The sequence below is a fragment of the Hyperoodon ampullatus genome (genome assembly GCF_949752795.1).
Source record: "Hyperoodon ampullatus genome assembly, chromosome: 6".
Lineage (NCBI taxonomy): Eukaryota > Metazoa > Chordata > Mammalia > Artiodactyla > Ziphiidae > Hyperoodon > Hyperoodon ampullatus.
This window is the reverse complement of record NC_136919.1, coordinates 33,660,151-33,948,508: the sequence shown is the minus strand read 5'-3', so window position 1 is coordinate 33,948,508 and position 288,358 is coordinate 33,660,151.

Genomic DNA, 288,358 nt, shown 5'->3' with positions numbered 1-288,358 from the left:
AAATAGGAGTGAGGGTTGGCAGTTCTATCTTATCCCAAGTGTTTCCCAGTTAAGTAGATTACTGGCTGGTGCTTTCAGCTAGTTATGCTTTTTTCATGTTAAAGAAGTAAATTTCAGTTCCCAGTTTTTTAAAAAATCTTGGATGACTATTGAATTTTATCAAATGTCTTTTTGGCAGTTTTACAATGATCATATGGTTTTTCTCCTTTGACCTATTGATGTGATGAATTATGTTAATAGATTTCCTCATATTAAACTATCCTACATTCCTGGAATAAGCTCTACTTAGTCATTCTGTATTATTCTTCAAGTATACGGCTGGATTTGATTTGATAATATTTTATTTAGGAGTTTTGCTTCTATGTTTTTGAGATCGGCCTATAGAGTTTTTTTTGAGAGGATTATCTGTGCCAGGTTTTGATTTCAGGGTTTTTCTAGCTTTCAAAACTGTAATGGGATGGTCTTCATCTTGAATCAGTTAAGTAGCATTCCTAATAGGGACATGTAGGCTCTAAGGATGGTGCGATGGAAAGAACACAGGACTGAGAATTAGAAGACAAAGTTTCGATTCCTGCCTCTGCCCCATTAGCTCTATAAATTTGGGCAAATTATTTCACCTTCCTAAACTTCAGTGTCTTTGTCTTTCAAATGGTAGTTAAACCCAGTTTCTGCCCCAAGTACCTTTTGTTGTGACAGTTGAATGAGCAAATGAAATGGAAATACTTTGCAGAGGAGAGAAGCAACATTCATCAAGTACCTATTACATGCAAGGTGCTGTGTGTAGCATTTTACATAAATGATGTCATTACTGAGAATCCTAACTATAATCCTCACATGCTCTAGTCACAGTGAGGACTCCTTAGAGCCTTGCAGCAGTGGTCCATGGCCAGCATTGTCAGCATTCCCCGGGGACATGTTAGAAGTACTGAAATTCCAGCCTTGCCACTGAAACAGAGTCCGCATTTTCACAAGAATTGCAGGATGATTTACATTTACATTAAAGTTTGAGAAGCACTGATGGCTTCTACATCATATTGTACAGATTCCTCAGCATCAGAATAGAAATGCAAATGTAGCATTTACAAATAATTCCAATAATGATTCTTTTGTTCATGGTTCTGATATTCTGGATGAGATGACTTCACCATTGAGACTGTAAACGTTAGTTATTTAGAGCAAATATGAATATGCACACTAATATCCAATCCAAAGTTGACTGTCCTTGGAACCTGAGTAAAACTGACCGATCCATTGTGAGTTATTTTCTAAAAAGTTCAAAATTAAAAAATAGTTTTAGTGCCTGCAGATGTACTTTTCCCTGAGGAGACTCAATCATACTGCATTCCCATCAATGCGAAGGAATTTTTCAGCTGATCCTAAGCAACCACAGACCTTTCACTGGGGTGAGGATTACTATGTCATTTTCATCATGAAGATTACACTAGTCACTCCTCTAGCAAGTTTTGGCTTCCACCAAGAGCAAAGGGCAGCATGCTCTAAGCTTCAGTACACACATTAATATATGTACATGCATGCACACACAAGCTTAGAGAACATCTAAGATTATGGCGGGAACTGAAACCATGGCGACCAAGAGATCAACAGGGATTCTCTCCATGGGAGTTCTGCAGGGATGTGTAATGCAATCTGGGTAACTGTTTGCAGGCTGCAGCTGGCAGTTGCCATGGAGACCGGCAGTTGGGTGAGGGAAACCCTCCTCAGTGACGTGGCCAACAGCTGTTTTATTCCACTGGGTCTTGCATGCAAGCAATTCTTTCACACCCTATGTGAGAGGGAAGCACAGGTGTGTTTTTTGCTATAAGCTAGGAAAGCAGAGGAGAAAGTCCAATGTGAAGATACTCCTGGGCTTCCCTGGTGGCGCAGTGGTTGAGAATCTGCCTGCTAATGGGGGGACACGGGTTCGAGCCCTGGTCTGGGAGCATCCCACATGCCACGGAGCAACTAGGCCCGTGAGCCACAACTACTGAGTCTGCGCGTCTGGAGCCTGTGCTCTGCAACAAGAGAGGCTGCCATAGTGAGAGGCCTGCGCACCATGATGAAGAGTGGCCCCCGCTTGCCACAACTGGAGAAAGCCCTCGCACAGAAACGAAGACGCAACGCAGCAAAAATAAATAAATTAATTAATAAACTCCTACCCCCAACATCTTCTTAAAAAAAAAAAAAAAGATATTCCTAATCATGGCATTCTTCCATGATGGATAAAGTATTTCTTTTGGTCAGAGTTTAAATGGACACTAAAAAAAACTATCCATCATGTCAAGGATGCTATCATTTTAACCCAAAGTGTAGAACTTTCTGTGATTATGAAATAATTTCACTGTGTTAGAACTTCCTTCCCAGTTCAGATATTGTGCCTCTAAGGCTTTCTCCAGCTCCCTAGGGCAGAAATAATTGCTTCTGTGGATGTGTACACTCAGAAATTTGTTTATAAGTCTCTTATAACATTTTATAAATTATATTGTAGGTTAGGTATAACCATCACCTCCACTTAACTAGTTCACCTCCCTCTGTTAGCACTTAGGTCTGGGTCCATGGCCTAACCAAGTAAATATGGCCACTGTGCCTAGAACAGTGCCCAACACAAAGCATATTCATGACTGTATTAATTAGGTATTGCTGTGTAACAAATTGCTACAGACTTAGCAGTTTAAAAAACACACATTTATTATCTCACAATTTATGTGGGTTACCTGTTTCACCCTGGCTTAGCTGGTTCCTTTGCCCAGAGTCTCATTAAACTGCAATTGAGGTGTTGGATGGGCTTCATTTTCATCTGGAGGTTCTACTGGGGAAGAATTTACTTCTAAAATTATCAAGTCATTGGCAGAATTCATTTCTTTGTAGCCTGTAGGAGCTGAAGGCCTCAGTTCTACAGGTTGTTCACAGTTCCATGTACATGGTCCTCTCCGTAGGAAGTTCACAACATAGCAGTTTACTTCTTCAAGGCTAGCAGGAGGACAAGAGTGACTCTAGAGGGACAAAGTTTTATGTAGCACAGTGTAATCCTGAGAGTCACATCCCATCACCTCTGCCACGTTCTGTTGGTGAGAAGCAAGTCACAGATTCTCCTCACACTCAGGGAGGGGATAATATAAGGGTGTGAGTGCCAGGAGTTGGGGGTCACTTTAGGGTCTGTGTGATAATGACCCTTTGCAGTTTTTCCAATGAACTGGCCATTCAGCTGCCCCAGAAACATGAATACTCCATTTGAGCTTATTAGGATGGGAAAGGAGATATCTACTCATCACAGAACTCTGTTATCATCTATATTCTATTTTTGTGAGAACCGAGTTTCATCACATACAGGATGAGTCCATGTCTCTTATAAAAGGCTTTATTTTATTATAGTTGCCATTTTTGTATTTAGAAAAAAGTTGCAAAATGTCCAACTGGCATTGTAAATAAAACAAGTGTTTCGGAAGAGTTCTAAGTGTTTTTACCTGATTCTGTGCAAAATTACCATGGCAGCCATGAGAATGCATCTCTCTGATTATAGAGAGTATAATTGACTAAGGCCCCCAGCTGCTCTGAAGTTCAGCACTGCAGATCAAACTCTTTCTTCCCACGGGTTGCTCTCGGCCAGTGAAGAGCCTGGTAGAGATACTAAAAGAGGCCTGTTACTGCATGATAGGGTCTCCTTGATGGGCCTCTTGGCCTTAGGAGTCCCTTCAGTGACCTGGCCAAACTTGTCTTAGGCCTGAATGGCAACCTGAGATACTTCTATCCAGCCTTTCTTCTTCTTTCCCTCTCTCCTTCACTTAGGGCCAGACCTACATCATGGCCAGATGAGTCTCCCAGCCTCCTGACTCCCTTGCCACTTTTTTCTAGCACTTGTTTCTCGTGATACATTTCTGATATAATCCCATCTTTATATCTACTTCTCAGATGACCCAGGCTAACATAGTTATTATTCAGTGCTATGTCTTTGAATAAAGTCCCTCCCTCTCAACTGACTCGAGGAATGGCATGGGGAGAGGCTGGAAAGAACATGGACATCAGATCTGGAAGACTTGAAGTAGAATATTGGGATTACCTGGATGACCTTGAGTGAGTCACAGTCTCTCTGAGGCTCATTTATTTCATCTGTAGAATGGGAATAACATTAGTAATAATTCATTTATGGTAGGGTTAAAATGAAATTGTGCCGAAAAACATAGCTCCTGGAACAGAGTAGGTGCTTAAAAAGTACTGTGTTGATACTTTGCAAGATACAGTAAAGCAGTAGTACTTTTTATAAGTTGAGAGGGTGTATTGCCATGAGATGCATCTTTCTGTAAACCTCATTAGCATTTACAAGGTAAACTCTCTGGTACAAGGAATATAGGGAGCACAGGATCCTTTTCAGGGCATCTTTGTGGGCAAGAAAATTATAAAAGAACAACTAAATCAACATCTTCTTGTGACACAAGCCCATGGAAGGCTGGGCAGGGATGGGAGAGTACAATGGGGTTTACAGTCAGGGCAGTGGGAAGGAGGGCAGAGCCTGGGGAAGTCTGGAGGGATGGGGCCTGCAGGTCACCATCCCCCATTTTGGTTTAGCAGTAGAAGTCACAATAGGTGTGATGACTGTGCTGCTCACAGGGGCTGGAGAGAAGCCATTCCTGGGGTCTTCTTCTCATTCCCTTTTCCAGTTTAACCTCTACTGTACCTTCCAGGTAGGATTTATGGCTAGATCTAGTGAGATTTCTGTGGTTTCCTTGAACTCCCTCACCCTTTTCCCCTCCCCAGTTCTCAACTCACCTAAACTACCTTTACCAGGAAGCAGAGTCCTTCCTTCCACCCTTAGGTACAACCAGAAAAAGTGGAGAAGCCTTTGGGGGAAGCATGTGACCCAGATTACAGAACTAGTGTACATACATGTATTGTAGCTGAAAGCCTGGGTTTTGAACTCAAATGATCTGGCTTTCACACCTTTGCTCCTCTTCCTGTGTGATCCTGGGCAAGCCACTCAGCCTCTCTGAGTCCGATTTCCCTCATCTGTAGAATGAGGTAATGGTCTTTTTCTCTTATGCTATGAGAATTGATGACCTCTTTCCGGGGCTGGCACATGGGATGGGCTCAGTAAATTGGCTCTTTTCTTTCCTTATATACAACATTGTTTAAAATGGCTTTTTCAGTCATCCTACTAAGCAATTTTCGTTCCTAATAGCAATGTATAAAAAATGCTTGAAAGTTTACATGTGTTTGCTCATGTTGTGGCTTAGAGCTTTGGAAAGTGAGAAATGCAGATGAATTGTGTGTCTGACAGTGAAGAGTGAATGGCCTTGTGCCTAGCTTCAGAAGTTGGCCTAAAGAGAAACACACTATTAAAAAAACAAGTAGGAAGCAAAAAGCTTTCATATGTATGTTAGGGCCATTCTGCAAGTGTAGGCCAAAAAGCTCTTTTAAGTGGTCACAGGAAAAACATAAGGGAGAAGCGTAGCTAGAAGAAACCTTCTAGCTAGTACCATCCCACCTCCTTCGGTCTTTTACTTTTCCCAGGAAGGGAAGCAAAGAGCTAGTTGTGCAGGGTCCCCCACCTCAGATGAGGGGGACCATTGGAAGCAGGGCCAGGGCAAGTATCTTTACAGTATCACCCTCTGTGTGATGCCAGAGGCAGAGTGGAGAAGTGGAAAGTTACCAGATCTGGAATCTGAAAGCTTGAACTCCCATGTGCAATCTACCACTTACTGTGTGACTTGGAGCAAGTCACTTCATCTCTCTGATTTTTGGTTTCATTATCTGTAAAATGGACATAACAAAATAAATCATAACACAGGCAGTTATGAGGCTTAAACAGGATAATGAATACATGTGAAAGCTTCCTGTAAATTACTATGTAGAGGTTAGCTATTGGAATACTATGTCCTTTTACAACCCCCCTGAGTTGGAGCCTCCCTCTGGTTATCATTGAAAGATGGTCTTTAAATCACAGAGTTATGAGAATTTAGAATAACTGGGTGCATCATACAATGGACGAGGAGGAGGAGGAGGAGGATGACGTTTGCATAACTCTAAGTGGCGACTGCTACATAGGAGGAATTGAGGAAAGCAATCTGGCTGCATGTGGATGCTAAGAGATTTGTCTGGAAGCTGGCTTGCATGGCACACACACACTGATTTTACTTATATCATGCATTTGTTCATTTGGGGCAGCTGGAGGAAGTGCCAGTGAAGATAATGGGGGGAGACAGGACCAAGGGAGAGTGGAGTCTAAATATTTATATAGCTTTTTTTTTTTTTTTTTTGTGGTACGCGGGCCTCTCACCGTCGCGGCCTCTCCCGTTGCGGAGCACAGGCTCCGGACGCGCAGGCTCAGCGGCCATGGCTCACGGGCCCAGCCGCTCCGCGGCATATGGGATCCTCCCAGACCGGGGCACGAACCCGTATCCCCTGCATCGGCAGGCGGACCCTCAACCACTGCGCCACCAGGGAGGCCCTATATAGCTTTTTAAAGAGGAATTTTGGATCTGTTGTTTCGAGTCTCACAACTGTCTTGTTTTTTCCCCCATTTTACAAGGAAACTGAAGTTCAGAGAGGTTAGTTAACTTGCACAAGACCACACAGCTCAAATGTTGGAGTTGGGATTCCATGTCAGGCCTAACCTGATACCCCTGAGAAAATGCACATGGCAGGGCTTTGTAAGCAGTACAGTCCCATGGAGATGGACATCATCCCTCCTGTTGCATTTAAACAAAGAAGGCAACTGAAGCCCAGAGAAGTGCAGTGGTTTGCTTAAGCCCACCCAGCTTAGAAGCAATAGAAGGGCCTAGAGCTGGACTTCCCTATTCCTAGAACAGAGTCTGTTCTACCCTGGTTGCTGCTTTAAGAGTGCTTTCTAGTCCTGACCCCTACCCTCTGCCCTTCCCCCTTTTCTTTTCTAATTTTTAAAAAAATTAATAAAAGCAAGTCAAGCAATGGCTAATGGGCTCATGAGAGGCTAGGAAACATACTTGTGAGGCAGTCATAAGATCGCTTTCAGCGAAACACATGATCTTGGTAACAAAAGGAATATAGAAATACATTTCTTTGAATGCTCTTCAACCTAATCAGCCCTGATGCTGCTAAACTGTTCCTGACATTCTCTGGTCCCCCTTCCTTTAAAGCCCCAAATAAAGCATAATGAAATAAGCTAAAAGCATTTGGGGGTTATTCAACTCTCTGAAGTGCTTGAGGATGCAATTTGTAGGCAAGATGTTAAGGAATTAAAAAAATAAAGCAAAAGCTGGCTGGTGCCAGGCCGGGTTGTACCAATTTCTCCATGGCCCTGTTGCATGTTAGGTATGCGTATGGTCCACACATTTTTCAGAAACATACCCCCAGGTGTCAGGACCTATTCTTTAGAGCGTATCAACTAAATGTGGAGAGACGGGTGTGCTGAGGAAATGAAAAATAAAACCCCAGCTGCTCCTTAGAACATTGCTGTAATTTGGAGGCTCATCATAGGCTGCAATGCTCTTGTCTAGAGCCCAACAGATGCAATACCCTAAAAGGTGAGATCCTCTGGGGCTGGACTGAGGGCACTGGCTTGTTGTCCCCTGGCCCAGCATGGGGCCCAGCAGAGAGCAGGGACTCTGGGAGCTCGAGGTGAATAAATGAATAGGCGAGTGAGGCTAGCAATTAAATTGGTATTAGGAGAGAAAAGGCCCTTTAGAAGAAGCTGATTAAAATAACCCGTGATCCCAACCTACTTTTCCCTTAGCCAATTCCTGCCTAAAAACCCACTGCCATTTTAAAGAGTTGGCTGTATGTGTGGTGAAAAAAAGGGTGAGGAGTGATCTGGGGAGACTTGGGTGTATGACCATCAGGATTGCGTTTGAGCCCTTTCTTTTCTAATGTAACAATTGTAGAGCACTTAGGGCCATGTTTGGCACACAGTAGGCATACATTTCATTCATTCAACTTACAAATGTGCCAGACCTAATGTCAAAAGCTAGTGGTGAAAAAGTCACTACCCTCAAGGAGCTCAAAGTTGAGTGGATTTGGAGAACTTTACTATCATTATTATTATTATTATTATTATTCTTTGCGGTATGCGGGCCTCTCATTGCTGTGGCCCCTCCCGCTGTGGAGCACAGGCTCCAGACGCGCAGGCTCAGCGGCCATGGCTCATGGGCCCAGCCGCTCCGCGGCACATGGGATCCTCCTGGACCGGGACACAAGCCCGCGTCCCCTGCATCGGCAGGTGGACTCTCAACCACTGCGCCACCAGGGAAGCCCTACTATCATTATTGAATTCTCTTGATAACTGCTTTAAGGCAGAGATTATTTCTCTTCCTTGAGTGATAAGGAAGTCAAGCTTTGGAGAAGCTCCATGGTCAGTCCCCAGCCCTGTAACCCGAAGTGCTGGTACCTCAAATGGAACACTGCATTAGAGGTTACCAATGGGCAGCTCACAGCTCAGTTCTGTCATAGCACATGTTTTGTTTGGGCTGTCAATTATTTGTGGAGAAAGAAAATATGGAATGGGAATGCCTTTAGATGGCATGTGCTTCCCAGTTCATGTGGTCCCTCCACACCCAAGTTCTAACCTGTGGGCAGCTGAGTGTGTAATCCCAGCTCAGATTTACTGTTTCTATACCCAGTGCTCTTTCCAGTGGGCTTAGGGATATCTTATCTGCCTTTGACAGGGCCTACACCTGCACTACTCATCTCTCTGGGTCTTTTCTGATGTAGTGCTGATGGCTACTGCTATCTTTCTTACAGTTTCTTCAACACCATGGACTGATTATTAGCTTTGGATTGAACAGACCAGACCACCTGTGGCAAGCACAGATTCTGGTATAGTTCCTGGACTTTTCTGGGGGCAGGAATGATGGTGGTGGTGGTGATGGAAGGGGGGACATTGTATAGCACAGACTTGGCACATACTAGATGGTTGGTCAGTGTTTCCCAAATAAACAAAAAATATTCTGAAGCTAGCCTGCCTCTTCCAATAGCTCCAATTTGAAAAAGTTTTTCTTTTCTTCTTTTTAAAGTAAGGAGCATTGGTAGGCTATATTCAGCTCACTTTCCTCATTTCTTTTATTCAAAGGGTGGGCAGCTGGTATTACATCCTCTAAAGTGTTTCCATGCTGAGGTCATCTATTCCATTTAATGTAGTGTGTGGAGCTTTGGGGTCTCCATCAATCACTGGGAAATGAGCTGAATAAAATGCAAATCTTTATCCAGAAAATCACATTGGTCTTGGGTGCCCACGCTAGGCCTGACTTGAGCTGTCTTGGATGTGGGCAGGTATTGAATCTGGTCCAGAACTGTCTTCGGAGGAGGCAGGGCCTCCCTGAAATCATAAAGAAGGAAGGCCCATTGCCTGTGCTGTAATTGATAGCACAACTTGTCTGCCCTTTTTTCACTTAGGTGACTTAATAAGGAGATGAATGAGTTCCAGCCCTTGTCCAGAGCTCATTGAATGTATAAGATGCCCAGTGTACCATAGTTGGTCAAGTTGAGGTGGAATAGCCTGATGCATGAGAGTGAGGATTTGAAGACAGGCTGCCTGGGTTAGAATCCTGGTTCTACCAGTTATAAGCTCTAAGATTCGGGTACATTAATGGCTCTGTGCCTCAGTTTCCTTACCTGTAAAATGGGGACAATAATAGCACCTACCACATAGGGTGTTTTTTTGTTTGTTTTAATTTTTATTATTTTATTGGCATATAATTGATTTACAATGTTGCGTTAGTTTCAGATGTACAACAAAGTGAATCAGTTATACATATACATATATCCACTCATATTTTAGATTCTTTTCCCATATAGGCCATTACAGTTTTTGAGGATTTAATTAACTATTACACAGAAGTGGCTTAGAACAGTGCCTGGCATGTAATAAGCACTCAATGTCTGTAGCTATCAATCTTTCAAGATCCCCCAAGCCCACCCCTGAATTAGGCTGATCTACAGAAAGCAACCAACTTTCAGTGACCCAGCTTTGATCCTGTCCTTTTAGTTGACAGGGGTTGATGCAAGAATAGTGTTTCTATTCTTTGTAAATGGCAGTTGGAGATGGCTTCATTATCCATACAGTGTTCTTGCAGAAAGACACCTATCTCTGACTATGGATATGTTTGCTTTCTGTTGACAAAAAATAAGTGATGTTACTGTGTTTTCTTTCTGCCTTTTTGTCAGGAAACCTAGAACATTAACCACTGCTTATCTTGAGTGCCCCAGAGCGTCTATTTCTTCCATTTCCTTCAAATGGATGTTTATCTTAGACTAGAGCTTCTTAATTTTTCAATGGCACCACTAAAAATAGCCACGAATAGTGACTGAGGGGAATTTGGACATTATAGTCTTAGGAGTTCAGAAGTCTGAATTCTCTTTCAAATTTTGTATTTTAACTTGAAAATGTATACATATTTTGAACTTGAGCCCATTCCATATCTGTGTTTGTTTTAGTGTTCAGTCAGTGTTTTGAATTATCAGTCTTTAAGTAGAACTGATGTTCCAGGAAGGCACACCTCTGAATTTATGACTCCTTGTGAAGCCAGTAGTGCTGTTCATCAAGGAATACTTGATGAACCCCTTCCAGGCTCATAGTAGGACCGCATGTCCCGGTCAGCCTGAAGTCAGATGTGACCCTGTGACTAGCTTGGCCAAACGAAGCACATTAGCTCCGGGCAGTGCGCAGTTTTTCACACTGCTTTGCTGTGGAGAGGTAGAAGCTCAGGCTGAGAGGAAGCCTCTATCAGCTGGGTCCCCAAGTGACTGATGAGCCAAGTTCTTCTACTGGATTGGGCTGGACAGGCTGGGTGGACAAGAAGTAAATGCTGTTGTTAATAGCCACTGAGAGTTCAGGGCTATTTGTCATCACTGTACGATGCAGCCCATCCTGACACACACCTTCCTCATCCCCTTTAGTGCCCATCAAGTTTCTGAAGGGAAGCCTGTCCTCCATTTTGAAAGTGTGGTCTCCAATATCTTGCCTAAAACAGTACATTTTGGAAGATGAGGAATACAGATAAGAAATGAAAAGGTTTAAATGCTGGATTCCCACTCGCCCATTTTCTGGAAAGATTATTTTTCTTACTCTTTAGAATATAGCAAATAGTGTGAGATTTGTGAGTCCTTCTCAGTCAGATTTAGAGTCTCAATATGTAGACTAAAATCAACTTATTATTTGTTAATTTTGGGGACGTATCACTCTTTAACAGTTATTTATTTACTAAATGCCCAGGACTATGTACTGTATCTGAAAGTACGAATGATAAGTTTATGTTGAGCCATAAACCTTTGATTGGTGGATTTTGGTTGAAGTATCATGCCTAAATATAGTGGGCACTTGGTAAATGGTATGGTGAATGAGTATACTTTCATTAACCTAACAGTGAAAACTCACAGACCCTTCTTCACCTGTTTATATCTCACTTGGGCATTGACTTCATTTTGTCATTTTGTTTTATAGCTTTGCTGTTGATATGTTAGTCCCTCCGACTAAAATACTAACTCTTTTATGCAGGAACTAGATCATTTCATCTCTGAGTCTTCCAATGGGGATAAGCCTAACTTCTGCACACAGCAGGTGTTCAATAAATGCTTGCTAAATTGAATTGAGTTAGGTGATAAGTTAGTGTTGTTTAGAAACCAAGGATACTGCAATGTGTCCTGACATTATAAATGGATTCCCTTTGCACTAACTCTAATTCTCAGCTAGAGCTCACTCCTGTTTCTCTGGCAGAAACTTCTCACTGTGGTCAGTACAGTCCCTGAGGCCTATTACATGGGCAAACTACAGCAGCAGTCTGACTTTTACTGTCTCCCTTTCTCCAGCAATCAAATGAAAATGGCCCCAGCTCCTCATTTATGAAGTGCTACAGGATTCCTCTGCCCCAGCTGGTAGGATCAAAGCAACTATCAGGAATTTGTATATGTCTAAAACATCTGAGGAACCAGTTGACCAATTTGCATAAAAACTTGCCTTCCTGGAGCTTCGGGAGAAAGTTAGGAGAAAGATAAATGAGAGATGTGGGAAAGGTAAGAGACCCAGAAACACCAGAATCCAGGTGCTTTGGTTGTCTATTGCCACATAACAAACCAAAACTTAAAACTTAGTGACTAAAAAAACTTAGTGACTTAAAAAAACAAAATGTTATTGTCTTTCACAGCCTGTGGGTTGCCTTGGCTCAGCTGGGTACTTTTCATTTGGGTCTCTTATGTGGCTTTGTGTGATAGCAGCTAGGGTCGGAGTCAGCTGAGTGCTTGAGTGGGTTGGCCTCTGAGATGACTTCTCCACACACGTCTGGTACCTCAGCTGTATGGCTAGAGTGGTTAGAGGCTGGCCAGGTCTCTCTCCCCCATATGACTAGTTTGGACTTCTTCCTTGCATGGCAGTCTGAGAGAAGTAGGACTTCTTACATAGCATCTGGCTTCCCTTAGAGCAGGGCTTCTTGACCTTGGCGCTGTTGACATTTTGGGCTACTTTGTTGCGGGGAGTTGTCCCGTGCGCTGTAGGATGCTTAGCAGCATTCCTGGCCTCCATTCATTAGATACCAGTAGTGTATCCCCCACCATGCCCACCCCCATGCTGTGACATTAAAAAACATCTCTAGACATTGCCAAACGTCACCTGGGAAGCAAAATGATCTCGGGCTGAGAACCACTGCCTTAGAGTGAGTGTTGCAAGAAACCCAGGTGGAAGTTGCAGGACTTCTTATGACCTAGCCTTGGAGGTTAGGCAGAGGCATTTGTGTTCTGCTGGTCCAAAGTGAGCCCCGGGACCAGCTCAGATTCAAGGAGAGAGGACCGTACAAGAGCATAAATACAGGGATACAGAGTTCGTTGCCAGGGAGTCACCAGTCACCTTTGGAGACTAGGAGTTTGTTAACAGCTTACTCATGGAAACAATGTTCCAGGATTCTTCTTATGCTTCTTGTCAGCTCCTTTTAACAATTCTCTGCTGTATGCTCACTTTGTTCCCCTTTCTGTGAGAGGCACCAGATAAAACGACACATAGGTCATGGTTCCTGTTCCTGAGAATACTGGAGGCCATTTGGGGAGACAGATTCAAAACCAGAGATTTTCAACACGACATGGTAAATGATGGCACACAGAGAAGGAAAGGTGTGAAAGGAGCATGGGAGAGGGGTGCTTATTCTAACGTGGGAGTTCATACATGGCTTCCTGGAGGAGGTAACACCTGAGCCGAGACTTGAAAGATGAGTGAATCAATCCAGCGGAGGAGATGTGGGAAAGGCGTTCCCAGCTGCAAGCACAGTGCAGTGGAGCAGGCGTGCACACGGGTCTGTGCAGTGCCTACAAGCCCTAGGTGTGTAAGCCTGTTGTGGGGATGGGGCAGGAGCTGATGCTGCTCGGAAGGGGAGGCATAGAAAGTAGGCACCCTGTGCACCAGGCTAAAGAGCAGAGACTTGATGTTATATCTGTTTCCTGGTTACTGATTTACCAATGCCCAGTCACCAGGAAATGAGTAAACAGCAGTGAGGTTTTCCTTTTAGGGCACCAGCAACCTGAGAGTACTGTGGAGGCAAAAACTGAACACTGTAAACCGGGAGTGACGTGATTCTCTACTTTGATGGGTGGAGAGGCCAGGAGGGCCATCTGGTGTGTCAGGTGCCTCTTAAGCGCCAAACCCTTTGACAGGGGCTTTGGAGACCTCCTGTCCATCAGTCCCCATGACAGCTGTGTGAATTCATTCTAATCATTTGTAGAAGATGTCACTGAGAGTCTCAGACTTTAAGTGACTTGATCAATGTCTCATAGTTTAAGAGCTAGGACTGTACCCAGATTTTCTAATGGAGATGTGTGTGTGTGTGTGTGTGTGTGTGTGTGTGTGTGTGTATTTATCTGTTGAGTGTTGTCTGAAAAGAAAAAAAATTAAAAAGAGAAAAATAAAACTGAGCAACCTCGTGTGTTTTTGTTTTATGATTGAAGTGTTAGAAAATGCTGGCTTGTACACTATGGAGAACAGTATGGAAGTTACTTAAAAAACTAAAAATAGAATTACCATATGACCCAGCAATCCTACTACTGGGCATATACCCAGAGAAAACCATAATTCAAAAAGACACATGCACCCCAGTGTTCATTGCAGCACCATTTACAATAGCCAGGTCATGGAAGCAATCTAAACGTCCACCGACAGACGAATGGATAAAGAAGATGTGGTACATATATACAGTGGAATATTACTTAGCCATAAAAAGGAATGAAAGTGGGTCATTTGTATGTAGAGACGTGGATGGACCTAGAGACTGTCATACAGAGTGAAGTAAGTCAAAGAGAAAAACAAATATTGTATATTAACGCATATTTGTGGAATCTAGAAAAATGGTACAGATGAACCGGTTTGCAGGACAGAAATAGAGATACAGATGTAGAGAACAAACATATGGACGGACACCAAGGGGGGAAAGGGGGAGTGGGATGAATTGGGAGATTGGGACTAACATATTTATGCTAATATGTATGAAATAGATAACTAATGAGAACCTGCTGTATAGCACAGGGAACTCCACTTCCCTGTACAGTAGAAACTACACAACATTGTAAAACAACTATACCCCAATTAAAAAAAAAAAGAAAATGCTGGCTTGTAATTATTGCCTCAGTGTGCTGGGGCTCTGTTAAGGTGTCTGGGAGTGTCCACATGTCCCTGTGGTTCTGGTGCCTTCCCTTCTTTTTTTATGATTTTCTTTTTTAAAAAAATTTTATTGAAGTATTGTTGATTTACAGTGTTTAATTTCTGCTGTACAGCAAAGTGATTCAGTTATTCATATATATATTTTTTCACATTCTTTTCCATTATGGTTTATCACAGGATATTTAATATAGTTCTCTGTGTTATACAGTAGGGCCTTGTTGTCTATCCATCCTATATATAATAGTTTGCATCTGCTAATCCCAATCCCCCAATCCTTCCCTCCCCCACCCCACCTTGGCAACCGCATATCTATTCTCTATGTCTGTAAGTCTGTTTCTGTTTCATAGATATGTTCATGTGTATCATATTTTAGATTCCACATATAAGTGAGAGCCTATGGTATTTGTCTTTTTCTTTCTGACTTACTTCACTTAGTATAATAATCTCTAGGTCCATCCATGTTGCTGCAAATGGCATTATTTTTTTCTTTTTAATGGCTGAGTAATATTTCACTGTATACACACACACACACACACACACACACACACACACACACACACATCTTCTTTATCCATTCATCTGTCAGTGGACATTTAGGTTGTTTCCATGACTGGGCTGTTGTAAATAGTGCTGCTGTGAACATAGGGGTGCACGTATCTTTTCGAATTATAGTTTTGTCTGTGTATATGCCCAGGAGTGGGATTGCTGGATCATATGTAGTGCCTTCCCTTCTTGCTTATTAGCTGCTGCCCACTTTAAGATTCTGAGGAGCAGCAGCCAGCCAGCAGGGGTGTTTCTAATACACTCAAAGGATAAGGTGGAGGATTTGGGCTCTCAGTTAAAGAAAGACTCTGAGCGGACACCTGGCTAGACTTTGATTGAAATCCTTGTGCATTCATTCCCTGGGCGAAGCCACAAGCTACCAAGATGACTATGTTTGCTATTTGAAAAAAAGTACCCAATTTAATGAAGTCCAAGAGACAGCGTTTTTAATTGTGAAAATATGTCTGCATGGATCTACCCATGGCAAACCCACACTAATAAATCTGCCCTTTGTTCCCAGGTTAAAGTTCCAACTTCTTTGCATGGCAAACTGAGCATTTCCCAGTTTGAGCCCACCTTCCTTCTCCAGCCTCATCTTCTGCTCTTACTGATACTGAAATAACTGTTTTTCCCTCAAAAGCCCGTGCGTTGAGCCTTTTTGAAAAAAGCCATGGCGCCCTCTTCCTGTAATTCTGCTCCTTTCTCTTTTTTGTCTAGTGACTCCTACTCAGTCTTTGAGATCTTGATTATTTATTTGGCACACATGTATGAGCACCTCCAAAGAGCAAAGCCCTGTGTTATTTGGGGCAGGGGGACGAGTGATGTGTAGGCCATAGTCCGCGACCTCAAAGAGACCACAAGCATTACTTTCTCTGTGAAAATACCTTTAATCCCTTTGGTAATTCCCAAAGCATGCTCTTAGGGTCTTTAATATACCACTGATTACAGTACATAGCAGTTATTTGTGTATGTATCTAACTTCCTCATCAATCTGTGAGGGCAGAGACCACATCTGACTTGTTCATTGTTGCTCTTGTTCACAATATCTAGCTCATGTCTGGATCACAGTCAATACATATTTTAAAATAAATGAATAAATGAATGAGTGAGTGAACGGATAAGTAAATGCAGCTTCTTGGTGCTTAAGCTTATGAATCTTTACCAGCATATACCTCACAACAGTGGGTAGGGAGAACGATTTCCCTATTCTACATGGAAGTTCTCTGTGAAGATTTCTATATATGTATTTCACCTCTGAAATCTCTTAGTGGAAGAACAGGTTTTTGACACACAGCCAGCAAACCTGACAGAGTCAACTTGCTTTCTTTAAGAAGATTAATGAACAAGGACTTAAGAGAAGGGATGGGTGAACTGGTTACTAACAAGTAAGAACCAGCCATGAGCTCAGCCCTGTTTCAGGAACAAACCAAACCAGGATCTTTAAGGTTGAGCTTGGCTGGGTTCAATTAATCCTTCTTCTCTTTGTGCCTTAGCTGCTCCCACACCCACCACAGCCTCTCATTCATCTCTGTTGAATCATGAATCACGCGCCAGCAGCACCTCCACGTTCTGTCCTCTGTTGGATCTGGCTTTTTCTTCACTTTGCTGTCCTATGAGGACAGAGGGCTGGGGGTGGAGGGAGAGTCTTAGATAAATAAGCCATTTTGAGTCTTCCAGAGCGAAGGCAGGTCTGGGTGGGCTTTGTGATTCATGGTGAAAGGAAGATGTGGAGGAGGGAGGAGGCATGGGTTGGATGGGAATCAGCGGAGAAGACAGGGAGGTTGGGACATCTTATGGGGGTGGGTGGGAAAAAGTGAGCCACCAGAGTCAGATAAGGAGTGGAAGGTCTTTGGCACATGAGTGAGGGATTGTAGGCAGAGTGGGGACACAGGTAGGTACATTTTTCTTCTTCATGGGCAAATTTCTAGTTAACTTTCAGGATCCAAATTGAATGCCCCTTCCTTATGAAACCTTCTCTGGCTTTTCTGCTGTGCTCTGAAGTGCTAACACCCTTTGATTCCCTCCTCCACCACATCGTTTTGCACACTGGTTCATTCTTTCTCCGTTGCCCCTTTTTCTAGACTGTGAGCACACCAAGGGCTGAGGTCTGGCACACACTTACACTGACCATCTTTTCCTAACCCCAGATCGAGTCATGTGGCCTGACTCGGTATACACCGCATGGTCTGAGTGAGGCATAGAGCATCTGAAATGAAGACCATCTTGGAAACTCTGGGACACATGGTGAAAACGTGCTTAAGACGCCTTGTGTACCAAGAGTTAGTGGAATTTAATAGTATTCCTTTTATTGCTTTTCCCCCCAAATTCCTGGGTTTCTGCCTTTCCTACTATGAAGATGCATTTTGCTAAAATGATTCATTTTACAAAAGTCCTGCAGGCCAAACAAGAAGAGGCATGCAGTTAGGTTTCAAATGGAAATGCATGAGCTGGAAATCTCGGGTTTCGGTTCCAGTTTAGTTTATAGGTTCAGCTAGTTGTTTCAAACCTCCTCTTCTAACCAAGGTCTCAGACAGAAAAGTGAGGAGTGCCAACAGACCCGGCATGCAATTATCAAGATCCTACTGGATGCCAGACACTTTGGCTTACATTATTCCATTTAGAACCATCCTAGGGGACAGGTAGGTATCAGCCACATATATTAAGCAGATGAAGAAATTGCTTGGCTTCTTGAGGGGCAGATGGGAGCTATGCAAGAATCATTCTGAGGCTAACCACCCACATCACAATCCAGACAGTCAGTAAAAACTAAAAAGAGCTCTCGTTTGTTGCGAATGTAGGGACGGCAGCTGCTCTTGCTGCCTTTGTAGTTAGGCTAGAGTCCCTTTTCTGGGACACTGGGGGGCAGTGTGGTACAGTGGTTTGAACTTGGGATTTGGAGTAGGGGAATTTGGGCGTGGGTTTGAAAGCTGTGTGGCCTTGAACAAATTAAGCAACCTCTCTGGGTCTCAATTTTCTTGTCTCAAAATGGGGATAATCGGGGCTTCCCTGGTGGCGCAGTGGTTGAGAGTTCGCCTGCCGATGCAGGGGACACGGGTTCGTGCCCCGGTCCGGGAAGATCCCACATGCCGCAGAGCAGCTAGGCCCGTGTGCCATGGCCGCTGAGCCTGCGTGTCCGGAGCCTGTGCTCCGCAATGGGAGAGGCCACAACAGTGAGAGGCCCGCGTACCGCAAAAAAAAAAAAAAAAAAAGGGATAATAACTGTAATACCCACCTCACTGGGCTGTTATGAGGATCACGTGAAAATGGATGTGGGAAGTGTTTATTGTAAAGTATAAAGAGCTAAGTATTCTAATGTTCTTGTAAGTGTGTGATTGCGGGTAGGGGCTCCTAAGCTCCTTTCTGACTAAAAATCATTACCCTCAAAACTTCCTTAACGATTAACATCCTTGACTCTGGAGATTCCTCTTGCTGTTCAAATACACTCTACAGGAGACCATTGCTCAAGTAAACATATATTCCCTGAGATGGAGGTGGGGAAGGGTACCCCAGTTATAAATAGGGGGGTCCATTTATCAGTTTAATCTTATAACAGGAAAGCAGGTCAGGATCCAGGACAGGTGTATTTGGAGAGCAGGAAAGGAAAGGTACCAGGACTGGATGTTCTGGGACGCCAGGTGAACACAAGGGCTCTGGGGACTCCAGCTTTGGGGTCTGCACTTTGCTGAAAGGAGAAAGGCAAAATTGGAAAGTGATCTCTGGTTGACGGTGAGTATTGAAGATCAGAGAATATAGGAATCTTGAGGCAGGGAGGAGCTTTCTTGTTCTCCAAGTCATCTCCATTGTTTCCTTGTCTTCAGTTATTTAAGCGTTTTGCCATGTCTGCCTGTGCTCTCTACTGTCTTCTTCTTGATGGTTTTCTTTACATCAGTTGACTGAGAAGTAAATTCAGCCTCATCTAAATCAAAGGTATCTGTGAGATCGCCTTATAACTATTAAAATAAAGAATATCTGTTCATGTATCATCTATAATCACCCAATGACCACCAGTTGTCCATGTGCTAACTTTGTTGAAAACTTGTGTTCCAAATGAACCACCCTTCCGAAGATGGAGTCTGCTCTGCAGCATCTTCAACAAGTGTCACCCTGCATATGTTTGCACACCTCTAGTGACAGGGAGCTCACCTTTTCTCTTGAGACAGCAATGCCAGAAAGTTATTCTGTAGATCATGCCCAAATTTTCTTACCTGTAATTCTACCCATTGGCTTTAACTCTTGGGTCACATAAACTATGTCTGTTGTCACTGCCCAGGGTCACCCTTCAGAAATCTGAAGCCAGCTCTCAGGTATCCCATACTTCAGTCAGGCTGGACACCCCCAGTTTCATCTAGTGTTCCTCTGATGACACCGTTGCAAGTGCCCATAACATAGTTTGTCAGTGTTCTTTCAGAAGACTCCAGTTTTGGAGTTACCTCTTAAAATGTAACTTCCACCGTGGAACATAATTTTCTAGGTGTGGTCTGGACAAGTAGGGTTGAATGTGACTGTCTCCTCTCTCATTCTAGATATGCTACCACTATAAATGCAGATTAAATAACACCCTCTTAATAATGCACCTACCAAAGGTCAGTAGGTCCTCTGCAGAATGACTGTTTTTACAGCAGTATGCAGAGTATCCACACTCTTACCTGCCTGCCCCAAAGCCAGTAAAAGGCATTTGTGGGCTAATTGACTGCCGTCCTGGGCAGCATTCTTTAAACCTTTTTGATCATGCAAGCATCTCTGTAAAAATATATTGAGCATGCATCTCTAATATATGCATGTTTATTTACTTATAAATAGTATAATGGACTCATACACATAGTACATGAAAAAATTGGAAATTTAAAAGTATGAGATAAACCAATCAGAAATAAAAATTCTAATATATTCACCCTCACCTTATTGGATTCTCTTGAATACCCCAGCTTGGGTTGTTTACCCCCAGAACTCAGAACCCTCGTTGTCTTCCTGCTAAACAAAGCAGATCTCTGGATGAAAGGATTGAACCCCCAGTTGTGGTCACCATGCTCTAATTCACTGTTTTTCAAACTTCTTAGATAATGTTGGTGACATGTCTGGGTAAGCACTCAGAAGAATCAGAGTGAAGGAAAAGGGGTAATCTCTATCCCAACATCCTCAATTACTACCCTTGTCTTGCTTTCTCAACACACACACCCCATCTTTCACTCTACATCCTTTATGCATTTTATCCTAAAAGACTAGAGATGTCTTTGGAATGCACAGAGGTGTGGTGACATGCTAAAGAGACAATAGTGATTTTGGGTGCCAGAGAAAAGAGGAGAAATCTTTGAAATAAGATTCCTTCCAATGTAAAAACCTCAAGTGATAAATTGGAAGTGATCTGGCCTTGGCACGAGTTCAGAGGAACATGAACAAAGTGAGGGTGGATGTAAAGTCACTCCAGGGGGAGAGGCTGGAGCCGCTGGATAGCTTTAACTGGAAGAAGAGAGGGCAGGGCAAGAGTGCATTTTCAGATGCTCCAAGAGAGTCAGGCGGAAGTGGCTTTCACCCTCTTTCCTGGGGCACTCGGGTATATTAGGGAGGCCTAGTGGAAGCTATCTAAAGATCAGCTGGGCTGTAAGAGTTGGGTTCTCCAGTTCCTGGAGGAGTTTAAGCATGAGCTGGGCAAGCAGCTGATGGAAGGCTGTAGAGGCCCACTAGTCTAGAGAGCTGCTGAGTTCCTGTGAATCCCAGGATTCTGAGCATCTAAGATAGAGTGAAATATGATTGGGAGGACTCCAGTTCCACCTGATCCCCAGTGACTCCCTCATGGGCCTGGAGTTCTGACATCCCTGTTTCTGCTGGCATGGGGCTACCTCCTTTGGCGAGGTCAGAGCCTAATAAGGTAGGTTGATCTGGAGCACTTCTGATATGGCAGAGAGCCCTGGGTGGACCAGCACCTGCCATAGTTGAGGCAGAACTTGCTGGGTGTGCACAAGATTTGAAGGGAAGTGACACCCACATCGCCTTTTTGCCCTTGGTGAGCAAAAAATATGTCCTCTTCTGGACATTTTCCTCATCAGTTTCTCTCTAGAGTCATTAAGAAGGGTGTGAGATCTGAAAACCTGGGGGTACCTGTTCTCTTTCCTGAAGGTAGGAAGAAAACATCGACACCATCCTTCTTAGGCCAGTGTCACCTCCTATTGGGCGGCCTTACATCTTACGGAGTGTAGGTCAACACAGTCTGCTAATTTTGCCTCAGAAATGGCTTGGGGATCCATTCGTCCCCTCCGTAACTTCTCTGTCTCAGGCCCTTGTCATCCCTCATGTGACGGTGACAAGAGCCTCTTGTTCTTTGTTCTCTTGGCCTCTATGCTCCCTCAGAGTGGTCAACCTGAAAAATGATCCAATCACATCATTGCCCCTCTGAAAGATTCTGTGTTCTCTGCATGCAGGATAACAACCCAAACTCAGCCCGTCGCAGTTTGATGCCACACAATCTCTCCTACCTCCTCTCCTTCCAGGAGCCCCTTCTCACTGCACCCTCAGTATACCCCTGCCATGGGGAATCCAGACTTCTACTTATAGGGTTTTGGTTTCTCAGAATGCCCTTATCCATGTTTTCTGCTTGGAAAACTCCTAATCTTGAGACCTTCTCAAATGTCACATTTTCTTTGAAATCTTCTGACTCACCCAGGCAGAGTGAGAGTCTCCTACTTGGCTGCTTGGAGTCCTTTGAGCCAGACTCTACTGTGTTGCCCTTTTTTGAGTCCACCTCTGTGGCTCACATGTATGCTCACCAACCACAGGGACAGAGCTGTGCTTCATCTGTGCCCAGGAAATATTAGTCAAATGAATGAATAATCAAATTCCCTAGCCTATAATTCATTGACCTGCTGACCATCCCATAAAGAAGCATGATAGTAGGCTTGCCCATTAAAAGTCAGCTGAATAGCCTCTCATTTTCTTCAGAACTATTGGGTCTGTAGCAGAGAGAGTACTGTGTAAGTTTGCTAAGGGCTACTGTAACAAAATATGATAAACTGGGTGACTTAAACAACAGAAATTTATTGTGTCACAGTTCTGGAGACTAGAAGTATCTGTAATCAAGGTATCGGCAAGGTGGGTTCCTTCTAAGGGTTGTGAGAGAGAATCTGTTCCATGCCTCTCTCCTAGCTTCTGGTGGTTTGTTGGCAACTTTTGGCCTATAGAAGCATCACCTCAGTCTCTGCCTTCATCTTCACATGGTGTTCTCCCAGTGTGTGTGTCTGTGTCCAAATTTTCTTCTTTTATATGGACACTAATTATATTGAGTTAAGGCCCATATTAACTTGATTACCTCTGTAAAGACCCAAATAAGGTCACACTGAGGTACTGAGGTGCATATGGGGACATAATTTAACTCTTAACAAGTACCAAGTCCTTGGGAATATGATTTTTTTCTCTCTCAGCATCCCTTTCCACACATGCAGAATGGGAGACTGAACTAGATAGATAAACCCTGAGGCCTCATTTATAATAAATTCATTATAAATTCATTCATTCATTTAACAAATAGTAATTGAGTGCATACTATGTGCCAGACACTGGAATTTGTGCTCAGTAAGCAGAGTTCTCTCAATGGTTTGTGCCATTCCTGCTGAGCGAGACATAGTGAAGTGTCCATGACATATCTATGGTCGGCATCTTCAATGCAACCTGTGTCATTCGATTGGGAATCTGCCTCATCAGGTATTTGAGTATTGGTTTCACAATCTGAAGAATAGACCTGTGGTTGCCAAGTTTAAATCTTAGGCATAATCTGGCTATGAAATCAATTTGGAAACATTTTGAGTGAGCTGCATTGCTCAGTCATTCTCCAATCCCATGTTTCTGGCTTCAGGAGGTGCTGGCACCATCTATTTGTAAAGGAAGTAGTAGCACATACCTCCTAAGAGCTATGTTGTTGATAACTGAGCCTCATTCTAAAGGCACATAACATAGCCAGGTATCCACAGACAGAGACCTAGGATTGGGCACCTCCTGGGGTGGTGGGTGAGCCAGGCTCCCTGGGATTATTCCCTGGGCCTTGCCTCTTCCCTCACTGAGACCACCAGAACTGTGTTCATTGTTTAAAAAGTTCCCATAGAGCCAGTGCTCACCATGTTCTCTGGGGTCTGTGCTATGCACCTTTATCTCATTTAATCTTTGCTACAGTCTTGTGAGGTTGGAACTATTACTGTGACCATTATAAGAAACTCAGTTGCTACGTCTTGAACCAACTTGCCTGAGCTCTTGTAGTTAGTAAGGGGCAGAGCAGACTGTCAAATCCAGGTCTGTCTGACCCTAACGTGGGGTTTTTTACCTTCTGCTGTCTTGCCATCTCTTAACACATGGATCTGATCACGTCACTCTCTTGCTAAAAACCGTTTATAGCTCCCTGTTACCTATAGTGATGGCATCTTACCGGAGATAGGAGAACACTGTGATACTGAATGTAAAATTTTGTGTGTGTGTGTGTGTGTGTGTGTGTATGTGAGTGTATTTTCCGGGGAGAGGATTCAGATCTTGGCCCGATTTTCAAAGGGTCCCTGACTTCAGAGGCTAAAGTACACATGCCTTAGAGAGGCAGTCAAGAGTCATCACTATCAGAGCTTCTGATTTCTCACTGGGGTTATTTCCTTCCACTTCTTGTTCAGATCTGTTGTTCTGAACTTCTAACAACTTTCTGGAAGTTTCCTTGCACTCTCACACCTTCAGGTCTGTGTTCATGTGGTTTCCTCTCTTGGTACTGCCTGCTATCCTCTTCCTCACCAGAGAAATTCCAGCTCATCCTTCAAAGTCTAGCTTGGATGCCACTTACATGAAACTATCCTCAATCCGCCCCCTGCTTTGGGCTTGTGTGAGTTTTATTCCCACCATGTATATAGAACTCATGGCATTGACTGGGGGCTAACATGGTTTTTGAGCCATTGGAGAGCCCAGCGTCCTCTTCATTCTGTACTGCCTGGTAGAGGGCCTGGCCCAGGGTGAACATGCAGGAATCATCTGTTGGAGTTTAGAAAACAATAAGAGTTGTTTAACTTTATCTGGGTCCCATGATCTAAGGGACACATTTTTAGACTCTAGCCTTGGAGGGCAGGACTAACTCCCATCTTTTAGGCTATGTGTGTTCTCCCAGATCTCACTTTCCTGGAATGTTTGATTTGGGGAAACAAATTTGTGAAATAATAAGCCCTGTTATGCTTCTACTGGACAGAATAGAAAGAAAGCTGGACAAACTGGGAGCAGCCTCTGTGTAGTGACTGGTAGTTTTCAGAGTCACAGTGGTCAGATTTAACAGTGAGGACTTGCTCCATTCATCTCTCTGTTGCCTGCCATCTATCTATTCATCCACTCCATGAAATGTCTTCCTTATTAAGATTTTCTTTCTCTTTCCCCTTTGTCTCCTCTTCTCTTCCCTTGTCCTGCCTTGCTTCGCCTTACCTTCTGTTCTCTTTCCTTTACATATTCTGTAACCAAACTGTTTAGACTTGAATCTTGGGTTCAGACGTTTACTAAATCTAAACCTCAGTTTCTTCATCTGTAAAATGGGGGATAATAATAATATCTCATTAGAGGATTATAAGGAGTTAATTAAATGAGTTAATATATGTGAAACTCTCAAAATTGTGTTCAGTCAACCTTAATGACTCTTGGTTTTCTCAATGACATCTTTGTTTTTCTTAAAAACTTGCTTTTCTCTTGCCGTGTATCTCCTCTTTCACTCTCGCATGCTCTCTCTCTCTCTCTCTCTCTCTGAGTCTCATTTACTCAGTCCCTTTTTCTCAATCTCAGTCTTTCTCTCTCTTCCCCTCCTTCTGGGACCCAATTCTAGGAGTTCACAGGCCTCTGTCTTCCCCTGCCTGACTCACTACATGGGAGGCTGGTGCTGGGCAGGCAGGAGGGTCTCAAGCACCTGCTCTGGGCCTGTGCGGCCTACAGTCTTGCCTAGGAGACCCAAGTACCTAGAGCCTTTAGGAGCTGCCTGGGCCTTTGTGTTATCTCCACCTTGGCCTAATGATTCTTTTCCCCAGAACCCCTGAGCAGCCCTGCTGTGGGCTCAGCCCAGGGGCTCCTGGGCAGCAGCAGTGGGTGGGTGGTTGGCTGGGGGACCCTTCCTCCCCTTCCTTCCTCTCCCGCACAAGGTGAGGGAGACCATAAACCTTTCATTCGTGCTTCATCTTAGAAGCTTCTGTACACTGAGGTTAAGAGTAAGCTTTCTTGGGTCCTCTCATTACACCAGAACCACGAGTAAGGCTTATACCAATTTTTGGGTTACTCTGTTAAGCCAGAGGAGGTTCCTGCTGGCACACAAGATGGAGAGCAGAAAGCCCCCTTCCTTCAACTGCTGCTCACTGGTGGCCTCACCGTGGAGGCTCTGTCAGCTCTTCCCACCTCTTCTTCTTTTATCAGGGCCCTCCTGTAGCCACTGAGCGTCTTTACTTTCATTATATATGAAAGCTCCCACTTTAATAGATCATGTTCTTCATATAAGAAAATGTATGAGCAAAACCCAAACAATACATCCACGTATTCAGAGGGGATTTTATTCCTTGAGAGCTGAAAAATGATATGAAATCTCTGTTTTTACCTTGCTTTTGGAAAATGTAATTTCAGCATGAAGAATATGTTTTTAATGTTTTATTCTTCTTCCTAAGTAAATATACAGTCTGGCTTAAGTCCATCAAGTGTCCAAATGAAACAAAAATCTGCCACTAAGTTTTTCCAGTTGAGCAAAATCTCTGCGATCTGAGCTGCTAATTGTTAGTGTCAGCTGGTTGACGTTCCTGTTTTCCAGGAAGGCTGGGTAGGGGGCAGCACTTGACTGTGTCCTCCCCCATTCCCACCCCACTAGTCTCATTTCTAATTTTGCCCTTGGGGCAGCTCCTAGGAGGCCTGTCTCCTGCATTTCTTTCTCAGCCTTTTCTGTACAGAGTCCTCTACCACAGAGGGAGGTGCTTCCAGAGAGATTTGACTTCCCTGAAGGAAGCTCTACTCCACAGCCCACTAGGTGGGGAACTGGCTTTTAGAGTTAGGGTCCTGCTTGCAGAATTTTTGAGGACATGCAGGTTATTGAGTGGGGGGACCCTTTCCTAGTCTGGGGGGCAGGTTGCAGGCTGGTTCAGGGGTTCCTAGGACACAGAGGGCTCTGGGCAACCTCTCAGGCTAATTGGGATTTATTCCTTTCCTTATTCATTCAGCAGATATTAAGTGAGTTCCAGGTACCATGCTGAGCCCTGGGGAAATCAGAGTGAATGGGACGTTGACTCATTCTCAAGGGGCACAGATTCAGGTAGGAGAAATAAAAATGTGTTTCTGTCATTTTTTTCATCCAGCATAACTCCAGTGCCTGCTAAATATTTGTTCTGGGTTAGCCTGCTCATGTTAATGACATGATATGACTCGACTTGCATATCTGTCAGGAATAAGCATTTGTTTCTCATTCCCTCATGGGTTTCTCATCAAATGTGGCCACAAATTCCCATTGCTCCCCAGAGAAGAATTTAAATTCTGCAAGAGCAAAAACCGAGTCAGTTTTATTTACAACTATACACCCAGTATCTAGTAGCAAGGTTATTAAAGGGTAGATACTCAGTAACTATTTGTTGAATAAATGAATGAAAGGGAAGGTGAATGGAAGATGGTCTACAGCAGCGTTTCTCAAACTTTAACATAAGAATCATGTGAAGAGCTTGTTAAAATATAGATTCCCACCCCAAAGACTCTGATCCAGTAGGTCTGGGGTGGAGCCTGAGTATTTACTTTCTAAGCTCCCCGGTGATGCTGATACTGCTGGTGTAAGGGCCACACTTTGTGCAGTGAGGGCATATGGAGTCTTCTTCCCTCTCATAGATCAATGACAAGACGTGACACTGGATCCTGGGTTTGGCCCTCCCCACCTTCTTAGCAGGGGCCCTAGGCTGTCATACAGGATCATTCCAAGCATTTGGGATTCTGTACAGGTGTATGATAACATAGCCATTATGCAGGTGTTTGAGCCAACCAGTGGAATTATGAACGTGAGCCTTCAGTCGTCAGCTCATTAAGTGAAATACAGGGCTCTGAAAACATCTCTGCTTGTGAAATCCTTTTGTCTCTCATGTGGATCATGGCCCCTTCTTTTTTTTTTTTTTTTTTTTTGAGGTACCGGGGCCTCTCACTGTTGTGGCCTGTCCCGTTGCAGAGCACAGGCTCCAGACGCACAGGCTCAGCGGCCATGGCTCGTGGGCCCAGCCGCTCCGCGGCATGTGGGATCTTCCCGGACTGGGGCACGAACCCGCGTCTCCTGCATGAGCAGGTGGACTCTCAACCACTGCACCACCAGGGAAGCTCCCCATGGTCCCTTCTTATGTGATCAGCTTCTTCAAGGAGAAGGACCTGCTCTTGCGGCAGTTTGGGTTTTTCCTTATTCCTCATCACTGTGTATTCGTGCTGAGTAAGTTCTAATTGTCTTTGACGCCCCCCACCAACCCCAGGGCTGTCAAATGGGGTTTGCTAACCTCTCTGTCCAAACCATTGAAGGATGCACTGACTAGGCGAGGGGCAGCTCTCAGCCCACCCTCCCTGAAGTTCTGAATGAGAGATCTGACTCAATCTCAGTGAGACTCTGTGATCTCGTCCCTTTCCACAAATCTTTGGAGGCTGGTGTCCCTGACCAGACTTACTGCAGACTTCACCCCTCAGACGTACATCCACAGTCACTGTCGAAAGCTATCTGTCATCTGTTAGATGAAATAAGCACTGTGGTGATGGGGAAAGCGTTTTGGAGTCTTTCAGGATCCCTTTGGGTGTTTCCTCTCCCATGACCTGGGCTGGCTCAAGTGCCTCACCGCTGAGCACATGCAGCCCCAGCACTTCTCTGCCCTTCTGCCATAGCACACGTTATGAAACCGCCAGGCCACGTGCCTGCCTCCTTCATTGGATTTGGAGATCCTTGAGCACAAGGATTGTCTCGTTTCCTCCTTAGCAGAGGAGCCCAGACCAGGGCTTGCTGCGTGGTGGCCGCTCACTGATGGTTATTGAGCCCATGACGAATCATGTTCACATACTAGCCGGGATGCTTGCTGATTGTGTGATCTCTTAGTCACTTCTTGGAGCCTCACTTTCTTTTTCTGAAAAATGAGAATGAGAATACGTTTGGGAAGGTTGGCTTTCTTTGTGCCAGGCCTGATTCTACATGCTTCATGTGTGATGTCTCACTTAATCCTCATAACTACCCTGTGTGTGGGTATTACCATTAACTATTTTCAGTTAAGGACATTGAGGAACAGAGAAGTTATGGAATTTTCTAAGGTTATCTGATAAATGGGATAAAGGGTGGGTCAGGATTTGGAGTCTGGCTGTCTGATTCCAGAGCCTGCAAAATAGCCACTATAGTAATCGTCCTCAACTTGGGGTGAATCTGTCTCCCAGGGGTTGGCAATGCTGGAGACAATTTGGGTTGTCACAGGTGGCAAAAGGAAGTGCTGCTGGCCTCTAGTGAGTTGAGGCCAGGAATGCTGCTAAACATACTACGATGCATAGGACTGTCCCCACAATAAAAAATTGTCCTGTCCAAAATGTCAATAGTGCCTCAGTTGAGGAACCTTGCATTACACTGTACTGCCTCAGTGAAATCAAGTGTGCTAAGAGCCAGGCCCAGAGCAGGCCCACAATAAATGGCACTTCGTTCTCAAAGATCACAGGTTGCAACTCAGAGAAGAAAAATCACTCAGTCTTCAGTTTCCTTCAGCCGCTCAAGTTTTAGTCTTAATGGTTCCCGGCTGCTTGGCATCTCTATCTCAGGAGTTCCTGTCTTTGTGAGATGTGCTGACAGTTGTCAAGAGTCGGGGCAAAACTTTCCTTGTGAGAAGTCCAGCTTCCCTGAGACCTGGCAAGTTCAGACATTGCACACAGAATGTGCCTTCCCAAAAAGCCTCCTGGCCTCTGACCTCATGGCACGGTCGACTCTGGGGATGGCTGGGTTTTGTGCATGAAGCTTCTCCTTTCAAGGGAGCTGACATTTCTCACCGTTTGCATGGAAGGCCTTGTGGGGTACTTGCCACTATCACTGAGGTCTTGACATGGACACTAGCATGGTTCTGGCCCTTGAAAATGTATGAGTCAAGGAGGACATGACAGATGACCTGTTAGCTAGTGCAGCAAAAACAACCCACTTGCTGGGCATTTCAGAAGGGAAGCTTTGAGACCATGGCTTTACCACTGACCCACCATGTGACCTTGGGCAAGTGCCTGGAACTGACTTCTTTCATTGTCAGCATGAGGGTCTCCGTCCTGCCTTACGCAGCTCCATGGAATGACCTTTGGGCAAGTTGGATTCAAGGGGTCTTCTTATGTATAAGAGAGAACCAGAACAGGAAGGTAATGACAAATTGGAAGGGTGCTGCTGTACATACAGAGGGCGCAGTTGTTTAGCATTTAGGGTTTTGTTTCCTTGTAAACTCATATTCCTTCATGCTTCAGCAATGTAGAGTTAAGTCAAAACAGTGTTTTCAGCAGTAAAGGACCGTTGAATTTTTGTTGAAAGCTTGCTCACAGCCTTGCCTGGGTCCTGATGCCCAGTGTGACATTTTCTAGCCATGAGCTCAAGGAAGTATTACTTAAAATGTTGGCCAACAGTAGGCAGCATAAATTGACTCTGGAGAACCAGTGGCAGACAATGAGCTAGTATATCCACCCTGGCAGAGGAGCAGAAACAGCTGGCTTCTCTGAGGCCTAAAGAAAAACTTGATTTCAGTTAGAATGTTACCTGGGATTTATGATCTGAGGGGAATTTGTTCCTTCTTAAAGCTGACACCGTGTATATATACATATCTCCAAACTCATTAAGTTGTATATATTAAATATGAGCAACTTTCTCTATGTCAATCATACCATGAGAAAATGGTTAAAAAAAGTTGACAGACATAGGGCTCCAGATGGAAGAGTCTGTTGCCTCTGTGGGGGTGGGGGGGGTGGGTGAGGGAGTCCATAAGGGGACTTTTCACTCCGTGTGCTCCACATGATAAGAGGATATTTGAAGAACTCTGAAGAATTGGCAATTTACACTTCTCATCAGCACTGACATGGTTCAGGGCTTTGAATTTCATGAATAGAATTGACAACTTGGCCAGGGTGTGCTGCTAGTATTACAGGTGTGACTGCTGCCTTCTATGCGGCAAATCTGGAAATTTCTTGGATAAAATGTAAGAGGCCAGTAGAGCCAATGACAAAGTCCTTCCCTGGGTCTCCTTTTCTGAACCAAGTTTGTCACCTAAACTGGTCCCAGAAGCCATAGGTGAGATGGCACCAGTCATACCATACTAACGAAAGGAGCAGCCTCTAACTCAACCACTGACTTGCAGGCAGAGAGCCCCCTCCCATCTGCAGGAGTTCAGTGGGTGCAGACCCACTGCCGTTGCTCTGGTGTGGAGGCTTCCCTTCACATTCTAGTTGCAGAGTTGACATGCAAAATGCCAAACTGAAAGGCTTATAGATGTTCAAAAGTGGGATGAAGTCCAGGTCAGCTAATAGAATTCATATCACATTCTATCAGATAAACTTGGCTGTACATGGCATTTTGGAGTCCTCTAAGCATATTTAGAGAGTTCCAAGTTGGATGCCTCATGGTGCTGTGATATTTGCAGCAGGCCTTATCAGTGACCTGAAATAAGATAACAATAAAAATAGTAGCAGTTATTGTGTACCAGCACCATACAGGATCCTTTATTTATAATTCTTTTAAAACCTGAAAAATTAATATTATTTGCCCTTTGTTGCATGTGAGAAGAATACCTAGAGCAGTTAACTGACTGCAGATGATTAGTTAGTGGTAAAGCTAGAATTAGAACTTAGGTTTCCATGTCTTCAAAAAAAACATATGCTTTCTGTCATTACCTTCAGATGAAACCTGTGTAGTTAGGGAAAGGCTAAGCTGTAACACAGTAACCCCAGTACACAGTGGATTAAATAATATGGTATCTTATTTCTCTTTTACATAACAGTCCTGTTGTAGGTGGATGGCCTGGGAAGGCTGGGCAGCTCTGAGAGGTCATTCAGGGACCTAGGTTCTTCCTTTATTGTTGCTCCACCATCTCTTAGAATGTTTCTCTTAGAATGTTTTCCTCATCTGCATAGTCAGTTTTTTGCCAACAACATGTCCATGTTCTAACCCTTGGGAAGGGAGAAAGAAACTGATTGGAAGGCAAGCAATTTACTGTGAAGAAAGTGACCAGAAGTTGTACACATCATTTCCTACCCACACACCATTAGATAACCATAGTTACATGGGCACACCTAGCTGCAAGAGAGTCTGGGGAATGTGTTTCTGGTGGAGTGGATGTGTGTTCTGCTAAAACTCAGGGTGGAGGTGTGTGTACGAGTGCGTGTATTTGTCCTAATACTAAATAGAGGGAAAGAATGGATTTTTGGAGACATTGAACAGTTGTTGATATATGCCCTTCCATAAAGTTGAAAACATATCCTTTTCTCTTTAGAAAAAAGTGAAGGCACTTGAAAATTTAATCTGACAAGGCATGACCCAGTCATGCCTACCCACTGAGTTGGTGCTAATGCTAATGTGAGATGAGACTTTGGGGCAATGGCCTGGACTGAGTGAATCAGGCGTTGAGCATTGCTCCTTGCTGATCTTGCCTGGGGGAAGGTCTCAGGAAATTCTGACCTTGACCAGGCTTGTCAGGAGCTGCTCCCTGATCACTCTCCACAAATACTTGGATCATCACTTAGTATTCGGGATCACTCCAGGTTGAGAACTCTCTTTGGAATTCCTACTGCCCCTGGAAAATTCTTTGCTCTTTAAATTCTAGTGTTAGGATGGTAGGATTAATTTAGGAAAATGGTGCTGAAAGTTGTCTGGATGTTCTGCTCACTTCATTTCCTCTACTTCTTCAGTGAAGACAAAGGAATTAAACAATTCCAGTGTCACTCTCTAGCTATGGGCGCTCTTTAATGATGGAATGACCTGGAATCCTTTCTGGGGACAAACATGTGCCTGAGGTTGGGTCACCACATTTCCCACTCACACCCCTTCCTTTTGTACTCTTTTCTTCAGCTGTACTGCATGAACATAAAACGTTTGGTTCCAAGAAACCTGAGTTTGTTTCGTGCCACTTTTTCTTTTCATAAATTGTTTCCTCTCCTAAACCCCACTGCCTCTACCCTCAGTTCCCACACACCTCCCTGCAATATCTAATCAACTTCTTATCCATTAAATCTCATTGCAACCTCACTTCCTCTGGGGTGCCTTCCCTCACTCCCTGGTCTGATTCAAGGGCTTCTTGCCTGTGATCCCAACAACCTTTGTACTTCTCTCTCTTTGTAGTGGGGAGCAGTTGTTGAAAACTGAGTTTGAGTCAGGGCTTTGCCTCTTTACTGGCTGTACAACTTGGCAAGTTTCTTCCTCTTGTCAAATCTCAGTTTATCGGTAAAGTTTGATAGTAAAGTACCTGTATTATAGGACTGCTCTGAGGATCCAGTGAGATGTTGCCTATAAGTTGCTTGGCACAGTCTCTGGCACATGGAAGGCACTCAGTAAACATTTTGCTGCCTGGCATCTGAAATCCATCCTCATATTTGGAAGATTCCCTCAGGATGAGTCCTGGAAGGACTGCATCCACCTGTGTCCTCTTTCAAAGCTGAAAGGCCAGCTGCTGCTTTCCTCTCCCCATTGGGACCCAGGGCTTGAGCACAGCTTATCAGATGCCCCAGCCTGATAGTCAGTGTCGAATCTCCCTGCACTACCTGAGGGGTTTATCCTGTTCAACTTGGCAGCAGCAAGAACAGCCTGTTCTCCAGAGTAGCCACAGAAACAGGACTAGCCACGGTGTCCTCACCAGATCTTCCCTGTGGTGGGATTTTGGCTGTGGTCCTATTGTGTGACCTCTCTTAGTTCCTGCCCATTTTTGGCATCTTGTCCTCCAAGCTTTCCAGAAATTCTATGAGGAGTATTTTCCCTCCAATAAATTTCTTTTCTGCTTAAGTAAACCAGAGGTGTCTGATGCTTACAACCAGGAGCTTGATCAGCACAGTTAACTTTTATTATTATTGTTGTGTTGTTATTGCCCTCATCATAATGTACTGCAGTCACTGAGTTACCTTCCTCCCTCCTGGACTGTGAACCCAGCTGTTGAACAGTCCACAGCACAGCACTGAGCTCCGAATATACTTACTGAATGAGTGTATGACATCTAATGATGGATGAGAAATGAATGATTGAATGAGTAGATGAATGAAATATTTGTCAGTGCTTACGATGATTCTCATTGCACCTAATTTGGAGTTGAGGTAACCTGCAAGATGGTGACATGAGCAGAGCTCAGATAACGCACTGTCACTTCTACTATATATTTTAATATTAGAAGGCCTAAACCTGCCTTTTCAGGATGAAAAAAATGTATTGAACACAGATAGTTGTGGGGGCTCCCAGGTTGACACACATCTTACACTCTGGGTGCAAGACATCCTTACAGCATCCTGATTGTATCAGGGGCTCCCCAGAAATGACCCTAACCAGGTGTCTGATGTTTTGCCCCTTGTGATGTGTGTAAATGCACATTCCTTTACTTAATTCTCACAAAAGTGCTGACTGATAGGTACTGCTATCCCCATTTTACAGATAAGGAAACAGTTTCAAAGAGGATAAGTAGCTTATAGAAGGTGACTCTCCCAGGAAATAGCAGAGATATGTCTCAAATTAGGCCCTAATCTCCAAACACTATGCTCTGGCTGTTTTACCTCTCCACCCAGGGAGTAGTAAACTGTCAATGAGGTTTATTTACTGAGGGTGCTTTTTTGAATGAGGAAGTTAAATTATTCTCATTAGAGGCACTAATCACATTATCTTGGGCACTCTGTTGGCAACGTACCAGGAGGATTTACATATGTCACAGCCTTGGAGCTATGCTTGATGTTTTGGAACTTATTCTGATCATTGGAAAACCACAGAAGATTGTGGTACATATTATGATTTGCAATGTTAATCAACCAAACCAAACTAATTTTCAGTGGTAATAAACCAAGAAGCCTTGGCCAAGAATCCATATGGATTTTGTAGGACACTTCCCCAAGATGTGTCTGAATATTTGTCTCCCTCTCGTATTGGCTCAAAGTGCCCCTATTTTATTTCTGGTATTAGCCATACTCACGTCTCTGTGTCCCTTGTGGGGAACATGAAGATTCTGGATCCCATCATGCCTGATAATAATGGGCTTATATCACAGTGGAGCTGTTTGCAGACAGGAAGTTCTTCAGAACTGTCTCCATTTTCTTTCATAGCCTTGGGCTGGTGGGCAACCTGAGAGGAGGTATAAATAGCCAAGGATGTTTTAAAGAGAATTGTTGGATGAAATCGTACACCTCCAAAGTGTATAATTCCTTGACATTGATAATGCTATTCTGATAACAGGAAGCATTTATTTTGGCTCTTGCCTCATTTGTTTTTGGCAGAAGAACAAGACGGATGGCATTATACAGATTCCATTTTACATTTTGTTGAGGAAAGTATAAACTTTTTTTTTTTTAGTTTATTTTTGGCTGTGTTGGGTCTTTGTTGCTGTGCATGGGCTTTCTCTAGTTGTGGCGAGTGGGGCCTACTCTTCATTGCGGTGCGGGGGCTTCCCATTGTGGTGGCTTCTCTTGTTGTGGAGCACGGGCTCTAGGGCGCATGGGCTTCAGTAGTTGTGGTGCACGGGCTCAGTAGTTGTGGCTTGCGGGCTCTAGAGTGCAGGCTCAGTAATTGTGGCGCACGGGCTTAGTTGCTCCGCAGCATGTGGGATCTTCCTGGACCAGGGCTCGAACCTGTGTCCCCTGCATTGTGAGGCAGATTCTTAACCACTGTGCCACCAGGGAAGTCCCAAAAGTATAAACTTTTTAATAGGGTAAATGACAGTTTTGTTCGTTCACTTTGTCATCATTTGAATGTATTTAAATATTCTTCATAACACCTTCCACTATGTGGTAGTATCACGTGGATGTATTTGTTTATCTATTTATCAGCTGTCTCTTACATCTAGAAGTGAACTCCGAAAGAGCAGAGCCCTTCTCTTTTCTGTTTAACACAGGTTCGCAGCACCTAGGGCAATCCCTGGCACCTGGTAGGGACTTGATAAATACTGGTTGAATGAATGAACAAATGAAGTAAAGTAAATTATTGAATGGGGCTGGGATCTTAATACTCAATCTCAGTATTCTGGTAGAAATATGTTGAAAGAAACACTAAAAAAAGACTGAGAAAATGATGGAAAGTTGATTAAATGAGCAAAATTTATTCTAATTCTGTCATCATCTTCATCAGAGCCATGTTTCTTTATCTGTAAATTGGGAATAATTGTATTTACCTGGAAGGTTTTGGGGAGGATTAAAGTTAATTCATATACATGTGGGTGGCATGTAGCTAGGTGCTCAATGAATATTCATAGAGAGTTAACAGTAGCGGCACAAGAAAGTAAGAGGGGTATCAATCCTCCAAAGACTGAATATGACATTTTTAAGGGAATTCTGCTTCCAAGCCTCAAATTTTATTTTAATTTATATTTGCATGTTTCTTCATAGTTTTCAGAGCTCTTTTTCCATACTTTATTTCACCTAATTCTCACTCCATAATCTCACCTAGTGGTTACAATTAGTCCTGTTTCACAGATGGGAGTCAGAGGTTGGGCCTGCATTTAAGTTTGGAGATACCCAAACTTTCCTTTCAGGAGCTTCCCGAGCAAGCTTTTCCTCTGTTCATGGATACCTCCTCTTGCCTGCCTGGCCAGGCTTGCCTTTCTAGTCAACTGTTGTGTCATTTTTGTAGAATTCAGACCAGCAGCCCCTTGAGGGCAGGGACTGTCTTTATTGTTTTATTTACAAAATCCCAGATGCAGTTTGATTGCTTATGTGTTTATTAGCAACAGGGGCTATACAAAGATATTGTGTACCTGGTTTGTTTATGTTCTGTTTAAGCAAATACGGTCACTTTTATTTTCTTCTTTCCCGCCCCCCCCCCACTCCCTGCCCCCTTCTTCTTGCAATCTGAACACCCTCTGTGTCAACCAGTGGACTCTGTGGGCAAGGAAATCAGGTAGGATGGGAATGTCTGCTCCCTGTTCCCCTGTCTCTTGTCTCTCCCCTGGCTTTTGCCTGTCTTCCCTGCATCTCAGTTACAAAACACCAGATTTAAGCCTAGCCTACTGCATGTACAATCATCAAAAAGACAGTGCTATTGATTATAGATTGAAAATGCAAGTAGCCAGGACTAGAGAACCTTCAGGCTGAAAGAGAGCAAAGGGGACCAAAGAGATGGAACTCCCTCCCTTCTCAATTTAACCAGTGATAGATGAAGTACATGTCCTGCTGTTCCCTCTCTAGCTTGCTGGACTGATGGTCATTCTTATCATTCCTTTACACTTGTGGTGAGTTGCATCTTATTCAGGAAGAGAGTTCAGGACGGTAGTTAAGGGTGTGTTTTTTAGAGTTTTTTTTAGAATTTGTTTGAGAGAATAGTATGTACAGAAAATACAGAGTGTGGAAAATACACAGGCTATGTGATATCAGATGAATGGTCAGATGAAGCTAAAGCTACAAAGACAGGGAGTCTCTTCCTTCAAACTATATAATCTAAGATTGTAAATTGCACTGAGCTAAACAAATTACACGTCTTATAGATTAGTTCCCCAAATGATTCAAGAGTAAATTCTAGGTATTATACATAGATGCTTAGATAAAACTCATTTGATGACAGGAGAGCATTTAGAAACAAAACCCAAAATAAGTTCCTGGTAGAATCAGGAAGATAGTATATAGGTATGTTTCAAAAAGTGAAGCACTTTGTCAAGAGACTTAGTAGTGACTGAGGAAAATTATAGAATTATCACGCAATAATCAAAGGAGGGAATTTACATAATAGGAAGGATCATTTGTAAGAGTTATGTGTTTTTTTTTGTTTTTTTTTTTGCAGTATGTGGGCCTCTCACTGTTGTGGCCTCTCCCGTTGCGGAGCACAGGCTCCGGACACACAGGCCCAGCGGCCATGGCTCACGGGCCCAGCCGCTCCGCGGCATGTGGGATCTTCCCAGACCGGGGCACGAACCCATTTCCCCTGCATCGGCAGGCGGACTCTCAACCACTGCGCCACCAGGGAAGCCCAAGAGTTATGTTTTTTATTGGAGTATAATTGCTTTACAGTGTTGTGTTAGTTTCTGCTGTACAACGAAGTGAATCAGCTATATGTATATATATATATCCCCTCCCTCTTGGGCCTCCCTCCCATCCCCGTCCCCCGCCATTCCGCCCGTCTAGGTCATCATAGAACACCAAGCTGAGTTCCCTGTACTATACCACATGTTCCCACTAGCTATCTATTTTACACGTGGTAGTGTTAGATCATTTGTAAGAGTTATTGATATGGAGGTAACACCTGGAGGTACCACTGCTATAAGGTAGCTTCAGTCAAAAATTCCTGCTATCAGCATCTTTTATAAGCAAAGAAGTGCTAAAACAGCTCACCCGTTATCCATAAGGGAAATTTCTATTAACAGAATGTTAGTGCTGGGAAAGGATCATCGTGATCTGAAACTATCAGAAACCTTCTGAATATTTCAATTGGGAAAACCTTAAGAGAATATTTAGTTCAATACCTTGTTTTATACTTGAGCAAACTGAGATTCAGAGAGTATGGGTTTTAAAGCCAGAGAGACTTGGGTTCAAATCCTCAATCTCTAAGTTGATGATACTTTTTCTCAGTATTTCCAGCTAAACCTCTTTTTCCTCTACCACTGGGATAAAACACCTTCCTCTTAAGTTCTACTGAGGGTTAAATTGAACTCTATTCTTAAATCCTTCAGAGCAGAGTCTATGCATACTAGACTCCCAGTGATGAATAGATATTCTTATCTCATAGGGCTAAGCAGTCCATTTAAAAAAATAGTTTTCATTGTCAGAATATATTTTGAGGCATAAAAATACTTATCCCTTTTGATCTACTAATCTGTAAAATAGGGATAATGGTACTTTGTCTAAAGAATGAAAAAGCTGTAAGCGTTAAGAAGTTTGTGGCACTACTGTTTATAATAAGAACATTTTGGAAATTCATTAAAAAGCCTTATAACAGAGAATGAAATTAAGTAAATTATTATCTGTCTACTCTGAGGAATATTATATATCCATAATAACAATAACTGTAAAAATCGTGAAGCATGTTGAATAAAACTTACAATATAATGTTACGTTTAACATGATGAATCAAAAATTACATTTACATTATGATTATGAAAATGAAAATATAAATATGTTTATTTTTATGGGCAAGAATTGGTAGGCAAAACAGAAAAATGAAAAGGACATTTTGGTGACTGATGAAATTCTGAGTTTTTTTTTTTTTTTTTGCGGTACACGGGCCTCTCACTGTTGTGGCTTCTCCCATTGCGGAGCACAGGCTCCAGATGCGCAGGCTCAGTGGCCATGGCTCACGGGCCTAGCCGCTCCGCGGCATGTGGGATCTTCCTGGACTGGGGCATGAACCCGTATCCCCTGCATCGGCAGGCAGACTCTCAACCACTGCGCCACCAGGGGAGCCCTGTTTTTTCATTTTAATTTTCATTACTGTCACTCTAGGGTTATTTATGTAAAAAATAGTCACATAAAATTTTTTGTGAAGAAAGAAAATCTTTCTCTTCTCTTTAATAAGGTGGTGACCTCTGACTGAAACTTCATCCTTCACTGCTTGAAGAGCCACTTTATATTTTATGCTCTGCAGGACATTGTCTAAATCAGTGAAACCTTAACCACAAGATTACTTTGGTTGCTGGAAAATGAATTGAAAGTTGGCATTGTTGGGAAGATCTAGAGCAGAAATTCTCTGATGTCTTGTGTTTTCTTTGCTTCTGAGTAAGAAACAAGCAAAGAAAAACAAGGATGAGTTAGCAAAGTCCAGTTTTATAGGAGATATGCCTTTGATCACAAAGTCTTCCCTCCTGCATGGACAAGTTATTACAGGGCGGGTGACTGGGGTGGTGAGAGGACTTGATACTACGTCACACGAGGACTGGTTGAAAGAACTGGGTCAATCAACTGCAGTGCTTGCTGCCTTAATATTTTTGAAGGCAGGTCAGGCAGAAGAGAGACTAGACTTGTTCTGCTCAGCCTCAGAATGAAGAGTAGAATGTATCAAGTGACAGAGTTCAGCTCAACATAAGGAAGAATTTATTAGTCAGAGATGTCCCAAAGTAGGATGGTTCAACTCAGGTGGTGAGCTCACTGTTCTTGGAGGTATTGCTAGTGGAGGCTAAAGACTCTAGTGGGTTCATAGCATTTGCTGAGGAAGGTAGGAGATGGCTTTTGAGGTACCTTCCACCCTAAGATTCTGTGACTCTTCCTGGAGCTCTGTTCCTAGCAAGTCTCAGGGATCCAGCCTCATCTCCTTTCTTGGCACTCACCCTGAGGCACTCAAGGGAATTACTCCCTGTCACCATGTCTTGATATCACCATTTCCAAAATAGGGAAGTTTATGAGTATTAACTATCCCATTTTGCTGTAGGGATTAATGACTGTTAGTAAAGTAGAATTGTCAAGAGATTAAATTCCCTTAGGGACAAATATTATAATCTGGCTGCAATTTACATGAATTACTGTAGGAGAAAGAGCTACAGATGACAAAATATTCTGACTCAGTATAACTAATATTTATTTTACACACTCATTCATTCACGATATATTTATTGAGATCATATAGACACTAGTAATTTTCTCTAACATATATGGCATACATATATGATACTGTATAATGCACAAAAAATAATATAAGCACAATTGTTTTTTCTCACAAAACTTCCTGACTATCAGAATTATTCTAAATCTCTTCTTATTCCTATTTTCTCCCCTCTCACCTCTAATTTATAGTCTGTTTTCAGTAGTTTATTTTAGGCTACATTTTCAGAGGGATTCTTGGATATGTTCAGCCATTGGAAAAGAATATTAAAGATGATGAGTTTGCTTTTCACTAAGTGGACAGTGACTATAGTGATTTTTCCGCTTTTCCAGATTATGCTAATTTATGTACATAATTTACAATAAAAGAACATGAAACTAACAAAGACAGGAAGAAGATTGTAGCTCTTGTGGTTACAGTGAGGCAGGCCTTTCTAAGTTGTGCATAGGAAGCAACCTTAAAGAGAGTTTTACTGAGTAACGGGTGGATCTTCAAGGTAACTCAGGCCAGGAACTCTTCTTTCCTTCTAAACAGCGGGGAGTTATTAATAGGGCTCCATGTTGGAGAAGAACTGGTCTTTCTACCATGTGGATATTTGCATGAATTTAAAGGACGAATAGGAAAGAGCATAACTGAGCTCAGTTAATAGATAGTAAGTACAGATGTGACTGGGAGATTGAGAGCTGTCTGTGTCAGCAACTTACCAAGGGGAGTGGTAGTGGAAAGGGTCAGCCTCAGGTGCCCGTGATATGAAGTGTGTTGTCTATAGAGAATTTAAAGACAATAATATAAAGAATTAAAAGTTGTTTTGCATTTTATTATCACATGCATTTGCAGTTTTCAATGTCAGTGATACAACACACCTTGAGAAAATCTTTTGTTCTAAGTTTTAAACAGTGAATAGGGTAACTTAATAATATACATGTAAGCTTCACAGTAGCACATTTTTGTATCTTATCCTTTGTCTTCTACATTAATTAAAAAGACTCTGAGTTATGTAATTTGTGCTTAGTACACATGGACTCAGCTACATGTGTTGGCTTTGAGAGTAAGTTCATAATGGTTTGGAATTTTTTCTGCTCATCTCATATGTGCTTTGTGTCTCCAGTACCTGTAGTGCACCTAGTCCTGTGTTTAAATGGAAGATCTGAAATAAATAGCACAGTGATTGTGAAGACAAAGAAACAGAATTTATGTCATATCATTCTTTTAGTTTGTATGACCACTTAGAGGTTTTATTTGTGCTTAAAATTTAAAACAGTCAGACCACATATGAACCATGAGATGTAATCTTTTTGGTTAGTGGATGCAAGTTTTAGTGTATATGTGAAATATCCTACTGACCTTGAATAATATGTTTTAAATTGAAATTTATTCTTGTTTTGAATCAATTATTTAAAAATAATACTTACTAGAAATAATTTTGTTGTATAAAAGTAGAAATTTTAAAAAAGGTTCTGTTTCAGATGTTAAATTTTTAGGTCCACCACTGGTGTTTAGAGTTGAAGACAATCTCAGAGACCTCTGGAACAATACTAAACACACCAACATTTGAATTATAGGGGTCCCAGAAGAAGAAGAGAAAAAGAAATGGTCTGAGAAAATATTTGAAGAGATTACAGTTGAAAACTTCCCTAATATGGGAAAGGAAATAGTCACCCAAGTCCAGGAAGCACAGAGAGTCCCATACAGGATAAACCCTAGGAAAAACATACCAAGACACATACTAATCCTACTAACAAAAATTAAATTCAAAGAAAAAATATTAAAAGCAGCAAGGGAAAAACAAAAAATAACATACAAAGGAATCCCCATAAGGTTAACAGCTGATCTTTCAGCAGAAACTCTGCAGGCCAGAAGGGAGTGGCAGGATATACTTAAAGTGATGAAAGAGAAAAACCTACAACCAAGATTACTCAACCTAGCAAGGATCTCATTCAGATTTGGTGGAGAAGTCAAAAGCTTTTCAGACAAGCAAAAGCTAAGAGAATTCAGCACCACCAAACCAGCTTTACAATAAATGCTAAAGAAACTTCTCTAAGTGGGAAACACAAGAGAAGAAAAAGACCCACAAAAACAAACCCAAAATAATTAAGAAAATGGTAGGAACATACATATTGATAATAACCTTGAATGTAAATGGATTAAATGCCCCAACCAAAAGGCACAGACTGGCTGAATGGATACAAAAACAAGACCCATATATATGCTGTCTACAAGGGACCACTTCAGACCTAGGGACACATACAGACTGAAAGGGAAGGGATGGAAAAAGATGTTCTATGCAAACGGAAATCAAAAGAAAGCTGGAGTAGTAATACTCATATCAGATAAAATAGACTTTAAAATAAAGGCTGTTACAAGAGATAAGGAGGGACACTACATAATGATCAAAGGATCAAACCAAGAAGAAGGTATAACAATTATAAATGTTTATGCACCCAACATAGGAGCACCTCAATACATAAGGCAGATGCTAACAACCATGAAAGGAGAAATCGACAGTAACACATTAATAGTAGGGGACTTTAACACCCCACTTACACCAATGGCCAGATCATCCAAACAGAAAATAAATAAGGAAACACAAGCTTTAAATGACACAATAGACCAGATAGATCTAATTGTTATTTATAGTACATTCCACCTCAAAGTGGCAGAATACACTTTCTTCTCAAGTGCACACGGAACATTCTCCAGGATAGATCACATCTTGGGTCACAAATCAAGCCTTGGAAAATTTAAGAAAATTGAAATCATATCAATCATCTTTTCTGACCACAATGCTATGAGATTGGAAATCAATTACAGGAAAAAACTGTAAAAAACACAAGTACATGGAGGCAAAACAATACATTACTAAATAACCAAGAGATCACTGAAGAAATCAAAGAAGAAATTAAAAAATACATAGAAACAAATGACAACGAAAACACCATGACACAAAACCTATGGGACGCAGCAAAAGCAATTCTAAGAGGGAAGTTTATAGCAATTCAATCTCAAGGAGCAAGAAAAATCTCAAATAAACAATCTAACCCTAAACTAAAAACAACTAGAGAAAGAAGAACAAAGAAAACCCAAAGTGAGGGCCTCCCTGGTGGCGCAGTGGTTGAGAGTCCGCCTGCCGATGCAGGGGATACGGGTTCGTGCCCCGGTCTGGGAGGATCCCATATGCCGCGGAGCGGCTGGGCCCGTGAGCCATGGCCGCTGAGCCTGCACATCCGGAGCCTGTGCTCCGCAACGGGAGAGGCCACAACAGTGAGAGGCCCGCATACCGCAAAAAAAAAAAAAAAAAAAAAGAAAACCCAAAGTGAGCAGAAGGAAAGAAATCATAAAGATCAGAGCAGAAATAAATGAAATAGAAACAAAGAAAACAGTAGCAAAGATCAATAAAACTAAAAGCTGGTTCTTTGAGAAGATAAAGAAAATTGATAAACCCTTAGCCAGACTCATCAAGAAAAAAAGGGAGAGGACACAAATCAATAAAATTAGAAAAGAAAAAGGAGAAATCACAACTGACACTGTAGAAATACAAAGGATTATAAGAGACGACTACAAACAACTGTATGCCAGTAAAATGCACACCCACGAAGAAATGGACAAATTCTTGGAAAGGTACAATTTTCCAAGACTGAACCAGGAAGAATTACAAAATATAAACAGACCTATCACAAGCAATGAAATTGAAACCATAATGAAAAGTCTTCCAACAAAAAGAAGTCCAGGATCAGATGGCTTCACAGACAAATTCTATCAAATGTTTGGAGAAGAGCTAACACCGATACTTCTCAAACTCTTCCAAAAAATTGCAGAGGGAGAAACACTCCCAAATTCATTCTACAAAGCCACCATCACCCTGACACCAAAACCAGAAAAAGATATCACAAAAAAAGAAAATTATAGACCAATATCACTGATGAACATAGATGCAAAAATCCTGAACAAAATACTAGCAAACAGAATCCAACAGCACATAAAAAGGATCACACACCATGATCAAGTGGGATTTATCCCAGGGATGCAAGGATTCTTCAGTATACACAAATCAATCAATGTGATGCACTACATTAACAAATTAAGGAATAAAAACCATATGATCATCTTAATAGATGCAGAAAAAGCTTTTGACAAAATTCAACACCCATTTATGATAAAAACTCTCCAGAAAATGAGCATAGAGGGAACCTACCTCAACATAATAAAGGCCATATATGACAAACCCACAGCAAGCATCATACTCAATGGTGAAAAACTTAAAGCATTTCCGCTAAGATCAGGAACAAGACAAGGATGTCCACTCTCAGCACTCTTATTCAACATAGTTTTGGAAGTCCTAGACACAGCGATCAGAGAAAACAAGAAATAAAAGTAATATAAATTGGAAAAGAAGAAATAAAACTGTCACCGTTTGCTGATGACATGATACTATACATAGAAAATCCTAAAGATGCCACTAGAAAACTAGTAGAACTAATCAATTAATTTGGTAAGGTTGCAGGATACAAAATTAATGCACAGAAATCTCTGGCATTCTTATACACCAACAATGAAAAATCAGAAGAGAAATTAAGGAAACACTCCCATTTACCATTGCAACAAAAAGAATAAAATGTCTAGGAATAAACCTGCCTAAGGAGGCAATCCACTACCTAACTTGTACTCAGAAAACTATAAAACAGATGAAAGAAATCAAAGATGACATAAACAGATGGAGAAATATACCATGTTCTTGGATTGGAAGAATCAATATTGTGAAAGTGACTATACTACCCAAAGCAATCTACAGATTCAGTGCAATCCCTATGATACTACCAATTGCATTCTTCACAGAATTAGAACAAAAATTTTACAATTCGCATGGAAACACAAACCCTGAATAGCCAAAGCAATCTTTAGAAAGAAAAACGATTTGGAGGAATCAGGGTCCCCGACTGCAAACTATACCACAAAGCTTCAGCAATCAAGACAGTATGGTATTGGCACAAAAACAGAAATACAAATCAATGGTACAGCATAGAATGCCCCAAGGTAAACCCACACACATGTGGTCACCTAACTTACGACATAGGAGGCAAGAACATACAATGGAGAAAAGACAGCCTCTTCAGTAAGTGGTGCTGGGAAAACTGGGCAGCTACATGTAAAAGAATGAAATTAGAACACTACCTAACACCATACACAAAAATAAACTCCAAATGGATTAAAGACTTAAATGTAAGACCAGACACTGTAAAACTCTTAGAGGAAAACATAGGAAAACCACTCTTTGACATAAACCACAGAATGATCTTTTTTGACACACCTCCTAGAGTAACAGAAATAAAAACAAAAATAAACAAGTGGGACTTAGTTAAACTTAAAAGCTTTTGCACAGCAAAGGAAACCATAAACAAGACAAAAAGATAACCCTCAGAATGGGAGAAAATATTTGCAAATGAATCAACGAACAAAGGATTAATCTCCAAAATATATGAACAGCTCATGGAGATCAATATCAAAAAAACAAACAATCCATTTAAAAAATGGGCGTAAGACCTAAATAGACATTTCACCAAGGAAGGCATACAGATGGCCAAGAGGCACATGAAAAAATGCTCAACATCACTAATTATTAAAGAAATGAAAATCAAGACTACGGTGAGGTATCACCCCACACTGGTCAGAATGGGCATCATCAAAAAATCTACAAACAACAAATGCTGGAGAGGGTGTAGAGAAAAGGGAACCCTCTTTCACTGTTGGTGGGAATGTAAATCGATACAGCCACGTTGGAGAACAGTATGGAGATTCTTTAAGAAACTAAAAATAGAACTACCATACGACCCAGCAATCCCACTACTGGGCATATACCCTGAGAAAACCATAACTCAAAAAGAGTCATGTACCACAATGTTCATTGCAGCTCTATTTACAATAGCCACGACATGGAAGCAACCTAAGTGTCCATCGACAGATGAATGGATAAAGAAGATGTGGCACATATATACAATGGAATATTACTCAGCCATAAAAAGAAATGAAATTGAGTTATTTGTAGTGAGGTGGATGGACCTAGAGTCTGTCATACAGAGTGAAGTACGTCAGAAAGAGAAAAACAAATACGTATGCTAACGCATATATATGGAATCTAAAAAAAAAAAAAAAAGGTTCTGATGAACCCAGTTGCAGGGCAGGAATAAAGAGGTAGACATAAAGAATGGACTTGAGGCATGGGGTGGGAGGATGAAGCTGGGGCAAAGTGAGAGTAGCATCGACATACATATTACTACCAAATGTTAAATAATTGGCTGGTGGGAAGCAGCAGCATAGCACAGCGAGATCGTCTCAGTGCTTTGTGACGACCTAGAGAGGTGGGATAGGGAGGATGGGAGAGAAGCTCAAGAGGGAGGGGATATGGGGACATGTGTATGCATATGGCTGATTCGCTTTGTTGTGCAACAGAAAACAACACAGTATTGTGAAGCAATTATACTCCAATAAAGATCTATTAAAAAAACCGAATAATACTAGAAGTAGTTGTTGAATCTTATGAAATATGTTGCAGACAGAATTTGTATTTTAAAGAGATTCAAGCTGAGATCCAAGCGGTTAGACACGTTGAGAATTCTCTAGAAATTGTATACTATCCTTGTTACAAGGAAGTGACTAGTCTCAATCATTCATTCGCTTAAAAACCTTTTTCTGGGGGAGGAGAGGGTGCAGGCACTATTTTAGGTGATGTATGTAACAGCAAGTAAGACAGACAAGGAGACTACTAGAAGAATTCTAGTGGAATGAAAAGGCCCTTTAGGGACCACTCCCTGAACTTTGTAGACCCAAGCCCCATTCATGGTCAACAATGTTGTGCCCAAAGTGGGGGGGTAAGTAGAATTCCATATCAGCAGTGTGGTTTATTTGAAAGAGCATGAACTGTGCAATCAAACTGGGTTGAATTCCAGCTTCTCTGTGCACAAGCTGTGTGACCTTGGGTAGGTCATTTCACATCTCTGTGATTCAGGTTCCTCATCTCTAAAATGGTGATGATAATGCTTGCCTCACAGTGTTGTTGTGAGAGATAAATGCAAAAACAAATATAAAGGATATAGTATTACCCCTGGCACATAGGGATGGTCAACCAATGTTAGTTCTCTTTTCCTTCTCCCCTTACCAGATTGTGCTGATTAGAACCTAGCTCTGGTAGATGCATCATTATTTATACATACAAGTGTACATACATGTGATCACATCATGTCTGGGAAGACCACAGCTGGAAGGACATTGACTGATGTTTAAGGCAAATTACTCAGGGTTTACATTGGCTATTTGTTCTAGTAATGAGGGCATACTTGAAAGCATGCCTACTGATAGCATGTAGGCCCCTCTGTATTTAACAGAGCAACCACCTATATTCCTCCCGAATTGTAGACCTGTATACCTACCCACCTGATGTCTAGACTAAGTACCTGTTTGTTTCTTTCAAAGTACACATGTGGACTTCTTAGGCCAAATCTGTTACATGAGGAGTAGGTCAGCTTTAAACATTGTTGGAGTAGGTCAGCTTTAAACACTTTAAACCATTGTTATATTCTTTACCACCTTGTGGAGAAAATTAGGAAGAACAAACTAAGAGTTTTAGCTTTTATTGACTTTTTCTTAAACTTTCACTCCACGGGAAGGAATTGCTTATGGGAGAAAATCTATGTCCTTATAGACTAAAGCTCATATAGACTCTAAACCTTAATACTACCATTTAAGTCAGCAGAGACAATAGCAGTCTCCTGAGGGAGGAGATGATTTTCAGTGGGGTAAGTAATAAATCCTGCTGCCCAGTTTTTATAAACTTGTATGGTAATAATGTGACATCCCCTTTGGATGAGATAGGCATATGCTTTCTACCTCCCTAGACAGAGAGAATACCAATATGGTGACCTCATCATGATTTTTATTGTTTCAAACTAAGAATACCTCCACAGACAAACTGATGCTGTCATCTAATGGCTGCCAGAAGGAAGTCTTCTAAGATCAACTATTCCAAAACCAATTTACTGAGTTTTAGTAAAAGTCCTCTGACATTTAACTAGCTTAGAGTTAAGAATCCTATGTGGTTGTCATCTTATTTGTTTACCTTGCCCTACATTTTTCAATTAGTTTATCTTGGAGGGTTCACAAGGATATGACAGTTCTTAATATCTGATATTACACGGAGGCTCTATTGATTCTTTTACAGTTTTAGTTGGCATTTAGAAACAACAACTTAAAATTTTTTTCCAGCTAAAATGAGTGTAGCCATGCATATGATGTAGAACTTTGGGGTCTTGATCCTTAATTGTCTGTGCACTGGACAGAACACATGAATGTAGCAAACTTGAACCTGTAACAGGTGTCTGCCTTTATTTCCCTCTGGCTAGTAGTAGGTTGTTCTTTAATCCGAGGATAATTCTGTTTGAGCAGATGCCAATTCCCAGTGGCACAGTCTTATGGTTTCCCTTATCCACTCTCCTAGTCTTCCTGGAAGTAATATAATCTCCTTGAGTTTTAGGCAGATATGAGGCTGTCCAGATATAGATTCCATTCCCCAGTCTTCCTTGCAAGTTGGTGTGTCCATGTCACTAAATGATCAAATAACTAATATATACAACTTTTAGATTACATTTATACAAGGAAGCTGTTTGCCTTTTACTCTCTTTCTTTCCTTTGATTCTAAGATGGCAGCAACCAGAGCAGCTGCCTTAGACTGAAAGGAAGCTGCTTATTAAGGATGGTAGAGGTACACTGCCAGCCTGAGTCCCTAGATGACCTTGTGGAGCAGAGCTTCCCACCTGTCTTGAACAACCCTCCTATACCTGGACTGTTACATGAGTGAGAAATAAACTTTAGTTTTATCCAGGTTACTGTATTTTGGGGTCTCCTTCTTACAGCAGCTTAACTTATACCTTCTCCAGGTCATTTGACTGATAAATCATATGGAACTTTCAATAGTTCCACAGCATTGACTGTGTTCTGGATGCTGGTCACTTTCAATTCACTATTACTTAATACTTATTAGAAGTTTTCATGTGAGAAGTAAAATTCACAGAGCCCAACATATGAAGGGTGTGCTGTTAAATGATTCCTTCAGAATCTCCAGATGTCTTTTTGGATTAAGAGAGACCATCAGAGAATTGCACACCTGGGCTGTCTTGATTTGGCTCCTTGGAGAATTGCTCCATGGATCTGAACCTTGGCCTTGTGCCATCAGCCCACACTGAGGAATGCTAGCAAACAAACCCAGTGAGCCCCACTGCTGCATGTCCTGGAGGATGTGATTGAGGATGTGGTTTTCTACTCTTTGTGAGGACCCAAGGGAAAAGTTTCTTTCAGACCTTGTACCAGGAATAGTCATGCTTCTCCTGAGCAACTGGCTTGTTTTGTTTTTGTGGACACTAAATTGTGTAACTGTCTGTGTCTTTCAAAGCTACTTCATATCCTTTGGGAACAAGATGGTATAAAATGAAGCTATTCAGAGTTAAGACCAAAGCTCCCTATTTAACTCATTATATTGCTTTTGGAAAAGTCACTTCACTTGGTTTTCCTTTTTTGCTTGTAAGTTAGAGATAATGAGTTTTTCCTGTGAATAGAATATAATTAATATTTAGAAAGCACTTAGAGTTCCCTCAACTATTTATGGAAACTAACTAATATTTAACTTCTATAAATCTCTGCTATTTTGTAATTCCCTCTCTTTTAATGTTCTTCTTGAACTTTGCTTGCTCATTCATTTATTCAGCAAATTTGAGGACATACTGTTGCACCAAACACCTTGGAAGAATACAACTTAATAAGCCTGGATCCTGGCTCTCAAGTAGCATGAGGAGTTGAGGATGTGTTTTCCATTAAATTCAAGAATTAAATAACAAATAAATAAATGAATAAATATTCTATTTATAAAGTTTTGTGGTTGCAATGAGGAGAAGGAATAGGGAACAATGGGAGAGAATAATGATAGTTCTAGAGGTGGAGATGGAAGGCACCTGTAAGAAGGCAACATTCAGGTGGAGATCTGGAGAATAAAAAGGCACAACTCTACAAAGAGAAGAGGAAAGAAGTCTTAAGGCAAAATAGGGTTGGCATGGTAATGGATCTGAATGCAGAGTGGTATGACAGTTAGTAAGCAAGGGGAAAAGGGGGAGTTTGGAGAGAAGGTCAGGGACCACATCATTTAGGGCCTTGAAAGCCAGAGCATGGAACCTGGATCTTCTCTTCCCTGCCATAGGATCCCCCTTGAAGCACTTTATGGGCCTGAGTGGAGAGGTATGGATGATGTTTTAAGGAGAAATAATTGTTTGTTTTTCTAGTGGGTGATAATCTCAACATAATAAAGGAAATGTTGAGGTGAGGTAAGCACTGGGGTTAAGATAAAGGAACACAGAGGAGGGGTTCTTTGGGTTTCCTCAGCCTAGGTGTTGAACAAGACTTCCTGAAGTATATGGTGGCTGAGCTGAGTTGCTGAGGAATGAGTAAGAGTTAGCCAGAGGAAGGGAAGGAAGGATGAATTAGACAGTGAACTGCATGACCGAATGTACAGAGGCATGTGACAGCACAGTGTGGATGCTGTTGTATTTAAGCATCAGGTAGAACACAGCAGGAGAGGAGATGAAGCTGGAGAGGAGGCTAAGAATTGGATCATGGAGAACCTTGAGTGCTTTCTTCCCCATTGCATGGCTGATAGGTGGTAGGAAGCTGGTTTCCATCTAATCATTTTAGGAAGATTACTTGGGAAAATATATTATGGTAATCTCTTTAACAAAAACTTACCTTTTCCCCCCATACTTTCTTTGAAGTAAGGGCCCTTGGAGTACTGATGGCCACGAGTGACTCTTCTGCCACCTGAGCTAAAGCATTTGGAAGAGGTTAGTCATTCTCATCCTGCCTGTACCTTGTCAGCTCCTGTCACCCCTGTTTCTTTCCCTAGCTCTTGTCTTCTCTAGACTTCTGCAGGGAGAGTTACTGGTGGGTGCCAGTTCCACTTCTTAATACATGTAGAAGTGCTTAGTAAAATGTTCTACAGATTTGAGATATTGTTGTTAATGCTAATAGCATTAGATTTAGAGTCATGGGCTGGTCCTGAGTCCTCTACTTTGTAGTTGTGTGATCTTGAGAAGCTTACTTAACTTTTTGAAGCTGTTTCCTCACATGTATAAAGGGGGAAGTACCTACCTTCTTGAGTTTTTGTGAGGATTAAATGAAAAATTGAATATATGTAAAGCGCTTATTCACTGCCTGCTTAATAAATTGTAGGTGCTGTTGTTGTTCATGCTAGGAAAATAATCAAAAGGGAAAGTAAATTTAAAGTTTTTTTCTTCCATTGAGCATGGAAGGCTAGGAGATAGAGAAGCTACTGAAAAAAATGAGGTAATTGATCTTGGCCAAGTTACTTATTTCTTCATTTAAACAGTGGAGACTCCAATTTCCCATTTGTATAATTCATTGAATATTTAAAAGGAAAAGATGTGATTATAGATGCAAAATTTCCTTGAAAACTGAGAGTTTTCTTTTTTGTTTACAATGTTGGTCTGGATCTTCCAAGAAAAAGATGCCAGATTTTATTAAGGGAAATACTTGTGAGAGAAAACAGGATGGGACTGGAGAAGATGGCAGAGCTAGTAGAACATGATGGAGGTCTGACCTGAGGGAATGAGAGAGGTAGTGATGTTGAGTGGAAGCATCTTAGATGGCTATGACATCCAAGGAAACTTTGGCAGGGTAGACATCCTTGAACCAAAGTCAACCAATAGAGGAGTCCTTGAATGTCCTATCTTGCAGGAATGGGGCACCCAAACTATTCCTCTTGAGCTCAGTAATCGGCTGGGAAGAGTTCGTGGGACGTGTGGCCTCATCACAAAGAAGTGATAGATTTCAGAGCAGCAGCTGGGCCCATTGGTCACTTCTGCTCCCTGTAGTTGTACATTCTCATGGCCACCACATGTACCATGATGAAAAATCTATTTTTTTAACAGGAGAATATACTGCTTGTAACTAAAATTATTTATTCTGATTCCCTTTGATATGTAAAAGAACTCTTCCCAGAAATTCCAATGCAGCCATTCTTCCAGTGAAGGTCAACAAATAGTGTGCAGTGCTCTAATAATGAGCTAAAGGAATTTGTGAGCATGGGCTCTGCTTCATCTAAGTGGATCCGTGAAAGAGCTAATGGGGATGGGTTCTCCCTTAGAGCTAGTACCTTTTCTTTCTTGATATAAAATAGAATTTATTAATAATGACCTCTGTATCCATTGACTTTTTAAAGAGAAATGAAAAGTACTCTCTCTTTCAGCAGTTACTTGTGCTTGTAAAGCATTTCACATTTTACACTTTCATATATGTTTTCTTACATGATTGTCACCAAAATCTTGAGGAATGAGAACTCCCATTTTAGAGGGATCGAAGTGAGGGTCAGAAAGGTAAACAGTGTGTCCAAGGCACAGGGATCATAAGTGGCTAAGTGGGGACTTGAGCTCATGTCGTAATATTTCTAGCTTTCATCACTGCTGCACAGAGTTTGCACGCACCTTTAATTTAATAAAAACGAAACATTCTGAATCTTTATCATTGCTCCCAGTTTGAATGTCCTCACTTTATAAATAATGGAAAAAGCTGGAGAGGATCCATAGGAGAGCATTAGACATTTTAAAATGGACCCTCAGAGGAGCCTTGAAAGGAGGTGGAGTCACTCACTTTGGAAAAAAGAAAGCTGAGGATTGACTTCATTACTCGCTTTAAAGAGGTAAGGGTTATTATGAGGTAGAGATGGACAAATTGCTCATCTCTAGAAATATCATGATGTCAGGAAAAATGGCTTAATGTGGAGGCAGAAGAAATTTCTGAGTTGTCAGGGTAATTAAACAAATAAACCACCAAGACCATGGGGAAAGGCTTGGACAGATATACAGAAAAGAGCAAATACAGTTGTCTAGGTGGTTTCCTACCTGCTTACATGGAGGAGGGAAGCAACTGGGGACTTCCTGCCCTGTGTACCATGCGGGAGCTGTAATTCTTTGACCTTAGAACACAGACTTCTGAATCTGTTCGTTAGCATCATAATGTGATGACTTGAATCATGTGAGAAGCATGACACAGCTCATTTGGCCCTTATGTTGGTAGTACAAAACTCTCGCTGTCATTTTGTCTATTCATTCATGCAACAAATATTTAGTGAGTGCTTACTATTTTCCAGGCACTATTCTAGGTGCTAAGGATCTATATAGTGGTGGGTAGACAAGGTCTCTACCTCTACAGATCTTATGTCTTAGTGAGTGGAGGCAGACAATTTACAATAAATAAATAAATAACAAATCCAGATAGTGATAGGTGCTGTGGAAATAATCAAACTGTGTCATATGATAGAAAGAGACTCAGGCTACTTTGGACTCAGTGGTGCAAGAAAGTCTCTCTAAAGAGGTGCCATTTAATCTGAGACCTTGGAAAGGAGAAGGACTCAACCCTGCAAAGATTTAGAGGAAGAGCATTCCAGGCAGATATAACATCAGTGTAAGGTAATGTTCAGGCTGAGCCTTAAAGCTAGAGATACAGTGGAGAGAGCACAGCAGGGAGAGGGATAACCAATTGCAAAGATATTTTGACTAAAGATTGTGAAGCACTTTCTAGGAATGGTGACTGGTGCTATTTGGCTGGAGGTAGAGCTGGTGTAGATTCATGGTGCTCAAACTTGAATGTGCTTCAGAATCACCAGGAGGGCTTGTTAGCCCAGATTGCTGGGCCCCACCCCCAGAGCTTCTGATTCAGTTGTTCTGCTTTGAAGCTTGAACATTTCTTATAAGTCCCCAGGCAGTGCTGATACTGCTGGTCCAGGGACCATGCTTGAGAACCACTGGTAAGATTACCATTTTGCATAAAATTAATTTACTAATGTTAATAAGAGAAACTAACATTTGCCAAAACTTCACTGTTGTCATGTACTGCATAGACTCTTATGGAATCCATATAACAGCCCAATGAAATAGCAGTTATGACTACCCCATTTTACAGTTGTGAAAATAAGCACAGAGAGATCAAATAATATATTGACACTCATAAGGCTTCTTCACAACGGAAGAAAGTGGCAGAATTGGGAGTGAACCATGACCTTGGAATTCCAGAGCTCTTCACCACCATACTGTAATTCACCTACAAAACCCAGTGAGGTGGAAAGGCAGCAGCTGTCTGGGTAGTTTAATCAATATGGAATGAAGGAATCGTAAAAGAAAAATGCAGCAAGGGTGTATTGGATCCAGTTGGTTCCCTACTCAGCATGCCTTCCCTTTTGCTCTTTCCTAAGAGAATCCTGATTTTATTCAGATACCACCTTCCCAGCTCTGGGGTTAAAACTTAATTATTCTGAGTCTGGGTCTGTCAGCACACGGCATTTTCCTGGCAACTGTTATTGGTTCTAGGTAGAACGTGTGTCCTAAATTGGTCACATCAGACTAAATGGGAGCCTTATATAGTCATCCCTCAGTATCTTTGGGGGATGGGTTCCAGGACTGCCATAGACACCAAAATCCAGAGATGCTCAAATCCTTTATATAAAATGGTGTAGTATTTTTGTATAATCTACCCATATCCTCCTATATACTTTAAATCATCTCTAGTTACTTATAATACTTAACACAATGTACATGCTCTGTAAATAGTTTTAAATACAATTATAAATGCTATGTAAATAGTTGCTGGCAAATTCAAGTTTTGCTTTTCGGAACTCTGGAATTTTTTTCCCCAAATACTTTCAATCCACGGTTGGTCGAATCCAAGAATGTGGAACCTGGGGATATGGAGTGTTGACTGTATTCCATGGTTGGAAAAGCAACTCTCTCCTTCTCTTTCTGGTTGTTGCTGGTAGTCCTTTTCAACCATGCGAACAGGCAGTCTCTGTACAAAGCTGATTCCCTGAGGCTGCAGAGTGGAGAGATAGAAGAAAGCTCTTCATGACACAAACCTGTCATTGAACCAGGAAACCCAGAAGCTTTCTTGACTTCTGGACTTCGTTAATGTGAAATAACCAATTTCCTTGTCACTTGAGTGAGTTTGAATGAGGGTAACAGGCAGCTGAGAGCTTTGTAACTGATAGGATGGGCACTACAACATGAAGGAGAATGTTTGTAATATATAAACTTTAACATAAAAATGAGAAGTAAGTAGTCTAAGTTTGTAGGATGTTGGGGGACATAATGGCAGCTGTTTAATCTGAGATGCCGTCTGGAAGGGGGGAGGTATGAGGAGAGAGGGGGAAGAGTGAAATTGTGGAGATTTCTCTGTAATGGCCATGGTCCTTCACACCCTCAAGAATGCTGTCAGTAAATTCGGATGTCTTTAAAGTAACAGTGGTCTCAACACATCTCATTACTTTCTCTCTTCAAGCTCTTTTATCTTCTTCTCTATGTTCCTCCTCAAAATGAGTGTGTAACTCATACTTTAGGAGTCTAGGTGATACGACCAAAAACATTTTGGCCAGAGCAGTTTGGTGAAGAAGAATTGGCCAGCACAATGATGTGGCTGAAATGATGATTTGATAAAAAATTACATTTTACAATCATTGCTTTTTTTCAAATAAGTCTAATATTAATACATCTTGAAGGCGATTTTGTACTTTCTGTGCCTCCCTGTTTGTCACAAGGAGAAGCTGAAATAATCTCCATAAGTCTGATAATAAGTGATTCACTGGAAAAATTAAGTAACCAGTAATAGAGGATTAGCTGGAAGAACTTAAATGGCAAAAATAGGAGATTAATTGAAATAAATTAAATATCCCTTACACTGTCACAAAAGTAAAATCATAGCCAAGTAAGAGGGTAAGCATAATTGAATTAGATGATAAAAATTTTAAGAGGGAAAAATGAATTTCCAAACTCATAAAATTCCAAATTCCAGATCCTCTTCTTTTGTACTGTTATTAATTTTTTAAAATGATTAAATTCATACTGATATTTATTTTTTTCAAGCCAGTCATTTTTTTTTTTTTTTTTGGCTGTGCCACACGGCTTGTGGGATCTTAGTTCCCAGACCAGGGATTGAACCCGGGCCCTTGGAAGTGAAAGCATGGAGTACTAACCACTGGACCTCCAGGGAATTCTCCTGCTATTTATTTTTAATCATATTACAGAAAGATCAGAAAAACAACTAAAAAATAGCATAATCTCACATCCCACTTGCTTGGAAATAAACACTGCTAACATTTAATTTATTGCCTTCTAGATTTTGAATGCAGAGATCATTTATTCATTTCTACATGGATATTGTCTGAAAAAAATGCACAACCTAAAAGTTGAGAAATATATTTTATTTGGAGAACTTATGAGGACTTAAGCCTGGGAGACAGCCTCTCAGATAGCTCTGAGGGACTGTTCTGAGGAAGTAAGGGAGGAGCAAGGATATATAGGAGTCCTTGCAAAAAAGCCCGGGTAGTCTGAATATCAAAAGATTACTGCCAATTAAAGAAAACCAGACATCTCAAGTTAGTGAATTTAGTGCTTTTCATTGTATGAGAAGATGCAAGAGTCTGGGCTTATTGAAATTATTCCTTTGATATGTGCCTTAACTATTTAGGGACAGTATCCTCTTTTTCTCCATCCTGAATCCCCTCAGGGTGTACTGTCGGGGTGCTGCTGCAGTGGCTGATGGTTTGATGGCTGCAACATCCTTTGTTTACTGATATGGCAGGAGACATTCTTTGTCCACATTATAATGTGCATGTTAATATGTTAGTATTTTTCTAAGTAACATACATGTACATGTTGGTATTTTTCTACAAAAAGGATTCACACTATTTTTGGAATAAAACAAAATGTAACTCTGACAATAATTTTTTAAATATTCCATCACATTGGCCATTAAAGTGATTCCAAAATATGTCTCTTAAAATCATGGAAGGAAAGGAGTAATAGTTGAAAATGAAATAGAAATAAATAGAGCAGGAAGGCATTTTTGAAACTGTGAAATGTTTAGAAAAACAGATAAATATGTTCAAAGACATGTAAAATGTTTGCCAAACTGCCCAGAAATCAACTAGAGGTAGATAAGGACGATTTGCTGGAAAGGAAAACAGTGTAAGACCTCCAAAGGAGGTGAGACATGGGAAAAGGAGAGCTAAGATGATAAGATCAGTAGAGTGGGTGATGTCTCCACTAGCTGCTGTAAATGAGAGATTTCATAATACAGTTAAGAACACATACTACTGTTCAAAAAGAGCCAGAACACAAGCAAAAGGAGAAGAGTTAAGAAAATTTTCCAAATAAAAATTGGAAAGGACAAACAAAACAAAAACGAAGAAGCACGAAACTCATCCTTATAGTTCAAGGTGGTTATTCTCTGCCAAGGAAGAGGAATAACAAGAAGAAGCATGAAAAGCAACTGGAAGAATGAGAGTAGGCTATACAATTACATGCAGCGGATTCTATTGTATTTTGGACTTTGTAAGGGTGTTCATGATTTTCTTAGGTTGGAAGAGATGGTCAAGTATTGGCCATCAGCTGGAGGAGAACAGACTTATGGATGATTTATTTTGTGAAACAATTGGTGCTTCGTTGTATTTAAGGAGGAAATTGATGAAAAAAGTGACCTAGTAATGATTTTATCAAATTAATAATACCAAAATGTGTTCTAAAAATATCTTGACAAGTTTATCTGGTCTCAGTTATTTCTTCCTATCTATCTATCAATCTATCTACATCTATCTATCTCTCTATCACATAGTTTGTTTTATTTGTTTTGTCTTGTTTGGGACTTGGTTTTCAAATGGACACAGGACTTCTGCTTCTAGCTAAGGTGGAATAAAAGGAACTGGATTTATCCTCCTGCCTAAAATAACCCTCTAAAACTAAACAAACGCTATGAAACAATGGTTTGAATATACCGGACATCAGGCCATGAAGTATCTTTGATCCTTAAGTGATGAGTCAAATGAGGTGAGCGTTATGAATGTCCCAGTTTACTGTCTGGAGAAATTTCCTAGCCATGGTTCAGGAGGGGTTGATATAGAGGAGCCCAGAAAATGCCATGGCAGAATTACTGAATTATTAGGAAGGAAAAAGAGTCTAAACCTCAAATAATTGTAGACAGGAGACAGAGATTTTTCTTCAAGACCCCTGTCAGCTCTCCTGTAAAGAGGCAAACTCTCTGGAAGTATACTAGCATGGAGCAAAGAGGAGGGTCAACAGATAAAAAGACACAGGACTCAACAGAAGGGGAGGAGCAATGCCACAGTAGCTAGGGCTTTATCAATTTTCTGGTAAGGAGGATTTGTTGTTAATATCAGAACCATAGTGTGGCTTGGCTGGTAAGTTATTTGCAACTTGTTTTGTGGTATTTATGCTTAAGGACATGATGAAATGTACACAGTTCATTTTATAGAATGGGGCTCCTTTCTCTTGAGTTCCTCTTTTGTTTTTAAAAGTCTTTCATCAACCTGTGAGAAAGGGGCCTGAACTGAGTGTGACCCAGCATTTGTAGTCCCTTATCCTGGTTCCGTGAATATATGTTGCCACTTCCAGGAAAGGAGCCTGAGGAGGACGGACTCATTCTTGTTTAAGTTGATTATGGCTTGACCTTCACATTTTTAATGATAAGAATAAAGGAAGCAAAAGTGAGGTGAAAGGGAAAATGTTAAAAAAAAAAAAAAGGCAAAATGAAATCCATGGACAGATTTCTGTTTGTGTGTGTGTGTGTATTCTTTCCTAAAATGAGGCGGGATTTTTCTGGAAGATTTTATATCAGAGATTTCCTAGTACCTTACATTGATTTTATACTCATATATAATCTCAATATATATACATATAATCCTATAATCAGGTTAATCTTTTAATCGTTATATTATTTTTTAAGGAACTTGAATTATTCAAATTAATTAATTATTTAATGTTTTTTGAACTTCTGTCCACACATTGTAGAGAAGGAAAAAGGTGAGCTACTCCTCTGAGGGCTCTTATGGTCTGGGAGTGTGGAGTTGGGGTGGCAGAATGGCAGGTGGAGACAGAGTTGAGGGAGACCAACAGACAGGCACACACAAACCAGATGGAATGTGATAACCAGAGCTAGAATTGTTCTTCAGAGGTTCCATGAATAAGACAGCGTTTTCTGACTTGTAGGAAGCAAAGAAGACCTTATATGGATTTATACTCAAGTGAAAAATCATACCGACAAATCACGTGGGGATCCTCAGGGCATGTGAGCTTCCCTGCACGTAAAATGTTTTCTGTGGCTTCAATTTAAAAACAAAGTTAAGCATCAAGGTTTAGGACAGGCATTTTCTGGAATGTCACTATTATACCTCACCATAAATAGCTGGGAACATCATAAAATTATTATGGTGTCTTATGTGTGATGTTAGTGATTAGACTTGAGTAAAAAGTCACGTTCCTGGAGTTGGTATGTCAGGCCAACACCCCAAATTCCCATCAAGTTTGGTCCTGTGGCGGTAGAAGTTTGCTTTCGAGTTTGGGTTGAGTCACTGTCATGATGACTCTCCATCCAAGAATTGTGGCATTTTTTTGGGCCCCAAAATCAGAAGCAAGTGTGAACTGGTATTTGTGAGATTTTCCAGGTAGAAACAGTGACTGAGCTGGGTCAATAGAGAGGGGAGGGGATTTGGACTAGAGATGGCACACGGTGGAATGGCAGTCATCACACTGAGCTGCGTTCTGAAAATGGAACAGCAGCCCTCGAATAGGGGTCAGGGGAGGGTTAATGGTAGGTTTTGTTAGAGAAAATTATTTAAAAAGTCATAAAAGTCAAAAGGCAGCCTTACAGAAAGCATCAGCTTTATGATTAAGGTATCAAGCTACTTATTATTCAGGGGAAGATTGTCGTTTGTCCAGACTTATGTTAGAGGCAGCACTGTGAGTCATGGAGGATTTGGTTGTTCCAACCAGAAAAACCAGAATAGGTTTTAAGGGCAGAATCCCTTAGGATTAGCAGAGACCCTACTAAAATAAACATGCAAGGGTTTATTTTCTTACATGAATGGAGTCAGGGAATAGGTTGTCCAGCACTGGTATTGGCAGTCCTACAAAGTCCTCAGGGGCTTGGACTCCTTCTGGCTTACAGCATTTCCATTCCTAGGGTGTGACCATCATATTGATAGTCCAAGATGGTGGCTGCCTTCATATAGCTATATTATTGTGCCCATTATCAACATTAAAGGAACTTAGGCCCCCTACCTCTGAGTTTTTTTGTTTTTGTTTTTTGTTGGTCATCATTGTGCTAGTCAAAATGTTCTCTAACCCCACCAAGTAGTTTGTAAGAATTAATAACTATTAACAAGGAAACTGTAAGAAACAACTTCCTTAAAATAAATAATGAAACTCTGATGGAAATGTTGGTTTGTATGATTTAATCTTTAATCTTTAAAGACCACTCTACCAGAGGTAGAACCATCTAGTATTTCTCACTAATTTTATAGGGAAGGAAACCAAGGTATAGAGCAGGGCCATATAGCTGTCTGGTCCTTTGAGGGTAGTTTGCTTAGGTGCCCCAAGTTGGAACATGCCACTGTAGACACAGTATAGGTTTAGAGACAATTCAGTGGTCAGTGAAGTACAGTACATAAGAGTGCCCACCATCCATGTGACCTTGAGGGAATTACTTTTTTTTTTTTTTGCGGTATGTGGGCCTCTCACTGTTGTGGCCTCTCCCGTTGTGGAGCACAGGCTCCGGACGCACAGGCCCAGCGGCCATGGCTCACGGGCCCAGCCGCTCCGCGGCATGTGGGATCTTCCCAGACCGGGGCACGAACCCGTTTCCCCTGCATCAGCAGGCGGACTCTCAACCACTGTGCCACCAGGGAAGCCCGGGAATTACTTTTTAAAGCCCCTATTTCCTCATCTTAAAATGGGAGTGATAATAGTACTTACCCTTAAAGGGTTGTTACGAAGACCAAAGGGATTATATTATGAATCGCTAGGACAGTGAGTAGCACATATTAAGTGGCATGTAAATGATTGTTTAAAAAGGAAAATAAACTTTTATTAGAGGAGAAAATGACCCCTGCGTCTGTAAGATTGGAATTTTCTTATTCTACCCCTTTTTTTGTCAATAATATAATAATAATGCAATATAATAACGTTTTATGGGGCCTGAGTACTTTATAGCTTATCAAATAATTTTATGTGCATTATATAATTTAGCCTGCACAGAATCCTGTGAGCTGGATCCTATTAGGTCCTTTTTAAGCTAGAGATGCTAAGGGAGAAGCAAAGTGATTTGTTTAGTCTCAAACATCTAGTAAGTGACAAAGCCTAATGCACTTTCCTACTAGTACTATTATTGTTATAATTTTATAGCACTTACCATGTGCCAAGCAGTGTACTGCAGTTTAAAAAAAATGTTAGCTCTAACCCTCTTAGCAAGCCTATAAGGTATTATCCCCATTTTATAGGTGGCAAAAGTGAGGCTCAGAAGGGTTAAATAACTTGCTTCAAGTCCCATAACTAATTAATGGAATTATCAGAAGTCAAAACAAGGTCTGCTTGAGACCAAAACCCTTGTCCTTTTTTGCTCTAACACACTAACTCTTATTACTTGTTCCAGAAGAAAGGATGGATTGTTGGTTCCTTGGCTGTGAGGGCTTTGATAAGGATTGTGTCTTTCCATTTTTATATGCCTTGATCACAGTGCCTGGCACCAAGCCCAGTGTCTGGCATGATGAATATGAACTGATCTAAATGGAACTGGTCCCTTGTTGGCCATCTCTCTTCCCTCTGGTGAGGTAAGAAGATAAATAGCTAGAAACCTGGCTGCTGGCTCAACTGCAGCTTGGTACCAGGTCTCTATTGAACGTCATTTCTAAAGTTGTTTAGTTTCTTCTCCATCACTGGATGTCATCAGATATCACTGCCTTTGCATTTTTTGGCTCTTCATTGGGAAACTGCTCAATGTTATGATTTTGCTCATCCATAGTAGAACAAGGGCTCAGTAATGCAATGATAATTGAATTGTTAGGGAAAACAGGCTTTGATGAAATGGAAACCTCAGTTCTTTGCCAGTTGGGAACATTCAGAACCGGGGCTGTGGGGAGCATGATGGATGGATTCAGCTGTGCTATCAATGATTAAAAAGAATTGTAGGAAGAGGGGGATGGACAATGTTCAGAGAATAATGAGACTCTAAATTTTAAACAATCCTTGGGCACTTGATAGACAAATGGGGGCTGGAAGGTAATGACTTTTGCCCAAAGGGAGGGTCGAGCGCACTCATTCTCAATCATACAGATGAGACGCTGACTTGGATATGGCAATGGCTAATATAAAGTTGTAAAACAAGTTGGCAGCAAGTCTCAGCCTGGCAACCAGACTCTTCATTCTCCATCTAGGGCTCTTTTCATGCAAGATTTGTGATTGATTGGCTGTAGGGGGTGATGAGAATGCCCTGAGGATGACCCCTATGCTTCCGGCTCTAATGCTGGGGGAAGGAGGAAAAGAAGTAAGCAAGGGTTTTGTGTTTGGCAAGTTTACTCATGCAACTAGTAAGGTATGGGTTTTTATTGTAAGCTATTGGTGACCCCAGTGGTGATGTGTCAATGGAGAAAGGTTAGCCATATTGTTCTGGGTTGAGGGCGAAAGGGAATTGAGGTAGTAGAGACAACTAGTGCAGATTACACTTCCAGTACATTTGGTAAAGGGAAAAACTGAGAGGAAAGGTGGGACCTGAAAGGGGAAAATAAGAGTTTGTTTTTTATTTTTAAGGATTTCTAAGACTTAAGTTTGTTTTTAGGCTGAGGGGAAGAAGCCAGAGTAGAGATAATTGAAGACGGGTATTAAAGGGAATGGCTGACAGAGCACAAGCCTGGAAGAAGATGTAGGGGAAGGAATCTTGTCCACAGGTCAGTGGGCTAGTTCTGGAGGTGAGAAAGGACATGTGAGGGAAGGAAATAAGGCAAGAATGCTGTTACATTTAAATTAAGAGCAGGAGGGGCTTTTGGTACAGTGTTGAAAGCTTTTCATATTCTCTGTGAAGTAGGAAACATTCATTCATAAATTGGGTTGGACTTTAATAAGTTTTGAATTGCTCACAGGGGAGTCAAGATCAGACAACACTGTCACATAAGAACATAAAGATAAAGGAATAATGTATGAGTTAGACAGATTACCATTTGTCTTTTGGAAATGAAGCATGAACAGAAGGGATAACGCCTGGCTTTGCTAATTGTTTTGTCTCATTTGGAAACAGAAGTGGGCAGTTGATATTTAGCCAGGATACTTATGGATGTGTACACATAACTGATGTTTTTGCCTGTTTGTTAAACCTACCAGAAAACTGCCTTTAATCATTGCCAGATCATTGCCATTCCCTGATCGATCTTGGGCTCCTAATCAGTCGAGACCACTGTGGGGAATTCCGGCTCTCTTCCCATCCTCTGCTGAAATGCAGCCACCTCTGAGATGGAGTGTGAAACTGATTATGACAGAGCCAGGAAATTGTCTCCTCCTGGAAAGGACAACCTGATGAAACTGGCGTTTCCAGGCTGAAATCTGTCTCCCCTGGGACTGAGAAGAGTGTGGACTTTCAGTTGTCCTTTTCTGAGCCCTCCATCCCACTGTCCCATGATTTCAGCCACATGTCGTGAGGTATCCAGTCAGATTTAAAGTCCCATCTGTGAAGCTTGTAAGGCCTGGGTGTTACAGTAGAAAGAGTTTCAGTTTGGAAATGGATGTGCCTGGGTTTAAGTCCTGGCTCCATCACAGAATACCTGAGCCTCTAGTGGAAACTCATTTGACTTCTCTGTGTGTCAACATACTTCTAAGTAAAAGGAGATGATAATGTCTCCCTTGGTTATTCAAAGGTTCATTGAGAGAATTACATAGACCAATGAATATAAAAAGTGATATATACATTAAGGTGCTTTTATTAAGAACTGGGGGAGGGAACTGTCATTTCTTGAATACCATTTGTGTGCTAGGTGTCGCACTAGGTACTTTACTTTCGTGGTCATATTTCATCTTTGGAAAACCTCTGAGGTTAGTGTTATTATTCTCACAGATGATGAAAGTTATCCAAGGGTGGGGTGACCCCTTAACCTTTTTTGCTTGGGAGAGTCCTGAGTCATACTTACTGTCCCAGAGTAATCATTAATAAACTTCTTTTTCACTCTCAAAAAGTGGGGATACAAATTATATGGTCACCCTGTGTGAGGGTGAGGGCCTGAGGCTGGGTAAAGTTCTATCTTCTTCTGAAGGTGAGGGTGGGAGGAATTTGTTCGGAATGATTTTCTGTGTTCTATTTCTGCCCTGCAACAAGGCTACACTCTTATGCCTCAAAAGCACGAGAGAGACTCCCTGCTAATCTGCTGAGCCCTATCTGGGCTCTCTTAGCAAGGCCAGTTCATCAAAGAATAAAGGTCAAGAAATGAAGCTATAGTAGGAGAGAACCATTTTGTTATATGTATGTTGCATTCATTCATTCATTCACTCATATATTTCATTCATTTACTCATTTACTGATTGCTTACTACTTGCAAGGCCCAGTGGCATGTAAGAGAGTGGGAGGAAGTTGAACATCCAAATCCTGTCATCAAAAAGCTTACAGTCTGAAGGGCAGATTCAATGAACTAAGATGCAAGGCTGTAAGTGCAGAGTTAAAGGAGTGGTCAGGGAATGCATAATTGAGATTTGGGGAGAGAGACCACTTCCTGTTTAGAATAGTTTGGAAAAGTTTCTTTATAGGAGGTGAAATGAGGGCTAACCTGAATATTTGTTAAGATGTGAACCCACACAAAGCGTGGATAAAGGGCAGTCAGGCAGACGAATCACCAAAAGCAAGGCAGGACTTCTTAAAATCAGGTACCAGGAGCAGTTCAGTTTTATTAAATGGAGACTATGTGAAAGGAAGTGGGGGAAAAATAAAGTGAGAATATTTGGTTGGGGTTACACCATGGGTGATATGCATACTGGACTAAAATTTTTAAAATTTTAATCTGTTTGTAGTAGATATACATATAAGAAATTATTTAAGTTTATTTATTTATTTTTATTTGTAGCAGGATGGTGAAATGATCAAATCTGGTAGTTCAGTGGAGGTGGACGCAGGTGGAGAGAGATCAAAGGCATGGAGACCGTTGTTGAGTGTGTTGTCTCAGTAAGAAAATAGAAAGAGAATAGTAAAATTAACCTTAATTCTAATATTTTGCAGGGTATTGTGATTTTTGTTTATGTACACATGGACCATGAAATATTGGGCATGGTGTGATTAAGCCTAATGGCTGCTGAGGAGATATTTAGTGATGTGACCCAGGAAATACCATGTATCTGTAAATGGGGATCTTTTACAATTCAGACTCTGAAGGAAGGGACTTTTTGAGTCAAAAGGGGATTAAGCTCCCACACATGATCATAGTAGAGAACATTGATCAGGGCAGACCTGGCAGCTGCCAAAAGGAATATGAATATAGAATTCTCTGGTCAAAGTGACAGAGCTGTAGCTTCACCCAACATTCTGATTAACAGGCTGAGCAGTTGTTCTCAAAAACTCTGTGTTTCATCAGTAAAAACTTCATAATAGTAAAAATGGTAGCAATGCAGCTGGTTTCTCAAGAAATAAACAAACAGCAGAAATAAAACCTAACAGTAATTCTACAGATCTGTTAGTTAAAACTGGAGCTGAGGCAACTAAAAACCGTAGTCAACCTAAGACCCCAATGATAAAGCTCTGGGAACAATGCATTCTTTCTAAAAATTGCTAGAATTCCAGCCATTGGAGATTGTATGCACGCAGTTAGAACTTTGTGTTTTGTAGAAATAGCCAGACTTTTCTGGTAACCACTGAATTAAAGAGTTCAGTACATTTTAGCAATGTACTAATTTTAATCCCAATTTTAGTAATCTTTCATAGCTAAGTAGGCAACCAGTAGGTAGTCCTTAGATACACGAGGATATGAAAAATCTATGGAATAGTTTAATATTTGCCAAGTAGAAATAGTTCATTTCTCATTAGGGGCCACTTTGGAATGAAACATATTAGCAGCATTTTTAATAGTAATTTAGAGGGAAGTGCTGCCTCCATAGAAATAATTGTAAACAGTCAGTTATTTGATCGGGAGTATAAGCAAAGAGTAAGGCTTAGAAATGAAAGTCCTAGAAAAAAAAAAAAAAAACACTCATACAACCCAGGTCAAATGGTGTGAGAGACACAGTCAGTGTCAGACACACTAAAAAGCATCTGGACCTTCAGGGCATAGCAACGTTCCTGCAGCCAGTCTGGGCGGGCATCTTCTCCAGCCTCTGTGCAGTTTGGGGACTGACATCAGAACCTGTTACCTGTCCCATAATAGAGTAAGCAAATGTAGCTCATTATAGAGCATGGGCTTGGCTATGCTCAACAGATATCTTGCCATCTTCATAAAACTACAATCTAAAACAAGACAAAAACAAACAAAAAACTGCTCTTGTGGGGCTTCCCTGGTGGTGCAGTGGTTGAGAGTCCGCCTGCCGATGCAGGGGACACGGGTTTGTGCCCCGGTCCGGGAAGATCCCACATGCTGCGGAGCGGCTGGGCCCGTGAGCCATGGCTGCTGAGCCTGCGTGTCTGGAGCCTGTGCTCCGCAACGGGAGAGGCCACAGCAGTGAGAGGCCTGCGTACCACAAAAAAAAAAACAAAAACCAAAAAACCCCTGCTCTTGTGATATAATAGGAGTCCTCTTATCAGATATGATTGGGACCAGTAGTTGGTTGGTTTTTTTGAAAAGTTGGTTCAAGTGGGGATAAAATGATACAGGTGAACCATAAACATTTAATTTTAATGTAGAGAACATACGTGTGTATGCCTTTGCCAATATTTTGATGATAGGTCAAAGCCTTACTTTGGGGATGGTTCACTGACAGTAGTCATTCTTCATAAACCACAGCCATGATGCACAATCTACAGTTCCAGTTCTTCTTTCTTTAATGTGGAATAAGAACCTAAAAACATTTGTGAAGTGACTTGGGCATAGAATACTTCTAGATTTTTATGATTTTCCTTCCAATTATTGACAGTCGTCTTGCTCACACCTATTTCCAAAGCATTTACTTAGTGATTCATCAAAGTATTCAAATTATTTTTCATAGAAGCAACTTCTGTTGCATTCATATTTTATTGGATTCCAAAAATATTTAAGTTATGTCATTTTACTAGTAAGTACAGTTGGCATAAACACATTTGGGTGCAAACCCAGGTGACTCTTGGTAAACCAGTATCAGATTGGTGGCATGTTCTGGGGGGTAGCCTGATGTCTGTTCTGTGTGCTTTCATTGTCTGTCCATCTGTTTTACAGCAAGATTGGTGAATGTGATTAACTTAGCAAGGAGGTTAGATGGAGGGTACTCAAGATAGGTATATAGGTCCCTGTACTTTGTATGCTCCTCTACCTGAAACCTTAAAGATCCTAGTGCCTTGAGTAGGCAACCCAGCTGAGCACCCACCACCACCTTACAGAATTCTTTGGGAATGAGTATTATTCCTGTCTGTGTGAATGGCATGTTATAAATATTGTGATTTTTAACTGCCAAGTGGAAAGTTTCTTGAGTTCCTAATATTCCTGTTTATACCCTTAGCTCCTAGCTGAGGGCTCTGTAAAAATGGTAGGTGCTTGGTATGTGTTGGTTTGATGATTGAGGGGCTTCTGAATACCTCCTGCTTAAAAGAACATTTTCAAAACTTGTAAAATACCTTTCAGAATTGCGGTGAAGGTCTAGTTATCCCTATGTTGTAGGTGAAATAAAAGAGGCTGAAGTATCAGGGGATTTACCCAGGATCACCAGAGTAAGCAGAGGGAGTGGGAATGCCTTCTATTTTAATTGCCACACCAGTATCTTTTAGTAGTGTCTCTCTTAGTAGCATAAATCTCATGTAGCTTACCCTGGGTTTGAACCTGGCACTTTCAGTTACTAGCTGTGTGATTCTGGGCAAGTAACATGCTATGTATACAGTGTTTCTGAGCTTGACTTTATCTACATGTGAACTAGGGATATGAATACTTGCCTTGCAGAGTGTTATGAGGTCTAAAAGGGCAAATGCAGGTAAAGTGCTCAGAATACTGTCTTGGCATAGAATAGATGCTCAATAAATGATTTTTTTGGCAATTAATAAATAACAATGTTTCAATGCTGACCTAAAAGGAAAGGACTTTACACCAACAGTGACTATCAGGTCTCCAAGAGACTTCTCTTCTTCAGTGGATCACAGACCACTGTCCCACTCCATGACTTTCCCAGGTCATCTTGGAGTTGTGCTATTTCTGATTGAACCATGCATAAATTTTCTTTAGTTTCACACACTGCAAAGAACTGGAACACTTCTTTAGTTTTGAGAAGGTGTAACCTTCTTGGTGGGCCCTGGCAGGTCTGCAAGCATGATTACTGCCTACCTACCAGAAAAACGAGGTTCACCTGTAGCCTGGAAGGGTTAGGTTGAGGTAGTTATCCAGGCTGAGTAAAGACTGCAGCTGAATTAAACTTAACTTTGCTATTTGTCTTTCTCTGGGGCATTGTGAAAATAGAAACCAAGAATGTTGTGCAATGACAAAATGCAAGCATGAAGCTAAAGCAGGAAGTTAGTTAAAGACAATGAAAACACCAGCTCTTGTTCCCGTTTCTGGGAAAACAAATAAGCAACAAACACATCAACTACCACTGGAAAGCTTTAGAGTGTACCCAAGAGAAATGTTTGCCTATGGACAAAAGTCCAATCCCCTCTGAACTATACTTCAGGCCCTTTAGGATTTGGCCGTACCCCATTCATATCTCATTATTAGCTCTCCCTCCTCACTCTGCCTCCTTCCCAAGTATATGGTGCTTCAACCAAACCAAATCATTATCCTAAAAACCCACCTTGTGCTTTCAAGCTTCCATGAGGTTATGACTTCTATCCCAAAGGCTCTTTTCCCCCATTTTCCATCTGGTGAACACCTCTCACCCTTCACATGAAATCTTCAGTCTACCTCTTTTCCTAAACATCTCACCCTGACCCTCAAACATTTCAGTGAAAAGTTAGTCATCACATGATCAATAATTGATAACTCATAATATAAAGTTACAACTGTACTCACCATACTTTAGTTTTTCTCCTCTTCTTCTGTCTCCTCCTCCTCCTTCTCTGCTTTTCTTTCTCCTCTCCTTCTTCCAATATCTGCTTTTACTCTAGAGTTGTGCTCTGTGGCAGCCATGAGCCATATGTGGCTATTTAACTTAAATTAATTAAAATTAAATAAAATTAAAGATTCCTTTCGCCAGTCACATTTCAGATATTCAGTAGCCACATGTGGCTAGAGGCTACTGTGTTGGATAGTGCAGATATAGAATATTTCTATTATTGTACAAAGTTCCATTGAATGAAGCTATACTGGAGTATAAGCCCCTTGAGAGTAGGGACCATGTCAAATTTACTTCTCCATATGCAGAAACTAGCAAGATGCCTGGAGGTTAATGAAGCCTTGAGAGAATGAATGAAACTTAGCTAAGACTGAGGGCTCTGACTAGTATGTTTGAGTTCCTAGTACCCAGGTTTTTCAAGAAAAATGCTAACTTCCAATTCCCTTCCAACATCCCCAAATGTATCAAATCCACAAATTCTAGGATAGAAGCAGAAAAAATGATTTGGATAGGTTCTTGCATTCCTACTTTAATAATGCTTCTTAAATGCATTTTCCAAAGCTGATAGAGTCTTGAACAAAATATGAGTGAAAGGAAGGGAGAATGAAGGCAGGTTCTTTACCTTAGATGGATGTCATTTGTAATCCCACATCTGTTATAAGAGGCTCATTTATGGGGAGAAGTTTTTGAAATTCCAAAACCTTGTTTTGACAGTTGGTCACTGAGGTAGCTGAGCTTATCTTTGCCAAAGGTTTCATCATTTTTGAAGGAAGTGAAATATGCCACCATTCCCTGAAGGAAGCCAAACATTAAATGGATTCATTGTAAGCTTTTGAGACAAGAGTTTTAGATTCCTTTGCAGGTGTAGTGAGATTAGGATCAATGTAGAATATACTATCATTAAGAATCAGCTTCTATGTGAACTCATGTTAGGCCATTTAAAAGTACTGTTCCTCTTTCCAAGATGATGCCAAAGTCAGGAAAGATCACAAAACTCGCCGGTGTCCTAGAGCTAATTAGCCATCAATTCCAGTTGGGACTCAAATCTTCTAACTCCAAGTTCAGGGCTCTTTATATGCAAGAATTTTCTAAACTCATCTGAATTACTTGAGATCTCCTGTTAAAAATAACCAGACTTACTGAATCAGAATCTCTAGACTGGGAGTCTGAGAATTTGTATTTTTACCAGGTGCCCAAGGTAGTTCAATATATATTGAAATAGAATGCGTCAGTTGCCTTTGGGATTAAGATCTCATTTTAATATATGTGGATCTTGCATAAAAGATCTTACTATCTAGTCATCTGCTTGGAATTTAGAGTTGGGTCTGGTTATTTCACATAGATACAAATTCACAGACTCTCAGTTGAAAGGGGTGTTAAGGTCATTTATTCTCATTCTCCCGGGACACAGGAATTATTACTACAGCACCCCTGGCAAAGGGTCAAGTAACAGTTAATTGATTAGTTCCGTTACTCTGTGGGGGAACTGCTTCCATTGCTGGGCTATCTCTCTTATTAGAAAGCACTTCCTTCTCCTGAGGTAATCTACCTCCTTCTTGCTCTGGTTAGGACTTCCAGAGCAACAAGGAATGATTTAGTGTCCTAAGGAGTTGGCTGTTCTGGCCAGAGGGAACTTAGAGCTCACATGGTTGAATTCCTTCATTGTTCAGGTGAGTAAACTGACAAACACTTTCAACATTCATTAACAAATATTTATTGTGCTCTTACTCTTTGACATGCCCTATACCATGTGCTGGAGACACAGGCACAAAAGTTTAACTGGACTCTGCTGTCTTGGAGGTTACAGTCTGTAAGGAAGTCAGACAGATACTGGTTAAATTGTCACAGCAATATGTCATTTATCAACACATTGATAAGTACTATAGGGGAAAAAGAGTAGATGGCGAGGATATCTAATGCAGGCCTAGCTGATCTGGGTGTCAGGGAAGGCACCCTGAATGAAGCAATCCCTGAGATGGTCAAAAAGTTGGCAGTTGATGAAGGGAGAGAGGAGCCTTTCAGGCTGCAGAACAATATCTGCAAAGGCTATGAGGAAGGAGAGAGTTTTGAGAAACTGAAAGGCTGGAGCTCAAGGAAAAGTAGGGAGAGAGATAGGATGAAACTGGAGTGTGGGGCAGAGGCCTTGTGTGCCATGTTAAGGATTTGGTCTTTATCCTAAGAAGAAATGGGGAGCCATGATACGCTTTGTGTTTTTAAGTCTCAATCAGGCTGTCCTGCAAATATTGGATATTGGATTGCAGGCCCCCTCTGAATGGGTGTGAAGACACTAGTGATGAATTAAGAACTTACTGCACAAGTTCAGGTGAGAGATAAAGTTGGCTTGGGCTAGGGTTTTGGTAATGGAGATGGAGAGGAGTGGTCATATTTGAGACATACTCAGGTGGTAGAAGGAGTAAGATTTGTGATGGATTGGATATATAGGTTAAGAAAGGGTTTTAAGAAAGGACTGGTCAAGAGATCCAGATAGAGGGGAAATGACTTGTCTAAGACCACATAGCTAGCTAATTATGAAGCAGAGGCCAAGACCAACAATCCTAAAGTCAGGATGTGGGCTAGGATGCTATAGTATGAAGGGATTGTACTTTGGTGGTAGGCAGACCAGCTTTGAACACTGGCTTTGGCACTGATAAGCTCTATGATCTTGACTAGTTTCCTTTACCTCTTTGAGACAGGGATGAGGATGGTAAACACACCTCTTTCATAGGTGACTTGTGGGGAATTAAATGAGATGTTTGTAAGGTCTGTAAAGCTATTACTATGCCTAACACATACCAAAATAGTAACCTAGCTGAGGTTATTGTTCTTGTTACTAAGAGTTACTGTGTCTTCCTTGAGTCTTCTTCAGGCTTACTTCCTTTACCTCTTTTTCATATGTCATAATTTCCAGAATTATTCCACTTTCCCAAATACTAATGGAACATAGGCTTTTTAAAAAAATTAATTTTTATTGGAGTATAGTTACTTTACAATGTTGTGTTAGTTTCTACTGTGCAGCAAAGTAAATCAGCTATATGTATACATATATCCCCTCTTTTTTGGATTTCCTTCCCATTTAGGTCACCACAGAGCATTGAGTAGAGTTCTCTGTGCTATACAATAGGTTCTCATTAGTTATATATTTTATACATAGTATCAATAGTGTATATATGTCAATCCCCATCTCCCAATTCACCCCACCCTTGCTTTCCCCCTTGATATCTATACATTTGATCTCTACATCTGTGTCTCTATTTCTGCTTTTCAAATAAGATCATCTATACCATTTTTCTAGATTCCACATATATGCATTAATATACGATATTTATTTTTCTCTTTCTGACTTACTTCACTCTGTGTGGCAGTCTCTAAGTCCATCTACGTCTCTACAAATGACCAATTTCGTTCCTTTTTATGGCTGAGTAATATTCCATTGTATATATGTACCACATTTTCTTCATCCATTTGTCTGTTGATGTCCATGACCTGGCTATTGTAAATAGTTCTGCAATGAACATTGGGGTGCATGTGTCTCTTTTTTTTTTTTATATATCTTTGCTGGAGTATAATTGCTTTACAATGGTGTGTTAGTTTCTGCTTTATAACAGAGTGAATCAGCTATACATATACATACATCCTCATATCTCCTCCCTCTTGCATCTCCCTCCCACCCTCCCTATCCCACCCCTCTAGGTGGTCACAAAGCACTGAGCTGATCTCCCTGTGCTATGCGGCTGTTTCCTACTAGTTATCTGTTTTACATTTGGTAGTATATATAAGTCCATGCCACTCTCTCACTTCGTCCCAGCTTACCCTTCCCCCTCCCTGTGTCCTTAAGTCCATTCTCTACATCTGTGTCTTTATTCCTGTCTTGCCCCTAGGTTCTTCAGAACCATTTTTTTTTTAGATTCCATATATATGTGTTAGCATACAGTATTTGTTTTTCTCTTTCTGACGTACTTCACTCTGTATGACATTCTCTAGGTCCATCCATCTCACTACAAATAACTCAATTTCATTTCTTTTTATGGCTGAGTAATATTCCATTGTATATATGTCACATCTTCTTTATCCATTCATCTGTCGATGGACACTTAGGTTGCTTCCATGTCCTAGCTACTGTCAATAATGCTGCAGTGAACATTGTGGTATGTGACTCTTTTTGAATTATGGTTTTCTCAGGGTATATGCCCACTAGTGGGATTGCTGGGTTGTATGGTAGTTCTGTTTTTAGTTTTTTAAGGAACCTCCGTACTGTTCTCCATTGTGGCTGTGTCAGTTTACATTCCCACCAATAGTGCAAGAGGGTTCTCTTTTCTCCACACCCTCTTCAGCATTTATTGTTTGTAGATTTTTTTTTTTTTTTTTTTGCATTACGCGGGCCCCTCACTGTTGTGGCCTCTCCCGTTGCGGAGCACGGGCTCCGGACGCGCAGGCTCAGCGGCCATGGCTCACGGGCCCAGCCGCTCCGTGGCATGTGGGATCTTCCCGGACCGGGGCACGAACCTGTGTCCCCTGCATCGGCAGGCAGACTCCCAACCACTGCGCCACCAGGGAAGCCCTGTTTGTAGATTTTTTGATGATGGCCACTCTGACCAGTGTGAGGTGATATACCTCATTAGAGTTTTGATCTGCATTTCTCTAATAATTAGTGTTGTTGAGCATTGTTTCATGTATTTGTTGGCAATCTGTATGTCTTCTTTGGAGAAATGTCTATTTAGGTCTTCTGCCCATTTTTGGATCGGGTTGTTCATTTTTTTGATATTGAGCTGCATGAGCTGTTTGTATATTTTAGAGATTAATTCTTTGTCAGTTGCTTCATGTGCATATATTTTCTCTCATTCTGGGGGTTGTCTTTTCATCTTGTTTATGGTTTCCTTTGTTGTGTGAAAGCTTTTAAGTATAAATAGGTCCCATTTGTTTATTTTTGTTTTTATTTTCATTGCTCTAGGAGGTGGGTCAAAAAAGATCTTGCTGTGATTTATGTCAAAGAGTGTTCTGCCTATGTTTTCCTCTAGGAGTTTTATCGTGTCTGGTCTTACATTTAGTTCTTCAATCCATTTTGAGTTTATTTTTGTGTATGGTGTTGAGAGTGTTCTAATTTCATTCTTTTACATGTAGCTGTCCAGTTTTCCCAGCATCAATTATTGAAGAGGCTGTCTTTTCTCCATTGTATATTCTTGCCTCCTTTGTCATAGATTAGGTGACCATAGGTGCGTGGGTTTATCTCTGGCTTTCTATCTTATTCCCTTGATCTGTATTTCTGTTTTTGTGCCAGCACTATACTGTCTTGATTACTGTAGCTTTGTAGTATAGTCCAAAGTCAGGGAGCCTGATTCAGAGTCAGCTCCATTTTTCTTTCTCAAGATTTCTTTGGCTCTTTGGGGTCTTTTGTGTTTCCATACAAATTGTAAAATTTTTTATGGAACATAGGCTTTTTAACAGATGTTCTGCTGGTCTCCAGTTACATAAGATTAAAAACCCTGTGGTAAACACAACACTGTAAAACAACTGTACTCCAATTTTAAAAGTAAAACCTTAAAAAAAGAACCTTGTACTTACCACAAGTGGAATAGTTGTAATAGTTGGATGTAATGTAGCCACTGACTCTGCCTCTGATGACCAGGAAAGACTTCCTATACTGATATTTATCTCTGCCTTGAAGGATGAGTAGATATTTTTCCAGATGGAGAAGAGGCAAGAGATGGTAGTAGTGATGGTAAAGGTGGTATGGGACATTTTATTAAGAAGGAACACCAAGTAGAAAAACACAGAGGCATGAGAGATCCTCTCCTTCTCTGAGGATCTGCAAGAAGTTCAACATGGCTGAACTGATGCTTTCTTATGGCTGAGTGGCAGAATATGCCATTGGAAAGATAGGCAGGTGCTAGACTGTAAAAAGGATTTGTAGGTCAAGCTAAAGGTTTTAAACCTTACTCTGTGACAGTTGAGAGATGCTGAAGCTTTGTAAGTTGAGTGACATAATCAGAATTTTCTGTAAAGGGGTTTTTTTTTCAAGAGCTTAAGTCTGTATTTTTTTTTTCTCTAGTGAGTCATTGTGGGTAGTCCCTCTAGAAAGTTTGATGTTGGAATTACTAGGGAAATATTGCTTAGAAAGAGGTAGTCTTCCTCACAACGGTGTCTAGGAAAAGGGAATATAATATGGTCATCTGTTTTTTTGAGTGCTTCAATGAGAAGACTTCCCAATCCCTTGGGGTTGATCTCTAGGAAAGAAAAAGAATGATGGGTGTGTGTCCCTGGCGGTAGATGCTGAGACTACTACTAATCAGTGCGTATGGAGCTCAAGCAATTAACTGGAGACCTAAACATGTAACCACACAGGGTACAATATGGTCAAGATCAAGATCATCTGGTTACATTTCCCAGCAATCTAGAAAGAACAGAGGAGAGAATGTGACCTTCAAATTGCTCATAGCATCTGAAAGAAGGGATGTTTACCCTACTTGATTTCCTCTCTTGAAGCAGAATATATTTGACTAATTTAAAAATAAGAATCTTGTTAAGAGAGTGCTCGATAATGAGTATTCTTTATCTGGTTTTGTTCTTTTATGAATACCAGAATCTTGACGGTCATAGCCAGATGTGTCCTGTTCATGTATTTGTATATAATATTTGGAGGAATGCTTTATGAAGAAGACAAAAAGATTTGTTGACAGTGAATTAACTTTCATACTGAAATAAGGACAGTTCATAAATACACAGTACAACCAACACATTTCAAAGAACCCAGAGATTCCAATATGCATTTGATTCTTCTGCACTAAAGTTGCTTAGGAGATCATTCTGGTTTCATCTGGATTTTCCTCCAACATGTTCCAAATTGGTCAGTTTCACTCATTCCAGTCTTGATTCTGGATTCTTAGTTGTTTTATCTTGTTAGCCTTGACTGTCCTCATGATGTTTGCTTGTGCCTCAGTTTTTTTCTTTGATGGCTGGATTCTCTCTGTGTTCTGATCACATGAAGGTTTTAAAATTCCTTTGTTTGGAAATTGTTCTCTCTCTCTCTCGAGTTGGAACTGAATATGCATTCCCCCATTTTGCCATACCTTGACAGTTCTTCCATAATATTGTACTTTAAGCATCCCCTAGACAATATGAGCTTGCAGTCATTATCCATCCAAATCTAGGGTGGGGTATACTTTTGTTCATGTTTAGTATTGATTCAGAGGTCCCTTTGTGCTCAGTAAATTATTTTCATGAAATGGGCATAGTCATCCATGCCACCCAACTTCCAAATGCTGGAACTAGTTCTACTTCACTGCCTCATTGTTTAGGAACTTTGTGTCCTATCATCTTCATCCTGGTCATAAAATGTGACGCTTAAGCATGTGAAGGACGCCAAGGAGCAAGTCATTTTGTTAATAACTGCTTTTAATATGTGAGACTTGAAGCCTCCAAATAATGAGCTATTTAAGACAATAAGAGAAAACAAAGGAGCTAGACCATAAGTTGCCTTCTGGTATATAAATATATGCATTTGACACACAAAGCAGAAATGCTTCTTTTATGGACAGTTTAACATTTCTATTTAAACAACAACGCTGGAATTAACATTTTCTAGGTAAAGTATATACAGTGGTGAAGAGCTTTGCTTAAAATTTGTGAGGAAAGGGACATTTCTTAGTACATTCAGCAAGCATGAGTTTTGTTGTTGTTATTGTTGTTGCTTTTTTTGGTACATGCTAACTTTTGAGAAGCATCCTGGTAAGGATGGTCAAGCACCTATCAGTGTTGGGAGCAGTATTCTGGAATCCTCTTTGCTTATTTCCAGTTGGCTTTCTCTATGATCCAGTGCTCTTTAGCCTTAAACTCTTGTGATTTCATTATGATCTTACTCTTATATTTTTAAATTTGATGCTTATATATGGCCCACGATTATCAGGTTTGCTACATAGATTTGGGCATATATTGTCCAGGGTCCTTCCCTCTCTGCATCTCTTGTACAGTTTACCTTCCTCAGCCAGGCTCCCTGGAGCCTAATTTCTGGGCACCTAATCCCAGTTTTTGGAGTAGAAAGGACTAAAATAGGATTTAAGAAAGGGGGATGTTTTCTCAGTGGAGGATGGGAGCTGAAACAAACAGGAAGAATATTTCAAGTGAGATGAAATGAAACACAAAAATCTAAAAATGTTGGTCGACAATAACCCTCAATAACTGAAAGATCAATTAACCAGACTCTCTACCCCTCAGACATTTCCATTAACTTTGAAAAAATTCTAAACAAAGTCATTAGAAAAAAAAACAGATGGATGAGGTCTGGGACTTCAAAAGAGGCAAAGTTTAATACAAGATTTTAATGGGACCCACCTGACAAAACAAAGACAGCACTTGAGCTTGTGCTGTTGGAAATAAAGAGACAAAGAAATAGAGGCACACAAGACAATGCCTATTGGGCTGCAAGAGCTTAAATTGATCTTTAATGCAATTTATAAAGCACCAAAGCATGCACAGGACCTAGAGGACCTTGTTGGAATTAACTTCTGATGTTGCTGACTTCAAAGGCAATCAGGACACAGGCCCCAATGAGGCAAATCTTCCCACAGTAATATAGACGGCATATTTCATGGCCAGGGACCCAGCAAAAGAGTTCATAGCTACAGATCAGACAAGAAAAATGAAGTATTTCTCTGCGAGAAGACGATTTTCCAAGCAGAACATTCAAACCCCATATGCTGGATCTGAGGGTCAGAGGCCATAGAAAGGAGGTAATGTCATCATCAAAAGACAACAGCCAAATTACCTGGATTTTTACTGTCTTTCTCATGGTTAATAAACCTTAGTTAGGGCTTAACCAATTATTGCACAATCAACTATAAGACATAATGCAACCTCAGTGGGTAGAAGATTCAGGCTGAATTGAGCTATGGCTAGAATCATAATCAGACTGTAGGACTGACTGAAAACACAGTACCTAAAAATGCTTCACAACTGACAAAGGATTAATCTCCAAAATATACAAGCAGCTCATGCAGCTCAATATCAAAAAAAACAAACAACCCAATCCAAAAATGGGCAGAAGACCTAAGTAGACATTTCTCCAAAGAAGATATACAGATGGCCAACAAACACATGAGACAATGCTCAACGTCACTAATCATAAGAGAAATGCAAATCAAAACTACAGTGAGGTATCACCTCACACCGGTCAGAATGGCCACCATCAAAAAATCTACAAACAATAAATGCTGGAGAGGGTGTGGAGAAAAGGGAACCTTCTTGCACTGTTGGTGGGAATGTAAATTGCTACAGCCACTATGGAGAACATAGAACCTCCACTATGGAGGTTCCTTAGAAAACTAAAAATAGAACTACCATACGACCCAGAAATCCCACTAGTGGGCATATACCCTGAGAAAACCATAATTCAAAAAGAGTCATGTACCACAATGTTCATTGCAGCACTATTTACAGTAGCCAGGACATGGAAGCAACCTCAGTGTCCATCGACAGATGAATGGATAAAGAAGATGTGGCACTTATATACAATGGAATATTACTCAGCCATAAAAAGAAATGAAATTGAGTTATTTGTAGTGAGGTGGATAGACCTAGAGACTGTCATACAGAGTGAAGTAAGTCAGAAAGAGAAAAACAAATACTGTATGCTAACACATATATATGGAATCTAAAAAAAAAATGGTTCTGAAGAACCTAGGGGCAGGACAGGAATAAAGATGCAGACGTAGAGTATGGATTTGAGGACATGGGGAAGGGTGAGGGTAAGCTGGGACGAAGTGAGAGAGTGACATGGACATATATACACTACCAAATGTAAAATGGATGGCTAGTGGGAAGCAGCCGCATAGCACAGGGAGATCAGCTCAGTGCTTTGTGACCACCTAGAGGGGTGGGATAGGGAGGGTGGGAGGGAGATGCAAGAGAGAGGGGATATGGGGATATTTGTATACGTATAGCTGGTTCACTTTGTTATACAGCAGAAACTAACACAACATTGTAAAGCAATCATACTCCAATAAAGATGTTAAAAAAAATTCTTCAAATTTGCTTCCATGTGGGCTGGACAGCCAGAAGTATTCAACCTGGTAGCAGAGTCTGACCACAAGTATTTCTAGCAAGTAGTGGTTTTACTCAGTTCATGGGCACAGCTATGGTCATAGGTTATAGGTGGTCTACTGTTACTGGGGCAGGGCATCAGCCAACTGCTTGGAAAGGAGGCAGGGACCAGCCTCCAGTAAGATGATGCTGGCCAAAATTAGGGTGTCAAGACCACAGACCACTAGCTAGTGTTAAGAGTACGGCCCTATCCTATAACATTGAATATGAACTAAAAATTGGGACCCAGGGGAGAAAGTCGTACAGATTAGAAATAGTGTAATAATTGTGACAGGGATCACCCTGTAGGTGCATTATATAATTGGCCTAGGCAGCAAGGCTAATTCAAGAATTTCCTGAGTGTGCTAATATACTGGCTGCTCCAGTATGCACTGGCTCGGAAGGCTCCTCAGTGGCTGCAACAGAATAAGGCTTGGAGGAGGGCTGACCCAGTTCTAGACTTGGCACAAACAGACTAGACTTAGACAAGCTGGACTGCTTTGTACCTATCTTGAACTCAGATAGTGCAACTTCAGGGAACTCATCACACGGTATGTGTTTTAAATCTTCACATTGTTTGTGGCTCTGACTTAGGGCATAAGCAAAGGTGTTGAGCTGGATATTCTCTGTCCCCCTAGGTGTGTCCAACACCTTCTCCATCCTGCTCTCTGCCCAGGGAGGCTGAACTCAATGAACTGCATCAACCCAGCTCCCTTGTCCTCTCTCTGCTCACTGAGTTCTCCATTGGGAAGCTAAGGCAGTCAGAGAACAGGTGGAAAGAGAGGGTAGAGTATTATTTTCTCTTGCTCCCTCCCTGCTGGGCCATGGTTTGGGAGTGGCTGCCTTCCTCACCCAAGACCACATCCCCTGTCATGTGGCCCCTCCTTCTGCTATAGCCCTCACTGGGTTCTAGTGGCCACTCCCTCCCTTTGCTCTTTCAGGCCTGGCTAGTGGTGGATTCTCCACTTCTTCTGGGTCTACACCTTTTTGCCTCATTATTGTTGTTGGTTGCTCTTAAACCCACCAATACCTTTGTAAATACTCTTTTCATGAAACTCCATTTGCATCTGCATCCTGTCTGGGTCTGACCAATACAGAAGTGTAACCATGTTTAAGTATGAGTATTTCAAAAATTTTGTTACTTACACTATCAAAAAACTGGAAACAAACCAAATTTCTATTGATGGAGGATTAGTTAAATTAGTTATGATCTATTTATATCAAAAGGTGTAATATTTAGCCAATAAGAATCATGTAATTAAAATAGTTAATGTCATGGGATAATACTCAATATATAATGCTACGGAGAAAAAAATGGTATGTACAGAATGGTGTCATATACCCCCAAATACATGTTTATAATGTGTAGAAATCAATAGGGAGAAAATACACCCAGTTATTAAAAAGGTTATCTCTGCTACAGTTGAAGGTAATTTTTGTTTTCTTGTTGGTCTTTTTGTATTTTTTTAAACATACTGCAATGGAAATATATTACTTTATAATCAGAAGAAACATTATAAAAAACAAAATAAGAGAATACCTGTGATCTGGAAGGATATTCATCACTTGTGGGAATACTATCATATTTTAAGGGTTGTCATAGTATACTTGTTATACATTCAGGTGAGTCATGGTAATCAGCCCTTCATATAAAGTGGCTATATAAAATGGCTTTATATAAGGAGAAGGGATGGATGTCCCTTCTCCCATCAAAACCCATGGAGAGGGCTTCCCTGGTGGCACAGTGGTTGAGAGTCCGCCTGCCGATGCAGGGGACACGGGTTCGTGCTCCGGTCTGGGAGGATCCCACATGCCGTGGAGCGGCTGGGCCTGTGAGCCATGGCCGCTGAGCCTGCGCGTCCGGAGCCTGTGCTCCGCAACGGGAGAGGCCACAGCAGTGAGAGGCCTGCGTACCGCAAACAAAACAAAACAAAACAATAAAACCCCATGGAGACATGTTTCTGTCCTTGTTCAGCCCTTTAAGGATAAAGTCAGTCTGAATGTGTCACATGCCTAAAATTTTCCAGGGAGAATTCTTTACCCAACTCAAAAGTCTTTGTGTTGTAGTATGGAGGAATAAACTTACCATATCTGATGACAGATGGCATAAATAACAACAAGGATGCAGAAATCAAGTAACACATTCACATATGAAAGCAGAGAAAAGTAAATATCATCTCTAATTTTTGAGTGTGTTCTTTCTGTTTCTGTTCTTTGAAATGTTGGTAATCAATTGCTTATGAGATATCCCCCAACCTGGAAATGTCCAGTAGTTGCCTCAGGTTCAGCAGGTCTTATATCAAACTCATTAATTTTTGTTTCCCTCTATTCATGCTACTCTTTTTCTATTTTGGTGAATGTTACTGTTATCAACCAATTCATAGTGCTTTCAGGATGGTATGTAGAGTTAAAAATTCAAATTTGATTCCAGTTCCAGAGTCTGCTCACATATGATCTATTGAGGTGCTGGACTAGACCTTCTAAGACTTGACATTCATATCCATGCTCTTCTTGGCTCTCTCTGTAGCCTCAGGATATCATGAAAACATCCATGATGGAAAGATGATGCCCCAAAACTTGTGGGTTAGGGATATCAGTGTAGTTCTCTGTCATGCCATTAAATCCCATGTGAATCACACCTTCATTAAATTACACTGTTATCAATCCCATCAGTTCTTTTTTTTTTTTTTTTGTGGTATGCGGGCCTCTCACTGTTGTGGCCTCTCCCGTTGCAGAGCACAGGCTCCAGACACGCAGGCTCAGCGGCCACTGCTCACGGGCCCAGCCGCTCCACGGCATGTGGGATCTTCCTGGACCGGGGCACGAACCCGTATCCCCTGCATCAGCAGGCGGACTCTCAACCACTGCACCACCAGGGAAGCCCCATCAGTTCTTTTTTTTTTTAACAGGTACTGACTTTGGTCCAAGAAGGAAAAGTCCCAAGTGGTTAAACCATAAGCGAGATTGAAAAAAAAGGAATTTCCCTCAGTGTAATAGATAAATAATCTTATGTTTATTTATGAACTTGTATTTTCATTAAATGGAAAGTAGTTAAATGGAAGGCATCTGTGCATGTGTAACAGTGGTCTTCTTACGGATAATCCCTCCTCTTCTTTGTGTCTTTCTTCTTATTGTGGCCACTGTTTTGCTTTTTAGAAGATTGTTGGACTGCCTTAAAGCTTTCTGCTAGAACTTCTCAGGCCCCTTTTTGCCTCATCTAGTTCCTGCACTGGAATTCACACTTTGCTGTTTTCCAAGTGAGGCTCATCTATAACATTTTAATGAGAGGGAGAATTACTCATGTGCATGAGAAAATCTCTTATAATGCTTGCTTGAGTCCTGTCCAAGTTTGAGGTAAGAGATAATTGTGCCTCTGGTTGGGAACTCCATACTCTGTTTATGGTATTTAGGCTTTGTTTGTCTTTCAGTAACTTCATGATTTCCCTCCCTCTCCACTGATTTTTATGGAAATCATCTTCCTGCTGCCTGAAGTGTGTCATTCTGCATCTTGCCAAGAAAAAAACCTCTCCATAGAGAAAATGACCCATCTCTTCCCCTCTGCAACCATCTGACTTAATTATGCACTATGCCTGGGCCCTGGAGAGCCCAGTGAGGAACATGAGGAAGTCCTGGATTGATCGCCAAGCCCTAGGGTCTTTGTCAATTACCATCTGGCACCCACGAGTCTGGCCAAATTTACAGGCATGTCTGTCTCTCAAAACATGTCAGGCTTGAAGAGTGAATCACTTTTTTTTTTTTGGAGCCACTATAAGTAGAACAGTCTTTTCCATTAAAACCCACTTTATTCTCCTCTAAACACCCCAGAGCCTCTTGAACACACCTCCACGTGTGATGCCTGGGAGACTGCAGTTGAATAACATTACTCGTTTCCCAGGACTCATGGCATGCATGGAGGCCTTGCAGGACCTGGGCTTTGCAGGCAGTTGGAGGTGAGTTTGAGAGGCCCATTCTTCTCTCAGCTATCTGTAGCCCTTGAGAGAGCCACTTACCTCTCTGAGCCTCCATTTTCTCAACAGTACAATGGAGATAATATTATTTACCCCATAGGGCTATATTAAGGCAAAATTAATATAATGCATGCAAAAGTAATTTGAAAACTAAAGCACAATAAATATTAATGAATTTAATGAATAAGAAAAGCAGCACTTATTAACCATATTCGTTATCCCTGCCTACTCTGCTGTTTAAGGGGAGAAAAAAGCTTTGTTCTCATCTCTTTTTGATAGGATTTCATGTCATAGAATCCAAGGATCCTGTCAAAGTCATGCTTTTCTAACTAGTTTTGAGACCCCGATTTTCAGTGTTATATACGAATGTTATACCTTCTGAGATACCTCTTTTGACCCTGACCTCCAGTACTTCAAGTGAATGAATGATTTTCCTGCACTACTTTGAATGTTTCCATCTTTATGAGGGGGCGGTAGCACAACTCCATTTGTTCCAGTACCTGTCATACTCCCTTGGTATTGTTTGCCAGGCTCTCTCACTAAGCTTTAAGATAAGACAGGGTCTGGGTTCCATTCACCTCAGTCTCCCCAGGTCCCAGCATAGGGGTTGGTGCAAAGGAGGGGGTCAGGATATGACTGCCGGAGGGGAAAGAAGGAAGGAAAAGAAGGTAAGAGAAGAGGGAAAGGAAGGAAGAAATCCAGACTTGATATTCTTAGAAGTATAATCAAGGGACACTTGTAACACTCTGTGAAAGCAACCATACTGGGAAAACATATTATTACACCCTGGCTTCAAGTGTTGTTTTCATATTTGGGAGGAAATACATTATTTGTGTTTTGGACTAGTCCCATCAATCTGGTCTCTTCATCCCTGTCCCAGACTTCCTTTGGAGTTGTGTGGGCAGAATAAGGAGGTCCCTGGTTTGAATTGGTAACTAAAGGCTAGTGAATATTTTCCTGCTCAGAGCCAGCAACTCGTAGTTGCTGATGAAGAGATGGGGAGGAAAGCCCTCCAAGTCAGAATTCTTGGGCTTCTGCCTTACCCTCAGTGCAGCATGTAGCTGCATGTGTTATGAGAAGACTGGGAGTTTGAAGATGATAGCCAAACACTGCTCTAAGTGGATACATATATATGTGTGTATGTGTGTATATATATATATCTATTTGTTTGTTTTGTTGTTGTTTGTTGTTAAACATTATGTCAATCAGGAATTATATCGGTTTGATATAAAAAATCTGTTTTGGTGGATTTCCGCATCTGAGTGAACGAGTTGAGCTGTTTGCCTTGATTTTCATACATGTCACAGAGACAACTTCTTCCTGTTTTAAATAATCTTAGCTAAAATTTGCAACTGATCCAGACATATGACAGTGACAGGAAAAGAGCACTGGTCCTAGTGTGAGAGGAGCTGTGTTTTAATTCCAGCTCTGTCACTTACTGGCAGTGTGACTCTAAGCAACCTATGAAACTTCTGAGGCTCAGTTCTTTTCTCTTTAAAGTGGGGACAATAATACCAACTTTTCTAGCTTGTTGTTAGATTAAAATGATTTGGTGTGCATAAAGCACAGTGCCTGGCCCACAGCAAATCCTCGTTATGTACCTTGCAGGGAGGTATCGGGGGATGATGACATCTTTGCTTTCTTTTAAGGCCTACAGGTGGTCTTGAGAACTGGCACGGGCTGCAGGTCTCTATACTTTAGGAGAGCCTGACAGTAATGCCAGCTATACCAGAACCATGTGGAGCTCCGCCAGGTGGCTAGTGGTCACAAGAAGCTTTAGGTGGACTCCAGGTTAGTTAGCTAACAGATATAGTCATATAATATTTTGTAAACACATGCACACTAGTGATGATGGTTTTTCTTCTCCCCAGTGATGGAAACAAACAAACAAAGCTTAAAATTCCTCCATCCTGATCAATAACCTGAATACATGTTTTCAGGTTCCCTCCCAACCCTGATCCACGTTCAGATATTTATTTTATATATTGGTAGAACCAGAATGCAGAAACTTTTCAGTGTTCTTCTTTTTAAAGCTAATTCAACTGCTGAACTGATTGATAGCCTAAAGTCTGGGCAGGGCAGGTGTGCACAGCACCTGCCTACTCCTAAAGCTGGATCCTCCATGCATTGTTCATGGGGTAAGAGCAGAGACAGTCAACGTCTCTCTGGAAAAGAAGTTCTCCACTGGGCTAACTTTTTCCCCCAGGGAACATTAAATGATGTCTGGAGACATTTCTGGTTTTCACAACTGGGTGAGGGTGGGCCGTTAGCATCTAGAGTGTAGAGGCCAGGGATGCTGCTAAACATCCTAGAATGCAAAGGACAGATCCCAACAACAAAGAATTACTTGATCCAGAGTGCCAGTATTGCTGAGGTTGAGAAACACTGCTCCAGAGAAAGAACTGGAGGCAACGAAGCCTAAGACCCCCCCGGAAAGTGTATAAAAAATGTGTGTGTATGGGGCTTTCAGAGAGTCTGAAGCTCTTATGAGATTCTCAAAGAGCAAGAATTGTTTAGGAGCCTTCCGTAGTGTGAGTGATTAGCTTCCAGGACTGTTGAACTTGGCTGTAACTAAATGGATGGCATTTCATGCATGTGTCCATCAGAAGAGGTGGTGGTCAGTGAGGGACATAGAAAAACTGAGTCAGGGAGGTAAAATTGGGCTCTCTCCAGGAGAGTCTGTGCTCTGAAAAGCAAACAACTGTTTACAGTCTTCCTGCCAGATCTGTCTCTGGTAGACACCAACATCTGTATCTGTCAGAGCCTGATGTTATTAAATGTTCAAATCATGTTAACGAGACTGGCATGGGTCTGTGCTCAACAAGGATTTTAATTTCTTTTGATCTAGATCTGTGTATGGTGTTACTGTAAATTTATCACTAGGCCCCTACAGGATGGAAGCTAGGTATTATTCATTTGTATCCACATTGCTTGGAAGTAACTGCCTTGGTGTTAACAGTCAATGTTATGTGCTGTAGTGAGCAGGAGAATTGAATTGATTTTGTCAACACAAACATGTCACTCCACATTACAGGGATATTTCTTCTCATAAATTAGCATATTGGTTTTCAGGCTTATGCTTCAGGTTTCTATAAGCTTGGTTAGTGTGAGTTGTCTTCCCCAAATCTGCCTTTGGGACAATGACAAGATTGTATTTCAGAGTCTGCAAGGCTGGAAGGAAGATACAGGTGTGTTGTGTATACACTGGGATAGTGTTGCCTTGTGGGACATCTTGGGACAGGTTGGTTGGCATTCAGCTATTGAAGAACAATTGTAGGCACTAAAGAATTTATGATCTAGTAGGAGAGATAGACCCCAAATGTATGTTCTTACTACATTGTAGAGAGTGTTGGATGTCATGCTAGGGAGATGGTCTGGGGAGAGGGTGCAGTGAGGATTTTTGCTCTGAAGGTAATATTCTCTGTGCTTTATAAAGACAGCAATGAGGAGACTCTGAAAAGGCAAGAGAAGTAAGCAGGAAGACTGGTTATAAAGTGATGGCAAAAACCCAGATAAGAATTTGGCCAGGAGCTGGGACATTAAGAAAGGAGGGAAGGGACAGATCCAACTCAGTAAATGTGGAATAGAATAGAAGTCAAGAATGCCTGAGCTTTTTACCTTGGGTAGAGAGGATGGCGGTGCCACCAACCAAGGCAGCAAGCATCAGCAGATGAGCAGGTTTTAATGGGAACGTTGAGAGTTTGGATTTGGACAGCTGTGTTTGAGGCCAGCGTAGGACAAGCAGGTGTGGGATTCCACCAGAGGCCTGACTTTGCTGTTTAGATTCATGAGAGAGAGAGTTGGGCTAGAGTCGAAGAAGATTCTGGATTCTTGGGGGCATAGGAGGCATCTGGAACCAGGGTAGATAGCCGTGGCATCTTCTAGGAAGAGGATTATGGAAAGAGAGGGGACCCTGGGAAAAAAGCTCCTGAAAGCCCACGACCAGAAATGGACAGAAGAAGAAGGGTCGGCCAGTGTGACCCTGGGGTGGCCAGGAGAGTGGGAGGAGTGTCAGGAAGTCAAGAGAGGGGTGGCTTTCCAGAATTGGTGAGTGGTCAAAGTGGACAGTACTGAACTGGGGCCAAGTAGGGTGAAACCCTGTTGTATTTGGAAAGATCACTAGTGACTTGCCCAGAACATTTCAGTCTCATAGGGAAGGCAGAAAGGGATTTCCAAAGGCTGAAGGATGACTACCAGGTGAGAAGCAGCAGTGGGTGTGGGATACTTTGAGCAACATACAGTGGTAGAGGGAAGGAGACAGTTGGTGTCTGAATGGGATCATGACAAGTTTCCAGAATGCAGATGAGAGGATGAGAGACAGGAGATAGGAGGAGAGATAATATTGGGTTGGTTTTAAGCAAGATAAAAGACACATTTGTCATTTTCACCAAGAACTTTATTGAACAACAGATTCATTAATCGAATGAACTTTTTGGCCACCCCAATAGTTAGCAATGAGCATGTTTTCATCCATGAGTCCTCTCAGTTTCCAAGTAAGTGGTCTAGAGCAGGAACCTCAACACAGTCTGAACTGAGAATATCAGAATATCTGCAACCATGAGCCATGATTCTAGAACCCAAACTGTTCCCAGATGGTAAATTAGCTGTGCTAATTGTGGAAGCTATGTTCAGAGCTTTGTGCCACGAGAGTGGTACTGTTGCTATCCAGAAGAAGTAATTGAGCCTCTAAATGAGATAGGAAACGAAAGGGTGATGTGTATGTGCTTAAAATGTATATTGATGCCTCCATTCTGCACCATAACTGCCCTCCTAGAGAGAGAGAGAAATTGTCAAATAATCTCTAGGCCTTGTAGATTCTGATTGGAAGCTGGGCACTCGGCCAGCGCAGCTTGTCAAACCAGGTTACATGGGAATGTGCCCAAGGCTGCTGAGAATAGGCAGCTCTGATGGGTGTGTATGGGCTTGTTAGACTCAGGCTGGTTTTTGCTTTCCATCAAAGAGACACCTGAGCCTCTCGTGTAGGTAATAACTCTGAGTTTGTCCCCATTGCTCTGTTTGCTTTGGTTACTGGTGCTCAGCAGAGGAAGCCTCTTGTCTTGGTAAATGGATCTTTTCTGAGAGCATTCTTGGCAAAAGGCTTTTCCACTGTAATAATGGTGGATACCACTTTCAGAGGACCCACTCTGTGCCCGAAGCTCTGCCAGGGACCTTGTGTGCATCTCTCACTCACAGGAAGCTGACCAGGTTGGCATCAGGATTGCCATCTTACACACGGGGAAACTGCAGCTCCATGAGTTTGGCTCAGTTGCCCAGTGTCACACAACTGAAAATTGCTGGGCTGAGTTTTTGTTGGATCTTTCTCCCTCTAAGACCACCATTCTGTGCTGCCTGCTTCTCACTTGGCACTATGTCCTGATGCTCTGATGTGTATCCACTATGTGCTAAACAGCCCCCATAGTAGCCTACGTAAAAGGTTATTAGGGCATGTGACTTACTCTGTATTGTTCCTTTCAGAACAGATGGTCCACACAAAAATAGCAATAAAACTCCTCCTAACCTGCCTCCTTGCCTTTGGTCTTTCTCCTGACAGTCTGCCTTCATAGTGCCCGAGAGGGAGCACTCTTAAAGACCACGTCACTCCTGCGTCTGAAAGCTCTCAGTGGTTCCCTGTGACTATTGGATGACAGCCAAGCTCCTTGCCTTGGCACACAGGGCGGCCCTTTATGACTTGGCTCTTGCACACATCTCTAGCCACATTCTCTGCTTCCAGACGACTCACTGTTTTCTCAAGCATGACACTGAACAGGTTCCCATGCTCCTTTACCCCTCTGAGCCTTTGCTCGAGATATTCCTTCTGCCTGACATGTCCTTACCGTACATGTTCTCTGCTTGGTAACCCAAATGGCACCTCCTCTGTAACACTGTTCTCTGACTGGTCCAGATGGAATTGTTCTAGAACATTCCATATGGAATTTTCCTTGATTGTATGTCTGAGTTCCCTAAAGTTGATGAGCAAAGGAGCAAGGTTCTGCATCCCATGCTCTATCTGAGGTCAGCTCTGGGCCTGACATGCAGTGGGAAATCAGTAAATGTAGTTCCATTGAGGCTCAATGTATTGATATTTGCAGATGCCATTGAGTTTGATGATCTTGGAGACTGGTGAGTTCCTGCAGGGGTCCCAGCTTCATCATGATGCTTAAAACTGAAACTGGTTGGAGATAGCTGGAGTGGAGAGGGAGCATCTGTCTAACCTTTAAGCTGGACTAGGCTAAACCTACTCATGAGGAACTACAATATCTTTTCTATTTTTCTTCTCCCTCCAAAGATGCCTTAGGGATCATGTTAAGAAAGTTTTACATAGGGAGCATTTTATGGTCCCCTGAAGAAAAACGCCATATACTTAATTATACGACCTTAATTAATCCTCTGTAATTTCAGAGTTGATCACTGTTCTCATGGAGGTGGAGCCCCAATATCATTTTCTCCTTTCCCCCTTGAATCTTATTGTGGTGTCACACATGCATCGCATCAAACAGCTTACTCTGTGTTTCAGGTGCTTCTTAAGTGTTCATTGAATTGAAGAACTCTGTTCCTACAAGGCAGGGAGTATTCTTATTTCCAACTTAGGGATGAGAGAACTGAGGTTCAATACAGTTTTCAAAAATCTTATCCTTTGCAAATACAGCATCCTTCATTTTTCCACTTGTAACACTTTTGTCATAGCCAGAGGTCCATAAAATGACATTTCTAGGGCCAATCTGATGTCACTCTCACTACAATGTCACTTCTAACATCCCCAAGGAAGGATAGATGGCCTCTTTCTCATTCTTTATTGTCTCTGACCTTTCCTTTAGGGACTGTGTACCTATCTGTGGGAGCTGGGGGTTGTGTCGATCCCTCATGTTTCCCAGTTGTGAGTGTTAGTGTCTGGCACATACTAGGTGCTCAATGCTATGTCTCTCTCTCTCTTTCTTTTTAAAATTTTTATTTATTTATATTTTTTTGGCTGTGCCACACGGCTTGTGGGATCTTAGTTCCCTGACCAGGGATTGAACCTAGGCTCTCAGCAGTGAAAGCGTGAAGTCCTAACCACTGGACCACCAGGGAATTTCCCTATGTCTCTTACAGAGCTGCTTTACCTGCCCTCTTCGTTGGGTTTCTAATTTTAAAAAATCTTTTTTTTTCCAAAAGTTAGCCTCCAGGATTTTTAATATGCTCACAACTGGGCTTAGAAAAATCCTTCAATTAGGCAGCCTGATCACTATTTCAAACAGGGAGGAAAAATCACGTTCCATAAGAAATGAAACATTTCAAAGTGGCAATGCTTTGAGTGACTCCAGTGCTGCCTGATCACTTTTCTTGCTGTTATGCAAATCAGGTAGGTATACTGTTATTTCTAGGTCTATCCACTGTCATTGATGATCTCCACATGGATGGTCTTTTGGCATCATCTGGCTTGTCAGTGAAGCCCAGTTCTCAAGAGTCCTGCTGTGGACATTGTGTTGTTTTGTCTATTCACAGAGTATCAGACCTGGGAGGGTCCCAAGATCCCATCTGGCCCAATGCTTCCTCATTTTCCAGAGGCCCAGGTGGGGAGGAGACTCATGAAATGTACATGGGAGTTAAAGCACAGCCAAGAGTGGACACTTCCTACTCTCTGCAACCCTCAACCTCGTGCTGTTAGTATTCTTTTACTTTTCCTGAATTTAGGTTTATTACTATTCCCTTGTTAATGTCAACCCTTGATGACTTCCACAGAGAGCAAGCATCCCTGTAAGGGTTTTATCAGTTCACTTTCTGGAACACACAAGTGCTGGAATTCTTGTGCATGTCCAGCTCCCTCATTAACATCTCTGCCTTGTCTTTGCTTCTGCCAAAAATACAGTATGATTTCCTTCAGGCATGGTGGGGAGAAGGGATAGTAGGGTGATGCGAGAGGCTTGTCTGCCTCTTGGCTCCCTTTGGAAAGGAGCTAAACTACAGATGTACAGTTTGATTGAGGGACGTTACAAAATCTTGATGCTAATTACAACGACATTCAGATGGCTGTGTCTCTGACGTGATTGTGTTGGTACCAGTGTTGAAGCACATGACATTGACAACAGACAAAAATCTTTGTTTTCTCTCAGCTCTAGCAAGACCTGTGTGCATATGTTTTTCCAAAGACATAACCGAGAGTTAGTCACACGAGTCATTGGTCTTGATAAGACATTACCTGCAAAAGGAGCTCTTGGGTTTAAAAAATGTGGCCAGTGTGGGGTAGGTGGAACCCTATCAAATTAAAGCATGGCAAAACATTTGCAGAATGAAAATTTGATCCCAGGCTTTGACTGAAAGTCAAACAGATTTGCTTTTTAAATTTTTTATCCCATTAAAGGAAAAAGAAAAAGTGAAAGATTTGATTGACTTTTGTTTTTCATTATTTTTTCATTTCACTTATATCTATACTTCTGGCTTCCAACTGTGACTAGGGAAAGTGCCAAAATATTAGGCAAGGAAGTCTCACTGGAATTTAAGTCTGACCAAAGGCTGAAAATATGAAAACTCCACCAAATGAAAGAATCCAAATTCCAGGCCCGTTGTGCACACCATGAGTTTAGGGGCATTTTCCTCAGACTTTTTAAGGTTATTACATTATTATGTTTCACCAAACTAAGTGAACATTTTCTAGTTCATTAACAGGTCTTAAAGTAAGAAAATTGGCCATCAGAAGAAGAGGTATGGGGAAGCATAAGGAATGACTACTTTTTTAGCCCTGAATATACTACATACATATATCATTTCATAGAATCCCCATAAAAGTTCTGTGAGAATTCATTTTATAAGTGGGGAAATTGAGTGTGAATTTCCTCACTGAGTGTGAGTTTCCTATGGTTGTACAACTAATAGGAGGCAAAACTGGGCTTCAAAATTCAATTTGATTCCAAAACCCTTGCCCTTTCCACTTCTTATTTCCTGATCACCTATTGGGAAAGAACACAAAATGACAGTCCCCTTTCTCTCTTCCTTAGTCTTCCTGATTCCTGAGCGTTGGCTAATTGAGTTTTGTTTCTTAAAGTAATAGTAATTTACTCTAGTAAGCCAAAAACACTGGCCAATAGAGATGTGGATGGATCTAGAGACTGTCATACAGAGTGAAGTAAGTCGGAAAGAGAAAAACAAATATCATATATTAATGCGTATATGTGGAATCTAGAAAAATGGTACAGATGAACCGGTTTGCAAGGCAGAAATAGAGACACAGATGTAGAGAACAAATGTATGGACACCAATGGGGGGAAAGGGGGGTGGGATGAATTGGAAGATTGGGATTAACATATATACACTAATATGTAAAAAATAGGTAACTAATGAGAACCTACTGTATAAAGAAACAAAAACAAAAACAAAAACAATACAAAACAAAACAAAACATTGGCCAGGACCTGAGATTCGTAAGTATTGTATGTTTAGATGCTGAACTGGGGTCAGGAATATAATATTTATGTCTCTATCATTTAATGATGATTTATGGCACCATGACTTCCTTTTAAGATTATGATATCGGGCTTCCCTGGTGGCGCAGTGGTTGGGAGTCTGCCTGCCGATGCGGGGGACGCGGGTTCGTGCCCCTGTCCAGGAGGGTCCCGCATGCCGCGGAGCGGCTGGGCCCGTGGGCCATGGCCGCTGGGCCTGTGCGTCCGGAGGCTGTGCTCCGTAGCGGGAGAGGCCACAGCAAGTGAGAGGCCCGCGTACCGCAAAAAAAAAAAAAAAAAAAAAAAGATTATGATATCAAACATTCTTAATTTAGGCAGGCTGGTGTGGGTGGATAAGCACTGAGTTTATGGTCAGGAAACCGGAGTTTAAATTCCAGCTTTGCTACTAACTTCTTGGGTGACCTTGGGGGAATTTCTTCTCTCTGGATCTGAATTTCTGTGTCTTAACAATTAGAGGGTTGGGCTGTAGGAGATAAGGTAACTTCTGACTCTAACATGCTGGGATTTTGTCACACTTGATTTAATTGGATGTTTCATGAAGGTAGGGACTTTGTTTATTCACTGTTATATCCCCAGGACCCAGAACATGTGCTAGCATGTAGTTGGCATTTAATATACACTAAGTACATGAATGAATCTGCTTCCTTTATGAACTCAGTATAGATTAGTCAGGTATTATTTATTGAGTACCTATTGTGTGTTAGGCACTTTGTCCTCTTCATTTTTCTTTTTCTTCTTCCCTGTTTAAGTCCTCCCTGGTTTGCCTCCTACCCAAATCACTTCTTTGGATTTGCTCTTAAGTTGCTCAGTAGCACACTGGATTGGAGTGGGGCTAGGGTAGGTCCCTGGGGAAATCATACAGCCCAGACCTAGCCTATTCATGCATACTGAGGGATCAGTAAGGAGAGGCAGTGGCAAGGAGTGGGAGGTGCAAGAGCTGGATCTTTACCCAGAAATTCAGTTTCTTCTCTAAACTTGTTGGGTTGGACTAGATCAGCTTTTATCAGATTGGTCTTATACTGAATACTCTCTGTCCGAGATTAATAGATATGCTGCACAAAGGGAGTTCTGTAGTTAAAAAAAAAACTTGGGAAACATTGGTCTAATTAAAAATAAACATATGGTTAATAAAAAGTTGTAAAAGGTGTCTGTACTGTGAAGCTTCTGAGAGCCTCTAATATGCTAATACATACCATGATTCTCTGAGAGGGAGCTACAGGATGAGGCTTGGACATCTTGAGAGATATGAGTGTTCAGAGCAGTTAGGTGTCCCTCAATTTGTACAGCCCTTAAAGTTTTCAAAGAGTGAGCTGAGCAATAGACTTGGTCCTTCCAGAGGACCAAGGGTGGCAGGCTAGGTCTTGGGGACAGTAGAGAGGTCACTAAGTCTTTGGTTCCCTTCTTTGCATCATTTATCTCTTACAATTTGTAAACAATTCATGATCTAGAGCCATCTATTTCTAGAGGGCACGTCACCTAACTACTCAATCTCTCCATCTGCAAAGTGGATAAGAGGAGTACACAATAATTTTCCAGCTCAAATGTTTGGTGATTTTGCGATTTGCTCTCTAGTTACTCATCAAGAGCAGGCCCAACCTTGAATGCATATGAGAATTAATCATGTCATGGGGAAATGAAACAATATTTGTTTTGATTATGCCACTGTTAATCAGGTAAGGTTCACCATGACCCTGACTGAATGGTGCGGGCAGGGGCTTGTAACATGAGAAATGGATCCAAATGCACTACTTGAGCAGAGAGTAGGAAGCATTTAAGTTCAGATCTTTTGAGTTGGGATATGGCTAGGACAGTTTCTAGAAGGGTGAAACCAACCCTGGTGAATTGTACATTGTTGAGTTGGTACTTGTATATTCTTATTTATACCATGTTTTTTGCCATCCACTTTTATTTAATGCAATGCAAATAATAAAACTAACAAAATTGCTATCATTTAGAGAGTGACTACTAAGTGCCACATATTTTCCTAAGGACTTTACACATAGAACATCATTTAATTTTTATAACTACCCATTAGGGATCTATTATTTTTGTAATAGATATGAGAGAAATAAGCCTTAGAGAAGTTAATTAACTTGCTTGAGATCCCACTTGATTGCATGAGAATTCAAACTCATGCCTGTCTGACTTCACAACAGTGACGTGCTGGCAAATATTTAACAGCCAGCTTTCTTTGGGGAAAAACAAAGCCTTGATTTGTTGTGTTTGCTGATTTCTGTGGTGTAAACATTCCCATCATGGCCGAATTCCAGTTATCAAGGTAATTACAGGGTTGAAAAGAGATGTTCACCACTGGCTCTATGGAGCTAACATGACCCAATGCCAACTTGTCACTGCAACAACTATGCTTTTTCCCCCTCTACCCTGACCCATTTGCTTATAGTCAGGGTCACGGAGGAGTTCTCTTCAGTGTCTGGGTTTATAACTGAACAAGTAGGGGCAAACTTTCAGCTTCAGGCTTATAAGATGCAAGAGTCTGGAATTTTCTCCTATGGACAAGAAAATAGTGTCTCTAGACACTAACATGATGATGAAAATGATGATCATTATGATCGTGATGATGATATATAGTATTAGCAGTAGTTAAAATAGCTATTGTTTTTAGAATGTAGTATGTGCCAGATATTGGTCTAAGCTTTCAGAGAGGCTACAGAATGGAGTGATTAAGAGCTTGGGCTCTAGAGTTAGACTGCCTGGGTTTAAATCCCATTCCATTTGTGCTAGTTAGCTCTGTGATTTTGGGCAAGGGATAGTATTAGTAACTACCTAATAAGGTTGGTGTTGCTTAGAACAGAGGATTTTATGAGATCCAGAATGTAGCATAATGGTAACTAAATTCTAACTACCATTATGTTACATTCCTGGTCTCATATAGTTTTCACACCAGCCTTCTCAAAAGGTATTATCATTCCTTTTTCACGAAAGAGAAAACTGAGGGACTGAGAGGTTTAGGAAGAGGTTAGACAAGGACTGGAACTCTGGTCAGTGTACTTATAAAACCTGTGCTTCTATTTTTTGACCATTTTGGATATATCTTGCAGATAAAGAAGGTAAGGCTCAGAAGGGTTAATTGTTTGTCAGAGGTCAAACATTCAGTGTAGCAGAGTCAGGATTCGAACAGAGGTTTGTGGGATCCTAGAACCCTGCTACTTTCTTGAAAGTATTAAAACATCATGATTTGTGGAGGTCTCATTGGTGACAGACCCTGAGGCTGAACTTTCTTAGTTTCTCTCTCTACCATAAACTGCCCCTCCAACACCTGCTAAGAATCCATATTTGTCTCTATGAATATGCAATACATATGCACTTGAATTTGGTCTGTGTATTACATGCACATAGCAGCTCACATTTATACAAAAGTGACATTTTCACCTTAGATCAACTGAGGCAATAAACAGAAATTTATAATAGCCCCAATAGTAAAGGCTCAAGAGAAAGAGAGAAATTTGGGGCAGGATTTTCAAAGTAGAAGAAATACCCCTTCTTTGTATAATTGCCTCTTTGTCTCTCTGCACCACCTACATTTTCTCCCTTTCTCCTATCCTTTCCTCTCCATACTAGTGTAATGCACTGGAAAGTGCTTGGACAGTAGAATCTCATTCATTCATTCATTTATTCAACCAATGTATAAATACCTGTGCTCCAGGCAATAAAGAGCTACAAATGGGGCTTCCCTGGTGGCGCAGTGGTTGAGAGTCCGCCTGCCGATGCAGGGGAGACGGGTTCGTGCCCCGGTCTGGGAGGATCCCACATGCCGCGGAGCGGCTGGGCCCGTGAGCCATGGCCGCTGGGCCTGTGCGTCCGGAGCCTGTGCTCCGCAACGGGAGAGGCCACAACAGTGAGAGGCCCACATACCGCAAAAAAAAAAAAAAAAAAAAAAAAGAGCTACAAATGAAAGCTGTCAATATCATTGCTATTGCAAATTTGTCCTTTTCTTAGTAGAAAGCAGGTAATAAGTCTAAAATATGTTAGGTGTTCTGAAATGCTTGGAAGAAAAATAAAGCTTGATAAGAGACAGAGTGATGAGGTGGTATTTTAGATAAATTCATCATAGAAGCCCTCTCTGTTGTTTGAGCAGAACCTCGAATGAATCCATGTGGGTATCTGAAGGAAGAGCATGCCATGTACAGGGAAAGCAGGTATAAAGACTGGAGGTAGTAAGTAATATGTCTGGTATGTTAGAGGGATAGTAAGTAAGTCTTTGTGGCTGGAGTGGAGTGAACAAGAGAGAGAATGGTAGGAAGTGATATTCCAGTTAACTATCTAACTATAGTTAGCATAGAAAACTCTAACTTAGTGGATTAAAACAATTATTATCATCTGTGATCCTGGGCTTGGCTGGGTGGTTTTTCCTTAGGACCTCTCACATGGTTACACTCAAGTAGCATTTAGGCATAGAGACATCAGAAGGCTTGATTGGGCTGGGAATACAAGATGGCTTACTTACATGGCTGCCATTGGTGCCTAGGATCTCAATTGTGGTTGTTGACTGGAATGCCTGCCCATGGCCATGTTGCCACCATGTTATCTGGGTTTCTAACAGCATGGTGGCCTGAGGGCATTGGACTTCTTATGTGGTGGCTCAGGACTCTCAGATACCATGCTGCTAGTCAAAACTACTAGTCCTTTTGAAGACTTGGGCCTGGAACTGGCAAAGGGTCACTTCCATCATACTCTTGGTTGCACTGTATTCAGATTCAAGGGGAGGAAAAGTAGATTCCACCTCTCAATGGGAAGTGGCTAGTTTTCATCCATCACAGAGGAGATTAGAAAAGTAGTGAGGGGTCATATCAATGAAGCGTGGCAGGCCCTGGAGAAGACTTTGGAGGATGTTTTCTGAGTGTGATAGGAAGCCACTGTAGGGTTTTGAGTGAAAAATGGCATGATCTGTTTTATGTTTTACAAAGATCACTTGGGCTGCAATGCAGTCAGACTAGAGAGTGATAAAGGTGGAAACAGGGAGACCAGTTACGAGGCTTTTGTAAAAGTCTAGTGAGAGATGATGGTGGCCTGGATTATTGTGTAGTGGAATCATGAGATGTGTTTCAATTCAACATATAATCTGAAGGTAAAAACTTCAGGATCTTCTGATGGATTAGATATGAACTGTGAGAGAAATAGAGAAGTCAAAAATGCTTCCTCTCTGGTTGTTTTGGCCTATGTGGGAGGAAGTATAGCATTGCCATTTTCTAAGATCAGGAAGACAGATGAAGAATCAATGCTTTTGGGTAGTGGGTGTGGAGATCCAGGGTTCAATTTCTGATGTATTAGGTTCAAGTTGCTTATTGAATTTCCATATGAAGAAGGCAAGTAGTTGGTTAGATAGACTAGTCTGGAGTTCAGAGGAGAGGTTAGGCCTCTGGAGATATAAATTTGGGAATCATCAGTAAGTAGCTGGTATTTAAAAAATAGAGCACTGGATACAATAATCTAGGAAGTGAGTGTATAAATAGAGAGTAGGTCTGAGGCTGAAGCTCTGGACCCACTGCATGTTGACAGGCTGTGAAGATGAGGAGATTCCAGTAAGTGTGTGGCCAGTGAGATAGGAGGTAGCCAAGAAAGACCACAGGAAGAAACTGTTTCAAGGAGGAGGGATTGGTCTGCAGTGTCCAGCACTACTGAGAATTCACCACTGGTTTTTGGCAACATGGCCCCAGAGTTTGTCTGCATCCCAGCTCTGCATGACCTCAAGCAAGTTAGTTTACCTCCTCTGCTCCTTAGCTTTCTCTTCTGAAAATAAAGATAATAATACTGATCTTACAGAGTTGTGATACTATTAAATTAAATAATATTTTATAAATATATATATATGTACACACATATATATATATATTTTTTACTTAATTGAGTTCCTGACATATAATAGTGGTCAAAAAGTGTCATTCAGTGTCCATCATCTTCTCCTTTATCACATGCCTAAATGCCACAGGAAATTTCCAATTTTGAACCATTTTTAGCCTATGAAATGGCAATTTCATATGGTTCGACTTAGTAACCGAATTAGAATTATGTGTTCCAAAAGGGGCAGGCTTTTGCTGGCCTATTCTCTATAATAAGATTTCTGATTTCACATTTCCCACTTAATAAGTTCTCCAGGAGAAAGCTCTCCTGGTAATAGCTTCTAAACTGCTCTCTGATTCTATTCGTTTTCATGTTGGCACCACATCAAAGCCCACCACAAGGACCCAGTTTCATTCATACATACCTCTTGGCATTTACAACACAGAGGTATAAACTCAGCTCTTCTTGTCTACTTCCTGTGGGCCTGCTGTGATGCTCATCCTTTTTGGAAGGTCTGGTAATTTCCTGTCAGGTGTCATGCCTGCAGTTTGGTGAAGCTGCTGCCAAGTGGACTCTGGTGTTAACTCTAGGGGTGACCGTATCCACCAGGTTTTATTCTGCCAGAAGTCTTTGCTCCTTTGACATTCATGGGCTTCCCTAGGCACTAATGCTTGTGGATCTGATTAAGTAATTGCCCAGTTTCTTCTCATCTCTTAGCTCAGGAGAAACATAGCAAAACAAAACAAAAATGAAATTATTTTCTATGCTCCAAAATTTGGCAGAAACTAGAAGAAAAAGTGATTAAGGTCTATCAACAGCATGATTTCCCAATGATGTGCTTTTTCCAGAGACATTTTTTAAACAGCCTGGCTACCTCTCTTTATCTTAGCTCCTTGCCCTGGGAACTTGAGTTTACTAATTAGCTTACATAGTAAAAGCTAACTCATTAAGGCCTGAATTAGCCACTGACCTTTCTTCTCACTGCAAAGGACCTCCCCCCTTTAAATGAGCTATACTACTCCCTTTCTACAAAAGAGCATGTAAATCCATTTTGAAAACAAGCCCAAAGGGTTTCAATGAAAAAAAAAGGTTTTCTTATTTTTCTGTCCACCATTCCAGCAATAGGAAAAAGATTCTTAAAACTTCAGCAAGAAAGAGTGACAGCTTTTAAATAAAATTGTCCTATTTGGTGTATAGTGTCACTCAGAGTTCTGAGAATGAACACATATTAAGAAAGAAAACCCTGCAAACATGTTCTGAGCTTCCTATCCTTAAACAGGTACAACCATATTCAAAGGAAGTGGAAAGATGAAAGACATAATGGGAGAGGAGGAAAAAGCAGCTAATAATTACTGTACGTTTTCTATGTGCTAGCCTATGACCCTAATTATGTTTCAGACAATCCAGAGAGCAGGTAGTATCTATATTTTACAGGTAAAGAAGGTTAGGCTCACAAGGGTTAATTGGCTTGTTAAAAGTCAAATAGCTGGTAAGTAGCAAAGTCAGGATTTGAACAAAGGTCTGTGGGTCCCAGAACCCTGCTACTTTCTTAAATATATGAAAATAGTGGAAGAGTCTGAAGGTGGATTCTAGGGGCTCCAGGACTTCCTTTTTCCGATAAGGTGTGCATTGTGATGAAAGAAGGGTTTTGATTTTCAAGAACCTGCCTGCAAATGGCACGAGTCTCCAAGAGAGCCAGACAGTAGCAAAATTTGCCATTGACACCTAAGACAGAGTGGCACAATGTTTAAGAGCATATACTCTGAAATGGAGCTGCATTCCTATCCTGAGTGAGCTTGGGTAAATCATTTAACGTCTTTGATCCTCAGTTTCCTCATCTGTGAAATCGGGGTTGGTAATTGGTTCCTACTTCATAGAGTTTGTTGTAAGCATTAAATGAATGTAAAACATTCGGTCCCAGTACCAGGCAAGAGTCAGCCTCTTAGTTTTTAGTGAGGTCTGTCAAGATACTGCCATCACCTAGCTCTTATGCATAGGGAGCATAGGGAAAGCATTATCTTTTTTTTTTTTTTTTTTCCGGTACGCGGGCCTCTCACTGCCGTGGCCTCTCCCGTTGCGGAGCACAGGCTCCGGATGCGCAGGCTCAGCAGCCATGGCTCACGGGCCCAGCCGCTCCGCGGCATGTGGGATCTTCCCAGACCGGGGCACGAACCCGCGTCCCCTGCATCGGCAGGCGGACTCTCAACCACTGCGCCACCAGGGAAGCCCGGGAAAGCATTATCTTTTGCACAATTGTTGGATAAGCTTTGGTGTTGACATGTGTCTCCTGGTCTTCTTTTGCTTCAGGAACTCAGGGTAACTAAGTGCTTTAGGGAGAAAAACTTTTAAGTAACTTTTAGCCTACTCAGCTTAATACACCTACCAGGAGGAAAATCCCCATGTATACAGAGACTCTCCAGTCCATCTCCAGTGCTACAAAAATATGTCAAGACATCTGTGTTTACCATCCACTTATCCTATTTTTTGTCTTCCTCACCACTGTGTATTAATGGGAAAAGCCTAGACTGGTATAGTGGACATTTGTTGATTTGCCTCTCTAGCATCCATTATCCCTTCTTCCTTCTCAAGGGCTCTTGATTTCCTGTGGGGTTTCATGTAGTTCCACAGAAGCTGCCTGTACCCCAGGCTCCAGGAGAAGGAGTGCATATCTTCCCATGGCCTCTATGATTGCTTTGGGGGAGGGGGACATGTAACCTAAGTTATTCCAGTCAGAGTGAGTCTCAGGATTTTTCCAGGAATATTGGGGCAAAAACTTTCCTGCTGGATGTGGATGAAGAATCATCAGGCTCTTGCAGTTATAGACAGCCATCTTGCAACCATGATGGAGGCTGGTTTTAGGGTGAAGTTGGCCCCGTAGAAGGCAGAGGAAAAAAGATGGGAAAAGTCAGGTTCTTGGTCATATCATTGACCTGATCAAGCTTCCTTGAATCCAGAACCATTTCTTGACTTTTCTGTTACAGAAGTCAAAAACTTATTTTTAATGTTAAAGCTTTGCAATTGAAAAATTCCCAGCTGACATAATTGGAGGCAGGCAGCTTGTGTTGTTGGGCTAGTTCTGCAAGATTTGTAACATCTCAACTTCCACATCTGTAAATTGGGAGTTAAATGAGTTTATGGAAGTGAAAGCATTTTTTAAACTCTAAAGTAACTCTAAATGTGAGTCATTATTATGATAATTAGTATTATATGTTGATGTCATAATGGATGATTCTGTGTTTCTTTCATATCAAAGCCTTGTTTTGGCAGCCTGGGTTTACCCCCAAGCTATAGGCAGGCTTCCATGACTGGCATTTTTGCATTTCATCCTTGTAGGTTTTGGTAGGTGATGGGGTCCTGAGGATTTCATAGAGAACCTGATGGTTTGTCAAATCACCATGAACAGGTTTATCTTGATAATAATACATATGATAATCACCAGTAAGTAGTTTCTTATTCTTTAATTTTCCTTCACCTGGATTTTGAGGGTTTAAGTCAAAGTTCTCTTTACCAGGGGGTTACAGCAATGTAATGACAGCAATGACGAGGACACAAAGCATCCAAATAGCTCAGCAAAAGGAAGGCAGGTATCTTTAACCCAAAAAATAAGAACAGGGATAAGTGATCATTTTGTAGCGTTACCTATCAAAAGGATTTTCTTGGTATGGGAAAAGAAAGGAATCACCCTACACCCATTACCAAATCAGGTGCTTTCCTGTGGCATCTAAATTAATCTGGTAGTAAATCTTTTACCCCACAGTAAGAAACTCTCTCTAAGCCCCAGACAATATAACTGTCAGACTTGTAATATCTTTCATGGTCCAACGTGGGACAAAGTGGAAAGATGACCAGACTTGGACTCAGAAACTCTAGGTTCCATTCACTTAACTTTCTGGAGCCTCAAATTTTCACTTGGTAAATGGGCATATTTAGAGTACTGTGGCCCACTTCAAGGGCTTTTGTGAGGATTAAATTAGACTGCATATATTAAACACTGTGATATGCTACATATTATTATCATCTTTATTAATGTCAGATAGTAAACCCAGTGACCACTTAAGCTAATTTTGGTTTAAATTACTATGTCTCAGTTTCTGATTTGGAACTTCTGTGTTTAAAATAATTTCTTTGTTTTCTTGTTTGCCAAATGTGCAGAGCAATAAAAATATAAAACTCATTCCAGCAAAACACAAAAAATATCATATATAGGATTATTTCCTTTAAAAGCTTCAGCCATTCCTTCTAAGGATGATTCCCAGTTTGAACATACATGGTGTTATCCAGTTGCAGTAAGTTTTGTGGAATATTATGACATATTGTAACACATGTGAGATGAAAAAAAATATAAGTCCGTAACGGCTAAAAGAGATATGGATTTATTTCACTTATTTATAGAACTATGTTCATGCAAAGCCTCTGGGAAGTTTGAAAAATAAAACAAAACATAAAACAATGATAGAATGCAGAAAGGTAAAGCTCAGATTCCATCACTGGTCAAGAACTTCTAATCCCATCTGATACTAAACTAATTAAATGGATACTCCTTGACTTACATGCTCTTATATTAGGAGAGTCATTTCCAAAGAGTTGAAACTTTTCATTCTAGTGTTCTAGATCAATGATGTGCAAAAGAAATATGATGCAAGCCACAAATCAAAGCACATATATAATTTTAAATTTTCTAGTGGCAACATTAAAAAAAGTAAAAAGAAACGGGTGAAGCTAATTCTAAAAATACATTTTATTTAACCCAATATATAAAAATATTATTATTTTAGCATGTAATCAACATAAATTAAAAAAAAGTTTTTCAGCTTTTTTATTTCTCATATTAACATTTAAGGATATAACTTTGACTTAAACCAAATTAGCACCATTTCATACATTATGATATATTGCAATTTCAGTATCATTCAGTTCTAAAATTTTGGTTTTTTTACTTTTTTTTTTTAGATGTTGTGGACTATCACTATTGTAATCTCCTTCCCAGTTACCCTATTTTTTTTAAATTACTTTTTATTGGAGTATAGTTGCTTTATAATGTTGCATTAGTTTCTACTGTACAGCAAAATGAATCAGCTATACATATACATATATTCCCTCATTTTTGGATTTCCTTCCCATTTAGGTCACCACATTGCATTAAGTAGCATGTATTCAACATAAAAATTTTAATGAGATGTTTTGTGTTCTTCTTTTGAATTAGGTCTTCAAAATCTGTTGTATATTTTACCCTTATATCACATCTCAATTCAGACAGCCACATTTCACATGTGCAATAGCCAGATGTGGCAAATGGCTGTTGTACTGGACAGTACAGCTGTAGATTTCAATGAGGGTGATTTTTGGATTCAGAAAGACCTGGGTTTGAATGCCTATTTCATCATTTATTTCCTATGTGACCTTGAACAAGTTACTGTTCTGCAGAGCTGTCATGAGACTTAAGTGAGGTGAGTCACATGAAAGTGTACCTCTCCCAGCATCTAGCCCCTAGTAGGTGGTAATAAGGGTTAGTTCTCTTCCCAGCTTTTCAAACTGGAAGTGGAGGCTGGGTTGGGAGAAAGGCAGAAGCATTAGCAGTAGGAAACCTGGATGAATCTTCCCACTCCAGGAAACGCTAAGCACGGACGAAAGGGCAGAGGGTGGAGGTGCTGAACTGAGTGGACAGATGGAGACCTGACAGGCATTTCTAGATTAGTGCTACATGGTTACTACCTAGTTACTCAAAAAGCTGACGCACTTATCTTCTCTATGCTGGCCTAGAATGTTAAGGCATATAACCTTTTTGAAGGAGAGCTATCAAGGAATGATGAAATGACTCAAAATCATGCCCTAGAAGGAATGATTGAAGGAGGTGATTGATATGTTTCCATGGTGGAGGGAGGAGAGAGAAGACGAGAGGGAGCTGAGACTGGGGGAGAACATGGTTTTTATCTTTAAATAAACCAGCTTTGTCTGGCCCTAAGAGGCAGAACTAATGGGAAAACTACAAGGAGGAAGATTCTAGCTCAACAAGAAAGGACTTTTTAACAGAGATGCTTTGAAAATGGAGTGAGTTGTCTTGTGAGGTAGTGAGTATTTTATAGAAGATAAGCTACCACTTAACTACTTGGAGGGATACTATGAGGAGAATCAAATGAGGCAGCACATATAAAACACCATGTATTTCTCTAATGATTAATGATGTTGAGCATTATTTCATGTGTTTGTTGGCAATCTGTATATCTTCTTTGGAGAAATGTCTGTTTAGGTCTTCTGCCCATTTTTGGATTGGGTATCATCAAAAAATCTAGAAACAATAAAAGCTGGAGAGGGTGTGGAGAAAAGGGAACCCTCCTGCACTGCTGGTGGAAATGTAAATTCATACAGCCACTATGGAGAACAGTATGGAGGTTCCTCAAAAAACTAAAAACAGAACTACCATACGACCCAGCAATCCCACTAGTGGGCATATACCCTGAGAAAACCATAATTCAAAAAGAGTCATATACCACAATGTTCATTGCAGCTCTATTTACAATAGCCAGGACATGGAAACAGCCTAAGTGTCCATCGATAGATGAATGGATAAAGAGGATGTGGCACATATATACAATGGAATATTACTCAGCCATAAAAAGCAATGAAATTGAGTTATTTGTAGTGAGGTGGAGGGACCTAGAGTCTGTCATACAGAGTGAAGTAAGTCAGAAAGAGAAAAACAAATGCCGTATGCTAACACATATATATGGAATCTAAAAAAAAAAAACGTCATGAAGAGCCTAGGGGTAAGATGGGAATAAAGATACAGACTTACTAGAGAATGGACTTGAGGATATGGGGAGGGGGAAGGGTAAGCTGTGACAAAGCGAGAGAGTGGCATGGACACATGTACACTACCAAATGTAAAATAGATAGCTAGTGGGAAGCAGCCGCATAGCACAGGGAGATCAGCTCGGTGCTTTGTGTCCACCTAGAGGGGTGGGATAGGGAGGGTGGGAGGGAGACTCAAGAGGGACAGGATATGGGTATATATGTGTACGTATAGCTGATTCACTTTGTTATACAGGAGAAACTAATACAACATTGTAAAACAATTATACTCCAATAAAGATGTTAAAAAACAAACACTGTGTATACTGTATACCATTATCATTATTACTAATGTTAGGTAAATGCAGTGACCACTTAACACAGGTATAATTGGACTAGGTGAACTATGAGGCCCTTTCAATCACTGGAATTTCTAAATCACTACTCCTTTCTGGGGACTATTGCCTAATTATCCAGCATTGGACTTGACACTTCTTCAAGGACATGACACACTAGAAATTGAATATCTGTTCTTTGGTTCTGACTGTGGGAAGAGTGTCTTCCCAAGAATCAAGGTGAATTTATCTTTCAGTCCCCTCCATGTTGGCATCACTGTCTCTTTGTGTGACAGGTCCTGGAGGAGTTGGAATGCTACTGTCCTACTTTGGGGCTTCACACAGAACATTCAATCTTGAGATCCTCTCGTACCTTGGTTTCTGGGTGCCACTTTCTTCCAGTTTTCTTCCTATTTCTGACTCCGTGTTTTTAGCTTTCTACTCTTCAACTACAGGAGATTTGAGGGGTCTGATCCATGTCACCTTCTCTTCTCTCTCTCCCCACTCTTCCACAGTAATCTCATCTTTGCTCTTGGCCCTGCTCTTGACTCCCGCATCTTTTCCCTCCAGCTCAGATTTTCCCCCTGAGCTGCCTACCTGATGTCCTCACCAGATGTGTCACATGCTCCTCTAACCCAACATGCCATACCTGAACTAATTGTTCCTCAAACCTGCCCACCCTCCTTGGCTGCCCATCATCCACCCAGTTGTCCCAGTCAGACCTGCAGTTGTTCCTGGATTTCTTCTTCTCCTTGTCGCCTCCAACTAATCCATTACCAGGAACTGTGGGTTTGATCCTGTCTCCATTTATGCTCTTATTCATCTCTCACCTGGGCCATTCTTGTCTTCTTAACACACACCATTGTCCAATATTAAGAGCCTTAAGATTTCATAGAAGGGCCTCAGGTACTATTGTGGGGCTGAAAGGAGGCCATATAGGTATGACTCCTGATCCTGGACTCCTGCTTCTACCAAAGCAGCTCTGCTTTTATTTGTTTGATTTCATCAAGATCCCACTTAAGATTTGACTTGAAAGAAGGATTCTGCTATATAAAGAAATAAGCAGGAAAAGCATTCTTCTGTGGGCTTTCCAGCTTCTAGGCTTTTCTTCTTCTATGTTATATTCAAAGCACATAAAAGACATTTTTCTAAAGTGGAAATATAATCATGCCATAGCCAAGTTTAAAATGTTTCCTTAAATCCCCACTGCTTACAGGGTAAATGTCAGCTTTCATACTTAGGCTTTTATGATGATTCTTGCCTGTCCCTTTACCTTTCTCTAATACTGTCCCCTTTCCTCCCATAGTCAGATAATTTTCAATTCCCCCAGAACACTAAAACATTTGCTCTCACAGTTTCCTCTCTTGGGCATTCCTCCCTGCTGCCATCTGCCTGGTGAAGGCCAGCTTCTCTTTTAAGACTTGGTTCAAGACTCACTTCTTCTTTGAAGCTTTCCTGATTGGATAAGTAGAAATGACTGTTCCTGTCTTTTGTTCCCACTTTCCCTAGCTTGTATACAAGTTCCTCTAACATGTAGTGTTCTGAATGTTTTACCTGTCTCTCTCCACGATTTTACCATGAACAGGAAACATGGCTGTCTTGGTTGTGTTTGTATGTCCATTGACCAGCAAAGGGCTTGGCCTGCAAGGTGTGTTTAGTAACTGTTGACTGAAAGAAGACTTAATTAAATCATAAGGAGTGAAGCTGTGTGGATGGGCTGGTGCTAAGCCCCTCATGAGAGGCCAAGGGTGGCATTTTTCTATTATTTTTTGCATGTTGGAAGTAGAATAGATAGTAAACAGCAGACATTCTGATGACTACACATTAGTTTATAAATGCATTTACTTCTATGGACATAATGCAATCAAATCAGCTTCTGTCCAGTCTCTCCAGATTTGATTTTTGGATAACTTCTATTAGTACCAAAAATAATGGTGATAAAAATATTATTTGTACTGAACTTTGTAGCTACAGACTGTTTTACTTTCATTATCTTGTTCGATATTTACAACAATCCTATGGGTCAGGCAGGGCAGATATTACTCCCATTTTATAGACGTATGGAACTAGATGCTCAGATGTCACCTGACTTGCCCAAAGTCACACAGCTGTTAGTTAATAGAGCCAGATATTTAAGTCTTCATTTCAAAGCCAGTCGATTATTCATATCTACTTGAGGGTCCCACTGCCACTAAAGGAACATCCTCCTATTGCCTTGAACGTGAGAAATAGGTCATTAGGGTGAGATAAAAATTCTTGTTGACACATCTGTCTGACAGCCGGTCATCTGGAGAATGGGGTATTTCATTATCTTATTTACTTGCTCCCCCATTTCTTCCCTCGAGGCCTCTCCATGTCAAGTTGCCAAGACTTGCAATGGTCACTGCTGTTTGTTGACAAATAACAAAGATAATCCTTGTCAAGCTGTGAACTTTACATCCTCTGGGTTTGCCTGCTGAGCCCAACATGCATGGAAGGGCTTTGCTGTGGTCTGTGACTCACTACTCTCACTCTTCTGCTGCTTCCTGGGTGCAGGAGATTACAATCTACCCATTGCACAACTTCAGAATATCTCTGGGTGAATTGGCAGATGATGAAAAAAAAAAAAATCCAGCAGACTGAAGATTCAGCCACTGCTACGTGAATCAAAAGGCATACTACCATAGAAGAGTTACTCTAATCTCATCTGCAAATTGCTTCTGTCATCATCCAGAGATTTAGTGGAAGCATTCACTACTGGAGGGAAATGCCTTCTTTTAGGTGGTTCTAAAGTCTTGGAATGTCCTTTGGAAGAAGGGATGTGAGTAGGAGAAAGGGCCCTTCTCACTTGATCGGAAGTGTAGCTCAGTTCAAGTCCTGTTGATGAGAGGTGTTGTTCTCTTGGTTTGCTCAGAGATTACTCCATATGCTCACAGTTTGTGTCCTCCTCCTCAACAGGACCTCAGAGTGTCATTTTTTTTTGCAAGGGGGGAATCACTTTATGAGGATAGGAAAAAGATTATTTGAGAATTGAATCCAGTATGAAATGAAGCAATTCAGTTTCTCAACAGGTAGTGTATTTGTAATCAATCAAAAATTATATATGGATAGAACTAAAGTTTATTACAGTTGCCAACGTTAATTGCTCTTTGTCTTCAAAAGATCTCTGGTAAAATTCGTAGGCTGGAGAGGTAAAGGGAGTTAGTGTCTGGGTCTGTTGAATATCCTCTCCATCATCATCTGTTTCATGAATTCATTCATTGGTCAATGGATAAGGTCCTGCTCTATGCCACGCTCTGTGTTAGATTCCTGGGGGTCCACAGTGATGAATAAGGTACAGTCCATGTTCTCAGGAAGCCTCTAGTTGTAGTGAGATGACAGACCTAGGTACAGATAATTGTAATACACTGGCTAGGTGCAGAATTTGATATACCTACAAGGTGCTTTGAGAGTACAGAGGGACAGGTCCTAGCTTGGGGAATCTGTGAAAGCTTCTTGGATGAGGTGATGATACTTGAAATGAGTCTTAAACAGAACTGCCCTTGGATTTGTACAAGAAAAGCCTCTGCCCTGGGTTCCAAGCTTAGAGGGCCCCACTCTGACTTTCTTCTAGCTCTCCATGTATGCTCTGAACTCTGAATTTTCTGCCCAAACAACTCAGATCCTGCTTCTAGATCCTGTGTGGGCCTCTTTCTCAGGTCCATTCTCCCTTGGGTTTACTTCATCACTAGGTGAACTCCTAGGCCTGAAGGGTGCCCAGAGAGTGATTGTTTTGGGAGGGTGGGGATGGTGTTTGGACACGTGGGCTGGGGCAACCACTTATGTGTACAAGAGACTCCTCACCCTGCAGGTAAGAGCTGTTTCGGGGAAGGGAAGGGGGCAAGCCAGAGGCTGGAGCAAGGTTCTGTTTTCCCTGGGTCTTCCAGTTCTCGTGTAGATTCCCTGAAGAGTCTTTGAAGTCTACACTTGAACCTGGCCTTCCACATTGTTGAGGGTATATTTTTCAAGATAGGAAGATAGTGCTTTTTTTTTTTTTTTTGCGGTACGTGGGCCTCTCACTGTTGTGGCCTCTTCCGTTGCGGAGCACAGGCTCCGGACGCGCAGGCTCAGCAGCCATGGCTCACGGGCCCAGCTGCTCTGTGGCATGTGGGATCTTCCCGGATCGGGGCACGAACCCGTGTCCCCTGCATCGGCAGGCGGACTCGCAACCAGTGCACCACCAGGGAAGCCCGATAGTGCATTTTTTACTTAATAGGAGGCTGGCTTGGCTTATAACTTTTCAATAGTTGAGACATCTGCAAATTGGGCCACTGTTTGTATTCTTAACCTGGGCTCTACAAATGTTAAGGGCCAGCCTGATCTTATGATCTTATGAGTGTGGTATCAGCAGGCAGTGCATTTATTTAGGTTCTTAGGGAACCTAAGCCTTAGAGACCCTGAGCTTCAAGGGGCTTCGTTTAGTGGGGACACAGGCAAATGTCCAATCACAGTAACAGTATGCTGAAAGAGAGGTCTGTACATGAGGCATAGAGAAAAGAGAGATCCGTTTTACTGGAGTGATAGGAAGTAGGAACCTTTTGACATGAGCCTTAAAATATAGGTATGTGAGTCTGGTGTAAGAGTGAGGGAAGAAATTTCAGACAGAAAAGGCAGAGACCTAACAAAGCATGACACTTTAAGGAAAAATAAATAGCCCGGCATCATGGGAACATGGAGTGTGAACAGGAAGAGGAGGGCAGGGGCTGGATCATGAGAGGTCTTACAGGTTAGGCTGAGGAGGCTCTTCTCCCATAGACCATGGGGATCTCTCAAGGGTTCTAAAGAAACGGTGGAGTAGGGTGATGAGATATCTCTTTTAGAAAGACCCCTCTGGCAACTGAGTGGAAGCAGATTGGAGGGGCCAATTTTGGGCCTCAGCCTCATTGCTCATAGACTGTTCTTTTATGTGTACACGTTTCACCCATTAGACTTCTATTGCACTAGCTCAGTGACTTGCATCCCAGCTATTCATTAGAATTTCTTGGGGAGTCTTTTAAAAAGCACCAATGCCCACCCCTGGTCCCAGACCAATTAGATTAAAATCTTTGGGGCTTAGTTATCTGTAATTTTTAGATGAATCCCAGATAATTCTGATGCACACTGAGGACCACAGTGAACTATTTCTGTTTGCCACCACACAGATGGGTGTGAACTAATTATATTTAGGAGGTGAGCACTAGCCTTGTCCTCTTCCTCCCATATGCAAATTATTCTTTCCGTTTCTTGCAGTTTGATGATCAGAGGGGTATTTATGAATATCCCTGACTTTATTGGAGGAAAACCAGCTTCTGGTTTGAGAGCTACATGGATACCCTCCATCATGACCCACAAGTTCTTTTCTTTTCTTTTCTTTTTTTTTTTTTTTTTTATGGTACGCGGGCCTCTCACTGTTGTGGCCTCTCCCATTGCGGAGCACAGGCCCTGGACGCGCAGGCTCAGCGGCCGTGGCTCACGGGCCCAGCCGCTCTGCGGCATGTGGGATCTTCCCGGACTGGGGCACGAACCCATGTCCCCTGCATCGGCAGGCGGACTCTCAACCACTGCGCCACCAGGGAAGCCCCACAAGTTCTTTTCTTAATGGTTGCTTCCTATTTCCCGCTTGCAAATGTCTCCCTGGGCAGCAGAAGCTGTGAGTGAAAATCGCCTACTTGATATTCTTTGGAGATTTTGCAATTTAACTGTTTCATTCCTACCCACAGATAGGTTCCCTTCAAAATTGGTTGCCTTGTTTTTCAAAGGAGTGCTTTGCTCTTTGGGCTTAATGGAATGTCCTTGTGTGCCCAAACCCATGGAAACAGTGCTGTGGCAAACTGCCTTCCACCTACCTGTGCAGGAGTGAGTAATGTGTGAGGTTGGTCACAGGAGAGTGTCCCAATGCTATCTGAACTGAGCTGCAACTCAAGGGAAGTGGAGTGTTCGCCCCCATAGGCAGGGCATCGTGGGTATGACTGCTCTGTCAGATGCTTCCATGAGCCCTGTGCTTCTCTGTAGAATACACTTAGGTAATCATTGCCTTTGGGCCTTAAGTCATGGGAGAAGGGTCTCCTAGGGAAACTTCCTACTTTGTCTCATGTCCCAGCAGAGACAGGTACTGTAGAGGGGAAGCGGAGGAGCCAGAGTTTGGGAGAAGGTGAAGTAGGGGCTGATCCACTATATCTAACACTTCGCATTTATTAGGAAGGTGAATAATTGGAAGACATATTCAGGGAACTGGGCTATCCCAGGGAGCGGGCTGGTCCCATTAGTGCACAATGCTGGTACCTACTTTTCCTTCCTGTCCGCAAGGATGTTGACTAGTGAAGGACCAGGTCATCATTCCTCACGTAGCTGGAGCAACAGAGGCCTCTGCAAGATCAGAGTTTAACTAGAGGATGTAGTTAAGTAACCTAGAAAATCTCTTACGGTTTCAAGATTCTAGTGCTCTCTGAGTATACATCAAGGGAACTCCTTAAGTCTCTGTACTTCACCTCCCAACTAATGCCAGCTTTGCCCATGGAGGCTGTGATATTTGCTTTTATCTGTTAATGCCAAGAGTCCTCTCCTTCTGTCATTCCTCCATCCTGTTGAATCAAATTATTCCAACATGTGGATGGTTAAGTTCCTTTTTTTTCCATTTTATTTCAAAACATGTATTTTTCTGATTATAAAATAGTGAATATTGAATATGGAAAACTGGTAAACAGGGAGAGTATAAAGAAAAAAATAAAGATTGCCCATTAAACCCACTGATAGATAATTCTGTTTTATACATTTCCTTCCAATCATTTTCTATGCATATGTAAATATACACTAAAACAAAATCAAGGTTGATATAACATTTTGTATTCTGCCTTTTAAATATACTATATAATATTTTCCCCATGTCATCAGTTATTTTTGAAATGATTAAAATATATTAACTATATATTAACTATATAATTAATGTGTTAACTATAGAAAAATAGGGAAATAAATGTAAACCAAAGGATAAAAATACAATCTCAATAGCCAGTGATAATCACTATTAGCATTTTGGGGTTTATCCTTATATATATATATATTTTCTTTTCTATGAGCTGTTGAGCCTGTATATACACATAATAATTAGTGCATATAGGAAAACTTCAAGCACTATGGAAAGGTATAAATTGATGAGTCTCCCTTTCCATTCCCCTGAGCTAGGCTTCCATCTGTGTAATTAACCACTGTTTATAGTGTTTTCAAAGATATATATGTATATGAAATCATATCTGTAGCCATATGTCTTTTTTATTTCCACAAATGAGATCATATTTTTCATGCTGTATTTTACCTTGGTTTTTCTGCTAAATGTTTCAGATATCTTTCCATATCAGCACTTATAGATATACCCCTTTCTTTTTAATACCTGTGGTATTGCTATACCATAATTAGGTCACTTAACCAGCGTGCTTTGTTTGGAATCTAGGTTGTTTCAAGTTTGTTTTGTTTTTGCTCTCATCACAATGCAGTAATAAAAATCCTGTACACATATTTTTATATATTTCACACACACACACACACATACACACACACACAGATTGCTTTGAAAATGATGTTTTTAGATCTTTTTCTCCTCACTCAGTAATACATGACCATTTTTGGTTAATAAATCTGCTTCTATAATATCTGTAAAATGATTGCATTATATACCATTAGACAGATAGACCATAATTTATTCAACCAATTTCCTATTGTTGGATATTTAAATGTACCCCCTCCTCTTCCTACCTCCTTCCATTTCTTCTTCCGTCCCTCCCTTCATTTATTTATTTATTCCTCCCTCCCTCCCTCCCTCCCTCCCTTCCTTCCTTCCTTCCTTCCTTCCTTCCTTTTCCAACCTTTATTTCCACAAGCTAAATTTCTAGAACTACATTTGCTAAATGAAACTATGTATATATGTGTGTGTGTGTATATGTATGTATATATATGTATATATGTGTGTGTGTGTGTATGTATATATATATATATAATTCTTTTTTAAGTACAAATAGCCAAACTGTGGTTGAAAACATCATACCAGTTTAAACTTCTGCCACCAGTATATAATCATGCCCATTTCTCTAAATCCTCACATCTCCAAGTTCAATGCTGTTTAATATTTTCTAATTTATTGTTGATAATCATAGTGTTTAACATTGCATATATTTAATTAATAGTGATAAACTTTTTTGTGTATTTTTTGATATTTGTATTTCACATTTTGGACTTCTTTGCTCTTCTTCTCTGTCCATTTGAAATGCAGAAGGTTTGTTTTCCTGTTGATTTGTAAGATTTTTATTTTATGAATAGTTACGATATCATTAATTGTCTTTTAACTTTGTCTTTTAACTTTATGATGGTTGGGATATACAGAAATTTAAAAGTTTTAAATCAGTTTCATCCTTCAGGTTGTGCTTTGAGTGCTGTGTTTAGGAATATCCTCCCCTTTCTTAGATAATACACATATTGATATATGCTTTGTTCACATTTAAATCATTAATCCATCCAATACTTGTTTGTTTACATTTTCCCAATTTATTATCCAGTTAATGCCATTTATCAAATTTTTTCCTCTTCTGATTTGAGAGGTTACATGCTGATCATGGTCTAAAATAAACTTGAATTTGGTTTTGAACTACCTGTTGCTTTCTATTGATCTGCCTTCTTACTTCTGCACCGTCACCACCTATTTATTTATCTTCCCCCTGGAGAACATTTTAACATCTCATTGGTCAAGTTCTCTTCTCAGTTCTTTTCTGTATGTGGATCCGAAACCAGTGAGAGGAAGCTACAAGAAGGCTCCTTATAATAACTCAGTAACTGAGTTGTTGAGAGAGAGAGTGCAAGTTGTAAAGGGGAAAATAGTTAGATGGAGGGGTTATAAAAAATTTAAAGTGCCATGAAAGACACATAGCACCAAAGTGTGACTCTCTTTTTGAATAATTAAAAGCATCGAAAAGATTTGAAAAGGGAACAGTATTCTCACTTTGTAGGAAAATGGTGTACAGTTTAGGTGTTCTGCCTAGAACTATCTCTCACACTGCCAGTGGTACCTGTTCCTCACCTTGGGAGACTACGTGCTTCATGGAATTTTTGTGTGGATTAGTGAAGATTAACTACTTTTGTGACCTTCTGGCACATACTGGTACTCAGTATATGGTAATTATTAAAGATGAATAGGCAAATTAAGAAGGAAGCCATCTCCCCTTCCCTTCCCTGGTGATGTGACAGGATCATAGTAGGGGAGTCCTTGTCAGACTATTTGTGCCCAGAAATCACCTGGGGTTCTTGTTAAAGCAGTTTTTTATACAGTAGGTCTGAGGCAGCGTCTGGGTTTCTGCATTTCTAACAAGCTCTCAGGTGATGCTGCTGCTGCTGGTCTGTGGACCTTATTTTTACTTACGTGATTGTAGGGGTGATTTAGTAGTTATAGTGGAGGCTGGACTGGATGATGTAAGACCCCTGTCAGTCTCCAGATTTTTTGAATCTGTGCCTGCACAGACCATTCACAATTCCACAGATTCAATCAGTTCCAGGGAAGGGTGGTGGTGGTACATATTTTAAAAATTACATTGGTATTATTATTTTTTAATAGGTGGTGCTTATGCTACAAAACTTAAAAGACACATAAGGGTACTCAGTGAAAAATAAATTACCCTCCCACCCTTGTTTCCTAGCCACCCTGGTCCTTTTTACAGAAGCACTCACTATTACTAGTTTTTTGTTTATTTTTCCAGAGGTAGCTTATGCATGTACAAGTGCATATTTTCTTTCTTTTCTCTATTTTTTTTTTTTTTTTTTGTGTGTGTGCTGTACGCGGACCTCTCACTGTTGTGGCCTCTCCCGTTGCGAAGCACAGGCTCCGGACGCGCAGGCTCAGCGGCCATGGCTCACGGGCCCAGCCGCTCCGCGGCATGTGGGATCTTCCCAGACCGGGGCACGAACCCGTGTCCCCTGCATCGGCAGGCGGACTCTCAACCACTGCGCCACCAGGGAAGCCCTCTTTTCTCTATTTTTTATGCCTTGCTTTTTTGACTTGAACATGTATCATAGAAATAATTTTATTTTAGTACAGATGAGGCTGCTGCAACTATAAAAAAAACTGCGTAGGGCTTCCCTGGTGGCGCGGTGGTTGAGAGTCCGCCTGCCGATGCAGGGGACACGGGTTTGTGCCCCGGTCCGGAAAGATCCCACATGCCGTGGAGTGGCTGGGCCTGTGAGCCATGGCCGCTGAGCCTGCGCGTCCGGAGCCTGTGCTCCGCAACGGGAGAGGCCACAACAGTGAGAGGCCTGCCTACCACAAAAAAAAAAAAAAACAAAAAAAAACTGCGTATGCATATATTATAATCCAATCAAACAGTTCTCCATTGATATGTATCGTTTCTAAAACTTGGCTAGTACAAATTACGTTTCAGTGAACGTATCTCATTTCAAACAAGTAGAATAAATTCCTAGAAGAGAAATGATTGGATCAAAAGACCTATGTATTTAAAATTTCGATGGATAGTGCCATACTGTTCTCCATGGGTGTTTTGGCAATCCATAGTCCAGTCCCACCAGCCACGTATGGGGTGCTTCTTTTTCCACACGCTGGCCCACACAATGTTACCAAACATTTTGATCTTTGCCAGAGTGATAGGTGATAAATGATATCTCACTGTGGTTTTAATTTGCATTCTATATTATGAATGATATTGAGACATCTTAATAATTGTTTAGGAGGTATTCACATTTCCTTTCCAAGAACTATCTGTTTATCTTTCTTATTGATTTGTAGGAGCTCTTTATAACTTAAAGGAAATTAATCATTTATTTGTGGTATGAGTTGCAAGCATCTTCCCCACATTGTTTTTCCTTTGACTTAAGAAGTCAAACATAATCATTTTTATGTAGTCTCATTTATCAGGGTGTGTTTTCTGTCAGACTTAGAATCATCCTCTCCCCCATTTTGAAATATAAAGAGCTATTCTCCTCTGTTTACTTCTTTTATTTTTATGTTTTTATTCTTTCACATTTAAATCTTTGAAACATCTAGAATTAGCTTCACATAAGATGTGAGGTATGGATCCAACTTTATTTTTCTTTCCAGATGGCTACCCAGTTGACTTAACATCATTTATTGAATAATGGCCTACATATATTTGCATCTATTTCTGAACTTTCTACTCTGTTCCATTGATCTATCTGCTCTTGAGCCCATCTCAAACTATTTTTAATAGCTTTTAAAACATTAAATATCTGGTAGGACTGGTCCCCCAGTGGTTGCTTTTCTCTCTTTTTTCTTCCCCTCAAACTTTTTTTTTGGGGGGGGGGGGTTGCTCTTACTTGTTTGTTTCATATGTAAACTTTAGAATATGCTTGTTTATACTTGCCTGGTTGAAGAAAAGTCCCATTGGTATTTTTATTGGAAGTGTGTTAAATTTATAGATTGATTTAAGAGAACTGATGTTTTTTATGATATTGAGTGTTCTTATCAAGGAACACAGCATGCCTTCTACCATTTGTTTGCTTTCTCTTTGCCTCTGAGTAACATTTAAAGTTTTCTGTATATAGATCTTATAGATGTTTTCTTTATCTAGATCTTTTTTATTCCTAGGTCTTTAATCTTTTTTGATTATATTGTAAATCTTCTTTCTTTTATTATATCTTTTAATTGACTATTAGTATATGAAAGTTATTAGTTTCAGTACATTAATTTTGTATCCATCCACCCTTAATGAATTCTCTCCTTTTTTCTAAACATTTGTTAATTGCTTTTCTAAGCAATTAATATTATCTAAGCAAATAATATTTTCTAAGCAAATAATATTATCTGTAAGTACTCATAATTTTATTGCCTCTTTTCCAATTTTTATATTTATTACTTCTTTATTTTATCTGTTGTGTTGGTTAGTAGCTTCAAAATAAGTGTAAATATTAGTGGTGGCAAAGAACTTCTTGTTGTTCTTCTGACCTTAATGGAAATGCTTCTTCTACTGTTTTCCTGATAATCAAGTGGGTTTTTGGTTAAGATACATATTTTCTCATGTTAAAACAGCATCTGTTCTTATTTTAAATATTAAAAAAAAATAAAGAGTGGGTTTTGAATTTTTCAAGCACCTCTCTAGTGTTTATAGGAATCACATATGATTTTTCTCTTTGACCTATTTTTATGACAAATTATATTAAACTGTGTATATTTGAAATCATCTTCCTGATATTTAGTATTTGAAGGATTTCCTCTATAAACCTCAGTGTCATTTTCATTACACTACCAGCCAACTTTCTTTGAGGCCCAGGAGGCAGACTATCCAGGGTTACAATCTGCAGTTACATTGTTTTTTGCTCTTTCTACTCTGAGGTTTCCTAATGCCCCTAAATGGGGCCCTGAGTTCAAGCCACAGTGAGTAGTTTTTCCATTCAAGTCTCATTTCCCACTTTGTTCTTCAATACTCAGCTAGAAAGAGGTGGAGGGTAAAGAACTGGTAAAAGAGGGTAAATTCTTGAATTTTTATTTCTGACAACCCAGTGTGCTGGGCTCCCTCCTGTTGACTGTGTACCTGTCAAAAAATCAATAACAGGCCAGAAAACTGTGCTCTAGAAGAATAAAACTGACTTCCCTGACAGGAGGCACTCAATATCAGTCTTTACACATGTGCTTGATCAGTTGCCTCACCACCGGGCAGTCATCCACAGCCAACCTCCCAACACTGCCTGGGGTGTGACTGGTACCCACTGATTCATCTAGCCATGGCCTGGAGATGTGGACTCAGTCAGGCTGGTCTGACATGTACATCCTCAGCAGTTTCTCCAAGTGCCGAGTCAGCCCAAATGCCAGTCTTTTATGAGGCCTGTGATCTTCTAGTATGGAGTCATGTCTCCTCAAGTCTGTTTATCTCCCTGTCTCATGCATAGACCCCGGGGCCATGATGGTTTTCCCGAGGTGGCAAAGATTTCACCCTGGGAAATGTCCTTTTTGCAATGGGAGAAAGTGTCAATTCAGCATAATTCAGTAGTCATTAGCTTCCATATATTAGCTCAGTGTTGGCTGCAGAAGGGGAGAATGACAAGATGAATATGACTGCCATGGCTTTCAAGGAGTTCTCAATTAAAAAACAGACCTGATTATATAATTGGAGCAAACAAGTGTTCAATGAATGTTGTGAACTAACCTTCCTGCCTCCAGTCTCTTCCTTTAACCCTTCTTTCACCCAACTTCCAGTGAGATCTCTCTAACATAAACCTAATAATGTCAGTCCTGTGCTTAAATATCTCCTCTTTGCTTTCAGGATAAACTTAAGATTTAACCTGACATATGAGGCCCTTCAGAGTCTGGTTTCAATCACATTGACCTGCCTCATCTGCCTCTATCCCCCCTTTATAGATAACAAAACTGCATGAACACAGCATGCTCTCTCTTACCTCTGTGTCTTTGGACAAGCTGTCTCCCCTGTATAGAATGCCCTCCCCGTCCCCCCCCAATTTTTTGCCTGATGATCTTCTGCTCATTTCCAAAACTCAGATCAAATGTCCTTCTTCTGGTATGCCCTTCCTGCATTTGGTCCCTTTTGTCTTTTTAAGCCATGTTCACTTTTCTCCTTAGTATTTTCCACAACATCCTATAAATCTTTTAGTCCAGTGGTTCTCAAAGTTGGATACGGGAAAAATAGAATTCCTAACTCTATGTTTTGAATGCTTTGTAATGTACCTAATATGTTGATACAATGGTACACATGTATACTTCATGATTAATAAATATACCTATATTGTGGTTGTGTGTTCAAAAGTTGTTTTACTGATAGGGGTTAATAATCTGAAAAGTTTGAAGGTCTTTGCTCTAGTAGTTAGATCCTGGAGAACATGAATGCTTTATTATTTGCAGGAGTGCAATAAAAATTAGTTGAATAAGTGAATGGCCTCTATATGAGCAGAATGATGATTCATGCTTTAAATGAGATATAAACAAGATTCTAAGAGTAGAAAGAGTGGAAACATAATTGTGCATTAGTTCAGAAGTCAGAGAGTCTGGCTTCAAATTATTTAAGAAGGATTCAAAGTGTCTGCAGTACTGTCTTAGGTGTTACTCATTTTTCTAGACCAGGGCTGGCAAACTTTTTCTGTAAGGAGCCAGATAGTAAATATTCAGCTTTGCAGGCCATAGTAATATTTGCAACGACTCAATTACTTAACTCTGCCACAGCTAAAGATAATATGTAAACAAATGGGTGTAGCTCTGTTTCAGTAAAACTTTATTTACAAAACCAGGTGACTGTCTGGTTGGTCCGGGGGTCATATTGTGCTGACCCCTGTTCTAGATGATGATTCCTAGTTTGTGAGATCATTGTATTATATGAAATACCTTTGCAACATGTGTAGCCAATGATTACTTGTTAAATAAATGATTAGTTCTGATTTGGAGTCTTGCAAGAAAAGAGTTGAGTGTTTAGATCTGAGTCCCAGACAGAGGAGGGATTGGTGGCAGGGACTAGAGAGGGAATAGTCAAGTCTAGGAAACAGCATGTGTAAAGGCCCTGATGTCCTGCTAAAGTGACCCTGGGAACCACTGCAGCATCCCTGGGTAATGATATGGCAGAGGTAACAAGGGGTAAACTCTACCTTAATGGTGAAATAGAGACAATAGCAACCTCCTTTCCAATAGTGAGAAGCAGAGAAATTGCATGTCAAACACCCAGTGCTTGGTTGTGTCCTGTGACCTGCTGGGGGACACCTTTTCCTGACCTCTACCAGCTGTCTGATGCCAAAACTGTTGGCTTAACCTACCTCAGTACTTCTTGCCCCACTCTACTGGATCAAAATCAGCGGTCCTCTAACATCTGAAGCATGGAAGAAAAGGGGCATCTTGACTGGGATTTCTTAAGGTGCTGTCTGTGGAGCACCTGGACAGAATCACCTGCAAGTGTCCATTAAAAATGGAAATTCATGGGCCCCATCCAGAGCTCTTGAGTCAGGATTTCTGCCCTGGGGCCCATTTAGAACTAGGTTTCAGGTGGTTCTTAGAAATGCCAGAGTTGGAGACCTGTTGCTGTTCCAATAAGAGCATTAAAAAAATTTTTTTTCCCAAGGCCTCCCTTTAAGTTGCCTTATCCACACTCTTAGCTCTTTGAATCCAGTGTAATCAGTGAGAGATGGAAAATTAAGCCAACCACTAGTTTGCCTGTTTTTTTCCCCACAAAATTTGCTTTAAAAATAACAAATTGTGCAATAGATAAGTTTACATCTAAGTGGGTCTTAAAGTTGCCAGACTCTTCTAAGCTGTCCCTTATCAAACAGCCCTGTCCCCAGGTAGAACCTGCACACAGAACTTCCCTGGTTAGAAAGCTCTTGCAGGACTTCTTTCTTTGCAACTTCCTGATTTGCTTTCCTAGGTGGTCTCCCTGGGAGGGAGATGTTACCTTGGGTTTTCCTGGTTAGTAATGTCATGCACAGATTTCCTAATTAGAATCCTCCCACAGGTCTTTCTTTCCTCCCTTAGGTCTTCCCCAATAACCTCTCTAAATGGAAAATGCCGTTATAGAGCCTCTGATGACCTCATCTGAGGGGTTCTTTGCTTTGGTGATCTTTCAGTCAAGTTAGTGTATCTACACTAAAATTCAGTGGGATGTGAATTTTATCTGTTATATATAAAAAGTTGTAGCCACCTATTTGAAAGGTAATTTTGTCATCTTTAAGATCATAGGATTAGCTCCCAGTTATTTAATCAATGAATTGTTATTGATTGTTCATGTACTGTATGTGTCTAAACTTGCATAACAATGAATGAATCAATCTATCATGTTATGTTGGTATGTGTGTGTGTGTGTGTGTTTGTATTTGTTTATTTATTTTCATGATTATGGATGTTTGTAACAAATTTGCACATTAGTGATCTCATTTGTTGTAAAAACTTCCTGGCCCTGTAGAGGGCAGAATTATTCTTTCTGTCTTTCAAATGAAGCACCAGGAAATGAAATGATGTTTCCAAGGTCACGTGGCTGGCACATTGCTGAGCCAGGGCTTATATGCAGATTCTTGAACCTGCAAAGCTGTCATCCTGCTTCTCAATTTAGGCCTGGGTCCAATTCCACCCTTGATTCTTTATCCAAATAAAATTAAGGACTTGTAGACACCCTGGAAGAAGAAATCATGGAATATTTTGCAAGAAAAAACATCCAAATAATAAGATGGCTTGGGGTTCTGACACCCCAGGATCTCTCAGCTACAACTGAGGCACAATTGTGTTTTTTATGAGACATACCTCCAGAAAAGCCAAAGGCACCACTAGATGGCAGTATATGAACATTAAACGGGAAAAAGGAGCCTGCTCTTCATTTTGAACACCTTCAGAGTACCATGGTGAAAGCCTTGGCAAGGACATCCAGTTGGAATTAACCTTCCCAAAACCATGATCAGAGATCATTGTGACTTTGGGCTCCAGACCAAGACAGGATGGCCGTGCTTTGGTTTTATGAGAAGCTAGATCCATGGTTTTCAGCCCCACTTGCATGTTAGAATCATCTAGCATTCTGATTTCACTTGTTTTGGGGTGGGGCCCAGGCATGGATAGTTTTTGTTAGAACTCCTCAGGAGCTTCACTGTGTTCCCAGTGTCAGTAATCTGTGCTAGATGGAGGCCACCTGCCCCTGGGTTGCAAGAACCCAATCAAAGCAGCAGAATTTGAGCTCATAATGAAGTTCCAGGAATGAGGTAGGCCACTGAGGCTGCAGGAAAAAAATGAGACATTAAGACATGGTCTCTGTACTCAGGAAGCCCCACTTCTAAAGGGGCTGAGATTTAAAATTCCAAATAGGATTCAGGCATGCGGTGAAGTATTCCTGCAGTGCACTCCCTGATCTGCCATGCATGCTTTTGAGTATGTCACTTGACCACTCCATAACTCACTTTATTTAATGAGTTTTGATGGCACTCCTCATTGGGAAAATGAGGATGATGAGCTAGGTGCCTTCAAGGATCTATATAGCTGTGTTCCTAAGGACAGTATCTTTTCCCAGTCAAGTTCTGTGGGTATCTAGGAACAACCGGGCTGTTTTGAAGAGAGGTAGACTCCCTTGGCTTGGCATTAGCTCAGCATTTCAGGCAGGACGGAGGGATCCTGCCGCTGCTTTAAGGTTTGCATTTTAGTTCATTGTGGGGAAAATTAGTTGTTGATGATAAAGCCTTTAAAACATACCCAAATTCCACGTGCTTGTTTTCTAGAAATGTGTTCCAAACCAGCAGGACTGGGGACGAGAGAGGGTGTCTCCAAACCACAGAGGCTCTCCCCCAGTTCTTACTTCCATCTCCCCATCTCTGTATACCCAGCTTCAACATACTGCTGGAATTTCCTCTAAGCTAGGAGTGTTACTGACCAGGGTTCTTGGCCTCCTTAATCAATAGAAACTGATAAGAGGCCAGACAAGAAATTCAGGCAAGCTTTATTGGGACTCCTGCTGCAGCAGGAGGGAGTGAGAACAAGTAACAGTTTCCCTTGCTCTCTGAGGCGTAAAGGGTGAGGGTGGGGGTGGGTCCAGGGGTCGGGCCTGAGGGTGGCTTAGGTGGTCTGTCCTGCCCCTCTGGTGGTGGTGTGTGCAGGGGGCCTGCGCAGTACCCTGCTCCCAGCTCTTCAGAAGTGGTAGTTGGGTTTGGGGTCTTTTTGTATCTTGTCCATAATTTGCCCCAACTGCACATGCACGCAGTTATTTTTAGTCCCTTATAGTTTCTTTGTATTTTGTTACTTGAGGACACTTTTGTCCAGGTGCAAGCACTGCAGCAAAGGGTCCCAGGTCCCAGGTTCCTGTCTCAGGACGACCACTAGAAGGTTACTTCATAATCTCCCCTTTCGTGGGGATTGATGGGGCATAGAGGAATCGATAGCAACAGCCTGCAAATCCTGATCTGCAGGATTCAAATCCTGATTATGCTTAAGAAAAACTTGAAGAGCACAGACTAGATCTTACTCATTTCACTCATTTTAATAACTGGCACAGGACCTGGTACAGAGTAGGTGTGAGTGAATGTTTGTTGAATTAAGGTTTCTGTAGTTTGAGGTATTTAACAACGTCAAGCTGATACTAAATATTCAGATCTCAGAATCAGAAATAGCTTTGATGCTATTTGTGTCTTACAAACACAGAATTTTATGAAATAGATTGCGTTTCCTTCTTCACATTGGCTTCTAAGGAGCTCAGAGATTAGTTAGTGGTGCACCTCTAGCAAATAACGAAGAAAGACATGCTACAAATTTATTTATATGATCAGTTAGTTGATTATATGAGATTAAATGATGCCTGCTTTCACTTTATTTTCCTCAAACTTGGTATTTATTGTACTGAATTATTATTGCAAGCTGCCTCAAATTCTCTTTGGAACAAGGAATGAGGAAATATTAAATCTCAGGCAGTGTCTGGGACAATTCCTGGTACATGCTAGGAACTCAAAATATTTATTGAGTGAGTGAAAGGTATTTTCATCTGAATCTTTAGATTGAATTCAATGTTTAACCAAATCTATCAATCAACCTGAAAGTCACAGTCTCTCAAAATAAACTGGAATAAATGGGAAGATCTTCTGGGAAATAGGCCCAGGGAGGCAGAGTGACCTGCCCGAGATGACACAAAAATCCAGTGGCTCTAAGTTAAGCCCAGTTATTTTTGATTCTTGATCTACAGCATGTTCTATTACTCCAAAACTACTTCTTTTGATCTTCCAAGAGAGATAACTATCTTCAAATATCTTCAAAAATGAATTATGAAGAAAGGTATGTTCATCCAGTTGCCCCTCAGGTAAAACTGGTGACAAAATGAGAGAGTGGTGCCACCTGTGTTTGATGGAATCACTTGTTCTGTTTATTGTTTTTCCTTTGACCAAGTCAATGACAGCTCTTTTGGTGACCTGTGATGTGACTTCCTTTCTAAGCTTCATAAGGAGAAAAAGTTAGGGAATGCTGGTAGCCCCAGTCAGCACTCTCCCGGGAGGTTGGGAAGGGATTTTTACTGACAGTGTTTATCCTGGACAGAAGCCAGCAGGCCTGTCGGCTTGAAGCATGAACTGCTTTATCTTGTCAAACATCTTTGTCCAAAACGTGGTCAAAGGAGAAGTGAGGCAGCTGAATTTTGGTGGAAATTTATCTCTCATGTATTTATTCAGTGTTCCTGTAGAGAGCAAAAGAAGTCATGTTCCTATTTAACAGCCTGACCTGTCTACTTTTCCAACATTTTCTGAACCACTCCCCTTAAACTCCACTATTTTTATTACTCTATATCCAAGTGGAAGTTTCTGCCTAGCAAACACTTAAAAAAAATACTCCCTAACCCAGAGAAGTCTTTTTCCTTTCTTAATAACTACCCTTGAGTATTTTTACAGGCATGTATATAATTTGCTCTAAAGCCAAAGGTACATCTTCTTCAGACCAATCAGCTTTCACTAGTATTCTATCAATGGAATGACCAACCTGGGAGCTCTGGCTCAGATGACATAATGTCCATGAGAACCTCCATGAATGATTTACTGCTCTCTATCTGTGCTCCTGCAGTGGACCCATCTCCATGATGGCATCACCATGTTATGTTACTATTATAAGGTTATCTATCTGCTTTTCTCCATGGACTGTTAGCTTCTTAAGGTCAGGAGCCATCTCTCCTTCATCTGTGAATTTCCTGAGCCCACCCAGGGCCAAGGGTGTAGTAGGTGCTCACATTCATATTTACTCATCCTATTGTTGATTCATTGCGGTTGCTCCTATTGTCTTACTCAGATTTCTTGCCTTCCCTGTGAGGAGTGGACTCTGCAGAAATCCTGTCCAGAAAGCAATCTGATGTGCTAGTTAGTGCAGCTCACCTGTTGGCTCACTAGTATGAATGTGATGTGACGATCACGCAGCCCAAAGGCCTGGGCTTTGTTCACAGGCACAGAAATGTCTTCTGAGTCATGCTCAGCCAGCTATTGCCTGAGTCTTAGTCCAGGGATGGAGAAGACCCAGCTCTCCTGCAGTCTCTTTTGAGATTTCAACTGTTGTTTTTAACTCCTGACCTTAGCTTTCTCTGGGGAGTCTTTGAATTTGGCTCAGTCCATTTGAGATGAGATTGCGGAGGCAGATACCCTTGGGAGAGGAGAGTTTGTCCTTTGGGAGTCTGTATTTAATCCAAGGTGAGATTATGAAGCCTCAGCTGTAGCCCAGCCTACCAGGCAAACCTCACATCTTTCTCAGGCCAGAGGTGTAATGGACTGTGGAAATGTAACTTGTCACCATGGAGGAGACAAACTGTCTGGAACAAAGTCCTAGGACAAGGGAATTGGAGAGGCAATAAGTTGCTTATTTTTCTTTCGAGAGAATAGACAGGACCATCTTAGATTTAGCAAAAGAGAATGCCTTTCAATGACTCTATTTGGAAAAATGCCCTTCATATTTGAAAGTTGGTGTTGGGCATCTATGAGCCTTAAAGCTTTGCGATCTTTAAAACTCAGACACTTGTTTTTTTCCCCCCTCTTCATCCTAATCTTTGTATCCATTAGGAAGGTCCTAAAACCAATGCTCATCCCGACTCCCACATGCTTGAATTGCCCCAGTGAACAGGTTCTCCAAACTAAGTTTGGACACTTTCTTTGACAGGCAACCCCCAACCCTTCCTCTTCCTCCCTCAAGTCTAGGAAGTCCATTCTTTCTCACACAGCACTGTTAGTTAAAAAAGAAATTTCTCCTATTATTGAGCAGATTTCTATCCCTGCTGTAGTTTCTACAGATTGTTTCAATTCTCCCTCTCAGGGCCACATATAGCAAATAAGTTCCTTCAGCCCCTACCCCTAAGTCTTGTGCTTTTTTAGCTAAAAATCCCCTTCCTTTAAGCTTTCCTGCCTGCAACACTACTTTCAGTCTTTTACCTGTTGAGCCAATCTACTTTGAACACCCTCCAGTTTGCTCTGTTGAAGTATGTATAATCAGATAAAGCAGGAGGGCTTATGTCACACTAAAGCCCTTGTCAGCAACCAAAAGTGATTGAGAAGAATTGAGATCTTTAATGAACTTATTTGAAAACCCCAAAGGGTTCATTTCCTGAGTCAGAGAAAAACATGAAATTCACATTTTCTATCTTCTTTATTTCTTTCTGCTTCCACTTTAGTCTTTCATCTTCCTCTGTCAAAATTCTGAGACAGCTCCCCAAATCAGCACTGTCAGGCTCTTTTTTTTTTTTTTGTAATTAGGACATCCACCTCTTGAGAAGTCTGGTCATAGCAGTTTATTGATCTGATAGATTTTTTTTTTAATTAAAAAATTATTTATTTATTTATTTGGCTGTGTCAGGTCTTAGTTGCAACCTGCGGGATCTTTTGTTGAGGCACGTGGGCTCTCTAGTTGTGGTGTGCGGGCTCTAGAGCGCATGGGCTTAGTTGCCCTGCGGCATGTGGGATCTTAGTTCCCCAACCAAGGATTCAACCTGTGTCCCCTGCATTGGAAGGTGGATTCTTAACTGCTGGACCATCAGGGAAGTTCCAGGCTCTTTTAATTTCTCTTCTTCTCTCCTGTCTTAGGCTGAGTTGTTATTGGGGCAGGCTGGGAGGGGTGGGAGGGGTGGGAGGGATTGTAGACACATAATTAAAAAAAAAAAAAAAAGACTTTGTTATATATGGATTTAGAATTTGTCAGAGTGAATGACCAGAAGTGAAGCCTAATCTTTGCAAAGCAGAGCAAACCCACCTACCTCCCTTCTTCTGAACACTCTACTTCCGGTAACAGAACGTCAAATATCATTGGCTTTTGGGCCATTCCAATTCTGCTGGTGTCCCATATTAAAATTCCCATGAACTCAAAAGGCTTAAAGCAGAACTTATCCAGGATCTGAGGTTGAGGTGAGCACATTTTCTATAGGTTCTATAGATTCACAGATTCTGTAGATTCCTGGTTGAAGTTCTCTGGAAAAAGTATAAGGGGAAAAGGGAGAATAGGATCTTCTACTTTTATTTTGTTAAATTTGAGGTCCAATTACTTGGAAGTGAAAAGATCACTTCTTTGCTTAGCATTTTTGTCCTTTTTGTGTGTGGCTGGAGGGCAAGAATAACTCTGGTGAACCCCAATAGACCACCCCATCTTGATTGCTTGAACTATTGCAGGTCCCAGAAGTCATTTGTGTGTTTGAGGTTAGCACTTCCCTCCATTCTGCATCTCAACCTAATGGGGCTCCCTTCCCCTGTTTCCCAGAGTATGGGACTGTTGCCTGCTGACTTGAGGGTGCTGTTACAGGCCCTGGTATCTTCTCCTTTACTTGTCTTGGGTAGTGGAGTGGTCAGTGATTTCCTCAAATGGCCCTATGTGCCCTACATCTGGCAGAAATTTCTCATTTATTTTGATCAATTAATGATACCATTCCTGAGATATTTTCTTATTTTAAAAATGGCCTTTGGTAGTGTATATACGTCCATGCCACTCTCTCACTTCGTCCCAGCTTACTTTTCCCCCTCCCTGTGTCCTCAAGTCCATACTCTACGTCTGCGTCTTTATTCCTGTCCTGGCCCTAAGTCCTTCAGAACCATTTTTTTTTAGATTCCATAAGTGTGTATTAGCATACGGTATTTGTTTTTCTCTTTCTGACTTACTTCACTCTGTATAACAGACTCTAGGTCCATCCACCTCACTACAAATAACTCAATTTCGTTTCTTTTTATGACTGAGTAGTGGGAAGCAGCCGCATAGCACAGGGAGATCAGCTTGGTGCTTTGTGTCCACCTAGAGGGGAGGGATAGGGAGGGTAGGAGGGAGACACAAGAGGGAGGAGATATGGGGATATATGTATACATATAGCTGATTCACTTTGTTATAAAGCAAAAACTAACACACCATTGTAAAGCAATTATACTCCAATAAAGACGTTAAAAAAATATATATATATATCATTAAAAAGTGGCCTTTGTCATTTTAACAGGAATTTGGGGATGAGGAGTATTAAATCCATTAGAAGTCAACAAAGTTTAATTTCAACCACACTGGGTGAGGCAGGATGGGAAGGAATCGTATACTGTGATGAGGTGGTTGTTGGTTGTTTTGATGATCATAATGTTGCCTTCTACAATTTTCAAAGCATTTCCTCACACATTATTTCATTTGATTTTTACAACAGATTTGAATAGGAAAAGTAGCAATTATTACTTGTACTCTGCTAATTCATAAACACATGCTCAAAGACGTTTACTAACTTGAGAGGACTTGTGATCCCCTCAGATCCTTTGCCTTCTAAGACTTTGTTCACTCAAGCTAGGTATTTGGATCCCATCATCTCTATTTTTGCAATACTAACAAGACCTGTAATGATATTTCCTTATTGTTTTTCTTTAAACTGACTTATTTTCTAACTTAAATAAATATATTTAACAAGAAAACTTCATATCTCCATGGTAAATAAAAAGCTAGTATCACTTTCTAAAACTGAAAAGTAACCATGAAAATAAAAACAATGAGAATGAAGCAGTGTCCTTATATTTTAGCTAAGTATTGATTCTCACTGAAGTCTCTGATCCTAAGTCCTGTTCTCTTTTTGTTAAAAAGGGAAATTTTAGCATGTTTTTAGAGAGATGCTGAAGTCATATGGCATCAAACTGAATCTTTCTCCTTTATATCATCAGAAAGATTAAAAAAGAATTGGAAAAGGAATAATTTTTCCAACATGAAAATCAGTGTTATTTAATATTGTGTCCATGTGGGATTCTGTCACACATAATTTAAAAATTCTTAAGTTGTTCCCACCCATGAGAAACACTGCAGAATACCATAGTTATATAATTAAGGAGTAAACATGGACTATAAGTTGGGCAGTTCTGGTAGGCTACATGGGTATCAATAGCAATTGTGTTAATTGAATTCCATAAATCAGTATTTACTATTCATCCATTCAGTAACATCTGATGAACATCTACTATGTGCTGACCATGCAAAAAAGAAGACACAATCTCATCCCTGAAGGAAGTTTGTGGTCTTACTAACATTAGCAATGGTATGAATTTCTAAATTGTCCATTATGAGGAAAAATCATCAACCTTGCTTGAGGGTGAATCAAGGAAGGCTTCAAAATGTGGTAATATCTGAGGTGGGTATTGAAGGATAAGGGTTTGTCAGCTGTAGATCTCCCAGAAGGAGTACAGCTTCTGAAAAGAAACAATGGTAGGAAAGGACATGGTTGTCTTGAGGGGTAAGTAGTTTCTTGGTTTGGCTAAAGTATAGAGCCAAAAGGGTGAGAGGTGAATGAGGTAGGGAGGTATCAGTAAAGGAGGCAGGGGCTTCCCTGGTGGCACAGTGGTTTAGAGTCCGCCTGCCGATGCAGGGGACACGGGTTCGTGCCCTGGTCCGGGAAGATCCCACATGCAACGGAGCGGCTGGGCCTGTGAGCCATGGCTGCTGAGCCTGTGCGTCCGGAGCCTGTGCTCCGCAACGGGAGAGGCCACGACAGTGAGAGGCCCGTGTACTGCAAAAAAAAAAAAAAAAAAGAAAGAAAAGAAAAGGAGGCAGAAATGGTAGACCAAACCAGTCTGAGAAGAGCTCTGTGTGCCTTGCCAGGGTGTTTGGACTAGTCCTGTAGACAGTAGGGAGCCATCCAGATTATGTAAGCAGGGGAATGACATGCTCAGATGTGCCTTTTATTTTATTTTATTTTATTTATTTATTTGCAGTATGCGGGCCTCTCACTGCTGTGGCCTCTCCTGCTGCGGAGCACAGGCTCCGGACACGCAGGCCCAGCGGCCATGGCTCACGGGCCCAGCCGCTCCGCAGCATGTGGGATACTCCCAGACTGGGGCACAAACCCATGTCCCCTGCATCGGCAGGCGGGCTCTCAACCACTGCGCCACCAGGGAAGGCCAGATGTGCATTTTAGAGAGGTCACTTTGGTGACAGTGAGGAGAGATGAGAAAGGAGAGAGTAAGATGTCGGCACAGATGTCTTCTTGGAATGCCAATATTAGCTTAAGTTATTCCATGCAAATTCTATTCATTAGCTCTCCTTGCTCATGTAAAGAGTTTTGGCAGCCACACTCTGGCCAGAATGGATGATGCTCTGAATGGAAAGTCTGTTGCTTTGACCTTGGCAGAATTTCCCTGGGATTTTTACTCTTATAGAATTGCTTTGTAAAAGTGGTCCAGCCCATGTGGACTGTTTCAAGGGCAACTTAGAAAAAACCAACAAAGTCCATTTCACAACCAAGCAATTACTGAGGAGTTTAGCCTCCTTTTGACTTTGAATAACTTGAGTGATTAGGGACTGATTGTGTGTATTATTATTATCATTATGATCACTTTTTGCAATTCCTTCAGCTCACTGATGTACACATAAGATGGGGATCCACACAGTATGACAGGACAAGGAGATCTTCAAGATTATCTAGCCCTCTTTCATGGGAACTTGAGACATGGCACAGGTCCTTGATCACAGTAGATGCTTAGTAAAGGAGCCGTAGGTATTCCGCATTAGCTGTACTGTTTTCTCTATACCATTTACGATGTGAATTAATTAACAATTTAGTTTTCCGTTAATAGTTTGTATTATTCCTTTCTGTCTACTTTATAAAGAAATGTAATTTTAACCAAATAGATGAAAAATAGGCTCTCCTGATAATGATAACGTGACACATTGTGAAGTGAACTGGGCACTTAACTGGAAGTCAGAATTTAAGTCTTCACTAGGCCAATTCCTATATATGTCTACTGGGACAATTCACTTTACCTGAGACTCACTTTCCCTTTCAGTAAAATGAATGCTTAGGCTATCTGGGATGGCAGATAGCTTTACCTTTATGTGCCACCTTCAGGGGCTTGGTAGTGATTGCCCAGAGTGGTGGTTCTCAACCTCATAAGAAATCTTTTCAGACTTTTTTATTCGTCACCCCACACCCCATGTAATTTTAATGTCATAGATATACTGTGTATCTCTTTATGTACTGTGACCCTTTGAAAGGACACATACCATTGTAATATCTAAATATTTTTCATCTTCCTAGAACCAAGTTTTGGTCCCTTGGGTGTGTACTGTCTGGTTGAGAATGCGTGGCTCAGAGGGGGTCTGCTGATAGGGATTGTGAGGCCATTGTCATGTTCAGCAGAAAAGAGGGCTGGTTAATGTCTGCCACAGGCATGGGAAAGGGGAGCAGCAGGATGTGAGCTTTGTATGGGGCTAGATACTCTGTATAAACTTTACCACTTGAACATTCTGTGATTCCATGTTCAGTATGTATATAAGCTATATCTACCTAGCTAAAAGTAATTATTTATTGTTTTTAATGATTAATGTATTGATACAACTGTCAAATCTGAAAAAAATCTCAAAGTAATCAATTTAGTAGTCATAAGCAGATAGGCCATATTTGTGGGATATTTATTTGTAATCTTTAATATTTCCTGGGTAATTAAGATGTTCTCCTACATTGCAATGCATTAGAAATTATTCACTTTTGTTCTTACAGATTTCCCAAGACATATTTTGGAGGCAGGAGTATCTGTTTCTCAATGGAATAGCTGTCAGATGATTTGTCTAAAGAACTTCCAGTGCCTGGATTAAAGCAAGCCCCTGAGCTTGATTGAGTGGGGGCTCTTCATAATGAGAATGCGTGGGAATAACCCCTGTGCTTTGCTATTGGATAATTTGTTGTATTCAAATCCTGCTTTGAGTCAGGAATTATAATGATAGGGGTGGAAAGATTATCCACTCTTAAGAAGCCTGCTGTTTTATGGGGGCTGTCAGCAGAAGTAACTCATAAAACCTATAAAACTATAAAATGAGGTCACATCCCTTTAACAACTGTTGCTATTGGCTTGGGCTTTGTCAGCTCTGATGGCCAACATGTATCTTCCTTGAAGCATTCTCAATTGATTCTCACAGTTCCTTTGGATACTGGCTTATGTGTGTAAATAAATAGGTCCCTAGTGTAGACCTATTATGACCTCTTTGCCATGCGGTGGAGCTTCTATTGTTGCCAATCACTGCTCCATTGGACATTGGCATCCTCAGTTGGTTGTCGTGGCTAAGGGGAGGGCCTTATTTTCCTCTTTATCATTTCATTCAAATATAGAGCAAGTTCTTCTCTTAATTTATCACCACACACTCGAGCCTAGATTATAAATTTAGAACACAACTCTGTTGAATGTTGGGGATTATAGGAGGTAAGTACAAGCAGAAAATATTCAAAAAATGCTATTTCCTGTGCCTGCTTTCAAGGACTATAGGTCCAGACTTACTCTCCCAAGGCCTCTGAATTGTCATTTCCCATCCTACCTATTTCAAAGAAACCATTTCACTTTCTCTGCGGGAGTCTCCCTGACCTACAGTGTATCTCCTTCACCAGAGTTTAGACCTCAATTTATGAAGGTCCAGAGTAAGAAAAGAGTTGTATTCTCCTTCCCCCTCTCACTGACCAGTCTTGCCTGTTTAGTCCTCATATATTGTCCTTCTCTTGAGGATAATGTACAGCAAGGACATCCATTCTTTTTAGAGGAAATTGTGCCCCTCGGCCTATGCCAAAGACCATCACATCAGAATGCAATATTTCATCATTTCAGCAAGCCTAGGTTGTTGTTCATCATGGGTAACATCATAGTGTGGTTCAAAATGACTTAAACATAGCCAGTCTAATCTCAGCCTCAGCTTAAAGTAAAAGCAGAGTCTTCCCCATTTTTCCTGAAGGTTTTAGATCTGTACTTCCAATCTAATGTGAAAAAATTCTAGAAAACAAACACACACACACACACACAATTATTCCCCAAGAACAAGCAATAATACACAATCATAGGAAAGATGAAAACTAAAGAAATGTTTTCTCTAAAGAAGCTACAAAGTCTGCAGAGATATAGCTATGCTAAAACAAACATGTAACGTATATATCAAAGAGAATTCTTTACTTTTTGGTATAAATATTTACATTCAGATTAATGGTGACTTCATTTTCTCTCAAATGTACATTGCTTTACATCTGGGTAATTAAAGGCCCCACTGGATTCATTAAAAAAAATTTTTTTTAACATCTTTATTGGAGTATAATTGCTTTACAATGGTGTGTTAGTTTCTGCTTTATAACAAAGTGAATCAGTTATACATATACATATGTTCCCATATCTCTTCCTTCTTGCATCTCCCTCCCTGCCACCCTCCCTATCCCACCCCTCTAGGTGGTCACAAAGCACCGAGCTGATCTCCCTGTGCTATGCGGCTGCTTCCCACTAGCTATCTATTTTACATTTGGTTGTGTATATATGTCCATGCCACTCTCTCACTTTGTCACAGCTTACCCTTGCCGCTCCCCATATCCTCAAGTCCATTCTCTAGTAGGTCTGTGACTTTATTCCCGTCTTACCCCTATGTTCTTCATGACCTTTTTTTTCTTTCCCTTAGATTCCATATATATGTGTTAGCATACGGTATTTGTTTTTCTCTTTCTGACTTACTTCACTCTGTATGACAGACTTTAGGTCCATCCACCTCACTACAAATAACTCAGTTTAGTTTCTTTATATGGCTGAGTAATATTCCATTGTATATATGTGCCACATCTTCTTTATCTTCATCTGTTGATGGACACTTAGGTTGCTTCCATGTCCTGGCTATTGTAAATAGAGCTGCAGTGAACATTTTGGTACATGACTCTTTTTGAATTATGGCTTTTTCAGGGTATATGCCCAGTAGTGGGATTGCTGGGTCGTATGGTAGTTCTATTTGTAGTTTTTTAAGGAACCTCCATACTGTTCTCCATAGAGGCTGTATCAATTTACGTTCCCACCAACAGTGCAAGAGTGTTCCCTTTTCTCCACACGCTTTCCAGCATTTATTGTTTCTAGATTTTTTGATGATGGCCATTCTGACTGGAATGAGATGATATCTCATTGTAGTTTTGGCTTGCATTTCTCTAATGATTAATGATGCTGAGCATTCTTTTATGTGTTTGTTGGCAATCTGTATATCTTCTTTGGAGAAATATCTATTTAGGTCTTCTGCCCATTTCTGGATTGGGTTGTTTTTTTGTTATTGAGCTGCATGAACTGCTTATAAATTTTGGAGATTAATCCTTTGTCAGTTACTTCATTTGCAAATATTTTCTCCCATTCTGAGGGTAGTCTTTTGGTCTTGTTTATGGTTTCCTTTGCTTTGCAAAAGCTTTTAAGTTTCATTAGGTCCCATTTGTTTATTTCTGTTTTTATTTCCATTTCTCTAGGAGGTGGGTCAAAAAGGATCTTGCTGTGATTTATGTCATAGAGTGTACTGCCTATGTTTTCCTCTAAGAGTTTGATAGTGTCTGGCCTTACATTTAGGTCTTTAATCCATTTTGAGTTTATTTTTGTGTATGGTGTAGGGAGTGTTCTAATTTCATACTTCTACATGTAGCTGTCCAGTTTTCCCAGCACCACTTATTGAAGAGGCTGTCTTTTCTCCACTGTATATTCTTGCCTCCTTTATCAAAGATAAGGTGACCATATGTGCGTGGGTTTATTTCTGGGCTTTCTATCCTATTCCATTGATCTATATTTCTGTTTTTGTGCCGGTACCGTACTGTCTTGATTACTGTAGCTTCGTAGTATAGTCTGAAGTCAGGGAGCCTGATTCCTCCTGCTCCATTTTTCGTTCTCAAGATTGCTTTGGCTCTTCGGGGTCTTTTGTGGTTCCATACAAATTGTGAAATTTTTTGTTCTAGTTCTGTGAAAAATGCCAGTGGTAGTTTGATAGGAATTGCATTGAATCTGTAGATTGCTTTGGATAGTAGAGTCATTTTCACAATGTTGATTCTTCCAATTCAAGAGCATGGTATATCTCTCCATCTATTTGTATCATCTTTAATTTCTTTCATCAGTATCTTATAATTTTCTGCATACAGATCTTTTGCCTCCTTAGGTAGGTTTATTTCTAGATATTTTATTCTTTTTGTTGCAGTGGTAAATGGGAGTGTTTCCTTAATTTCACTTTCAGATTTTTCATCATTAGTATATAGAAATGCAAGAGATTTCTGTACATTAATTTTGTATCCTGCTCCTTTACCAAATTCATTGATTAGCTCTAGTAGTTTTCTGGTAGCATCTTTAGGATTCTCTGTGTATAGTATCATGTCATCTGAGAACAGTGACAGCTTTACTTCTTTTCTGATTTGTATTCCTTTTATTTCTTTTTCTTCTCTGATTGCTGTGGCGAAAACTTCCAAAACTATGTTGAATAAGAGTGGTGAGAGTGGGCAACCTTGTCTTGTTCCTGATCTTAGTGGAAATGGTTTCAGTTTTTTACCATTGAGGACGATGTTGGCTGTGGGTTTGTCATATATGGCCTTTATTATGTTGAGGAAAGTTCCCTCTATGCCTACTTTCTGCAGGGTTTTTATCATAAATGGGTGTTGAATTTTGTCGAAATCTTTCTCTGCATCTATTGAGATGATCATATGGTTTTTCTCCTTCAATTTGTTAATATGGTGTATCACGTTGATTGATTTGCATATATTGAAGAATCCTTGCATTCCTGGCATAAACCCCACTTGATCATGGTGTATGATCCTTTTAATGTGCTGTTGGAGTCTGTTTGCTAGTATTTTGTTGAGGATTTTTGCATCTATGTTCATCAGTGATATTGGCCTGTAGTTTTCTTTCTTTGACATCTTTGTCTGGTTTTGGTATCAGGGTGATGGTGGCCTCGTAGAATGAGTTTGGGAGTGTTCCTCCCTCTGCTATATTTTGGAAGAGTTTGAGAAGGATAGGTGTTAGCTCTTTTCTAAATGTTTGATAGAATTCACCTGTGAAGCCATCTGGTCCTGGGCTTTTGTTTGTTGGAAGATTTTTAATCACAGTTTCAATTTCAGTGCTTGTGATTGGTCTGTTCATATTTTCTATTTCTTCCTGGTTCAGTCTCGGCAGGTTGTGCATTTCTAAGAATTTGTCCATTCCAGGTTGTCCATTTTATTGGCATATAGTTGCTTGTAGTAATCTCTCATGATCCTTTGTATTTTTGCAGTGTCAGTTGTTACTTCTCCTTTTTCATTTCTAATTCTATTGATTTGAGTCTTCTCCCTTTTTTTCTTGATGAGTCTGGCTAATGGTTTATCAATTTTGTTTATCTTCTCAAAAAACCAGCTTTTAGTTTTATTGATCTTTGCTATCATTTCCTTCATTTCTTTTTCATTTATTTCTGATCTGATCTTTATGTTTTCTTTCCTTCTGCTAACTTCAGCGGTTTTTTGTTCTTCTTTCTCTAATTGCTTTAGGTGCAATGTTAGGTTGTTTATTTGAGATTTTTCCTGTTTCTTAACATAGGATTGTATTGCTATAAACTTCCTTCTTAGAACTGCTTTTGCTGCATCCCATAGGTTTTGAGTTGTCGTGTCTCCATTGTCATTTGTTTCTAGGTATTTTTTGATTTCCTCTTTGATTTCTTCAGTGATCACTTCGTTATTAAGTAGTGTATTGTTTAGCCTCCATGTGTTTGTATTTCTTACAGATCTTTTCCTGTAATTGGTATCTAGTCTCACAGCGTTGTGGTCCTAAAAGATACTTGATATGATTTCAATTTTCTTAAATTTACCAAGGCTTGATTTGTGACCCAAGATATGATGTATCGTGGAGAATGTTCCATGAGTACTTGAGAAGAATGTGTATTCTGTTGTTTTTGGATGGAATGTCCTGTAAATATCAATTAAGTCCATCTTGTTTAATGTATCATTTAAAGCTTGTGTTTCCTTATTTATTTTCATTTTTGATGATCTGTCCATTGTTGAAAGTGGGGTGTTAAAGTCCCCTACTATGATTGTGTTACTGTCGATTTCCCCTTTTATGGCTGTTAGTATTTGCCTTATGTATTGAGGTGCTCCTATGTTGGGTGCATAAATATTTACAATTGTTATATCTTCTTGTATCGATTCCTTGATCATTATGTAGTGTCCTTCTTTGTGTCTTGTAATAGTCTTTATTTTAAAGTCTATTTTGTCTGATATGAGAATTGCTACTCCAGCTTTCTTTTGATTGGCATTTGCATGGACTATCTTTTTCCATCCCCTCATTTTCAGTCTGTATGTGTCCCTAGGTCTGAAGTTGGTCTCTTGTAGACAGCATATATATGAGTCTTGTTTTTGTATTCATTCAGCCAGTCTGTGTCTTTTGGTGGGAGCATTTAATCCACTTACTTTTAAGGTAATTATCGATATGTGTGTTCCTATTCCCATTTTCTTAATTGTTTTGGGTTTGTTATTGTAGGTCTTTTCCTTTTCTTGTGTTTCCTGCCTAGAGAAGTTCCTTTAGCATTTATTGTAAAGCTGGTTTGGTGGTGCTGAACTCTCTCAGTTTTTGCTTATCTGTAAAGGTTTTAATTTCTCCATCAAATTTGAATGAGATCCTTGCTGGGTAGAGTAATCTTGGTTGTAGGTTTTTCTCCTTCATCACTTTAACTATGTCTTGCCACTCCCTTCTGGCTTGCAGACTTTCTGCTGAAAGATCAGCTGTTAAGCTTATGGGGATTCCCTTGTGTATTGTTTGTTGTTTTTCCCTTGCTGCTTTTAATATGTTTTCTTTGTATTTAATTTTTGATAGTTTGGTTAATATGTGTCTTGGCATGTTTCTCCTTGGATTTATCATGTATGGGACTCTCTGTGCTTCCTAGACTTGATTAACTATTTCCTTTCCCATATTAGGGAACTTTTCAACTATAATCTCTTCAAATATTTTCTCAGTCCCTTTCTTTTTCTCTTCTTCTTCTGGGACCTCTATAATTCAAATGTTGGTGCGTTTAATGTTGTCCCAGAAATCTGTGAGACTGTCCTCAGTCCTTTTCATTCTTTTTTCTTTATTCTGCTCTGCAGTAGTTATTTCCACTATTTTATGTTCCAGGTCACTTATCCATTCTTCTGCCTCAGTTATTCTGCTATTGATCCCTTCTAAAGTATTTTTAGTTTCATTTATTGTGTTGTTCATCATTGCTTGTTTCCTCTTTAGTTCTTTTAGGTCCTTGTTAAATGTTTCTTGCAGTTTCTCTATGCTATTTTCAAGATTTTGGATCATCTTTACTATCATTATTCTGAATTCTTTTTCAGGTAGACTGCCCGTTTCCTCTTCATTTGTTAGGTCTGGTGGGTTTTTACCTTGCTTCTTCATCTGCTGTGTGTTTTTCTGTCTTCTCATTTTGCTTATCTTACTGTGTTTGGGGTCTCCTTTTCGCAGGTTGCAGGTTCGTAGTTCCCGTTGTTTTTGGTGTCTGTCCCCAGTGGCTAAGGTTGGTTCAGTGGGTTGTGTAGACTTCCTGGTGGAGGGGACTAGTGCCTGTGTTCTGGTGGATGAAGCTGGATCTTGTCTTTCTGGTGGGCAGGTCCACATTTGGTGGTGTGTTTTGGGGTGTCTGTGGCCTTATTATGATTTTAGGCAGCCTCTCTGCTAATGGCTGGGGCTGTGTTCCTGTCTTGCTAGTTGTTTGGCATAGGGTGTCCAGCACTGTAGCTAGCTGGTCATTGAGTGAAGCTGGATCTTGGTGTTGAGATGGAGATCTCTGGGAGATTTTTGCCATTTGATATTACATGGAGCTGGGAGGTCTCTTGTGGACCAGTGTCCTGAATTTGGTTCTCCCACCTCAGAGGCACAGCACTGACTCCTGGCTGGAGAACCAAGAGCCTTTCATCCACACGGCTGCACATGATCCGCCATTTTGCTCCATTCATTGGATTCATTTTGTACGAACGAAGGACAAAGGGTAGTATGACCCAAAGGTAAACTGAATTCTTTAGCTCCTAGAAGATAAAAACTACTGAGAACTTTGAGCTGATTTTGTTTTTTCAGCATTAAGACTTATTTAAAAAAATCTTAGCATCCAGTTCACTGAGAGCATCCTGTAACCTTACAGCAGGTGCTGGCAAACATTTTTTGTAAAGGGACAGATAGTAAATATTTTAGATTTTGCAGGTCATATGGTCTCTGTCACAACTACTGCTACAGTGAAATAGCGGCCATAGACAAACGTAAATACATGAGCATGGCTATGTTCTACTAAAGCTTTAGTTAGGGACACTGAAATTTGAATTTTATATAGTTTTCGTATATCATAAGATAGTATTATTCTTTTAATTTTTTTCAACTATTTAAAAATGTAAAATCAGTCTTAACTTTCAGGTCATATAGGTGGCCAGTCAGATTTGGCCCACAGGTTTGAGTTTGCTGATCCTTGCACTAGGGCCCTGTATTATATTATAAAATTATATATCCACATTAAGTTTTATGGAAAGTATTAAAATAGAGAGAAACACAGAGCACTATGGGACCATGCAGAACCAATAAACCCAAGTTGGAAGAATCTTTACCTTTTCAGACTTTGTATGTAAATCAAACACATTTAATTCCTTCCAAGAGCAGCCTGGAATCTTGTGTTTTCAGTGTGTTTCCCTTTGGAAAAAGACAACTTCCTACATGTCAAAGGAAAAAAAAACTTGGAAACTGAAATGTGGAAGACAATTTTGATGAACTAGGCAGAAATAAGGCAGAAGCATATGGTTTAAATTGTACTTTACAGAGACATGTGTTTCGATCTTGCCATTATGAGAAATGTGACCAGTTTTCCTCATGGTTAGTGAGTGCTCCTGGGGTTGGGCCCACAGAAGCCTAGTTGAGTGGGTATAGGTGTGTGCAAAGGGACATTCTGAATATGGATAACTTGTGTGCATGTGGACACGGGTGCATGTCATGGTGAAACAACACTCACTAATCATTTGCCTTTGGTAAAATATTCTTCTTTCACTTCCACCTGTCAAAGACCATTCTTTTATATGTTTAAATCAAATGTCATGTCCTCTGAGAAACCAGTCCCAGTTTCCAGCTACCCTTCCTCCTTTTCCATTCTCCTGTCAGAATTGGTATTTTCTTTGTTCACTCTTATAAGTCCAATTTGGATGATAGCTAAATCTCACAAGATTGGGGCTCTTAAGGTAAGAATAATTTATTTTCTCCTCTTTATAGTATCTTTGCCTCATCTCATACTTGCTACAGTGTAGGCAATAAAAACAATTTGCTGAATGTGGCAAAATGACCTGAATGTATTAGTGACCATGGCTAAATGATAATACTTTAATTTTAAACACCTCACCTGTATTCAGAAAGGTTTTTAAGACACTTGCATGTTTCCCTGATTGGGGAAGGGTCCCGCTTGGGCTTGCAAAGGTTCATTCTCCCATATGACAGATTAAAGAGAACCCTGGTTCTTGGTTGTACTAACTGTTCTTCCCTTTGGTAGATAGTCACCAACCTTGCGTTTTTAACAGTAAGTCATGTGCACGCCTACATTCCTGCCTAGCCTGAAACATGACTCACTGGGGCTCCAGCCAAGGTGCTGTCAAGCTAAGGGCCCATTTCTGTGAATGTGGATTCAAGTTTGGGATGGGAGATGGGGAGGCAGACAGGCTTCAATGCAGGTTTTGGATGCTGACTGGCTAGGTGAACTTGGGACAAGACCCTGAATCAGATACCATCAGAGGTCATCTAGTCCAACAGCTTCATTGTTTAAGTGGGAAGGCCAAGGCCCAGGGGGAATTGCCTGGCTCAAATTCACATGGTTTATTACCATAAGAGCTGGCTTCCAACTAGCCCCTCTGTTCCCGGTCTAAGATTCTTTAAAATGACCCAGTTAATTAGTCAATCAACCAAACATCAGTGAGGCCTACCATGCATGAGGGCTTCTGCTGGGCACTGCGGGTCCCAGATGAATCAGGCATGCTCTTCACCTTCTCAGATCCTGCATTTCAGTGGAGGTAGAGTATAGCAGTAGTGGTGCTAGCTTGGGCTTCATACAGATTTGGGTGTGAGCTGCACGTCTGCCCTTTTCTGATTGTGGGAACCAGAAAAATGAAATGCATATGTCCACCTCATAAAGCTATTGTGCAGATTTAATAAGGTAATTCATGTAAAACCCTTAACATAATGATTATTACCTAGTCCGTGCCCAATAATTTGTAGCTATTGATTATTATAATGAAGACACTCAACCCTTGGACCAATTAACTGTCTCAGTAACCTTATTGAAAAGTACAGGATGGCAGGCAAAATATTTGGAGAAAATTGACCTCAGAAATATAGTGCAAGATTAGCTCCCTTGCCTCTGATAAGGTTGATTCTAATCTGTCTATTGAAAAGTAAAAGGTCATTTTCTACCTTTTGCTAGAACTGAGGGTAAGGAGAAGAGAGGGATTGTGGAGATCAAATGAAAAAGAATTTCATCTGTGTGGAAACAGCTGTATTCACTGTGTCCCTGGCAAGCTTAGGCTGAATGTAAATCCTGCCACATTTGCTTCTTACTTTTCACAGTGAGACATCATTTCTTTTACAAATAGAGACCAGATTCACATTACCCAGTTGACTGCTGTCCCGGCCCTGCCCTGATTTGGCCACCTCTGGGGCTCCCCCAGAGCTGGGCAAGGGCTCCAGGCTGCTCACTGCTGACTGGTTGGCAGAAGCGGGTCACAGCCTTAGAGGCACTTTTCTGATCTCGTTTATGGCCAGAGTCCCATGGGTGCAATTCCCCCTGGTTTCATGTGGTGTTGCAATCGAAACTATTGAATCTCAAAATGGAATATAATTAAGGCCGGGTTAATAAAGTGTTTTCCACTCATAGCCAGTAAAGGGTGTCATGTTTCTCCTTGCAGCTTTAGGCAAGGAAACTTAATCTCCAGCTTTGTCAGGGAAGACTGAATCACAGGTGTGTCATTGAGCGGAAAGCCTCTTGTTTTACTTGTTACAGTTACTACATGGCCAGTCTCATCTTGGTGGATTTGTACTGAGCACACAGAATCCAGCCCATGGCCAGGCCCGAAGTAGAGGTCTTTGTGTAGGAGGACTTAGGGGACTTCCACTGTCTGCTGGATCCTGAAAGCAATCCAGGATAAGGTACCTTTGAAGTATGGAAGTCCTTGGGAGCACGGAGATGGAAGACTATGAACAAAAATGGAGGCTCCAGAGTAGCTTCCAGTGAAATCTTCTTAGTCTTGATCTTGTCTTTCTTGCTGATTTGAGTCCTTTTCCTTTCCTTTTTTCTTCCATTACTAATTTTTCAAGACAAAACATCACAGGCTTCCCTGACATCCCTAAGTAGAGATTGTTAATGCTTATTAGTGCTCCCTTAGTACTGGAGACTACTGTATCATCAATATTTAACAATTATGGCCACTTCCTTTGTTTATTGTGGCCTAGGCTCTGTGCTTCACACTTGTGTATGTTATCTAACCCAATCCTCTTGACAACCCCTATATTATACATGAGGAAACTAAGGCTCAAAGAGGGTAAATTTCCCAGGGTCACATACTGAATTTATTTATTCAACAGATGTTTATACAACACCAGTTACATGCCAGGCCCTGGAAGATACATTCCTGAGCAAACAGCCAAATGATCCCTGTCCTCATGGAATTTATATTCTAGTGGTTTGTGTATGTGTGTGTTTGTGCATAAAAGAATAAACAGGTAAATTATATAGTACGTTAGAAGAAGATCAGTGCCATGGGAAAATGCAAATGTGAGACTGAGCAGGGATTTGAATCCAGAGCTCCTTTATACCTGACACGTTCTTAACCACTCAGCTATGTTGCCTGTGGTCCTTGGATCTTCTTGTAATTATTTGTTTACTTCCAGACTCCCCCTCCTAGACTGTACATTTCTCTGGGGCAGGACCTTTCCTTAATTAGTTCCCTATCCTGGCAGATAGCTCAATGCCTGGCATGGAGTCAGCATTCAATGAATGTTTGCCCACTGTGTGAGTAAGAGAGTGACCATATGATGACACAAGAATATACCAGAAAGCAGTAATTTCCCAGGAGACTGGCCAGTCCTTGAGGCTGAGCTCTGCCACAAATGTATCCTGTTATCCTAGGCAGTTGTTGGAGCCCATAAAATCTGAAAAATGGGAAAAACATAATAACTTTTTTTGACTTCCTTATAGATATGTCATGAGGATTAATGAGACAGTGCATGCTCAAAGACTTCAGTTTCTTTGAAGAAAAGGACTCGTGTTTTTCTGGCAGTGTGCTCATTGTTCAAAATTCCAGCAAGAACCTGGCATGGTATTTTCAGGAGCAATTGGTCCCAGAGAAATAAAATTTCTCTGACAAGGTTTCTAAGCAGGTTTTATGAGCTGCCTCTTTCAGGCTGTGGGCCTGTGTGAGGGTTTGCTACCATTTGGAGCAACTGTGAAAATGTATTTTTTTCCCCTTTGCCAAAGTGAGCTCTAAATCAGTTCAAACCCAAATTTTCATGGATGTTTCTCTCCCATTGTGGAAGTAAAATGCTGTTTTTTATTTGAGTGAAATCCCATTTGTTGGCTCTAAAAGGGCAGCTATTGGAATGCTTGTCAGCCAAGTGCCAAGTGTAAGTCACCAAGAAAAGTGGCCTTGGATCCATGTTTCCTAGGAAAGAAGGGCTCTGCCATTGGATGGTAGGATAGAAAATGGGAAATCCCAGGAATGTCAAATAGCATGAAAACTAAGCAGGAAAGTTTGCCTTAATTTTCTTTTGTTGCTGATGAGTCAGCACTCCAAACCTGTCCAGTCACTCCCACACGTAGAATGCAAAAGGAGGCCCTCTTGGTATTTTCCTGTTCACCTGACGCTGTGTCCTTAAGCATAATGCACTCGGTTAACTAAAAGCATTGCCGAGATTATATTTGACATTGCTAAATAGGTCAGCATTGTAGCATTTGCTTGATATGGACAATATGCATTCTCAGGAGTGGAGAGCTGTTTCCTGGTGGGGAAAATCCCCTAGTATTACTCAGCAAAGACAGGTGACAGGTAATAAGAGTTTGGATTTCTCTGGTGTCTCTTCTCTAAGAGTTCAAAGGTCTTTCTTCTATTGGGTTGGCCAAAAAGTTCGTTTGGGTTTTCCATACGGAAACCCGATACTTTACCTTGGTCACCTCACCTCTATAGCTCTGTTGTGAAGGCAGAAGCAGGTGTTTCGGAGAAAGGAAAGCTGAGGCACATTTTATTGAGTTGACCTACTTCATGTTGACATTGCTTGACTCAATCAAGTTCAAGTCTCCTGCCTGATACAACAGCCATTAATGAACTGAGACTAGGCATTGAAGACCTATTATATACCAAGTAGGCTCATGCTAGACTCTATATATATGGTAGCTTATTTGATAAACATTATTATTGCTGTTTGCTAGTTTAAATAGATTATCCAAATTGACAAGTAATTTGTCATGCCATTACTTACATACTATTATATCCAAGTTCAGTGTCTTTGTCTACATCAAGATGCCTCCTTTTACCAATAGAAGAATAGAGTTGGCTCTGATTCTGATAGAGCTATATTGTTGCCTAGGCCTGGGTTGAGATGTGGGTGCCTCAGGCAGCTAATTTGGCATTTGCTCGTATCAATATTTAAAATATATATTCTCACCATTTATTTTAGTGAGAGAGGAGAGAAATTGATTTTCTATTAAACTAAATTCCTTTCCCTTTATGGTTAAATTTAAAATGAATAATTCACTACGTGCATGGGTGCTAACGTAACATTTTAATATATTTGGCATAGCTGTCCAACTCACAGTTTTTCCATCAGTTATAATTGGATAGTATAAGTCACTCACACTCAGAAGGATAAAGGTAACTTCCAAGAATATAGTTGCACAGTCTCATTCAAAAGGAGTTTAAAAATTGCTTTTTCCCACTTTTCTGTTTCTCACTCTCATTCTTTCTTCAGCTTTTTTGTATGATTTACTGAACCAAATGGCTTCTTTGGAAGCCTATTAAAGGGATTAAAATTTAAATATTGCACAAAATCACTTGTTGCCAATAAATGGCATGACCCCAGGTATGATTTGGTTTCAGATTTTCCTCTGGTTTCCAGGAACAAACAATTGGCTGGTCTCAGGCTTGGTGGCCTGGTACTTCTTGCCCTGAGCAACCTCCATCATAAAACTAATCAACAGCGATAGGATGACCCCAGTGAGCAGTGGATGTAAACTTCCTAATTGAGGGTGCTCTCTATTTCAGTGAGAGTAGAACTAAGTTCAATTGTACCAGCTATGTACGTGGAAACCTGAGGTAACTGCCAGTGGTTTTTGATTTATTCCCATGACATTTAAAATTTTGTGGTGGAGACTTTTGTTTGTGTCCTTAGTCTCATCTTCTGTCCTTCATGAGCACCTAGGAAGACTTCACATTCCAGTCTTCTTGAAGTAAGATAGATTATTGTCTAATTCTGGCCAATGAACATCGAGTGGAAATGATAACATGTCATTTCTGGCTAACGAGTTTAAAAGCGAGGGTGAGTCCCCTGCTCTCTTCCTTCCCTGACAGTGCTGAACCCTGAAGCCATGTTTTAAGATGGTAGTGTCACAATCTGATCGCTCACTCCACTGCCAGGCTGGGTCCCTGAATGACTAGATGGAGCTGAACCTTCTACTGACCTGCATTAGACATGTGTCAGTACCAGGAAAGAAACCTTTGTAGTGCTGTATCCCTGAGATTTGGGGAATCTATTTGGCATCCTGACTAATACAGTGGTGTCCTGGGCAGCTACCTGGCTGGCCCACTCCTTTCTCTGATTGGATTTTGTATATCTTTTATGAGTTAATCCCATGTTCCTCTGTTCTTTAGTTATAAAGCGAAGGTGCTTCATGGACAGTCCAGGTTTGGCTTGACTTTTAGTGAACTCTCCAGAGGGATACTTCATGAATTCTGGGCTGATGAGTGCTGCCAACAAGCCATACAATACTCACTCAGTTTCAGGCTTTCAGGATAGGAAGCAGAGGGGGAAGTGAAGGCTGAAAAAAGGAACAACAAGAAGAGGAGGGAATAGGACACTGGGAATAATGAATGTTCTGAAATGATTAGAATTGGGAAAAAAAGATACAAAGAGGACTAAGGTCTTCTTCCATTGTGGTCATTCATGGAATCAATCAATGATGCCCTCATTGATTCACTCTTATCTCCCTGCTAAAGTCATTTGTCCAGTACATACATGGTAAGATTTGTTCCAGGCCAGATCCTGAGCTACAGAGAGAGGAAGGACACATGCCTTGGCCTTCAGTAGCTGATATTTTGGTAGGGGAAGCATTCACAGAAAAGGGCATTTGCAGTTCATGGTAGCAGGAAAGCAATATAGAACTTGCAGCTGCCACTGCAAGTGGGAGTGAGGGACTTCAGGATGGAGAGAAAGTTGCTGCCAGGGCAGTAATGTCTTTAGGGACTGACCCAAGGCTTTGAGGTCCAAGAACATTATCTAGTCAATGTCCCTAGACCTTCACAAACTCACTTTCATGCTGAATGAATTCTTCCTTCTCACAGTAGTGATGTAGAAACTAAATGTCAGTGCCTGAATTTGTAAGATAGAAAGATACCTTGCAGACACTGTATTAAAGAAGTAACAATAAAAAATTATCACTAATAATAACTGCCACTGTATCGAGGGCTAAGTGCAAAACATTGTATACTACCTGTGCATTATGTCATGTATTCTCAAAACCATCTCATAATGTTGGTGTTTATCTCTTTGTTATAATTTCAGAAAAAGGAAACTGGGCCTCCAAGAGATTATGTTAGTTGTCTAAGGTCTCTAAGAAAATGGTTGAGTTGGGTTTTGAATACTGTGGAGTTTGGTACCATAGGCCACACTTCTTCACATTATGTTGTACTGCCAGCCTAGCAAGGAGAGTAAATTAATGCTTTAAGTACCTTGGTGAACATGGAAGCAAAGTAAATGGAATTGGATGGCTTGGAGCCACAGGGATCCCTGCTCCATGATAGAACCTCCTCTTCAGTAACCAGAGGGCTGTTATCACTTAGGGTCAGTGTTGGCTACCCAGGCAGGGCTACACAAGCTCTGAGAAGTTATTCTTTTAGGATTATTTTTCTAGACTAGCACATGTCCTCCAGATATGAGCACTTGTTCAGAGAATAGAGTGTCAGAGTGTTAACTTCTAACTCTGACAAATGGAACTGTAATAATTATACTTTATTGACAGAACCAAGGCTATATAATACTGCTTGAAGTCCTTTTGAATTATGAAAGCATACAGACCCTCTCCCTTCTCTTCATTAGCTTCTCTTCCACAAGGATTTCTTACCATGGATTGGTTGACATTTTTCTCCATCATTGCATGGTTGTACTCTGCTCCCCCTGCCTTGAGTTGGAAAGTAAGTCAAATTGGCTTGGAAGATGCTGGTCTCTTCATGCTGTGGGGACTTCCTTGGTTCACTTTTTTAGGGACAACAGGCTCTAAATGAGAACTCCTCTACATAGACCACAGTGCACAGAGCCGAGGTAGAGTCCATGGTAACATGAGAAGGAACTCAGAGGGGTTCCACAGCGGGAGCTGCACCTGGGATGGGCGATGTGGCTGGACTTGGAAAGTTGAGCAAAATTTTTCCAGGAAGAGAAGATGGGAAAGACATTCCTCAGGAGGAGGGGATGGCATGCACAAATCTTGGAAGCCTGGAGAATGACCTGAGTGTTCAGGGCAATAGTTAGCACGTTCATGTGGCTGGAAGTCAGGATGCCTGTGGAGACTAGAAGCTTCTGGAGGCCAGAGGCTGTTCTCTCTGCATATCTAGCAAAGGCTAAACCAGAGTGGATACTCAATCATAATTTGTTGCATGAACACTTCGGTGGTTGAACAAATGAAGGAAAAAAAGAAGTCATGGGAAGACCTATGCCCGTCCCCAAACCCCTTACTTTAATCAGTACCCTGTTAGATCTTAATGGGAGTGGGACCACCAATGTCACTCTTTGCTCTTCACCTGTGGACTTTAGACCTATTCTTAACTGAAAAGGACCTTTTTGTTCACTTTCTCTCCTTTTTGTAGTTATTTCTGTTTATAATTTTAACATAATCCATCTGCCTTTATTTCTCTTAGTTTCTTTGTTTCTCTATGCAGTGTCTAGTTTTAGTGGAGAAAGATTTGTAGTTGGAAGCCTTGGGTTCTAGTCCAAAGTTTACTCTTCCTGGCTGGGTAAACTTTTGCAACCCACTCGATCATTTGATGCCTCAATTTCATCATTTATAAAGTGTGAATAATAATGCTTACCCCATAAGAATGTTACAAGGCTCAAATGTACCATGCTAGTGTTTCTCGTCGTATGGTCTGCAGATTTTTGATGGAAAATGAAGGAAACATCCATCTTGTGGCTCTGTGAGTGTGGAATGTTTAGGTTGGACAAAATATATGCAATTCTCAAACCTTTAATATGTTAAAATATCTTATGATCACCAAAAGGGGAGGATGGTGGGTAGAGTGTATAAAATGCAATATTTTGGTGGCAGGCGCTTTTTATTGCCTACTTGATACCCTTTCCCATTTTCTTCTTTGCTGTAAGAACCCCTACTTCTTCTGGTGTCAGATATGCCCAGCTCCTTTGCAGCTGGTCTTTGGCAGTTCAGGGCTCGGTACTATAACTCTTACTGTTATCTCTGCTCGTGCAGACTGCAGATAGGAGGTGATGTTTGAGTGGGGCCTTGTGGGGTGAGTAGGAGCTTCCACAAAGCACGGAAGTGGAGGTAGGGAACTCTGTGCAGAAGGCACAAGGCCCAAAACAGCTTGTGTGTGAGAAGGGCCCCAGCTTACTCAGACTCTGAGTAATGGAGCATTGTAAAAGCAAGGGGTTAGAGGGAAACGACATAATTCATTAGCTTCCTCTTCTCCAATGACATCATTATTTGCTTACAAGATCATGCTCTGTGACCTCCCTCTGTTATAACTGTGTGCTGTGTTTGGGAAACAGGACTTTCCCCAGGCCAGCTTCAGACATGTTCTATTTCTCCTTGCTGAAATGCACAGGGAGCAACTAGGAGGAACAGCTCTCCAACAATAGTGAAGGCGTTCTTTGGTCTTGATTCTTCCACTCAGATACTCTTAGGTGCTGTCCCTGGGATGTGGGGGTGAGTATCTCCCAGTGGAATAGGGCACTGTGAGCTCAAGCCTGATGTTAGCAGCAGCAGCCACCATGTCCATGGCCTTTGGTCCCTGTGCCTAAAGGTGGACAGCTTTATAGAAAAATATTAACACAGCAAGCAGGTGGGGATGACAAGGGCTTCCAAGAGACAAGTGCAAAAGCAAGATTATGCCAAACAGACCCCAGAGGCTACTGACACCTGGGTTGAAAAGGAAAGGTGAACTTGGGTACTCTAGAGCAAACTAAAGGAGATTCACTCTGCTCCTGCAGGTGTACCCTTGGACTTCAATCATCAAGTCTATTTCAGAGGGAATTTGTTCCACTCCACCCAATCTGAGTCAGGTGTCCTCCTCTGGGCTAACCCATACCTCAGCCCATGCTGTAATAGACACCTGCCCTGTTCTGCTGCTCCCTTCACAAGGCTGTGAGCTAGGGCCCTCTTCACACTGAGGACTTGTGCCTCAGTTTTCCCAGTACCTCATAAAAGAAGTGCCCAATGAATGAAGGAATGCATTTATTTTAAACATTTCAGTGGCGTTCAGACCCAATTTCCTAGGTTTAGTATCATTATCACCACTCTCCACACTCTTTTATTAATTAAAATTACAACAATTTTAATTTTTAATGTATGACTAGCTATCATATTGAGAAGACCAGTTCCATCCCAGTGTTCATTACAGCACTATTTACAATAGCCAAGACATGGAAGGCAACCTAAATGTCCATTGACAGAGGAATGGATAAAGAAGATGTGGTACATATATACACAATGGAATATTACTCAACCATAAAAAATGAAATACTGCCATTTGCAGCAACATGATCGACCTAGAGATTATCATACTAAATGAGGTAAGTCACACAGAGAAAGACAAATATCATATATCGCTTATATGTGGAATCTAAAAAACATGAACTTATTTACAAAACAGAACTTATTTTGTTTAATGAACTTATTTACAAATGAACTTATTTACAAAACAGAAGCAGACTCACAGACTTTGAAAACAAATGTATGATTACCAAAGGGAAAAGGTGGGGGGGGAGGATAAATTGGGAGTCTGGGATTAACATATACACACTACTGTATATAAAATAGCTTATCATTAAGGATCTACTGTATATCACAGGGAACTCTATGCAATATTCTGTAATAATATATATAGGAAGAGAATCTGAAAAAGAGGGCTTTCCTGGTGGCACAGTGGTTGAGAGTCCACCTGCCGATGCAGGGGACACGGGTTTGTGCCCCAGTCTGGGAAGATCCCACGTGCCGCAGAGCGGCTGGACCCGTGAGCCATGGCCGCTGATCCTGCGCATCCGGAGCCTGTGCTCCACAATGGGAGAGGCCACAACAGTGAGAGGCCCGCATACCTCAAAAAAAAAAAAAAAGAATCTGAAAAAGAATGGATAAGTGTATATATATAACTGAATCACTTTGCTGTACACCTGAAACTAACAAAAAATTGTAAATCAACTGTACTCCAATATTAAATAAAAATTTAAAAAAAGACTAGTTCCTTCACTACTTATAATAAGCCAGAGGTCACCCCATTGTTCATGTCTGTCATGCCCTGCTTTGGAGAAGGTGTACAGTTGACAAAGGCATTTCACACACAGGGTTCCAGAGTGGTTCTCACAATATCCTTAGTCCAAGAAGAAGCTGTCATTCTGTTTGTAGGCAAGGCACCTGAGGCTTAGGGAGACTAGTGGCCTCTCCTGCTCAACACTGTGGGTGTGGGGACATCTGAAACTTGATTCCCCCTTCTCCTAAGGCCCAGCTCAGTAGGCCTTCTGCTCCATTTGCTGACTCACCCAAGTCAAGGGTGGTTATTACACATTTATTCCTTTAATAATAAAGGTGACTAATTACCAATTTTCTCTGTCTTGATGGTTTGAATCCTTTAATAGGCAAATAAGCTGCTTTACAGAAATGCACCAGAAGGAAAATTATTGCTCTTCTTTAAACTAAAAAGGAAGTGATTATTTTAATAATGGTGATGATGTGGTCAGGCTCTCTTCCATTCCCTCAGCAATGTTTGATGCCTCACTGTTTATACGTCTTCAGATGTTCTTCCTAAGTCTTCCTGTGTGAGGTAATGCTGCTTACAACCTTGGAATCTCAGTGAGAGAATATGGTTTGAAAATAAAATTTTAAAGTATTTTCTTCTCAAAATTTAGAAGATTGGGAGGAGGGAAAGATCAAATACTTGAGTAAACATGGCAGAGCAAAACAGTTAAAACACATTACAATTCTGGGATTTTTTTCTTTTTGACATTTGTCAGATTCCTCATTTTATGCTCATGCTTGTTACTGAAGATTATTCCCTCTGAATGTCCTGATCACATGCTGAAACCAACCTGACCATCCAGCATGAAATTTTTACCTAGGATTCAAGAGATTAGGTGAACCCTGTTTCAGAGCTCCGTGCCAATTTCTGCACTGGCTTTGGGGTAACAGATCTAGAAGCAGAAGTTAGCAAACTGCTTTCCATTTTTACTCCCCTAAAGGATTAGCCCCTGCCTTCATCCCGAGGGGCCCTAATGTGAAGCTTTAGAGATTGCTTCTGATGCTATTTTCTATGTGCTATTTTCTGGGTGAAACCAGGGGTAAGCACTTTCGAAGACCCATAAAAGCTGTGTAGAGTCTTCCCATTCCTCAGGACTCTGAACTGTCAGCTGCTAAGGAATATGCGATTTGAAGTCATTTCTATTCCCAAGCCTGACTTCCCTTCAAGGAGAGGAGAAAGAAGTCCTCTTGGGCCCACGTTGGCGACCAAACTTGGGAGCGGTAAGGCCCCTCTTCCCTCAGGTGGCTTCCTGTGGATGGAGAACCTGAGCTCCACCGCAAAGCTGAAGCCGGCAGTCACTCTCCAGACCTCCCTGGCAGTTAAAGGGATCCATCAGCTGCCGAGCATGGTGTGCCATGGGAACCCTCCCAGCAGCTTTGATCCCAAACCATGTGTGTTTTTGGATTGGCTTGCAGTGGAAGGAGCGTAATAATATCAATGAGGCCCAAAGCACCCAGGGAAATGGGAATCGTTTGTCTCTTCGAGGGCAAGGAACCTCAGGGCTCAGAGAAGCCTTGATGGCTGTCCATTCCATCCTCCCATGGCCCACCATGTGGCGTCTGGCTTGCTCACCTCTATAGGTAGGCAGTGCTCTGCTTGACCCCTCTCTTCTCACTCATCCCATCCCATCCCATCCAGAAGCAGTTTGACTCTCTGAAAGGTCTCCATTCAATTCAACAAAATCCAACAAACCTGTAGTGAGTGTGTACTCCGGGCCAGGCACTGTGTTAAGCACTGGGGATGTGGCAGTGAACTCCCAAGATATCTACCCCTAAGTGTCCCAAACGCAACCCTCCTACTTCTTCCTCCCTTCTACAGCTGTGCTCATATTTGAAAACAGGGATCATGTCCACAGGTTCTAGTCTTCTTTGCTGCAGACTTAACATCCTGTGTCCTGTGCTTCTCTCATGTTCCTCTTTGTCTATATCCTCCTGAAATTTGCATCTAGAAGGGAACACATATGGCTGGCCTAGGATGGAAAGGGTGTTACTGGGCTTTATAATATGGCCCTACAGCAAGATGGTGCCTTAGCCAGTCATATCTCAGAATGTGGATCACAATACTGATTATAGATGGCACTGAATTTGGGATACATATGAGAAATATCAGGAAGAAATCTCTACCCTCTCCCACCAGTCTGACACCCCATTATTCCCAACTCCTTTGATATCTTTTATAATTGACTTAATAGAAAAGTCAGTGATCAGTCTCCAGGGGCTTTTTGAGCATGCTCTGGGTTCCTACTGGGAACCTCTCCCCAGGCAAAAATCACAGAGTTATAAATTCCTATACTTTAGGCCCCAAAGGCCCTCCATTCACAATGTTCCCCAGTCTGCTTTGCCCTAGAATCTACTGTCTTCCTGATAAGTACCTCCTATGTACATGCAGGGCTGGGGCTGGGGGGAGGGGTTAAAGGAGTAGTTTCGCTCCATCCCTCTCTCCATATAGAGCAATTCTGAGCACCTGGACACTCCTGCCCTTCCTGGCTGCAACCACATCGTGGATTCACCGGACTACTGGCTCTGCTCTGTGACCTCCTGCTTCTGAGAGGGAGATGGTTCTTTCTGACCCTTTTTTCTGCCTCAGGTGGCCTGGCAGGGAGCAGGAGAGTGTGTGTGGGGTGGTGGGAGAGGGGGTAGCAAGGCTCCATGTCTGATTCTTCCCAAGCTCTCAGTATAGTGCTCAGCACACAGTAGGTGCTCAGTAAATTTTTACTGAATGAATGAACGAGTGAATGAATGAGTATTAAGTAACTGATGTTACCCTGAGGAAGCTGTATTCTCTCTCAGGTTTCTCTGGGTACTCTTTTATCTTCTGATGGGAACCAAGTGTTAGAGGAGAGCCCTTCTTCCTCAGCAGGGAAGGGGAGATGGGTGTTTTTGAATACCCGGTATGTGCCAGGAACTTTATATATATTACCTCAGGAAGCAGGTATGACTGTCTTCATTTTACAGATGAGGAGACTGAGGTTCTGATTGGTAAATCACTTGCCCAAGGACATAAAGCCGATAAGTAGCATGATAGGATTTAGAATACCTCAGTCTGTCTGGCTTCAAAGACTTGGTTGTCTTTACACTGCACCAAATTGGCCTCTTGATAGGGTTGTGGTGAGAACTGGTCAGGCCTCTGCACCAGGCCCACAGTTTTCCCCAGGACACACACCTGAGTAGGCCCTTGGAGTCTGGCCCTTAGCACCCACTTGGTATCAGGTCATCTTGGGCCATCTAAAACATGTGGAGGCCTGAGAGCTGCTGCTTACCATGGTCTGGGCAGAAAATCATATCCTAGTCTACAGGGTGTTCAGCTTGATTTCCCAGACTGGCTGGTGACCATGTGAACGTAAATAGGAATAGTCCTCTGGAGAGGCCTATCCTTCTGTAACTGTAGAAGGCAGGCAGAGCGTCTTCTGAATGTCCCCAGGAACATTCGTCTTTTCCAACTGAATCATCTGGAGATGCTCTTTGCCTTTCTTATTTCTTCACTCCAGAGTGATTTGAAGATCAAAAAGTTCTAGAAACATATTGGCCCAGTTTATCTGTGTGGGCTCAGGACTCTTCGTGCTGAGATTCCTGGGGCCTCTGTGAGAGTTTCACAGCATTGAATCCAAAGAGTATGGCCTGCAGGACCCAGGCAGACTTGAGTTCAAGTGCTCCAGAGTGATGCTAGGACCAGTGCTTACTAGCTTCCTCAATTTCCTTTTCTGAAAAATAGGGGTAAAGATGCCTATTGGAGTATTGGAGTACATTAGATGCTAAATAGGTATCATTATTAGTGTTGATGTTGAATTGGAGCTAGAAGGTCCTTTAGATGTCAGCCTGTGATTCGACTAAAGTGTTTTCGAACTCACCTTTAATATAGTATTTTTTTTACAATTTAAGGTGGGTATTTTTGGTATTACTATTATTTATATACATTATGGGAACACAAAATCTTAAAAGAGGTTCAGTGAGTTACTCACCGTCTTTCTTTTAGTGCAGAAGAGTGGAGTGGTAAAGAGTGGTAAGGCTCTGTAGTCAATTCTACTGCCCTTGAGCAAGTTATCATCTCTGTGCCTCAGTATCCTCACTTATAAAAATGGGATAATTCCCCTCATGGACTTAGTTATAAGGATTAATTGAGTTAACACTGTAAAGCATTTGGAATAGGCAAAGAGTGAGCACTCAGTTGAGCCTTGCTTGGAAGGACACATGACCAACGAGCAGAGGACTGGGACTCAAAGCCTGTTCGGATTCCACACACCACCCACTTTCTGCTGTCCTGGACCATCCCTCACCCAAACACTACTTCCAAAATGAAAGACTTTGGTATGTTCCAGCCACAGCATGCCTATTATTCACCTCCCCAACTCCTGGCTCTCCACCTCTGCCCCCTCCCCCAACCTCCTACTTTATTTGTTTTTAATAGATGAGGAAATCCAGAAAGGTTAAGTAACTAAGTCTTAACATAGTTTGTGGCAACCCAGGATTACCATTGGGCTCCTGACTTCTAGACTGTTACTCTTTTAGTGAACCCAATACCTAAAAATTAAGAAAGGAATGAGATACACCCACACACGGAGTGAAATAGCGTACCTGGAATTTCATTCCTGCCTCCAACTAACACTCATAACTCTTGTGATCAGTAATTCATTCCAACAGTTCTGATTTCTCCACGTGTGATTCAGCATATATTAATAGTGGCAAGTAAACAGGGTTTGGAGTCTCCATGGGAAAAGCACTTCCTTAGAAGTTCTGCATGACTGAGCTGCCACACATGCTTCTCCTGGACAGTGCCTGGAATTCTGGATTACATTTGTTCAGTTCCACATCCCCTTTTCCACCTCCCCAAGGGTAGGACAAGTGTAGGCTGGAGTGGTGAGAGCCACGTGTCAGATAGAGGGAAGACGGTCCCGGTGGCTCTCTGGAGGGTATGCTGAGGAGGGCTGGCTCATGTGCTGGAATTCCCAAATAAAAACACAAAAAAACCTATCATCACATTGGTGTAGAGTTCTTACTTTTCAAGTTGGAGTTCCTGGAGCCTGTTTCTTCCTGCTACAGCACACAGTGTTTCTGTGAGTGGGAACTCCTAGTGCCAAGAGAAGATATATGGATAAGCTTGGGAAATAACTTTGGCATTCAAGGTGACCCTGTAGCATTTAACCTTAGCCTACCTTTGCAATTTACCTTGCATGACATTCCTTCATGCACCCTGTCTTCCAGCCAAGGTGAACGGCTCATCCTGTCCATGCCCTGGTGGCCTCCCTGCCTTTGCCCAGACAGACCTCTTTCTCTGGAATATCTTCCTGGAATGCCTGAGCTCTTCATCTCTACTAGCCTGATCCTACCTAGTCTTCAAGATGTAGCTCACATGTTGCCTCCTGACATCCTGTCTGATCTCTGGAAGTGATGCTTCTTCTTCCAGCCACTCAAAGGCTTGTGTCATTATTCATTCAGAAAATATTTATTGAGGGCTTCCCTGGTGGTGCAGTGGTTGAGAGCCCGCCTGCCGATTCAGGTGACACAGGTTCGTGCCCCGGTCCGGGAAGATCCCACATGCCGCGGAGTGGCTGGGCCCATGAGCCATGGCCACTGGGCCTGTGCATCCGGAGCCCGTGCTCCGCAATGGGAGAGGCCACAACAGTGAGAGGCCCGCTTACCGCAAAAAAAAAAAGAAAAGAAAAGAAAATATTTATTGAGTTCCTCCCTTGAACCAGGTACTGTTCTAGGTATTTGAAGTACTTCAGTGAACAAAGATCCCTGACTTTGGTGAGTTTACCTTCTGGTATTTCCCTGAATTTATTGCTAATGCTGGTTATATGTAGTCCTCCTGACAGACATTATGCCACTCAAGGTCAAATTGATGTCATGTCTGATACCTCTATGGATCCTTTCAATGGCTTCTTATCGCTCTTGGTATAAGCACATAAGTGCTGAGCATTTCCTACTTGACCTTCTTTGGATCCAGCCTCACTTCGTATTATTTTCCTTCTAGCTTTCTCTATTCCTGCTTTCTTTTGGTCTCCTCTGCTTACTCTGCTGCAGTGCCTTTACACATGCTTTCTTTCTGAATGGAATTCTCTTCCCTCTCCTCTCTACTTAGTTACCTTCAAATCTCAGCTGAAGCATTATTTCCTGAGGAGAGCTTCCTTGGCCTCCCTGACTAAATTAAGTACCTTGACACTTTAGGATATCATACCAATCACTTATCACATTTGGCAGTTTACTTGTATCCGTGACTGTTTCACTCATTTCTGTCTCCCATTTCAGATGGTAAGTAACTTGCAGGCAGAAGTGGTGTCTATTTTTGTTTATCATTAGCAGCCCCAGCACCTATTAGGAAGTCAATAAGTATTTGTTGAATGAATCAATGAATGACTATCCCCTAGATATCATATATGCCGAATTATCCACGATGTGCTCACCCAATAGATAGTGCATTAGACTTCTATCTACAATGGGCTCAGTTGTAAGCACTCTCTTCTTGCCTATACATTTTTGGTTGTTTGAACATCTGTCCTAGTTTGAGTTTCAGAAAACATAGCCACCCTGACTGTAGCAATGTTCTGTGCATAGAGAAGGTGCTCAATATATTTTCATGATTGCTAATTGAGTAAATAAATGAATTCAAAGTTTGGTAGAATGAGGAGGTTAATGGGAGTGAGAATCACATATTAGAGGAAATTTTGTTGTAGCTAAAGCTGACAGTGGTATGTCTACTAAGATATGGATGTACACATTTCAGAAAGGCTCATCAAAGGAGGTCTAGGCTTGCTAGAGGTCTGTTTTTATTGTGTCAACGAGGGATAAGGTGGATCTTCCTAGAACTGCCACTTGAGGCATACGGAGTTTTACCTAAAGACCTTGCAGTCTGTTTAGAAGACTAGTCAAAATGGAAGATAAACTTTTCTTTTATGTGAGAGAAAAAAGTAACATTGGGTAGTAATTCTTTCCTCTCTTGCTATTTGCTCTGTTAAAAGAAATCAATAATAATATCTTAAGTTCACCGAATAGAGGAAAACAGTTGTCAGTTTACAAAGCAAGTTGACATCTATTAACTTATTTTTATTATTATAATATTCCAGTGAGAGTGATATCATTGTTACCTTTTTTTTTTTTTTTTAAACAGATGAGGAAATTGAGACTCAGAAATCCATGCCCAAGGACATGTGACTGTTGTGTCAGCCAGGATTGCCTAGGTTATGCTGTGGTAACAAGAATTCCAAAACCTCCGAGTGTGACAAAGGTTTGTTTTCTTGCTCATGCTATTTGTTCATTGTGTGTTGGCTAGGGGGCTCTGCACCATGCCTCATTCAAACATACAATGTTTTCTCCTACCTCTGTGCCTTTCCACATGCTATTCCCTTTACCTGTTATCCTCTTCTTCCTTCTCTATCTGGGAAACTTTTACTTGTTCTTCAAGAATTAGATGAAGCTTCACATTTTCTTCTTTTTCTTTTCTTTTTTTAATAGCTGACAAATAGAAGGTTTATGTTTATTAGAACATTATGTTACCCCATTGTCTATACATCAGGAAGTAGATGCACCTCCTTTCTGTCTTCTTTACAGAGTCAAGCAATATATGTTAGCAAGATACCAAGACACCAGTGGCAAAATCTTGGGGAATCTTGGTTCCTAATGCAGGAGTGTATGTAAACAAAAAGATGATCAGAAATCTATCAGCTGCCATTGGTTAAATAGCTGAAAAGATTGCACTGCAGCACAATAGACATCCCTTAATCCCTTAGCCCGATTAGTATTAGCTAACCAGGGTACCTTAGATTTTCTACTGGCTAAATAAGTATTTGTGCTATTCTCACACTTATGGGTTATTTTTTTAATTTAATTTTTATTTTACATTGGAAATATAGTTGATTTACAATGTTGTATTAGTTTCAGGTGTACAGCAAAGTGACTTAGTTATACATATACATATATCCATTCTTTTTCAGATTCTTTTCCCATATAGGTTATTACAGAGTACTGAGTAGAGTTCCCTGGGCTCTACAGTAGGTCCTGTTGATTATCTATTTTGTATGTAGTCGTGTGTAAATGTTAACCCCAAACTCCTAATTTATCCCCTCCCCCCATTTCCCCTTTGGTAACTGTAAGTGTGTTTTCGGAGTCTGAGTCTGTTTCTGTTTTGTAAATAATTTCATTTGTATACTTTTTTCTTGAAAACCTTCACTGAATTGGGCTGAAATGGTTCTGAGCCTGACATTCACAAAGTTCTCTGGACTTAATGCCATCAGATTATCCTGCCATTGATGGTTTACTTGACCATCATCTTTGTGCTGTAAAGTAGATTTTGTGCCTCTTGGAGGAAAGTACTGTGCCTTGGTTATTTCTCCATTCTTAGTGACATTCATGAAGCCTGACTCCAGACACGTGCTAATTGAATGGAGAATGACTTAAGCATGGTTGAGAGTTTAACTTGGGAGAAAGTTGAGAATGATGGGCTGTCCACTATACTCATTTATATTGCAGTTCTAGTATGGTGTTTAATTTTGAGAAACTGGACCCTGTGAGGCATGTCAGTTTGATTTACCTGTAAATTGTACTCCAGAGTAGTTGAGCCATATTAAGCTATTGATCAAGATGTTTAAGATTGACATTTAAACCCTGATGAAAACCTACCAAGTACAACTGTTTTTTAGATTAATTCATACAAAGCTTCTTGCTCCTGGCAATAATAGATCATCAAAACTAACCACATCTCAAGACCATTCCGTCTAAATAAATTCAAGTAAAATTTAACCTGTCAGTTTTCTCAAGAGTTAGTTGTATCTTTTTTGTTGCTTTTGGATAGCTCGATACATTGTTGTTTTTCTTTTCTGTCATAGCTCTGGACTTTGACAGGTCATTGTTTATAATTTGGCAGGTCTCTTTAGTAATACACCTGTTGACTGATTAATTACAAAGGTTTAAAATATGAACTTTCAGTAAATGGGGAGCAATGATTTTTTTTAATGAGTTTTCTCATTACATACCATTAGCATCATATTGAGAATGGAGTACTTGTTAGAAAAACAATGGACACATGTTCCAGGCTCTCTCCAAAACTGGTGTGAGCATTTCAACTTTAGGGGACTGTGTGTGATTTTAGTAGGGCACTGCAGATATGGTGAAGCTAGATATTCCTATGTGGGCACACCCAGAAAATGAATGTGGTCAGAAAAACAGGCCTTCATTTTTTGAGCCCCAGGCTGAACCAGAGCCTAGGGTGCTAAGAGCATCTGTGATGCTTAGAGGTCCTCTGGTTCATTCTCAGGTTGCAGAAGTAGGAGAATGACTCTGGTTTTGGAGTCAAAACACTGGAGTCTATATCCCCCCTTTTCCTGCTTGTTTTGTCAAAGATTGATCACACAAGAGGCATCTTTGATTTCTTGCTGGCCAGCAGCCTTTGGCTCAGGGTTTAATAGGCTGAGGATGCCTGTAGGGGGGAATGGTTTTCCACTGAAGTGAATTTTGCAATGCAAATGTTCCTGGTGCATGGTCCTCTGTGATCCTGTGCAAGTTGCTTAAATTCTCTTAGACCTGGTCTCCTTGTTTGTTAAAAGGAGGAGGATAACATTTACCTTACAAGGAGTGGCATCTGTAATGTGCCTGGCCATGCTGGTGTTCACTAAAAGTTCCTTTTGCAGTCTTTCTCTAGTGTTTGGGGTGGAAGAGACTGACTTAATTACACTTTCTCTCTTCTCTGCAACTCTCAGTGCACACGAAGCCATTCATGAAAGGGACAGGAGAGGCCATCTCGGTCAACCCCAGCACCTAGTATGTGAACCTGGGTGGGGTGCTATGTTTTGTATCTCCAAAGGCTGACATGTTATGGTTAAGAATACTTACACTGAATGCTGGATAACTGAAATGTTGACTGACATTTGGGAAACTAAAAAAAATTTAATTTTATTTCCTTTTGTTATTGGCATTGTGATTCCTGATTCCACTAAAAACCAAAATTAGAGATTTCATGGTACTACTATAAAGAGTCTTTTGAAGTTATTTTTGGTTAGCCAAACCACAGAGTACAAGGAATACCCTAAGGACTTTTTTTCCCTTATGAGATTGGAAGGTAGATTTTTATAAGGGATTTTCATCCAAGTGCCTATCTGGCTCTTTCCAAATGTTCCAGCTTATCATGACTTTGGTCATCTTCTGGCATTTTCTTCCATCAATATGAATTGAAAGCTTAAAGTACAAGGGAAAGAAAAAAAAATAACCCAAGTTCTAGGACCATCTAAAATGTCTGAATATTTCTTGCTTCAAACAGCAGGGAAAAAATAAGGTTATTTCTTTCTCTGTTCAGCTTCCATCTAAAGAGATCATTTTCAGGTCAGAAGGATTTTTGATATTTCCCAGACTTTCCTATAGTTCTTGAATACATTTTAGAGCATAAAGTACTGGAAATTTCTGTATGAAATACTTGTAAAAACTTTTTTTTCCTTCTAGTTGATTTCTAGTCTCATAGTGTTGTGGTCGGAAAAGATGCTTGATATGATTTCAGTTTTCTTAGACTTACCAAGCTTGTTTTGTGGCCTAGCATGTGATCTGTCCTGGAGAATCTTCCATGTATGCTGGAAAAGAATTTGTATTTCTACTGCTTTCAGATGGAATGCTCTCTATATATTAATTAAGTCCATTTGTGCTAATGTGTCATTTAAAGCCTATGTTTTCTTATTGATTTTCTGTCTGGATGATCTGTTCATTGATGTTAGTGGGGTGTTAAAGTCCCCTACTATTATTGTGTTACTGTCAGGTTCTCCTTTTATGTCTGGTAATATTTGCAAAATACACAAACACGTGTAGGCTAAACAATATGCTTCTAAACAACCAATGGATCACTGAAGAAATCAAAAAGGAAATTAAGAAAATCTAGAGACAAATGCAAATGAAAACACAATGATCCAAAAACTATGGGATGCAACAAAAACAGTTCTAAGAGGGAAATTTATAGTGATACAAGCTTACCTCAGGAAACAAGAAAAATCTCAGATAAACAACCTAACCTTACACCTAAAGCAACTAGAAAAAGAAAAACAAAGCCCAAAGGTAGTAGGAGGAAAGAAATCATAAAGATCAGAGCAGAAATAAATGAGAGACTAAATAAACAATAGAAAAGATCAATGAAGCTAAAAGCAGGTTCTTTGAAAAGGTAAACAAAATTGATAAACCTTTAGCCAGACTTATCAAGAAAAAAAGGGAGAGGGACCAAATCAATAAAATTAGAAATGAAAAAGGAGAAGTTACAAATGATACCACAGAAATACAAAGAATCATAAGAGGCTACTATGAACAACTGTACACCAATAAAGTGGACAACCTAGAAGAAATGGACAAATTCTTAGAAAGGTACGATCTCCCAAGACTGAACCAGGAAGAAATAGAAAATATGAACAGACCAATTACCAGTTCTGAAATTGAATTGGTAATTAAAAAACTTCTAACAAACAAAAGTCCAGGACCAGATGGCTTCATAGGTGAATATTACCAAACATTTAGAGAAGAGTTAACACCTATCCTTCTGAAACTATTCCAAAAAATTGCAGAGGAAGGAACACTTCTGAACTCATTCTCTGAGGCCACCATCACCCTGATACCAAAACCAGACAAAGATACCACACACACAAAAAGAAAATTATAGGCCAGTATCACTGATGAACATAAATGCAAAAATTCTAGTAAATACTAGTAAACTGAATCCAACAATACATTAAAAGGATCATACACCATGATAAATGGGATTTATCCCAGGGATGCAAGGATTTTTCAGTATTTACAAATCAATTATTGTGATACACCACATTAACAAACTGAAGAATAAAAATCACATGATCATCTCAATAGATGCAGAAAAAGCTTTTGATAAAATTCAACATCCATTTATGATAAAAACTCTCCAGAAAGTGTGCATAGAGGGAACATACCTCGACATAATAGAGACCATATATGACAAACCTGCAGATAACATCATACTCAACTGTGAAAAGCTGAAAGCGTTCCCTCTAAGATCAGGAACAAGACAAGGATGTTCACTCTTGCCACGTTTTTTAAAATTAATTTTTATTGGAGTATAGTTGCTTTACAATGCTGTGTTAGTTTCTGCTGTACAGCAAAGTGAATGAGTTATACATATACATATATCCACTCTTTTTTAGATTCCCTTTCCATTTAGGTCACCACAGAGCATTGAGTAGAGTTCCTGGTGCTATACAGTATGTTCTCATCAGTTATCCATTTTATTTATGTTAGTGTGTATATGTCAATGCCAGTCTCCCAATTCATCCCAACCCCTCTCCCCCACCTTGTGGAAGAAATGTGGTATATATACAACATGGAATATTACTCAGCCATAAAAAAGAGTGAAGTAATGCCATTTGCAGCAACATGCATGGACCTAGAGATTATCATACTATGTGAAATAAGTCAGATAGAGAAAAACAAATGTCATATGATATCACTTATGTGTGGAATCTGAAAAAATGATACAAATGAACTTATTTACAAAACAGAAATAAACTCACAGACATAGAAAACAAACTTATGGTTACCAAAGGGGAAAGTGGAGGGGGTAGGGATAAATTAGGAATTTGGGATTAACAGATGCACAGTACTATAAATAAAATAGATAACCAACAAGGACCTAACATACAGCACAGGGAACTATATTCAATATCTTGTAATAACCTATAATGGAAAAGAATCTGAAAAAGAATATATATATATGAATGACTTTGCTGTATACCTGAAACATTGTAAATCAACTCTACTGTAATAAAAAATATAAAGGACAAAGTATATACAATTAGTGAAAAAAAAAGTGGCTGCTGATCAGAATGAAAAAAATACTAAAAATAGAACTACCATATGACCTAGTAATTCCATTTCTGGGTATATATCCAAAAAAACCAAAAACACTGATTTGAAAAGATACATGTACCCCAATGTTCATAGCAGCATTATTTACAATTGCCAAGATATGGAAGCAACCATCATCATTAAAGAGATGAATGGATAAAAAAACTGTGGTATATATATATGTGTGTGTGTGTGTGTGTGTGTGTGTGTGTGTATACACACATATATATATATATTATGGAATGCTTCTCATTCATAAAAAAGAACAAAATTTTGACATTTGCAGCAATATGGATGGAATTGGAGGGCATTATCCTAAGTGAAAAAAGTCAGATAGACAAAGACAAATACTGTATATCACTCATATGTGGAATCTAAAAAAATAGAACAAACTTGTGAATATAACAAAAAAGAAGCAGACTTACAGGTATAGAGAACAAACTAGTGGTTACCGGTGGGGAGGTGCAACAGGGGTGATATAGGTGTGGAGGAGCGAGAGGTACAAACTATTGGGTATAAGATAGTCTACTAGGTTGTATTGTACAACATGGGGAATATAGCCGGTATTTTGTAATAATTATAAATGGAGTGTAACGTTTAAAAATTGTATTAAAAAGTTGTCATACCCTACCCCTAAAGGAATAAAAAATCCAAATAGCAATGTATATATCAAAACCAACATAAAGTAAAGTAGTATCTTAACAATGAACATATAGCATATCTGATTTAACCACAGAATATTTGCCATCAGTATACATCAAAACTGTTACATGAACAAGCCATAAGTAACTTTAGCATTCCTCTAGTCTTTCAAGCATAATGCTATATTTATTGAGATATTTTTAGTATGCAATTCAGATTGAAGAAAATAGCATTGAAGAAAATTGAAGAAAATTGAATTGAAGAAAATAGCATCTTCTCCCTGGGATCTTTCCTCTGAAGCCTGAGCCTCAGCTCCCAGCCCCCACCCATCCCGGCGGGTGAGCAGACAAGCCTCTCCGGCTGGTGAGTGCTGGTTGGCACCAATCCTCCTGCGGGAATCTCTCCACTTTGCCCTCCGCACCCCCGTTGCTGCGCTCTCTTCCGTGGCTCCGAAGCTCCCCCACCACCACCCGCAGTCTCCGCCCGCCAAGGGGCTTCCTAGTGTGTGGAAACCTTTCCTCCTTCACAGCTCCCTTCCAGAGGTGCAGGTCCTGTCCCTATTCTTTTGTCTCTGTGTTTTCTTTTTTCTTCTGCCCTACCCAGGTACGTGGGGAGTTTCTTGCCTTTGGGGAAGTCTGAGGTCTTCTGCCAGCTTTCAGTAGGTGTTTTGTAGGAGTTGTTCCACATGTAGATGTATTTCTGATGTATTTGTGGGGAGGAAGGTGATCTCCACGTCTTACTCCTCAGCCATCTTGAAGGTCTCCTGTATTTTTCAAATTTTCTATGATAAACATTTATTAAGTTTATGATCATAGCAGTGCCATATATTTTACCTTTTCAAGTTTTCCCTATTTTTTTTTTTTTTTTTTTTTTGCAGTACGCGGGCCTCTCACTGTTGTGGCCTCTCCCGTTGCGGAGCACAGGCTCCAGACGCGCAGGCTCAGCGGCCATGGCTCACGGGCCCAGCTGCTCTGCGGCATGTGGGATCTTCCCGGACAGGGGCACAAACCCGTGTCCCCTGCATCGACAGGCGGACTCTCAACCACTGCGCCACCAGGGAAGCCCCTAGTTTTTCCTATTTTTTACGAAGAAATTTGTTAACTAAGTCTTGAGGGTTAACAAGATGTTAATGATTGATGTTTGACTAAGAGACTAATTCTGTTAAGAAATTTATTATCTTTCACACACCGTCAGGCAATTTGCTGAATGCAAATGAGAAAGATTTTTATTATTTAATAAGTCTGACCTCTGCCTGGCAATGCGTTAGCAGTTCCAATTACTTTATTCATTTTAAAGTCAAAGACTTTTTTTTTCAGATGTAAATTCAAATTATACTCCTTCCCTTCAATCTCCTTTTCTTAATCTGTCTAAGTCAATAATGCTTTCATTTCTTTTACCTGCATGTAACAGCAGATGTGCAAGAGGCAATTAATTCTTTGGCTGGAGGGAATTGCCACACCCAGAGAGCATCTGTCCAGCCCTCCAATTCCTTTGAGGCATACTTTGTCACACATGTGGAGAGTTTGTGCTGATAGTCCCTGCAGACTAGGGTTGGAGTTTTCCCAGGGCATCTTGATGGATAGGGCAAGAGAGTAGAAGGGGCAAGGGAGTGATTATGAAGTACATCACAGAAACCCACCTGGGGAAGAAAAAAGTGAGGATATGATAGGGATGATGGAAAGTAACAAATTGTGGGCCAAAGAATTGTTGATGTGGGCATGGTAGAGTACGTGAGCTGATAAGATAGGAGGTGGACATCCAAGAATGGGGTGTTAAGGAAAGAAATTCCAGACTGGTGTAGTATTGGTTGATAAGGTCCAAGATGTAACTAAGGGTAGCAGTGAGAGGCCAGGCAGTGGATGAGTAATCTACATGGATGATGAAGTCACCAAGACTCTTATCAAGATGATGAGAGAAGTGGTGGGAGAAAAAGAGTCACCAAGTTCTGAACTGTTCAATGAATGAGGATAACAGTAGTGAGGCGTCTAATGATACATCCTTCAATGAAGCTGAGTTGTTTGTTTTCGTTTTGGAGTAGGAGTTAGGGAGTGGGGAGGAGAAATGATGTGGAGGCAGCAAAGGGGATCAAGGAGGACATTACCCCATGAGATAAAACATAACTTATAACTCACATAACTCTGGAGACTCACTTTGGAGACTTAAAGCTGGCAGCTTTTCTCCTTAGCTCTCATTCTTACTTTTTACCTTTCCAATCTACCTAGTTTATAGCTTGGCTTCTCCCTCTTGATTCTAGATTCTCCTGTTGGCAAGCCCCCTCAGTGTTTGTGCAGTAAAAATGCTTAATGAATGTCAGTTAAAGAACTCATTTGATTAAAATGTGCTTAGGGAGCTTTCAGGATTTTGGTTTTCCACAAATTGGGAAACGAACTCTCTTTGGAAATCTATTCCCTCAGAACCTCAGATGGCCTCATCAAATTCCTCTGGGCTTTGAGTCTTTTAGTAGTTTTGGCTTGGAATTCCTTATGTAGGCACTTACCTTTCCATCAGCATTTCTTTTCCTAAAATGACTTGTCTCATGTACCCTCCACCATTACTTGGTCTCTGGTATCCCTCAGGGGAAGGTCAGATCCCCTCCACATGTGCAGGCTCACTTTTCTTCTGAAATGCACATGCATGGTAATGTGTAACAGGCCTCTCTTGAATGGGATCTGATTTTGTGTCCTGGCTCACCTAACTGTGAGATCTGTAGAAACTTATTAACACATGAAGAAATTAAGGATCAAAAAGATTGAAAAACTGGCCCAAGGTCTTAGAATCCAGTGAGTATTAAAAGCCAGGTGATGAGATTATAAAATTTGGGCTTTCTGTATTACCCCCAAATACTTCTCACATGTTTTCTATCAGTTGGTTTTGGGGGGACACTTTTAATTCTAACAAAGTATCTAAGTGTGGGCCTCAAATCATTATTTCTATTATTTTTCAACTCAAATGGAACCTATATAAGAATGACAGTAACAAATCCGCCCCTATGCATCAGTAACCTGCACATCTTCCTGTTAATAGAATGTGTCTTTAAATTGCATGACCACTGTTTTATCTTGGGTCAGCCCCTAATGTTATTTCTGTCATAAACAATGGTCCAGATGCTCAGTGTTTGGGAGGAAACACCTTTCCTGCATAGCTTGGTCATGTGATGATGGGCGATTAGGATAACTGTGACTTCATTGCAATCATGAGTTAGGCAACCAGGAGATCACATGTGGGGCAAATAGTGATCTGCCTAACACAAGCCATTTTCCATAAGCTACTCCTCTGTAGAAATCAGGGGTTTTCAAGTCATAAAGCTATATACAGTATGTCATGGTTCTGCCCAATGGGCAAGGAAAAGGGGCAACTCATTTAAAGTAGAGAGGGCATGAGACTTGGAATCAAATGTGGATTAGAATCCTGGCCCTGAAAGTTTCTGCCTGTGGATCACCTCATCTTTCTTAGTGTCAGAGTTCTCAACAATAAAACATGATTCTGATATCCCTTTCTTAGGTCAATAGTGAAAAACATATGGAGTGCCCATATATAGGCTCTAAAAATATTACTTTGTATAAAAGGTTTTCTAGAGGATTAAAATCTTAGCATTTGTTTCAGAAGTGACTTGGTGCAAATAACATTTTAAATTATAACTTCCTTTCAGTGCAATATTTTTAATATATTAAAGCAAGGACTGTGACATGGCTATGTGAATGAAGTTGTTTTTCCTTATGTTTTACATGTTTTGTGGGGTTCTAGATGTTGGGTTCAGTTTTTTTTCAACATAGAAAAGCAATGATATTCCTAATATGGTTTTGTGTATCTTAACACAGTAGGCAAGAACAGATCTTTGGTGAAAGTTAGTGTTCTTAAGAAATCAGAGTATAATTAAACGTTGCTTTCTTACTATTACTCACACAACAATAAGAACTCCTCACAAAATGTACAAAGGACTTTCAGGTCAATTATCTTCTTAGAACTAAATCCTCAACACTCCTGAGAACTAGGAGGATTAGCATTTGCTCTTGACCTTAATCTTGATCTGATATTTGAGATATCAGCCTCTGATTAAAATGTGTATTTATCTTTACACAAATTCATCTAAAAATATAATTCTTGGCCTATTTTATAGACAAAATGGATCACATGTATTATCTTCATTGTAATTCTCAAATTCTTCTTGCTAATTTACAACTTTTCAACTTTTCAACCTCTACATACACATCTGTAAATCTTGTCCATCAACTCAGAATAATAGTGTTTATGCTGCTTAGAGTGGGCCGTGCGTTTAGAGGGAAAGCTAACTAGTGCCCTTTCATCCTCTGCAATGCCACCTAACAACTGTCAAAATAATAGTATCCTAGGCCTGTGAGATCCAAAGGCAAGTCTTGGTTTTGTGAAAGGGGAAATACAACGAAAAGAAAACAAGCTGTGGAGTTCACCTGAGCCAAGCAGCGCTCCATCCTGTTTATTATTTGCAGAGAGCTGGTGTTATTTCAGCCATGTTGTCATTTTGAATATGCTACTGCAGTACTGCTGTAGCCACTGAAATTCCTGCCATTACTGTGAGACTTATCATTGTAACCCCATGTTCCAGGGATGGGCTTTCTGGCCATTGCTACTGACATACATGCAGGGGATGAAAAAGAGCCTCCAAATTAGCTCTGTGTGTGTGCGTGTGTGTGCGTGCTTACGTGTGCATGTGTGGTTGGTTAGAGGGGAGGAGGGGCCACAATATTAGTTACTTAGTTTCAGGTAATTAGTTTCATAGTCTCAGTGTTGGAGGAATGTTTAAATGCCATCAAGACTAGTCAACCCTTATTTATCCATTTTAGCCTCAAAATATTATACAAACTATAAATTCACTTTTTAACATTAGAAAATACATATAAGCAAAATGGAAACAACAACAACGACTATAATTTCACCACTCATGGATAAGTATAGTTAGGAATTAGGTGCATAACTGTCCAGAGTCTTTTCTGTGGATTAGATTGTACTATACCTGACTATTTACTTAACAATATATTGCTAAGTGTATAAAATATATAGCTACATCTAATTTTTATAGTGTTCCATTGTCTAGGTTTACCATACTTTTTGTAACTAATCCTCTATTGTTGGATTTTAGTTTCTCTTTTTTTGCTATTATAAATTATGTGAAGTGAGCATCCTTGTACATACATCCTTTCACACCCAACTGATCCTTGAAAACTTCCAGTATTGGGAAACTGCCTATTACCATTGACCTACCCACAGCAGATCTCACTAGGGTATGGGTTCTAGAAATGGGACCCTTAACTGAATCTGCATGATATAGGGTCTCTAGAGCATGGTCCCTGTCACAGTGTGTTCCCATGGTTCTTCTGTTCTCTTCATATTCTCTAATGCCACCAATTACATACTTCCAGTAATGGCTTCCTCCTTTAGACTGTGGTTGCTCAGTCTTCCCAGGCTGTAGGATTATTTATGATGTCAACAATGTCACACATTGTCAAAGGTCTTCTGCCTATCTCTAATTCACAAGTTGTCATCTTTTCCCCAACAATTTATTGCTTTATCAATGATTATGTCCATGTTAGTGAAAATGAAAAGCAATTAAGAAAAACCCGAGTTACAAGTACAGACTTAACTGTGTAACAAAGGGCACTAAGCCACTGATAGGTAAAAACTCCCAGGAGGTAGCAGGCTGAACAAAGAGCCTCTGAGAGCTTCTCTGAGCATTTACAAGATGCCCTGCTTAGGAAGTCAGAGGGCAGGTTCTTGAGTGAGATCTAGGAAACGTAAGGAGTCTCTGTAGCTGGGCCATCTGTCAGGGCTGTAGTGGAGGTAAGATTCTGAATATCTGGCAGGACAGTAGACTGCTCTGTATTTTCTGTCTAAGCTCACCCTGACCCATTTCTAGCATACAGGAGTAGGTCCAAGCAAATCACTTCTCTGGGGCAAAACAAGTGACCTTGGCTGATCTGGGCGGTAAGACATGTAGAGGAGAGCAGGAACTTCATCAATAAGCATGTAGTCCAGGCAAGCCAGCTAAAGCCCCCCTGATTATCTGCTAATCTTCACCCTTGCTTTCTTCTCCCATTTTCTTGAAGGAGTCTTAAGATGTGGAAAATTTTGCAATTTAATTGTAATTTAACAACCAACAGGAAAAATTAACCTGGAAAATCCAGATCTATTCTTAGATAGTTTTTGTGTTCCACTGTGGATCAAAATTGTCTGAGTGTGTGCATGTGGGCACACACACACATACAGAGGCATAAAAAGTGGCCATGGTAGATAAATCACTCATGTTGCAGAGCACACTGAGTTCAAGGTTGGGGGTACAGTTCCCCTTGATACATACAACCTACTTGATAGCTCTTGTTGGCTGAAAGCATAAAACAGCACCTAGAGCATGTACACACAGGGCACTGTTAGATAATTACATATATATTCATTTATTTTAGAAAATATTTTAGAGACAGAAAGTTTTATTGGATTGGTACTGTTTAGGAATAATGTAAAATGGACTGGAGTATATTATGTTAAAACTGTCCTCCTGCACTAATTGGCCTTAGTTCTCTCCTCTTGGCATTACTTAGAATATGTCTCTATGATTGATTGTCAGAGATTAGAAATGGTTCCTGGGTCTTCTCTTATAGTGAGGTAATAGCTGTGTTTTAGTTTCAGTCAATACTGTATTTCAAGTGTCATATGTAAATGTGTAGTTCTATACCTCCTGGTTTTGAGAAGGGCAGTAGATGATCAACACAGAGGGCACTGACAGTCTGAAGTGGTGAGCGTGGAGGTGAGAAGTGGTGTAGAAAGGGAAATAAAGAAGGAAGGCAGTTGACAAAAGGGAAATATCCTGGACTGGGGCCCTGTCCTGTCTTTTCAGTTCAGCTACTCCTGGAATGGTCCAAAGAAGAAAGAAGCCAAGGCATCCACCATTTGGTGTCATACCTAGACAGCCCAGCCTCTCTCATTACATGAAGTTTTCATACACAGGTGTGTTACAAAGCCAACAAGTCAAACGCAGTAGCTAAAATGAGAGACTCAGCATTAAAAATAATAGTATCTCTGGATTGAAACTTCATTTTGTAGATGAGAAATCTGAAACACAGGGGATGGGATGCGCCCAAGGCCACTCAGTGAAGTGAGTGCAGAACTCAGCTCTCCTGTTTTCCAGGTTGATGTCCTTCCCCAAGTGACATTTTGGGAACAATGTGAAGTGAAGCGGTTTAGGTTAGCAGCTACATTTGGTGACCGGTGTTCTCTAAAAACTGTCCTAAACAAGAAACTGCTTAGATAATTGCACAGAAGATATTTGGCACATTGGAATTCCTTTATTCTAAAAAACTACACATTTTTCTTTTTTGGTTTTGCCATTTAGATTTATGGTTTGGCTATTGGTCTAGCAGGCAACAAGATGTATGGTTGTTTTGCTAGGTTGCTAAATACCTTTCTTCACTCTCTTCTGAAAAGAACTTTCTGCTATTCCTCTGTGGAATGTTTTTGTCATTCGTTACAAAAAGCAGGCACGCAAAATCATAGAATCACAAGCAAACCTCCCTGGTCGCATCAACATTTGAGTAGTAGTGCCCTTATACTTCCATAAACAATGGTTTACCAGGGGATTTTGATGCTGCTCCTGTTATGCTCTGGGAAATGGTTCTTATGATCCCTATTTCGGGGCTGTGGAAACTGAGGCTCAGGAAGGGAATTTATGTGTTCTGAGTATTTGTGGAGATTCTCTGTAACTCAAGTTTCAGAGAGGCAGCAAGAGGAACGAGGGTCTCCATTTATCCCACCTACTACATTCCCATTTGGAGCCCCCCACTTTGGGCCCATCCAGAATTACATCCAGTCCTTCCTTTATCTCCTTTCAGTTTAGCAAACCTAATCATTTCAGCTTCCCATATGCTCAACATTAGTTGTCCAGATGAGCTGAGAGCATAGGTCATTGGAAGGCTTGATCAAACCTCATTTCACATTTTCTCAAAATGTAGGCAGTTAACTAGGGCCTTGGCATTCTTTGGTTGTATCAGCTATTTGAAGAGTTTATTTTCTTGGTTGGTTGTACTTTCCCCCTTAGTATTTGAATTGAATTTATCTCCCATTTTATTTCTATTTTATTATACTTTCATTGCTCTGCCATTTAAAAAAATAAAACCATGCTTGAATCAGTTTTTAACACATGGTGTCCGAGGTTGGAAGACATGATTTTGTTTCCCAGTTCTTCCTCTCTCCAGATTTGTGACATTGGCTAAGTCTAGTCCCCACTTTGGGCTTTAATTTCTTCACCTGTAATATTAGGGTTTTGGACTAGATGACCTTTAGGGGCTCTTTCTGGTCTGAAATGCTCTACTTGCATATTTCTTTCTTTTTTTAAAATCAATATTGACTTTCTAAACTAAAGTTGATGGTCAGGACTTTTGGTCTAGGACTTTTTTTTTAGCAGAATTTTATTATTTTGTTTTAGATTGAAGGATATGGGAACCAGGCAGGTCTGGCCAGGATGGCCTCAGTTTGGGATAATCTCTATATGGTATCTGGGTTTCTCAGAAATTGTCCAGGCAAAGCCCTCTCAGCTCCAGATCCCTGAAGACATTGTGTCAGATGCTGCAGTCTCCTGCACTGCTCAGTGTCATGATTTGACAGGCTGGGGATATGGATGCTTTCAAAATATGACAAAACTTGGGAAGGGGAAGCTGGGGATGAAGTGAGAGGGTAGCACTGACATATATACACTAAAATGGATGGCTAGTGGGAAGCTGCTGCATAGCACAGGGAGATCAGCTCGATGCTTTGTGACGACCTAGAGGGGTGGGATAGGGAGGTGGGAGGGAAGCTCAAGGGGGAGGGGATATGGGTCTATATGTATACATATAGCTGATTCACTTTGTTTTAAGTGAGTAAGTGAGAAAGCTGTGATGGCCTAACTCCATCTCTCTTTCTCCATTTGAAACCTGCCATTTTAGGTTAAGTTTGTGAAGTTAATCTAACATTGTGCCAAGACTCTTTGAGTCACATAGGTGCCTTCCCCTGTATTAGAGTCAGAGACAGGATTCAAGTTAAAACCCTATTAACCTGAGAAGTGGCACTACTCTTCTCAAATAATCTTGTTTCACACCAGGCTCCATTTGGGGGAACCCAGTTGGCCTCAGGTGCCATGAGGCCATTTGGCCATTGCCCCAGAGAATAATATCCAAACTCCATAGCCTGGCATTCAAGGCTGTTCAAACTTGAGTTACAACCTATTTACCTTAACCATGTTTAAGCCTGGCTGGCTCATGGTTCTAAGCCTTTCTAGCCTATTCTTGATCTGCTATGATTTACTCTAGTATACAGCTAACACTTGACTCCATCTCCAGTAACTATCCCTATCCCACCCTAACATTTTAGACTCAGTGTGAATACTTGGTATCCCCAGTTTATCTCAAGGACTTGGCCTGGAGCTTCCTTCATGTTCTTTAGCTTCTTTCCCAGAGAAAGATGCCTTTATCTACCTTTTGGAACTCACCCTCTGGTTCCAAGTTGCTTGGCTGGCCTTCTAGAGTACCTACTGGGGTGGCCCAGAAGTAGGGAATTCAGGACAACCAGTGTAGATTCCCTGAGTGCCTCCTCTGTGCCAAGCTTGGGCTAAGCTGGGGATATAGAGATGGATTAGACACTCTCCTGCACTAAAGGAACCTAGGACCTGGTGGAGAATAAAACTGTCTAAATAAATAAGGGTAGTAATATGTTGTGGGTGCTAAGAGAGAAATCCATATGGAGTGAGTGAGGAGTATAGAGAAGGGGCAAGTCAGTTGTGCCAGGGTTGTGGAGATGGTTGAGGAAAGCTTTAGAGATAAGGTTCTGGGTCCCCAGGGACATCCCATGTGAGGAAGGACTGCTTCATACAGAACCAAATTTCCTTCCTGGGACCAGGGAATAGATTCTCTAGAAAAGTGAAGTCACTGGTTTGTTAATTAGGCCTTTGCAGACAGAGTAATGTGAGAAAAAGATCAGAGTCTCTTGGATGGAAATCTTTGACATGTGGGCTGCAGAGTGCTCCATAGCCAGCCAGCCTGGCTGTGGGTCTAATTAGGTCTTCTTCAGAGAGGGGAAATTCCCAGCAGTGGCTGCAGTGGAAATGCTAAATGTGGAAGGCTGACAGAACAAGCTTGTTTTATCTGACTGAAATGAGGGGGAAGTGGCTCTTGATGTGACCTTTCTTCCATGTAGGGTTGTCTTTTAAACTTGGAAAAACTGGCTCAGAAACAAAATGCCAAGTGAAATGGTAAGTCCAGAACATCAGTGGATAGTAGTTTCCCCAAGACTATTCTTCTTCATGTGTGTTATCTGAGAAAGGCACGTTCAGGTGTCTGCCCAGTACCCCTCCCCACTTCACACGCAGAGGGTGTTGAGTTGCCTGGCTCTCTGAGAGGGGTGTTTCACCGGACACACTTTTCCATGGTGACGTTGGTGGCAGGGCCCAGTGTCTCTGCAGGAAGTGGAGTGTTGAGAGGAATGGAAAAGAACAGTGTTTTCCAGCAGGACCATTACCTTATGGAAACTGTGACACTGATTTGCAAATATCTCTTTTCTCTGACTACCTGGGGCTTTTATTAACATCAGACACCATGATGTTTATGATTCAGAGTTGATGAAATAAAGCTATCGTCAATTAAAATGTACACAAGTTAATCTCAAGATCATACTGTTGAGTGAAAAATAAAAGTCATGGAAGAATACAGACAGTATGATTTTATATAAAGGTAAAAAAATAAACTAAATATGTGTGTGTGTTTGTGTATGTATGGTATAAAGATGCAAACGTGTACAACTATAAAATTAAGCAAGAAAATGAAAAACACAAAATTAGAGAAGGTGATTACTAATTTTGAGAGGGAGGGAATGTTTGGGATGGGGTGGGGCACCCACAGAGGATTTCAAATTAATAATAATATTTTTTAAAAAATGAACGGTGAGAACAGAGGTGTTCATTGTTTGGTAACTCTTTATATGTTACATATATTTTATGAATATTATGAATATTTATCATATTTAGTTAAACAATTAAACTGAACTCTTCTAACTAATAGGAGTGGGTAGAATGTGTATGGGGAGAGAGGTAAGTGTGTGACTTATACCCATACATTTGAAGGAAGGACACTTTATTGGTTGCCAGCTTACTGTGAGTCAGCATGACCATGGCTTTCCTTATATCAGCAATTGCTGTATACTTTGAATAAAACCCTATGTGTAGGGACTTCCCTGGTGGCGCAGTGGTTAAGAATTCACCTGCCACTGCAGGGGACAAGGCTTCGATCCCTGGTCCGGGAAGATCCCGCATGCCTCAGAGCACCTAAGCCTGTGCGCCACAACTACTGAACCTGTGCTCTAGAGTCCGTGAGCCACAATTACTGAGCCCGTGAGCCACAACTACTGAGCCCATGTGTCACAACTACTGAAGCCTGTGCGCCTAGAGCCCATGCTCTGCAACAAGAGAAGCCACTGCAATGAGAAGCCTGCGCAAAGCAAGGAAGAGTAGCCCCCGCTCACCACAACTAGAGAAAGCCCACATGCAGCAACGAAGACCCAACACGGCCAAAAAAAAAAAAAAAACAACCAAACCCATGTGTAAAAACTGAACCCAGGTACCCCTCTTGAATGAAAAGGTTTTTCTCTCCCTGACGTGGGAAGTAGGAATGAAATAATATAAGGTGAAAAAAAGGGCAAGGTACAAAACTATGCACAGAGCTTCATTCTGATATTATTTATGTGCACATGTTAAAAAGGCTTGGAAAGCGTCTATTAAAGTATTTAAAAGGAGCTATTTCTTGAATGATACCTTTTCAAGAGAGAAGATGGATTTTACAAGCAGCTGTCCTGTTGATCTATTTCATTTCCCCCATTTCTGGTGTGGTGGGTCCATCCTCTCCACCATTTTGTGCTGCCCAATGGGAGCACTGCTTTCTTTTCTTTATGTTTTAATTGTCTATGGAAAATTCTCCTTTCTTGCTTTCCAAAAATGATGAAAATTTAATTTGGTCTCTGGAGCATGTTAGTGAATTCAGGAGCCAGGAGACCAGCCTAGGAGTAAGGAAATATGCAGGCTGGACAGAGGATTGTCATGGGAAATCCAGTATGTATGGTCCTGGCAAGGACAGCATAGGCCAGTAGTAGCTCGCCTCCCTATTCCCTCTTTCTTTTTCAGTCTACTCCACTGTCCCAGGTTAGGTTTCCTGTGTAGCAGACTGAGACTTAGATTAGTGTACTGGAGATGTATTAGAGAGTGTTCTTGGGACCAACATCTGGGGAAGGGAAGGGAAGAGGGGGATATGAGAGATGGGAGGGAAGGGAGGGAAGGAAGCAGGATCGGGTGGAGGGAGAACTCAGGCTGGAATGTAGTCTCAGTGGAAACTTCAGCAGACCCTGCAGGGAATCATGAAGATGAGATAATAACCCTTCAGAGCTGTTCAAAGTTAGGGTGATAGGGCTGGACCTTTATACCTGATGTCAATCAGACACTGGATGCTGGCCACCTCAGGAAATGGGCATGACCTTGGATGAGGGGTCTCTCCAGCTGAGGCAATCCCCAAGGGGGTGCCGACGGCAGTCCCAGCAACTTCATCCCAAGTCCTTCATTCTTGAAGTGGGATCTGGGTGGCATGTTACACCATACCTGCAATCAGATTATTTTTTTGTTAAAACATGAATTTAATAATGTAACCTGCTGCTGAAAATTCTTCTGTGGCTCTCCATTGCCCACAGGAAAAGGACCAGACCCTTACCTTGGCGTCTCATGGCTTTTTGCACTCTGATCCCAATTCTTTCTTTACGACAGTATTCCCCACCCTTGTCCATAACCTAAGAAAAACACACCATATTCCAGTTACATCAACATTTTCACATGCTGAATGTACACCTTTATATACCCTGTTTCCTCTGTCTGAATGTCTTTAATCTCTCAAATTCTTACTCAGTCTTCAATGCTAAGCTCAGATGTCCCTTTGTCTGGAAGGTCTCCAGGCAGTCTTTCCTTTCTGTGGGTTTTCACATCCCATTTTCCTTCTCTACTCATATTATTTTCCCTTTCTTTTCTTCTCTCCTCTCCTTACTTCTGCTTCTTCTCCTTGTTCCTGCACAACTCTTCCCCCATTTTCTCTGACTTCTCTCAAGTTCATTATGCAGGCCTTTACTGTGTCACTTATTCTGATATGCTCTAATTATTTGACTAAGAATAGCTGGCATATCAACGTCAGTGGCACAGGGCCTCTTGCTTTATTAGGCGAGTTATGCAGCTTTTCTTAGAAATAGTATCAGAGTTGTTCCCAGTACCTTCCACCTCAAGTAAGAGGCAGCTTATTCGTAGTTATTTGTTTTCGTATCTGACTCCTCCAGTAGAGTGAGAGCGATTTAAGGCCAGGGAGTCTGCCTGTCATCAGGTGTACCCTATGCCTAGCAAAGCCCTGTTGTAAGGGGTGGCTTCATTCAGTGTCTGCTGAATGAATGAATATTGTTACATATGCCTTGCTTTTCATTAGAGAAAAGGGTTGATGCTGAAATGAAAGTGAGTTCCTTTGTTAAAGAATCAGAAAAAGGATGATAATAAATAACCACATTCCTTTCTAATATGCTCAGCTTTTTATTGCTGGGTTGATGTCACTCATGAGTTAATTTGTGTGATAAATTATCTGTTGCAAATGTAGACGTTCACTTATTCCTATTTGTCCCTTATACACATTGGTAGTGGACACTGATTGAGATCCTACCATGTGCCAGGCTCTGCATTCATAATTTCTAATCCTGAGAATAATCCTACTAGATAGATATTGGTACACCCATTTTGCAGGTGAAGCAAGTGAGGCTCAGAAAGGTTCAGCTAAGTTGTCTGAGATGATACGCTTTCCAATGACCAGAATTTGAACCAGGGCAACCTGATTCCAGAGCTCTCCCACTTCTTATTACTTCCTACTGCTGAAATTCAGTGTACTGATACCATTAGTGCATATAGGCGATAAGAAGTACTTACCTGTTAGAGGTGGAAGTCTTTTTCGAGAGCAATTCTGCTATCTTTTCAAAGAAAGGCCACATAGTTCATATGTTAAAATGAAGTGCTGCTACTTTGATGTTGGCATTCTGTCTAGAAGTGGGCAAATTAAATTTTGTCTGCGTGTAATTTCTTCAACTATGAATTAGAGAGTGGGTAAGAGTCGTTATGAAAAAGAGTAATCTTAAAATACTCTGAAATATGAAAATATAATGAAACAATTCTACATTATCATTATATATTATTATTACCAGGAAAATGCTGCTGCTAATAGCTTATCATCATAGTGATTTCTCCATGCCAGGCACTACGCCAGGTGCTTTCTATGCATCATCCCATTTAATCCCCACAGCAACCCATGAGGTAAACGTGATTATCATAGGTACCCTGTGACCTAGCACTCTTCTTCTTAGGTATTTACGTGAGAGAAATGAAAATAATAGTCCACAAACATACTTGCGTAAGAATGTTAATAGTACTTTCATTCATCAGATGTCTGTTAATAGGAGACTAGATAAACTGTGGCATGTTGGCATATTACTCAGCAATAAAAAGGAAGTACCATTGATATATGCAGCAGCATAGGTGAATCTCAAAACCATTATGCTGAATGAAGAGTATATAGTTTCACAAAAGTACATACTATGTTGTTCCATTTAAATGAAGTTTTAGAACAGGCTTCTGTTGGTGGAAAAACATCAGGACAATGGTTACCTTTGGGATGTAAGCTTGAAGAAGGCATAAGGGAATTTTCTGGGGTGATGGAAATGTTCTATGTCATGAATAGGGGCTTAGGTTATGCAGGGACATGCATTTGTCAGAACTCATCAAAGGGTATTTAAGGTTGTGCAATTCATTGTGTGTAAATTTTACCTAAAACATTGCAAACAGATATTGAACTCTGGTTAATCATATGCCCAAATGTTTAGAGGTAAAGTGTACTGATGTCTGTAACTTTTCTTGAAACGCATCAGAAATAAAATGGCTTGATGGATAGAGAGAGATGGTTAGATGGCTAGATATGTGATAAAGCAAGTATAGTGAATGCCAGTATAGAACCTAGTTGGTGGATATCATGGGTATTCATGATGAATTTCTTTCAACTTTTATATATGTTTGAAATGTTTCATTAAAAATGTTGGAAAATGAAATAATAGATATCCAAAGAGGGAGGGTAATTAGAATAAACTAGAAAAAAGTACCCTGTTTAGTCCTTTCTCTGATACAAAATAAGCACTTTCACCCAACAAAGCTCAGAGGACTCTCTCTTGCCTCCACACTGGAGTCAGAACTCCATCACCTTCCAGCGTTTTACTTCTTGGTCCTGCCTGATGTTCAGTTCATCTCCTGCCAATCCCTGACAAATCTCACTCATTAGCCCCTTGAGATGACTTCTTCCTCCCTTCATTCTCCATGTACTTTTAGGCCTCTATGCCTTCACCTTATACAGTTTCCTGTGCTTGGAAGGTCTCCATCCCTGTAAAATCTATACTTATCCTTATGGGTCCAGCTCACGTGTCCCTTATTGCCAATTTCTATTATAGTGCTGATCATATTAAGGTTGTTTCCTTCTATTTCCCCCTCAGGACTTAGAGGCCTTCGAGGATGGACAGAGTCAATGTCTTAGCTATGTCTTCTATGCTTAGGGCCTGGCTTGGAGCTCGGTGCAGAAAGCAAATTCAAGAAATATTGGCACAGGCAGCAAGAGCAAGAAATGTTGGGTAGGTGAAATAGAATAGACCTGACATTGAAAAATCCCTGCACCATTCATTTGCCACTTTGGTCTCAGATCCTTTTCTTGCCCTTTCTTTGCTCCATTCTGTGTTATAGGGAGCTGACCCCTGCAAACAACATTTCCCAGGAACTGTTACCAGCTGGCTTCTGGTTAGATTCAGTCACTGTGAGGCACTGGTGAGAGATTAGAGGGAAGAGAAGGGAGGAAGCCAGGATATTTCTCTCCTCCACTCTCTACTTAGGAAAGTGTCCCTTTCCTAAGGACAGTGACCAAGTCTCCTGTACAGTTCTGTCTGCCATCGAATAAACTTTCCCTCTGTGGTCCCTCCTTCTGCCAGGCAGCTCTGCCATGGTTCCAGCTGCCTTTTGGTGACCTCAGCTCCTGGGCTCTGGTGACACCACACACTCCCTTTATTCCTCCAGCCCTTGGGATGGTGGTAGCTTTTAGCTCTTCATAATCTCTGATTTGACTTTCCATTCTGTACTTGGCTTTTAGGCTCCTCTGAAACCTTTGTGGCTAATTTCTTATGTAGCTAGCTAGAGCTTTATTTTCCTGACTAGAGCCTCACTTATATAGTCCCATACTTTGTACCTCAGTTTCTGCATTTTTAAAATGAGATGATTGAGCTATAAGATCACCAATTTCCTCCTTGCTAAAATTTCAATCGAAGGAAGATATGCTTTAGCAAGCCATCAACACTGGCCCATTTTGAATTTCAAACAGAGAGAAAGAAAAAGTACTCCGAACATTTCCGCTTAGTACCTTTTGTCCTTCCTGATACAGTATCCATTTTGTTCAGCCAGGGCTCATCAACAGGGGAGAGAGGTGAGATTCCACCTGGAGTCCTGCCTGGCTTGGTGATTGAATGTTGCCTATTATGTGCCAATGTCAAAGCTACCAGCACTGATTATATAGTGGCCAGAGGTCAGTGAGAAGCAGCAGGAGCTGGTGTGGCAATGAGGAGGGAGGGACCTGGGATCAGTGCTGACCCCAGCCACTGCCAGCTCTGGCACATCTCTGAAGACAGCAAAGACCTCGGAGTTAGTGTGAGGATGGAAAGAAACTTGGAGAGGACGAGCTACTTCTCTGCTGGGACCTGCTAGTTCATGGTCATCAATTATCAGCTAACATTTTACCTACCCATCTTCTAACTTCCAAGTCTAGCATTTTCCACCTTATCAGGCTCTATATTGTATAAAGCATTATTTTTTGTTTGAAAAGAAAGACAAAAATGAATAATATCTAATCCTTTCCCTCCAGGAACTCTCAATCAAGTAGGGGATATAGATACACATATATGACTCTCATTCATGAATATAATGCTAACATAGCACAAATAACATGTTTGGGGAATACCATGAAGAAGAAGTTATCCTGAGAGGAGTGTTTTGGAGGGAATTGATGGAGGGGTGAGATTTTGAACTAGGCCTTGAAAAATGACGGTCAGACTTAAGCATGAAGGAAAAGACATTGTGGCAGAGTTAACAGCCTGAGCAAAACACAAGGTGAGAAAGTGAAGGTCCTATGGGGAATAATAATTGAAATGATAGTAGTGGGTAGGAACAGATGGGAAGAAGGCAGGAATCAAGTTTTGAGTCAATATGGGATGAGGCATTTACAGTCTATTCTTATGCAACTAGGAGTCAGTGAAGGTTTTTGAGCAGGGATGAGGCAAAATCAGATCTCTGTTGTGGAAAGATTGGCCTTGTGTCATGGGGGCATATGGATTGAGCAAGGAGAAGGAATGAAAAGAGCCCCATTAGGAAAGAGGCTATTGCAGTAGCCAATCTACCACCACTCTGTTATCCCCTCAGAGGCCATGGACTCCTTAGGGTAATCAAGACAAAACAGAAATTAGTTGAGCTTGCATCATCTTAGGAATATTTACAGATATCAAGAAGATTTGGAAGAATGACCAATATCTGGGTTTATACTTGGCAGGGCTCATGCAGTGGGCTGTAAGGGGCCAAGGAATTGGGGCTCTTGTGAGAGTCCAGCTGAAATCATTGACCATGAAGCCCAGTAAAACAAGGAAGGGGGTTAGCTAGAGGGTCAAATGCACGAACTCCCACTGCAGGCAGCACTCAGCAGCTGTAATATCAGTGAGTGGAGAAGGACAGACTGTGAGATTAGTGAGGCCCAAGAGGGTTTCATAGATGCCCAATGGTCACTTCTTATACTCTTATCTCATGCATCATGAGAGAATGGGAGTTGGTCTTTACCACTGTGTTCTTTCAAGCACATGTGGAGGCAGAGGGTAGTAGGGACAATATAGGTTCTAGAGTAAGGGATTATAGGTTAATTCACAACTCTACACTTACTAACCCTGTAACCTCTGAAGCAGCTCTTCACCATGCTCTGCCTCCTTCTGCTGCTCCTAGAAAAGCAACCTGGTCAGTGGTTAACAGGGAGGGCCTTGTGGAATTGACTTAACTTCTCAGTCTCAGTTTCTTCCTTAGTAAAGCAGTGATACTAGTATTGCCTACCATTTGGAGTTGTGAGAATTAAATGGGATAATGCAAGCTAAGCTTCTAGCACAATACATGGAACACAGTAACTAATTAATAATATAGTGTAATATAGTGTAATTACCATATTTTGTTACTAATCATAATTATTAACAACTGTAAAATGGACATACAATCTGTAGCTCTGAGAGTTTCTGTGAGGATCAAATAATGAATATGAAAATGCTTTTAAAACTATAAAACACTGTACAGATGTAAGATATTAATTATGATGATACAATGACCTGTTTGAAATGAGATTCTCCCTAGGCACACATACAGACCCAGTGTTGTGTGATTGCTGAGGGAGTGGCTCATTTCTCCTGGATGGTTAGCCTGCTTTGTCTGCCCTGGCTTCTCTCACTGCCTAGAATTAGCTGATAATTGCTCATCCACCCATGCTGCCCTGAGTGGGGCGTTTGGTCTATTCTCGCTGTGGCTGATAACAAGGATGCTGCTGTGATAAGCAGATAGTGGATGAAACCAGCGTTCACTCCGAAGGCAGCCTTGGGTGGTCACCAAAAGCCAACACTACCCAGCCGTCTGATGATGGAGAATGCAGAGCCCAGTTGCATTTAGAGCTTCATCACCTACAGATCCGTTAAGAAATTTGCCCAAAGGTCATGCAGTGGGGAAGTAGAGAAGTTGGTTTTGGAGGCCTGTTTTGATTCTAAACCTTGTGTTCTTTTTGCTTTGTGTTCTTTGTGCCTCTGATTGCCTCCTTTGAGGGTGACAGAAAGGGGTTAATTAGTGTGTTGGGATGGAGGAAGTTGGCAGAAATATCCTGATGAGCTTGAAAACCCTCTTGGCTGTTTGTATTAGAGGCGGTCACTGAAGGAGTGGGCAAAAGACCTGAGGGGAGTGCTAATTATTATCTGTTTGAAAAAAATGACGGTTGCCATTCCCAGAAATCGTGGCAAGAGCTGATGTTCAGCCCTGGTAATCTTTCCAAGTAAGAATGAGCACTAGGCCCAGCAAAATTATCTTTTCCCTCCCAATCATTTTTGCTCCCAATTTCAATGAGACGTAAAAAATTGCTTCAGTTCCAAACCTCAGAGTCGTCTAACTCCTTCTACCTCTTCCTCCGGCTCCAATCAGTCCTTAACTCTGTTGATTTTCCCTTCATAAAGGCTCTGTCTCACAGTCCCTCTATCCCTACCTTGGTCAGGGCCCTGCTCCATCTCTCTGTGTCCCACTCACCCTGTGCATAGGCACCAGCGTGAGCTTTCAGAAGCAAAGCTCTTTGCACATCATACTCTTTCTCAAAGTACTTCATGACATGTCCACAGTGTATAGAATAAAGTTCATGGGCATGGTGTTCAAGACCCTTCAAGATCAGGCACCGTTGTCATCACTCATGCTGCCCAGCAACACCCTCCTTACTTTCTCATACTCATTCTTCAAGGCTGAGATTAAAAATAATCTTTGTTGTGAAGGTTTTCTTGATTCTCTTGATGAGGAATAGTCAGTTACTCCTCTGCATTTCTGCAGTCCTGGTTTGGGTGTGTTTATTTCATGCTATTTTATGTATTCTGACTTATCTGAGTGTTCATTTTCCTGCCCAGATAGCAGGCTCCATATGGGCAGAGGCTGGGCCATATCCATCTCAGCATCCCAGAGAGCACCCATTGATCCCAAGCAGCAGGCCACAAAAGGGACTCAATTAACACTTATTCATTTGCCCCCATTCTACTGCAACTACCTAGCTGAGCCACATTAAAAAACAAAGCAAAGCAAAACAAAACAAACCCCCCCAAAACCCCTACTTTTGTCTGAATAACTCACGTATAGAGAGTTTCTGAGCTCATGAGTAGATCTCATGATCTAGTTGTGCCTTAAAACTACAGGAAAAAGAGATGTTCAGGCATAAAATCAATGAGCAACACACCAAAGGTAGAAAAGCAGATCCAGGATACTCTCCTCCCTCTGTTTGCAGCTAATAGTGCTGTCCATACATTTGGAGGTGGTGGGTGTTTAATTTATTTGCTTATTTTATATATTTTTGCATTCTTATTTTTCCTCTTAACATTAGATGCATTGTCAGGTGTCCCTAAATTGGAATTAAATTACGCGAGCTGTATATTTTTAAAATGGTAGCTTGAGCATATATTATAGTCACTTCTGTGTCACCAAGTCCAGGAAATAATAGAGAAGACAGATATTAAAATAAATCTGTATCTACCTGATACGGGGAAAGAAGGGACATGGTGAATCAGAACTATGAGAAATCTCTGAAAGACAGAAAGCAGATGGATTTGGACTAAAGATAAAAGAACAGCCTGGGTCAAGTGTGATAGGATTGTACCATGAAGGTGATAGCAGCACCAAGAATGTGTGGGTTCTGGGGCTGGAGGAAGCTCAGGAGACACCGAGAGGGCAGGTGATAGGGGTTCCATAGAGAGAGGAGCTAGGCGTGTTGACTTCACTTGTTGGCTAGGGGAGGGGGCATTTGCTCCCAGGCAGAAGTAGCATGTGGGGTCTTTGAGCCAGAGAGATGGGCCCAAGGTTCAGGTGGCTGGCACTGCTGGGAGAAACATTTTAAAAACAGTGTCCTTAACATTTAGTAAGAGAGAGAAACCAGAGCACATGAAACAACAGTGAATGTTGTACAGACATTTGAGTTGGGAATGAAATAGGGTCACTGACTTAGTAATTCAACAGATGGGTAGTTCAGCCTTGAGTCCTCACCATTTAGGGTCACAACCATCTCAGTTTGCCCAGGACTGAAGGGATTTCAGAATCACTTTCAGTGCTAAAACCAAGAAGGTCTCAGGCAAATAGAGACACGTTGGTCACCCCGCCACCATCCTTCTTTTTCTCATCTCATCTATCAAAGCAGTGTCTCATTTGACCTCTTGTTTCAAAAGCTGCTCTGGCTACTCTGTGGCTCAGTTTTTGGCAATTCCCAATGTTGGCCGTGTGGGTCTCAGATCACTTATGTAACACATGCTGTTGCCCCCCCCCCATGATTTATTGTTGTCACTGAAAACATTTACAATTTTATTAATTTGGCATATGTTGAATGAGATATGTAATCATTATGATTCATGGGATCAGGAGACCCATTGTATTTGTCATATGATTTTTTTCATGGCCAAACCAAGTTTTAGTTTTCATTCTAAGTTCTCCAGGTTCTATAACTGTTGCTGGTGTCCATGCCCTTCTTAATTACACTGATCTAGTCAACTCCAGCATGGAATTATATACACTTAACTGCAGGTAAGAAAGCAAGGTTCTGGGTCTGATTCTCTAGCAGTTGGAGATCTCTTGCCCCAAGCTTGAGAAGGTATCTGTGGACATTCCTGGGTAGCCAGACTTCTCCCTATCAGATGGTTTCAGCAGCTGTGTGCTATTACCCATCCACAAGTCAGGATCTTTAAGCATTTGTAACTTTAATTAATTCATTCACTTATTTGGTCAATCGGCAAACATTTATTGAGAAACTATTATGTTGCAAAAAGTTCTGGTGTTGAAGATTTAATAGTGAATGAATAGACAAAATCTCTGATTTCAGAACATATATTCTAGTGGGAATGGGACATTGATAAAAGAATGAATGAACAGACAACCACCACGAAACTAATAACAAGTAAACAAGAAAGCTGTCAGACAGTGCTGGATGCTTAGCAGATGAAATAAGTGCTTTGATGAAAATTTCCTAGGTAGTAACTTCTTCTTGGTGGTCAGGAAGGCCTTTCAAGGAGGTGACATTTAGGTTGAATTTGAATGACAGGGTGTTGGCCATGTAGAGATAGGGAAATGGGACCAAAAAAGGCATGCTTGTTGGAAGAAAAGCTAGGAACAAACTCCAAGGAGGAAATAAGTCTGAAGTATCTGAGGATCAGCAAAAACCCCAGGGGGGCGGGAGCTGTAGGTTAGCCTGAGGTCTCAGGAGGCTGTGGAGAGGAGTCTGGGTTTTATGCTAAGTTAGTGATTAGTCTGTGGAGAATTTTAAGTAGGGGAGAGATAAGATACAAATTTAAAAAAAAATCACTCAGATTGTGGTGGAGAGAAGGGATAGAAAGATCTGAGTGTGGAGGCAGGGAGTCCAGTTAGGCTGCTGCAGGAGTGGTCCAAGGAATGATGATGGTGGTGTTGGCCTGAATGGTGCTGATGAAGGTGGCAAGAAGGAAATGATAATGGAATATATGGTGGAAGTAAAGTCGATGGGACTTGAGACTGATTTGATGTGGGAAGGAGGCTGTAGTGGGTTGAATTGTGGCCCCCAAAGATATGTCCACCTAGAACCTCAGAATGTGACCTTATTTGGAATAAGGGTTTTTGCAGATATAATTAAGATAAGGATCTTGAGATAAAATCATCCTGGATTACACTAGGTCTGAAATCCAAGGTGAATGTCTTTATAAGAGACAGAAAACAGACAGACACAGAGACGCAGAGGGGTAGGTCATGTGAAGACAGAGGCAGAGATTAAAGTCATGCATTTACAAGTCAAGGAATGCCAAGGATTGCTCACAGCCAACAGAAGGTAGAAGAGGCATGAAATGGATTCTCCTTCAAAGCCACCAGAAGGAATCAACCCTGCCAACGTTTAGTTTTGGACTTCTGGCCTCTAGAACTGTGAAAGAATATATTTCTGTGGTTTTAAGCCAAGTTTGTGGTAAATTTGTTATGGCAACCACAGGAAACTAATAAAGAGGGGAAGAGGGAAGTCAAGAATATCTCCTGAGTTTTTTAGTTTTAGCTACCTAGTGGGTGATAATGCCATTTACTGAGATGGGGAAGACTGGGAGAAGAGCAAGATTTTCTATAACTAGTCTCATCTTCTGGAGGTGGCAAGGTGGAAGGAATTTCACATGGAGTAGAATTCAGTTCCAGCTTGCAGATCCAGGGAAGAGGAGAGGGGTAAGCAGAGGTGGTTCCAGGTCTAGGGTTAAAGTACAGAGGGGAGGGCCAAGAGCATTGTTCAAATAAAAGACTGACAGGGGGATCTAGTGTGCCTCACTCTAATCTTCCTTCCCTTATTTGTGAATGAACTTGGGGCATTTCCTTAATTTCTTTGAATCTCATTTGTTTCATTTTAAAATAGAAGTTTAAAAAAATGTAGCACTTTTATTTTGGAGTGAAGGTGTTATCCTTTATTTTTATCATTTTCCTAAGATGTTTATTAAAGGTCAACATTTTCCTCTTTTTATTCCACCTGAAATATCAAGAGAATTAGTTGAAATGCACTAATGTGGTTAAGGGGAAGAATTCTCATCAGTAGAAGTAAGCTCTGCTACCTTGCAGTATTTGGGAACAGAAATGTGTTCAAACCAGCTACAATTTCCAAGTGCCTTAAATGTTATTTGAAAAAATTTTCAGGAATTTCCCAACTTTTCATTCAAGAAATTCCTCCCCCCACCCCCTGCCAATGCCTGGTCCAAAAGGGATCACTTTACTGTAATATGGTATTTATAAACACATCAAGGTATTTTATTGAAAAGAATTTTCAAATTGGGGAATCGAAGAAAAATCGTTTGAATCATTAAGGCAATTGCCTCTTGCTTTTCATGTAAGATCATGGATGCCATGATAAAGTCATTGGAATTGCTCAACCCTCCTGTGTCAGTTGCCTATAAATTTTGAGGATTCAGTCAGTAATCCTTGAATGTGCTGACAGATTCTTTAGGGTTTGGTTACTGCGGTTAGAAAACATCTAGGAAGCTGTAAATAATGGCCTCCCTGTCTTTGCTCAAGCTGTTTTCTCTGCCTGAAAATCCTCCCCCTTCCCCATTGTCACATCCATCCTGGTCTCCCCTAATCCTTCAGAACACTGCTTAAAGGCCCCATTTCCAGGAAAATCACTCCTTTTATTGCATTAACGATGAGGTGGAGATCTTGGGAGAACTCTAGGCATTCCCCGCCCCGACTCCACACCAGCCAGCTGGGACCCCATCCTCCTTGGACCTCCTTCCCATGGCACTTTCTGTACCTCTCTCAGCTTGCTGGACACTGTCTCCCTTGAGTGCTTGTAGTTTTCCTTTTCTTGTTTCTTTCTTCTCAGCATCTTGATCTATACTCTCTTCACCTCTGCTTTCACTCATCACAGCCTTACACAATGAGGAATGGAAAGGGTCCATGAGCATGGATGGATGGATACATGCTTATAAGCATGTAGGCATGCTGAACACACATGCTGTCTATGAATTTTGAAGTGGCTCTTTCTTTGCCCACATGCTTGCTTTGGCAGCATGCAGCAGGTGCAACATAGATGGACTGTTCTGGCACTTGGGTCCTTTTCAATTTAGCTTCTTGAACCACCAGTTTAGCTCCTTCTTCCTTACTTCTCAATTCTCCCTTCATTTATTTTACTGCTCAGTCTCCCATAAAACTTCCCCACAGTACTCACAGCTGGTTTTCCCTGGATAATAATTCAGTTTATCTCTTGACCATGGGCTTCTCTTAACTATGGCTTCTCTGGTGTGATGATAGACTCTCGAATTACCTTGGATAAAACGCTTCTGAGCTCAATCCATTCTTTGGGACTTCCTTTCTTTCTTCTACTATTGGACCTGTCTTCATTTTACTAATGGGGTGTTTTTCACCTTATTGATAGTAACTCAGGGAAGAAGTAAACTCCAGAGACATTATACTCTCTTTAGAGAGACAAAGATTTAGAGAAAGATATATGGCAGCCCCAGGTTATTTATACATCAGGTTTCATGGAAACCTTGCTTTAGAGTATAGAAAAACTACCTGAGCTCTGTAGATTCATTTTCTGAACAACTGTAGTTTTGGGAGACCCAGATCCATGTAATTACTTGGTAAGTCATAATGGGGCCCCACAGTACGATGGCATGACTAAGGAGAAGGGTGGCTGTAAAGACATGACTGTTTTTCCAAAGTTAGGCAAGAAAATCAGATTCATTGCTTCCAAAATCCATCCTATCTATTCATACCCACCTCACATTGATAATTTTATTGATGATATAGTTTAAAAGATATCACTAGATTTCTGACTGTCAGTGTTCAAAGGCCCTTAGAGACCGTCTAATGTGGTGTTTTCCAAAGTGAGAGATTCTACCCTCTTGGGACTGGGGTCATTTTGATGAAGTATCTAGATACAATGCTAAATACTGTTGACTCATATAGTAAGAGGCATTCCCTTTTTAAATTCTCCAGCCCTTCCGATTAACCAAGGAAAAGGCTGCAATTTGGAGCCCAAATGTCCTTATCACCTCTCCATTACTTACTAATCATCTTTATTTATTCATTTGTTTATAAATAAAGCAAAAGCAAACACAAGGCTCAAACTTTCTATAGGCAACCATCTCTATGAAGTGAATTTTTAATGCCTCTGTTGTCACTTTATTTTTCATGTTTCATGATTACATGTGGCAAGAGATATTCATTTACTATTTAACATGGTAATATAAGCTTTCCATTTGCAAATATTTATATAAGTAAAATTGTGAGTTAACCAAAAGGGAAATAATGACACTTATTGAGACCCACAGAGTCTCAGGCTTTGGGAAGTCTGTGGTGAAAAATAAAGATGCAGTCCCCACTCTCTTTAGAATTAAGTCAATTTGTTGAACCTTGCAGTCTTTGTGACTTACATTTGTCCTAATTTGGAGCTTCTAGGAATTATTTCCACCAAGTATGTGACTTATTTCTACCTTTTGGCAATGAACTCCTCAAGAATACATGATGTACTGGGAAGCCAGGCAAGGCTGGGATGTGTCAAGGCGTTCCAGATTGGGGCCACTCCTGCAGGCAACAGGCTTCATACAAGCCTCTCTCCATTTTATGAGGTGATTTAACTCATGGCTGATTCAGGAAAGAGCTAGTCCTCTAAATGCTTCCATGACTTCTGTCAGGAGATGGCTGGGTACTGCTCTTGAAAGCTCTCAGGATGTCATGTAATCCCTTTCCCCCAGCAGAAGGTGGATTGATGCCACATCTAAGAAGTGATTGGTGTTGTTGTCTTCAGGAACCACTTCCCCTCAGTTGTCATGCTAGCTTTCACTTTTCTAAATCAAGTGGGGGAAAAAAAGATATTGGGGTCTGGTGAACATCTGGGTAACACATTAGTCAAAGGAATCTGTTTCTCTTTTCCTCTTACAGCGAGGAAGCTATCCTCCATTCCTAGCAAAATGATTAATGATAGCACACGGAAGCCAAAAGCATATGAGCTTTTACTTTACTTTCTATTTTTTCCCTTCTACCTGTGGATGATAGGCTTTTCCTACCTGTGTTCTGGCTTGGAACAGTCAACATTCCAGGAATCTATCAGGTCTGTTTCTTGAGAGGCCTGTGGATTTGCTGATTGACTTCCTTTTCGGTGCACTTGAGCAATTATTTGTTGTAGATGATGTGGAAATTTCTGAGGCATAAAAATCTGCCTTTGCCCTCTACTTCAATTTCTCTCTGTCTTTATCAGGTGAAGGCAAACCACAGCCCAGACAGACAGGAAGGCACATTCACAAGTGTGTGGTGACCTGAAAGTGTTGGCTGACTCATGAGTGAGGTCAGGGTCACCTCCTGTGGCTACCTGATTTCAGACACCACAGAGACAACAGAGACCTAGCCCCAAGCCCCCAGCTCAGCCCTTCCTGCAGTGGCTTAAGGCCTCACAGCTCCCACTTCAGTTTACAAGAGCTGGGAAGAGCTATGCATGTATGTAGAAGTGGGGACTTTTGTGTCTTCCTGTAGCCTCATAAGGCCAATGTGGCATCCTCTCTCGGCTGTAAGACCCTCCCCGCCACAATTCTTACTTCCATTTCCATTTTTTTTTTCAGCTTGACCATTCTCCTCTGAGTACTCCCAACCATTCCCACCCCTGAGCACACAGGGCAGCCTCTCTGTTGTGATCTGGGTCTATAGGACTGCTTCTCTTGCCTTATTCCCCCAGATTTGCACCCCTACACTGACTGTTAACTCCTTACTTCACTTTTCCTCATCCTCCCCTCACACACAGAGGCCATGGAAGACCTCAACTTAGGGCGAAATCTGAGCCATGCTTTTACCACAGAGAAGTGCCTCCCTCTCATCCAGCCAACTTCCTGGCTAGCCCTGGATCTTTGGGAGATTGGTCTTATTTGTGGCTCATTTGTCATCCTCACAGGCCCGAACGGTGAGTTTGATAAGGGTAGGAGAACCGAAAACATTGTGTCTTCTGAAACCCATCCATCTCCGTGCCTCCTTCCTCATTCTTGGGCTCCATTTACAGCTTTTCCCAGGCCTGTTCTTTCACTCATTTTGCCCCCAATTCTCACAGCCCCTGCTCCTTTAACTAATGTCCCGTCTTCTGGCTCAGTTAGTTCTCACCTCAGAGCATGGGGTCTGTGCTCACCTCCTTCATCCTCTCTCTTACTTAAGTATCTGTGAGTCCCATGGAGGCAGAGAGCATGCCTGATTCATCTCTGTTTTCTCCCTCATTCACAGTACAGGGCCCAGCAATTAGAAATCACTTCATTCGCTGACTGAAAATTGAAAGCGATGGTTGGGATATGCTTCCGTGGCATGATACCGGGATGTGATAGAGCCCTTTATGATCGTAAACACACCCAAGAACACCTGAAATGGAAGCAAATGCCAGTGAGGGAAGACACAGAACACAGCCCTTCATTCCAGAGTCTCTAGAGTCAGGCTATACTGACTGAGTACCTTTTCTATGCCAGGTGCTGTGCTGAGGAGGGGAGAAAGATAAGATCTTTTGGAGCTTTGGAGCTTCCTGTCTAGAGGGATGTATACATGTATGCCTTATACAAAATAATTTAACTTATAAAAAGCTAGTTCCATTTATGAATATTAATGAATTAGAAGTGGGGATAGAAAAATTATATAACGTGTAGAAATGACAGAAATGATAAAACTTAGGAAACATTTAAAAGAGTTACATAACATATTTAAAAAAAATTCAGTTTTATTTTTATTTAAAAAACAAATGGTGCCCAGTTCCTCGAAGACCTTATAACCCAGGAGAGATCTGATTGCATCTGCTGAAGTGTGTCATTACTGAATTGTTGCAATGTGCCTCTCCATGTGTAATACCTGGTCATTACACTACATATCTCTAGATTGTTTATGTAGTTACATGAGCCTGTGTTACCTACACAAATAAGCAAAGCTTTAATAATAAAAAAGAAGCATTTAGTCAATAGCATAAAATATCTGTAAGAGAGAGTGGTTAACAAGCTTATTAATAAGGTTAATAAGCACATTAATAAAGTTAATATGTTTATGCTCATCAAGTTAACCAATTGATGATATTGACAGTGTTTATTGTAGAGCAGAGGGCATCTAGTGATTAGATCTAAGTATATGCTGAATCATTAGTTTCTTTTCATTTCAGAGACATAGATTTTTTTTTTCCAGTACAGTTTTATGTCTTGTGAGAACAAAGAACATCAAGCAGTTCAGGGATACATTCCTTCAAGGTTTAAAAAAAACAGATGAGCATGTGCACAGCTAGTCAGTATGGCCTTGGCACCTGGGAAGGGAGTCTTCATATAGAAGGAGTACCACCACTGGCGTCCAAGGAAGGGAGGCGTTTAATCTTTTTTTTTGCATGGCCTTTCTTTACTTCTGGTCAATGCACACTTTTCTGTAGTAATTAAAGCAGATGTACAATGTATGCTTGATAGGCCACAAACAGGCTATTTTGTGGCCTGTCATGTATAAGCCAGAATGACTTCCCCATACCTCAATATGTGAGCATTTCTTTTTATCACAGGTTACCAGAAACTTAGTATCTTAAAACAACACAAGTATTTTATCTTATAGCTGTAGAGGTCAGGCATCTGAAGTGGGTCTCACTGGGCTAAAATCAGGGTGTCCACAGGGCTGTATTTCTTCAGGAGACTGGCAGGAAGAGATCATTTCCTTGTCTTTCCAGCTTGTAACGATTGCCTCCATTCCTCGGTCATGGCCCCACATCACTATGAGCTCTGCTTCCATCCTCACATCTCCTTCTCTGACTCCTGCCTCCCTCTTTCACTTACAAGGATCCCTGTGATTACACTGGGTCCACCTGGGTAACCCAGGGTAACCTCCCCATCTCAAGAGCCTTAATCTTAGTTATACCTGCAAAGTCCCTTTTGGCATATAAAGTAACATTCATAGGTTCTGTGGATTAGGACGTGGGTAACTTTGGCAAGGGACACTATTCTGCCTACCACAAAAAGTACCTAAAGAGAATTCTTAGCTAGATACATGAAAGACTGGGGGCTAGAGGTGTGGAGCAGTGGCTCTACCATGGTGCCCTTGAGACTTTGCCTCTATCCACATAGACTGTGCAGGCAAAGACTTGACCTGTGGTGGATCTGGGTGTTGGCCCTGTGATCCTCCCAGAACATGAGAAGATAGGAGGCCTGTCATGAGAGTTTCTCATTGCCTCCTGGGTTCTGATGCTGTAATAGGCTTAGAAATAGATTTTAAACTAGAAAGAACCTGACTGTCTCTTAGGTAAGAGTAACTGAACAAATACTGTACGTGTCATTTCAATGTCTCTGTATAATATGTGTTCCTTTTTAGACGAGATCGGGCGCGTTCAGGGTGGTGTGGCCGTAGACTGTGTTCCTTTTTAGTTTATAAAGAGGTTATAAAAATAAAATGACAAAACATTTTATATTACTGACGTAACAGTGTTTATATAAGGTACACTTCTAAAATTAAAAAAATTAAAAGTTATATATATTTAAGGTGTACAACATGATGATCATATACATACACGTAGTGAAATTATTACTGCGGTGAAGCTAATTAAATGTCTTCTCATATAATTACCATTTTTCTGTGTGTATAGTAAGAGCGCCTGATATGTATTCTCTTAGCAAATTTCCAGTATTCATTATATTATTATTAATAAAGTTTATTTTCCACTATACTTGCAACTGTATATAATTAGAGCATTATTAAATATAATTTATGAGAGTATGCAAATTTCTAGAGACTAAATGATGTATAGTTAAAAATCAGAATAAGCAACGTTCTGCTTTAGATCTTAAAGTCAACATATCCCAAAGGTAGTATCTTTTCCCATTAGCCAGTTAGTGAGCTGTTTTTCATCTACTCATTATCCATATGATAATCTGACTATAGAATGCAAAATGGTGTGAAGTTGTAAACAATAACAACAAAACAGCTTAACAGTGGCTGTGTGAGGAACTTGCAATCACTGAAACATATATTCTTAGTTATCAATCTTTTTTTGAAGAAGGTATTTAAACCCTCAAAATATATTGATGACAAGTCCAAATTTTTTTCAGAAATGTTTATTGAATTCTAAACTATTGATATTTTACATAATGGTCTATGGAGTAAATATTTGAACATAGGCCATCCATTCTCCTGAATGTTGGAGAAGACTGAAAGCCATTTTTCATGGAGAATTCTGGCTCAGTCCCTAGGCATGTGGCTCTCAGGTCAGTGGGCTGGGTGGATATGTCTGTAGAGCATGGCATATTTCCTGGTTAGGAACCCAGAGCCCACTAAGGCAGTGTTTTTAGACTGGGGGTTGCAACCCATTAGCAGATCATAAAATTAGTTTAGTGTACTGCTGTCCAGTAGAAATATAATGCAAGTCACATAATAATTTAAAATTTTCTATCAGCCACATGAAAAAAGCAGTTGAAGTTAATTTTAATAATAAATGTTATTTAATCCATTATATTAAAATATTATTTTGACATGTAATATACAATTATTAATGGATATTGTACATTCATTTTTTGTACTAAGTTTTCAAAATCTGGTGTTTATTTTACCCTGGCACACCTCAGTTCAGACTAGCTACATTTCAAGTTCTCAATAGCTATATGTGGCTATTGGCTACCAAACTAAACAGCCAAGCTCAGTGCCTGAAAGTTTATACCTTGAAATAGAATAGAATAGAATGGAAAGTTTCAGCAGGCATTGCTCATAGTAAGGTAATAATTTTTCAGGGGATGCAAAGTGTTTTTCTGAATGAGGGTTGTGGTTTAAAAGTACGTTTGACAGACTCATAGACATAGAGAACAGACTTGTGGTTGCCAAGGGGGCAGCAGGGAGGGAGAGGGATGGACAGGGAGTTTGGGGTTGGTAGATGCAAACTATTACATTTAGAGTGGCTAAACAACAAGGTCCTACTGTATAGCACAGGGAACTATATTCAGTATCCTGTGATAAGCCATAATAGAAAAGAATATAAGAAAAGAATGTCTATATGTGTATAACTGAGTCATTTTGCTGTACAGCAGAAATTAACATTGTAAATCAACTATACGTCAATTAAAAAAATTAAAAAAAAATGTTTGAAAGCTGATGTATTATAGCACATCGATCCTTCTCCCAGCTTAAGTTTCTATGGAGATGTACTAAAGACAGTTGCTTTCTTGACAGTATGAAGAGCTCCATGGGGCACTTGCCAGGCTCACCACTTCTTGATGTCTACTCAAGCCTTAGATACTTAGATATGTATCAAGTAAGACTTAAAGGAGTACTTGAAGGATTATGCAGCTCACCAGTCTGCATGTATGCTCAAACTTTTCTGGACCAATCCAGATCAGCAGAGAGATGGGGCCCTTGACTCTAATCAGATTTTTTTTTCTATAATTTGATTTTGATGTGATGTCATCATAATAATGTTCAAAGCTGCTATAAGGACAGTGCTGTCACCATGTATATGGGCACTTTAACACATTGCTAAGGGAATGTGCATTGGTACAACATTTCTGATGGGCAATTCAGTGATGCATATCAAAAAAATTAAAAATGTGTGTGCCCTTGGACCCAGCACTTCTAGGAGTTTATTCTTCCACTTCCAGGAATAAATGAAGGTGATAAATGTGTGTGTAAAAGTTCAGCTCTACTAAATGCATTGAGGTATGTTGGACTGGATCCTGGAACAGAAAAAGGACGTTGGTGGAAAAACTACTAAAGTCTGAAATTTAGTTAATAATAATATCAAAGTTTGTTTCTTAGTTGTGACAAATATACCATGGTAATATAAGATGTTAATGTCAGGAAAAACTGGGTGTGGATGTATGGAAACTCTGTACTGTGTTTGCGACTTTTCTGTAAACCTAAAATTACTCTAAAACAAACTATTAAAATATTTAAAACTTTAAAAATTTAATTTTTTATAAAAATAAGGATTTTCATTGTAGTACTACTTGTAAAAGCAAGAATTTGGAAACAGGTTAAATATCCAATCTTGAAGATTGCTTAAATAATTTTGATGCCTCATAGGATGAAATACCAGGCAGTCATTTAAATGATGTTGTAGAATTGTATTTTTCAACAAGTAAAGATGCTCATGGGCTCCCCTGGTGGCGCAGTGGTTAAGAGTCCGCCTGCCGATGCAGGGGCGCGGGTTCGTGCCCCGGTCCGGGAGGGTCCCACGTGCCGCGGAGCGGCTGGGCCCGTGAGCCATGGCCGCTGAGCCTGCGCGTCCGGAGACTGTGCTCCGCAACGGGAGAGGCCACAGCAGTGAGAGGCCCGCATGCCGAAAAAAAAAAGATGCTCATAATATATTAAGTGAAAAAACAACTTCCAAAATATTGTTTTATTAAAATATGTGCATAAAGAAAATTGGCAGAATGTTCACCAAAATATCAATAGTGGTTATCTCTAAATCAATGAGATTAGAGGAGATTTTAAAATATATCTATTTTGTGTGTATATGTGTTTTCTAGTTTTTCTTTACTGTGCTTGTATTGGTTTTCTAATAAGAATTTTTTAAGATTTTTTTTTTATTTGCAAAAGCAGAATGGATGAGTCAGAGTGCCCTGACATGGCGTGACAGTGATGAGTGTGCTCTTACCACAAACTTGGAAACAAGGGACTCAGATTGCCCTCTGAGAACCGGGCTCAGAAATCAACATCAAAAAGTATTAGCATTGAGTTGGGTGAAATCTCTTTAAAGAATCAGAATGACTCACAGGCCAGAATTAATGCTGGCTACAACCAAACTTGGCATTCAGAAATGCAATTCAGAATGTGTCTGTTGGAAAAGAATTGGTAAAGGATGCATGTGTCTAAAGGAAAATCCACAGAGATGGCTGGTGCCCAACTCAGCAGGCCCAGGAATGAATTGCCCTGTTAGACTGGCCTCAGTTTCTCTTTCTTCGTGATAAGTCTGCCCTATGGTGAATTGGAAGCATCATCATGTTATCCTGGCCTAATAACAATAAGCATTTCGATCATGTTAATTCTCTGACTCTAATTAGGATTAGGCCCACTAAAGAGCCTGCCGGTCACTTGGCTCTCCATGTAGCCTGTCCACAGCTGGTCAGGCTGACATGAGCATCCATTCACTTGACAATGAGTTTCCTCATTGTGAATTAGCAGATTTGGCAGCGAATTTGATGAATGTGTCTGTGAGCATTGTTAGAATGAGTCAGTGCTCTGGGTCCAGTCATATCCATGGCTTTGACAAGAGGAATTTATGAGCCCAGGAGGGGAGGGGCCAGATTGTGGACCCTGTGAATTGCCCAAGATAACAGTCTCCTTTGGACCTTGTTAGGCATCCTCTCAGCTTCATCTCCTCAATGCTACAAGTTGTATTTCTCTTGGTATGTGGCAGCTCACTCATTTTTTTTTCAGTGCCTTGCCATTCCATCTGATATTGAGAAAACCACTCTGAGTAGGGCAGCAGAATCCAGTGGGGTGAGTGCTACAGGAACCAAGTCAAGGAACTCAGAGAGACATGGGAACCTGACTGACTTCCACTGGGGGTTGAGTAGTTTCAGGTTGGTCGAGATAGCTCGTATCACTGTCCATCATAGCTCTGTTGTGGTGAGTGAAACATTAAACTTGGAGTCCGCAGGTTTCAGTGCCATGATTTTGGCCTCATTATCTGGGTGACCTTGCACAAGCCAACTTTTAGGTCCTTGACCATAAAGTTTAGGATATATGTAATGCATAATAATAATAATATGTATCGCACAGAATTGTTATAAGTTTAATTGCTGTGATTGATGAGAAAGTATACCATAAGCTGAAAGAACTTTACAAAGTAATGTTATTTCTTTATTCATGAGCCATAAGTAAAATTTCTGTGTGTGAGTGATTCTTGAAATGCAGGCAAATTGAAATTTTTGTGTCCTAGAAAGTGGAAAGCCGATTTAGTTTGTTATGTAACGTATAGAAATCTATCAATTACTGAAAAGACAGCCAGCAATGCCCTAGCTTGCTCAAAACTTCATAATTGAATATTTAAATTATATTAAGACTCTAATAACTTGGTTTTGTTCTGAATGATTGCTTTGCATCCAAATTATATTTCTATTTACTTTTTTTAACGTCCAATTTTATAAAGGTGATTCTTTTACTGCCAAAAATTACAAAGTGCTACAGAAGCCTCACCAACCTAGAAGCCCCTAGAATTCTTATGGGTAATTTTTTGTGAGCTTTTGGCCATATTACCTGATTCCCTTGTCTGGCCTGTGCCCTACTTGGAAGATTAAGTTCACTTGTGACCTTTGCATGGCCACACATAGTACAGCAAGAGAAAGACCTCTGGAACTGTAGTTAGAAGATCCTCATTGTGTCGCTTCTGGCATATCATTTCATCTCTCCAGGTCTCAGATTCCTTTAATAAAATGGGAAAAAAGACTTTCTTTTTCCATTGGGCATCTTTATCCACCATTGGCTTCTTATTTGGTTCACACTTTTCCCTCTGCTTGGAATGCCCTTAATCCTTTTCTCCTGTTGAAATTCTACTTGTCTTTCATGGTCAGCAGATGATACTTCTTATTTGAAGCCTTCTGTTCTTTCTTCAGTTAGATGATCTCCAAACTCCTATAGCAGTTAAACTGTGCTTCTCTCTCACTGCATTTACTCCAATTTAATTATTATAATAATTACCGGTGTATAGGCAAAATGATCATATGCATGTAACAGAGCTTTGTTTTTGATGAATACAAAGCTACATGAAAGTTTATATAGATATCTTCTCTGAATACTGGATTATTTTTTAATGAGATAACCATAAGAAAATAGATAACTGAAAAGAAAGTCCATTTCAAGGACAGAGTGAGCTGTTAATACTATCTTAGCAATGATAAAGTAGGATCCATCCTAGAAAGTCTGCCTCAGGAAAGAAGTTTGAGGCGAAATCTGGCCCCACTTCTAAAATTTCTGGCCCTAAGTATCTCATTTGTTAAGATGTGTGAAAGGGAGTTTGCCCTGTTTGCGATGCTCAGCAACTTTGAATACCGTTCTCATATCTGGGGAATATCTTAATTATAAATTTTGCTTCCTCAAGGAAGAAGCCAGCATTTTCAGGGCATAGGCATGTGACCACATGCTCCATTAGCCAGAGCTATTCATGTGAGAATTCATTTTTTTGGAGCGATCTGGGAATCAGCTGTTTAAGAACTCCATCTTTTTTAGTGAGAGTGGTGGTGTGGCATCTGTTTTGGGGGGTCAGCAGTTGCTGCCTCTTTGTGTCCAGGCCCCAAGATTGGTGGTGCAATCCACAGTGTCTATGCACAGCTGCAGGGACTGAAATACCTTTACTGGAGTGCTTGAGTAGTATGATTTGGGTGTTGCTCCTGGTGGGTAGACTCCAAACTGGATCTAGGGCTTTCTCCAGAGGTTCTGTGTACTATTTCAGTAAATCTCTTTTCTGCTTAAATTTGATGGAGGGATTCACTCAGTTGCAACCAAGAACTCTGACTAATAAGGTGGCCATAATTCTATATGACAGGATGTTGAATGTGATTCTTCCGGTTTCCTTGGAATTTTAGCAAAAATCCCAAAGGAGAAGAAAAACATAATAGGTGCACTTCCTAAAGCAAGGTACTGGGTACCTCTGCCAGACCACCTGAACAACCGTAGATCTGGTTCTGTCGATATTAGCCAAATCCCTTTCTAAGCTGTATGAGAGGTGGAAGCTGAACCTCCAGGAGAGTGATGAATTCCTTTGGAGAGAGTTGTCTTTATCCCATGGGTCTCAATCCAAGTGAGAGAGCCTTGGAAGGAATCATCAAATGAAGCTTGAGATCATGTGTCTCCTGTAGGGTGAGGGAATAGAGGAGCAGATACTTAACTCATTCCTTGTCTGTGACTCCAAAGGCCATGATTCAGTGATGCTCATATTTTCTCCATTGGGGGCTACTACCAGATAAAAATGTATATGCATATATTCGTAACCAAGTCACCTAGTTTGTAATCTGTATATAGTGCTCATGCTGTCAGCTTTGTATAATCTTTTCATTGTCTCTTTGAAGCCCTCCATTAAAAAATTCCCTGTAGGTGTTATTGTAGCCAGTGATCTGGAGTGAATGGATCCCAAGTCTTGCTGTAAAGATTTTGGTACCTGAATAGGAGGAATAGTTGAGCAACTCTGCCACCCTCTACCCCGTTATCCCCCCTCCCCAACGCACAACCGTCATCTTTGGAAATTTTGATCAAATCAGGCAAGTATTTATCGTGTTTGCCCTGAGTTCTAGACACCTCTAGCTCAGTACCTGGCAACATGGTGGATGATTCTTTCCTAGAAAACATCCATTGTGTTTGATATCAGTTTTTGTATCAGTAGCCGACAGCATTTTTAGCAGCCTAAAATGATGATTAATGCTTGTGACTTTCTGGCGTCCAGTAATGTTATCCCCCATTTTCACTGAGGCTGGCAAGGACAGAGATATTGCATTTGTCTTACAAATTCGCTGGGGCAGAGCCAGAGTAAACATCAACTGGAGGTTCCATTTAAGGCCAACTCATTAGAATTTTAACCAATTTGCAAGAATAATCTCAATTAGCGCAACTCATTAGACTCTAATTGGACTTTAAGCCCTTCTTGTAACCTGGTAGCCTCAGTGGGGCTCCCGAGGATGTGTTGCCGGGGGTGGATGTCTACAGGGTTGTGTACCTGTGGACGTGCCAAAGAGTTAATTTTCCCACAGCAGGGTGGAGTAATCCAAAGAAAACAAACGAGGAATCAGACTGGCTTGACAAAAGCACTATATGATCGCAAAAGGCAACAGGACCCAGGCTTTGCATTAGAAAAAAAAAAGAAAAAGACTTCTTTTTCTTTCTCTCTTATCACAGCCAAAAGATGCTGCTGATGCTAATCTATGCTCAAGATTGGTCAAAGAAAATATCTTTGGAGAACAGCCACTGCTCTCTCATTCCAGGCCAGCTTTAGGTAACCTTAGGATGACTTAGTATTATGCCAAAACTCTGTCCTGGCCCTCGTCCTAGCCTAGTACCTATCATGCGCCTGCAGCAGTGTCTCAGGCGCCTCTTCACTCTGGAAGGTATCTGTAAAGTATCTAACCCGTGTTCTTCCAGTTAACTCTTTATAGATGCCGGTGCTTCCCCTCCCCCTTACCATCCTGGAAGTTATGAAATATTTGAAATACGTTGATTTCAGTTGTAAAATATATCACGTCAAGACTCAAGACACCCACTATCTTTTCATGTGTTTGATTCCCAGGAGTTCATAGACTTGGAAGAGAACCCAGGGGTCCCACCCAGCAGAATTTCCAACTTGCAATAGCATGCACAGGTGCTGATTGCCATCACTTCCAGTAACAGGGGTTCATCCTGTCTTCCTGTCTTCCACCCACCCAAGTCTTTTGATTTCTGGAGCCACACTGACTATGCTGAATCCAGGTCCCATACAACAGACAGCCTTTCAAACACGTCCACAACTTCCTTGACCCGCTCTTCTTCAGGTGAAGAACTCCTTCCTCCCTCAACCAATCCTTAGGTGGTGCTGTTTTGAGATCTTTCTCCATCCTGACCTACAACCCTCCTCTACTTTTTTACCCTTTCTTATTTACAGTGATGGGCTTAAAACAGAGAACATCCTTTCCCCCGCACTCCACCCCCAGCACTGGCATAGGATATATTTTTACCTTTCTCGCCCTGGCCTTTATACTTCTGTCGATATGGTCAGCATGTGGTACCTTTAGCTTTATATTTGTCAGACTTTTGGCTCATACCAAGCATCACGTCAACCAGCCTCTCATACCCTGGCCTTTTCCATGCAGCAATACAACTGAGTTCTGTGATGCCCCTAAGAGCAGGACTTTGTACTGACCTCATTTAACTTTGTCTTGTTGGATCTGGATGGTCTTTCTCAGTAACCCACTCAAGCATCAAGAAATAAGGACTGTCCAGAGCTGTGCCTTGAGGTGAAGTGTAGTCTCTGTTTTTCACCTATTGTAGCATACTGGCTTTTACTCAGAAAGCCCAATTAGTGATTTTTCTCACCCGCAAATCTCCAACCAACTGAATTCCAGATTCTGGCCTCGTTTTCTGCTCATAGGGTAGTGTCTTAGAAGTGAAGAGAGCTTTGGAGAAGGTAAAAAATAGAGGAGGTATTCTTCAGCTCTTTTTCTTTCTTTGCTTTCTTTTCAGGGATTGAATAGTTACCCCTCAAGAATCAAGTCATAGTCTTTCAAACTTAAAATGTCATTTATTGGGACTTCCCTGGTGGTCCAGTGGCTAACACTCTGTGCTCCCAATGCAGGGAGCCCGGGTTTGATCCCTGGTCAGGGAACTAGATCCCACCTGCATGAGAATTCGCATGCCACAACTAAAGAGCCTGCATGTAGCAACGAAGATCCTGCGTGCTGCAACTAAGACCCTGAGCAGCCTAAATAAATAAATAAATAAAATTTTAAAATGTCATTTATTTCTCTATTACTTACAATCTAATAGAGGCTGGGAATGGGGAGAAGGGCACAGTCAGCATGTAACAGAGGAAAGAGCACTGCATCAGGAGCAAGACTGCTTCATGGGCATGTGACTTGTGAAGTTACACTGGGCCCTGTGCTCGGAAGAGCCCTGTGTTTGGCTTAATGCTCTGTTGTTGCCATCTTGAAGTTCTTCCTTATTGAACAAGGGGCCCTACATTTTCATTTTGCACTGGGCCCAACAAATTTTGCAGCTGATCCACCTTGATTAGGAGTGTTTCTCTCTCTCCCTCCTCACTCCCAATCTTGGCATATTGTCTTACCTCATATCTGCCATAGGGAAAATAATAGGATGTCCACCTCTGGCAATCTATGAGTCTAAAACAGAAAAGGTAGAAAAAGGGAGCAGTGGGCTCTGTCAAGAATTGCAGGTAGAACTGAAGCTTCACATAGGTCTTTTTTCTTTTTAAATTTATTTATTTTATATTTACATTTATTCTTGGCTGTGTTGGGTCTTCGTTTCTGTGTGAGGGCTTTCTCTAGTTGCGGCAAGCGGAGGCCACTCTTCATCGTGGTGCACGGGCCTCTCACTATTGCGGCCTCTCTTGTTGCGAAGCACAGGCTCCAGACGCGCAGGCTCAGTAGTTCTGGCACACGGGCCTAGTTGCTGTGCGGCATGTGGGATCTTCCTACACCAGGGCTCGAACCTGTGTCCCCTGCATTGGCAGGCAGATTCTCAACCACTGCGCCACCAGGGAAAACCCCCACGAAGGTATTTTGAACTTAGTTGGTCCAGGTCCCTCATTTTATATTGGAGAAAACTCAGTTCTTAAAAGAGAATGTGGTCTCCTCAAGTCCCATAACACATTGGAGTAGAGATTTCTGTGGATGACTTCCCTCCCTAGAGGAGCCTACCAGGAAGGGAGCCAATGTAGCCATCATAGCCATTGTAGGCAAGGATGTGGCCAATGATGGAGCAGGGAGAGTGAGATCAGACTTTTCTTACTCCAGTGCCTGCCTTTCTCCTGCTCTCTGAAGCACACACACACATACTCTAAATAGATTTAAGCAACTTTGGTGCAGTTCCAGTGATAAACCCAAACCACATGGAGTCCTAGGTAGGATACTGATCCCAGTGGTGTAGAGAAGTATGGAGTTGCCTGTGCAGGCCAACCATACATCCTCTGGGGACCTCCAGGATTGGCTTGCCATTTGAGTGCCCTGTAGGTACTTTGTCCTTCCTAATGCTGTTCTGTCCCTCCTTCCTATAATCCCTCTGACTTCTAACATCTCCTTTCCCAAATGCCAATATCCCCTCCATCTCTTTCTTTTCCCATAGTTACTCTTCCCTTGTAAATTTGAAGCCCCCAGTCCCCTCCTGTGTCACGTAAATACTCATGACTTGTAGCATCTGCCCTGAGTGCAAGCTTCTCTCTAACCAACCTTCTCTGCTGCTGGGGTGACATGCTGAGGCTAAGGTCAGAGGGAAGAAGGATGTGAGGGTTTGGGGAGCAGCTCCTCCACTTTTTCCTCCTTACTTTTTCCTCCAACTATCTTTAAAATACAGTTTCAAATGGCAAAGATTTGTGTCCTGTTGGAAACCCTCTTTGGATCTGTGTACTAGTTCCATGTTTCTCCTGCTAGAGTAATCTTGACTATATAATTCTAAAACACTCTTAACTCTCAGCCATGCTCCTCCGTTATATTACCTGGCCCTCAATGGCATGTAAGCTCACCTCTTCACTTTGCCTTGGACCGGGCTCCCCAACTCTTGCTAGAAGTGCTCCAGCTTCACGGCTCTTTCAGTTTCTATAAAGTGCTCTGTATCCTTCACCTCAGAGCTCATGCTTGAACAACTCCCACCCCACTTTCCCCCACCACATTTCCCCAGTGAAGGCTTCTTTGGCCATTAGACCAGTTTATGTATCTCCGGTGTTTACTCTCACTAGCATACCACTTATGGCTCAGTTACAATCATGTTTGTTTCCAATGTAGTTATGACTATTTTGATTCAGGTTTGTGTCCCTCACAAAATTAAAACACAAAAGGCTAAAATTTACCAAGAGTTTACTATATCCCAGGGGCTTTACATATGTCATGTAATGTTTAAAATATTCCTAAGAGGTAGATGCTGTTACTATCATTCCCATTTTACAGATGAGGAAACCGAGGCACAGAGAGATTTAATCCATTTATATTCAAAGTCACATGACTTACAGGTGACAGAGTTGGTCATCAGACCAGAAAGGTGGTTTGGCTCTAGAGCCCATGTTCTTCACTGCTGTGCCATCTGCTATGACACTAGGGGCTGTGGCTGTGTTTGCTTACTGTGGCCTAACTCCTGGCATACAACAGGTCCTCAATAAATACACGTTGATTCCATGATTGGTCATGGAAGTTGACCAATTACTTTTTCTTAATTTTATTGTTTCTTTGCTCCTCGTTGCATGGAGAAGGGAATAGGACAGATAATATACACAATAATGCTGGTGGTTAGAACTCTGCCTTCGAAGCATCTGGTACTTTTTCTTTTTCTTTTTTTTTTTTTTGCGGTACGCAGGCTGCTCACTGTTGTGGCCTCTCCCGTTGCGGAGCACGGGCTCCGGACGCGCAGGCTCCACGGCCATGGCTCATGGGCCCAGCCACTCCGCGGCATGTGGGATCTTCCCGGACCAGGGCTCGAACCCGTGTCCCCTGCATTGGCAGGTGGATTCTTAACCACTGCGCCACCAGGGAAGCCCCGCATCTGGTACTTTTATATGCAGACCACGGAAGCACTGGGAAAGCAGAGCTGACAATAGGATTATGACTTCAGGACCTGGTGCTGCAACCTCACTGCTTACCTTTTAGTTCCTGTGGCCTGTCCTGACCATGCTCTATCTTGGTGTCAGTGTAAAATAGCCCTGCGACACTTCTGATGAAACCCGACCCAAGGAAAGAGATGATGGGTGGAGACCCAGCTGACATTCTCTCTTTCAGATGTGGTTAAGGGTAGAATACCCTCTCAGTGTGTCCTAAACTTGGCCATATTGTGACTAAGGAGGATGACTCATCAGTTATCTTCCTATTTTCACTATTAAAACAGTTCTAACCCAACCCAGTTTCCATTATAATGGAGGGCAAACCTCAGCCATGTTGAGTTTGTTAATATTTAAAGCAGAGATTGAAGGGGTTGGAGAGCATAAAGGCAGTCCCTCAGGGAACACACATCCTGAATTATGGTCTACTGCAGAGCTTAAGGACAAGGAGTTTTGATTACATCCCATGTTATTTCATTCAAGTATATAAAAATTATCCTGGGCCAGGCTCTGTAGTAGTTGTTGTGGGTACAGAGAGGAATAAGACAAAATTACTTCCCTGGGTATGTGTCTATGGGAGCATACATCTGTATGGGCGGGGGGAGGGAGGTATTCACTGTAATACCAGGCTGAGTGTGCTGGGTTAGTTCAGTTAACTTTGTTAAAATGCAAGAAGACCCTTAAAAGAAATGCCATTTGGGCTCTAAGAGAATCTGGAAGATTGATCAGAAGAGATGGTGGAAAGTGTATTACAGGTAAGTAGGATAGAATCAACAGAGGTCTGAAAGATGAAGGTATTTTGAGACATAGGAAGCCATTGGTCTGGAATGGATGGTATATTAGGTATTGAAGGAAGGCCTGTACTACATGAAGAGGAGAAAGCATATTGGAGCCACACCATGGAGGATATTTACAGTTTAGCTAATGGGGGAGAGGTGGTCCTGGGGGAAGGGATCTTCCACTTCACCTCTCTCCTATCTCCAACGTCCTAAGTTAAAATTCAGGTCCAAGATAAGAAGGCTGAAGGCAGAGAAGATGAGACCCATAGCCCACATGAGTTGTCCTTCAAGAGGCCCGACCAGCTCTCCTGCTTCCTAGGGATTTAATCCACAAATGCTTATTTCATATCATCCTTTCAGCACCATTCCACCTATGTGTCAACCAGTCTATATATCGATACTAAATTAAACCATAACTGAATTCCTACTATTTCAAGGTGCTCTGTTAGATGTTGAGAAGAGATATCAAATTGAATAAGACAAGTAGCCTTTGTGTGCCAAGTTTTTACTATATTTTTACAATAGTTCTATGAGTTTGGTATAGATGATAAACTGAGGCTTTAAAACATTAAGTAGCTTGCCCAGGATCATGTAAAGAGTGAGTAGTTGAGCCTGAATTCAAACTCTGGAAGCTCCTGGACCACGGTTTCCTAGTCTGTTGTGTGAAGAGACTATAAATACATCATGGAATAGCTGAAGATTAAATGAAATAGCATAAGTAAAGCCCTGGCACAGTGCCTCACACCTAGTTAACTACTGTTATTTTTATTGCTTTCTACAGAGTTAGTGCATGGCAGATCTGCGACTGGGGTTCAGGGATGTCTAAGCTACCCCCAGGGTCATGTTCTTTTTTGTAGCTCCATAGTGTCTCCCTGCAATATGATACAGCATATTTTGGTTTAGCTTCTCAATATCAAAACTGAAGGTATAAATAGACTAGAGAACCAAGTGGCTTAAAGTGATGCTGGAAAAGTGATGAACAAAGTAGATGACTAGTCTGAAGTATATGCCAATCTGCCATTCTTCAGGATTCACTAAGCTCTCTCCTAGGATCAAATCCAATTCCAGTGAAAACCTGCATCCAGCAACTGTCGGACTTGAGCTCCCGATGGCTTGCCTTCAGATAAGAGCAGCATGACTTTATGCTCATTGCTTCTACAGCAGTCACCACATCCAAAAAGTCTTTGGAACTTGGCAGCTTTAGGCTTACATCCTAATTCCAACTTGTGTGCTCTCTGATCATGGGTTAGTTACTTAATTTCTTTCAGTTTCAATTTCCTCCACTGTCAAATGGGAATAATAATACCCACTCACAGGGTTGTTGCAAGGTTAGATGAAAATTAAAATTATACACAGCATTTGGTACTGTATCTGACTAACAGAAACTCTCTATGAGTGGTAGCTTTTATTTTAAGAAAGTTTACATCTTTCATAAGAAGGTTGTTGATAAGTCTTGGGTAACAGTCCATATGATATGTATACTTTATAAGTACTTCTTTGAAAGAGAGTGTCATTTCTCCCAGTCAAGCTCTTTCCATGACATTACACAGAGAAACATACAAGAAGCCAGCAGGAAGCCCAGAAGAGATTTGCTGCCACCCCAAATTTCGTTCTAAGCAAACCCACTGCATGGAAGCCTGCACTTACACAAAGATAAATCAGAATGCAGTTACTCCCTTCTTAAAGGACTTGGAAAGAGAATTTGAAATCTGTCCAAAAGTAGTTTGGGAAGGCTTAAATGTAAAATAAAGAATAAATTTTATATTAGGATCTAGGGTGATTATTTAAAATTTATTTTCCACTTTATCTTGTTTTGCAAGAAAAGATACAAAAACAATTAAGTAAAAAATGTAAAGGGATTAAATATTTTAAAAATTGTCCTTTTTTTCAGCTTTCTAGGAGCACATAATTAAGTTCAACATGTATACTCCACTTCCTGTATTATTTCCTTTTTGCTGTCCATTTTTAATATCCATCATTATATTTTCATCTTAACTCCATAATTTCTTATTCTATTTCTGTTCTCTCCTTTTGTATTTTTAGCTTATGCTTTTTGAGGGCAAAACACCTAGTTCATTTGGTCAGTTAGTCAAATGATTGTTTATTCAATTATAGGAAAAAATTAAAAACCACAATATAAAACCAATAATAATATAAAAAAAAGAACCCAACAAAATACCCAAACTACCATCACCACCACCAACAGCCATCAAACCCTACATCTCAGCTTTCTCTTAGGGACTCAGTAGATGAGCTTCAAAGAGCTGACTATGCTGTTCAGTTTTTGTTGGCAGTGGTGGTAAAGCCACTCTCTTTTTGTTTATAAAGTCAGCTAAATCAATCCCTCATTCATTTATTCCTCTTTAATCCTTAGAGTTGAGTGTCCTTTCATGGTATTTCTTATTCCTAGAGTGGTTGAATTTTTCAACCGATGAAGAACTGATTTTTAATCCTAACCTCATCACTTAGGATCTAGTCACATAGTCTATGACTCTGTTTCCTTATCTGTAAAATGGGGAACTACCATGAGGATCAATTAGATAGATATGAGAGCCCTTTTTAAGGGAAAAATGATGTATACATGAAGGTGATGATTATTCCTTGTTGAAATCCTATTGCAAAACTATTTTCCCAAAGAGGCGATAGTTACCTTTAATAGTCCGTGGAATCATTTGGGACTAGAAATATAAATACTAACTACTATTTATTTAGAGATACCCTAATCCTTTCTTGGATAATAAATTATATATGAGAAACATTGAAGAAAATTCTCACTTTACTGCATTTAAAAGCATGGATTCTGTTGATTTCCTAAATAATTCTTAACCTCCAAAATTCTTGTTCTTGAATCAGTTTAGGACCACTTCCTCTACTCTTGTAGGTTACAAATCTGATCTCCCAGAGTTTAAAGGCATGGGACATCAGATTACCATATGTATTGTTTTTATGAATCTCTATAAAAGAACATAAACCCAATCTGATTTAATCCATCCCAGTTCAACAAACATTGATGAGCATTCCAGTGGATGCTAGGTACCAGGGGAGGGACAGGAGAGTAGAAAGTTGAGCATAGACTGTAGAGACTGATGAGCACCTATGCAAGTTAGCTTGCTTGAAATTTGTCCTACTAGCTTCATGAGAAAACAGTAATTTAATATTTGTGTTATAAAACTTCATGTTTTATAAGGTACCATACTTAACTCTTATTTTATGTTCATAATAATCATATGAGATAGATATTCACTGTTTCTCTATTATAGGTGAGAACCTTGAGGTTTAGCAAGGTTAAAATTTGCTTAAGTATGAATCCCCAGCTAGTTAATGACAGAGCCAAGATTTACACACAATAGCCTGCATCTAAATTCTATTGTTTTTTTTCTTTCTTACACCACATTGCATTCATCTTAAGAAAGATAATACATTCAGCGAATAAATTATGGTCTCATTTTAGCGTTTTAATTTGGCATAAATAACATCTCTTTCTCCTTGCCAAGTTCACTAGTACTCATCTGTCTGTTCTCATGATATACTAGACATACTAGAGCTTTGAACTTCTTGGAAGAAAGGAACTGTCTAAATTCAAGGTATTATTTTTGCTATTACTATTAGCCAAGACAAATGAAGAGTGATGAATAGAGCACCTCTTGTCTTACCAGGACCCTTTAATTAAGGAAATTGGTTATTTTCATTCCCTGTAGCTATGTAATGATTAATGCAACACAACACAATACGTTCAGAATGTAAGACATATCTCACTAAGACCAATCAACAAGTGTACTTATTTAAAGAGGAAAGAATAAAGGCCAGATTGGACCCAGTGCTGACCTCTGATTTCTATAGTGAAACAACATGATAGATTTTGCAAATTCTAGAGAAGCTATTTATTTCCAGTCTTGGGACCATAAAATTATCTAGTGGAACCAGTTTTGAATAAATTTCTTTTATATAGGTAGAAGTGAAAAAAAGAGAAAATCAGTTTGGCCTCCCAGAGCAAACAGAAGATATTGCAGGGCAGTTAAATAGCTAATTAATGCTTCATCATACAACACCCCTTATAGCTATACAAAAAAGACAGTTCTCAGTATAATATAGACAAAGTAGAATTACAATAAAAGCAGTTAAATAACTTACTTTGTCTCAGCTACCAACATTATGGCAGCTGGTGGGCTGCGGGTGTATATATTCAATTAACTGTCTTCATCCCTTAGAGAAACTGGGCTGCTGCTTAGTAGCTGTATGATCTTGTACAATTTGCCTAAATTCTCAGAGGTTCAGTCTCCTCTTCTGTATAATGGAGGAAATAATATCCATATTGTGAATTTCTATGTATGAAGCATGTGTTTGAATACAGCTCCAGCTTAAGTAAGTGAATAATAAATTTTAGTAAAGATGCTGATATTGATGATGGTACTTTGGCACCATGTTTCCACCACCTTTTGAACAGGCCAAGCAAGCATTTCTCAACCACTAGTCTTTGGGTTTCACTGGCAGGGGTTGGGTCTTAGCCACAGCTCTGGCTCACTTCTTAGGAATTTGGCTGTGTCCCATAGTATCACATCCAATCCTTTCATTCAGTCTCAAGCCTCCGGCACAGCCTATGCTGAGCAAGAAACAATGAGGGCCCTGAAGAAAGAGTGCTATTGCCCTGCCTGTGTCCTTTGGATATTTGAAGACCAGTCACCTGGTCCTTGGGCTCACAGTATCTCAGGCCTGTTCTTCTTCTGGGATCCTGCTGGAGTGTCAAAACTGTCAACAATCTTGGGATCATGGCTGGTAGGATGAGAGTCAGAGTCATGATTAGACCTCACCTCTGTGCCACTGACTTCTGATTGTCACCCCTAGGCTCAGAACTTCTTATGAGCTCCAGACAGCATGAAAGGAAGAATAATTGATGATTGTGGGTCCCTATGGAGCTTAGTAATCTTGCATCAGAGTTAATGAGAGTCTACTGTGTCTCCCCCACTGGAGACCATGGATCTCTCCAGGCAGTATGTGCATCTCACTCTTTGCTTTGTCCCATGTCTCATCTACTGCCTGTTGCATTGTAGCTTCTTGAATTTTTAGTGAATTGAACTTTCTGAATTTGGTCTTTAGCACTGTACTCAATACTGATGACGATGAAGATGATAATGACAATGAGAGTGATGGAGGAAGAGAAAATGACAGAATTAGAAGGGGACAAATGTAGTCAACAATCATGGGATACAAGCTATGACTCAGTTCTGGATGTTCAGGAGGGACAGAGGATGTTACACCAACTGTCAACTAGAGAAAAAAATGGCTCACATTCCCTATAGAGACTTAAATTAGAAAAAGGGTTTACTCCCATGATCCACACAATAGTGTAAAATCGATAATAGCCAACTTTTATTAAGTACTTACTGTGTGCCAGTCACTGTTCTTAGCAGCTTACATCTATTATCTCATTTAAGCCTCCCAACAACCCTATGAAGAAGTCAGTATTATTATTATCTCCACTTTATGGACGAGAAAACAGAAGCATAGAGATGTTAAGCAATAGATACAAGATCACACAGCTTGTAATTGGCAGAGCCAGGAGTTGAACCCAGGCAGTGTGACTCCAGAGCTATCCTCTTAACTAATACTGTTGCCCTTGGGACACAAGGCTGTAAAGGTACAGCGCCCTAGGTGCAAAGTGAGATGTAATCACCTTGGAGAACTGGGTGTTACAAACTTGACTGTGGTTATATTCTTTATTCTTTCACTGATCAGTTAGGACAAATTAAAAATTTAATTTTAAGCAAAAGCCATAAATCAGTTGATCAAAAAACTCAGAGGGGAAGGTAGAATAAGATCATGGTTAAAGCGGACTGAAAAAGCACAAGTGAGGATGTTTCCTAGACTCAAGGATCCAGATATAGACACACATTACCTGAGTGATTGGGAAGACGGAGACTCTAAGGCTGGGACCAGCAGATGATAGTCGATTCCCAGATACAATTATTGCCTATCAAAAAATTGGACAAAGTGGAGGCATCAATAATTCTCAGTGGACTAATAAACAGAAACAAGAGCTTGATTTTGAGTCCGTTATATTGTCATCTCGTCTTTCCTTTTTGTATAGACCTAGCTATGATGTTCTCTCTTGAATATCTTCATTTTTATATAAAACAGTTTTTGTTTCATTTTTTTCTGTATGAGAAGGTAATACCTCCTCAGTAAGACACACTAACTACAGAAATTTATTATTAATCATTAATTGTGCACAATTGTTTTTACATAATGGTTCTCTACATCCTGGAAGGTTAGGGGTAGATAGATGTTAACATTTGTCAACTAATTACAAAATAGTGAAATTCACATGAAAGTCTTTGATCTGGAATGTTGTGTAGTACAGTCTTGAACTCCGTATTAAACACACTTGGAGACCAAAGAGTAGTAGAAAATGTTCCCTTAGCTCTCTCTTTGGGCTGCCATTCCACTGAACAGATCCTGCTTCAGATGGGTATCTAGAAGTGCTTTAATTCTGATGCTCCTCCATCTTTCCTTTTCATCACCTCTGTCTTCCCCCACCAGGGTCCTGGTTCAATCTTACCACTGCCCTTTGTAGCTAATCCTGGAGAGAACCTGATGCTTTCCTGGCTCCATTCTGGAGCACAGCTGTGGATTCTCACATTCTTTAGTATAGAGCCTTTACAGACAAACAAACCTTCTTGGTAGTATTAATACCTTCTTAGAGCAAAACTGAGTCATTATTATGCTGTAAGATGTCCTTACCTCCAGAGATAATGAGACGGGAGATCACAGAACATGACAAAGATCCTGAAAGGAACAGAAACTGTATCATGCCATAGTCTGTTGAAATACAGTCATAATCTTAGTACTTTGGCCATTTGAATACCTTACCAGTTGGTGGCATGGCCTACTGGACAATTCTTGAACAAGAAATGGGGAGATACTGATTTGAGTCCAGGTACTGTCACCTACCCACTATGTGATCTTCGGCAAGTCGGGTTTCTCTCTGGGTTTTGGTATCTTCATCCATAACACAAAAGAGTTATACTAATTCAACGATTTCACTCTTTTTTAAAAAAATACTTATATATCCCTTTCTTTAAATAAATGTTCTTGGGATTATAAACAGATCAAATATGAAAGCAGGGTGGCTCTGGGGTTCAGGGTCTCACCCATGCCTACCATCTTCCTCTACCTTATGGTAGACCCTGGGGTCCTGTGTTTAACAGTTCTAAAATCATTGTAATAGTTTATATCAAAGATCTTTTCCAGTTCCAAAATTCTGTTTGACAACCTCAAGCAAAGGCAATAGCTTAAAGAAAGTCAGCATATACATAAAATCCATGTTAAGCTTTTTTTTTTTTTTTTTGCGGTAGGCTGGCCTCTCACTGTTGTGGCCTCTCCCCTTGCGGAGCACAGGCTCAGTGGCCATGGCTCACGGGCCTAGCCGCTCCGCGGCATGTGGGATCTTCCCAGACCGGGGCACGAACCCGTGTCCCCTGCATCGGCAGGCGGACTCTCAACCACTGCGCCACCAGGGAAGCCCCATGTTAAGCTTTTTTTAAAGTTTTACTGGAAAAACAAAAACAAAAGCCGAATAGTTCCTTAATATATTTCAGCCTAAAGTAGGATTATTCTTTACCGCCAGGTGAAAAACTTGCAGTAATGTTAGAGACCGTAGACTTCAAAGGAAGTCAGGAGTTGAGTTTGGGAACAGAAATCAGATTTCATTCCTATCTTCTATACTTCTTGTAAGCATAAATGCTTCTGAATCAATCCGTAGAGCATCATTCGATTTGAGATTCTGGAAAGTAGTCACACCATATCCATATTTCACAGTGCAGTTATTTCCACACAGGTCAGTTCCCCTCAGCAGATTTGTATCAGACCACTGAGCGTTTTGGCGTATGAGGTTCTGCACATGTAGTAGCCTTGAGGGTGTTGGGCTATTCTGCCAAAACTGTGAGTGGCTTTGGTTTGTCACCTGTTTGGCTGATTGATATTCTGCATTGCCTGATTCATAGTTGGCCCTCAAAAATATATGTTGACGGGGCTTCCCTGGTGGCGCAGTGGTTGAGAGTCCGCCTGCCGATGCAGGGGAAACGGGTTCGTGCCCCGGTCTGGGAAGATCCCACATGCCGCGGAGCGGCTGGGCCCGTGAGCCATGGCCGCTGGGCCTGTGCGTCCGGAGCCTGTGCTCCGCAACGGGAGAGGCCACAACAGTGAGAGGCCCACATACCGCAAAAAAAAAAAAAAAAAAAAAAAAAAAATATATATATATATATATATATATATATATATATATATATATATATATATATATATATATATATATATATATATATATTGAGTGAATGGATGAATTCAGTAAGATGACTCAGGTCACTGAAAGGTCCCAGTGGCCACTCAAGCCAAGCCTTAATGAGAACTAGCCTAACAGTTGACACAGGCATTTAGAGACCTAGCCAATTATTGTTCTTACACACATTGACCATGGGAACATGAGCCTATAGAAATGTTTTATGGGCTTAGATCATAACTCCACAAAATGAGAGGAGAGTACTCAGAACCTTTGTTTTATATTTACAGGAGCAAATAATAGCTAGAAATCAGGCCTTCAAGGATGAACTTTAAAAATTAATTGATAATCTGATCCATTTAAGAAAAAGTAGAAATGTATATTTGTAAGATGTCATGCTGCCTGTGCCTCCTTGCTGGTGACCAGAAACTCAGTAGTCTAGGATTGACTAACCTATTATCCACTCTGAATTAGGAATTTTGGTTTAACATAGGCAAAGGCAGGAAAGAATATCCTATTGGCAGAATCCTAGTTCTTTTCTCTCTAGAGTATATGCTTACTGGGTTGAACCAATTCCTCATTTTGTTTTTGTGATTACAAACTATGTAGAATATTTTTGTAATCTGAATCTAGTTTTTGAGTTCGGGATGGTTACTAAACTCTTATATGGAGTTGTAAAGTTTATAGAGTACCAGGGCAGCATTTCTCTTATATGTTCAAAAAAAGATTTGACTTCTGAGATGCTCTCTGACAAAAGGGTTCTGAGATCAAGCAAATTTTACTGAAATGATGCAACAGAATCAGTGTTGGGTTAAAATTACTTTTAGCTATTTATAAATTAGTGTGAAATATATCTAAGAGCTTGTGTTACTTAAAATTTTGTTCCAGTTGAATATAATTTTTAAATGCTACTGATTAATACTGAAGTTACATGACTTAATGAAGTAATGAACTGCTTAAATGAAATTTTACCAAAAATCTTTAAATATAAAATAAAAGTAAATTTTAATATAATCATTTGATGGAAAATGATAAAAAATTAATCAACTCCATGCTTTCTTAAAGAGACTATAGTATAATAAGTGCAGTAATATTCCCTTCATGCCCCAGGGTTATCACTATGAATACTGGGCAATGTTATGGAACAATGAGGCCTTCACAACTATATGTGTGGGCCTCTTTGCCTCCAGATCCTTTAGTTCTTTGAGTTCTTGTTTTTATCGACAGGCTTCATCATCTCTTCTCTGAAGTTATTACCTTCTTATTTCTCTCTCCATTCTGATCCATCAGGGTTTTTTGGGTTTTTTTTTCTGATGTGATGTGGGATAGGCTAGTGAAATTTTTACAACTATGTATAAAATAAGATAATTGCATTCTGAGATCCACAGCTTTAGTAAAGTGTATGAGTATTACTTTAAATTCGTGATATTTAGGGAACACTTAGTTTTACTTTTCTTTTATTTCTGCTTTATTTCCTGGATCTGAATAATTCCTTTCTTGAATTTGCAGAACTTCTATTTCTTAACGTATATGATTAATGGATGAAAATTTTCTTTTGTTTTATTTTTAAAAATTAACATATTTTATTATAAAATACCATTAGTTACATTCTCAATTAACCATATCTATAGATTGCCTGACAGTTCCAACCAGTCTATCACCAAGGAACTTCCATTCACCTGGTAGCAACATATCATAATTACAAACAAATTAAGTAAGAATGAAAGGCTCATTAAGTTCAGTGATTGCACACAAAAAAATAAATGAATACCATGATACATAGCCATCTCAATCACACCAAATGGAAAATTTGCAAATGACCCTAAAGTGACAAAATAGGACATCTGTCACTTCCACTGAAAGCCACTGATTCAGTGGTGTTTCCACTATTGATAAAACTGAGCTGCCTGATGATATTGTATTAGACTTCTGCATTTGTTCACATCTCTGTAGAGAGAAGTCATGTGCAAATCTCTGAATAAATCATAAATACATTAAAAAGATTATTTGACCTTGAGAATGACTTGAGTATATCACAAAAACCAGAAACCATAAATGAAAATTATGGGAAATTTGATGACATCAATAAAAAATCTCTGAAAACTTTTATCTTTTAGAAATACAGACTAAGGTATTCATAGATTAAATAATATGATATTTTGAATTTGCTACAAAAGAGTACAGGGTTGACGGAAGGAAGAGTTTAAAACAGGAACCAGATTGTCCGTGAATTAATTAACTACTGAGGCTGGGTGATAGGCACTTGGGGTTCACTTATACTTTTCTCTTTTTTTTCTCTAGCTCTCTTTTTTTGTATGTTTGAAATTTTTAATAATTAAAGAAATCTTGTATGTGGCTAAAAACAATCATAGAAGTTTGAACCACCACACTGGAAAAATATTCGCAGCACTAGTAGATAATACAAGGGGCAATATTTCTAATATACAAAGAACTATTAGCCAATTCATGAAAGAAAGTTTATACAAATAAAAAAGAATGGCAATACACATGAACAGACAATTCACAAATGGAGAAATACTAATATCCAAAAAATATATATGAAGATTTTCAACCTCACTGATAGTCAAAGAAAAGTTAATGAACATAAAACTCAGCTCTCGGATTGGCAAAGATTAAACAGGTTCAGGAAAAAAAAAACCCTCAAAGATAATGAGAGTATAGGTAAATGATGTAATTTCCTATATGGTCTCTGGAAATGTGAATTGGCAGAAACCTCTAAGAGTGTATCTTGGCAATATGTTTCAAAATATAAAATGTAAATGTACATTGACATCCACATTCTACTTATGGAAATTCAAAGGAGATATTGGCACAAGTGACAAAAATGTGAACATTAAGATATTCTTGTTAATATGAAAGATGGAATATTATGCCCATTAATAGGAAGCTGATTAAGTATTCTATAATACAGACAAATAATGAAATATTTTACAGCAATTAAAGTGTTTATATATTCCATATTTATTGCTGAGGAGGAGATCTGTGACATATATTTGAGGAAAAAAGCAGTATTTAAATATTTGCATTTTCCAATTTACAGAAAATACATGAAATTTATGTATACATGCATAGAGGAATGTCTGGAAGAAGGTTCACCAATTTGTTAAGTATGACAGTCCCTATTGGTTGGATTTCTGGTGATTTTTATATTATTCTGTGTATTTTTGTATATTATATAATTAAGAAGTATAATTGATCAATAACCAATTTGTTAAAAATCATTTCATAAGTCTGACTTCCCCATTAGATATTGAAGTGCTAAGGGATTGTGAGCATGTAATTCAGTAATCATTGTATTTCTAACTCCTCTTGGCGCCCAGTAGGTGCTCAGTGAATATTATTGAGGTTAAATTGAATTTTATCTACCATCTTTCCTTGACATCCATTCAGGCAAGTGTTTTTATGTTGGTATAATATATGGGTCTGCCCATATTTTCCTAGCATTTTAAGAGAAGCACAGAGTGTTAGAGTTGAAAAATTCCTTCTCTTTACACCAAATTTCCTACTTAGTGGACAAAGAAAACATAGCTCGGAAAAGTAAAATGACATATCCAGGATCATAGAGCTAATGGTTTCTGAATGTGAGCTCTATGAGAACAAGCATTTTAATCTGTTTTGTTTATTTCTATATCCCCAGTACCTAGGATCTGGCACATAGTAGGTACTCAATAAATATCTATTGAATGGATAAATGAATGCATCTTCTTACCACTTTGGGTCAGGCAGTTTGTCCATTTTTTTTCCCTCTATGATTCCTTTTTTTGAAATAGATTCTCAAAGTGGATCATTGTATAAAAATTATTTCTTTAAAGATGCCCTTTTGAGGGGTTGGTGATTGACTGACATGCTGATCATCATTGTTATTGTCAATGAGATGAGGGCAGTGAAAATAATTATAAGGAGGCCTTGTTTCCTTCATCATTGATAATTTACCTGAGCTCAGGATAGCTCAGACCTGACACGTTATGGATCAACCTTGGTAAGACTGGGCAATGGAGAGGAGAAAGGAACCAGAGTTGGGCAAATACACAATCTCCAAAGCTTAAGGTAGACCCAGGTGCATGCCTGGCTTTAGAGAGGTCAGGGAGCAGTCTTGGAAGAACACTTCTGGGGTCCAGCATCCCAGGGATATTTCTGGAAGCAGTTGGTACTGCATCGTCTCATCTGGGTCATTCAAGGTCTGGGAATCCATGCAGTGACCACCACTTAGGAGTGAGGCTGGGGAGCAGAAAAATAGCAGCTCCTCAAAGTTTGGAGGAGCTGGACTGGGATTTAGTCCTGTAAATGTGGCCTATATGAGCAAAATCATGCAGGGTCCTAGTGTCTCACTAGATGGAGTGAGACCGAGCATTGGGCAACTCCAACTCCACCAGGTCAAACAATATTATTACACATAGATGATAGGAAACAAAAGCACAATACTTAAGGTGGGACAAATCTAGATTAATAGATACTGAGAGTTATAGTATGGAACTACACAGGTGTCCTGGAATGAGAGAATTAGAACTTAATTATAATTTTACTAGAAACCCAAATTTGGCAACCCAAGTTGGAAGCATAGCCTAATTTCAAGTACAGTGGGAGGTGTGATAGGGAAGATTAGCTGATATATTGACCTACTTAGCAGGTACTAGCATAGGCACTGGGGTAGAAATAACTATTAAGGAAGAGAACATTTTGGGGTAGTACTAGGGCAATCAGTGGTAGAGGCTGACATCATCTATTTTCTGTCATTTATGATGAGGTTTTTTCATGCAACTCGTCTGTTGCTCTGTTTACTTTTAGTATATATAGTTCTTGTTTACTTCTAATCAACTAACCCTCACCTAATCCCTTGGACAAGAGAGGCATTCATTGGAAGACAGTCAAAAGGAAAATATTGTGACACATTTAAAAATATATAGGACAGATAATTTTCATGCAATCGAAACATAGACTAAAAGTTTTAGCCCTTTTTTGCATTTGTTCAAAGTAAGCTAACATTTCTTCTTAAGTTTATGTTTCTGAGCAATATTCTAATCTATTTATCATGGACAATAAAATAAAGTCATTGAAAGGTGTGTGTGTATGAGGGAGGAGACTGGAAATATTACTTCATTTTATCACATTCTTAAAACCAAGTTTGGATTTTGTTTTGTTTTCAGAACTCTTTCTTTCTGTTGTGGGATCCACTGGGTCTTTTTTACTTTTTCCCTTCTATGGAGTCTGCTAGCTAGCTCCTGGTCAAGCCCCAAAATGTAGTTCAGTAAGATTTAACAGAACTCTGGGTAATGACTTTAAATGAATACCGCCCACTGTGGGCATTGAATTTGGGGACTGTTGGCAAAGTAGATAAGTCAATTTTAAGGATTATGTAGGGGAGCTGCAAAACAGTTCCTCTCCCTGTTGATGGGATATCCTGTTCACAGCTTCTGCCTCTAGAAAGGCTTTGATTTGGCAGCAAGTTGGAGCTTTTAAACACTCCAATGGGCCTTTGTTGGCAACTGCTCTGCCTGCATGCACAGAGGGCTCATTCTTCCACAGAGGGCCACATGGCCTGCTGATGGGCCATACCAGTTTACACTGCTGTTGCTAGTGGGAGGGAGAAGCAAGCAAGCAAGCATGGATCAGCATGGCCTATAAAGGCACCGTTTATCCCTTTCCAGCTCAGTATCCTCTTCTCCAAGTGCATGCCACCTTCAGTGTGCCTCTTGTTTAGTGGCCTTTAAGCTGCAATTCTTACAGACTGAAATACCTCTGACACTCCTTTAAAATAAATTCCTGAATATACAACAGAGGCTCTTACAAGGTGCCATCCCCAGTGTCCCTTGGGGGAAATATTTTGTGGAGAAGTAATGTCATCACATGTCCCTTCACACACCCACCTTTCCCTTTGATCTTAGTGTTTACCTGTGGCTTATTGGTACCAAAGCAAACTGGGTATTGAGAATTTGACTTTGAAATAGGTCTGGTTCTCCAATAGGCATTCTTTGAAGTCAGATCCATTATGCGTTGTTTATTGCCCATTCAAACATACCCACATGTATTTCTAAGACCAAGGCTCTTCTTTACTCATTCAAAAGGAGCACTGGAGTTTGTTGCCATATTAATTATCCTTTGATATTTTTAAAATGGGAAAAATAATATCTCTGGAGTCCATTTTGTCCACTTACAAATTATTTTAACAATATATGTTAAGGGCAATTTTCCATTCTCTCTATTCCATTGCTATCTTCCAAAGAACAATTACATGTCAGTTGAATGACTCAGAACTTCTTCTGCCCAAGTAATAAATCATAAGTGTAATGGGTAAAAAGAATTTGTCATTGTTCAGTGTGTATACAGAGTTATGTGGCATATAACCTCAAATTTCTTTCAGATCATATATAAATACATAATAAAATAATAATACTCATTAGTCAACACCAAATATAAGTTCCAGATGTCTGAACATCAAAGTATTTATAGGCCTATAGGAACCGCCTTGAGATAGAAACAGTTCTTCAGAAATGGTACTGGAAGAAAGCAGGCTATAAAAACTTCCCAACTTCTCTGAAACAAAAGCTATTCTTGTTTATACATAAATTATGAATGACTTTTTAAGGGCTGACTCACTGGCCAGTGCATGTGCCTACAAATCTGGTTTCACAAGAGAATGAGAGCCGACTGGACTAACAGGAATTCTACAACAAATCGTTTTTTTTCCAGCTTGCATCTAAAGCAAGTCAGTTTGTCCAAGGTTTCAGCCACCACTCTTGTAAAGGCACAGTGGGTCTATTACTCCAACTGGGAGCCCTGCCACAGCTCTGATGACATTTAAATCGCCTAGCAGGAACTGCCTGCTTTAAGTGAATCATGGATGAGCTCTCTTGTTTGCAAAGAAGTCTTTTTTATTCTCAAGCTAGTCCTTGGAAGAAGGGACTTGACAGCCCCCTCAAATGGTGGAATTGGAATGGCATCAGGTGGACCTCTTGCCCGAAATCACTCACCCAAGAAACTGCAATTTCTAAGTCTTTTCTCTGGACGATGGCCTTGTGTCCAGGTGTATTGTCCTGGCAGACAACAGCATCAGCTTCTAATCTCAACTGTGCCATTTATTCATGGCCTGATTTCAAACAAATTAGTTGACTTTCCTCAGGTTTTCCCATTCATGAAATGAGATGTCATACAGAATAACTTTTCAGGTCCTGTCTTTGATGAGCTAGGATTTGGTTTTCCTCTACACAAAAGTAAATAAATGAATGTATTACTTAGATCATCAACATGATGTATTAGATCCCAGTGGTCAAAATTGCTAATGAGTGGCCTAATTAATCATGATTCAATATAAGATTTCACTGTTAACAAAGACCTTCCAGGACTTGAAACATTTCTCTCTTGCAAGGAGGAGAAGGGGTAGGATCTGATTATTTCCTGAGAGTTTAAGTATGAAAAAGTAAAGCCAAGCAACTCATTGGCAACATGAAAAAAAATCCTATTATCTTTTTCTTCTTCAGATCATCTTCTTATAGGAATTTCTTATAGGAAGGAGGGAAAAAAGGAATGCACTTTCTTAAATGCAGTGATTCAAACCCTCCAATAACTGATAGTGTATGAATGTCAAGAATTTTGAATATGAGTTATCCATCCTAAGTTTTCTACCCAAAATGCTTTTCGTTGATTTTTGTAACAACTGAAAAATGTCCCAAGCCCAGGAGTCAAGATGGCAGTGTGGGAAGATGCACAGTTAGCATCTCCCCACAAATAGGGCATCTGCCGGCCACTGGTGGGAGACTCTGACACCCAAGGAGATGGGAAGCACCCCAAAGTGAACTGCCACCCCATGTGCCTTGCGGGATCTTGGTTCATGAGCCCAGGGTCGGGCTGAAGCTCCTGTGGTGGGAGCTCTGAGTCTGAACCACCGGACTAACAGAGAACCTCAGACCCCAGGGAATATTCATTGGAGTGAGGTGTCATGGAGTTCCTCATCTCAGCACCAAGACCCAGCTCTACCCAGTAGTCTACAAACTCCAGTGTTGGAAGCCTCAGGCCAAACAACCAGTAAGACAGGAACACAATCCCACACATAAAAAAAAAAAAAGAAAGAAAAATGAAATGGCAAAAAAATGTCACAGATAAAGGAGCAAGTTAAAAACCTACGAGACAAAATAAGTGAAGAAGAAATAGGCAATCTACCAATCTACCTGAAAAAGAATTCAGAGTAATGATAGTAAAGATGATCCAGAGTCTCAGAAATAAAATGGAGGCACAAATTGAGAAAATAAAAGAAATGTTTCACAAAGATCTGGAAGAACTAAAGAACAACAATAAAAAAAGATGAACAACACAGTAACTGAAATAAAAAATACACTAGAAGGAATCAATAACAATAACTGAGGCAGAAGAACGAAAAGTGAGCTGGAAGACAAAGTGGTGGAAATAACTGCTGAGGAGCAGAATAAGGAAAAAAGAATGAAAAGAATTGAAGATAATCTCAGAGACCTCTGGGACAACACTAAATGCACCAACATTTGAATGATAGGGGTCCCAGAAGAAGAAGAGAAAAAGAAATGGTCTGAGAAAATATTTGAAGAGATTATAGTTGAAAACTTCCCTAACATGAGAAAAGAAATAGTCACCCAAGTCCAGGAAGCACAGAGAATCCAATACAGTATAAACTCAAGGAAAAACACACCAAGACACATATTAAGAAAACTAACAAAACTTAAATTCAAAGAAAAAATATTAAAAACAGCAAGGAAAAAACAAAAAATAACATACAAAGGAATCCCCATAAGGTTATCAGCTGATTTTTCACTGGAAACTCTGCAGGCCAGAAGGGAGTGGCAGGATACACTTAAAGTGATGAAAGAGAAAAACCTACAACCAAGATTACCCAGCAAGGATCTCATTCAAATTCGATGGAAAATTAAAACTTTTGCAGACAAGCAAAAGCTAAGACAACTTAGCACCACCAATGCAGCTTTACAACAAATGCTAAAGGAACTTCTCTAGGCAGGAAATACAAGAGAAGGAAAAGACCTGCAATAACAAACCCAAAACAATGAAGAAAATGGGAATAGGAACATACATATCGATAACTACCTTAAATGTAATTGGATTAAATGTTCCAACCAAAAGACAGACTGGCTGGATGGATACAAAAAGAAGACCCATATATATACTGTCTACAAGAGACCCACTTCAGACCTAGGGACACATACAGACTGAAAGTGAGGTAATGGAAAAAGATATTGCATGCAAATGGAAATCAAAAGAAAGCTGGAGTAGCAATACTCGTATCAGATAAAATAGATTTTAAAATAAAGACTGTTACAAGAGACAAAGAAGAACACTACATAATGATCAAGGACTCAATCCAAAAAGAAGATATAACAATTGTAAATATTTATGCACCCAACATAGGAGCACCTGAATGCAGAGGTCAAATGCTAACAGCCATAAAAAGGGAAATTGACAGTAACACAATAATAGTTGGGGAATTTAGCACCCCACTTTCACCAATGGACAGATCAACGAAAATGAAAATAAATAAGGAAACACAAGCTTTAAGTGATACATTAAACGAGATGGGCTTAATAGATATTTATAGGACATTGCATCCAAAAACAACAGAATACACATTCTTCTCAAGTGCACATGGAACATTCTCCAGGATGTATCATATCTTGGGCCACAAATCAAGCCTTGGTAAATTTAAGAAAATTGAAATCGTATCAAGTATCTTTTCTGACCAGAGCACTATGGGACTAGATATCAATTACAGGAGAAAATCTGTAAAAAATTCAAACACATGGAGACTAAACAATATGCTACTAAATAACCAAGAGATCACTGAAGAAATCAAAGAGGAAATCAAAAATTACCAAGAAACAAATGACAGTGAAAACACGATGACCCAAAACCTATGACCAGCTAAAACAGGTCTAAGAGGGAAGTTGGTAGCAATACAATCCTACCTTAAGAAACAAGAAAAATCTGAAATAAACAACCTAACTTTACACCTAAAGCAATTAGAGAAAGAACAAAAAAACTCCAAAGTTATCAGAAGGAAAGAAATCATAAAGATCAGATCAGAAATAAATGAAAAAGAAATGAAGGAAATGATGGCAAACATCAATAAAACTAAAAGCTGGTTCCTTGAGAAGATAAACAAAATTGATAAACCATTAGCCATACTCATCAAGAAAAAAAGGGAGAAGACTCAAATCAATAGAATTTGAAATGAAAAAGGAGAAGTAACAGCTGACACTGCAGAAATACAAAGGATCATGAGAGATTACTACAAGCAACTATATGCCAATAAAATGGACAACCTGGAAGAAATGGACAAATTCTTAGAAAACAACATTCTGAGACTGAACCAGGAAGAAATAGAAAATATAAACTGACCAATCACAAGCACTGAAATTGAAACTGTGATTAAAAATCTTCCAACAAGATCCCGCATGCCGTGGAGTGGCTGGGCCCGTGAGCCATGGCCGCTGAGCCTGTGCGTCCGGAGCCTGTGCTCCGCAAGGGGAGAGGCCACAACAGTGAGAGGCCCGCGTAACAAAAAAAAAAAAAAAAAAAAAATCTTCCAGCAAACAGAAGCTGAGGACCAGATGGCTTCACAGGTGAATTCTATCAAACATTTAGAGAAGAGCTAACACCTATCCTTCTCAAACTCTTCCAAAATATAGCAGAGGGAGGAACACTCCCAAACTCATTCTACGAGGCCACCATCACCCTGACACCAAAACCAGACAAAGATGTCATAAAAAAAGAAAACTACAGGCCAGTGTCACTGAAGAACATAGATCCCAAAATCCTCAACAAAATACCAGCAAACAGACTCCAACAGCACATTAAAAGGATCATACACCGTGATCAAGTGGGGTTTATCCCAGAAATGCAAGGATTCTTCAATATATGCAAATCAATCAATGTGATACAGCATATTAACAAATTGAAGGAGAAAAAACATATGATCATCTCAATAGATGGAGAAAAGCTTTAGACAAAATTCAACACCCATTTATGATAAAAACCCTCCAGAAAGTAGGCATAGAGGGAACTTACCTCAACATAATAAAGGCCATATATGACAAACCCACAGCCAACATCGTTCTCAGTGGTGAAAACTGAAACCATTTCCTTTAAGATCAGGAACAAGGCAAGGTTGTCCACTCTTACCAGTATTATTCAACACAGTTTTGGAAGTTTTAGCCACAGCAATCAGAGAAGGAAAAGAAATAAAAGGAATCCAAATCAGAAAAGAAGAAGTAAAGCTGTCACTGTTTGCAGATGACATGATACTCTGCATAGAGAATCCTAAACATGCTAGCAGAAAACTACTAGAGCTAATCAATGAATTTGGTAAAGTAGCAGGATAGAAAATTGATGTACAGAAATCTCTGGCATTCTTATACACTAGTGATGAAAAATCTGGAAGTGAAATTAAGAAAACACTCCCATTTACCACTGAAACAAAAAGAATAAAATATCTAGGAATAAACCTACCTAAGGAGACAAAAGACCTGTATGCAGAAAAATATAAGACACTGATGAAAGAAATTAAAGATGATACAAATAGATGGAGAGATATACGATGTTCTTGGATTGGAAGAATCAACATTGTGAAAATGACTCTACTACCCAAAGCAATCTACAGATTCAATGTAATCCCTATCAAACTACCACTGGCATTTTTCACAGAACTAGAACAAAAAATTTCACAATTTGTATGGAAACACAAAAGACCCCAAATAGCCAAAGCAAACTTGAGAAAGAAAAACGGAGCTGGAGGAATCAGGCTTCTGGACATCAGACTATACTACAAAGCTACAGTAATCAAGACAGTATGGTACTGGCATAAAAACAGAAATATAGGTCAATGGAATAGGGTAGAAAGCTAAGAGATAAACCCACGCACATATGGTCACCTTATTTTTGGTAAAGGAGGCAAGAATATACAATGGAGAAAAGGCAGCCTCTTCAATAAGTGGTGCTGGGAAAACTGGACAGCTACATGTAAAAGAATGAACTTCAAACACTCCCTAACACCATACACGAAAATAAACTCAAAATGGATTAAAGACCTAAATGTAAGGCCAGACACTATCAAAGTCTTAGAGGAAAACATAGGCAGTACACTCTATGACATAAATCACAGCAAGATCCTTTTTGACCCACCTCCTAGAGAAATGGAAATAAAAACAAAAATAAACAAATGGGACCTAATGAAACTTAAAAGCTTCTGCACAGCAAAGGAAACCATAAACAAGATGAAAAGACAACCCTTAGAATGGGAGAAAATATTTGCAAATGAAGCAACTGACAAAGGTTTAATCTCCAGATTTTTCAAGCAGCTCATGCAGCTCAATATCAAAAAAAAAACCAAACCAATCCAAAAATGGGCAGAAGACATAAATAGACATTTCTCCAAAGAAGATATACAGATTGACACACAACACATGAAAGAATGCTCAGCACCACTAGTCATTAGAGAAATGCAAATCAAAACTACAATGAGGTATCACCTCACACCAGTCAGAATGGCCATCATCAAAAAATCTACAAACAATAAATGCTGGAGAGGGTGTGGAGAAAAGGGAACCCTCTTGCACTGTTGGTGGGAATGTAAGTTGATACAACCACTATGGAGAACAGTATGGAGGTTTCTTAAAAAACTAAAAATAGAACTACCATACAACCCAGCAATCCCACTACTGGGCATATACCTTGAGAAAACCATAATTCAAAAAGATTCATGTACCACATTATTCATTGTAGCACTATTTACAATAGCCAGGACATGGAAGCAACCTAAGTGTCCATCGACAATGAATGGATAAAGAAGATGTGGCACATATATACATATATCTAGTGGAATATTAGCTAGAAAAAGAAATGAAATTGAGTTATTTGTAGTGAGGTAAGTGGACCTAGAGACTGTCATACAGAGTGAAGTAAGTCAGAAAGAGAAAAATACCGTATGCTAACACATATGTATGGAATAAAAAAAAAGTGGTTCTGAAGAACCTAGGGGCAGGACAGGAATAAAGATGCAGACATAGAGAATGGACTTGGGGACACGGGGAGTGGGAAGGGTAAGCTCGGATGAAGTGAGAGAGTGGCATGGACATATAAAACACTACCAAATGTAAAATAGATAGCTAGTGGGAAGCAGCAGCATTGCACAGGGAGATTAGCTTGGTGCTTTGTGTCCGCATAGAGGGATGGGATAGGGAGGGTTGGGGGGAGATGCAAGAGGGAGGAGATATAGGGATATATATATATGTATAGCTGATTCACTTTGTTATACAGCAGAAACTAACACACCATTGTAAAGCAATTATACTCCAATAAAAATGTTTTAAAAAGGGGGGCAGTATGGTTCTGGCACAAAAACAGAAATATAGATCAATGGAACAGGATAGAATGCCCAGAGATAAACCCATGCACATGTGGTCACCAAATTTACGACAAAGCAAGCAAGAACATAACATGGAGAAAAGACAACTTCTTCAATAAGTGGTGCTGGTAAAACTGGACAGCTATATGTAAAAGAATGAAATTAAAACACTGCCTAACACCATACACAAAAATAAACTCCAAATGGAGTAAAGACTTAAATATAAGCCCAGACACTATAAAACTCTTCGAGGAAAACATAGGAAGAATACTGTTTGATATAAACCACAGCAAGATCTTTTTTGACCTACCTCCTAAAGTACGGGAAATAAGAACCAAAATAAACAAATGGGACTTAATTAAGTTTAAAGGCTTTCGCACAGCAAAAGAAACCATAAGACAAAAAGCAACCCTCAGAATGCGAGAAAATATTTGCAAATGAAACAAAGGATTAATCCCCCAAATATAGAAACTGCTCATGGATCTCAATACCAAGAAAACAAAGAATTCACTTAAAAAATGGGTGGAAGGGCTTCCCTGGTGGCGCAGTGTTTGAGAGTCTGCCTGCCGATGCAGGGGACATGGGTTTGTGCCTTGGTCTGGGAAGATCCTACATGCCGCGGAGCGGCTGGGCCCGTGAGCCGTGGCTGCTGATCCTGCACGTCCGGAGCCTGTGCTCCACAATGGGAGAGGCCACAGCAGTGAAAGGCCCGCGTACCGCGAAAAAAATAAAAAATAAAAAATGGGTGGAAGACCTAAATAGACATTTCACCAAGGAAGACATACAGATGGCCAAGAGGCACATGAAAAGATGCTCAACATCAGTAATTATTTGCAAATCAAAACTGCAATGAGATATAACCTTATGTGTTCAGAATGGCCATTATCAAAAAATCTAGAAACAATAAATGCTGGAAAGGGTGTGGTGAAAAGGGAACCCTCCTGCACTGTTGGTGGGAATGTAAATTGATACACCCACTATGGAAAACAGTATGGTGGTTCCTTAAAAAACTAAAAATAGAACTACCATATGACCCAGCAATCCCACTACTGTTCATATACCTTGAGAAAACCATAACTCAAAAAGAGTCATGTACCACAATGTTCATTGCAGCACTATTTACAATAGCCAGGACATGGAACAAACCTAAATGTCCATCGACAGATGAATGGATAAAGAAGATGTGGCATATATATGTACAATGGAATATTACTCAGCCATAAAAAAATATGAAATTGAGTTATCTGTAGTGAGGTGGATGGACCTAGAGTCTGTCATATAGAGTGAAGTAAGTCAGAAGGAGAAAAACAAACACCGTATGCTAACGCATATTTATGGAATCTAAAAAAAAAAAGATACTTGTGAACCTAGTTGCAGGGCAGGAATAAAGAGGTAGGCATAGGGAATGGAGTTGAGGACATGGGGTGGGAGGGCAAAGCTGGGGTGAAGTGAGAGTAGCATGGACATATATACACTACTGAATGTAAAATAGTTGGCTGGTGGGAAGCAGCAGCATAGCACAGGGAGATCGTCTTGGTGCTTTGCCATGAGCTAGAGGGGTGGGATAAGAAGGATGGGAGGGATGCTCAAGAGGGAACGGATATGGGAACATGTGTATGCATATGGCTGATTCACTTTTTTGTACAACAGAAACTAACACAGTATTGTGAAGGAACTATACTCTAATGAAGATCTATTAAAAATATATAAATAGTGGCTTCCCTGGTGGTGCAGTGGTTGAGAGTCCGCCTGCCGATGCAAAGGACACGGGTTCGTGCCCTGGTCCGGGAAGATCCCAAATGCCATGGAGTGGCTAGGCCCGTGAGCCATGGCCGCTAAGCCTGCGCGTCCTGAGCCTGTGCTCTGCAACGGGAGAGGCCACAACAGTGAGAGGCCCGTGTACCCACCCCCACCAAAAAAAAAAATATATATAATATATATACAAACCTAGCCCAAATGTGCATCTGAAAAAGAAAAAAAAGTAAAATGTCCCTAAGAAAGGGAGTGTTTGGTTCTTGAAATGTTGAACAGGGAGCTGCGTATTTGGATCTGAGCTCCATTGTACTTTGGGAAGCTTTGTTAAGCAGAGGTAACTATACTTCTTTTCCTCCTTTTCTCAGAAGGTGTTTGTTTTTATCTGCACACTTGTCCATGTGTGCAGATAAAAACAAAATCCTGAATTTACTCTGATAACAGAATTTGATCACTACAAGGTGGTAATAGTGTTCACTTATCAGTTTTAATTATTAAATAAATAACTTCAAGCTACACAGGCAATGTGGAATAAAGTCAACATGGAAGAGAGATTACTTAAATCTTGAAGCTCCAATGTTGCACAATTAACAATAAATCCATTATTACTTGATGTCTTTTCTCAAACAAAAAACACATGTGACTGGGAATTTAAAAACTGAACAGGCATTGGCAAATGTTTTCCAAATATAATACACCATTCTGACAGCTAATGCATCAGCAATGTTTACTTCAGCAAATGTTTCCAATTTGGAGGGGGAAGAAATGAGTGTCTAATAATAATCTTCTACTTTTGAACACGTATACGGTGCTTTAGAGTTTACAAAGCACTTTCGATGTATACATCCACTCAACTGATCCTTGAAACCACCCTGGGAGGTAGACGGGACACATATTATCTTCCAACAATTTACTATTGCTTACTCTTGTCATGCTGTTTCGTGTTTTTGTGACTTCACACGTGCTCTTCCTGAGTCCTGGAATGCCCTCTTACCCTTCCTCCTCTGTGCCATTTTCCATCTAGTTAATTCCCAATCATCTTTAAAAATCAGTGCGACTGCCACCTCTTTTGAAACCCTCTGGAATCCTCCAGTCTGATTTAGTTCTCTCCCTTCTGTGCTTCTTCTGTGACCTATGTAGTGTAACAATGATCACAATTTACTGTAATCATTTTTTTGCTTTTCTGTCTCTCTTACTAGACTTTGCACTAACTTGATTACAAGGCTCTTTTTTCATATACTTGACACTGTCACTGTCACATAGTAAGGACTCAATATTGAAAAAATGAGTGCACTCTGTTTAGGAGATGAGGAAACTGATGCTCATGAAATTAAGTGTTTTGTTCAAGGTCACACAGCCAGAGAGGTGCAGAGGTTGAACTTTAACCTATGATGCTGGTCTCCCAGTCCTGTGGTCTTTCCTTGATATCATGCTGTGTTTGCTTTGCTTGTTTCTATTGAAATATATTAAATGATCGTGGATATAACATAACAGCATCTTGAGGGTATTTCTGCAGCACATATTAGAAACCATTGAGAAGAAATGTGCTTTTTTCTAGTTATTTATTCATTTATTATTTTTAATTCACTATTTACTTCCTGTTTTCTTCCAACAGGGATTTGAGGCAGCTTAAAATAATGTTTATGTAAAACAAGGATAAAAACAAGGAGCCAGGTAAAAGAGAAAGTAAGGAGGGAAAGTATTGTGTCACAAATCTTAGGCTAAGGAGAGTAACTGTTGAACTTAAAACTTGGCTTTGAGCTTCCTGGGTTCCAAGTAAACAAGGGAAACATAATGTACTATATTGCTCTTATTATTATGTAAAGAGAAAGAACATCATGGCAGACCGTTTTTCCCCTAGTGTTAAACTTTAAGAGGAATTTATTGCATATGTATTTATATGAGTTCATGAAAAACATAATAGAAAAGCTTTCACCTGCACCTCACAAAAGAGAAATTTCTTAATCAAACATTTATTGAATATCTCCTCTATGTTAGACACTGTATTAGAACAAAGATTCAAGGATGAATAAGATATGACCTTGCCTTCAAAAGATTTCACAGTCATCTAGAAAACAAAAGTAATATACAGCTTACTAGACATAAAGGGGAAAACATTTTTGACAAGAATATACATATTTAGGCATATTATCAATGTTTGATGAATGAAAGGATTGATGCCTTATTTGTTTTTTTCTTAATTCTTTCATTTAAAGTCTATGTGCTTTGCAACAAAGGAAAACATAAACAAAATGAAAAGACAACCCTCAGAATGGGAGAAAATATTTGCAAATGAAGCAAGGATTAATCTCCAAACTTTATAAGCAGCTTATGCAGCTCAATATCAAAAAAACAAACAAACCAATCCAAAAATGGGCAGAAGACATAAATAGACATTTCTCCAAAGAAGATATACAGATTGCCAACAAACACATGAAAGGATGCTCAACATCACTAGTCATTAGAGAAATGCAAATCAAAACTACAATGAGGTATCACCTCACACCAGTCAGAATGGCCATCATCAAAAAATCTACAAACAATAAATGCTGGAGAGGGTGTGGAGAAAAGGGAACCCTCTTGCACTGTTGGTGGGAATGTAAGTTGATAGAGCCACTATGGAGAACAGTATGGAGGTTTCTTAAAAAACTAAAAATAGAACTACCATACGACCCAGCAATCCCACTACTGGGCATATACCCTGAGAAAACCATAATTCAAAGAGTCACGTACCACAGTATTCATTGGAGCACTATTTACAATAGGCAGGACGTGGAAGCAACCTAAGTGTCCATCAACAGATGAATGGATAAAGAAGATGTGGCACCTATATACAATGGAATATTAGCCAGAAAAAGAAATGAAATTGAGTCATTTGTAGTGAGGTAGGTGGACCTAGAGACTGTCATACAGAGTGAAGTAAGTCAGAAAGAGAAAAATACCGTATGCTAACACATATATATGGAATCTAAAAAAAAAAAAAAAGTTTCTGAAGAACCTAGGGGTAGGACAGGAATAAAGACGCAGATGTAGAGAATGGACTTGAGGACACGGGGAGGGGGAAGGGTAAGCTGGGACGAAGTGAGAGAGTGGCATGGACATATATACACTACCAAATGTAAAATAGATAGCTAGTGGGAAGCAGCCGCATAGCACAAGGAGACCAGTCCGGTGCTTTGTGACCATCTACAGGGGTGGGATAAGGAGAGTGGGAGGGAGACGCAAGAGGGAGGAGATATGGGGATATATATATATATGTATAGCTGATTCACTTTGCTATAAAGCAGAAACTAACACACCATTGTAAAGCAATTATACTCCAATAAAGATGTTAAAAAAATACATAAAGTCTATGTGCTTTGTACAGTTGCTGTTCAATATAAGAATGTATGTGCTTTAGAAGCTTATAAACATTATCCATACACGGAGGCATCTTTTTCAACTCTAGCCCCCTCGGAAGTAAACCTAATAATAAATTGTCTGGACTCAGAAAACATAGTTAGAGTGAAAAGTCCACATTTTGTTCCTGTAATTTGTAACGCACTCAGAAAATCCCAAGGCTGGCTCAGAACCAGCTGACGATCCCTCCAGCTCTGTGCTTATAATGGGGAGCCTATTTTTCTTTTTATTACTGGTAACTGGAAAAGCCTAGCAACTATTTTCCATTGACATTCCCTCCAGGATGGAGAGCTTGTTTTTCCTAGATTTTCGTATATTTTTAGATGGTCATCTTGGGCAGTCTGGCTTCGTATCAAAAGTGTTTTTAATTGAAGAGGTTCTCCCTTGGGCTATTGGGTAGAAAAATACATTCTCTGTATCTCCGTGTCTATTTTGGGGGTCACAGCTGGATTCCAGTTCCCCATCTTTTTGCAAAGTGGCTACTCTTTCATCTTATCCTTGCAGTGTGCCTGAAAAAGGAAGGAAGGAACAGAATCTGTGATCAGTCTTCTAAATGGCTGACTTAGAAGTGGCAAAAGCAGCAACCTTGGGCCACCTACTCCATTTTCTCAAACTTCTGGAAAATGTAAAAAATGTTGATGCAGAAGCAGGAGTGTTGATTATTGGACAATTAAAAAACGGTGGTCTCTACCTTAAGATTTGCTGTTGGATGGAACTTATGGGAGTCTTATTTACACCCAAGGACACTGCTTCCTCCTTGCGTTTTTCATTTGTGTAGTTGTCATTTTCTTAGAGGTAGAACATGCTAGTGGTTAACTTTGGTTTCATGAAACCCAGAACTTTTAAAAAGTCCTATGGCACGTGTATGGCTTTTTCTTCTTTTGCTTCCTGCTTGGTGTGATGAAGCAAAGCACATTTAATTATAAAGGAGAATCATGCTTGATATTTGATAATTTCAGAACATTGTATAGCAATCTGGAAAGAACTGGAAAGAAGCCTGGTCTCTCACTGGGTCTAACATGGTGAAGATGGGAAGTGAACTACCCGGGATCCATAGGTTGTAGGTCTCTGGTATCATGATAGGTATTTTAGCACACTAGCTCATTTAGTCCTCACAACCAGGTGTAGGAAAGCAATGCTATCCCCGTTTTCCAGTGACAGATTTCAGAGATCGACTAACTTGTGAGGGTCACACAGTTGGTAGTGTGGAACAAGGGGTGGCCTGTAGTTGATATGACTCCAAAGTCTGGTAATCCATTCTCTTAACCCCATGGAGGCCTGGTGTGCCCAGAACACCATGATACATCTTTAGGAGAGTAAGGGATATTGACATGTTCCCTTGACAATTTTCCTTAAATGATTCTTTCCACAAGGTAGGATTATCAGTAGAGAAGAGCTTTAGGCTATAACCCAGCATTCATCTTCTGAGGAAAACACTGATTCACCCAATTATATTATTCAGAGGAGACCAAGAATATGAGGCATCAACAGATGGTGGAATTCCTTTTCAGTGAAGCCAGAGATGTCAGAGAAAAAACAATTAATGACATTTCATAATACTTTATACACAGTGTACTTATCTGATTCTCAAGTTCTCTTGTCCTATTTAAGAGGACAGGATAAGGGGTGTGACGCCCACCTGGTTTCACTTGGAAAAGGGACACATGATAAAGGCAAACCTTTGAGGTATTTGCTGATATGGTTTGTTGGAGGTGGCTTCTTTTCAGCTGAGGCCATTGTGGTTCAAGTATGGAGCTTAGAGACCTAGATATGTGCTTCTGAGAGTTTCACTGTTGCACTCTGTAGAAAGTCATTCTGCTAAAAGGAGTCACACTAGATGCTGCTTAATATTCTGTGATAATTTGCTTTCATTGATAACAAAAAAATTTTTGAAACTCTAGTCATAAGTAAAAATCCTTTGGAAGCTTCTAGGGTATCTTGAGTTATTAATCAGCATGTGTATATTCTGGGGTTATAATCAAAATATTAAACATCTGATTTTGGCATGGCCACCAGCTGTTAGAATGGACCCAGCCTGCAGAGTTGGGGCTGGATTCGGGGAGGAGCCTTCCTTGTCAGGTTCTAATCCTTCAGGGATTGGGAAGGTCTGGACTGGGAGCGGGGGTGGAGGGAGGCACTAAGATATCCAGAACAGCAGGGAGGATCTCTGCTCCTCCAATGGTTACTGCATGCCAGTGTTATGAGCTGAATATCACATCTGTGTATATACGATGAATCTAAAATAGTAAAGTCCTACAGACATCCAGTGCTATGGGGATAAACAAGGGAAACCCTGAAGCCAATGTGAAACTGCTTTTATAGAGTCTTTTCTAGGAATATTGACAACTAACACTGGAAAGATGACCTAAATATATTTAAGAATATAGTTTCTGGAGTCAGGCTGCCTGGATGTATTAGTTTCCTATTGCTACTGTAACAAGTTATCACAAATTTAGTGGCTTAAAATAGTGTACATGTGTCCTCTTGCAATTCTGGAGGTGAAAAGTCTAAAATCAAGGTATTGGTGGGGCTACTTTCCTTCAGGAGGTTTCAGGGGAGAATTCATTTCCTTGCTTTTTCAGCCTCTAGAGGCCACCCACATTCCTTCGCTCATAGCCCATTCCTTATATCACTCCAACCTCCTGCTTCTGACAACACATATCCTATTACTGACTTTGACCTTCTTGCTTCCCTCATAAAAGGACCCTTGTGATTATCTTGGGCCCTCTTGGATAATCCAGGATAATCCTCCCACCTCAAGGTCCTTAAATAATTCCATCAGCAAAGTCCTTTTGGCCATGTTAGGTAACACCTTCATAGGTTCTGGGGATTAGATCATGGACATCTTCAGTGAGTTATTATTCTGTCTACCACAATGGATACCCACCCTATCTCTGCTACTTCCTAGCTCTGTGACCTAGGGATTAGCTATAAGCACATTACTCACTCTCTTTGTGCCTTGGTTCCCTTGAAAGAAAAATGGGGGTAGTAGTAGTACTTTCCTTGTAGGATGAAGATTAAATGAGTTATTATAGGTGGAGGGCTTGGAACCATGCCTGGCCCCTAGGATGTGTTCAATGACTGCTACCTGTTGTGAACTGTGGGTATCAGTGCTCCTCTGGTGAATCTGGTCTCCAACAAACTGTTTCGTTCTCTGCTACTGACTGCAGAGCCAATGTCCTTGTCAGGCCAATTTATGTACGTATTATGTATTTATGGCTGCACCGCGTGGCTTGCGTGATCTTAGTTCCTGACCAGAGATAGAACCTGTGCCCCCTTCAGTGGAAGCGCTGAGTCCTAACCACTGGACCGCCAGGGAATTCCCCTTGTCAGGCCAATTTAAGGAGACAGTGCCTTTTGGTCTTTCATCAGTCTGTTGCAGTACAATAACCTTCCTGGTTTTATATTCCTGCAAACACTCCTTCACTACAGTCAGGGAGCTTCTTGAGTTCCACCTGCAGCATCAACCTAGCTGTGCCTCCGGAACAAGAAAAAGGATAGACTAGCTTTAAGAAATTGTAGCTCAGTGTTACAGGACTAACCATGAATCCATGCCTGAAGTCTTTGTTTCAGTGACCATCCTTGTAAGAATCTTCCAAAATAGAGTTTCATCCTGTCCTCACCCGTCTTCCTAGCACAGGATTGCTGTCCCCAGTCTGATGGAACCCCTGACATTGCCATCTTCTAGCCTTTATGCCTCACATCCCTACATCCTCCAAAGTGTGTAGCAGCACACCACCAGCATGTGCCCTCCCCGCTGGAAGGGATTTCAAAGCCCTGCCTTCGTATCAAATGTGGGGAATAAACGTCTGTTCCTTTTATAGAATAAATTGGATTTGGACTTGCAGGCGTCTGCTGTCTGAGGGTTGTCATGAAAGAAGAAAGTGGCATGTGTAGATGAGAGTGGAACAGATGTCTCCTTACAGCTTGGGGGATCTATGAATTCAGTGGAAACACTATAAGGAAAATTGTAAGATGCTTTCCTGGCATGACTGAATCCAGAGAGACTGTGTTTCTCCAGAGTATTGTAAGAACTTATTCCATTTCTGTAGTGTCAAGGTTTGCCTTTTTTTATATCCCTATTTGTGGAAATTTCTCACCTGTAAAATCATATGCAGGAAAAGAAAATATATTCTCTGACACTAAAAATCAATCTGTTTAAACCACTGGTCTTTCCCAGCCCCCTTTCCTGCCCCATTACCACCATTTGAAAAAAAAAGAATTTCAGTTTGTGGCATCACTTTGGTAACTTCTATTCCTTCTAAACTGGGTTGTACTATTTTGAAAAACAAAAAAAGTATTTTACCCAGACTTATTTTCCTTGTCAACTGCCTTTGCCACAAAAGACTAAATTCGTCTCTATTATAAATAGAGCTCAGTTACAGAGAAGTTTTACTGGCTACCTTAAAAGCATGGTTATTTTAATGAGTAGAATAATCTGAGTTTTGTTTTCTTCATTTTCCAGTCCTGTTTTCAAGTTAAAAAATAATCCTTCATTAAAAGAAATGCAAACAATTTGTATAACATAAAAACTTTATAACTCTTTAACATTAAGCATCTGAAGAGGAAGACACAAATACTCAGCCCAGAGTCAGCTTTTAGTTTGATGATGTGAAAAGAACACTTGATTAGAAGTCAGCAAACCTGGGTACTAGTTCTTAGTTACTAATTATTAGGTTATGATGTTCATTCTTTTTGCTTCAGGTCTTCATCTGTAAAATGTGGGTAATAATTCCTCCACCTCATACACTTATAACAGGGCTCCGAGGAAGTAATCTTTAAGAAAATGACTTGGAGAGCACAAAGGGTCATTTTAAAATATAAAATTCCAGCACAGTATAGTAGAGAAAGCACAGGTCTGCAGTCAGCCTATGCAGTGAATTCTGGTTCTGTCAAGTAACAAGCTGTGTGACTTGCCCAAGTTAGTTAACCTCTCTGAGCTTTGAATTCCTTATCTGTAAACATAAAAAACCCTCTGGGTGACTGTGAGCATGGAAAGAGAGCACAAAACAAGTGTTCACTGATGGTAGCTCTTATTACTTTTCTCCACCGAACAAGGCATTCCTGTTTGTGTATCCAAGCTATAAATATACTAGAGGTTTCCCTGGCCCAGGCGCTCTTGGAACATTTGACTCAATAGCCTTTCTCCTTTTTTTATGAAAAATTGATACTGTGGGCAGGCTTGTGGTTCTCCATGTCATTAAGTTCAGAAATAAATGTGCTCAACCACAAACCCCCCATCTTGCTTCAAAGGCATCTCAGGTTTTCAGTCTGCACATTGAGTAGGGTGTACTCTTGCCTGCAAGGAGCATTCCTATCCCTTCAGACAGGGCCAAGGGCCCAGGTGGGGCTCAGGGCTGAGCAACTTTCAATGCATCGTGACTATGAATTTGCTTCAGTTTTCTCAGAAAGGCCCAGTGTCTCTTGCAGCTCAGTCTGGCATGGGCTTAAGTCAGCAAGTGCAAACTCAAGTGAGGGCAGGGAGGTAACCAAATGGGTGTTGCAGGGGGCAGCAAGAAGACCATGGAGAACAGGAAATGGCAGCTCTCAGTCTGGTTGATGGTTGCCAGATAGGAATGCAGGCCCAAGTTTACTATATCCTGTTTGTTTTCCCCAAGAAAAGCCACAAATCAGAATTTTCATGTGGTATTTTTCCAATTTTTACGTGTTGGCAGCTAATCCTCATTACTCTCTAACTCTATAGAGATTAGAGTTGTCCCATGGACTACCGTTGTTAATCTTCTTATATTCAGTGCCAGCCTGTGGGCCTCTAGTCACTCTGTGGGTTAGGAGACACTACCTTTATCTGCATGAACTTAGGTCACTTAGAATCAAAATCACCTTTAAGTGAAAAAGCCACAAAAACCCCATAGAAAGATTTTAGCTCTGAAATTATCTAATATCTTTACTGTTCTTGACTGTGAATAATTTTCTAAAAGCTTAAGAAGATGTAACCCTCGATCATTATCTCTTGATAAAAATTACAGTTTTCAAACCGTGTTCATATAAGATGAAAGCACTTCAGAATAGCATGTGTAACTCACCTATACATACAGACTCCGAACACCAGAATGTTTTTGGAATGGGAGAGAGAAGTCTTGCCCAGATATGATTTCCATCCATATCAAGTTCTTCTGACTTAAAGACCAATCTAGGATCAATAATTTGCATATTGAAAACCGAATTGGAGTGGAACCCTAGGCACATCTATGGAGAGAAGTGGGTTTTGGACTCTATCCCCTCTACCCTCTTAGATTCGGTAGAAGGGGAGGAGGCGCACTCCTCTAGATAGGGGAAGTGGGGAGAAATGCAGCTGATAGTTTAACTAATTCCCTGTTTAGAATACCAGTGCTGGAAGGGAAAATATACTCTTGGAAACAGTCTAATTCAATGGCTTTAACACTGTGTTCTGAGGTCTTCAGAGGAGCTTGAGGTCTTTCAGAGGCACTGGCCTTTTAAATGACACTGTAAAGCTTGCAATAGAGTATTGGTATTGCATATAAGAGGTCATTTGAGGAAAGGGTCCCACTAATTAACGAAAGAAAACCCCACTGGTCTAATTTTGACTTTTAGTTGAAGAATCAGCCCAACGTCTAAATTGTCCAAGGCTACTCTGTTGAAGAAAGTCAAGCCAGTCCACACCCTGGCTCTGTTATCTCCAAGCCCTTTCCTGCACTGTGTGCACATTAGCTACCTCTTTTAGCAACTGAAATATCTCTTCTTAAAGGTGCTGGAGGAATTTTCAGTTGTTTTCTGCAAGTTAAAGTAGCTTGAACTACTTTGTTTTTTATAAGTTTGGGCAATTTTTATAATTTTGACAAGGTCTTAGCAGCCACTAGTTAGCACACCAACCATATACCATTTAGACTCAGATTTCTTTGTCTAGTGGGGCTCTGACCACCACCAGACTTTATTTCTGGCTTCCATCCATAGGGACTGTGGTCAGTTGGGAGGATTAGAGGTTGGTATGTTGTAGTGGTGTGTTTTCTTAGGGTAGGTAACCTTGATTTGTAGCATTTGCCAATTTTCATTGTGTACGTATTCCCACCATGGCCAATTTCATGTTACAAATGAGACATCATTGAGCAAAAAGTTGAGAATAGATGTGCACAATTGGCTCTCTCCAGAAGTGCTAGCTGGCTCCAGCACACCATTGTACATTCTCCTCTTCTCAGTTAGGAATTCATACACCCTTAGCCCAGCCCCAGTTCTCACGTCCACAGCCAGTGTTTTACATTCTTCCTTACTCCAACATGTCTCTCCCTGTAGTGCCAAACCAATGCCTAAGGATGGTCACTGTATCAAATGACTGATTGAATTAAAAAGCATCCTCATATTATCTAAGAATTTAAAAGTGTATTTCAAGTGAGAAAGTAAGCTCATTTTTCCCATTCCATCCTTTTAAGACCCTACATCTTCCACTGATTTATACTTTTAACCATTTCTTAAGTTTTTATTTTTAAAAGCCTAAGTATTCTGTTATTTCACTAGATGGTGCTATATATAGTTTAGAGTTAGGGCAGGTATCAGCTTAGAAATCTGGGAGTCCTCTGAGGAACACATGTCTTCTTATAACCAGAAGTTGTCATCAAACTGAAATCAGGACATTCCAATTTACTTTATTCTTTTCCTTGCCTTTGTCTGTGGGGCTGGTGAAATCTTCTCACCAAGGCAGATTGTCCTTTGCCACTTACTTTAAACATTACTTTCCCCAGGGTTGGAAGGTGTTTTAAATTTTCTCTGGTCATAAAGATCTTGCCATATATTTTGTAACTTTGAGCTCTGCCACCAGTCACACTTCATTTGGAAGAAGTCTCTGTCCCCTGCTCTGTGACCACTCCTTAATCTTTATTCTTTGGGTGCCAACATTCTTTGTCTCTATAGTTTCATTTCTGCAAAATATGAGCTGCAGTATATGTTGCTGAAATATTTTCAAGAGGGTTCATAAAGATTTGAATTCTAAAAAACTCTTCAGTAATTATAATTTTGGGGGAAATGTATAAGTCCTTCTACATGTTTCATTTTATTTTTCATTCATTATATACAGGAAATTAGTATTTTAACCCAACTTCTATAGTGTTTTTTTCTACTCTCCATTATCAAGAGACACCTAGAGAACCTCTCTAAAGAGAGGATAAAAACCTTATCACCTGCATTTTGCCACTTGTAAAATAGTCATCAATCATTTTCACTGTTAACCACAATGGTTTATAGGCCTATTGATTGATTGTGTTATTAATTTAAAAAACTTTAATTCTACATTAAGCAGAGAAATGAAGAAAAAACTGTTAATTAATATTGAAAGTATCTTTTCAAACACTCTTTCACCTCCGTGAAGAAGCCATGTTTTACTTGAAATTGTATCCCCCAGTAGAGTACCAGGTATATGGTAGATGATCAATAATAGCTGCTACATTAATTGTTAAGTTACACACTTTGAGATACTACCCCAATTATTCTTTGTAATTCTAGAATAAAACCACATTGTACCCATATTGTCCCATAGAATGAGGACATGGTTTCTCAAAGACTTGTCCTTACATCCCACAGGCAATGTAAGCAAAAAGGCTGGAATTTTATCCCAGACTTGATTCCAGAAGCCATCACCTTACTGATTTTATGAAGATTAAGTATAAGGTCAGCTGGAATTCTTTCAGGTCCTGAAACCTGGGAGAGAATTACAAATGTTTATTTGTTTTTCTTTTGGGGTGGTGGGAAGCCAAATGTTATGGCCAGTAGGAATAGTATAGCACTTAATTTTTTTTTTTTTTGCGGTATGCGGGCCTCTCACTGTTGTGGCTTCTCCCATTGCGGAGCACAGGCTCCGGACACGCAGGCTCAGCGACCACGGCTCACGGGCCCAGCCACTCCGTGCATGTGGGATCCTCCCGGACCGGGGCACGAACCTGTGTTCCCTGCATCAGCAGGCAGACTCTCAACCACTGCGCCACCAGGGAAGCCATAGCACTTAATTTTGATAACCATATCTTTATGTTGTTCACAGAAATATCATTCTCTCTACCTAGAGGGGCAAAGCATTTTACATCACATCTTGCAAATCTTTACAACTGACCACAGAAGAATTCTTAAAAATGGAAACATTGAGGAGTACTTGACAAATCAGATAAGCTGAATTGATTAATAATTCTATCTCCTTATAGGTTCAGATCATTTATTTATTTATTTATTTGCGGTATGCGGGCCTCTCACTGTTGTGGCCTCTCCCGTTGCGGAGCACAGGCTCCGGACGCTCAGGCTCAGCGGCCATGGCTCACGGACCCAGCCGCTCCGCGGCATGTGGGATCCTCCTGGACCAGGGCACGAACCCGCATCCCCTGCATCAGCAGGCAGACCCCCAAGCACTGCGCCACCAGGGAAGCCCCATTTCTTTATTTTTGAGTCAGTTTTGGTAGTTTGTGTTTTTCTAGGAATTTGCCTGTTTCATCTAGATTGTCTCATTGTTGTGCATACAGTTGTTTAGAGTAGTTCCTTATAATCTTTTTTATTTCTGTAAGGTCAGTATTAATGTCTCCCCTTTTCATTCCTGATTTTAGTAATTTGAATCATCTTTCTTTTTTCTTGATCAGTATAGCTATATGTTTGTCAATTTTGCTGATCTTTCTAAGGACTTACATTCCAGCAGGGGAGAGAGTAATAACAAAGTGACTTGAGAAGGTCATAAGTTCTGTATAGAAAATGAGCAAGGAGAGGTGATAGAGAAGGAATGAATGGATAAAGAGGGCAGGACCCACTTTAGGCAGCATGTTTGGAGAAGGTAACATTTTAGCTAATCCAGGAAGAAAGAGAAGGGGACTGCTGGAGGAAACTGAGAAAGATAGAATAACAGGGCCAAGTAGTGTTAACAAGGAAAAAGCTTGGTATATTCAACAAGGGAAAAACTGGAGATAGTGGTGGAAGGGGAAAGGTACAAACAAGGTTGGAGAGTTACTGAGGCTGATTAGGTGGAGACTTTGATGTTCTGATGAGGACCCTGGGTTTTATTATCAGTGCAATGTTTGTAGGGTTTTAAAAAGGTGAATGTCATGATCTGATACATTTCAAAAATTTCTCTCTAGCTACTATGTGAGAATAAATTTAAAGAAGCAAGGGGAGACCAGTTAGAAGGGTACTGCAGTTGTTTAGCTAAGAGATGATAGGGGCTTGGACTGGGAAGGGGTGGTGGTGGAATCAGGAATTGTCTACAGTACCTAGTTTCTGATGAGATCTCTATCCTATTGCTAAAAAGGCAAATAGATTATAGTTTTTGAGGTCAGGGCGACAAGTTGACTTTAGAGGAATATGGCATAGAGCAGCAGTCCCCAACGTTTTTGGCACCAGGGACTGGTTTCATGGAAGACAATTTTTCCACGGGGGGCCGCAGGGAATAGTTCAGGCGGTAATGCGAGCAATGGGGAGCGATGGGGAATGGCAGATGAAGCTTTGTTCGCTCACACACCGCTCACCTCCTTCTGTGCGGCCCCATTTCCTAACAGGCTGTGGACTTGTATTGGTCCATGGCCCCAGGGTTGGGGACCCCTGGCATAGAGGAAGGATGGATCAATGGACAGATAGTGGAAGGAAGGAAACTAGGTAGGTAGGTAGATCAGTAGGTGGGTATGCTCCATGCCTTAAACTTTTACATTATTATCAAATAGGGTTTTAAAATGGCACAGTAAAATGCTCAGATTTGTACTTTTGTGAGCTTCAGCCCTCTGGCGGCTTATATAACACCATGTTGTACCTATATTATGCACAAGTGATATGAAGACTTATGCCCATGCATTTGTGTGTCTTGTTTAGGTTTTATTTTAAACTGAATCTTATTTTAAAAAGGTTTAAGGACACTCTCTTATTACTGATTTTTCATCACGATGCCTTGCATATGGTATGGACTCCATAAATATTTGTTGAATTTAAAGTAATTGGATCCAGTCAGAAAACTAGCCTCAACTTGTATGCTTTGAAACACATATTGAATGATGCCATTTTTTTCTTCCCTCCCTGCTTCTTCTCTCCCTCCCTACCTGCCTCCATTGCTCCTTCCTTCTTTTTTCCCTTGTTCTGCCCCCACTTCTTCTCTTCCTTCCTTTCGTCTTTTTTTTTTGACTCTTTCTTTCTTCTTCCTGGGATTAGAAGTCTAACATCTAACTGATATCCCAGTGTTTGGTTAGCTGTAGGTGAGTCAGTAGACCTTTAAGTTTGGGGCAAGGAATATTTTTACAAGAACTTATAAATATGTAAAAATCCTCAGAGTTACATACTCAGCTATTCTCTGCTGTGTTCAGAAATATCATCATGCAGGCTACTGTTGGTTTGAAGAGATCCATGAGTAAATTAACTTTTTTTATCAATGCTCTTGAAATAGAAAAAAGCATCAGCCCAGCTTCCCAGTGAAAAATATACCACTTGTATATGGTTTCAAAGTTCTTAAATGTTTCCAAGCTAATACATAGATAAATATTTTTTAAAATATACATCATTCCTAATTTGAAATGGAATCCTTTCAATTTGAAGGTCAATTTGATCCTGAAGATATTTCTGAGCATCAGTTCGTAAATTTTCAAGTCTCTACTTCAAATACAACTTAGAAATGAGGATGAAACATCTTGCTATGACTATTACCATAAGCAGAAGCCTCTCCAGTTGACAAGCTCCAGAGACATCATTTCTAGTATGAATATGTCCTTGCCCCATGTACACAGACTCAGATCTTCTGGTCTTTCCTAAAAAACTTAATTGTGAAGGATTTGAGGGAAAATCCAGGGTCCCTTTTCATATGTTTCCCCTTTAAGTCATAGCTCTGCCAAGCATGAGAGACTGGGACCGGAGGCAGACCCCAGGTTGGGCCTGGCCAGTGCCAAGCCATGGTCCAGGGGTCAGGAGGTGGAGTGCCCAGCAGAACACTTGCCTACTTGCCCATGTCTGAGTGGACAGCAGATTTCTCAGTGGGGGCAAGGGAACGTGAGCTCAGTGAGCAAAGGCAGTTGGGGGTTCCCCTTCCTGTTCTTACCTGGCATGCCGCTTATACAGGAGGCAAAAAACTCTTTTTTGTAACTAGGAAGAACTTTTTTTTTTTTTTTTGGTACCCAGGCCTCTCACTGTTGCAGCCTCTCCCGTTGCGGAGCACAGGCTCCGGACGCACAGGCTCAGCGGCCATGGCTCGCGGGCCCAGCCGCTCCGCGCCATGTGGGATCCTCCCGGACCGGGGCACGAACCCGGGTCCCCTGCATCGGCAGGCGGACTCTCAACCACTGCGCCACCAGGGAAGCCCAGGAAGAACTTTTGAGCTATCCAAAATGGGTTATATAATGGCTGCTTAGAATAATAAAGGAAGGTGGAGAAAATGAGACAAGTTTTACCTAAATATGGGAAAATAGTCATTGTCCTCTTACTTCTTTTGGCAACACTTGCTTTACAATTGTTGTCCATCTCTTCATAATGGAAACATTTTTAAGGCTCATTAAAAATTGCCTGGGAAATGCCCTAAAAATAAAGAGGCAAAAGTAAACAAACATACAAACATTTAGAAGGTAATTAAAGATTGTGTTTCTATCCATAGACCTAAAGAAATAGAGATTGGTGGTATGTTTAAAAGAAAAACAGTACTTATGTTACCTGGATGCTTTATCCTGAAGGATCTGGGCCATGTCTCGCATTCCCCCAAGGGGTATAGCATGGAATGTACACTTAAACTTGGTGGGGTCCTGCAAGAGTAGTTCTCCAAAGGTATCCCGTTGTTTTAGGCCAGAGGCAAGTTATAGGATGGCCTCTTCTCTCCCACTGGTTTCCTCACTGCAATGCCAGGTACCCCCATCAAGAGCATTTGGCAGCACAGTAGAGGAGGCATGCCAGCAAAGCTCTCACAGTGTTTATGGTGCCAGCTGCTTCCTTGGCATCCAACAAAGTTTCATCAGCTTTTGTTTGGGATTTTCTTGGAGTTCATGCGAATTTCTTTAAGGTCGTAAAAGGATGAGGTATTTCCACATCTGCAACCACCAATGCTGGCTCAGTGGAAAATGATGAGAAATTGTTTGGTTGCTTCTGTAGGAAGCCAAAGACATGGGTATAGAGCACTGTACAAAGTGTTCTCACACCCAGTGTTTCACTGCAGTCTCTTGGCGAGCCTGGGAAGTAAATACTACTTGTACCAGCAGTTTACAAGGCCTAATAAGTTGATTATCCCAGGGCAACTTAACCAGTAAGCAGCAGTGTTAGAACTCAAACCCAAGACTTTTTTTTTAATTAGTAAACTTTATTTCTTAGAGTAGTTTTAGGTTCATAGCAAAATTGAACAGAAAGTACAGTGATTTCTCATATACTCCCTGTCCCCACACGTGTGCAATCTTTCCCACTATCAACATCCTTGGTTGCCCCAGAGTGGTACATTTGTTACAACTGATGAACTACCTTGACTCATCATTATTACCCAAAATCTATAGTCTACATAAGGGTTCACTCTTGGTTTTGTACACTGTTTGGTTTTGACAAATGTATAATGATATGTATCCACCCTTGTAGTATCATACAGAATAGTTTCACTGCTCCCCAAATCCTCTGTGCTGTGCTTATTCATTCTTCTGTCTCCTCTAACCCCTGGAAACCACTAACATTTTTATTATCTCCATAGTTTGTCCTTTTTCATAATGTCATAACTTATAATCATACAAACTGTAGCCTTCTCAGATCAGCTTCTTTAACTTAGTAATATATATTTAAGTTTCCTACATGTCTTTTCAGAGTTTGAGAGCACATTTCTTTTTAGTGCTGAATAATATTCCATCGTCTGGATGTACCACAGTTTATTTATCTGCTTAAGGACATCTTTGTTGCTTTCAAGTTTTGGCAATTATGAAACTGACTGCTATAAACATCCATGTGCAGATTTTTGTATGGACATAAATTTCAACTTTGGGTAAATAACTAAGAGTATGATTGCTAGATTATATGGTAAGAGTATGTTGAGTTTTGTAAGAAACTACCAAACTGTCTTCCAAAGTGGGTGTACTACTATTTTGTTCCCACAAGCAATGAATGATAATTCATGTTGTTCCATATTCTTGCCAGCATTTGATGATGTCAGGGTTCCAGAGTTTGGCCATTCTAATAGGTGTGTAATGGTATCTCATTGTTTTTTTAATTTGCAGTTCCCTAATGACATACGATATTGCCCATCTTTTCATATGCTTGCTTGCCATCTGTATATCTTCTTTGGTGAGGTATCTGTTCAGGTCTGTTTTTTAAAAAATTTATTCATTTATTTATTTGTTTGTTTGTTTGTTTTTGGATGCGTTGTGTCCTCGTTGCTGCACCTGGGCTTTCTCTAGTTGTGGAGAGCAGGGGCTACTCTTCGTTGCAGTGTGGGTTCTAGGCACACGGGCTTCAGTAGTTGTGGCTCAGGTTCTAGAACGCAGGATTGGTAGTTGTGGTGCATGCGGCATGTTGGAATCTTCCTGTACTAGGGATCGAACCCGTGTCCCCATCATTGGCAGGCGGGTTCTTAACCACTGCGCCACCAGGGAGGTCCCTCTGTTCAGGTCTTTTGCCCAATTTTAAACCAGGCTGTTCAATTTCTTATTGTTAAGTATTGTATATTTTGGATAATAGTCCTTAATCAGCTGTGTCTTTTATAACTATTTTCTCCCAGTCTGTGGCTTTTCCTCTCATTCTCTTGACATTTTCTCTCATGTAGCAGAAGTTTTTAATTTTAATGAATTCTGGCTTATCAGTTTTTTCTTTCATGGATTGTGCCTTGGTGTTATATCGAAAAAGTCATCGCCATCCTCAGGGTCATATAGGTTTTCTTTGTTATTTTGAAGAGTTTTGTAGTTTTGCACTTTTCATTTAGGCCTATGATCCTTTTTTTTTTTTTTTCTTATTGAAGTATAGTTGATTTACAATGTTATGTTAGTTTCTGGTGTACAGCAAAGTAAGTCAGTTATACATATGTATATGTATTCTTTTTCATATTCTTTTCCATTATGGTTTATTACACAATATTGAATATAGTTCCCTGTGCTATACAGTAGAATCTTGTTGTTTATTTATTTTATATATAGTAGTTTGTATCTGTTAATTCCAAACTCCTAGTCTATCCATTCCCCACCCCCTTTCCCCTTTGGTAACCATAAGTTTGTTTTCTGTGTCTGTCAGTCTGTTTCTGTTTTGTAGATAAGTTCATTTGTGTCATATTTTAGATTCCACATATAAGTGATATCATATGGCATTTGTCTTTCTCCGTCTGACTTCACTTAGTTTGATAATCTCTAGGTCCATCCATATTGCTGCAAATGGCATTATTATCTGTGGGTAAATAGTATTCCATTGTGTATATATACCACGTCTTCTTTATCCATTCATCTGTTGACGGACATTTAGGTTGCTTCCATGTCTTGGCTATTGTAAATAGTGCTGCTTTGAACATTGGGATACATGTATCTTTTTGAATTAGAGTTTTCTCTGGATATATGTCCAGGAGTGGGATTGCTGGATCATATGGCAACTCTACTTTTAGTTTTTTTGAGGTACCTCCATACTGTTTTCTGTAGTGGCTACACCAATTTACATTCCCACCAACAGTGTAGGATGGTTCCCTTTTCTCCACACCCTCTCCAGCCTTTGTCATTCGTAAACTTTTTAATACTGGCCATTCTGACTGGTGTGAGGTGGTACCTCATTGTAGTTTTGATTTGCATTACTCTAATAATTATCGATGCTGAACATCTTTTCATGTGCCTATTGACCATCTGTATGTCTTCTTTGGAGAAATGTCTATTTAGGTCTTCTGCCCATTTTTTGATTGGATTGTTTGGGGGTTTTTTTGTTATTGAATTATATGAGCTGTTTGTATATTTTCGAAATTAGGCCCTTGTCAGTCACATAATTTGCAAATATTTTCTTCCATTCCATAGGTTGTCTTTTCGTTTTGTTTATGGCTTCTTTTGCTGTATTTGATTAGGTCCCATTTGTTTATTTTCACTTTTACTTCTTTTGCCTTGGGAGACTGATCTAAGACAATATAGCTATGATTTATGTCAGAGAATGTTTTGCCTATGTTCTCTTCTAGGAGTTTTATGGTGTCATGTTTTATATTTAAGTCTCTAAGTCATTTTGAGTTTATTTTTGTGTATGATGTGAGGCTGTGTTCTAACTTCACTGATTTACATGCAGCTGTCCAGCTTTCCCAACACCACTTTCTGAAGAGACTGCCTTTTCTCCATTGTATATTCTTGCCTCCTTTGTTGAAGATTAATTGACCATAGGTGTGTGAGTTGATTTCTGGGTTCTCTCTTCTGTTCCATTGATCTATGTGTCTGTTTTTGTGCCAGTACCATGCTGTTTTGACTACTGTAGTTTTGTAGTATTGTCTGAAGTCTGTGAGGGTTATGCCTCCAGCTTTGTTCTATTTCCTCAGGATTGCTGTGGCAATTCTGGGTCTTTTATGGTTCCATATAAATTTTAGGATTATTTGTCTTAGTTCTGTGAAAAATGTTATGGATCATTTGATAGGGATCACATTAAATCTGTGGATTGCTTTGAGTAGTGTAGCCATTTTAACAATATTAATTCTTCCAATCCAGGAGCATGGGATATCTTTCCATTTCTTTGAATCATCTTCAGTTTCCTTTATCAATGTTTTATAGTTCTCAGCATATAAGTCTTTCGCCTCCTTGGTCAGGTTTATTCCTAAGTATTTTATTTTTTTGGATGTGATTTTAAAAGGGATTTTTTTTTTTTTTTACTTTCCCTTTCTGATATTTGTCAGTGGAAAGAAATGCAACAGACTTCTCTATGTTAATCTTGTATCCTGCAACCTTGCTGAATTTGTTTATCAGTTCTAGTAGTTTTTGTGTGGAGTCTTTAGGGTTTTCTATATGTAGTATTGTGTCATTTGCATATAATGACAGTTTCATCTCTTCTCTTCCAATTTGAATGCCTTTTATTTCTTTTTCTCTTCTGATTGCTGTGGCTAGGACTTCCAATACTATGTTGAATAGAAGTGGTGAGAATGGACATTATTGTCTTGTTCCAGATTTTAGTAGGAAGGCTTTCAACTTTTCACCATTGAGTATTATGTTGGTTGTGGGTTTGTCACAGATAACTTTTATTATGTTGAGATATGTTCCCTCTGTACCCACTTTAGTAAGAGTTTTTATCATGAATGGTTGTTGAATTTTATCAAATACTTTTTCTGCATCTATCGAGATGGTCACGTGGTTTTTGTCTTTTCTTTTGTTGACGTGATGTATCACATTGATTGATGTGCATATGTTGAACCATCTTTGTGACTGTGGGATGAATGCAACTTGATCGTGGTGTATGATCTTTTTTATGTGTTGTTGGGCTTGGTTTGCTAATATTTTGTTGAGAATTTTTGCATCTATATTCATTAAAGATATTGGCCTGTAATTTTCTTTTTTGGTGGTTTCTTTGTCTGCTTTTGCTATCAGGGTGATGGTGGCTTCACAGAACACCTTTAGGAGTGTTCCCTCCTCTTCAATCTTTTGGAATAGTTTGAGAAGGATTGGTACAATTTCTTTCTTGTATGTTTGGTAGAATTCCCCAGTGAAGCCATTTGGTCCTGGACTTTTGTTTGCAGGGTGTTATTATTATTATTATTATTATTATTATTATTATTATTATTACAGATGCTATTTCACTCCTAGTGATTGGTCTGTTCAAAATATCTATTTCTTCTTGATTCAGTTTCAGTGGGCTAGGAACGTGTCCATTTCTTCTAGGGTGTCCAATTTTTTGGAATATAACTGTTTGTAGTGTTCTGTCTCTCTCTCTCTCTCTTTGCATTTCAGTGGTATTGGTTGTTATTTCTCCTCTTTCATTCTTATTTTGTTTATTTGTGTCCTCTCTCTTTTCTTCTTTGTGATCCTGGCCAGAGGTTTGTCAATGTTGTTTACCCTTTCAAAGAACCAGCTCTTGGGGCTTCCCTGGTGGTGCAGTGGTTAAGAATCTGCCTGCCCATGCAGGGGACATGGGTTTAAGCTCTGGCCCAGGAAGATCCCACATGCTGCAGAGCAACTAAGCCCATGTGCCACAGCTACTGAGCCTGCTCTCAGAGCCCGCGAGCCACAACTACTGAGCCCATGTGCCACAACTACTGAAGCCCACGTGTCTAGAGCCCGTGCTCCGCAACAAGAGAAGCCACTGCAATGAGAAACCCACACACCACAACGAAGAGTAGCCCCCACTCGAAGAGTAGCCCCCTCTCACCGCAACTAGAGAAAGCCCACATGCGGCAACAAAGACCCAATACAGCCAATAAATAAATAAATAAATAAATTTAAAGAAAAAGGGAAAACAAAGAGCCAACTCTTGGTTCTTGGTGTTTCTGAATTTTTTTCTATTTTTTAATCTATATTATATTTATTTCCTTCTTGATCTTTATTATTTTCTTCCTTCTGTTGACTTTAGGTTTTGTTTGTTCTTCTTTTTCTAATTCTTTTAGGTGGTAGGTTAGGTTGTTTATTTGAGATTTTTCATGGTTTTTTTTTTGAGGAACACTGTATTGCTATGAACTTCCCTCTAAGAACTGTATTGCTGCATCCCATAGATTTTATATAGTTGTGTTTTCATTGTCATTTGTCAAGATATTTAATTTCCTCTTTGATTTCATTATTGACCCATTGGTTTTTTTTAGTAGCATGTTGTTTAGTGTCCATGTAATTGTTATTTTTTCTCATTTCTCTTTCTGTGATTGACTTCTAGTTTCATGCCATTATAGTCAGAAGAGATGCTTGAAATAATTTCTATTCTCTTAAATTGGTTGAGGCTTGTTTTGTGTCCTAGCATGTGGTCAGTCCTAGGGAATGTTCCATGTGCACTTGAAATGAATATGTATTCTGGTTGGTTTCTTTTTATGTAATGTCCTAAAAATATCAATTAAGTCTCACTGTTCTGTTGTGTCATTTAGGATCTCTGTTGCCTTATTGATTTTCTGTCTGGAAGAAAATCACAATTGGAAAGTAAATCATTTAAATAAACCAGTACACAGATCTTTAAAAAATCAAAAAAAATTTGTGGAAGTGATGATAACTACAATGAGCAGCAAAAGGATAAACATGAAGATGTAAAATTGTTAACATAAATTGTTAGGGAGGAGAGTAAGGAAATATATATTTCTTTTAAACTGTGTTTTAGCCTATATGACTACCAGTCTAAAGCAAGTAGATATAGCAGTGGGTTAACATACTTGAAAACCAGGGTAACCATAAATCAAAACATACACTAGATTCACAAAAAAACAAAAGGAAGAGAACATAAGCGTAATACAAATCCAGCCACAAAAGGAAAAACAAAAAGAAAGGGGCAAAGAAGAAATACAAAATTAACTGGAAAACAAGGTTTAAATTGGCAATAAATACATATCTATCAATAATTACCTTAAATGTCAATGGACTAAATGCTCAAATCAAAAAACGCAGAGTGGCAGATTGGATAGAAAAATAAGAGCCTAGGGCTTCCCTGGTGGCGCAGTGGCTGAGAGTCCACCTGCTGATGCAGGGGACACGGGTTCATGCCCTGGTCTGGGAAGATCCCACATGCCACGGAGCGGCTGGGCCCGTGAGCCATGGCCACTGAACCTGCATGTCCGGAGCCTGTGCTCCGCAACGGGAGAGGCCACAATAGTGAGAGACCCGTGTACTGCAAAAAAACCCAAAAAACGCCCCCAAAAAACCCAGAACCTACAATATGCTGCCTACAAGAGACCCATGTTAAGGTAAAGGACACAAATATATTGAAAGTGAGGGGATGGGAAAATCTACTTCATGCAAACAGAAATGAGAAGTGGGGGTCACAATACTCATATCAGACAAAAAAGACTTTAAAACAAAGGCCGTAAAGAAAGATAAAGAAGGACACTATATAATGATAAAAGGATCAATGCAAGAGGATATTACACTCATTAACATATATATATACCCAATATAGGAGCACCTAAATACATAAAACAAATATAAACAAACATCAAGGGAGAAGCTGACTGCAATACAATAATAGTAGGAGTCTTAAATACTCCACTCACATCAATGGACCATTTTGAATTAATTTCTGTGACAGGTGTAAGGTCTGTATCTGGATTCAGTTTTCACATGTTCATATCCACTTGTTCCATCACAATTTGTTGAAAAAATTATCTTTGCTCCATTGTATTGCCTTTGCTCCTTTGTCAAAGATCATTTGACTGTATTTATGTGGGTCTGTTTCTGCACTCTCTATTCTGTTCCATTGGTCTGTTTGTCTATTCTTTCACCAATACCACACTGCCTTGATTACTGTAACTTTATAGTAAGTCTTAAAAGTCAGAATAATGTCAGTCCTCCACCTTTGTTCTTATCCATCAACAGTGAATTGGCTATTCTGGGTCTTTTCCTTCTCTATATAAACTTTAGGATCATTTTGTTAACATCCACAAAATAACTTGCTAGGACTTTGGACTAGGATTGTATTGAATCTATAGATCAAGTTGGGAGGAACTGACACCTTGACAATATCTTCCTGTGCAGAAATATGAAATATCTGTCCATTTATTTAGTATTCCTTTGATATCTTTTATTAAAGTTTTATAGTTTTTTTTCATATAGATCTTATATATATTTTGTTATATTTATACCTAAGTATATCATTTTGGGGTGCTAATATAAATGGTAGTGTGTTTTTAATTTTTAATTCCTTGTTCATTGCTGGAATATACAAAGTGATTGACTTTTGTATACTACCCTTGTATTCTACAACCTTATTATAATCACTTTTAATTATTAGCAGGTTTTTCTTGTCAATTCTTGATTTTCTACATAGACGATCATATTGTCTGTGAACAAAGATAATTCTATTTCTTCCTTCCCACTCTATACCTTTTATTTCCTTTTCTTGTTTCGTTGCATTAGTTACAATTTCTAGTTTGATGTTGAAAAGCAGTGGTGAAAGGAGATATCCTTGCCTTGCTTCTGATCTTAGCAGAAAATCTCACCATTTAAGTATGGTGTTAGCTGTAGGTTTTTGTTGGTGTTCTTTATGAAGTTGAAGAATTTCCCTTATATTACCAGTTTGCTGAGTTTTTAAAAAAATCATGAATGGGTGATAGATTTTACCAGATGCTTTGTCTGCATTTATTGATATGATCATGTGGTTTTTCTTTTTTAGTCTGTGTGGTAGATTACATTAATTGATTTTGAAATATTGAGCCAGCCTTGGGATAAATTCTACTTGATCATGGTAGCCTGGTGTATAGTTCTTTTTATACATTGTTGAATTTGACTTGCTAATATTTCATTGAGGATTTTTGCATCTATGTTTATGAGAAATATTGGTCTGAAGCTTTCTTTTCTTGTAATGTCTTTGGTTTTGTTACTAGGATAGTGCTGTCCTCATAGAATAAATTATAAAGTATTCTCTCTTCTTTTTTCTGGAGGATATTTTGGAGAATTGTTGTGTCTTTCTTAAATGTTTGGTAAAATTCACCAGTGTGCACATCTGGGCCTGGAGCTTTTAGCTTTGGAACATTATTAATTTTTGAATCAATCTCTTTAATAGATATAAGCCTATTCAGATTGTCTATTTTTCTTTTGTGAGTTTTGGCTGATTTAATCTTTCAACAAATTTGTCCATTTCCCCCCTTTCTGCCAGAGGCATAAGAGGATTTTTCTCTGATATTCACTGTGAAAACCTTATAGAGCTCAAAAGTAAAACTCACCAAAGTATTGAGGCCTCCCTATAACTGTGTCCTCCTGGTGTTTTAACTCTCAGAGTTGTTCATACTGAACCTCCAGAAATTCATCAATTACAATTCAGACTTTTCTATCCTAGTACTGGTTTCCAAAGAGATTTCTGTTCACAGGTTTCTGTTCTGGCAAGATGTGATGCTCTGTATCCACCTATCTGTCTCTTTAATTTAGGAGACAGCAGTTTACCCTGTGACTTCTCTTCTCTGAGAGAGCTAAGAAGAGTTGTTGGTTTTTCAGTTTGTTCAGCTTTTCACTTGCTGTTGGCATGGAGTGGCAAGTTTTAAGCTTCTTATGTGCTGGACTGGAAACAGGAAGGGACCTAGGACTTTTGACCTAAAGTTGTCATTCTCTCTGTGTCCTGGAACTGTCTCATATGGACTGATTTTTGTAGAGAGAATAACACTGACTGCCATATCTTATATTATCATTCATCTTGTGTGGCTTAGTAGCCTTACTTCATATTAATACGTTGGAATCCACTCATCAACAATCTTGTCATCTGTCCTCTTATGTTTTCTTGCCTAATTGAAGTAAAACTTGGAGCCATACAAATTTTATTCAATTCATAATAGGATTATATGGATACAGTTTTAAGCAAAAAATGTACATATAGTCTGCTTAGGATGGTAAAGGGACCACACCTCACCTTTCACATCTTGGTGAATAGGACAAGCTTAGTATAGTTTTTTAAGGGGATGGTGATTCTTCTGGTCATAAAAGTACACTTTAATTTGCTCAATAAATTTGTTTAGAAGATGCTGTGTACACACCATTATTTTACGAATACATGTTGTATCAAAAGCATATTTCTTTGGGGGAAGCCCAGGGAGAATAATAATGAAAAAGCCAATGTGGGCAACATGGGGATTTTTGTTAGGATGGAGATTCCAAATTGACATGTAAATGCTAGGGTCTACAAAGGGAGGAAAGCAGGATAATGTAAACAATAGGTATTTATTTTCTAAATATTGATGTGTTTTGGAAAACTTCATGATGGTGGGTCAACCAGATAGTATTTTTTTGTGATCAAACAGCCAAATGAAACTGCCTAGGATAATGCAAAATAATTGAGTATAAATTAAAGACTCTCAGAGCCTCAGGAGACATAATTCTGCAGGCCCACTCCCAAATCTGTTCTCAGTAATTTAAGAAGGAAATGATAATGGAGGCCATTCTTCTCAAATATTTCCTGAGTATATATTGGGTGTGTGACATCATGATGAGGCCCTGGGGAGTAGTGCTTAAGGGTTAAACAAGGAGACAAACTCTCAGCTTCCTAGAAGTTTCATCTGAGAGGAGACATTGAAACAGGTATACACAGTAGGAGGGATTAAGAATGGAGTCAACCGAGACACAGATTGAAAATGTCAACACCTTGTCTTGTTTGGTCACGAGTCATTTTGACCTGGTGTAAAGGGAGAGGGAAGATGCCTCCCAGAAGGCTAGGAAAACAGGGAGCTCAGGTTCCTAGCTGGGTTTAAATACTTCTCCTCGGATTCAGTTTACCCACAACATGATAATGTAACCACTGGTGAATGCTGCTGACCACTGCACCACCCCTCCACCCCACATGTGGGCTTTGTCAGCATGTAATTCTCAGCACAGGCACAATTCTCAGCCCTTATTTATTTTTCCAGTTGTGCTTTCAGGCCTTTCAGGGTAGGTAGATTCCCTTAGACATGATCAACTACACTCCCCCCTTTCCAAGTCTACTTAGAAACATACTCCAAGCCACATACTTTGTAGGCTATTTTCTTTAGGAAAAATAAAATTTTTTTGGTAAGCATTTCAAATTGTGGCCTGTAGCATTTATCTAGGACACAATGCTTGACACAATTAATAGTTTTAAAACTACCATTTTAAAATCAGCTTCATTTCAAGTTCTCCCGTCTCATTTTTTTAAAGCTAAAGAGCATTTCTGGAGAAATCAACATGCATATTAACTTTACAACATCTGGGCTTATTCAGTATTCTCAATTTGCCTTTTGAATTTTAACTTAGATGCACATGAACAAAAATGTTTTCCAGCCATGCCTTCAAGTACTGACTTTACTATATACATTGTCACAAATTATGTGCACCTAAAGTAATGAGAAGGTTAGGTACAGAGCATATTCATTCTATACGTAAATTGCCCCACACTAAAAACTCAAACCTGCATCCCAGAATGCACTTGGGTACACAGAAGCTTCAAAGGGAAATGTTTCCCTGAAGGGAATTGGTAAAATTGGAGTTGGGTGAACCTCAAAGGAGTCTCGATTTGCAAACATTGCTTATGTTTGGATTTGGAATTGAATTTGGCTCCAGCGGTTGGCATCTCTACACTGTGCTGTGAACTACCCCAGCCACAGAGAAGGGGGAGGAAGAGGAGTAGAATTTCCAAAAAACACACAATAGTGCAATGTTGATGCAATTAAGAAAATTAGAAAATGAAGTTTAAATTGAAAAAGTCCGTCTTTATCTTTTGCTTCCTTTGTGATATCCTTTCAGCTCCATATCCTCTGTCTTCTTTGATCTCATTTGCCTTCCACTTTTCCTTCCCTTTCTTTTTCTTTTAAGATTGCTATTCAAGCCTGTTCCTCCGTTTCTTTCAGAGTGTGCCTCAAGGGCTTGAGTTATGAATTTCAGGGCTTAAGAAGGTCTGGCAGGTTGCAAAACAGTATGTTCAGTGTGTGCTAAATTTTGAAAAGGGAAACTATGCATTTATTTATGTGCATGTATGTATGTGCACAGACAAGAGATTAGAAGGGTACTTAAAATTTTCTAGTGTTTTTTTTCTGGAGTGTGGGTGGTTTTCACCTTCTCCTTCTCCTCCTCCTCCTCACCCTCCTCCTCCTCTCCTTCTTCTTTTCCTTCACCTTCTTCTTCTTCTTTATTGTATTTTTTGTAATATAATGGATTTTCTCACTTTCCTGCAAAGAACACTTCCACTACAATGAATGAGGTATATATAAAAGAGCTGGTAATTGACATGGTCTTATTGTTGATTTTTAGCAACCTTATATTCTTTCCTGTGTCTTTTTATTTTTTTATTATCACTATTTAGTCTTAATAAAGCTCTTATTTTGTGCCTATTGCATTTTAGTTATAAAAGGATGTTTTGCTTTGCCTTCATTTAAAAAATTATTTTAATTTTAATAGTTTGAGTGTAGTATGTATGATTAAATAAGTATAACCTCACTTTAGAGAGTGGATGGATTTCTGAGATGCTGTGTGTAAATAAAGTTTTAACAAATAAATAATATTTAGAAGGCTTTAGAGAAATATGTTCTTCTTGCAAAATAATAAAAAACAATTCTTTTGGAAAAGGAAATAATGTCACAAAATTTTCCTTCTTGAAACTTTCACAGACCAGCTTTTCATTATAACATAGATAGTAATACGGCTCAAGGAAATAAAAAAATAATCAGAGAGAACAGAAATATATAAAAATCACATATTTTGTCAAGGAAATGAATTATTAGCTATCTGTGCATGCATAATATGTGTCCATATATACATTTAAAGAAACACTGACTCAGACCTTTTCAGTTTTCTTAAATGCATAATCTTTAGTGAAACTCCCTTTTCATGGGCCGTGACATAAAGCAAAACTTCTTTAATTCTCATCAAGAATCTGAAACGAAGAGCAGTCCTGATTGGTAAAAGTCTGCATTATGGAATATGTCTAGAAAAGATGGGACTTTGATTATCTAAAAAAGATGGGAGTAAATGGCCCATTTACTGTAACTAGCCAAAGGGTTTTCAAGGAGAGATGCCATAAATTCTGCATTACTGAGGCTTAATTTATCATGCATTCTAGTATTGTGGTTGAAATCATGAGCTCTCTGGCCAGACACTCTGGATTCAATCACAGCTCAGCCTCTTGCTAGGCCTGAGTCTTTGGGCTCTAAGTATCTTCTTTGTGCTTCAATTTACTCATTTGTAAAGCAAAGAAAATAATAGTACTTACTTCAAAGAGTTGCTCTGAGAATTTAGTTAGAAAATACACATATGCTCTTAGAACAGGGCCTTGCCATAGCTAATTAGCTGTAAGTAGCTATTATTTTTATTTCAATGAAGCAGCATGATACATGAGGACGGATGCTGGAGTGGTGGCATTATGTAATGGTTAAGATGGTAGGTTTCAGAGTTAGACTGCTTGAGCTTCAATTCCCATTCATCTCTTATTTGCTAAGCAACTGTGCTTCAGTTTCCTCACAAGTAGAAGTGTGCTAATTATAGTACCTACCTCACAGAAAGACGTAAATGTTATTGTAAAGAATTAACACCTGTAAGTCACTTAGAACCGTATGTGGCACATAGCATTTTGTAAATATTGATATTATTATTATTGGGTATTTGACTCTGTTCCAGCACTCACTTTTCCAGTCTGCTTTTTTATGAATAAAATGGGAATAATAACTCTCAGGCTGCTCAAGCACCTTCCTAAATTACTTTATATTTCAGAGGACCAATTATTAAGTATTGTCTCTCATCTCCAAACCCACCTTTCTATACCCCACGTTGTGGAACTGGGACAGGGAGCCTGCAAACCTCATTTCTGCCATAGTAACCCCTCCTTAGGAATCTTGAGTGTGGTTTCCATGGGCATCTGCGTTTTAATATTTCCCAACTCTTCCCTTGTTCCCTCAACCTGAGGAGTGAAAGCTGCTGCTTGAAATTGCTACCTCTTTGATACCTTTGGGTCCTCTTCCTGCTTGTTCTGTTACTCCGTTAACCACTTTATGCATATTTAGCAATCCTTTATCTTGAATTATCTCTGTTTGAATAGCTGGTGTGGTTTCTGGCTCCTGATTCGATCCTGACGAATAACTTAGGAAATCTTAGACTCATTCAGGGAGCAGAACACCTGGAAGTTATGGTATTTGAAGCAAAACCTTATGAAAGACTGACATTCCATATACACTGAGAGAAGACATCATTTTTCTCCTCAGCTGCTATTGTCTTAGCTTATTACCAACAATTAATAATAGGCCAAAGATCTAATTTACATTCATGGCAGAAAAACAGAAAATCGTGAAACTTCTCTCTACTATTTTTTTCTCCTTGAGTATATAGTTTCTTGCTAGAATTTTATTTTGGCAGTGAACCACTTTGATTCAGCTCAAAGGAAATCAGCATATCTCAGTTGCAAAGTTAAGACTCTTTACCCCTTCTATTTATGCTCCTCTTTTAAGGGATCATAATTCCGTCCCCTCTCACCCAGGACACCTAAGTTGAAGGTAAACTACAACCCAAGTGCAATTATTATGAACTCTACCTTCCACTGGTGAAGTTTAAATTTAAAGGAACCTGCTGTGTTTTGAAACATCTTTGAAAAACAAGAAGGCTGCTTGGAGAGAGGCAGGAGCATTCTGTGACTAATGTGAGACTGAATTCAAACCTTGTTTTCCAGCTCCGTCTTTTTAATTGTGGCAAATTGTGACTTCCTGTTTTTTCCAGGGCAGGGACATGGCTAATGAAAAGGCCCCATAAGGATACTTGGAAATCAAATGACTCTTACAAAAGAGCATTTTGATGATTTAAGTGTAAATAAATTAGAAACATACTACAGTATTTGATGTCTTTTAAAGTCCCCATGAGGTTAAAAATGGAGAGCCAGAGAAGAACTAGAGAAAATGAGAAACTGAGTGACATGAACTATTTTTTTTAACATCTTTATTGGAGTATAATTGCTTTATAATGTTGTATTTGTTTCTGCTTTATAACAAAGTGAATCAGCTATACACATACATATATCCCCATATCCCCTCCCTCTTGCGTCTCCCGCCCATCCTCCCTATCCCACTCCTCTAGGTGGTCACAAAGCACCGAGCTGATCTCCCTGTGCAATGCTGCTGATTCCCACTAGCTATCTGTTTTACATTTGGTAATGTATATATGTCAGTGCTACTCTCTCACTTCGTCCCAGCTTACCCATCCCACTCCCTGTGTCCTCAAGTCCATTCTCAACATCTACGTCTTTATTCCTGTCCTGCCCTTAGGTTCTTCAGAACCTTTTTTTTTTTTTTTAGATTCCATATATATGTGTTAGCATACGGTATATTTCTCTTTGTGACTTACTTCACTCTGTATGACAGACTCTAGGTCCATCCACCTCACTACAAATAACTCACTTTTGTTTCTTTTTATGGCTGAGTAAAATTCCATTGTATATATGTGCTACATCTTCTTTATCCATTCATCTGTCAATGGACACTTAGGTTGCTTCCATGTCCTGGCTATTGTAAATAGAGCTGCAATGAACATTGTGGTACATGACTCTTTTTGAATTATGGTTTTCTCAGGGTATATGCCCAATAGTGAGATTGTTGGGTTGTATGGTAGTTCTATTTTTAGTTTTTTAAGGAACCTCCATACTGTTCTCCACAGTGACTGTATCAATTTACATTCCCACCAACAGTGCAAGAGGGTTCCCTTTTCTCCACCCCCTATCCAACATTTATTGTTTGTAGGTTTTTTGATGATGGCCATTCTGACTGGTGTGAGGTGTTACCTCATTGTAGTTTTGATTTGCATTTCTCTAATGATTAGTGATGCTGAGCATCCTTTCATTTGTTTGTTGGCAATCTGTATGTCTTCTTTGGAGAAATGTCTATTTAGGTCTTCTGCCTATTTTTGGATTGGGATGGGTTTTTTTGATATTGAGCTGCATGAGCTGCTTGTATATTTTGGAGATTAATCCTTGGTCAGTTGCTTCGTTTGCAAATATTTTCTCCCATTCTAAGGGTTGTCTTTTCATCTTGTTTATGGTTTCCTTTGCTGTGCAAAAGCTTTTAAGTTTCATTAAGTCCCATTTGTTTAGTTTTGTTTTTATTTCCATTTCTCTAGGAGATGAGTCAAAAAGGATCTTGCTGTGATTTATGTCATAGAGTGTTCTGCCTATGTTTTCCTCTAAGAGTTTGATAGTGTCTGGCCTCAGATTTAGGTCTTTAATCCATATTGAGTTTACTTTTGTATATGGTGTTAGGGAGTGTTCTAATTTCATTCTTGTACACATAGCTGTACAGTTTTCTCAGCACCACTTATTGAAGAGGCTGTCTTTTCTCCATTGAATGTTCTTGCCTCCTTTGTCATAAATTAGGTGACCATATGTGCATGGGTTTATCTCTGCGCTTTCTATCCTGTTCCATTAATCTGTATTTCTCTTTTTGTGCCAGTATCATACTGTCTTGATTACTGTAGCTTTGTAGTATAGTCTGAAGTCAGGGAGCCTGATTCCTCCAGCTCCGTTTTTCTTTCTCAAGATTGCTTTGGCTATTCGGGGTCTTTTGTGTTTCCATACAAATTGTGAAATTTTTGGTTCTAGTTCTGTGAAAAATGCCTTTGGTTGTTTGATAGGGATTTCATTGAATCTGTAGATTGCTTTGGGTAGTGTAGTCATTTCACAATGTCGATTCTTCCAATCCCAGAATAGACATGAACTATTTTGAAGTACTCTTGGACTCACTGATGAGTCCCCAAAAAAGGCTGATTTGCATATTCTTAATTGATAATGAAAATATCTTCATTAATCCTGACCATCAAAGTAATGCAAGTAACAATTATAGTTGAAATCTGTTTCAGCAAGTGAGGATGTATTTTTTATAAGGAAGTGATCCTATGCTAATACATTCTAAGTCATAGGTAATATTTCCTTCAATTCCTAAAGGAAGTATCTTGTGAGAAAAGTGAAAGCATTTTTCTGTAATATGAAGGGTGGGGGTAGGGGGTGAAAGGGGGAAAAAAAAAGTAGAAGTTATACTTGCTGGATCCTGAAAGTTTTTTGATAGTGGAAGCATTGTTTTTAATTGATCTATTTCTAAGTTAAAACGAAGTAAATTATGAAGAACATTTCTTGTTGCATTTGTTAACATTGACGTCAGAACTTCTCATTCTATTAAGTCTTCTTCACTGATTTCATAGAGATCAATAAAAGCAAGTCTCTTATTCTTTTCTTCTCCAGAAATCCTGGCACTAAACTGAATGTGGCACTATACTGAAGGTGGAAAATTAAGGAAGTGCTGTATTTTCACAATACCTGAAGTAGGTTTATGACACCGGGCCATGCCCTTCTTCTTTCTGGACCTTAGTATCATATTCTGTAAAATGACAGCCTGGGAGTCACTGAACTTTCTTGACTCCAAACCTGGGGCATCTGGGGAGTCAAACATTTTACACTGAGAATTTAACACCCTTTACTTTCTCCCTAATTTCCTTTCCTCCTCTTACATGGACTTAATATAATCATATAGTTTGCCTTATATTTGTTAATTTTAATACTTTTTAAAAATAACTGTTCTGTTTTATAACCATATTTACAACCTTTTAACTGAGCTGTATGTTTACTACATTTCAGTAGTTAGCACTGGACCTTTTATACCCTGACTTCTTCATTCTTGGTGTCTTACCTCTCTGTTAGATTGTGTGTGTCTCCAAAAAAATTTTTTTAATTAATTTTTATTGGATTATTTTGCTTTACAATGTTGTGTTAGTTTCTACTATACAGCAAAGTGAATCAACTCTACGTATACATATATCGCCTCTTTTTTGAATTTCCTTCCCGTTTAGGTCACCTCAGAGCATGGAGTAGAGTTCCCTGTGCTCTACAGTAGGTTCTCATTCATTATCTATTGTACATGTCATATCAATAGTGTATATATGTCAATCCCAATCTCCCATTTCCTCCCACTCCCCTTCCCCCTTTGTATCCATCAAAAAATATTTTTTAAAATATATATTTTCTGATGACTTACAACTCTGAGAATATCTGTCTCTTGTGTTCACAAATGAATGACATTTTGAGTTGGTGTAAAATTCTTGGTCTTTCAGTTTTTGCCTTCTCAGTACACTGTATCCATGGCTCTGTTGTTTTCTGTGATCCTCTTCTTTCATCTTACTCTTTTCTCTTTTCATTTCATCCTGTTCTCTTTTATGGCTTCTCCTCCACACCCCAACCCACAATGCTCACCTCATTTCAAAACAACCATGTCTTTTTAATTTATCCCACAAAAGATACCAAACAGCTTTCTAAAATTTTTTCTCGTTCCTGTCATAATTCTTTTTAAGGAAGTAACTTCTTCTCTGAGTTACCTGGTTAAGATTCTTTTTTGGTTGTTCTGTAGAGTTTTTCAGCAGTACTAGCCTGACTTTTCCCTTGAATTCTCCTCATAAGGAAAGCTCCACATGGGTTTGACTTTTTTTTTTTTTTTTTTTTTTTTGCGGTACGTGGGCCTCTCCTGTTGTGGAGCACAGGCTCCAGACACACAGGCTCAGTGGCCATGGCTCACGGGCCTAGCTGCTCCGCGGCATGTGGGATCTTCCCAGACAGGGGCACGAACCCGTGTCCCCTGCATCGGCAGGCAGACTCTCAACCATTGTGCCACCAGGGAAGCCCTGGGTTTGACTTTTAAGTAGAGAGGCTCTGTCAGGTTGGGGGTAGAGTGTTCTCCTCCCTCACCACCTGGCCCTTTGACACTTGGAACTGATCGAAGCCATTATGACATTCTAGAGTCCAGCATGCATTGCTCTCTTACTCCTCCTCCTGCCTACAGCTCCCACTGTCTTCAGATGAGTGCTTCACCTCCCAGGTGCACCACACCACTATCAGACCCTCTCACATGTCCTGACATGTGATTGCTTGGACTTTCTTTTAGTCCTCACATAGGTACAAAGCAACATTTTTGGTTACTTCAAAAAGCAATGCCCATGCTACAGAGTGGGATTTCCAAGTTTTCTGTTTGTTCCTATCAGGCTTAATTTTCAGTGTTGATGGAGGTTTTCCTCTTTTTCTCTGACTTCATGTGCATTTTAATGGCAGCAGCTCTGGTTGGGGCTGCTAGCCAGATGCCATTGTAAAGTAGAAATAAAATTATTGGGCCAAAGAGGCTATACACTTAAAACTCTCTGTATATATTGCTGAATAGCATTCCAAAAACTTGGTACTGATCTGCTCTTCTGTCAGCCAGAAACTTTTTCCCAAGGTTGCTCTTGGATCTGTATTACTGTTGTCTCATAGAAATGATTCCTTCAGCCAAACATTTTTATTATCATCTGCCTGTGTCCATAGTCAGTCATGTTTGATGTTTGTATCTTTAAAGTAACTGACTGACAAACTTGTATTTTTTTTCTTAAATGTAGCATCAGTGGGGTTTATGTAGCAAAAGCCTAGTGTCTGTTAGGAGTTCAAGCCTTGGTTTCCCCATTTACCTGCTGTGTAATCAGGACAAGTTGTCCAAGTTCTCTGAGCCTCATCTGCAAAGTGCTGACTGACATACTACATGCACAGTTATGATGGGCATGTGAATTGAGGGCTGGGTAGGTGCTTTGTAAATATAAATTCTGTAGGAATGTTGGCAGAGTGATTGAGTTAGTGGGTTCTCCAGTCAGAAAGGTATCACTGCAGCCACTTACTTGCTGCTGATCCAGATTTCTAACCTCCCTGAGACTTGATCTCCTCATCTGTACAAATGTTGAAAAAAGCATATACATAGTGATAAAATGGTTTTAAAACTTATACACATACCCCTCAGTGTTGCTGTGAAAATAGTTAAATTAATTAAACAAGGAGGCCATTAGACAGAAATGGCTCTAATGCCATGGTGCCATCAGCAAATCAAAATCTAAGCCTGTAAATGCCTCAAGGTTACAAAACCAAAATGCTAAGGACAACCAATTCCAAATGGCCAGATAGGCTTTAAGCTATGTCCAAATAATTTCCTTTCTTTGCTTTTGCACTTTCTCTGTATGTCTGCCCCTGGCTTCTGTCGGAGGAGTGCTCCTAACCACTTCCAGTTTGGCGCTACCCAATTTGATCAATTTTTGCTCAAATAATCTCTTAAAATTTTTAATATGCCACTGTTTATCATTTAACAGGATTAAACGAGGAAATGAATATAAAGATCTCTGCACAATATAAGTGGTCAACAAATGTTAGTCATTGTTATAATCGTTACATTCTGTGGCAAGACACAATACAGGTCACCCACATGCACATGTATCTGTAGGGGCAGAATCTAAGCAAAATGAAGTATAGCAATTTCATATATCTATTTCTTTTCTCTGCTAGACTATGACACTGTTCTCCTGGACTATGCCTCTTTTCTGAAACACTGATTTAGTTCCTTTTTTTCCTTCTTTCTTCTTCATCTTTTTTTTTCTTCTGTTTTGTTTTACAAAAAGCTGGTGGGACGGTTGCAACAGTTTATTTGCAAAGAAATTTCCTGTTTTCTTCATCTCACTCTCACAAACAGTAAAACGAAACTCACAAAGAAAACCCAAAACTTCCCATCCCTTTTCTTCTACCCAAGATTCCAAATAATTCTTTCAAAAATTTTGCCACAGAAATATTTATGTTGGGTTATCTTTTTTTATTCTTTTGTTATGTGGTTACAGCAAGATTATTTTTACTCATTGGTTTTACCTGATTCTCCTTCTCCTTTAATAGTCTGGTGTGTTGAATGGAAATGATATATAAGATTTGGGGGGGATTTAAAAAGGTGCAATATGAAACATGTCTTAGCAGAGTCCCTGACACATGGAGGGAGCTCACCCTGGTGTGCTGCATAGTTTTGTTTGCAGTGATGAATAGAGCACAGGTTATCACCAGCTTTGGGCCTTCCAGCAGTAACTGACTTATTGCTTGTTCATAGTAGCACCTGGGGATCAGCTGAGGCCTTTGTTGTGATAGCATCTCAGCCCAACTTCTCCCTCTGTCCAGTGTGACTTCCTTCACTGCCCCAATAGGTGCTGAGCTTCTGGCACTCTTCAGTAATCTCCCTGCATGCAAATCTGTGCTCTGAACCAGCTTCCCATGGAACCCAACCTGCAACATAACACCCCCTACATAAAAGCCTAAGTGGACTTTCTGTTGATTCCAGGATGAAGTTCAAAATTTTTAGCATGTCTTCCAAGGCCCTTCCCAGTCTACCCCCAAACTACTTCTCCTGAATCCTCCCTGAGAATTTTTTGCCCCTGTATTTAAGCTACAGATCACGTCTCCCCCGTCCATGATAAATGATACTCTGTCCAGTCTCTTTGCTTTATTCATACTTTTCTTCTTCTGCCAATGGCTGTTCATCTTTTATCTACCAGACAAATTCTTAACTGAAATCCCACTTTTGCAGTTCAGTTTCTTCCATTGTTCTTCTAGACTGTCTCAGGCTTGCTTTGGCCACCACACTTAACTTGAGGTGATGAACTCAGAGAACCATGACCTTAACCCACCAGTGACCCATCCACCCTGCTACACAAGCTCAATGTGCTGCCCATGGAATTTGTTATTCGTTTGTCCATCCTTATGCCCTTGCCTTAGTCTTAGCCAGTCCTACCAGCTCTGATCAGGAATTTGTCCCAGGCTTTTGGTCTCTGCTTGGTTTTGAGGATTCCTTTATTTCAGATTTGGTTCCTGACTTTCATTCAATCACAGCAACTGCTCAGCTCCTTTCAAAAGCTTCTGGTTTCTTCTTATTTCCTCAGTATGTATGACTCCTCTTTCCCATTTTCAGCTTTCCCATTCTGTCTCTGTATTGACAGTTGGAGTAAACCCCATTACAACCCTGCCTCTCAAATTGGGAACGGGGAACATTTTTAATGTCTTGATTTCCATGTGATTGTGGACTCCCTGAGTGGAAGGACTATGATGTATCTTTGCATCTCCATTTCCTAGCTTAGGGCCTGGACTGAATAGGTGCCAGTATGATGCATTTATGGGGTGAAAGGTCATCAGATTATGGAGGCTCTTCATCAGCTGTGCTAAAGTGAGAACCTAACACAAAGACATTTATGGTGCTCACATAATTGAATTGTTTGGACTCTGATATTCTCTCTAAGAGGTGGGCTAGTGCAGCAAAACTCCATTATTACGACGCAAGGGATATTTAGGACAATCGTCAGTAAATGTTTCTTTGAGAAGAACCTCCCATATCCTAGACACTGGGCTGAATGCTATGATCATTTAAAAATAAAACCTACAGGGATTATATGCCCAATATGCTCACAATCTTATGGGGCTGACAAGAAATGCCTACAAAATGGATTAGAAAGCAAAATATTTCAAGAGAAAGCAACTGATCGTAGAACCTGGGAGCTGGGAGAAAGAGGATGGGGATCTGGGGGGAAGTGGGATCAGAACTGAATTTTAGTTCCTCACCAGGCTCACTACATTGTGCTTCTCCAAGGCAAAAAATATGTCTTATATATATTTATATCTGCAGTGTCTCCTAGCACACTTCCAGCTAATTCTCTAGTGGAGCATCTGGCACATATTTGGGTTATCATGAATATTGGATGCACAATCGTTGATGGGCTAGAGAATCAAGCTCAGAGGATAGACAGGAATCCCAGAGAACTGGCACTGGGGAACGGCCTTGGGAACAGTCTCCTTAGACCTCCACTACCGGCATCACTGGCCCTGGACAATTTTGGTCTTTGTCTCTGGATTAGCAATGCTCCTCCTTCCTTTGTGAATAATTTCTCAAATTACCCTGCATCTTTGTATCACTCCCCTGGGATCCAGTGTTCCAGGGGTAGACATTCTATTCTTTGATTGGCTAGGCCTTACAGGCTGATGTCCCAGCATATGGGGATGGCAGATGGGAAGAGATGTTGGTTTCATAGTAGAAACATGTTCCTACCTGTCGCTACAGTGATTCCCTTTCCTACTCCCTGCCCCTATATAGGAAGGGCATATAGATGCTGCTTAGTCAAAGATGACAAATGTTCCCAGGGATGATGAGTTACAAACTTAGGCTTTTGGACAGACTTGTGTAAATTTTCTAATTCTGCCAGTCGACCATGTGCTGCACCCACAGAAAAGGCTTAGAAGTGGATAATTAGTCTCTCACATCTTCACTAGGGCTCTGACAGTTGGCAGTATTTAACTGCTCTTAAAAGAATGATCCATGAAACTTGTCTGGATCTTTTTCAGATATGAAAACTAAATCCAGCTTTCTCCTGTTTGCCTGAATATCTGTGATGTGTATTGTACAACCACAGAGATACCTTTGTAGCATGAGAAGGTTGCCCCAAGGGAGAAACACACACATGAGAAACAAGTGAAATAGCCAACAATGAGTGGGCAAGACAGTTGAAATTTGGCTTCGTGACCACCTTACACCTTCTGAATCATTGGAAGAGTCAGTTTCTAGTGGTAACAGACATGGGTGTTATATCAGCCATATAATGTGCCCTTTGTATGGGATTAAACATTTTTTCATGTTAATGCTTATGCCATGCTTTCTTTGGAGTTCAAACTCAGCCTGGTGTCTCAAATGAAACATAAACCATTTTCAAAGATCAGGAAATGGATTATTTCTCTGGGAGCTGATCAATTTGTGCAAAGATTAATGAGACATCGCCAATTTCAAATTTTGCTAATTATATTTTGAGTACCCTGAACAAGGACTATATTTTTATTAATTTTGCATACTGGTTCTCATTGTGAGGTTAGCTCATTTTGTAGTTCACATCTGTATAGAGTCCCACTATTCATATCTTATGGACATCTATTTGATTTTCATGATGAAGCTCTGAGGCAGGCGAAGAAGTGCTATCCTATTTTACAGGTGAAGAAACTAAGGCTCATAGAAGCTAAAGGATTTGTTAAGATCATATAGTTGATAAAAGACAGGTTTAGGTCTGCATCCTAGATTTCTTATCTTCATGTCCATTACTTTTATAACTAACATCTTAATGAAGCCAAATGAAGGAAATGGTCAAGAAATGATGTTTGAGTTTAGACCTCCTGTGTTGCACATTTACAAGGACTTAGTGATATCTTTTAACAAAAGATGTTTTCTTGAGTGATCCTTCTGATGGTTATGAAACCCGTGGACTGATGTATTTTGACAGAAATGTTACAGGATAGCTCTACTCCTCCTCTTTGATGAGTAATGGAATTGGTCACATCAAAGAATTTTCATACTCAATCACCAGGATGTAGTGAGAAAGAACCTGGTTTCATCTTGTTCTACTTTGGAGGAAGCAGAGAAGTGTTGGTGATCCTAGCACCAGGAATTTGAAATGAATTTAGGAGGCCCATAAACCACAAACTTCACCTGTATTAATATGTGTGATTACACAGTTAATAATGAAATATTAAAGACGTCTTGTTCATATAGGTCACGAGATACAAGGAATAATCTCATTATGTTATTCTGTTGCTCTTGAGAAGATAAGAAATATTAACCCATGGGGTTAATTAAACTATGGGTTAGTAATAAATACCTTTATGCACTGTATTATGATCAAAATAGGTGACATATATTAACAATTATCTGTTGTAAAAGCTTAAAAATTATTTCTTAAATTAATATTAAATAAAATATATAATGCATACAGTCACTACCACCTGCCTGTCACCTGTTATTATCAGCATTTATAAATCAACAGGAATGGTTTTCCTGTGATTACTAGATGCTTGTGTTTCATTGAATGAAGTGATTCTCTGAAAGCTACACTCATTTGAACCTTAGCTATGAAAATGAAAACTATGTAAAACTGAACTTAGAAGAAATATTCCTAAGCATTTTATGTAAAGAGAGACCCTACTTTATGTGGAAATATTCAAATTATTACAGAAATATGAATGCCTACTTCCTCTCTTTAAAACTTCATCTCTCTTCCTTAATAGCTACTAAAAATATAAGTTGATTTTCATAGGTACACAGAAAAATGATATACTAATCCTAATGCACTATTGGTAGACTGCTTGAACTTTTGTTCATGGCTTTTTTCTGGTTCGCTAGGGCTGTTTCTTGGTTTAAAACTTCATGGCTATCCTTCTGAAAACAAAACAAAAATCCATGGATTAGTCAGGTACAAGTACTCATGTGAATAGTTTGGTTTTTATTCCCTGCTTGGGTTCTGCTAGTGCCCAGTAAAACTGATTCAGGTGGTTGCATTGTATGCTGTTTTCCAACTGTCTTAGATGATCATTCATTCATTTCAAAGTATTTATTGTGTGCCTATTAGGTTCACTGTGTTTGAGGCACTAGATATACACGTGGGAATAAGACAAAACCCCTTCCCTCAGTAGAGCATACTTTCCATTTGGTTGGAACAGATGTTAAAATAAAGTTAATGTAATAAGGGTAAAAAATTCCATGGAAGAAAATAAATCAATATAAGGGGATAGAAAAATGTGAAGAGATCAGGGATGGCTATGTTGAGAAGACGCTCTTTGATCATGGACCTGAAGGATATGAGAGAGTGAGCATATGTGAATATCTGGGGGAGGAGTGTTCCAGGCAGAGGGAACAGCCAGTGCAAAAGACCTTGAGGTAACATTTTTTCTTGGGTGTTCAAGTAACATAAAAAAGAGGCTAAAGTGGCAGTACAGGTATGGTTATGATATGCACACCAATAACATGGTTCAAATTTCAGTTACCAAGATATGTTAATTGTTAGTAATTGCATAAAGTACAGCCTTTGCTGCTAGCTCTTCAGTCCACAGATCACTATGTAAATAACAGATGCATGTTGTGATCAGCAACTAATCACTTCAATTCTTTCAAAGCTTGTGGTGATTAAACACCATAAATCTGTTACTTAGTTTACACATAGAAGGCAGAGGGTACAGTTATGCTCTTTCCTTGTCTCCCAGTGATAAGACCATACACATACTAACATAAGAATACTTATGAAAATACAGGACAAATACTCAATAGCATTGGAAGTTAAGGGTATCAGTCTTCAACATACATGGATGGCTTTGAGAAATGGTCTGGATTTGTGTCTAGAAATAGAACAACTCCAACTGTCAGAAAGGAATTAGAAAGAAAAGTTTGCATCCACTTCACCTATGTATCTCAGACCTGGAGGCAGTCTCAGATTGGAAGATCTCACAGTCACCCCCAGGTTTAGAGGGAGTTAACTTTCGGGGCAGCCACAATTATGTCCTATTCCCTACCTTGCTGCTCACTGAGGAATCACTGTAGTTGGTCAACCCTTCTTCATCTATGCTACAAACACAACCCTGAGATATATTGTATTAATCTTTTTAAATTTAGAGAGTTTAGAACAAAACTTGTAAACAACGATGTGCTCTTTATCTTTTCATTTCTTTGTTCATTTTCAAATTTTTAAACCTGTAGAAGAAAACTAATAGGAATATATTATGAAAGTAAAAGCATTATTATTTTATTTTTATAAAAAATATATAGCTATTTATAAAAAATGTTATGTAAGAAGTTGAAACAATAGTATAATAAACACCCATATACTCTTTATTTAGATTCAATGATTATTAACATGCTGCTCTATTAATTCTCTCTCTCTCTTTCTCACTCCATAAAATTTTCTGCACCCTTTAAAAGTACATTGTAGACATCATGTCACTTCATCTCTAAATTTTTCAGTAGATATCTCCTAAAGATAAGGACAATCTCCTACATACACATTATGAGTCATAAGAAAATTAGCAATAATTTCATATCATCCAATATTCAGGCCAGATTTAAATTTTCCCAGTTGTCTCAAAAAACATCTTTTTGGAGCTTTTAAAAATATTTTTGGAAACAGGATCCAATCTAGGATCACATAGTGCCTTTGGTTGTTATCTCTCTTGGACCCTTTTATTCTGGAATAATCACATCCCACACCCCCTCCTTTCCCCACTATCTTTTTTTCCCCCTGATATTTTACATTATGGTGAGTCCAGGCTAGTTGTCTTATAGAATGTTCTGTATTCTGAGTTTCTCTGATTATTTTCACTTGGTGTCATTTAACTCATTCCTCTATCCCTTTATTTTCTATTAATTGGAAACTATGTGTAAAGACTTAATTAGATTGAGGTAAAACATTTCTGGCAGGAATACATCATAGGTGATGTATATTTCATATTTCATCACATCGAGGGCCATAAAGTATCAGCTTGTCCCACTATTAGTGATGCTAATTTGGATTAATTGGTTAGGTTGGTCACTGCCAGATCGTACCAACACTAAAATTGAAAATGTAGTAGAAAGAATTCCCATATACCCTTCACTTATATTCCTCAAATGTTTATATTTTAAAATATTTGCTTTATCATTTCATTCCCCTCTCTGTCTCTCTCCGTCTCTTTCCCTCTCTCTCTCTCTCTCTCTATATATATATATATTTTTTCTTTTTCTGAACCATCTGAGATAAATTACAGACAGAGGACACTTTATCACTACACACTTCAGTGTGTATTTCCTAAATGCAAAGGCATTCTTTTACATAACCATAGTGTAACGGTCACAATTAGAAAATTAACATTAATACAGTATTATTATCTGGTCTGCAAATCTTGTAATTTCACCAATTGTCCTCCTATTATCCATCAGAGCAAAAGAATGTATTTTTCTTGGTCTAGGATCCAATTTTGAATCACATGCTGAGTTTAGTTGTCATGTCTCTGTAGTCTTTTAAAATCTGAAACAGTTCTACAGTATTTCTATTTTTGGCATGGCCTTGACATTTGTGAAGAGTACTATTCAATTTTCTGTAGAATATCCTTTGATTTGGGTTTCCCTAGTGTTTTCTCATTATTAGATTCAGGTTTTGCATTTTTGACAGGAGTACCACAGAAGATGTTTTTGTGCCTTGTATCAGAAGGTATGTAATACCTACTTTTCCCATCACTAGAGATGTTATCTTTGATCCCTTGGTTAAGGTGGGTTCTGTTATCCTTCTCCAATGCAAAAATCCAGTGGCTAGAGTAATGGTAATGCACTAATTGGGTAAGACCTAGGTTATATTCTCTTTCCTGGAAATGGGTGTTGATTCAACTCTTTCCAGTTAATTCTTTTTTTTTTTTTAATTTGAATCTTATTTTATTTATTTTTTTATACAGCAAGTTCTTATTAGTTATCCATTTTATACATATTAGTGTATATATGTCAATGGGAAAATATTTGAGACTATATAAATGTTCTGTTCTCTTCAGACTGTCACCTACTAGTTTTAGCATGTGTTGGTAAGTTTTGTATGAATGATTATTACTGTGATGGCTGCTAAGTGATAATTTTATAATTTTCTTTTTCCTTTTAAAGTTTTATTTTATCTCATACTTGATATAAAAAACTTGTGTTTTATTGTAGTGTAAAAATATCCAAAATGTTATTTTTATAAGAAGCAAACTGTTGGAGTAATGTCATAGTTTGTGCTTCATTGGCTTATTTTAATATATTCTCCCTGTACTGTAGCTCAGTGAGGACAGCGATTTTTGTTTTATTCACTGATGGATTCCCAAGCGGTTAGAACATATAGTATAGTTGCTCAATAAATATTTTAAAATTTATTCTGTAGCTAGAGGAATGGAGGCTTAAAGAGATAAAGTAACTGTGAAAAATGGCAGAGTCAGGATTCCAACCAAGTTTGCACACTTTCATTCACCTCATTACTACAACAAATGGCTAACGTTTATTTTTCACAAATTTCCTGAGTTTGAGGAAGCCATGACATTATGTTTTGTTATAAATGACATTCTGATGCTTATAGACCACACCAGGAATAGAAATTAACAAGACACAATCAGCAGTAGAACTGTATGACCAAGTTTATTCAATCACGTCAATAAAACATGAAAACAAGACTGTCATACATAATCCAGTGGTGGATTATCCCCATTGTATTTCATGATGCCAGAAGAAGCTGCTGAGACAGGAGGCTTCTGCATGGCAGGAGGCTTTGGCACCTAATATAGACATTTCAGAACTTCCTGAGCACTAGACGTGACTTAATGTAGAAACAAACTCATGAGTACAACACATTCCTGATTTCTTTTTCAGTATAGTTGATGCATTGCTGTGATCTGAGGCAAAAGAAACAAGATCTGAAGAAATTGGGGGACTCCTTAGCGCATATCTTACTGTATTTATCAATGTTGTGCTCTGAGGTGAAATGGTTTCAGCATAAATGATGTAACCTCAGAAGGAAGTCTTTACTTATATTCACTTAAATCTGTATTAGGAAGGGCACAGCTCACCAATTTGTATTCTCTATGTGACCAAGTTCTGGTACAAGAAACATAATTAGTAGTTGATAATGAATGGATCTCAGGTAGATGTGACATCCTATCTGCCTTCTTGGACATCTTAGTTCTCTACCTACTTTTGGACTTAACAGGGTTGAAAATTAAAACTGGGACACAAGAAAAATCTTTAAATTCAGAATCTTTAGGCTATAGTAAAATACTTTGGGAGAGGTAATGATCAAAAGTTGGTTAAATTTACACATTTTTCATGCCTCTAGCCATAAAGCAATAATTGGCCAAATTATGATCTATCTTTACTGCTATTAAAAAATTTTTTTAAGTCATAGAAGAATTTATTGTGAATAAATTAATTTTCCAGATCACTAAAATTTATCCATATAAATGACCCAACACGACATTTCTGATTTTAAATATTCTGGATGGAAATTTTTTTCTCACCAAATTGTATTACATAGTTTAAGGGATACACAGAATAATTGAGGCTAGTAATACTAGGATAGTTTATTAGTTGTTTTTTTTTTTTTTTTTAACATAGGCAGATCCACCTCTTGCTTTTCAAACCTTGTTAATTAAGATATATACTCTGGAAATACGTGGGCTTCAAAGTTAAACTTGTAATTAGCCTTCTTAATAAGCATTTACTTTCTGTGTAAGGCATTTGAGATAGAATTTGGAGTGTATGAAACAGCCTCATCAAGTGTAGGATTTCACAGACATTATCTCAGCCAGCCTTCAAGACAATTCCACAAGGGAAGTAGGAGGGATTAGTTAGTCCCCTTTTACAGATAAGTAGCTTGTTTGGAAGCACAAAGATTCCGTTCTAGCTTGCAGCAACCCAGTTGAACCATGTTAAGATCACCTCTGACCAAATTCCTCCCTGTCTGCCTAAATGCAATACTGTTTAGAGCAAGGCTTCTGCTTTGGTTGTATTTTGGTAACAGGGCATTTGCAATCTTTGGCCTCCTTATCGAGCCTGAACTTCTGGTTTCAGTTTTTGTAACCATAATACATCACAGAGGAATTTTTACTGGAATATGGGAAGAGGAAGAAATCTTCATTTGTGTTAGTTTTATTGTTCCTGCATGGATTAAGAGCAACAAAACTGTCTTCACTAAATTAGGTAACTACAATATAATGAATACCATTGAGGGCTGAAGCAGAAGGAATCACTAGAAATCATTTAGGCTTCCACTCCCATTCTGCAGATGAAGAGACTGAGGATCACACGGGGGACATAAGAGGCCCAATTCCACAGATTTAGCTAGAGGTAGAGCTGGGATTAAAATTAGACTTTTCTGATGTCTAGCCATTGTTTTTCTCCTTATTCTACACTGCCTCTCTTACCAGATATGTCTCCTATGGAAAAACTATAGTTCATTCATAGGACTAAACTGTTTTATTCTACTTGCAATTATATATCCAATGAAAAACAAAGCAAAATTTTAAAATGTGGAATATTTAGGCCCCTGTATTTAGCCCCATCCTGGTATCCCCCTAGGGTGTGCTTCAGCAACCCTCAATAGACCAAGCTTTCTAGCCCCTGTGCCTTCATTTTAGGGTAGAACTGTCAAATTTAGCAGATAAAAATAGAGAATTTCCAGTTCAACTTGAATTTCAGATCCACAGTGAATAATTTTTTTAATATGTCCCCTGCAATCTTTGGGACATACTTAAAAAGTTATTTGTTATGTCTCTGAAATTCAAATTGAACTGGGTGTCCCCTATTTTATTTGGCAAGCTACTTTGGGAACCCACTAGAAGAACTTGCCTTTGTTGGGGGAGGGAAGCAGTTAGTCAATATTGATTGATGATTGTGTTGCATCCCAGAGAAAGAAAAGATTGATTCAGAAAAACTCTCCCCTGGTCTCTCTCAAGCTTAAAGCTTTGAGGAGGGAGATTCCAATCACTAGAGGAACAGAAGTGGGTTAAGGCATGATCTTCCAAAAAGAGGTGCAGGTTACAGTCTGAGTCAGGTTAAACATGAACAGTCACACATATCAAAAGCAGGGCAGGAAGGGGGCAGCTGGCTCTCCTTGCTCTGCCATGATGATTGTGTCTTAGGATACTCGGTGTCTACACCTACATGCTCACCTTGTCAAAATTGAAAGCCAAGCCACTTACATGGTTGCATAGTTCATTATTGGTTTATTTCTTATTTAAACAGCTTTCTGATTAAGAAAATTCCTGAGAATTAGGGACTTGGGACAAAGAAGAAAGGGATTAGGTGAAAAAACTGACATCTAAAGAATACTGTCTCTCTACGGTGTATCTGCCAGACAGCTCTGCCAGTTGCTTGAGAGTTAAACCTATTCTTTCTCCCTTTCCTCCTTTGTTCCCTCTTTCCCTCTCTTCCTTCTTTCCTTCCTTTCTCCAGTTTGCTTTTCCTCCTCTCCCACAGGCAACCATTCAGATGTATATTTTTGTGTACTTTTTTATTTGTATGTTGCAAAATATTCATTGTATTTTTGTATGGATGCTTTTTAAATTTACAGAAGTACCACTGTGTTATATAGCTCATTCTTTTTTAATCAGTAACGTGTATTTTAAGATTCATTTATGTTGCCATGCCTGTGTTGGTAAGGCATTGGTTGGTTACTTTTAACTGCTTGATTTTTTTCTTTATCCACAGTATACTCCTTGAAGGCCAAACTTGTCTTATTAATGTTAGAATCTCCAATGCCAGGTTTAGAGGCTGGCGCTTAAAAAGTGCTTAAACACTTTGTGTTGAGGATTGAAAATATAATATGAATAGGAGTGTTTAATTAAAATTTTGGTGAACTGAAAGGAATGAAATGTTACTGAAAAAGCAACCGAGTATTACAGATATTAAGGATTCACTCAGGAAAAATTTTTATGTTGTCAGAATCTTTGACAATCATTAGTTAGCTTTTCTAACTTCAACTTAATACCAGTGAGCCGTAGTCATAAGTATGATTACCTTGGGACTTCTGAGTGTAGTGGAAAAGGTTTTAACACAGTCTCATTTAAAAGTACAGCTTTAGGAAAACAAAAGTGATACACCCAGCATATAAATTCCAACTTAAATCACAACTGGGGTAGGATTAACCTTTAAGGGAAATCAGTTAATAGCCTCGCTCAAGTCCTATCAGTTCTTGTGAAATTCAAATCCTTGCCTCGAATAAAATTAAATGCAGAAAATTCCACCTTCATTTCCCTCAAGTAGGAAACTTGAATGTTTGTGTAAGAAAAAGACATTGACAGTAACAGCACAACAATCATGGACATAATAAAATTTTTTTGAGCTGAAAAATATGAACAATGTTAGTGAATTCATGCCTTGATCTTTTGTTTTCAATTGCTATTTATTGAGGGAGCCCCAAACATGCATTTGGCTGGGGAACCATGTGGAGGTGTCACTCAGTATCAGCACAGCCATATGAGCTACGTGTTGTAGAAGAAAAACCATAATGTGATTGAAGGGGGCTTGGTGGGACTTCTTAGAAGCAGGGCCCTAGAAGCCAGTCATTCTCCTGTTGTCCCCTGCATGTCCCTCAGGAAGAGAGGAAATACTCAAAGGACACTTAGCTTGTCCTCTGGGATTCAGGGGACTGACTGGGGGTTGTTGAGGCAGACATGCAGATGTTGGCATGAAGGAACACTAGGGCAAGTTCATCCTTGGGTTTCTGTGCTTTCAGAAAGAAGCCTTCTTACAAGAAGATTATTATAAGTTCCTTCTCAGCTTTACAATATTGTGCAGTCATTAAAATCATGGACTTTGGAGCCAGACAACCCCGGTTTACAGACCAGTTCTGCCATTTACCAGCTGAAGGAGCTTTGCCAAGTGACAGAACCTCCATGAGTATCCATTTCATCATCTTTTTTGTTATCCAAATGACAAGGCTGAACAGGTTTCTTTACAGCAGAACTTCTTAAGGTCTTTAATATGGTAATGTCAACTGTGAATCTCTGAGAGATTGTTAGGGTAATATAGGATTTCCCAAAGTATTTCATCATGGAGTACTTTTTTTTCTCAGAGCATCTTATAGGGCTAACTTTCTGAGCCACACATTTGGGAAATGCTGCCATATAAGGATGTTCTAGATAGTTATATTTAATAAGTCATGACTGAATAATAATTACTGTTTGATTGACTAGAAACTAAGGCACTATTCTGATGTTTTATATTTATTTTTATACATCAACCCTGTAATATAGGTACTATTATTATCCCTACTTTGCAAATGAGAACACTGAGGCACAGAGAATTAATAACTAGCCTAAGGTCATATAGCTCTCCTCAGCCCTCTAATTTGCTGTTTAACCTAGATCTCAAGTTTCAATGACTACATTTTTCATTTCTCCAAGTTCTATTTGGTTCCTTTACAGATCCATCTGTTCTTTTTAACAGTGTCCTGTTCTTTCATTATAGTTTCCATTCCTTCTTTTATCTCTTTAATAATTTGAGGCATTTATTTTGTACTGTCTGAGTTTGTTTTATAATTTCTGGTTCTTGAAGTACAAATTATTGCATTTTCTATGTCTACTGACCATCCATCACTGTGGCTCATTTCCTTATATAACTTTAAAATTTTTGTGAGTGACTTTATCTCCAGGACACATGGTTATTTGTGGCTTGTTGCTGTTTATTTCTGGCACTGCAGGGTTGCTGAACTTAGCAAATAAAAATACAGAATACCCAGTTAAATTTGAATTTCAAAAAATAACTATTTTTTTAGCATAAGTATGTCCCCAAATTGCAACTTAAAAATTGTTTGACTTAAATTCAAACTGAACTGGGTGAACTGTATTTTATCTGACAGCTGTATCTGGAGGAGTCCTCAGTACCCTGCTCTGTGAAAGTCTGTGCATAGAATGATTGTATAATTGAGTCCATTTGAATCCACAGGGACTCACAGGGGTCAGACCAATTTTTATATACTTACTTGGCTTGGGTTTCCTAGAAAATGTGGGTTGTGTACATTTGGATGCTGTGTGGTATGATCAAACTTCTAGGTTGCCCTGGGGCAGAGATACTGCCTAAGATACAGGATTTTCAGTGCTAAAACCAGGAGAGTATTAGCAAATGTGATAAGTTGGTCACCCTAATGCTGTGCCCATGTGTGTTGTGGACTTGGAGTTCAGATCTCTTGCAGAACCTTTTTTTTTTTTTTTCCTAACTCCTGAGTATTTAGCAAATTCCCTTGATATATCTGAGAGTTATTGCTTAGGATTTTTCTGATTGTAATTCTCTTTTTATAAAAAGGGAAATTTCTGAAGGTTCAAAGTTAATGCAGGTATCTCTCCATCTGGCCATGTTTCCTGTCCCAAAATGGATGTTAAATTCCCATCTCCTGGCCCTCTGGCCTATTTCTGGGTTTAATACTCATACGCTGGGGTGCTTGCTAAACTTTACTGGTCAGGCTTTGAGTTTCCTTTTTGTTTCTTAGATTTTTTTTTTTTTCTTAAACTTTGCTGTGTATTTTTTTAGTTGTTAAACTTAATACAGCATATTTATGCATTTTTATGAGAGAGAGTTCCTCATTAACTGCCCACCATCTTGCCAGAGTGGTAAACATCTCTATAATAATTGCATTTTCTATAACAAGGATGTAAATTAAAAATTAATGTTATAAAGGGTATAATGGTACTGAAACTCTCATTTGCTGATGGGTAGGAGTGGAAACAGGTGTAAACCTTTTGAAAAGATAACTTAATAAGAATTACCAAGTGCCTTGAAAATGTTTACATGCCTTAATCTAGGAACTGACCTTAAGGAAATAATCTAAAATGTAGGAAATGTTTCAAGCACAAATATATTTTTCATAATGTTATTTATGGTAGACAACAATTGGAAGCAACTTAAACATCCCAAAATAGGAGAATGGTATCTTACAGTACTTTCATATCCTGCAGTCTTTTACAAAATTTTGTTTACAAAAATTTTACTGAGCTCCCAGCCCCTGCCTGACCCAGTGGGTGAGCAGACAAGCCTCTCAGGCTGATTAAAGAACTTGTCTGAAGTTAAGGAACGTCTGGAGAGAGAGGCTTAAAATTTGGGTGCATACCATTTCTTCAAAAGGTGGCATATCTATTTAAAATATATTGGGAAGGAATCGGAACCAAGATGGTGGAGTAGAAGGACATGCTGTCACTCCATATTGCGAGAACACCAGAATCACAACTAGCTGCTGGACAGTCATCGACAGGAAGATGCTGGAACTCACCAAAAAAGATAGCCCACATCCAAAAACAAAGAAGAAGCCACAATGAGACAGTAGGAGGGGTGCAATCACAGTAAAATCAAATCCCATAACTGCTGGGTGGGTGACTCACAGACTGGAGAACACTTATACCACAGAAGTCCACCCACTGGAGTGAAGGTTCTGAGCCCCACGTCAGGCTTCCCAACCTGGGGGTCCGGCAATGGGAGGAGGAATTCCTAGAGAATCAGACTTTGAAGGCCAGTGGGATTTGATTGCAGGACTTCAACAAGACTGGGGGAAAAAGAGACTCCACTCTTGGAGGGCACACACAGAGTAGTGTGTGCATCGGGACCCAGGGGAAGGAGCAGTGACCCCAGGGGAGACTGAACCAGACCTACCTGCTAGTGTTGGAGGATCTCCTGCAGAGGCAGGGGTGGCTGTGGCTCACCGTGGGGACAAGGACACTGGCAGCAGAAGTTCTGGGAAGTATTCCTTGGCAAGAGCCCTCCCAGAGTCTGCCATTAGCCCTACCAAAGAGCCTAGGTAGGCTCCAGTGTTGGGTTGCCTCAGGCCAAACAACCAACAGGGAGGGTACCCAGCCGCACCCATCAGCAGCAAAATGGATTAAAGTTTTACTGAGCTCTGCCCACCAGAGCAACAGTCAGCTCTACCCACCACCGGTCCTTCCCATTAGGAAACTTGCACAAGCCTCTTTGATAGCCTCATCCACCAGAGGGCAGACAGCAGAAGCAAGAAGAACTACAATCCTGCAGCCTGTGGAACAAAAACTACATTCACAGAAAGATAGACAAGATGAAAAGGCAGAGGGCTATGTACCAGATGAAGGAACAAGATAAAACCCCAGAAAAACAACTAAATGAAGTGGAGATAGGCAACCTTCCAGAAAAAGAACACAGAATAATGATAGTGAAGATGATTCAGGACCTCAGAAACACAATGGAGGCAAAGATGGAGAAGATGCAAGAAATGTTTAACAAAGACCTAGAAGAATTAAATAACAAACAAACAGAGATGAACAGTACAATAGCTGAAAAGAAAACTACACTAGAAGGAATCAATAGCAGAATAACTGAGGCAGAAGAACGGATAAATGACCTGGAAGACAGAATGGTGGAAGTCACTGCTGTGGAAAAGAATAAAGAGAAAAGAATGAAAAGAAATGAAGACACCCTAAGAGACATCTGGGACAACATTAAACGCAACAACATTCGCATTATAAGAGTCCCAGAAGGAGAAGAGAGAGAGAAAGGACCAGAGAAAATATTTGAAGAGATTATAATCGGAAACTTCCCTAACATGGGAGAGGAAATAGCCACCCAAGTCCAGGAAGTGCAGAGAGTCCCATACAGGGTAAACCCAAGGAGAAACACGCTGAGACACGTAGTAATCAAACTGGCAAAAATTAAAGAGAAAGAAAAATTATTGAAAGCAGCAAGGGAAAAATGACAAATAACATACAAGGGAACTCCCATAAGGTTAACAGCTGATTTCTCAGCAGAAACTCTACAAGCCAGAAGGGAATGGCATGATATACTTAAAGTGATGAAAGGAAAGGACCTACAACCAAGATTACTCTACCCAGCAAGGATCTCATTCAGATTTGATGGAGAAATCAAAAGCTTTACAGACAAGCAAAAGCTAAGAGACTTCAGCACCACAAACCTGCTCTACAACAAATGCTAAAGGAACTTCTCTAAGTGGGAAACACAAGATAAGAAAAGGACCTACAAAAACAAATGCAGGGCTTCCCTGGTGGCGCAGTGGTTGAGAGTCCGCCTGCCGATGCAGGGGACACGGGTTCGTGCCCCGGTCCGGGAGGATCCCGCGTGCTGCGGAGCGGCTGGGCCCGTGAGCCATGGCCGCTGGCTGAGCCTGCATGTCCGGAGCCTGTGCTCCGCAACGGGAGAGGCCACAACAGTGAGAGGCCCGCGTACCACAAAAAAAAGCAAAAACAAAAAAACAAATGCAAAACAATTAAGAAAATGGTCATAGGAACATACATATCGATAATTACCTTAAACGTGAATGGATTAAATGCTCCAACCAAAAGACACAGGCTTGCTGAATGGATTCAAAAACAAGACCCATCTATATGCTGTCTTCAAGAGACCCACATCAGACCTAGTGACACATACAGACTGAAAGTGAGGGGATGGAAAAAGATATTCCATGCAAATGGAAATCAAAAGAAAGCTGGAGTAGCAGTACTCATATCAGATAAAATAGACTTTAAAATAATGTTACAAGAGACAAGGAAGTACACTACATAATGATCAAGGGATCAATCCAAGAAGAAGATGTAACAATTATAAATACATATGGACCCAACATAGGAGCACCTCAATACATAAGGCAATTGCTAACAGCTTTAAAGCAGGAAATCGACAATAACACAATAATAGTGGGGGACTTTAACACCTCAGTTACACAAATGGACAGATCATCCAAACAGAAAATTAAAAAAGAAACTAAAGATTGAAATGACACAATAGACCAGATAGATTTAATTGATATTTATAGGACATTCCATCCAAAAACAGCAGACTACACTTTCTTCTCAAGTGTGCATGGAACATTCTCCAGGATAGATCACTTCTTGGGTCACAAATCAAGCCTCAGTTAATTTAAGAAAATTGAAGTCATATCAAGCATCTTTTCTGACCACACCGCTATGAGATTAGAAATGAATTACAGGGAAAAAAGCGTAAAAAACACGAACACATGGAGACTAAACAATACATTACTAAATAACCAAGAGATCACTGAAGAAATAAAAGAGGAAATAAAAAAATACCTAGAGCCAAATGACAATGAAAATACAGTGATCCAAAACCTGTTGGATGCAGCAAAAGCAGTTCTAAGAGGGAAGTTTATAGCTATACAAGCCTATATCAAGAAACAAGAAAAATCTCAAATAAAAAATCTAACCTTACACCTAAAGGAACTAGAGAAAGAAGAACAAACAAAACCCAAGGTTAGCAGAAGGAAAGAAATCATAAAGATCAGAGCAGAAATAAATGAAATAGAAACAAAGAATACAATAGCAAAGATCAAGAAAACTAAAAGCTAGTTCTTTGAGAAGATAAACAAAATTGATAAACCATTAGCCAGACTCATCAAGAAAAAGAGGGAGAGGACTCAAATCAATAAAGTTAGAAACAAAAAAGGAGAAGTTACAACAGATACCGCAGAAGTACAAAGCATCTTAAGAGACTACTACAAGCAACTCTGTGCCAATAAAATGGACAACCTGGAAGAAATGGACAAATTCTTAGAAAGGTATAACCTTCCAAGACTGAACCAGGAAGAAACAGAAAATATGAACAGACCAATCACAAGGAATGAAATTGAAACTGTAATGAAAAATCTTCCAACAAACAAAAGTCCAGGACCAGATGGCTTCACAGTGAATTCTATCAAACATTTAGAGAAGAGCTAACACCCATCCTTCTCAAACCCTTCCAAAAAATTGCAGAGGAAGGAACACTCCCAAACTCATTCTATGCAGCCACCATTACCCTGATACCAAAACCAGACAAAGATACTACAGAAAAAGAAAATTACAGACCAATATCACTGGTGAATATAGATGCAAAAATCCTCAACAAAATACTAGCAAACACAATCCAACAACACATTAAAAGGATCATACACCATGATCAAGTGGGATTTACCCCAGGGATACAATGATTCTTCAATATACGCAAATCAATCAATGTGATACACCATATTAACAAATTGAAGGATAAAAACCATATGATCGTTTGAATAGATGCAGAAAAAACTTTTAACAAAATTCAACACCCATTTATGATAAAAACTCTCCAGAATGTGGGGATAGAGGGAACCTACCTCAACATAATAAAGGCCATATATGAGAAACCCATAGCAAACATCATTCTCAATGGTGAAAAACTGAAAGCATTTCCTCTAAGATCAGGAACAAGACAAGGATGTCCACTCTCACCAGTATTATTCAACATACTTTTGGAAGTCATAGCCACGGCAGTCAGAGAAGAAAAAGAAACAAAAGGAATACAAAATGGAAAAGAAGAAGTAAAACTGTCACTGTTTGCAGATGCCATCATGCTATACATAGAGAATCCTAAAGACGCTACCAGAAAACTACTAGAGCTAATCAATGAATTGGGTAAAGTTGCAGGATACAAAATTAATGCACAGAAATCTCTTGCATTCCTATACACTAATGATGAAAAATCTGAAAGAGAAATTAAGGAAACACTCCCATTTACCATTGCAACAAAAAGAATAAAATACCTAGGAATAAACCTACCTAGGGAGAGAAAAGACCTGTATGCAGAAAACTATAAGACACTGATGAAAGAAACTAAAGATGATACCAACAGATGGAGAGATATACCATGTTCTTGGATTGGAAGAATCAATATTGTGAAAATGACTCTACTACCCAAAGCAATCTACAGATTCAATGCAATCCCTATGAAATTACCAGTGGCATTTTTTACAGAACTCGAACAAAAAAAGTCTTAAAATTCGTATGGAGACAAAAAAGACCCTGAATAGTCAAAGCAGTGTTGAGGGGAAAAAAAAGAGCTGAAGGAATCAGACTCCCTGACTTCAGACTATACTACAAAGCTACAGTAATCAAGACAATATGGTACTGGCACAAAAACAGAAACATAGATCAATGGAACAGGATAGAAAGCCCAGAGATAAACCCACGCACCTATGGTCAACTAATCTATGACAAAGGAGGCAAGGATATATAATGGAGAAAAGACAGCTTCTTCAATAAGTGGTTCTGGGAAAACTGGACAGCTACATATAAAAGAAGGAAATTAGAACACTCCCTAACACCATACATAAAAATAAACTCAAAATGGATTATAGACCTAAATGTAAGAGCAGACACTATGAAACTCTTAGAGGAAAACATAGGAAGAACACTCTTTGACATAAATCACAGCAAGATCTTTTCTGATCCACCTCCTAGAGTAATGGAAATACAAACAAAAATAAACAAATGAGACTTAATGAAGCTTAAAACCTTTTGCACAGCAAAGGAAACCATAAACAAGACGAAAAGACAACCCTCAGAATGGGAGAAAATATTTGCAAATGAATCAACGGACAAAGGATTAATCTCCAAAATATAGAAACCTCTCATGCAGCTCAATATCAAAAAAATAAACAACCCAATCCAAAAATGGGCAGAAGACCCAAACAGACATTTCTCCAAAGAAGACATACAGATCGCCAAGAAGCACATGAAAAGCTGCTCAACATCACTAATTATTAGAGAAATGCTAATCAAAACTACAGTGAGTTATCACCTCACACCAGTTAGTATGGGCATCATCAGAAAATCTACAAACAACAAATGCTGGAGAGGGTGTGGAGAAAAGGGAACCCTCTTGCACTGTTGGTGGGAATGGAGATTGATACAGCCACTATGGAGAACAATATGGAGGTCCCTTAAAGAACTAAAAATAGAATTACCATATGACCCAGCAATCCCACTACTGGGCATATACCTGGAGAAAATCAGAATTCAAAAAGACACATGCACCCCAATGTTCATTGCAGCACTGTTTACAATAGCCAGGTCATGGAAGCAACCTAAATGCCCATCGACAGACGAACGGATAAAGAAGATATGGTACATATATACAATGGAATATTACTCAACCATAAAAAGGAACGAAATTGGGTCATTTGTTGAGACGTGGATGGATCTAGAGACTGTCATACAGAGTGAAGCAAGTCAGAAAGAGAAAAACAAATATCGTATATTAACTCATATATGTGGAACCTAGAAAAATGTTACAGATGAATTGGTTGCAGGGCAGAAACTGAGACACAGGTGTAGAGAACAAACGTATGGACACTAAGGGGGGAAAGCAGTGGGGGGGTGTGGGTGGTGGTGTGATGAATTGGCCAATTGGGATTGACATGTATACACTGATGTGTATTAAATTGATGACTAATAAGAATCTGCTATATAAAAAAATAAAATAAAATTCAAAAAAAATTTTACCGAATTGGAAAGTTTATTCCATATTTTTACTGAGGATATAGTACCACAAACTGTGCTGAATATTTTATATTAACTGACTCTCCATAATTCATGAACTAGCTGTTATTATTCTCTCCATTTTACAGGTGAAATTTTCAGAGAGAATGCCAGTCTGCCTGACTCCAAAGCTTATTCTCAAAACCACCAAGCTAGGACCTCACAATTGTATTTAAATTCTAGAGTAAAATCAAAAGTGTCTTCATGTCCTTTATCAGATATGTGTTTTGCAAATATTTTCTCTCAGTCTATGGTTTGTCTTTTGATTTTCCTAATTGTGTTTTTTGAAGAACAGAGTTTTGTACTTTGATGGAGTTCAATTTATCAGTCTTTTCTTTTGTGGATTATGTTTTGTTAGTTTATGTAAGATATCTTTGCTTAACCTAAGGTCACAAATATTTTGTCCTGTTTCTTTCAGAATTTTCATAGTTTTCGGCTTTATTTTTAGTGCTATGATTCATTATGAGTTAATTTTTATATGTTGTGCATAGTATGGAGTTCTGGTTTTCTTTTTGCACATGAATGTTCAACTTTTTCAGTACCATTTGCTGAAAATGTACCTTCCACCTTTGCTTAAAATCAAACATGTGAGTCTGCTTCTGGAATCTATTTTGTTTAACCGATGTATGTGTGTGTTCTTTTGCCATTTCCATACTGTCATGACTACTATAACTTTATAGTAAGTCTTCAAATCAGATAATGTGGATTCTCTATTGTTGTTCTTTTCCAAGTTGTTTGGGTTATTCTGTTTCTTTGCATTTCCATATAAATTTTAGAATTGATTGTGTATTACAAAATTGTGACTGTGTTGGATCTATAGATCGATTTGAGTAGAATTGTTGTCCTAACTGTATAAAGTCTTCCAATACATGAACACAGCATCTCCATTCACTTAGCCTTTCTTTGATTATTTTATCTGCATTTTGTTCTTTTCAATATATAGATTTTGCACATATTTTGAAGATTTATTTTTAAATATTTCAGGTGCTATTTTAAATGTTATATTTTTTCAATTTCAATTTATAATTGTTCATTGCTAATATATAGAAATACAGTTGATTTTTGTTGTAGTAGCCACA